Source organism: Mesocricetus auratus, unplaced genomic scaffold, assembly GCF_017639785.1.
Source record: "Mesocricetus auratus isolate SY011 unplaced genomic scaffold, BCM_Maur_2.0 Super-Scaffold_100008, whole genome shotgun sequence".
Classification (NCBI taxonomy): Eukaryota; Metazoa; Chordata; class Mammalia; order Rodentia; family Cricetidae; genus Mesocricetus; species Mesocricetus auratus.
The window spans coordinates 52,532,502-52,753,125 of NW_024429192.1; the positions used below are offsets into that span (position 1 = coordinate 52,532,502).

General features: G+C 40.8%; 1 protein-coding gene and 1 pseudogene across 4 annotated transcripts; both read right to left on the reverse strand.

The window, feature by feature from the left end:
- Positions 1-65,381: 65,381 nt before the first annotated feature.
- On the reverse strand, positions 65,382-186,766 carry Igsf11 (immunoglobulin superfamily member 11). Of its 4 annotated transcripts, none has more exons than XM_021227980.2 (8): positions 166,805-166,924; positions 166,166-166,342; positions 84,797-84,960; positions 83,078-83,285; positions 80,776-80,931; positions 70,319-70,441; positions 69,441-69,507; positions 65,382-68,158 (listed from the first exon to the last, which is right to left on the reverse strand). In XM_021227980.2, the coding sequence occupies exons 2-8, from the start codon at positions 166,224-166,226 to the stop codon at positions 67,726-67,728; spliced, it is 1,212 nt and encodes a 403-aa protein (XP_021083639.1). In that variant the 5' UTR covers positions 166,227-166,342; positions 166,805-166,924; the 3' UTR covers positions 65,382-67,725. The 4 variants fall into 4 exon arrangements, with proteins under 4 accessions (XP_021083639.1, XP_021083637.1, XP_005071542.1 ...); XM_021227978.2 differs by having other exon boundaries at positions 69,441-69,591; positions 166,805-166,922; XM_005071485.4 differs by lacking the exons at positions 166,166-166,342; positions 166,805-166,924 and adding an exon at positions 186,554-186,766 and having other exon boundaries at positions 69,441-69,591.
- Positions 167,663-167,752, reverse strand: LOC121142119 (annotated as a pseudogene).
- Positions 186,767-220,624: the final 33,858 nt, after the last annotated feature.

Genomic DNA, 220,624 nt, shown 5'->3' on the forward strand with positions numbered 1-220,624 from the left:
TAGCAATGAAAAAACTGAAAAACATAATAGCATACAGTATCCAGACTCTCTGTGTATTTTCTATCTTTACGTGGCTTATTTATTTATCTATTATTTATTATTACTCTATTTCTTTCACTTTTATTTATTTTTCTCTGAGACAGGGTTTCTCTTTGGAAATCTGTCTGCCTCTGCCTCTGGAGCAATTTCTACCAGCGTGTGCCACCACAGCTGGCTTCTTTTTCTCTCAATCTTACGTATATTTTTAAACACACTGTAAACCTTTAGAGGTTTTGTTCATCCAAGTCTGACTTTACTGTAAATCTTTACGTTTTTCTGGCCATGTGTCTTATATGTAAAACCGAGGCTGTTTTTTTTTTTTTCAAGATGGCGGGCATAAGCGTGACTCCAGCTTACCGCCTCAGTCCATGCTGACATCCAGCAAAAGCTGCCACTTCCAGCTGTACGTACACACCTTTCAGTCGTTAGCAGAGTCTCTTAAAACAACCTTGCTGGTTTTTTTTTTTTCTTTTTATGCCGAGTCAGGAAGACTCCGGTAAGCGAGCCACGTGAATCTCGGCTTGTCGCTAGCAAAACAGAGCACACCTGAGAAAATGCTGCTACCAAAAATCTGTGCTTCTCTCCGTTCTTCTGTTTCTAAAATTCCTTTAAAGCTTTTGTTATTTTGCGTGGAAATTCAATCCCGCTCCTGACAACCATTCTGTTATGGGCGGCTTTCCTTGCTAGCCGCTTTGGTTTATCACCTGCCAGTCGCCTGGGCTCTGCCGCGTTGTAGTCCCCAAATAACACACAAGACGCTGTATTAATTATGAAGCTGTTGGCCTTGCTTGTTTCTTACTGGCTAGCTCTGACTTAAGTAATTACCCCATAATTGTTAATCTAAGTATTTCTCTTACCGGAGAATAGTTCCGGGCTCCTACCCCATGGCGTTACATCTCGAACTCTCTTGTGTTTCTCCTTCCCAGAATCCTCCTGGACTCCTAGCCCCACCTATCTAGATTCCTATTGGCCAGACAGTGATTTATTGACATATCCACAGGACTTCCCCAACAGTAGTGATTAGTGGCTTCTGCATTGTTGACACTATAAAGTTGGACATAAACAATCAAGGACAGAAAGATTTCTTTTTGACACGTGGTTTCAGAAAGTTTCAGTCCATCGTGGCACGGATGGCACAGAGGAACAGTTAAGATCATGATGGTAAGGGTGTTTGGTAGAGGCTGTTGATGTTATTGTGGATTAGGGAGCAGAGAAAGCAGAACAGGAACCATGAGAATGATATCAACCTGCAAAGACCTGTCCCTGGTGACATACTTCTGCAGCAAGCTTTACCTCAGCTTCTCAAAATAGAGACATCAGCTGGGGAGGGAGCCTGTGATATGCATCTAACAGATGGATTCAGAATCTTTCTGTCACTGCAGCAGCATGATGTACCAAGAGGTGCCTAGTTTTGCTTAAAGATAACCAATTACACTAGGCCCCAGTAGCCATGAGTTTTATATCTACAGAGTCAACAACCTCAAAATTAACAACATCTACAGAATTAAACACACGTGATCTGTATACACAAACACTGTGCCCTTGTATGTGAGATACTCAAGCATTCCAGCTTTTGCTGTCCATATGGCGGGTCTGTAACCAAGTCTCTGAGGATACTGTAGGGTAAATTCAACCAGACAGAAAGCAGAGGAAGAGGTCAATCAGATCAAAGACAAAAGATTTGTCACTCGGAGTGGTAGCTCTGGTTACCAAAGTAACAGATGAAACTTAAACCGAAGGTAAAACTGCAACCTGCCTAGAGATGAAACAGACCTATTATTATTTGAAATTAACATTTTGTTATTAACTAAATTCTAACTGAGGGAGAGGACTAGGAACTAGGCAGCTATAGCCAAAGAAATAGCTATGTTAGTTCTCAAAGATTCAAAATTACTCTAAGTGTTCTGGGTTCAAGGCCTGGATCCACAACCCATTCCCAAGACTTGCTAACTATATGACTATGGAAATCACTGAACCTCTTTAAAAATATTTTTCTCTTTATAAAAGGGTTATCTTGAATCATAAGGATTAAACAAGATAGTACATATAAAGTATTAACAGTCAATAAATAGAAGATGCCATCATTAGTCAATGCTGATCATTGCCCTAAACTTTCCCCAGATTTCTAATTGCCCATCGAGTAACCTCTGGTTTCAGATAAACCCTACTGAGGTGGCATGGAGCAGCTTCTGGAATACAATAGCAGTGAGTCTCTCCTAAATGGTCTGGCCTGCGACTCTAGATGACCTTCATTAATTGTCCCTATTCTTCCTGGCTCAGTCCTCAGTGAGCTTTGCAGACTCTGCAGAGCGAAAGGTCACGGTCCACACTGCTTTGTGGTTTCCTGGATTCTTGAACTCCTAGCCAAGTTACCTGCCCTACAAATATACATCTGGGGAAGAGGTAGCTCTCAGTGGGAGCCATTGTATAAGGCAAGATCTCCATAATCTCTCTTCACAATGGTTCCAGAGAACTGAAAATATGAGAATTTCATGGCTTTTCCTGTGAGGCTCAAGGGGTCCAATACTGGCTTTGTCTGAAAATGATCAGCCTAGTTCCAGGAACAAGCTCAGAAAAAAATCTTCCATCAGTTAAGGTAAAGCACAGACAAAATCTGAATAGAGAAAATTTAATATAAAGCCATCAACCAGCAAGCTGAAAAAAATAAAAGAACATTATGATATCCAGCAGCTACAGAAAAAACTATCATCCCCAGGGCTGCAAGAACAAAAGGAAAGGTTAATAATTTTAACTTAGAGAAGGAGAAGAAAAGCTTTATAGGAGGAACACAGACCTCTGAAAAAGTGTCAGGTGGTTGGCAGCAGTAGTTTGGAGGACAACAAAATAAGCCACTCATCCAAGTGCTGAACAAACTGTAAACCAAACCCAGACGCTTCCATGAGGAGGATTTCTTACCAGCATGAAGAATTTTTACTGTGTGACAATCAGAACAACAACAACAACAACAAAAACAAAATCAAGTTACTTCTAGTCTCTTCAGCTCTTTCTTAGCACCCCCTACTGGCAATGCTAGCAGGGATCCAGCTGATCAAGTCTCCATGAAATTAGGGGATCACGCAGCAGAGTAGAGAAGGGTGGCTTTGGGAATGAGAGATGACAGCTTGATGATTGGCATAGGCTCCTATCCTATTGTCTCTATTGAGCATAGATCTCCTACTCTAGTGGATCACTGAAGGTTTCAAAAATATATGCCCTTCTTAATCTCAAAAGACCTCCCCAACCCTTCACCCAATTCCCACACCATTCACCAGGGAGGATGAGGTCCTCCTTGGGGGTTCTCCAGAGTCTGTCATTTCATTCAGGGCAGAACATAGGCCCTCCCCCATGTGTCCAGGCTGAGAGAGCATCCCTCCATGTGGAATGGGCTCCCAAACTTCATTCATACACCATGGTAAACACTGGATACATCATAGTGAACAGAAATAATCAGCCCATGATTCTGAAGCCTTGGAAAAATAAGGCCAGCATCCCAAGCAAAGGCAATAGGATGGTGAAAGAGACCCCATGGTGGGCAAACCTGCCATTTTATAAGGACCCCACTCCCATAATTAAAGCAATGATATCTATTCATGAAGAAAGAGCCCTATGGGCCCAGTCGCCACTCAGAAGGCACATTATTGAGGGAGACACATTCAAGTAATAACAAAAGTTAAAGTCATTCCTTATCTTATTGATTATGTTTTTCAAACTACATCACTAGAAGTCATTAATCAATGGGCACTGGGTAGAAGTTCATTTAATACAACACTAGAAACATAAAATGTTTCAAACCTGCTACCATCCTTGAAGAGTCTTCCCTCTGATTCTCAGGGTGAGTTCATGTCTGCAATATGTACACACATTTTTCTTTCAATTTGATTGACTTAAAATTCCATTCCAATATCCCTCATGACTTTGTGCAGAATCAGCTTGGGCTTTGTAAAGCCTTCACAGGAAGTTGGAGCCTGGGACCAGATCATCCAAGAAAAAGCCTCATTTCTCCTCTTGAATCTATAGCTCTTCTATTCCTTACCCTGGACGTTCCCAGATATATGGGCTCCAATCTAAAAAACAGAGTGAATGGAACATTTGAACAATAACATCAAAGAACTGAAATGGGGGCTTAAGGGATGGTTCAGTGGTTAAGAGCACTGACTGCTCTTCCAGAGGACCTGGGTTCAATTTCCAGCACCCACATATGAGTCTCTCATGTCCCCCAAGAAGTAACATGTATTGAAAGGTGGAATGGAGATACCCTTGTCCATCATAGAAGGACAATGTACAGAGTGTGTGGTAAGGAGACTTTCTGCAAAGGTCCCCCACTACTGACACCTTCCACTTTGATGTCGAGACTCTCAATTCACCATTACTACCAGGGCTGCAGACCCTTAGGACACTCGAGTAACCACAGGGGAAGGGGTGTCACAGTGTTGCACAAAGTTCCAGAGATGGGAAAAAGAGGTATTGTAATAGGAAACTGGTGACAAATGAGCAAAAGTGTTTCAGAGGCCCCTCATGACATCCAGACACAACACATGTGCATGCACAGACAATGGCCAGAAACAAAACTTGTCACTAATTGAAAGATTAGCAATGCTAAGATTCAAATCAATGGCCTGGGTACCAATTAGAATAACAATCCCAAAGTACAGAAAAGGGGGATTTTGAGGGAAAAGGTAGAAGACTCAGAGAACAGATTCAAGAGAACCAAAGTGGCAAAAAAGCAAAGCTCTAGAAATTGCTAATGGAATACAAGGACTAGAGAAAATAATTTTAAAAATATGAAAAGAACTTCCTAAAATGAAAACTAAAAATCCTTCTTTTTCATATTAAAAGTACAGTATGTCCTAAGTAAATTTGACTCAAAAAGATGTTCCTGGGAATATCTTGTTAAAATTCCTGAACTTCAACCCAGATCCCTCATCCCAGCCTTCAAGAGCTGTCTCTTTTAGACAGCCTGTCTGTCAGAGGAAGGAGCAGCAGATCCTATGGATTCAGGAGGTATAGGGAAGCTATTCCCAGATAATCTGGTCCTAGACTCCCACTTCCTGTGGAGGCTTTAAAACACTCAAGCTGATTCTGCATAAAAGAGACATGGAGATGGGAATGGAATTTTAAGTAAACAGAATGGGAAGAAAATGCATGTACACATTTCAGATGTTGCCTCACCTGGGCAGACAGAGGGAAGACTGGTGCCTTTGAGGATGGTGGCAAGCTTGGAACACTGTGTGTTTTTAGTGGTGTGCATTAAATGCTCTGTTCCCTAGTCCCCATTACCTAGTGATTTCCAGTGGTTATTATGGGTTTAAAGTTATTAAAAATCTATTATTAATACTCATTTTGAACATAGAGGATGTATCTCAGAGATCAAGTATTTGCCTGGTATTAATGAGATCCCAAATCAATTCTGAGAGGGTGTAGAGGAGGGGATGATGATGGTGATATAGGTAAAGATTATTCAAACAGTTATATCTTGAGTTTCTGGCAGGCACGATGAATATGTGCTCTTCTATAAACTATATCAAAATGTTGCTCCTCCACATTGGAAGCTGGAAAGTATTTGGGTAATATCTGCAAGTTACTAAGAGTCCAATAAAGGAACTTGAAATTTTTATACTCTATCCTAATCTAGATTATATGTCTGGAGAAAAAAAATGAGTAGATGTGTGTATTATTGATACTTTACCAGAAGACAATAGCCAAGAAAAGGCTGTAACCAAGCCACAGATGAACCAAAGGAGAGGAGAAAGTTCACTATGATCCTGGAGAAGAGACAGTGGTGAGCAGGTAGCTTTGCTATGGGAGTGCTGAGAGAAAGACACTCAGTCAGACACACGGACATGCACACTACATGTGAATACTGATAAACTGTGACAATAAGTGATACACATGCTAAATAAGGATTATTAAAACTATAGTAATAAAATTTAGTTATGCTCAAGACCAAAAGCACTAAACTGTTTTAGAAAAACATTAAGGTTAGAGATAGAGAAAAGAAAGAACATGATTATATTCCAAATGTGCACTCTGAGCTGGGCTGAAGATTTACAACTTGGTATAAGTGAAGTTGCTCTTAAGGTCCTTTTGGCAGCGATGGTAGGGCAAGCTAAAGGGAGGAGCAGTGCATTAATGAGGGAAATAAGTAATATTTTCTCACTGTACAGAAACGTATATATTAATTTGATTAATAGAAAAAGGAGTAGGAAATTATAGTACAACAACTAAGCAACCAATGAACAGGAAATGCTCAAATGGGTTATTTAAATTCTTCTGAAATACCATCTTCATTTCTATGTTGGCTTTTGGGTCGCATATGTCTTCTGTTTTGTCTTGTTTCCGGTGGCTTCTCTGAATATTGTAACATCACTCCTCACCTTACCCTCTCCATCTAACTAGAGCTGTTTATGTATAATTTCACATGAAAGGAATAGCTCCTTCAACACTAATGCCATAAATGCCACATATGCTATGTCTCCACACATTAAGAACTTTAGATTTCATTAGAAATACTTCAAAGACTTAAGACAAAAATATAATCCTTTCTATCCATTCAGAGACTTTAACCTTTCCCCTCCTTTGTTTTACGGGACCTTTGGCATTTCTGCCATTGAGGAATCATAGCATTCAATCATCTGAGGAAGGCATGTGTATTCTCCCTCACTCTTTGATGGATATTTTCACTAGACAAAGAGCTTGTTGTTGATCTATCATTTCTTTCAGCACTTTTTGTTTGTATTTCATCCTCCTCTTCCCTTCATTTTTTAAAATGAGAAATCCAGTCATCGTAATCATTGTACCCCTAGATGTAACTTTCTCTATTTGCTTTCAAGAGCTCTTGGTTTGCTCATTCGATTGTTTGTTTTCTCCCCTCTCTAAATTACATCAACTTAACCATGATGAATCCTGACACAGCATCTTTAGGTTTTTTTTCTCTTTCAATTTTATATGATTCTGGAATCGAGGGCTATATAGTTATTTTTAGGGGATTAGGCTTTTTTCCTCAGATATGGAAAATTTAAGTCATTATTTCTTAAAGCCTGTTTTCAGCTATAACCTGTTTTCTTCTTGTTGTAGGGATTTTATGACATGAAAGCCATGCCTTTGCCATTTCATGGGTCTCTGAGGCTCTGCTAATGTTTTCACCATTTCCTTTCCTTGCTTCTTGGGGTGGATAACTAATATTCATCCATTTTTCCTAGTCTCTGACTTGTTTCTCAGTCTGCTGAGCTTATCCAAGGAACTTACCTATTGCAGATATTGTCATTTTAGTCCTAAAGCTTCCATTTTCTTCTTATTATATTGTATTTTTTTTCTCTTCAGGGAGCTCTTGTCTATTCTCTTCACCTGTGTTTAATTTGATCTCATAAAGCAGAGTTATAATAAAAGGATTAAAATTTCATTTACTAATTCCAGCATCAGGGGCATCTCAGGACTGATTTTTGTTGAGCATCATGCCCCTTAAGAATTGGTCATAGTTCCCTAGCTCTTTCCTAGTTCTTTAATAAATATCAAATGACAGGACATTTGGAATACCATGTCATAGCTGGATGTGGTGGCATATGTCAATAATCCCAGAACTCAGGAGACTGAGTAGGAGAAAACTGAGTTTAAAGTTACCCTCATTTGTCTAGTGAGAACCTGAGACATCCTATTAAAATCTTCCATTTTGAGGAGGTGGAAATGGAATTCCCATGTGGTTTCAGAGAGGAAAATGTTTTAACTACCTTGGAAAATAGTCTAGCAATGTCATATATAGTTAAAATTATATGTACTGCACAAAGTAACCCTTAATTCCATATATTTACTTGCAATAGTATGTTCTTACAAAGACTTCTACACCAATGTTCATAGAAGCTTTGTTCATAAGCCTCGCTTGCTGGAAACAGCACAAATGAGCACTAGGAGTCACTGGACAAAGGAGCTGTGGCATACCCATAGTCTGGACTGTCCGAAACTAGTGCTGCAAGATCAGCAGATGACTCTCAGAGTAATTATGTTCTTAGAAAGAACTCAAACAAAATGAATGCATAGTCTCTGATTCCATTCACAGAAAGATCTACAAAATCCAAACTTCTTAATTGCCAAAAATCATGAGGGTGAACAGAAGGAAAGACTACTAGAAAAGCACATGAAAACTTCCAGGGTAACAGGAATGTTGATTTGATTGATGAAGGGGTTTTATAAAGTTGTAAATACATCAAAACAGATATTATAGACTTACAAATGTACCACATATATTTATGTGTTGGGTGAATCTATTTATCTATGAGTTTTGCCTAAGAGGACATTAACAAGTACAAAATATAAAACAAAAAAGATGAAAAACTTCACATCTGTGAATCCTTACACTGTAAATGACTGACCTCATCCATCAAAAGACAAAAAACAAAACACAAATTTGTGTTTTCTCTGAAAATGAAATTCTAAGCTTATAAGATAAAGGCTGAGCACAAATAGAAAAACAGATACCGGGAAATGAAGAGGAAAGCTGAATAAAACATTTTTAAAAATCAGACAAGGTTGAAGAAAAAGACAAAGATATCTTGCAATACTATGAAAGCACCATTTATAAAGAAGATGTAGTGACCAACAAGAGGATAACAATAAATATATAAATCCAAAAGCACTGGAAATCAGGGAGGACTTAATGAAAATTCAAATGTGATACAAAGACTATATGCTCCTTTCAGAAATAAATATATTTGCTAAACAAAACATGTGCAAATACCTAAAGGAAGCATAAACTGACCAACACAAATATGGAAAGCCAAAATGCTCCAATAAAATCCCACATTTTTTGCTTATGTCTGATAAACATTTATAAAAGTTGATCTAATATTTGTGCAAATGAAAGCTTATTCAAGGAAGTATCTTACAGGTTACATTTTCATTCCTAATAAATTATAAATGAAAGGTAAAACAATGCTTGCATAGTTATGACAGGATTTCCTGACACAGATATACCACCTGACATTGAAAATTACACAACCTGGAGTTCCTAAGCAGAGACTCTGATACCAAGTGTCACCTGAAATTCCTAGCACCAGTGTGTCACAGTCACCCAGGTCCTCTGTGATTCGCCCTCTAATTAAATAGCAGTGATTTTCCCATTCACCTGGTATCAAGAAATTTTCATAAAATGTTAAAATTTAAATCACAGTATTTTGCAAATTACAAAATACTATGCAAACATAGGCCTTCTGTGAGAAAGCACACCCAAATGGCAATCAACTGGAGTTGTACATCCTTGTGAGGTCTGTTTATCCATGTGTACAAAGATCTTTTAAACTAACCCAGAAGCTTTCCCCAATTGGTAACCTTTCACAAATGAAAAATTAACTCTCTCCAACAGAGAATCACTGAATATATAAACTACTCTTAAGGACAGGCCCAATGGCCAGCAATAGATGGCCAACATAAAACTCAACAGCATCTTTGGAGGTCCTTTGCCACAAAACGTTGAGTCAAGGCATTTTTTGTTCTTTTTGCATTACAGGTACTTTGCACATATATTATGGCTCCAGATTTGTGCTTTTATGGGATTTTTCCATGTGTACAATGGTGTGTGTTTCTGCATCTGTATGTGTTTCTTGTACTTTTTCCTTGGCTCTTTTGCTGTTGTTTGTTTCTTTTATCCTGTGCTGGTTTGTTTGGTTTTGTTTCATCTTATTTTATTATATGTTTTGATGCTTGTTGGTTCTCTAACAAAAAACAGAAAGGCTGTTGCTGCAGGTGGGAAGGTAAGTAGGGAAAATTGGAGTAATTGGGGGATGGGAACCATAATCAGGGTATATTGTATAAAAAAATCTATTTTCAACAAACAAAAAATGGTAAATAATCTATGGAAGCCATACATATGGAGGGGAAACCATAATCATGGTATATTGTATAAAAAAATCTATTTCCAATAAACGAAAAATAGTGAAGAAATCTATAGAAGCCATACATACTTGGAACAGAAGAAACTAAAGCAATCAGAAATATTAACATGTTACTACCTTAACTAATGAGGAGAAAAAGTCCCTCTGATAGGAGCTACTTAAATATTTGATGACTAATAAATTAAATGTTAATTAAATACTTCAGTGATTTTCTTCTCTGACCAGCATATAATTAACATTTAATTTGTCATAAAATATTTAAAGTTATGAAATATCCTATGGCATCTAAGATGTCTGTCACCAAACCATCTTGGGACAATGTGCCAAGGGTACAGGAGGTCAGACTGGAAGTTAACTCTCATGAAAGATAACATAAAAAGTACCCTTTGAAACTTTCTCACATGAAGACATTGAGAATGAGATCAAATGGATCTCTTTTCCAACTGAATTTAGTCAAGAAATGTATAACGCCGCGCTTCTAAGAAGCACAGTAAGAACTAGGAGTAAGATGATCCTCCAGTGTAGAAGTAGGCCACTTCATGAACGTTGCAACCCCATCCATGGTAAAGTAGGAAACATGAGGAAAAAGTCAGGAAAAGGGAGCATTCCCCTTGGCCCTTGAACTTAAAACACACCTAGAAAAAAGCATGCACTTTTCTAAGCTTTAAACCAGGGTAACAGAGAGCAATCATTGGACAAAGAATAACCTCCTTCATAGATAGTTCTCAGTAAAGTTCTAAGATGACCTAGGCTAAGGATAATGCACCAGAGAGGTCTCCTCTGTCACAATCTTACTACATCAAGGAGAACAGGTGTGTTCCAGTTCCAGCAACCATGACTTGGGGATACAGTATCTTCTGTCTTTCCATTGTGCTCTTGTAGTGAATTATCAACTATAACTTAAGTTCAGTGAATCTAAGTAGGCACGCTCTATCAGAGGTGAGCTCAACCTTGGCCTTTATATAGATGGGGGTCAGAAACTTTCCAAACCCACAAATTTATATTATTGTAGACATTCAATGTAAAGCTATTTATATCTAGTGCTTAAAGGGATTCTAGATCTGTTGTCAGCTCTAACAGGCTTAGGTGCTCTCTTCTATGCAACACAGTGTCAACAATTGATTTAGGAGTAATCAGGAGCTTAGTTTTTACCAAAGAGATGTGAAAAGAGGGCTACTGGGACCTTTATATGAATAAACAGAACCAGGAAGTACTTGCCTTCACAATCATCCATACACAACTCTCAAGAAATTGCAAACATCTAATTATCAAGGGTGCTGTCATCCTGAAGATGCAGTATCACACACTGGGGATAAATGGAAAGCATAAAGGGAGTTGGCCATTCCTGACATTGACCAATCCTTGAGTGATCCTACCCAGGGGATGCCCTGTTTCAAAATTTGTCATTTTGTTTGTCTTTCTGATTGTTGACTTGCTTGCTTGGTTAAAAAAAAAAGTACTTCCCTTCCGAACATGCAGAATTTCTTTAATTTCCATATCCCATTTCCTTAATATTTCTGCTTGTTTTAATTCATATTCATTCCTTTCAAATTCATGCATGCAGAACCTCTACGTGGTCAATTCCTAGGCTTCTCACAATTAGTACCCAAGTCAAAAACATGGCAGCCACTGTGTCAAATACGTGAATTGTGTTGGTAGTGATGTTCAAGTGGCTACCGATAAATATTCCCAAAGTATTTAATTGCAGTATAATTAATGATGTCCCATCAGAGAGAAGTATTCCCAGGCCATCCTGCAAGTCTACATATAAGAGTATCTGTAAGAGAAAGAACTATAGTATCTACATCAGAAGTTGACCTTCTATTTAAGTTTTGATCACCGCTCAACTCTCTGCTGACCAAACCATTTCCACTCACTTCTACCAGCAAGTTCAGTAGTTGATACTCAAATGAAAAGACCTGACCTTAACAGGAAGCACCTATAAACCTTGAGGACTGAGACGCCTTCAGTAAATAGCATAATTTGGTCCCTGTTATGAACTGTGGGACGCCTGTCTGTTTGATTTTCTCTACCTCTTCAACTTTTGACGTAGCTGTGAATACCAATCCTTTCCTTAGATGGCAGATTACCTGCATTGTTTTGCTACTCAGGTATGCATGCCCAGTCCTTCACCTAGTCCCTGGCCTGACTCGCACTGCTGGCTCCACTCATGAGGCTCTACCTTAATTATCCATCTGCCACATCAGAAGAGCTTCTTCCCACATCCAAGTGTGTCAGACTTAGCAACAACATAGAGAAATATTGGTCAAAGTGAGGAAAATGCATGCATGATAGTGTAGGACACACTGTCCTGTGGATATAAGACAGGGCAAGTGACAAGTAATTTTCCAGTGGGAAGGTGATGAAGCAATAAAAGAGAATTAGAAAGGGATAATAGCAAATGCATCAAATAAAAAATATATGCAGATAGTCTCTGATGCACACAAAGCTATAAAACTCTGTCTTAGAGAATGGTCAACAGAACGAAAGGCTGAGAGGAGGAAAAATGAGGTTTTGAAAAGCATCATATGTCTTAGTCCATTCTGGTTACTACATAACACCATAGACTGGCTTATAAATAAAGGAAGCTCATTTCTCACAATTCTACAGCCTGGGAAGTCCAAGATCAGGGTGTTGGCAGACTGATGAGTCTGAGGAAAACACATTTTCTACTTAATAATGATGCATTCTAACCATATCTCCAGATGGAATGGGTGGGCTCTTCAGACTCACTCTCATTTAAATTTCAGTAGATGAATTCTGGGGAAGGACACATGTGGACACACCATCCCGAGGTGAGCAATTTCTCATCTGAACTGAATCAAAATGGGTGCATGCTAGCAGAGATCTGTGTTCACAGGAAGAACTCTTACGATGACTGCAAATGACCCTTGTCCATAGGTGCTCCAATGGAGGAGCCAAGAACTGTGAATTGTATCTGCTGACATCAGATACCATAACAGCAAACAGCAGACCCATGGTCAGGTGATGTCAGAAAGTGCATGAAACTACACAGAAGCATCAGGATTGGTAGTGGTTAAAAGACTGTTTACAGAGGTTTCTTGGTGGGACAGCTTTCAGCCAGGCCAGTAAATGTTCTGATAAGCCTAATGGTGGTAACCATTCTTCATGGCCCTAGACTGGCAGGCCACAGCAACATCACCTATAATTATCATCCTCAGAGAAAAGAGTCCATTAGTAATCTAGGCAGAAACCATGTCTGAATGCTAATGAGAGGGTAGCCTTCTAGGATACTAATTAGGGGTGACACTTTTAGGGCAAGTTTGACTTTTCTTTCCAAGATTCTAGTTGACACTGCAATATATGTGAGCAAAATGTAGATTGGAATTTACAAAGAATCATAAAGGGTTGAAAAGAAAGAAGGGAAGTCAAGGAAAGTAAGCCTTGAAAGCAAATTAGGAAGGATTCAGCACTAAAACACACAAACAAGCTCAGTTGCCTTTGACTGAAGTGTAAGCTCTTCTCTACCTGTCACTTGAGATTAAACAAAGTCTTTCCAATGCTCTGTGGACAGTTTAACACTCTCTCCCAAGTTATTAAGAATATCTAGGCTTTAACTGTTAAAGGCCTATCTGATTGTACATTTCTCAATCCATGAATATGACACTTCACCTGCATTCTTGTTTTATGGCTGTTTTGCCTCTCTCCTTGATATTTATGGTGGTTTGAATGAAAATGACCCCCAGAGACCTACAGGAAGTGGCACTATTAGGAGGTGTGGCCAGCCTTGTTGGTGGAAGCATGTCATTGGGGGTGGGCTTTGGGGTTTCAATTGCTCAAGCCAAATCCAGTAGTTCTCTCTCCTGCTGCTGCCTACAGATCCAGATGTAAAACTCTCAGCTACCTCTCTAGCACCATGCCTGCCTGTGTATTGCCATGCTTGCCCCCATGCTTCCCACCATGCTTCCCACTATGATAATAATGGACGAAACTTCTGTACTATAAGCCAGCTCTCACTGTTTTCCTTATAGGAGTTTCCATGGTCACAATGTCTCTTCACAGCAATAGAAACCCTAAGACAACATTCAAAAATGTGGTCTTGAGACTACAAGTATTGGTAACAGTTGGGGCTCACTAGTGGTGCAGGTGAAATTATGGGTCAGCCTCAGACTTACTAGATCAACATCTGAGAGTGGTCAGAAGCCAGGGGGTGTGAACATATATGAGAGTATGAGAAGTGCTGCCACTCTCAGCACAGACAATATAGCTCTGAAACTCAGTTACTCCTTTATTTAAAAGCCAAACGAAACTAAGAAGGAAAAGAATTCACACAGAGTCTTACCTGACTTTCAATATTATTCAAATTATTCCACAAAACAGAAAAGGAAAGAATGCTTTTAGACTCTTTTCTATAGCTAGTATTACCCTGACCCCAAAACAAGACAAGTATACAACAACAACAAAACAAAATTACAGACCAATGTCCTAGATGAACACAGATGCAAAATATTCTGAATAAAATACTTACAAACTAAATTCAAAAATTACATTTAAAAATCATGATCTGTTTGGCGTCATTTCAAGCATGCAGGGATGGCTCAACATATGTTGGTCATAAGTCATCATAAAAACTGATTTAAATATAGAAATCAAGCAGTCATTTCAATAGATACAGAAAAGGCCTTCAACAAAATTTAACATGATAAAGTCAGGACACATCTGAATAACAAAGCTATAAATTATGAATGTATAGTCAACAACATACTAAACTGAGGGACGCTTACAACATTCCTCCTAAGTTCAAGAACAAGACAAGGACGTCCACTCTCTCCAGTGCTTAAAGTCTTAGGTAGAACAAAAGAGGAATGTTGTGAAATATTATTTTAAGATGTGTTACATTTGTTTATGCTGTAGAACATTTGTTTAATGATGAAAACATAGGTTGCATTCTTTTATGTTGCATTGGCTTAACTCTATGGAGCTGTGTTACTTTGCCTGTCTAAAACACCTGATTGGTATAATAAAGAGCTGACTGGCCAATAAAAAGTCAAAATAAGGAAGGATGGGTGGGGCTATCAGGCTGAGATAATAAACAGAAGGAGAAATCTGGAAAGAAGATGAAGGAACAATGAGAAAAGGGGGAGAGGAGGATGCTAGGGGCCAGCCACACAGTCACATAGCTAGCCACAGAGTAAGAATGATATACAGAAGTAAGAAAAGAAAAAATCCCAGAGGTAAAAGGTAGATGGAATAACTTGAGAAAAACTGGAGAGCAACAAGCCAAACTAAGACCAGGCATTTATAAGAAATAATGAGTGTGATTTATTTGAGAACTGGGTGGTGGGCCCCCAAAAGAGTGAAGAGCCCAAAAAGTAAAAAACAACCACCAACATAGGAGAGGCAGAACTAAAAGGGATAAAATCAGGAAAGAAAGAAGTCAAATCTTTCTGCCAATAATATGATCCCATTCCCAACATACTAGGAAGACTTCATTCACCAAGAATCTCTTAGAGCAAAACACTTTAAATAAAGTTTCAGGCTACAAAATTTATACATAAAAATCAGGAGCCTTCTTGTATAACAATGGCCAACATATTGAAAAAGAAACAATCCAATTCACATTAGCCACCAAAAAAATAAAATAAAGTAATGCCAAGGATTAAACACAACCAAAGAAATGGCAGACCTACTCAGTAAAAAAAAACTTTAAGACACTTAAGAAAGAAACTGAGGAAAACACTAGATGAAGAGACTTTCTATGCTCATGAATCAGAAGAACGAATATTGTAAAAATGACCATCTTACCAAAGAAATCAAAGATTAGTAGAACTCCAGTCAATATTCCAAGTATGTTCTTCACAGATACTTTTTAAAACTTTAAGATTTATATGGAAATACAAAAAATCAAGGAAAGCCAAAACAAACCTGAACAAAAAGAGTGCTGTCAGAGGTATTACAACATCTGGTCTCAAGTTCTGCTACAAAATCTTGGAAATACAAACATGAACACAAACACATAGATCAATAGGATAGTATAGAGGGCCCAGATATAAATCTATAAAACTATGGCTCCTTGATTTGTGATAAAGAAGCCAAAGAAAGAAAAAATAGCATCTTCAACAATGGGGTTGGAAAACCTAGACTGTGAGAGTCCTAGAAGTAATGGGTCACTAGGCAAAATCCTCAGTGTCAGGTATGGAATAACTTCATAGGAATTGTAGGACAAGGAATCCCCCAAATCACCCAGTTACTCTTAGTTGCCCACCAAAACTAGACAACAAGCCCCTTTTCCTGAAAACTCCACACACCTTGGATGTAGCACATAGGGGAATTGGAACTTAGCTGGAAGCTTCCTCCTACTGATTAGCTTTCATAATGCCAGGGTTTAATATCCTAAAGGAGGACCTAGAGGCATCAAAGGTCTTACCCAGCTATGAAGTCTATGAACTATACTACTGGTTGCTGGACAAGATATGCTCATTGGTGCAATAGTGGAATGACTGCTAGGAGGTAACCAACCACTCCCTAGTTGGATTTGAGGCCCACTCCACAAGAAGAAATTCACACATAGTACTGTAAACTTGATCAAAAAACTGTGACTGTAAAAGGTCGTGTAAGGGCCCTAGGGGAAAATGTATACTGCAACTTAACAAATTTGGCATAGTGTCCTTCTAATGCACAATGAGTACACCCACGGATAAAAACTACTCTCAGCCTTAGTCAGATAAGTCTGTCTTTATACTGAACAGCAGTGAATGCAAAGCTCCACATTGCACAAGGTGTTGATAATAATGGATGATGGAGGGCTCATCCCTAAACAATCCCTAAACAAAACATTTGTGCCACTCCTTCCAGGCTCAGATAACACTGAAGAAAAGAGGAACAGAAAGAAAGTGAAAGCAGGAAGAGGGAGAGGAAGGCTACAAAATGTGCCCATCTAAGTACAACACAGCCATGGTAGCCATGAACCCAAAGCAGCTACACCTACTAGTCAGTTCACCCAACATTCAGCTATGGAAGGGGAAAGGGCTCATTGAGTCCACCTACTTACTGAATAACTATTGGAAATTAACAGATTATGGCTGGAGGGGAAGCATAGTAGCTAGTTATGTGCCCACTTCCTATACTCTAGTGGATAATTCCAAACCCAAGGTCATAGAGACAGGCACTAGTTAAACTCTGTGGGGCACAAAACAAAATGGGAAAGGGTTTTTAAGGAAGAAGAAAGGCTGGTAGAGGTGGGAGTGAAATAATAGAGTGTGAGAGATAGTCAGAATGAATTACATGCATGTATAAAATTACCAAAGAATAAGTTATTAATTACATATATATTTGTATCGCATATAATAAATTATATATTATGGTGTGATTACAGATGAAGCAATGCTGTACTTTACAATTAAACATTTGCTACCCACAATGTATCCTTAAAAGTCTTTTGACTGCCGAGCGGTGGTGGCGCACGCCTTTAATTCCAGCACTCAGGAGGCAGAGGCAGGCGGATCTCTGTGAGTTTGAGGACAGGCTGGACCAACAGCCTCCAAAACAACACAGAGAAACCCTGTCTCGTAAAAACCAAAAAAAAAAAAAAAAAAAAAAAAAAGGCTTTTGACCATCTTTTTTTTGTTGTTGTTCTTTTTTTATTTTAATTTTAAATAGCTTGTTTTACATGTCAATCCCAGTTCCCTCTCCCTCCCCTCCTCCCACACTTCCCTTCCCCCCCAGCCTCCCACCCTATTGCCAAATCCTTCCACATAGGGGATATCTAGAGTCCCTCACTTCACTCTGGGCAGGGTCCAGGCACTCCCCTAAGAGTCCAGGCTGAGAGAGCATCCCTCTTTGTGCTATGGGCACATGATGACTGTTTGTATTCCAGGGATAGACACTGATCCACAGCTCAGGGCCCCATAGGTTGCCCAGGCCTTCTTGCTGACACTCACATTTGGGGAGTCCAGATCAGTCCCATGCTGGCCTCCCCGCTGTCAGTCTGGGGTCCAAGAGCTCTCCCCTGTTCAGATCATCTGTCTCTGCTGGTTTTGCCAGCCCATTCTTTGCCAATTTGCTCATCACTCCTCTCTCTGTCACTGGGTTCCTTGGGTTCAGTTCAGTGCTTAATTGTGTGTTTGCCTCTGCTTCCATTAATCACTGGATGAAGGCTCCTGGATGGTTATAGACATCAAGTTCATTATCAGGAATGGGCATTCGAGGTGGTCTCTCCACTATTGCTTAGTTTGCCAATTGGTGTTATCCCTTTAGATCACTCCAGGTCACTCTGATGCCTTATCTGTCTTCTAACCTATGATTCCCTCTTCCCCCTATTCTACCCCCACCCACTCAACTTCCTGTTCCCCCATGACCTACTCTCTCTTCCTCTTCTCTGAGAGATCAGGGATAACAGGAAAGTACCTGAATATAATAAAAGCAATATACAGTAAACCAACAGCTAACATCAAACTAAATGGAGAGAAACTCAAAGCAATTCCTCTAAAATCAGGAACAAGACAAGTCTGTCCACTCTCTCCATATCTCTTCAATATTGTACTTGAAGTTCTAGCTACAGCAATAAGACAACAAAAGGAGATAAAGGGGATACAAATAGGAAAAGAAGTCAAACTTTCACTATTTGCAGATGATGTGATAGTTTACATAAGTGACCCAAAAAACTCTGCAAGGGAACTCCTAGAGCTGATAAACACCTTCAGCAATGTGGCAGGATACAAGGTAAACTCAAAAAAATCAGTGGCCCTATTATATACAGATGATGAAGTGACTGAGAAAGAAATCAGAGAAACATCACCCTTTACAATAGCCAAAAATAGCATCAAATATCTGGGGATAATGTTAACCAAGGAAGTGAAAGACCTGTATATCAAGAGCTTTGTGTCTTTAAAGAAAGAAATCAAAGCAGATACCAGAAAATGGAAAGATCTCCCATGCTCTTGGATTGGTAGGATCAACATAATAAAAATGGCAATCTTGGCAAAAGCAGTCTACAGATTCAATCCCTGTAGGAGGAAGTCTGATGCCGCCATTAAACATGTGACTTACTAGAGGCGCATACAGATGAGGTAATAAAAGGGCGGTTTACCACACCGCTAACCACACCCACTTTAGGCAGGACTAAAGACGTATACGGCTGGACGTAAAGACGTATACGTACGTAGGCGGAACTACGTCACTAGCCAAGCCCACTTTTGGGCATGGCTAGGGGCGTTACGGGGGAAGGCATAAAAGACAGCGCACAGGAAGTCTCGCTCTCTTTTCCTGGAGTTCGGCTTCCGGTCCAGTCGCTAGCGGAGATCTGCTGGGCTTCTCGGGGTTTGGTATCTTGTGAGTAATTTTCTATATAAAATACTGAGCCTTATTTTCCTTAATTGTGTGTCGCGTATCGTTACAGCGTCCGTAAAGCCAACAATTTGGTGTCGGGAGCGGGATTGAAATCCGGATCCAGGCGCCCCGGAAAAGCGGCTTCTCTTGGCCCGACCAGGCACACGTGGACTCTCCTTTCGCTAAGTTCCTCACTACTTCGCTCGGCAAGGCACGATTCCTGCCGCCAGGAACCAGCACCTTCTACCTGCCGGTAAGGTTAGGCGGAATTCCAAGGTTTCTCTCGCGGCCACGTGCTGTTTTACTGGCGGCCAGCTGACTCCGGCCACGTGCTCTTTCGCTGGCAGCCTGTTGATTTTGGCCTGAATTACTCCATTGGTAACAAACGTAACTGCTTTATACAATGTCAACAGCTAACACTATGATGCAGGATGTTAAGAATTTTCTTGTTTTTTGTATGGATGGGATTTTAGAAAGGGTTGAGGACCTACCTGAAAGGTACTTCCTACCCACGATGGTGATTATTAGCTTCATAATCAATATAATTTTGTTAATGAAATGGCTCAAAAATAGGAATAAACTTATACAGGTCATACAGTCATCGCAGGATAGTTTTGAAATCTTAATACAAAGGATTCAGGAAATGCAAAATTCATTGCAGGAGAGTAAGAAAGGGTTGGTAGAAAATATTCAGGATATTAAAAATGATAATGTAGGTCTGACGAACAGGTTTAAAGAGACGGAACACAAAATTGAATTATTTTCAGGAAAAATGTGTTCCATAGATAGAATTGAAAAATTGGAACATAATGTGGAAACATTTAACGACAAACACGGTTCCATGTTTGATGATTTCACTAGCAAATTACAAAGACTGGAACATAAAATTGAAATGCTAGCAGAAAAGAATTGTTCCATGTCTGAGAGCAATGATAAATTAACTGATAGAATATCATTTGTAGAAGGCAGTTTACATGCTATTGAGGTACTTGCTAAGGATGAGAATATTAGAAATTTGGAATCACATGTAAATGATGAATGTAAGAAAATGAAAGATTCCATGACATCCTTAGAAAATCATTTGTCCCAAGAACTTCAAGAGCTCAGAGAAACAATGATGAATAGACTGCAGGATTTAGAAGACGCTCAATCTGATACTTCAGAATCAGAAATACAGGCAACAGGTCAGGACAGGAGTTTCCCAAAGCTTCTCAAATGCCAGAATGATTTCCCTAAGGTTGCTATGCGTTCCCCTATGGTTTTTCCAGTATCTGTATCAGAAAAACCAGCAACGAAAAAACAATCAAATGGTCCCATTGCTTATCACTGGGAGCCTATACAGATGAAGGATCTAAAAAATATTAAGGAGGCCATTGTCATGTATGGTCTTCATTCTCCCTTTGTCAGAGAGCTCCTGACCTCATGGGCTACTGTAAATAAAGTAACCCCAAAAGACTGGGCCCAATTAGCCTCTGCAGTACTCGAAAATTCTTGCCAAATTCAATGGAGAGCTTTGTGGAGGCAAGAAGCAAAAGCAATTGAGATTCAGGAATTGCAGAACGGTCATGAAGTACCCCAAGACAAGATTCTTGGGGAGGGTCCTTACGCTGACACGCAGGTTCAATCTGCATATGACGAGCACATGTTGTCTTTGTGCCGTACAGCTGCTTTAAATGCCTTGGATAAGGTTTGTGAAACAGGAGAGATAATGCAACCCTACACCAAGGTATTACAGGGCCCAAGGGAAAGGTTCACTGAATTTTTAGAGAGATTATCCAGAGCAGTAGAGGTACAGGTAGCGAACCCAGAATCCAGGCGTCTTCTTATAGAATCTTTGGCGTATGAGAACGCGAATCCTCAATGCAGGCAGGTAATTTGGCCATTAAAAATAAGATCAGCGCCATTGGAGGAATGGGTTCTGCATACAGCGAACCTGGAATGTAAAAGTCAGGATACAGGAGCTTGGGTAGGTGAAGCTATTTCTACAGGGTTGAGGAGGCACCAGGATGCCAAATACCCTACCTGTGATGATATAGAGGCATGGGTAGGGAAGGCAATCTCAAAGAATTTAAATAGGCGTAAAGATGCAAAATGCTTTAACTGTGGTAGAATAGGACATCTTAGTAGGAACTGTAGACAACGCATTCCTAGAAATAATGCTTTTACCAGGAATGTATCAAACAGAAGGCCTAAGCCTCCTGGTCTATGCAGGAGGTGTGGGAAGGGGCGCCATTGGACTGATGAATGCTTTTCCACAATAGACAGACAAGGTAGATCTTTACAGCAGGGAAACGGGCTTCCGGGGCTCCATGGAGCCCCGAAGAGGAAGATTATCCGGTCATTCCCAGTGACAGTGGAGGACAGCCTCTCCCAGGACAATTAGAAGATCCACTGCCCATTGTAAATAATACGGCACTGGATAATACATTAGCTCCAGAGGATGAATCACTTACATCAGGAGGAGATACAAAACATATATTTTGGCAAACTTCTATACAATATCATAGACCCAAACTTCCGGTTAAGGTAAATAATAGGGTGATTTACGGATTACTGGACACCGGAAGTGACGTCACTATCCTTAATCAGCAGTCCTGGCCACAAAACTGGGCTTTAAAAGAGGTTAATGTTCAATTCTTAGGGATCGGAACCCTATCTGAAGTTAAACAGAGCGTTAGATGGATTGACTTTATTGGGCCAGAAGGACAGAGAGGAAGGTTAAAGCCATATGTTGCAGATATTGCTATAAACCTCTGGGGTCGTGATCTACTCCAGCAATGGAATACGCAGATTAAAATTCCTCCTGTATCAGCTAGGAATTATAGACAAGCTCTTAGTGGTAGTAAGAATATAGTAAGACAGTACAGAAAACAGATGCCAAACGTACAGGCTGTGCAGAAGCAAGATGCTAGTGCCAAACCTACAGAGCAACCAAAAGCTCTACCATTAAAATGGCTGACAGATGAACCCGTCTGGGTGGGTCAATGGCCTATGACATCTGAGAAGTTAGAGGCTTTGGAGAAGTTAGTTCAGGAACAGCTAGATGCTGGACACATTGAGGAACCAACTAGTGCGTGGAATTCGCCTGTTTTTGTTGTCAAGAAGAAGTCTGGTAAGTGGAGAATGGTTACTGATCTTAGAGCCATCAACAAGGTAATTCAGCCTATGGGGTCTCTACAACCTGGGATGCCGTTACCTTCTCTAATTCCTAAGGATTGGCCAATTATAGTTATAGACTTAAAAGATTGTTTCTTCACCATACCGTTACAAGAAAACGACAGAGAAAAGTTTGCCTTCACAGTACCTACCTATAATAATTCCCGTCCGGTACAGAGATTCCAGTGGAAGGTACTACCTCAAGGTATGTTAAACAGTCCAACTTTGTGTCAATATTTTGTGAATAAACCTCTAGAAATAATTCGTAAAAAATTTCCACATTCGTTAATATATCATTATATGGATGACATATTATTGTCTGATTCAAATAAGGATACTTTGGAAAAGATGTTTGAGGCAGTAAAGGAAATTTTGCCTCGCTGGGGATTACAAATTGCCCCAGAAAAAATACAAAGAGGAGATTCTATTAACTATTTAGGTTATAAAATAGATGCTCAGAAAATTAGACCACAGAAAGTACAGATCAGAAGAGATCGCTACCGGACTCTTAATGATCTTCAAAAACTATTAGGAGAAATCTCTCAATTACAGACGATTATTGGTGTAGAAGGGCATGATTTAAAACACCTGAAAATGGCTTTAAAAGGAGATAAAGACCTAAACAGCCCACGAGTACTATCAGCTGAGGCTGAAAAAGAATTAGAATGGGTAGAAAAGAGAATATTAGAAGCACATGTGGACCGTGTGGATCCAAATCTGGACTGTATTCTGGTTATTTTACCATCTAGAGAATACCCCTCAGGAATATTAATGCAGAGGGACGACATCATTCTAGAATGGGTATTTCTGCCACATAAACAAAATAAAAAATTGAAAACATATATAGAAAAGATATCTGATTTGATATTAAAAGGTAAATTAAGGCTTCGTCAACTGACTGGGAAAGACCCAGCTGAAATTATTGTACCATTAACGAATGAGGAAATTTCCTCCTTATGGAAGGATAATGAGTATTGGCAAATAGCTTGCAGTGACTTTTTGGGAAGTATTAGTAATAACTATCCCAAAACAGAGAGAATCAAATTCATAAAGAAAACAATTTGGATTCTTCCACGTATCGTGAGGCAAACACCTATTTCTGGAGTTCTTACCTTCTACACGGATGCAAACAAATCAGGTAAGGCAGGGTATAAATCAGGAAATATAAGTAAAGTAGTTCAAAGCCCTTACAACTCCGTACAAAAGGCAGAGTTATATGCCATTCTCATGGTACTTAAAGACTTTACAGAGCCTCTCAATATAGTCACGGATTCTCAGTATGCAGAAAGAGTTGTCCTGCACATTGAGACTGCAGAATTTGTTCCTGATAATACAGAATTAACCTCATTGTTTTTACAATTGCAGGAAATCATCAGAAACAGGACTCATCCTATATATATAACACACATCAGATCCCATACAGGTCTGCCAGGTCCTCTGGCACAAGGCAATGATGAAATTGATCGTTTATTAGTAGGTAATGTGTTGGAAGCTTCAGAATTTCATAAGAAACACCATGTTAACAGCAAAGGTTTAAAGAAGGATTTTTCTATCACCTGGCAACAAGCCAAAGAAATAGTAAGAAATTGTCCCAGTTGCTCATTGTACACTCAAACTCCATTACCAGCAGGTTGTAATCCTAAAGGTGTTCACAGAAATGAACTTTTGCAAATGGATGTATTTCACTTCCCAGAATTTGGCAGTTTGAAATATGTACACCATACTATAGACACGTACTCAGGCTTCCAATGGGCTACTGCCCTCAGCTCTGAAAAAGCTGACTCTGTTATTACACACCTCTTAGAGGTAATGGCTGTTATGGGTATACCTAAAACAATAAAAACTGACAATGGTCCAGCATATGTCTCCAGTAAATTGGAACAATTCTTCAAATATTATAATATAAAACATGTAACTGGTATACCTTACAATCCCACAGGACAAGCAATAATTGAAAGGTCTAACCGAACCTTAAAAGAGATGCTTCATAAACAGCCAGGGAAAACAAAGACACCTAGACACAGGTTACACAATGCTTTACTAACGTTGAATTTTCTTAATGCTGATGAAAAAGGACAAACTGCAGCAGAAAGACACTGGACTACAGAGAAGACTTCTGAACTGAACCAACCGGTGTATTTTAAGGATGTTATGACCTCAGTCTGGAAACCAGGATATGTGTTACGTTGGGGAAGGGGTTATGCTTTTGTTTCCACAGGAGAAGAAAAGGTTTGGGTTCCATCAAAATTAATAAAAATTCGATCAGAACAGAAAACATCTCAGGAGGAGGAAGATAACAGCCCATCTACAAATTCATAGTCCACAATGGGTAAAGTGACCTCCTAAAAGGAAAGAGAAGTGCTTTGTTTTTGTCCTCACAGGTAAACTCAGCAAAGAATACTGGACACATGGATTCCTGTAGAAGAATGAATAGCTACCCTGAGGACCATCAAACACACACTGTGTGGTATCAAAGTCTAAATCTCTCTATATTGCTTTTTCATAGTACACTTTTATCTTTATTTCTTCACATACCTCAATTCCCATTCATTTAACTGAAGCTGGCTTTGGAGTTGGATTGGCTCTCCTACTCTAAACCCAAGCATGTTATTTAAATACAATTCAGAATTTCTGTATTATATCAAAGAGCCATTGATATAAGACAGAAGAAATAAAATGAGGGACTGTTATCTATGGATTTCTTTTTCTGAACAGTCTAATTTCCTCCAGGTTTTCCATCTTCCCTATTGTCACCTCTTCTGTATGCTTACATGTGAAAGTTAAAATATTTCTTTGTTAACAGTAATGTTCGAGTTTTCCAGAGAACAAGGGATTTCCTGACAGCAATCTTCAACTGCTTCCGAAAGAGAATGAGGATCCACTTCCTTGACTTCACCTGATTCGACTGGAGGCATCTGAATTGCCCCACATCATTGACTCCACCTGACAAGCACTATCCTGAAACTGGCTTGAAACTACATCACTCTACACATCTCCGGACCAAGAAACTGAAACAGCACATCTTCTACAATCTGACCAGAGCTTCAAGATAAGAGCTTCAATCAACACTAGAACCCTAGTCAGGAACTTCAATCAAGCATCTCCTGCCATACTGAGACTGTCTGATCTACTGAGATTTTGTTATACTAACATTTTCTTTTCACAGGTCCCCATGAGATTATCATCGTCCCATCTCAGCAGGAAGTAGTTTTGAGAATTCCACGCCCCCTCTCCCTACTATTGATATTATAAGTTTACACCTGTTAGTGTTAGTTTTCCATTATTTTAGAGTTGGGATTGGAAAGAGGTGTTCATATTTGGGTGTTTCTTTAAGATAAGTTTAGGTTTAGATAGAATAGATGTTTGATACATTTTGTTCATGGACACAAGTTAGTTGTCTTTTTTTTAGACTAAAAGGGGAATTGTAGGAGGAAGTCTGATGCCGCCATTAAACATGTGACTTACTAGAGGCGCATACAGATGAGGTAATAAAAGGGCGGTTTACCACACCGCTAACCACACCCACTTTAGGCAGGACTAAAGACGTATACGGCTGGACGTAAAGACGTATACGTACGTAGGCGGAACTACGTCACTAGCCAAGCCCACTTTTGGGCATGGCTAGGGGCGTTACGGGGGGAAGGCATAAAAGACAGCGCACAGGAAGTCTCGCTCTCTTTTCCTGGAGTTCGGCTTCCGGTCCAGTCGCTAGCGGAGATCTGCTGGGCTTCTCGGGGTTTGGTATCTTGTGAGTAATTTTCTATATAAAATACTGAGCCTTATTTTCCTTAATTGTGTGTCGCGTATCGTTACAGCGTCCGTAAAGCCAACATCCCTGTCAAAATTCCATCACAATTCTTCAAGGACCTGGAAAGAACATTAATCAACTTTATATGGAAAACAAAAGGCCCAGGATAGCCAAAACAACCCTATACAATAAAGGAACTTCAGGAGGCATCACCATACCTGACTTCAAGCTCTATTATAGAGCTATAGTCCTGAAAACAGCTTGGTATTGGCACAAAAATAGGCAGGTAGACCAATGGAACCAAATTGAAAGCCCTAATTTTAACCCACACACCTATGAACACTTGATTTTTGACAAAGAAGCTAAAACTGTACAATGGAAAAAAGAAAGCATCTTCAACAAATGGTGCTGGCATAACTGGGTACTGGTATGCAGAAGACTGCAGATAGATCCATGTTTATCACCTTGTACAAAACTTAAGTCCAAATGGATCAAAGATCTCAACATGAATCCAGCCACACTGAAACTTTTAGAAGAGAAAGTGGGAGATATTCTTCAACGAGTTGGTACAGGAGACCACTTCCTAAACATAACATCAGTGGCACAGACACTAAGATCGACAATTAACAAATGGGACCTCCTGAAAATAAAAAGCTTCTGTAAGGCAAAGGACACAGTCAACAAGACAAAAAGGCAGTCCACAGAATGGGAAAAGATATTCACTAACCCCACATCTGACAGAGGGCTAATCTCCAAAATTTACAAAGAACTCAAGAAACAAGTCTCCAAAACACCAAAGGATCCAATCAAAAGGTGGGGTACAGAACTAAAAAGAGAATTCTCAATAGAGGAGGCTAAAATGGCCAAGAGACACTCAAGAAAGTGCTCAACATCCTTAGCCATCAGGGAAATGCAAATCAAAACAACTCTGAGATACCATCTTACTCCTGTCAGAATAGCTAAAATCAAAAACACTGAAGACAATTTATGCTGGAGAGGATGTGGAGAGAGGGGAACACTCCTCCACTGCTGGTGGGAGTGCCAACTCGTACAGCCTCTTTGGAAATCAGTATGGAGATTCCTCAGGAAAATGGGAATTAATCTACCACAAGACCCAGCAATTCCACTCTTAGGCATATATCCAAATGAGGCAAATTCATACAACAAGGGCATCTGCTCCACTATGTTCATAGCAGCATTATTTGTAATAGCCAGAACCTGGAAGCAACCTAGATGCCCCTCAACTGAAGAGTGGATAGAGAAAATGTGGTACATTTACACAATGGAGTATTACTCAGCAGAAAAAAAACAATGGAATCTTGAAATTCGCAGGTAAATGGATAGCACTGGAAGAAACCATCCTGAGTGAGGTAACCCAGTCGCAAAAAGACAAACATGGTATGTACTCACTCATATATGGATTTTAGACATGGATCAGGATAGTGCCAGTCTGCACTTCCACTGATAGAGAGTCTGGGAAACAGGAAAGAACCTGAAAGATATGCATATGTGCATAGTACCCAAGAAAAGAGGATTGAGACAAGATCCTCTGAATGGATGGGGAACACGGCGAGCGGTGGGGGGGGGGGAGTCTTTTGACCATCTTGACCTGCTCTTTAACCACCTATCCTTCTAATCTCAAATCTCAACTGTTCTCATTGTATTAGACAAATTCATTCTCTTCTTCATCTGCATCCTGTGCTCACTTTTGCATCTACAGAAAAATACATTCTACCCCACTGGTGAAACAAAGGCGAACTCACAGAGACTTTGAAGTCTCCACTGTCATCCTTTCCTCCACTCTTCCTTCCATGTGTGGAAGGAATTGGTACAGCTAGAGACATTTTTCCCTCTGACGAGCAATATGTAATTTCTATTGCACTTAAAAAGCAGAAAACGCTATAGTCATCTTAGATTTTGAAACTTTTTCATCTTGCCCATTCCTAATTCTCAATTGTATAACAAGATAATAATAGCATTGGTCCTTCAAATCCACCATATGTGTCTAAACACTATATGTAACCGATTGCTTTCAAACGTTTTTACAAGAATTACAGGCAGAGAATAAAAATTATTCTGAGAACAGGTCTAATTGTTTTCTCATTATTTGATTAGTCTCTTGTCAAGCCTCTATCTCAGACATGAAACTCCAGATTCTGGCCAAAGCAAGCTATTACCCAATTCTTTGACTCTAGTCATTGGCCTTAGGAAACATATTTCTGGAATTAGCTCCAGTCCTTAACTGGAAGTTACTAAGAAATTATTGGCTGAAAGTAGGTGTTGCCTTGAGTTAAGACAATGAAAACCATTACTGGAAATACAGAGAATTGTTAGAATAGGGAGAAATAAAAGAGGTCCACCTGCCTCCATATGGGGCAGAAGAGGAAAGTGAGAGAGAGAAGAGAAAAGGGTTACCTGACTAACAACACATCAAATTAATGCACTTTCTAATGTAGGTGATCAGCAGTCTCAAATATATGCTAACCGATGTTGATCAATAGAGGATGTGACAAAATTGACCTGAAGTTCAAATAAGTACAGCAAATACTGATTAATTTTTTTCAGTGTCTTCTTTGTGCCAAGCACTGTACAAGACCCTGGGAAAGCACAAATCATTACAAAATAATCACTGGTACCAAGGAGAATACTCACAGAACAAAATTAGTTTACATATAATACAATAAGTCCTAAAATATGTTCATGCCCAGGATCTTAGACTGCTACAAGTTCTTTGTCTTCCTTGGGCAGTCAAGGAAGCCTTCAGAAAAAGACACAGCCTGAAAAGATAATTTTCTGTTCAACTATAGCTTGGTATCCTATTATATCATATCCTTTCACAAAGTATGTTTGATTTCTAACATAAACAACAGAACCATCCTGGGAGCCTTGTGTCAGAGCTGTTAAATCAGTGGTATCTAAGGAGACCACCAGCTGTACTACAAATGTAAAGATCTGAATGTCAGACTCTGAGAATCTGCTATAAACAATTTCAAATGTAGTTATAGGAAAGAGTCTGAGATAGGGAAAACTCACCATTGATTGCCCAAATGAATACATTCTGAGGGTGGTGAGGGATAGACTATGGCTTAGACTATGATGTGAATTGAAGCTAATTTGGCTAAGCTGGTAATAGGGCTCACATGCACAAGATCAAATTTCTAGTCACTGGTAAATAAGGACATAGCTGCTCTCCTTACATCAGGTTGAGATTAAACTGTTTATGAACAATTCTAAATATGCATACCCGACAAAATCTGTGATTAATTTTGGCCTTGAAATTAAGTAATATCTTCATAGTGAACATGATAGACTAAATGTCCTATCAAAACATTTATTTTAAAAAAAAAAAAGCATAATTACAGAAACAGCTGACCTGAAGAAGGGCGAGCCCATGGTCCCAGACTAACAGCTGGGAAACCAGCATAGGACCGAACCAGGCCTCCTGAACCTGAGTGTCAGTTAGGAGACCTGGGCATTCTATGGGGCCTCTGGTAGTGGAATAGTATTTATCCCTGGTGTACCACTCCCCTCTATGGGGAATGGACTCTTTCAGCCTAGAAACATGGGGGAGGGCCTAGGTCCTGTCCCAAATGATGTGACAGACTTTGATGATCTCCCATGGAAGGCCTCACCCTCCCTGGGGAGCAAAAGGGGGATAGGATGGGGGATTGATGGGAACATGGGAGGGTGGGAGGGAAAGGGAACTGGAATTGATATGTAAAATAAGATTGTTTCTAATTTAAATTAAAAAATTAAAAAAAACATAATCACCATTGTTGTGGTATTATAAGGGGAGATGTTTAGGGAATAAGGTCATAAATATTCTATCTTGGTAAACTGATTTCTGCATTATGAAGGGGCTAGGGAGAAACATCACAGCACCTTTTAGCCCTTTTATTCTCTTTATATGTGAGGGTACGGTATTTACTCTTTCCACCATGTGAGCACGTAGCAAGAAGGGCCTCATCAGACACCATATGATACCTGCACTAGAAGGTGAGAAATATGTTTCTGTTGTTTATGAATTTCCAAGACTGTGGTATTTTGCTAGAGGAGCACAAGAAGACTCGGACATTGACAATCAGGATCACGTATACGTTATTCACTAAGGTTAGTAACCACAGCAAAGGGATCAGGAACACACTCAACTTAACTACAGGAATGAGCAGTTAGATACTCAGTCACAGACAGCAATAAACCTCTTATTACCTAAGAGGTTTATAAACAAATAAATCTATCTTATTGCACTCTTCAGTCTTACACCATGTAAATATTCACATTTGGCTAGGCACAGAGAGAGGATGGAAATGAAGAGGATGTCAGTTAGTTTCCTGTGGCTGTGATGAATAATGCTTCAGATAACTCCTAAAGAAAGAAAGATTTGCAATGGAGCATGGTTTCAGAGATTTCAGTCTATTGTTTGCTTGCCCCGTTTCTTTGAGTCTAAAGTGAATTGGGACATATTGCTAATGAGTACGTGTGGCAGAGGAAACGTTTCACCTTGTGGCAGCCAGAAAGCAGAGAGAGATGTTGGAAGGAGCCAATGACAAGACATACCCTTGTAAGTCAGACTTCCTAAGTGACCTACCTTTACCCACCAGGCCTCACTTTCTAATACCCACCAGCTTCCCAAAATACCATTGAAATGACTCCACCCATGGAGTAGACCACTCATTAGGTCAAAGCCCTCATGATACAATCTCGTTTCAATGACTGGACCCACTAGCTAATATATGAGCCTCCTGAAAAAAACTTCATATCCAAACCACAAAGATAAAATCAGAGACCATTAAAAACAAATGTGGGACTGATGATACTCAGCAAAACAGGTCAGGAATTCAATCTCCTGTTGGCCCATTGAAATACAGTAAGACAAAGTCACTGCCTTGAATTCAGGTTCTTCCCGGGGAGACCAAAATCACAAATCAAACTGGGAGCGAGATGGAATAGTGAAACACACTTTAACATGTGCATCTTAACCAATAAGCGATGACACTAACACTTACAGAATAATATTTCAGCCACTACTCTAAGTGTTCTGCTTTGTAAACCTGCTGTCTTTTTTGCAGTAACTTTAAAAGCTGGGTACTTTTACTGTCCTCATTTTGTATTTGAGAAGCAGAGATACTGGCATACAAGCTGTGAAGTCTTAGAAGATAGTGGGAGCATTGCACCTACCATTTGTACACTTCTGTCTCTGTCTATCGTTGGGCAGATGACGAATACAGCTCTTTGAAGACGATAGCATATTAGGAAGGATTTAAGATAAGTCTAGACAGGATCTTAAGAAAAGGAAGATGGTTCTAGAAATAGTGGAAAGTGCCAAGAATTCAGCGCAGTTCACCTAGAACTACTGGGTGAGAGAGAAAGCAACACGACTCTTATTTCTCAAAAACGGTTTATAGGGAGAAAATCCTCCCAAAAGAAAACTAGAGTTGTCGAGAAGAGAAGCTCACAGCTCTGCAAGATGCACAATTGCTAAGGTCCTGGGGAAAATAAGGCAGGAAGTGGGCACTTAGCTTCTCAGTGGAGATCAGTAACTCAGAACAGAATTGAAGGACCTTCTTGTAAGAAACATCAGATTATTATTGGATTGCATTCCAATAAACTAGAGTGCTCATTTGCCCCAGGATGAATGTTTTTAATTTTGGAGTTTGCCCTGAATTGTTTATCACAAAACATGTTTAATACAGCAATATCGAGGCAATAGAAGATCTTCTGCACTATCAAGAGAAAGAGAGCCTGGGCAACTGACTGGAGAAGCCACTTAAAGACCAGCAGGGGCTTGCTGGCCAGCAAAGAGGGATAGGAGTAAATAGCTGAAGACAAATGAATTTAAGATAGCATTGAAGAGACTGAGCTCCTGTCTCCTTTCAGGCTCTCACAGGACTTGTGATGTGAGTAGTGGGTTTCCGCATTACCCAACTAAGGGCAAGAGATGGGTTTGGGGCAGCAGAGCTGGGGAACTGTGACTCCAAAAGGATTAGTTTTTGCCCCTCACTGAGGGCTTTAAACATATAGCTACACAGATGAGGTAAAGAACATTACCATCAGTCACATGACATACTTTAGCTACTATGTGAAACAGATATGGATTGTGTTTTGTTTCCAAGTTAAATTTCCCATTAACTAACTCTTTGATAGGAACTTCCCTTAATTTTTACAATACTAAAAGGAGGAAATAAAGCAATTGTACAGTCAATGAAATCAATGGCCTGGGAGTTTCCTGTAAAGTCTCTGTAACACATTCATATTATATGATGTCTGGGATAGTGTCCAGGAAATTTCCCAAATAGGGCCAGTATCTTCTGGCACAATCACATAAGTATTTTTCTTCCTGCTGAGACAAAATAAAACTAATGGGCAATGACAATGATCTGCTAGAAAGGTGTGACAGGGCTCTCTGCCTATCTCCACCCTTTCCAAAAGACTGCACACCTGCTATGAGAGGGAAAAGCTTGCACCATTTTCAGATTCTTGCTAAAAGCCTGATCATATAACAATCACCCTTATTCTCGACTTTGATATGTGAGTTTCTATAAATAAATTGTAAGATGCTAAGCCTTCCATAAACCAAAGAAAACAAAATCAAGTTGTGACTGAATGCTACTGTGAACCCACAGTTTTAACTCGGGACAGGGTAATAAAAGAAGTAAGCATCCCCCGCAGCCTTCTGCTAGAACTGTTGTACATTTCTCCCCCGAGTCTGCCCAGCAGAGGAGAGGGGAAGGCTGGCAATACAGAGGCTATCTTTGTAAAAAGCCTTTGGAAAGAGCATCTCAGCATGACAGTGAGAAACCATGTCGGTTCTCCCTGGGAATTAAGCAGCTGAACTATATGAATCTATAATTCCATGGAAGTGACAGCCTCATTGCCACAGAGGGTAAGAAGATTCAAAGGCAAAGTCCCTATTAATCCCTATGTGATTTGCTACTGAGGGTGTGCTGTCAGCCAAAACCACATGGGGGCTGCTGGCTTGAATGCTCAAGCCATGCCCACATGCACTGCAGTTTGTCTGGGCCCCACTGTGACTCCAGAGACTGATGATGCTTATTGCTCTCATCCCATTCTTTGAAGGACTGAATTTGTCTCGGCTGATGGTATACCCAAACACAAAGGCTAGGCAAGGGCACAGCTGTGGCTCATGTTTTAAAGATAGCACCAAAGATACAGGTAGAGGTCAGGCCAAGTGGGAATCCCTCAGAACATAGCAATGAGTTGAGAAACAAGTGTAACACACTGCTGAAAACCCAAGGCAAAATGGGACGCTAAAATAGTCCAGAGATAAGGACACACTTGGGGGCAATTCCTGGGTGAAGGTTTTGGGATCCTGTAGCACAACAGAAGCTTTTAGAGCCATTTTTATTTATCCCCCCCCACCTGCCCTTTGGATCTACATGGTTTCCTTCTGAACACCATACAACCAATAAGGGATCAATAAAGGGGAAGGAGGACTAGGTAAGTCACTCCTCTGGTTCTGATTGACAGTAACTGGTATCAGTTGTATTCTCACAGGACCCAACTGTCAAAGTAGAAAGTGGACAGAATCAATGTGTGTCAGTGGAGGAGAGCAAATGAGAAGATTCTCTCTGACTGCCTGGATGGAGAGCATTTCTGGGCTGCCACTAAGCATGTGTGTTTCCATAGACCCCCGTGTATTATTGTTAAGAAAGGCAAAGTTTGGAGACAAGGATGTAACATGATGGAGTCTATGGAGGGGTAGGAAGAAGGGAACTTCACCAAAATGGAGGGCAAAAAAAATCTGCTAAGTGATCTTCTTGCAACAGTGAAGAGAGATTAGGCTAAGCTGAGAGTGGCCACTATGAGACTCACAAAGCAAATGAAGACTGCTGAAGACGCAGAGTCCCAAAACAGAGTGTCCCAATCAGCCAATGTAAGCCACACAGTCCAGGAATCCTACTGGGACCACCCCAAAAGCAAATAATACATAATAAAGGTCACTACCAACTTAAACTAACTTAATATGTTGTCACTTTTTGTCACTGTAACAAAATACCTGAGCAAAACAACTTACAGATTTATGATGCTTCAGTCTGTGGTCAGTACTCATGGTACCCTAGAGCATCACGAAGGACAGATTGTGACAGAGCAAAGTAGCTCATCTCATGATGTATAGGAGACAGGGAGAAGGGATGAAAGGGCCTAGGGACAAGATGCATCCTTCAAAGACATTCCCTCCTCAATGACCTGTTCCTCCAATCAGGTCCCCCATAAAAGGCCATTCATCATACAAAAGCCCATCATATGGCAACCAAGCCTATAACACAAAAGTTTCCAAGGATTTTTTTAACATTTGAACTACAATGCATTTCTTAAAGTTATGTTCCATTAAATTAACCCCCTGAAAGATTTTTCGTTGTCGTTGCTGCTGCTGCCGCCGTTGTTTGTTTTGAAGACAGGGTCTCACTCTGTAGACCAAGCTAGCTTTGAACTCACAGAGATCTGCCTGCCTCTGCCTCCCAAGTGCTGGAATCCTGCTATTTGCTGGGGCTGGAACATGGTACTCTTGTTCAAATACATCTTCACCAGATTTCTGTTTTCATTAGTTTCCTTCACTGCCTAAGCTTGCTTAACTGTCCTGGAATTCGATCTATAGACAGGGATGGCCCTGAAGTCAGAGATCACCTGTATCTGCCTCCCAAGGGCTGAGATTAAAGGTGTGGGATACCACACGGAACCCTAAGCTTTTCTTTAATTCCTTTTCACAACTTGAAGCTTAACTAGGTGGGGTCTTGCCCTGAGGTCACCATTTCCTTTATTCCATGTAGCATTGGGCTTTTATTTAATCTGCTTATCTCCTTAAACACAGGACTTAGCTCCATTCCACTTCCCAGTGGTTCCCCCTTTTCGACCTAAACTATACATTTTGTATTTTTCCTTCCTTAGTTGTCTCCTTTTCATTATAGGTCTTCATATGAGTGGAAACTAATAACCAAATGACAGACTCAATAATAGACTGTTTTGGAAAAAAAAATCTCTTCTGCCAGTACCATTTAGCCTGAGGCAGTTGGGGTTTTTTGTTTTGTTTTGGTTTTTGGTTTTTTTTTTTTTTTTGACAAGAGCCGAAGGCAGCCACATTAGTCTCCATAACATCTCAAGAATGGCCTTTAGGGCAGGGCGTTGGTGGCACAGGCCTTTAATCCCAGCACTAGATCAGCAGGCAGCAGAAAGAGAGAGAGGCACTAGGTCTCGTTGGAGCTTCTGAAACTTCAAAGTCCATGCCCAGTGACACACTTCCTCCTGGAAGGCCACACCCCCTAGTCCTGTCAAGTAGTGTCATTCTCTAATGGCCAAGCATCCAAATATGTGAGCCTATGGGGGCCATTCCTATTTAAACCATCATACCAAGTGCCCTGTCTCACTGGGCCTTTCCTCTTGCTGCTGAGTCAACTGACTTCATTTCTATTGGTGATGACATCTTTGTTGACATCAGCACCAGCATTTCCAGGTCTCCGTTTACTAAGGACTAGGAGCTCTTCAGTCATCCTCAAGGTCTTGGGGACATGTTAGAAATGCTAAGGCATACATGATCCAAGCAACCAATGGACTCTCATGCTCTTCAGTGTGAGACAGGAGTTACTATTCCAATGTAAGCCTGCTTGATAATATATATTTTAATAATTGTATATAAATATACATACAAACATGTATAATCATTTTATAGGTTGTGTTGATCTAGAAAACACTGACAAATCAGTAATGCACAATACACAGTGAAAATTATTCAACATGGGTTAAGGATAAAGCCCTGTGTGCAACTACAAGCACTGGAAAGAAGTTTTTGGGTTTTTTTGGCCAAGAGACCTAAGGAAATATGATCTAAAATAACAACAAAATCAATAGAAAGAGATTACCGATTCAGAAACTCAGAGACGTTACAACTAGCAAACAACTGCAAACATACCAAATATCTAAAGGTTTAATAAAAAAGATATATCATGGATATATACTGGACAACAGTACACAGCATCTCAAAAGGTTACTGGAGTCCACATAATATAACTGAGTAAAAATCATATCACTTAAAACTGAGAAATGAAATGAAAAGTTAGCTTGATAAACCTAGCAGCAGGTGAACAGTGAAGAAGAAAAATCAATGAATACATGAATGACACAATAAGAACTATCCAGAATGGAGCTAGGGAGTGGGTGGAAGAGACTGGCAAAAGACAGATAGACAGACAGACTGACAGATAAACATGGCCACTAGGGGGCAGTGGTCAGAGTCTAATAAATAAGGAATTGGATTTCCAGAGGGTGAGATGAGAAATACTGGAATTATTTTAAAGGTTTTTAAAGCCATAACAGAAAAAAATCCAAAATTAGCAAAGATTATTAATTCAGAGATTAAAGAAGCTCACCATGTTACAACCAGAATAAACACAAAGAAAGCAAAACCCGTGTTTATCATAGTCAAACAGCAGCTAGAAGTCAATAATTAAAAAAGAAAAATGCTAGAATCATCACTGGCTTCCCATCAGGAATGACATAAACCAGAAGCTTAATAGACGGCATCTCTAAAATGCCAAAAGAATAATAACAGTTATTGTCCACCTAGAATTCCATATTGTTGGAAACATAATAATGGCGAAATATTCACATTTTCAGATAAACAAAAACCTAGATACTCATTGACAACAGGTATAGCCAATAAGAATAGTCTCTAAATTAAGGTTAAATACAAATTATAAAGTAGGCCTGAGAGATGTCTCAGTGGGTAAAGGCACTTGTCAACAAGCATGGTGTGATTTCAGTCCCAGAACCAACATAGTAAGGTTTGTCCTTTAACCTCCACGTATACACTCTATCATGCATAAAATAAATATGAAAAGTTTAAATTACATTAAGATTCTTTAAATTATAAAATACATTAAAGTAGATAAGACACACTCTTCCTGAACAAGAAAACCCAATATCATGAAGACCATCATTCAGTGATAACCCATAAATTTAATGTAACCTTATCAAAATACAGTGAATAGACACATTAATTATAAAGTGTGCTTGAAAGCATAAACAGAAAAAATAACCATAAAGTCCTGATAAAAGAAGAGCAAAGGAGAAATAAGCTGGTCTCTAAAATATCATAGTTTAGCACAGTCCTTTAAAATTTCAGGGCCTGGGCTGTAGCATAGTGGAAGAGCTCCTTCCTTCCATATACAAGGTCCTGGATTATATATGGAAGCACTAAAAACATTTGATGTTAACATAGTAGTAGAAACATAAAGGATGCCTAGAAATAATCCGAGGAATATAGGACAATCTTCTCAGAATGTATCATGAAACAGTGCCTTTTAAATAATTCATCTTAAGATAACTAGACAACCATTGGAATAAGACAATAAAATGTAATTCATTCTTCCACAATCCACCAATATAATTTGCTAATACATTACCGATATCTGTGTGAAAAATCAACACCATAGAAAAACTAAAAGACAAATAGTTATATTCCTACATAAGCTGAGGAGGAGGGAGGATCTTCCCATGAGGTAAGTTTCAGATACAATGAGAGAGAATAAACTGACTACACAGAATGAAAAAGAAGAGAAAAAAGAAGACTCATCTTTTAAAAAGTATAAAGCTAAAGTGCAAATGAACAATGTATGAATTTACATGGATAGTGTCTGTGGTGGTTTGAATATAGCCCCCATAGACTCATATATTTGAATGCTTAGTCACTGGGGAGTGGCACTACTTGGAAAGGATTAGGATGTGTGGCATTGTTGTACGTGTGGTCTTGTTGGAGGAAGTGTATCACTGGGAGTGAACTTTGAGGTTTCAATTATTCAAGCCAAATCCAGTGGCCTCTCTCTAGCTACTGCTGCCTGCAGATCCAGATATAGAACTCTCAACTATCTATCCAGCAACATGTCTGCCTGGGTGCCACCATGCTTCCTGCTGTGATGATAATGGACTAAGCCTCTGAAATTGTAAGTCAGCCCAAATTAAATGTTCTCCTTTAGAAGGGTGGCTGTGGTCATTGTGTCTCTTCACAGCAATAGAACACTAAGACAGTCTTCATAGCCTATAAGGATTGCTAAGAACTTCTGGAAGGGACTGGAGTGGTAGCTCAGCAGGTAAGCATACAATGCTCTGATAGAGGACCAAGCTTAGTGCTCAACATGCATTTCAGTCAGGTCACTATTGCCCTTAACTCCAGCTCCAAGGGATCCCATGCCCTCTCCTGGATTCTGCAGACTACTGCATTCGCACATGTATATATATACACACACACAGAGAGAGAGAGAGAGAGAGAGAGAGAGAGAGAGAGAGAGAGAGAGAGAGAGAGCAAATAATAAAATAAATATATTCACAGAGGGAAATATTTCACATATAAGCATATAAAAAATCAGCACCCCATTCCTGATTATAAAAAGAAAACAAATTATGGGTCACAAATTTAAGGTTATTCTGGCTACAAAGTAAGACCCTGTGAGGGAAAATAAATGAACAACAAAAACCCCACCAAGTCATCACTGTTTCTCACTTCAGTCCTAGCTAAACCAGTGAGTTCCCTTTGATCGGGCTGCCGTGAAACACATGTTCCCAGCTTGGCGAGGGGAGGGGTGAATGTAGGGCTGTTAGTAAAACTACATTTATATTAGGCCTGCCCATATTCCTTTAACTTTAGTTGATGATACGCTTAATTTTCTCTTCACTTGAAAATAATCTTCAAGACTAATTTTATAACTAGGTAAAATTGGGGCTGGGCTGTTCCACCCTTCCTGTACTTGCTGGGTGGAGCCGATGGCGTCTTTGACTTGGCCATCGGTATAAGACAGTGGGGAAGATGCTGAGCGCTCAGTTGGGTAGCCTATGCCAAGCAGGACTTTTGAAGCTGTCAGGATGCATACTCTCCATAACCAAGAACCAACAGACCAGGAAGAGCCATGAATACTCAGACCTTGAATTTTTAACTAAAGACCAAAGGGCTGACGGAAGGTTAAGATGGGAGATGATAAAAGGGTGTTTTCTATGTGGGATCAGCAAATGATGGCCTGTGGGACAAATCTAGCTAGCTCCCTGGTTTTTTGTAAATAGTTTTTCACTGGACACACCATGCTTATTCATTTCCCGGGATGTATGACTGTATAAAAGCTGTAGCTTCTGAGATGGGCAGTTGCAATAGAAACTGGCCCGTGAAGCTAAAATCGTTTTCTTTGGTCCTTTACAGAAAGAAAAAAGAAAAAAAAAAAAAGAAGTAAAAATGCCAGTGGCTGCCCTAAAGTAGAAAGAGACTTGAACTTTGCAAAACTCTGAGAGGATTTAGTTCCGTGAGCGGGTTCTGACAAATTGCTCCTCCTGCTATCATCTCGATGAGCAACAAAAGGTCAGCCGAGTCTCCGAGGTGGCTGAGATCCTAAGATGAAAGCTGAGCCATCTGTGCTGCGGGTCCTAGGAGCAAGAATCTACCAAGGCACTAGCCACAGTGGCAGGACCCGGGACTAGCTGCCAAGCTCCTAACAAGTTGTGTCACATGGAGATTGGCCCCGGGGCATAGTAACCTTAGAACTCCAAGCACACTGGGATAGTTATCTTAACCACTGCATCTGCCTGAGATAAACCTCACAAAGAAATACCATTCTCTGCAAAGCGCTGTGCTTTTAAGTCCATCCCAGGGAAACAAATAACAAGAACCATACATAAATAGGTACAGTAACAATGGAAAAAGAGAACCCTGGGAAGCAGATGCCTCAATTGGGGGGTGGGGTGGAACTCAACTCTTTTCCAAGCCTCTGCAACAACATCCAGGTTGACTCCTATGACGCTCAGCAGGGATGCCCACTGGACCAGAATCCCAGTGACTCTTGATCTCTGGACACATCTTCTCAAAGCACACGGGACAACTCTTCTCCTTGTGGTCCGAACCACACCTTGTCATACATCCACCAGTCAGCCCCTGGAGGAAGGAAGGGGCTGGCCTTCGAGACCACCAGGAAGCTACTGCTACAGTCTGAAAATTATTCGCTTGTATCTTTGGCCCGACTCACTAAAAGTGTTCGCTGACCTGTGGCCAGTGAGCTCTGAAATTAGCCAGCAAGTATCTGCCCTCTCGTTGGCTTAGGCAGGACCTTCTGGGTGTTTGCACTTAACATGACAACTTGACTTTTTCATTAATTCCCAAACACTATTTAGACTCCCCTGTTCCAACTGCAGAAGCGCCGGGTCTCTTCTAAGTGCGAATGTCTTGTCACCTTCCATTTTCCCCTTCCTGCTATCCCTCACCGAGGTGAACCTGCTGATTTTTATTGCACTCCTTGAAGACTTGAGGAGCTATGAACTAGTACTCTAGAGCTAATCCATTATTGGAGTGCATTGCCCCCTTGTGGATTGCCGTGGGAATTCATGTGGGTCCTAGGCATAAGTCAAGGAACAAACCCTAGGCTGCTAAAACCCAGTCCCCAATCTTTGGTTTAGGGGTGATAACCAAGAACTAAATTTCCCCTGGAACCCATAACTGGGAAAACGTCACCTGGTATAAGGATAAATAGTGACAAACTGAAAGGTCAGATGATAAAGGTTCTCTGCTGTGGAAGGCACCCCCAAGTTTATTGTTCTATCGTGTGTGTGTGTGTGTGTGTGTGTGTGTGTGTGTGTGTGTGTGTGTGTGTGTTCAGCCAATCCTCACATAACAGCCAGCCCACTATACATCATTCAGCCCCTCTGTACCACTCTTCCTCAACTCTGGAGGTCATCCTCTGCCTCACAAGCCTGAAAAAAAAATAAAAGGAATAGATGATTATTTGGAAAAAAAACGAAGCCCATTTCCCACTAGTGAAGATTCTAGAGCCCAGTTCTGCCAGACAGACCACTTCCTGCTCACAGCAGAGTTGTCTCGTGGGTCATTGTCATGATCTGAGCAGCTGAACGTCACTCTAGTGGGCTGACCTTCGAGCCTCTTCTCATCTCACCATGACGATCTGTTCTCCCCACCCCCACCCCGCCTTGCCACCCTTTGCCATGTCTGACCATGGCCAATAGTTTACCACACGAGTCCCAGGATCCCATTTTGGTTCATTCCATGGACTAAATTACATCCCTCAGGTTCCTGTACTGATGTCCTACTCCCCTGTCCCCATGTGATGTATCTGGAGGCAGAGCTTTGAAGAGATGACTACATTTGACTGGGGTCCTAATCTAATAGGAAGTCTACAAAAAAGATACCAGAGAGCTCTTTCTCCCAGGACACATAAAGCAAAGATCTGAATGAAAGCGTATAGAAAGCAGCCATCTGTAAGTCAAAAAGAACAGCCTCACCAAAAAGTTCCTTCGAAGTTGGCTGGTCTGTGGAATTTTGTCTTGTCAGGCCTACCTGCCTAAAGGACAAAGTTAGGCTGTCATTGGCTTCTACCACTAAATACGCTGTTTGTGGCCTAGCCTCCACAGTGGCTTCCATTGAAGGCTAGCCCTGAGTCTCAGTGGTTCTAGGAAGGAGCATAAGGTGGGTGTGGAAGCATCCCCCTTTCCTGCCTCCCAGCCCCCACGGGGTCTTAGCTGTGGCTTCCCTGTGACCCTTCCACGATGCAGCAAAGGAGAGCCATTTGTAGAGCCATCCATCACCTAGGAGGAGCGCTGCCCTACAGCGCTGCCCAGAACCTTTCCTCAGAGCACTGTACTAGCTCCATGATGATGGCTGTTCCGTTACAGGGCTCTCTCCTGCATGCTTGCCCACTTCTCCCTGCAGCTTCCCCTACCACTCCCTTAAGATTTCCTGTAGTCATGCGTTCATTCTTGCCTCACTAGAGGTCGGTCTTTGCCACTTACTCTTTATCACTCCTCTTTCACGCTTAACCTTGAAATCCACCCCTATCTCAAGCTTATTCAATATGATTTTTCCTCCAGAACTTAACTTGACAAGAAATAGGTACATATTTAAACATATAAGCATATGAAAATAAAATTAACATAATTTCTCTGTTTCTTGATTACACCGTTTTCTTAGATCCCACAGAACATCGCTGCAAGCCAACATTTGCTGATGCCACAAGGGGGCAGTGCAGTCAAACTGATCACCTCACCCAAGGGGTTAAGACGAGAGACCCAGGGGAAGCTAGCAGCCTACAGAACTTTTATCCTGTCACTGAGGAAGAGTGTGTCACACAAAAAGCATGGGGAAGAAAAATGCAACAGGTTTGTGGAGAATTGGTTTTCATACCTGTGAAATGATCTGTCACCCAACAGGGACACCTCTAAGTTCATTGTGGCTCAGAAACCTGTTTGTTTTGATTGAAAACCAGGAGACAGAGGAGAGCTAGATAAACGGATCTTTGGGTTTGGAGGAGCAGAGGGACTGAAGAATCAGCTTGAAATATATTGATGGTGTGGTGCTAGAGTGACAGAGCAGCTATACTTAGCTGACATTAGGAGATTTGTGCCCAGAGTTCATAAGTGAAAAATGAAAAAAGAGAGGGAGATAATTTGAGAGGTCATAGAAGCCACATACCTTGAGAGTTCAACATTCTGTGGTCTCAGGCCAATAATGTATACAGGCTTATGTGCCTACTTCTGTGTTTTTCTAACTCTGTTATTACCAGGCAGCCAAGGCTGAGTTCAAATCAGAATCTGTAAAAAGAGAATTCTCTTGTATCTGAAGTCTAGAGAGCATTAGCCAGTAGAAATACAGTGTAAGACACATACATTTAAACATTGATTGTAGACATAAATTTTTGAAATTTAAAATAGCAGGGTAAAATTTATTTTCATAATTTATTCAATCCAATACATCCCAAATTATTGTACTTTCAGCATTGTACTGGCTGGTCTTGTGTGTCAACTTGACACAAGCTAGAGTCATAGGAAGAAGCTTCAGCTGAGGAAATGTCTCCATGAGATCCAGCTGTAAGGTGTTGTCTCATTAGTGATCAATGGGGGAGGGCCCAGCCCATGGTGGGTGTTGCCATCCCTGGGATGTGAGTCCTGGGCTCTATAAGCAGGCAGTCTGAGAAAGCCATGGGAAGCAAGCCAGTGAATAGCACTCCTCTATGGCCTCTGCACCAGCTCCTGCCTCCGGGATCCTGTTCTGTTTGAGTTCCTGTCCTGACTTCAGTGATGAACAGCAATGCTGAAGTCTAAGCCTAATAAACCCTTTCCTCCCCAACTTACTTTTTGATCATGGTGTTTGTTCACAGCAGTAGAAGCCCTAAGACAAGCAAATAATTAAAATGTTAAGACTATTGAGAGCCGTTTTTCTTTGTGTTTAAACATGGCACACAGAATACCTTAGTTCAGGCTGTGCTGGGTTTAAGAGATTCAGTTTTTCCCAAATGTTCCCCAATGCCTTGGGGCATTGCAATTGGAAGATGGCAGATAGTTCAGGAGACAGAACCTAGCAAAGTGAATTAGAACTCTGGGGAAGAAGTGAATTAGAAGTGAGTTAGGAAGCCTTTGGAAGACCTCTTGGGAGCTAACCAGTGCCCCACCCTCCCTACGCTTCCCATGATGTGAGCAGTTTCTCTCCACCACAAGCTCTCTATCATAATATTTTACCTTGCCGCAGCCCCGAAAGTGATGGAGCCCACGGACTATGCACGGTAACCTCAAGTCAGTGGTTCTCAACCTATGGGTCAAGACCCCTCTGAGGGCCACATATCAGATATCCTGCATATTAGGTATTTAAATTATGAGTCATAACAGTAGCAAAATTACAGTTATGAAGTAGCAATGAAACCATGGTTGGGGGTCACCACATCATGAGGAACTGTATTAAAGTGTTGCAGCGTGATGGAGGTGGAGAACCAGTGCTCTAAGTTGATATTTTGGTGCAGCAACAAAAAGCTGACTGTTAGAGACCCGGTGAAACTTTGCCTGGTAGCCACGTGTGTTGGCAGTAACCACATCAGTCAACATAGATCTAACTCACCAAAATGGGTGGATCCAACGTGGATTCTCTCCCTTTTGTTTCATCTTTGTGTCTCGGGCCCATCCTTTTGAAAAGAGCAGATATAGCTTCATTTGTCAGGGAATATGGCCCCCCCAGTCTAAATTACATTGTGCTTACCATTCACAGTCAGAGGGAAAATGGGTCAGCTGGTAGCTGTAATTGGTCCTGCTGATGTCGTATGATGCCCTTGAGTCACACCCTCAGACCAGGAGAATGTCACCAACCCCAACCCACTTGGTGTTCACTAGTGCTAATAAGGAAAGTCCAGGCTTGGCCACAGGTCCTCTCTGTATGTGGGAATTGATCAGTATCAGCTGAGACACCTGATCCAGGCAAGTGGTTTTCAAAGAAATAGATGCAGCAGAAATCACATAAATTCATCTAGTTACCACCTTTAGGTTTAAACAACCCCTGCACCCTGGAATCATCCACACAGGCCCACGGACAGGCATTTTATAAAGGTCACTGTTAACAGCTGTCCACCCCATCAGATATAAAGCTGCTCACCCCTCCTTTTCTGCCTACACTATCATCTTTGTGTTACAGAACTCAAACTCCACTGGATTTCCACTCTGAAATCTGCAAGGACCAGGACTCCCCGATACTGATAAGCTGCTGGTGTGAGACAATCTAACACTGTATTGCCACCAGGCCCCTTGGGTTTGACTTTGTTTTTGTTTGTTTATTTGGTTGGTTAGTTGGTTTGTTTTCATTCAGTCTACAGCACACATTTGCTGGAGGCTAAAGACCAGGGCACTCTGACTCAGCAAGTCCATTCCACTACTATTGTCTTTGAGGAGCAATTTCAGTCTAATAGATTTCTCCTGATGTGAAACCCCAATAGCAATAACATTGAATGAGCAACCAGCAGAGATTAAAGAGTCTAAGAGCAGAGGCTCTTGGGCCATCCTGAAGCCAGAGTTCAAATCCCAGCTCTGCCACTTAGTCACTGGTGATGCTAGGCAAGTGAATGGACATTTCCATGTCTTGATTTCAACATATTCAAACTCTGGACCTATTTATCAGGCACATGGTATAAATTAAATATACAAATATATATAAAATGTTTTGTGAGATCCTCTAAGTTTATATTGTGGAAGGCAGGGTTGGGGAAAGCAGAGCCATTACGATTGTCATGGAATAAGGCTCTCCGTGCAGAGTCCAGACCTTATGCAAGTGTGAGGACGCTGGTAAGCACAAGTCTCCAAAGGGACACATAGTGGTGGAAAGGATGCTACTGATCAATAACCACAAAAGCAAAGTGACTGAGAAGGACTTCCTCCATGTCTGCCGGCAGCTGGGAGTGCTGGGTCAGAAAAGCATCCAGCGGGGAGGATTGGCAAAGTGGCCCAAGGCAGAAAGCAAGGAAAACTGGAAGTCACAACAGTCTCTCCTAGTTTAACACAAAAGAAGCCAGGGTCTTCATAGAGATGCACGCCTGCCTGGCCCAAGATCTGAAGAGGTTGATGAGGGTATAATGGGGTCAGAACAGATGGTCTGGTAACTGCTGGACTCCCCCAAAGTAAAAGCAGATAAACAGGCCTAATGGTACCTGTAATCCCAGCATTCAGGAAGCTGAGACACAAGGGTTGTGAGTTTAAGGTCAGCTTGGGCTACATGGTGGACCTGTCTTTTAAAAAATATTAGAAAGCAGATAACCAACAACAGAATACACTGTGGTGGCCCCAGAGTTCCACACACCAGCTTTCTGAGCACACGGAGTTGTGTTATTTTAAATAGAGCCACCACATAAAGATAAAATCATGAAAGAAATAGCCATAGTTTAAAACTATTCTTAATATTACTATTACTAACACCATTTTGTGTGTGTGTGTGTTCTGCAGATATTATTATTGCTAATATTATATGCACTTAGCCAAGCTACCTAAGGTCAAGTAGGTGTTATGAGTCACAGAAGAGTCACAGAGGACTGTGGCTCAGTTGGGTTCCCATTCTGCTAATCCCCTCCTGTACCACATGGTGGCAGCATAGCTAACAGTGTGACCCACTCAACAATGTTTACTAATTGAATTTGCAACAATAACAAGAATTGGCGTTCTGTAGTTCTCATTGGCCCATACAAAACCAAATGAATTTTTAGGGTGATGTGTTTTCCTACAATTTGCAGTGTGTGTCACTCTAGAGTTACTGAACTAAGGCAGTGACCAACATCTGAACAAAAGTGTAACATGTTGACTATAATGTGGGGCATGACCTACATCTTAACAATAGACAAACAATACAAAAAAAAAAAAAAAAAGGAAATCTGTTACAGTGCAGATAGCTGCTGTCCAAGTGTTTCTCCCTATCATGTATCTTTGACTGTCCATCAGTGAGGAAGTATAGTTGGAACAGCAGCTATACACCAATCCCAGAGGGATGGCAGATCATTAAAATGACCCCTTGTTCTGTCCTATTTTAACAACTCCTTAGTCCTTAAGACTAATGTTGACTTATAATCATCCCAAGGCAATGCTGTCCCTAATAGCACACTCTCCTCTTCCTGCCTGCTTTGCTCTTCTCAGACTCACAGGCATGGTGAGCCCAGTTATGTTTGGACAGATTATTTTTCGATCTCTACAAGAGAATATGGTACAATAATGACATATTTAACACTTGTCTGTCTCAGAAATTTTTCCATACATGTAACTCTCTTGAAACTATTAAGAGAGTAGAGCAGATGTCATCATATTCACTCTAGAACAGTGGGATAGTGATAGCTCTGACAATCCTCCCATGTTACCTGCCTGATTGATGGAAAGACTAGTGTCTTGAATCTGGGGAGTAGACATCCAAAGAAGCATGCTCCTCCATTAGGCTATAGCATATGTCAGATCTCATCACCCCATTTTCTACTTCCAAGCTCTTTTGGGTTCTAGTTCTTAAAGAACAAAACCAGAAATTTTAAGTTTGTGGAGAATCTCAGAATTCCAACCACAGACATCTTCCGAAGCTGTGTATGCATAATGCTAACTGCCATTCCTCATGGGAGCAAGTGTCTCCAAATCAGAATCCGCACACATTGTGTTTCTACCTGGAACATGCCTCCCTCCTCCAATGCCTGATGGTGTTGTGAGCTGGAGTTCAATTCTGAGACTTCACCCTAGTGTACCACACAATGTTGATAGTGTTATACTCATTTAATTATGACCAACAGAAATTTAGTACAATGCTTCCCTAGAAAGAGGGACTGTACTGAATAAAACTCTACAGAAGTCCATTACTGTCCTCCTTAGAATAGTAAAAACTGCATGTGACCTAAATGTCCCCCATGATGAGTTTCTAAAACAGCTGTTTTATTTAGTCAAAAAGAAATATAAAGTGTATTATAACATAATCTACTATATTTACATACCAAACACACACTTGTGTGCTTAGATAGATGATAGATAGACAAAAGACTTATAAAACTTATCTTTGCTCTGTGTGTGTGTGTGTGTGTGTGTGTATGTGTGCACACATGAAATGTGTGGATATATTCATGTTCACAGTTGTTGACATATGTATGTATGCAGATGAGTGAGTGTGTATATAGCACTAGTCTTTCTCCATCACTCTATGTCTTATTCATTGAGACGTGATCTCTCAGTTGAACCTAGAGCTCACTGATATGGCTAGTCTGGCTAGCATGCTCTAGCAATCCTATCTCTGACTTCTGACCTCTGGAATTACAGGTGGACTGCCATTGCCACCCAGCACATCTGTAGGTTCTGGAAATCCAAACTCCAGTCACTGCACCTGGGTAGTAAGGCTTATTCATTAAGCCACCTCACCAGACCCATTTCATTTTTTAAAGTAGTGACTCCCACACACTAAAAACTTCCTATATAGCACTAAAAACACTAGGTACTATTGTAAGTCATCACAATTTGAAAATAAAAAGCTAATTTAAGCTATAGTTACAATATAATGAAATATTCCTTAACTATAAAAATGTGAAATAATAAATGTTTATGTATTGCTATAATAATCAAGATACCAATTGTCTCTAAGGCCTGATTTTAGTGCTCTTTAAATTGGGATAGTTTTCTGATGTCATTCTAAATAGAGTACTTCAGTGTGCCCAGTAGTTCATATATATTATCCAGGCTCAGTTTCCCTTCCCTCCACTCCTCCCAGTCCTTCCCCCCCACCTCTGGTCCTACCCCCAATCCACTCCCCCCTCCATCCTGTTAAGAAAAGGGCAGGTATCCCATGAGTATCGATAAAACATGTGCCTGATATTTCTATGTTGCAGTTTATTACAGGAGCAGATGAGAATGCGGCTAAGATGCAGACAATCTGACAGTCCTATGTAATCTTGGGTTAATCATGTATTCATTTATACATTTATTGGAAATAAATACTATGTTCTCAGTGCTCAACATGAAAAAGTGGCCCCAGCTTATCATGAGAAGACAAACATCTTAATTAATTAACATACCACGTTGTAGATGATGGACACAGGGCATGCTATGGGATGAGATAGGAAGAGAGAAAGTTCTGTTGGAAGGGGTATCAGGGAATAGTAAGCTACACAGGGTAGGTTGTCATATGATGTTTATTTAGGGAGAAGTCACTTACATGAGAAGCCTCGAACCAAAGGTCTGCTTGCTGCTCTCCGAAACCCAACCCGAACCCCAAGAGACAGCATGCATCTTCCCTCCACCCGTAGCCATGCCCAAAGCTGGCATTGTCGGGGGCACAGGTACCTAAGATCTCTCCCTACAAAGGGGGATTCCCCAAACTGAGATTAAGAATGTATTCACTTCAAGAGGTCAAGGAGGGAAAGAACTTTCCTGATGGAAGGGGGGGGGACAGGTAGGAAGTGATGAATGTGGGGTCAAATAGAAGGTCCTGGTAGATTGGAATAAAGGGCAAGGTGGTGGCGGGGTTGAGCAGTGAGGCTGAAAAACTGAGCATGGGTGAAATCATGGAGGGCTACTTGTTTATGCTAAGACGTCTAGACTCTTTGGGTCCAGATTCTTAACACATATTGTGTGTTCTAAAAGTTACCATGCCCATCAGCCCCACATCCCACACAGTAACACTGATCAGTTGGCCTTTGGCAAGAACAATTGCTTATATATATATATATATATATATATATATATATATATATATATATATATTTTTTTTTTTTTACCCAACCTCTTTCTGTGGGCAACAAGGGACAGTTGTAAAGTGCTATACGCAAAGGTGTAATAACATCTTCAATCAGTGTGTGTGGAGTGCATCTGAAGTGGGAGAGATTAATGGCAGGAAGTGCACTTGAAGAGCACACAGAGATTGTCCAGGTGAAGGGGGCAGATGCGAAAGTCAAAAGGAAAGCAGCCAGGATGAAGGAAGGAGGCTCCGGAAACGTTAGGTGTACAGCTGCCATCTATGTGTTGGCAGTGTTGATAAATAAGCAGGTGCAGTAAAAAGACAGATTTCTAAACTAATGGAATCCCAATGGGTGGATAATAATACTCCCTTCCTGTCAATGTTCCAGGAGATGAATTCTAAGCAATTTCTCCTTCTGGACCCACACTAGTATCTGGGCACAGAAAGGGGACATGGAGTTGGGGGGGATCTAAGAGTGGCTGCCTGTGCTTATGGATGCAAAGCAGGGGGAAGTGACTGATATATGGACCATCTAGCACAGGGTAGGCCCTCAAGTAGTCGTTTCCTTTTCATGCAAGAGAAGACTGAAGCCAACCCCTCCCTGCTTGCTCCCTTCCCCTCTCATAAACATATTCATAAGCACTCTAGTAAAAGATTAATATGGCAGGTTTGCACTTTCTCTTTTGGACAAGATAAAGGGATTTTTCTTCCTCATGTAGGATAATTAAGGTCAGAGCTGGGTGAAGGATTTCCCCCTTTGGGCTGTGTTCCATTAGCTGAGAAGAAACTCTCTTGTCCGCTAATCTTCCCTGAAATTTAACTTTCTTTTCACCCTTAATTCAAATTGAGGGTAGTGGTAAGTGCTAACAGCAACACATCTGAAGATTCCTTGGACCCATCTAAAAGTTAATTCCTCTTCAGTGCCTTGCAAGTAACTAAAAACACTAGACTTTACAGAAAGGAGAAAGGCTGCTGAGGCCTCCATTAAAGCTGTTCTTTTTAGAAAAGTGCAGTCACAGATCAATGCGTTGTTAATGAGTTTTCCTGCACTGGCGTCTGGAGCAATGCTGGGGCTTGAGATGCCCTCATGACTTCTGGGCTAACAAAGGGGGCTTTCAGCTCCCTCCTTCAGAAGGGCCTTGTGAAGCAGCCAGATGGGTGAACCAGACTTCCCTCTTGTTAGAAAGGGTGAGCATAGAGCCAAATTGTTCCCAGTGACATCTAAAGCTTAAGCAGATCAGAAAGGCACCTTTCCCTCTTTGGGAAGCTCACACAGTAGGGAGCCCGGTACCACAACAGGAAAGGGCCATACTGTCTACATCTGAATCTGCATCCTACCTCTGTCTCCACTAGTTTAACTTAAGCTTTTGAACCTGTGCCCTCGTCTATAAATCATAGCATCTTCCACAGAGTTGGCACACTGACTTTAGACAGAAAGTTCTCTGAACAGTAGCCCAGCACACAGCATACAATGCGAAGAGAAAAGCTTCTGGCTAGATCAATAGAAAGAGCTCTGTGCTATAAAATAAATCATCACTAAAAACTGGATCACAGGCCAAGGAGAGCATAGACATACATACACAGTTAATGATAACAAAGGTTATCTTGTTTACTTTTCGCTCATTTCCTACACAAGTTTATGAAATATTCAAATCAGCATCTTCAGTTTTTCTTAGATTCAAGGGACCTGACCATACTGGACCATATTGGCCCATACTGGACATACCAGACCACACTGGCAAAGTATGGCTGCAGTTGCGCAGCTACTGAATTCTTTGAAGGAAGCACACTCCCTACCTGACCCAGTTCTCTGGGTTATGACTTTGACACCAGAAGAATGGAGACTCAGAAAGTCAGTCTATTGTTACATCTTTATAAAGGAATGACACTGACCAAGCATAGCATCATGTGGCTGTAATCTCAGCACTCGGGATGCTGAGGCAGTAAGATTTTGACTTCAAGGCCAGCCTGGGACACATATGGAGATGCTTTCTCCAACAAACAAAATGTATTAGTTCTGTGAGGTTGGCGAGGTGACCTGGTCCTTGACTTCTGACTTACTGGGGTATGGAGAAGTGGAAAGATTCCAGGCTGGTTGTATGAAACTAGAGATTGTTTTTCCTAATAAAATTCAAACATATAAAGTAAGGCAATTACAGCTACAGCTGATAGCAGCTACTGCTGGCTATAGCTAGGCTACAGACTTCGAATCAGGAACTTTGCTTTGTGTCAGTGACTAAAGAGCAAATTAAAAGGGGTTTGGCCAGTGAGTTGGCTCTGTGGTTAAGTTGCTTTGCTTGCGAAGAAGCCAGAAGACCTAAGTTAGATTCCCAGCCCCAACCCGGCAGAAAAAGAGAAACAACTGCCATGAGTTCTTCTCTGATCATACTTCCCATCCCTACCTCTGGACACAAGAAGTAAAATAAGGCTTTTAGTGAGTGGTGCTAAGAAAGGCAACACGAGCTTGTTCAGAAATGCGCCAACTGCTTCTCTGTCTTTTGTGTAAGACTGAGGCATGAGGTTAGCAAGGTGGAACACAGAGGCAAGCATGAGGCTGAACCAGACCTCCAGGGTCTGGTGTAGAAAAAGACAGACCAGGGAGGGTTCCTTTACATGAATAACAGCAAGAACAAAGGCATGCTCTGGTGAGGACAGACACTGATGGAAGTGTTGGGAGAATCCCCCAAAGTTCATCCAGGAACAATCGTTATCTTTGCTGTCATTGAAAAGAAGGGAGGAAAGGCAGACCTACTAGTTATCTCAAGAAGGCTAATTAAGTAACAGCCACTACCTACTGTGTTACACGGCTGCTATGTCTCATGCTTATGATGTGTATAATTTAGCTGATCTCATATTCCAGACTTCATATCATGAATGACCAATAGGACTCTTAGGTGGATAGTCCTGTTTTAAATAAAACTGACCTATAGTTAATTATGGTCTTCTTTAAAAAAATAGCAACTAAAGTTCAGCAAAAAAATCAATTTCACTTTCTAAAGATATAATTGGACTTAGTAATACCTTGTCATTTTCAAAGACAGAGAAAGGCATTTCGAAAACATATTGATGATTGGTTTTATAGATCTGGTTATATTGAAGTCTGTCTTAGGATTTCTATTGCTATAAAGAGGCACCATGACCACAGAAACTCTTACAAAAGAAACATTTAATTGGGGTTGGCTTACAATTCAGAGGTTCAATTCATTGTCATCAGGGTGGCAAGCATAACATCATGCAGACAAACAAGGTGCTGAAGAGGTGGTTGAGAGTTCTGCATCCAGATCAGCAGGAAGAGACAGTCAGTCTCTAGGTCTGGCTTGAACATCTGAGACTCAAATCCCACCTCCAGTGACACTTCCTCCAAAAAAGTCACACCTATTCCAACCTCCTAATTATGCCACTCCCTACGAAACTATGCAGTTCATTTTCATTCAAACCACAAGGTCCTAGGAAAAATGCTTCCTCTGTCTCAGAATCAAGCAAGATATGCCTTTGTTTCTATTAGTGTTCATGAGTCCCTATAGGCAATGCATAAAGAAAGTAAATCTATTTTATGATTTGGGTTTGGAATGTGGCAATTTAACTAGAATCCCCTGTACCTAAAATGTTGCCTTTTACTTGTAGAAAAGTGTTTCAGTGTGGTTTATGTCTAGCATCAAATACATATCTCTCAGTTCATACGCTTTCAAAAGTTGCTGTGCTGCATTTAATAGAAAACTACACTTTACTTTTGGGTTAATTACTGCAGAAGTCAGACTGAGTTATTCATTTAACGTTGTCTCTAAACAGCTTTTCAGAGCACACACAACATGGGACTGTTGCAGGAGTAGCAGGTAATGGCGGGTTTTGCCAGTTTACTAAGTAGAAGGATTAAAATAGAGGCGATGAGCAAATTGGCAAAGAATGGGCTGGCAAAACCAGCAGAGACAGCTGATCTGAGCAGGGGAGAGCTTTTGGACCCCAGACCGACAGCTGGGAGGCCAGCATGGGACTGATCCAGACCCCCTAAGTGTGAGAGTCAGTGAGAAGGCCTGGGCAACCTATGGGGCCCTGGGCAGTTGATCAGTGTTTATCCCTGGCATACAAATGGACTTCGTGTGTTCATAACACAAAGAGGGATGCTCTCTCAGCCTGGACTCTTAGAGGAGTGCCTGGACCCTGCCCTGAGGGAAATGACAGACTCTAGATATCCCCTATATGGAAGGAAGTGGGGATAGGGTGGGAGGCTGGAGGGGATGGTGGGGGAGGTGCGGGAGGAGGGTAGGGAGAGGGAACTGGGATTGACATATGAAGCAAGCTATTTAAAATTAAAATAATAAACTAAAAAATAGAGATGTAAACTGTATGACCAGAGGTGTTAAAAAATAAAAATTTAGAGATAAAGAATACAAAACTAGGCCATTTTACAGTCTATGGTGTAGAGATCATACCCCCATTATCCAGCTTCTGAGAGTTCTGAAGAGTTTGCCTATCAGGGAGTAGGAACTGATGGATTTGGCACTGATGCTTGAGTCCAGGGTGAGGAAGTGCCTCCATCCAGGGAGCATTTTCTTTCCCACTTGCCACATGCATTCGGAGACCTTTTCCCCCTTAAAACTCCCTGCCTAGGTGAACTTGCAAATTTACCCTCTTGGGGCTCTATTTCTGACTACAGTTCTGTGGATACAGCTCTCTGCAGAGCTAAAGATGGCAAGGGGATTTAGAGTTTTATGTAAATTGCAGATGCCCTGGGAAACTGATGAGAAAGAATTAAAAAGCTGTGAGACTCCCTAATGTGTGGAAACTTAAAAGGCAGATTCAAAACGCTTGAGCGCATGGGAAAAAAATTACTCTAATGGTCTAGTTGGAGATGGAAATTTTCTTCAGTCGCTTTTTTAAGTGAGCAAAGAATGACTAGAATGAATCACAGTTCTGCCCATGCCATGCCTTTAATGTTAGCTTTCTTAAAGGGGGACTTGCCTCTGGTGTCAGAGGGCCCTTGGATACCTAGCTTTATAACCTAAAAACTCTGTGAGCTTGACTTGAGCCAATTTAAGCCTGCTTTCTCATATGTAAAGTTAGCATAATATTGAACTTGGATGCCATAAGGATTAAATATTTTGCACACAGTGATGGATATGCCTTCTGGCAACTAGTGGGTCTATGTAAATATCAATGTTCTTTTACCCTCACACTCTCCTTGGTGATTTAAAGTAGTAGTGAACAGAATATGAATGTGCTATTTTGGAATAAAATGTAAGGGGAAAAATGGTAACGAGGGGTTATTTGGGTAGACAGATAATAATTACCAAATCCCAGGGTGCTCTTTTATGCTGTAGCAGTCAAATAGTACCTCTGGCCAGAAGAGTTAGGATGCTGAATAGGCATAAATGATTTGGCTATTGCCGGGGAGTTTAGTTTCTCAGCAATTACAATAAAGAATGCCCAGTGTTTTCCATGACCACACACCAAGCCCTTTATTTTGTATGCATTATCTTATTTCATCCACACAGTCCAACGGTATATACTATTGTCTGTATATGTAAGTGGCGTTTAGAGGTAGAGAAGTGCTCTTACTCTTTTACTGTCATCTTACTCTCCATATCATCTCCTCTCTTACTCTCATCTCTCTCTCTGTCTCTCTGTCTCTCTCTCTGTCTCTCTGTCTCTCTCTCTCTGTCTCTCTCTCTCTCTTCCTCTATCTCCCTCTTATCTCTCTCTCAGCTCTGCACGGGTTGGTTACTTCTCACCCCCTCTTTCCCTCCCCATCCACCAATAAACTCCACGTGGGATCGTTGAGTCACAGTTTGTGTCTCGTTACTGGATAAACCCAGACATTTTAACAACATTGGTTCCCTAATCGGGAATCTAAACATTTTAACAACATTGGTTCCCTGACCCGGACAGGCTCTCCCTGTGGCTCTGGCCGCCTGCCGGCCTGGCAGATGACCACGCAGGTAACCTGCAACATCGGACCAACGGCCTACTTTACATCGACCAGAACGCTGAATTTTACTTCCAACAGCGGCTGCAATTTGGTAAGAACCCCCTTTAAGTCGGCATAAGCGTTTCCCTGAACCCTAAGGACTGCCATCACCCTTACGGTGTTCTTGAAAACGTGGGGAACTCAACCACAGCCTTCAAGGTCATGGTTGACCCCCATCGTCTGACAATTATTTTTGGTTTGTTTTCCGTGGGCACAGCCTATTGGTAATTTTTTCGGCTCCTTTCTGAGCCTTCGGCATCTTTTCACCTTTCGGATACTGGTTCCTTTTTTCGGTTGGTCTGTTTTGCCCTGGCTAGACTCTTGGACTGACGAGTTCTGAAGAGTTGATCTTGCCATTTTATTTTCCTTTAGATCGGGCTCATGGGTAACAAACTGACAAAAGAAATTGACCCATCCTCTCCTTTGGGATGCCTCTTGGAGAACCTAAAACCCTTTCACTTAATTCCTCTATGCCTTAAGTCATCCAGACTCACTTATCTCAGTATATTTTACGGGACCTCTCTAGTTACTGTCAGCGATCTGATCAATTGAAGGAGTTAACCTATGTTCAAGCTTTTCTCTACCTCTCTCCTAAACATTCTCTTCAACATTCTTTCTTCCTCTAAAATCTCATTCTTCTAGCTTTAAAAGCTACCTAAAAAAACTCCCGCAGGTCACAGAGGCTTCCTGCCACTTCCCATCGTGGCTAAACCTGCCTCAGGGCAGGTACCACCTTCCACCTGGGAGTATCCTGTTTTGCCTCTCTCTCCTGTTCATCCCGGTTTAGCGTCTACTCAGGACACTTTGAGTTTTTCATTTTTTCCCCACAAATGAGGTTTGAGGTTTTCAGATTTTTTTTTACTGCTCAGACCCACTAGGAGTCTCTCGGGTTTTATACCCTAGCACTGGCCGTTCATTCATTTCTTAGACCTATGGTGGTCACACATCTTTCTGCCTCACTCCTGAAGAAAAAAGGCCACTTCTGCTGGCAGACAGAAATGTGCCTATAGAGGCCGCCATCTTGGCGATCTTAACCATGCGGCCTAACACATGGCCTAGCTTGAAAACTTGTTTACTGAGTCCCCCATGTTTACTGAGTGACCTAGCTGTAGGCATGCCCACTCAGTCCAGTCAGCTTCTGCGGGCCAAGACTGCTGATAGATACAGTTCATTTACTTTTTGTCTCTTTTGCGCTTTTACTTTTGCCTCTAATTTCTTCTTTCACTGACTCGGTTTTCCATGGCTTGTTTATAGAATAATGTGCCTTTCCAGGATCCCCAGTTCTATTTACAACCAATATTCCTTCTCATCACTGACTGTCTCTTTAAATCTGCTTGCTACCAAGAGTGGGTCAAACACTTTTGCCCAATCCTGTTTAATGTATCTATATGTATGGGTAAAAAATATGGTAACTTTAATTCAACTATACTAAATATCTAATATTTCTAAATTGTTATATCTTTTAAGTGATGATAAACATTTAATGTTATAAGGGTCTATTTCAAATTAATAAAATATTTATAACACCCAGTCGTTCCTGTAAGCTGGTTACAAAGGTAAAGCTTCTATTCTATTCTCTAGCCATCTATGTGCTTAAGGCGAGTCACTAAAGATAAATTTTGTCTCCTAAGATATACTAAACAGACAAACAGTCATCAAATGCTCAGAGATCTAGAGAACATAGCATTTAAATGTTTTATTTAAAAGCTTTTTATGACAGAGAATCAGGCCAGCTGCTGGCACCACCCCATTTCCTCCAAGAAGACTGGTGGACACTGAAGAAACTTCGCCTACAAATTGGCAATGCTGGCCACTAAGCAACCCTGCCCTTCACCTCAACTGCTTCAAAGGACCCTTCACTGGACAAAAGGACACTGGAATCTACTTTCTCCACGTTGCTCGGGTCAACGGTAGGAAAGTCTTCCTAAAAAGTCCCCAATCCACAGGCCTTACTATCAGCAAAAGGCAGGTGTTCTTGAAGCCTCTGACTTCAACAACTGTGGAGGACCTTGGGGGTGGCTGTCGATGCAGTCAGCTACTAAGTCTCTCATTCTCCAGTCTCAGGTAAAATCTTATCCTTCTCAAGAACTCTGATGCTTTTGACGGCTGGTAGCTTTGCCACCTTAAAGTATCAAACAAGGCAAAGCTCTGTCATAAAACAGATTTCAGGAACGAATACTCTAAGGTTTATCTATATAAGATGGTAATGTAATAAACTAAGTTGAGACATTAAAAAATATGTTCCAGGTTTCTCTCTTTCATTATACTATTCATAGTCTTAACATTAATCAATAAAGTTCTGATAAGCTACTAATCTAACTCCAACAGAGTGTTAGACAACTATACCACATGATCATAATTACAAGCTCAAAATTAAGGTGCTTTTCATTGTGCTAAAATATCTGTTTTTAAAATGTTAATGTTTTCAGCCACGTCATTTCTAACACAAATATGCTGCTGATATGTCTAGTACTTATGTTTTCACAAACTCAAAGGATTCTTGTAGATTCCAGGAAGCCAAATTGGACCCATCCAAACAGGTCAGATTCACTCCAGATATTATTCAACCTCTCCCTGGTCCTGGGACTCCCTTCCCTCATCTTGGGACCCCTTGGGAATCCCTCCCTCATCTTACAATCTTCCCCTCAAATACCAGGACCTAAGAACCTAACTTTGTCCTCTATTCTGCTAACATCTTGCCAGATCTACAGAGGCACCAGACAGTCCCATACAGCCTGGACTACAATAGAACAACCAGCGTGGCAATACCCCAACTTTCTCAGGTTCCCCCAAAGATGATCAATGCCCCCAGGTCAGCAGGAAGCAGTCTTAAGAACTCAACATCCTTGATCCCAAACCTGCCACGTCTAACACCCCCATCTCTTTTTAATCATAAATAAAGGTGGGAATGAAAGATTCAGGCATTACGCTGGCCTGCCCTGTTACCTGGCAGGATGTACTCAAGAAGCACTCTGGCCAGCCCAGAATTCTGTGAGAACCACGCAGGTGCAAAGGACCCCTTTAAAGGACTGACCCCTGCCCGTTTACGCTCTCTCTTACTCTTTTACTCTCATCTTACTCTCCATCTCATCTCCTCTCTTACTCTCATCTCTCTCTCTCTCTCTCTCTCTCTCTCTCTCTCTCTCTCTCTCTCTTTGGGGCTGTGATCCATCTCTAAAAGACACTTGACAGGGAGCTTCAAGGGGACCCATGTCATGTGATTCCTCCCTCCTGCCCCCTACCACCCCAGAAAGCCTACATGACTCATGCTGAAAGGCTTACTTTAGCTATAACAAGTATAATAAGAAGTATTGAACTTCAGTAGTTATTAACAAGTTCATAACTTATACATATGGACACACACACACACACACAGAAGTTCATAACTGACCACTAGCTCTTTTGAGGATACCCCATCATCAAAACCAGGGCTCCTTTGTTATAACCTTCCAGGGGCACACTCCATACAGCTGTCTTTATGCATGTCACCCTTTCAAGTGTCATAATGAGTTGCAATCTACAATTTCTGGCCATAAACAGCCCATCATCTGTTTGGTGAATAAAGTTTTATTTGGACATTAAAAAAAAGAGGTAGAGAAGTGTGCAAGTTGGCCACTCTGCCTAGAACACCTTGAAACTCTGGTGATAACTAGTGAGCTCTTGCTGGCTCTTGAGAACTTTGTAACTTGTCCAATACAACAGGCCGCTGAGATCCAACATAATATAATTGGAAGTGCTGTTTTTTCTAAGCTTCCAATGCAGAAGCAGTATCTCCTGAACTTGTGGAGCAACTGATGAATGGGAAGGAATGTGAACTCATGAGCAATTACTGCAGGGAAATGACCTACCCTTCACAACTGGCCACTTTAACATTGCTTGATGACTGCCCCTTGTGTCACTGTCTTCTGATGAAGCCAGAATTCTGTGACCTTCCTTTACCTAGCACAGAGCAGTAATACTTCCTTGAAAAAAGAGATGTGAACAAACTATAAACTGTCAAATACACACATAAGCTACCAGTCACCTTCTCTCTGCATTGTGTTTAGCATCTTGAGTTTTCTGAGAAGCAGAGGACTATGTGACATAAGTTAAATGCAGTGTCCAAAAGAGTGCCTATTAGAAGGTAAAACAATGAAAATCACAGAGCTTTCTTTTTAGCAATTTTTCAGTCTGGTAGGAATGGCTATTGAGGGAAAAAAATCTGTAAGTTTACTAGTTTAGGAAAATTGTTTCACCGTTCACCTTAGCTTTGTAAAATTTGAGTGATGACATTTTCAGGTAGTAATCTGAAAAGATTAAATGAGTTGGCACCTGACATATTTTTTAAAAAATGTCTTCATGTAAGCACAAAATACTATTTTTAAATAAAACACTTCACAATTACTTAACATAGGATCCTTTCAAACCATTGAATTCAGTATGTAATCCTTACAGCTTTCCCAAGAGTACTGACTCTGTAGCATCACACCAAAGGTCATCGAGAGAACTGGTACCATTATTGGGCACCTGTGTAAACAATTCTGATGTGACCTTGCTTTGAAATTTTTCTCAAATTTCACTCCTATTTAACACAGTTTAAGATATTTATAGTATATTTTCACTTTCAAGAACTTAGCACAGTCTTCAAGTACTTTCTCTGAATTATGCAGTATGCTAAGTGTCACAGCCATTGCCAAGATCAAGAGCCTGTCTCATCTCCTCCAACATGTGCCTGTATAATGTCTTACTGTACATAACTGCTCACAGGTCTGTCGCCCTCTTTCAATATGAACTTGGTGACAAAGATCACAGATCACTCTCCAGTTTTATCTCCTAGAATGGTATTTATTTCACAAGAGTTAAAGAGACAAAAATTTTTGCAAAATAACTCAATTTACAGTTCAATAGAATACCTATCATGTACATGAGAGACAGGGATGTAAAAGACACTGTGATGATTCCCTCAGAGTTATTACATGCTAGAGACCATGAGTGGCAGCAATCACTTCTCACTGGGATGGAAAACTGGGACTCACAGAGGACATGTTATTTGGATTTGACTTGTAGCGTGGGAACATTTAGATGGTGATGACACGTGGGAGGTACACGAAAAAGAGAAGGTGAAGAGGGCACGGAAAGAGAAGGAAGGCAAACAAGTATGGGGAGAAGTCAGTTCCAAGGAGGTGGAGATGTTTTCATTTACAATATTGGAAACTGAGAGTGGAAAGCTACCATTTATGGAAGGAACTGAGCAAGTCCAGGCAGGAGGAAGATATTTATTTAACATACATACCTAAAAACTTCCAGATAGAATGCTACCAGATTTGTGTAACTGATGCTTACTTTGTGGTAATGACCATGAAGTTCAGGCTTCAATAAAGATGTAGTAGTTCCATTGAGGACTCCATTGTAAGATAGTCTTCTCACAAGAATAAAAAAAAATCAATGAATAAACCAACAACAAAAATTCTGGACATCACACAATAAGCAATCGCAGGAATGTCCTAGCAAGGGAAAGGAGGTAGATTTACCGAGACCCTGGGATTCTCCCTTTGGGGAGCAGAGCTCCCACTCATGATTAGCATGGGGGGGGGAGGTAGTGCCATGCAGGATTGCTAATATACTGCTTCTCACTTCCCCTTGTTGGAACCTGTGAGAAGATATGCATTTCCTAATCTCAACAAGCCCCAATGAGGTGGGACTCCACCTCTTACCCCCTGACCCTCTCTGATGTCAACAGAAAAGCTGAGAAGTGAGTTTATAGACCAATGCTTTAGCAACCAGTGGTATTCTGGGTGCCACCACAGCACAGCTGATTTCACACTTGGATGCAACATGTTACCATTTGGTACTGTACTCCTACCAAAAAGGTGCAAGCAAGTGCCACAGTGAGGAGCTCTCCTTCACTCTACTCCTTCAAAGAAGGCAGTGTAAAGACAACTTTCAATAGGGAACTACTAGTACACCCAATACAAAACTACATATATACTCACCTGGCTCTAATGTCATAGCTTATGAAGGTGTACTTGTGTGTCATAAAAATAATAATTTGAGCCACTAGTAGATGGCTCAGTAGTCAAGGGCACATATTAGTCTTGCAGAGGTCTTGAGTTTGACTCTTAGCATCTACTTTGGGCAGTTCACAAGTGCCTGTTACTCTAACTCAAGGGGATCTGCTGCCCTCTTCTGGACTCCATGGGCACCTTAACTCACTTGCACATATCCCCACATACATACATATTTTTTTAAATAAAAATAAATTTGAAAAAATAATTTGAGAGAATACAGAGTTTCATAATACTCAAAATCTCCAAGTGAAAATAGTAGCTTACTCATTACTCAGCATCCTAAAAACAAGGAAAATCACAACTTAAATGTGAAAGGGCAGTACATGTCAACACTAACATGAATTCAATGCTAGAAATACCTGAAAGTATTTTTATACAGCCATACTTTAAAAAAAAGGTTTCAAGAGCAATTATCAATTCTCTTAAAAATAATTAAAAATTAGAAAATCTTAGGAAAGAGTTGCAAGAAAACTAAGCTATTTATATATAAAACCCCATTAATTATGTGTGATAAATCATTTACAGGAAATTCTAGAAATGTCTATGAAACTGATTGGGGCTAAAGATGGGGTAAAATAAGGGGGACTGTTAATGTAGGCTTCTCTTCTGGATAATAAAAATCTGAAATTTTACAATAGTGATGTTTACTCAACTCCAAAAGTATACCAAAATTCATGTACACTTCACATGAGTGAAACCTATAAACTGTATCTCAGGACACTTGAATCTGTATTACCTGAAATTTGTTTTGTTTTGTTTTTGTTGTTTATTGGTTTTGTTTTGCTTTTTAATGTTTATCTATTTGTGTATTTATTTATTTTGATATTTTGAGACAGGGTCTCTCTGTGTAGCCTTGGCTGTCCTGTAACTTGCTCTGTAGACCACGCTGCCCTTGAACTCATGGAGATCCACTTATGTCTGCCTCCTGAGCACTGGGACTAAAGGCATGTCTTAAAAAAGAAATCAAAATTAAAAAATAATACGATAGCTAAAAGCAAAGCTTGCTGGAGAATCGAAATAGCGGAGAAGAAGTGGGAGGACAACAAGTGGGAATAAACTAGAAGAGCAAATCAGCAGGGTCTACACGGACAGGAAAAACCATCAGGAACAACCACAGTGCTCTTTCTCAGAGTTCCAGAAAGACACATGAGAGAGAATGAGTGGAGAATGATTCTGAGAGTCAATGGCTGAACAATTCCGATATTTTTCAGGTATACAGCTCTCAATGCAACATCCAGTGGGGGTTGAATGGGAGACAAAAACATTTTAGACAAAGGAAAACTAATAAGAATCTGTTGATACTTGAAGATCTACCCTGAAGACTAGTTAAGGGAGTTTTTCAAAGAAATGAAATTATTTTTAAAAGTATCTTGAATCATCAAAGGAAGAAATTACAAAAAAAAAGCAAAAGCATGAGTATGTACAATGATTTTTCTCTTCCTGAGTTTTGTAAATCACTTTTTAAAATTTTGCATTATCCAAAATAGAAGTATACAACGATTACACCCAAGAGGAGATAATTAGATAGAAATGGAATAGTTTCTATAATTAAATTACTAAAATGTTGGTATAAATAGATTGTGGTATGTTTTATATGAAACATTTAGCAACTAAAGCAAGAAAACTATACAAAGCATTATACTGGGAAGCACTGTAAATAAGTGAAGATGAGATGCTTTTTTTAAAAATGTAAGAAAAAAAGCAAGAAGAGGAAAACAAATAATGAGAAACTGAGGGTAGGGGTGATACTGAAAATAAAACTAGCAATTCTGAGTCCAAATGTCAATAATTATCTTAAATGACAGCATTCAAAATGCAGCAGTAGTAGATACTAATAGGGTAGATATGAAATGTTGTCACACAGTATACTGCCTATAAGAAATTCATTCAAAATATGGTAGTATAAAAATGTTGAGGAAAAAGAAGCTGAATAATACATTACCACCCAACTTTAGTAATGTCAAAATTGATAAATAAGCATCAGATAAAGTAGACTCTAATGCCCTTATTAATAGAAATAGCAACATTATATGATAATGAAAGGACCCATCTTCCAGGATGCCAGGCAGACAGACAGACAAACCTGAAATTAGGAATTGGGGTTTGGTTTCCCAGTTCTAGTATTCTGAATTATAAGATAGAAAAGTGTTAAAGACCTGACACCATCTAACATAGCTCTCTAAGATGATGTAATTATCACCCAAGTATGATAGCAGCAGAATCAATCTCTCCCCTCACCCTCTGGTTTTGTTTTTGTAGCTTTGGAGCCTGTCCTGGAATTGGCTCTGTAGACCAGGCTGGCCTGGAACACACAGAGATCTGCCTGTCTCTGCCTCCCAAGTGTGGGGATTAAAGGCATGTGCCACAGCCACCTGGCTCAGAATCAAGTTCATACAACTCTCAAAGAAGAGTTTAGGTTTGATGTAAACAGCATTCCATAAAAGGAAATATATGCCAGTGAGATGACTCAGCACAGAAAGTGCTTTCCACCAACCTGATGACCCTAGTTCAATTCTTGGGATCAACCTGATGAAAAGATAGAATCAATTCCTATAAGTTGTCTTCTGACCGTCACATATAGGTTATGTCATGTGCATGTATTACGTGTGCATGCACGCACACACACACACACCTAAATAAAATATTTTTCTATTTTTCTTAAAAAAGGAAAAGCTGGTGGTCATTTGGGCTTTATCTAAATTGGGTTTTGGTAGGTTCTTACATCTTTTACATCACTTCTCTGAATTTTGGCTAAGAAAGAGAATGAATGCCCTACCTGGGTTGAGAGCTCACAATACTCAAGCCTCAGACACTGGAGAAGTTGGAGTTACAGGGTATAGGTACTGCATTCAGTAAGACCATATGACAGTTAAAACTTGTTCTGTGAAAAGATTCCATGAAGAAAATTTAAAGGTAACCTACAGGTTAGAGAAACTCTGCAAATATCAACAAAAACCTTTCATAGACAATAGAGAACTCTCCAGAACAAATAGTAAAAACATCAAAAAGCACTGCCAAAACAGATGGTATACTGGAACAAACATTTCCCTGAAGAAAATATAGGAATGACAAGCACATGGAAATAAATTCACCATCAGAATCATTAGCCACAATGTGCAGGTTAAAATCATGGCTAACATTAAAGTACTTATAACACCCAGGCATGTAGTAGATGCAGAGAAACTGAATTACCCACTGTGCTAGAAGAAATGTGTAACTGTTTAGTTACTCTGAAAGAACATTATGCTTTCTTTTTTCAAACCCAAGCATGTGTTTACCACATGTAAACCAGAAATTGCTCTTGCCATTTTCTTCAGAGATAAAACTTAGGTTCACATGAAAATCTGTACATAAATATTTGCAGATTTATTCACATTAGACAAGAGTGAAAACAACCCAGATGTCTTTCTCATCTTTCAATGAACAAGTGGTAACTGAGTTGGGGTGTGTTCATCAGAGAATGCTACTCAGCAATCAAATGGAGCAAACTATTCATATATGAGACAACATGGATAGTTCTCAAGTAGGTGATCTTGAGAAAAAGCCAATTCTTAAAAGTTGCATACTTTATTCCATTTATACAGCATTATCAAGATGACACAATGGCAGAGATGGAGCACAGAGCAATAGTTTTCAATGGCTGTGACTATGAAAGAGTAGCACATCTCAGCTGCTGTGATAGTCAAATGAATCTACACTACACATGATGAAGTTGTATATAATTAGAGCCAGGTGTGATGGGGTATACCTGTAATTCCAACACTTGAGACTCAGACATAGAAAGACCACAAGTTCAAGACCAGCCTGAACTATTCGGTGAGACCGGCCTCACCAATTAAAAGTAGATTAGTATAAATCCACAACTGAGTGAAAGTGCAGGTTTTGAATTCTGAATAAGACCAATAAATTTACTAATGTTCATTTGTGATATATCATAGCTATTCAAGAAGTCTCTGAGCAGAGAGATTAAGTTAAAGGGATTTGTGGTCTCTGTATTTCTTACATCTGCCTGTAAATGTACGGTTATCTCAATATAAAATTGGAAATCAAAGTCTCATGTTTATTTCAGAAGAAGTATTCCAATATATATCAGAAACTACTACTCAGTCATGCCCCTAAATTGATTTTGCAATTTCACCTCAGAAATCCTCAGTCATCTATTATGCAATGCTCACTGTGGTAGGTAATGGGAGATTTAGTAATGAGAACAGCCTGGATCCTGTGTTAATCTGAAATTTGCCAGAAAAAAAGTCCAACCACTTTTGGCTGAATTTGTGCAAAATTTTATTAAAAGTATTAAACATTGACCAAGATGGAATTTTGGTCAGGACCATCACCTGGAAAATTTCCAGCTAAATGGCCTCCAGACATGTGTTAGTGGAGTTTATATAGGCAAAACCGATAAGCCACCATGCTTTCCCAGGAGGTGTTATTTTCCAACATCTCCAACTCCAAGAATCCCAAGAAGTTACCTGGTCCTTGGGAAGGTGGGGATTATAGATTAACTTCAGGTCTAAAACCTGTTTTCAGGAACTTTCATATTAATGACATGGAAACAGATGTTCCAAGTGACAACTGTAATCCACTTAAAAGTCAGATACAAGAAAAGTCATTTTAAAAATATGTGCTAATTAAAAAGATTAGAGATATTATTTTACAGAATAGAGGACTGCATATAACACCAAGGGAACCTTAAAGGTCATGTATCCATTACTACTATGACAATTAATGACAACACATTTTATATGAATAAACTTTTATTGAATTTTAGGTAATTAGAAAGAATAAAGAAATGCAAGATAAATGCTTTCTAAACAGCATCTGATAGTATTATCTCCTCTGTGGCATGGTATTTTCACTTTTCTTTAAAAAGTATAGACATTCATTTATTTAAATTTTTACAAAGTCAAGAACCATCAAATGGGGGGGGGATAACACTATAGTAAATTCTTCTTAGCAACACTGAATGGTCACAGTAGTGAAGTTTGGAGTGTGGCCCTCTTGGAAAAACAGTACAGGCAATCACTGGTAGTTTCCATTCACTCAAATAACTGAAGTCAGGAGGCCACTCCCTGTGAAGACTACGCCCACAGGCAAAGGCAAGAAGGTTGGTGAAAGAAGGAGAAAGGGAAGGGAATGAGGGGAAACATTCTTTGAAAATTGTGGGCTCAGTACAAACAATTTGAAAAACAAAATCTTGGAAGAAATCACCATGAGTTGCCCTAAAGTATGATTAAGGCAAGATAGTCAACAATACAAGTACAGCCAAATACACAGAGCACAATATAGAGCAGAGAGTTGGTAAATGAATCTGGTGAATTGCAAGGCTAGCAAGCCAAGTAATCAGCCAACAAAAGGGTGGGGGTGTCTTTTTACACTGGTATGCAATGCATTCAGGCAAATATGCACACTCACATTTTCAGATGCTGAGCAAACCCCCAAGAGCACACTGGAAGATTACCAATTTGTCTAATCCGTATTACTCTTTTGCAAACAAGAATTATTTGAAAGAAACAAAACGAAAACAACTCCTGCCCTTTCTGTAACAACCTACTAACCTCTACTTGTCAAACAATAGGAAATTATCCTCCTTGGTACAAAAGACATCAGGCACTGCCCTCATTAAAAGAGACCTGTGTAACAGCAGGGTTGCCACATACAACCTTGCTTCTTTGGGGCCCTGTAGCAAGGCAAAGGGCCCTCCTACCTGCCTCTGATTTGTTTTACAGCCCACTCAATCCCCTGAACTGTGAAAGGCCTTCTGCTGAGTCACTCGGTACAATCACTGGACAAGGTGTTAAGTTCATGCTTTCCCAGTCCACTGTCTCTCATGTATTTAACAAAAATAAGTTTTCTTTTACAAAAATATTTTTTTCAGGAAACCATGAACAGTAATTGCCGTGGACCTGTAAGAGATCCAGAGTAACACAAACAAGAATCTGTCAAGATAGCTAAATCCCAAGTACGGAAGATCACGGTTCAGGAAGAGGTAAATAAATAAGTGTGTAGGGTGTTCACAAGAAGTTTCCCTATTTTTCCCCATTTCTAGCCAAACTGTGTTCTGTACAGAGTTTCGCCTCTATGATAAATGAGCCAGCCCAGTTGGAATGCATCACTAGTACCATTAAGCCCTCACCATTAAAGGGGAGTAGGTAAGAGAGAACAGGCCACAAGCTTGCTCCTGTTTGTTTGTTTTATAAAGACACCTATTTAAAAAAAAGAATTTCAATATTTAAATTCCACCTGGCACTTAGAGTCTTCTGAAAATGATTAAGTTAGGCAAGAACAGGTCCACCTGGACCACGGTTTGGGTCCTAAGTGCTATGCTTCTAGCGTTCTCCTTGGTTGGCACGTCATTTGAGATGCAGCATTTTTAACTGACTCCCAGGATAACTGTGGTGGGGAAACAGTCTTCTTGAGTCTTCATGACGGAATATTCCAGGCCACTTCACACATCACAGTGGCCAGGCGATAATAGCACCACCTTCTTGATGCTTTTTACTAATGTAATCGTACAAAGGTATATCTTTCCAGCACAACCCACCCCCACTCTCCCTCTTGTTGGGAGGCATTCCATTTATTCTCTTCTGAACACAGCATCCTCAAACATCCTACACCAGGGATCCCGCCCGACTCTGGGCAGGCACCATGACAGGCACTGCACCCATGCGCTCCAGGGTCACTTGGCTGACAGTATAGGAGTGTGTGTGCTGAGGCCAAGGCTTCCTGCTGACTGAACCATTGTTCCTGGGCATGACCTGGGGTGATGACCCTCTGTTGGCTGTCACTACCAGAGTCTTATGTGGACCAGAGACCAGATGGTTCCCATTTGCATAGATGGATGGGATAACAGCACTGCCAGAGAAAGACTGGCGTAAGTCACTGAAGTGGTTGAACGACTCTGTGTTTCTGTGAGTTTTGGGATTCTTGTTCCAGTATCGGCTGTTGTAGGTATTGGAGGAGGTCAAGGTGTTATTTTCTGAGGAGGATATCTCTGTGTGAAATGCTTTGGCAGAAGAGCATTTAGGTGGAAGGTCATCCTCTCTGAAAGAGAACAAGACTTAAGTTATACACAATTGAAATAAATATATATATATATACACAAATACATACAAACATACATACATATATAAACATCTCTTTTAACTATAAAGAAGACAACCCTCAAAGAAATCCACTGAATTAGTCGTCATAAAGTAACCAAGAAAGCAAGCTAAGCATGTGAAGAAAGAAAAAGTCATTCATGGTGTCTAGACAACATTATTTGCAGAATTGGAAGAACCATTGTGGCGTGCTGATGATAGGATAAAGGATTCAAACACAGAGATCTGGCAGCAGACAGTAAGACCAGAGATGGGAGTGGAACCAAATTCCAAAAGCTGAGTATGTCATTCTGAGAACTCAAGTCATTAAAGCATATCAACAAGGATATGGCATAGTCAAGTCTGAGACAGCCTGGACCCTCACACCCAATGAGCTATTTCTTCTTTAAAGACCATCTTGACATTTTTTCCTTAAACACTGGTATTCTTTTATGAACTGCCTGCTATATATTTATGTCTTGGAAAGTTCATTAAGGGATTAAGGGCTGAAAATTGATCTCCATTGAGGAGTGCATTTGAGGGTTAAATGTACTCAAGTATAGCATTGAGAAGCAGGAGCTATGGCTGGTGTTTAGGACAAGATAAGGTCATCTGGTTAGGACACAATGACTGGATCTCAGCTGCTTTGTAAGCAAAGAAAAATCAGACTGGCACATACATCCTGTCCCTCTCTGTGTGTGCTGCTATGTGCTACCTCGTGATTCAAACAGAAAGCTACCACCAGTTGACAACCCCTAGACATAGCTCCTGCAGAAACATCAACCAAAAGTATTTTTATATAAAGTATGATGCCTGGTATATTATTATTGTGTTGAAATATGATTACTATGTTCCTTCATACCAAGTCACAGTTCAAGTGTATAAGTAGGTAGGGAAACTGGTATGTTTGTAAGGTAATCCCCTTTTGGCACTGATGTTCCCATCTGTTATTATAATGGTCAATATAAAATGCAGGTTTTATGGGCTAACTGTTCTGGTGTGACAGTCACTATCTACCCTGCAGATATGGAGGCACAGGGGAGCTCTTCATCCTACTCAGATTCATGAAGGATCTTTGTGAATAAAAATAAGTATGATCATGAGAGAAAGTGATATATACATAATGAGAAAATGACATTTGGACATTCCCATTACCTTGATCATAAGAGTTATAAGACTGGCAAATAAATCATCACTCTAAAATGAACACTGACTCTGAAAGATCAGTAATCTGATAGACTAACCTGATTTCATTAGGAATATCTTCCTCCTCCTCCTCTTTATTTTTGCTTCTCCAGTAAAAGAATGCCCCTGAAATTAGTGCAATGCAAATAATGATAAGAACCGCACCAGTGCCAACAGCTCCTGCTATCACTCCAACACTTCGGGGCTGGGCTGCAAAACATAGTTAAGGTAGATGTAAAGAAACGAGAGAGAAATAGCATGAGCCATACAGCAATACTCACACAAGTAAGTCTGTTTAAAATGTACAAAACTGCCTAAAGCATCCCATGCACATGAAGTCAGATTTTGTCCAAACTTTGACATTCCCAGTAGGCTTCCAGCTATTGTTGAATGAGTGAGTGAACTACCCAATGCCCCAGAAGAGCGGCAGCTGGAGAGGGCAGGAGGCAGTGCCTACTCAACCTGCCTTAGTGCCCCAAGAGAGCCTTAGAGCTCAGAGTTTTTTCTGGCCTCATTCCGGTCACATGACTCCCTTCTACAATCAGAATAAAAATAATCTAGATTTCTCCCACCATAAGGAAGTGCTCTGCACTGCTTGCTTATAACTGAACACCCAGAAAATCCAAGGAATTATGGGGGGGGAAACCCAAGAATATCATGAGTCTGTATACTACCATGACTGCAGATTTATGTCATGCCCACAGCACCATGACATGATGATTAGTTGGTTCTGATGGTCCTGAGAAGACACTCTGTCACAAGGATTGGCATATCAAGGATATTTAAGTAATATAATTTTTATAAAATATTTTCAACAATGATTAAAAGAATGTTTACTCTTCACACAACCTCAAAACAAGTAGGTACAATCCTGCCTTTTATAACTTAGCAAAAGTCTTCGATGTCTACACCTTGAGTTAGCCTTCTATGTACTTACGTGAGATAACCTGGAGATCCAGGAGACAGGTGCTTGTCCCGATGGCATTGGAAGCCACACACTGGTACAGACCCGAAGACAGGGCACTGATATTCCGGATGGTGACTGTTCCCTGGACCTGGTCTGTCACAAAGACAATTATCAAGTGACATCTTGATGGAATTAAGAAGGAAAACAAAAAAATCAGCACGAAGATGACATTATACACACACTGGAGAGTTACCAGTTTATGCTATTTTATGGGAGGAGAAACTGTTGATTAACAAATGTTAAAGAAAATCATGACTGCATATTAAAGATAGAACTATTAAAAATTGTCCTAAATAAAGCCAACCTTGAAACTGGAGATGCAGACTAGTGAATCATAGCCTACTGTTAGTGATCTTCCATGACTAGGGAGGTCTGGCTTGTCCTTGAGAGTCTGTAGTCAGAAGTAACTATAACTCTAGGGAAATCAAGTAACAGGTTTGAGCCCACGCAATTCATTTTACACATGACAGAGAAAGAATCAACTTTGCTCTACTTCTAAGTGTCACAAAATGTTGGAAAGGGAGCAGAAGGGAGTCTAGAGAAGAGGAATCTCAGTCCACAGCACCATTTCACAGAATTTCCCACCACGCATATGGAGCATCCTTGATCCAAAGTCATCTACTGAAGATGCACCATGCCATTGCAGGAATGGCCCTACATTAGTGGCTCCATTGTGTCCCTTAACCCTCTATGGGCAGCTCAGGAAAACTTGGCCTTGATGTGAAGCAGCATTGGATCCAGGGTAGAAAAAGCCAGAGTAGTCAGTGAGTGTTGCTCCCTGTATAAGAAGGTTCTATTCTCTGTTTTATTTTCAAAGCCACCACACTGGCATATTGAGAAATGCTCTAACTGGTGGCACTTGGACAACTCAACAGTACTGTAGGGAAGAGATCTAGGCACCTGTGTCGCTGACCACGCCCATTGAGGGATGGCTACAGGTACATACGGGTGTGTGGAATAAAGGGCTGAAGATAGAGGCACTCTCTCTCTTTTCAGGGTTCCGGTCGGGTCTTGAAAGGCTGCAGAGACTAACCTAGGTTTTTGGTTTGGTTTCTCTAGTAATTTCTTACAATAAATAACCAACAATATCTTTATCCTGCTTATTGTTACACTTTCCTCAACACAGTACCAGCACAGTTTAGTCATTTATTCCTACAAAATTTAAATGACTTACCACAGTAACAAAACATATGCCAAGTATGAAATTTTTCTATGTAGCTATTTTTCCAATGACCCTTTGAGATATTTTATTATTAATCTACTGAACAAATAAAGACACTGAAATTTTAGATAGCTGGCCAATAAGAGTACACAGCTAGTGGCTAGAAACTGCATTTGTATGGCTAGCCTTCTAATATCTTTGCTCTGGGCCTCACTGTCTCCCTTTAGCTGGAAAGAAAACACACCTGTCATTAGAAACATACAAAAAAGTGCAAACTTAGAAGCTAACAGGGAAAGCTGTCAATGGCACATGTGAAAAGAACCAGACACAAAGTCCAAGAATTCCTGAGCCTATACTGGAAACTGTCCCCTCCCTGGCTTGACTTTTATATAGGACTAAGTTTTAGCTATCTGTGAGATGGTTTAATCTTTATCTACATCAAAGCCAGAGGGGCTGGCCTTATCAGTTCCTTCATTTATTGCATCAATAATGAAGACTCTGTCTCTCTTCTGGGTAATCCAGGGAATATTGCCAGGAATATCAACAGGACAGACCTTAATGAGGCAAGGAGTCTCAGTAAGTGGGTTAAAGGCCAGCCAGGGCTACATACCTCAGGTTGCTTAGGATGCACAAGGGAGGGCCACCTAATAAGCACCTGTAAATTGAATAGAATACAGGCGAGGAAGAAACCACAGCCACTGGTCCCCAAATATCAATGCTGTCATGGTTGTACAAAACTTCAAACACAATACAGTGGGATGTGTTCATGAATGATGGAATCATCAAACTTACTTGAAGTAACATCAATATCATAGGCCAGACAAAGGAGAGAAATTTGGTATTTGCCCTTCCTATGGGAGTAAAAGGTTATATCCATATTACATGGATTGAATTGTACGTAGCAAAATCAATATACTTAATGGTTACTTGGTTTGCATGCATGCATCATTTCCTTTTCCGGTGTGTGTGTGTGTGTGTGTGAGAGAGAGAGAGAGAGAGAGAGAGAGAGAGAGAGAGAGAGAGAGAGAGAGAGAGAAGAGAGAGAGAGAAATCTTTAAGAAGGCCTGATTTAATCTAACCATGCTGCAAAGGACATAACAAACCAACCATCTGCAGAAGTCCTCCTTCAACCACCCCAAAGCTTCCAGAAAACAAAGGCACCAACTCTGGGGCAACCAGCCCTCCAATCCCACATACTGCTGCTACTGGTTTTCTTCCATTTTTCCCCTTAAGCCCCAAAACTCTAAAAATTCAATCAATTCACATCAAACCACTAATTTTGTTGACATCCCCAGAGACAACTGGGGGAATTTTAAACAGCTGCTCTAAGCAGCACTCGGGCATGCACCAAAGCAGCCAACTAGCAGGAGGGATGCTGCTGCTGTGAAGAGGGATTTTTTATTTTTATGTTATTTATTTAATTTTTATTTATTTTTGTAGCTAGATGCAGACACGGTGAGCATTTGCCACTAGAAAACGTAAAAATGTGGCTCAAGTAGGTCGACGTGCCGTGGTACAGCTTACTCAAGTGTAATCAGGTGACAGATGACACACACATTGATAAGGAGGGATTAAGAAGAAACAAATCAGAAGAGCTGAGCTAGGAGCAAGTCCTCAGCAAACACCAGACCGCCAGCCTCAGAAAAGCACACACCCTTCCCTGAAACCAGTTAGGCCTGTGTTGGGACAGGAGCAATTTGCTGACATGAAGGATGAGGGGAACTGTCCTTTTGATCTTCCTTCTTCCAAACAGGGACATGCAGTTTGGGGAACTACAGTCGGAGAAGGTGAAAAGACAGAAAAACCCACTGTTTTGGTTTGCACAAGCACTGAATCCCACACAGGCCGCAGAGGTGACCTAGCAGGCCCTTTGGAATCAAAAAAACAAATATACGTGATTCTTCCCAATTCTGTTTTCTCAGTTCCAGAGCCCACATCTGGCTGGGTCAAACAGTGAATGAGCTAAGAGCATGTGTTTGGGAGCCAGACAGCTTGTGTTCAAGTCTGCTCTGCCTCCTACCAGCTATAGGGGCCTGAGAGTGCTATCTGCTTGGGGATGTCTGCTTTAGCTTCCTTGCCTGTAACTGTGAGCCAGGAACTAGAAAAGCCCCTACACCTGTGAGAGCCAAATGAGACACTGCACGTTAACATGACCAGGCTGCTGTCTGGTTCCACATCCACACAAGTATTTCTTGGGATATTTATATTTAAAATCCTGAGAAAACTTGGTTAAGAAATGCAGAAAAGCCTCTAGTACCTTAAATTCTCAGTAAATGTCAATATTTGGGATTTTTAACAGGAGTAGTAAGAATGCCTAATATCATAACTTTGTATTTTCATGATTTATACATCTTAAAGAATGAATGATCATAGTAACAGTGAACAATTTCTAATATAAAAGTATCAGAAGTTCTGTTTTTGATAATTATAAATAAATGGCTTAATATTATCTAAGCCAACATGGTATAGTAAAATTATATGCAAAAAATGATCGCACCTTGAAACAAATATTTGATGGTAAATTTAAAACCAAAGGGAGTAGTAACACAAAATAAATGACAAATAAAAATATATTTAAGGCCAGGCGCTGGTGGCGCACATCTTTAATCCCAGCCCTCGGGAGGCAGAGGCAGGCAGATCTCTGTGAGTTCGAGATCAGCCTGGTCTACAAGAGCTAGTTCCGATCCGGGACAGCCTCCAAAGCCACAGAAAAACCCTGTCTTGAAAAACAAAAGAAAATGTATTTAAAAACATGAAGATGGGGCTGGAAGTATAATACAGCAATTAAGAACAAAAACTTCTCTTGCAGAGGACCCAACTTAGGTTCCCACCCCACGTCAGCAGCTCACAACTGCCTGTAACTCCAGGCCCAGGGATCCAAATCCACAGGTAGCTTTAGTGGGCACCTGCGCTCAGGTATATCCAACCACACACAGACACATAAGACAAATCTTAATGAAATTAAAGATGGCATTACAAATAGTTTTCTAACTACCACTCTTAAGGGGAAAACTTAAATGCTGTGTGACCTTTTGTGTGCTATACTCAGGTCTGGTCTTTGCTCAGTAGACATATGAATGAATCATGTATCACTTTTGTGTTCTAAATTGTACCTCTTGCTATCTTTTCTGGCTACACATCAGCAAATGCTCACAGAGAACACCCAGACTCCTTGAATGTCACATAAAGCTTTTCATAATCCATGTGTGGTACTTTAAGTTAGAACCTCTAGGGTTGTTTGTTTGTTTGTTTGTTTAAGAAATTGTACTATTGAAAATTTCATGGCTCTTGTATCTTTTCTCCAGATTGTCTCCAGGAAGAATGACATGTCATGAAGCAAGGGGGAAAAAAGCAACAAGTTATTCAATAGTTCAAGTTCATGAAAACTTTTCTTCTTCCATGAGAGTCAAAATGGAGAAGGAAATAGTTGTGGTTCTTTTATTTTAATGTACTATATTGAATAGGTATGGAGAGAGTAGGCAACCATGTCTTGTTTCTCATTTTAGTAGAATTGCTTTGAGTTTTTCTCCATTAAGTTGGTGTTGGCTATGAGCTTTCTGTAAACTGACTTTATTTTGTTGAGGTATGTCTGTTGTATCTTTAATGTCTTCAGGTATCATGAAAGGATGTTGGATTTTTGTCAAGGGCCCTTTCTGCATGTAATGAGATGATCATGCATTTTTTGTCTTTAGGCTTATTTATATGGTAAATTACATTTATCAATTTACATATGTTGAACCATTTCTGCATCTCTGGAATAAAGTCTACTTGGCCATGGTAGGTGATCTTCCTGATGTGTTCTTGAATTCAGTTTTCAAATAATTTATATGACACTTTTCACACCTAAGTTAACATGGGAAATTGGTCTATGTTGTTAACATTGAATATATTCCTGTAGGGAAGCTCTTTCAATGGGAAGGTAAACAACTCAAGACAGCTTCAGGAAGTTCCTGAAACCCACCAGATTCACTAGGCCCTCACCAGTTACAGTAAACAATACAAGGGAAAGAAACTGAGCTTCAAAGAATACTCTCAGAGGAGAAAAACTGAAGAGAAGACTCTGAGACCAAAATAGCTGCCTGGAAGAAGAAAACACCAGTTGAGTTGCCTGGAAGAGTTTAGACCAACTGGGGCACTTAGAAAAGACACTCTCCAACCTGTTGAGTTGCCTGCAGGCTGTACGGTTTTCTCCAGGTTCCCAGCTTTGTGAGCTGCTACCATGCTAGGGTAGGCATTGAAAATGCATATACCTACAAATAACTCTCAACAAATTCATTGGCTCATCAAGTGCAACTTCAGCAGTATCCTTTGTGCTGTTGTGGGATCACTATCTAGGGGGAGTAGATGTATATTTTGTCTCCCTAAGAAAAGTTTTGTCACACAAAAGTACATAATTTTCTTTGTTGGGTCTTTATGTGGTTTGGGTATCAGGGCTAACTGTGGCCTTGTAAAATGAATTAGGCAATGATTTGTTTCTATTTTATGGAAAAATTTGAGGAGTATTAGCATTAAACCTTCTTTGAATGTCTGGTAGAATTCTACCTGAAAATCATCTGGCCCTGAGCCTTTTTGACTGAGAAACTTTTAATTACTGTTTCCATTTCATTGAGGGTCATAGGTCTGTTTAAATTGCTCACATAACTGTGATTTAACTTTGGTTAGTGGTATATATTGAGAAAATTATCCTTCTTTCAGACTTTCCAAATTAGTCCAATTTGGTGGACTACAGGTTATGATTCTCTAGATTTCCTAGTGTGTATTGCTGATTACTCCATTTTCTTTTCTGACTTTGTTAATTTGGATTTCTCCCTTGTAAAAAGACAGCATTTGACTATGGTGACATTTAAGATTTTCCTCTGTTCCAGCTGTTCTATTTCTAACAAAGCTCTGTGCAGAGGTCTCAAACAAGCTGACAAGACTATTACATTCCTCTCGTGTCCAATTATGAAAAAATGGGGCCAACCAAGTTGTTCTCAGAAATGTAAGAAAAGATGTACAATTTAGCTTTGGGAACTGAACTGTTGACAAATAAAATTATACTTTTTCATTTTCCAAAGGAAAGAAAATCATAAATTACTTGTCATTATTTGTCCTAATTTTTTAAAAGATATTTTAAGTTTTAGATTTGTAATGGTTTTTTTTTCTCCCTCTTTGAGTTAGAACAAAGGAATGCAGTCCTAATTATATCCCACAACTTTTCTTGCTGAGTTAGAATTTTACCGAACCACTGAGAAGAGCCACCATGTTTACCAAAGCCTTTGAGTACCAAGATGCTGAACAGAGAACTGGTGTCACTCTGAAATCAGTCATCCTGTGCAATATGAGATGCATCCTTCTCGGTGTGTTGATGAGATGTTCAAGTGACTTTCTGGCTGTATATTAGACATATTTATTTAAAGCATCAATGCTAGACTCTACTCCAGACCAGTTGAATCTGAATATTTGGAGACGTTCATGGAACTCAATATGCAGTAAAGGCTGATGGGTAATGTTTATACATAGTAAGATATAGACTGTTGTGTTAGAATATGTACTACAAATTACAGTGTCTGGCAAAGTATGTACTATTTTTTCAAAATGTCTTAAATTGGATTTAAAAGTCTGCCAGGAATGTTCAGCTTGTGGCATATGGTCAGAAATAGCTATGAATGTTGCCCAACACAAAATCATAAAATTACTTAAAACATTATGAGTTTTCCCTCATATTAACTTTGGCAACATCATGTCACAAAAGTCAAATGGTCAGGCATGCCAGGCACAACAATAACAGCAGTTACAAAACTATTTCCCAAAATATACTGGACCAAAAATAAAGTCACAATTTCAAAGCAGTTTAAACATACAGAAATGGGTAATCTCAATAAGAATTTTATAAAATGAATATTTATGGTATGGAAAATGGTCACCATATACTCTTTCATTAAAAGAACCAAGTTATAAAACAATATTGACAGAAAACCAAAAGAACAAATACATTAACATACAGATTGATTACAGTGAAACACAATGCAGTGTTATGGTATCTACATTCTTGCCCATATGAGCCTACTCTAAGGCTACTTGGCTTTCAGCTTCCCATGCCATGTTTTAGGTACATCTCTAATCTATAGTGCATTTGTGATTTCATTTGACTTTCAATCTATAACCTAAGAGCCTCTACCCTTTGATTATCTGAATTAATTCTATTGGTCATTTATGAGTATGCTTAGACCTATTTGGCTTTGTTATAGTTGCCAGGCCTTTTGTTTGCAGACTCCAGCTCCACCCGTACCTTCTACAGTGATTTACTGGGGGTATGTCTGGTGGTTATAGACAGGATGTCATGTACTTCCAGCTGGCCTACAACTTGCTATATAGCCCAGGATGACCTTGACTTTCTGATCTTCTGCCTTTACTTCCTGAGTACTGGGATTACAGGCCTGTGCCAATATACCTGGTGCTATGGATGGGACCCAGAGCTCCACACATGCTGGGTAAGCACTCTGAGTTACATGTCAAGCCCCCAAGTGTCCTTCACAATCTTTCTGTGATAGGGGAAGTCCTTCTGTGTATATGTTGTCCTACTGGTTGATTAAATAAAGCACTGTTCACCAATAGGGAAGCAAGATAGGTGGGAGTAGGAGTCGAGGAGGATTCTTGGAAACGGAGGCACAGTGAGTCACAATGTAGGAAGTGGGAGAAGAGGTCTGGACCCTTTCTCTGGTAAGAGAAGACCACATGGAAATACTCAGATTAGCAGTTATGGTTTAATAATTAAGTCAGAGCTACCCAATAAGAAATAGTCAACAGCTTCATAATTAATATAGTGTTTCATGTGTTATTTGGGGGCTGAGACAGCTCTGAGACCAAGGTGGCTGGCGGGAAGACTACACATTACATTTCTGTTTTTCTTCTACCTTTCAAATTCTAGTTTTGTTTCTTAGTGGTGAGTCTTAAAATTCTTCATGATATTCAGGTGAGGTACAGTGGTTCAATCCTCTAATGGCCTCCCTTGGGGAACTAAGAAATTGAGTTCAGGGTTAGCCTGAGATACATAGTAGCACCCTGTCTCAAACCCTCCAACCTTCTCACCCTCCCTGCAAGATAAAAACAATAATCTTAACAACTGATTTGTGGAGCCGTACTATGGAACTACAAGATGAGTCTGTTATTCAACAATCTTTTGCTTTCAACTTCGGCACCAATCAGTGTTGCTGTTATTGCATCATTTCTTCAATGTGCATTAGTCAGCATTCTACTGTAAGACAATGCTTTCCTGCTGTCTTCACTTACACTTCTCATTCTACTCTATGGATTATGTGTTTATATTAAATCACTCCGGGTATGCCAGAGGGAGATCCTTTAATCCCTATGTTTAAAAGATACTACTTATTCCAAAATATTATTATCTTATTGGTCAGACACATAGGATGCCTCCCTTGTACCAAATATTATTTCCTTGGGAAATGTATTAGGAGTTTAAATTTTAAAATATTTTACCTATAGTCAGTAAGGGAAATCTTCTCAAAAAAAAGTTATTTAAATTGTTTTGGAGATGTATATTAAAATCTACTTTTTTTTGTTTTACGAGACAGGGTTTCTCTGTATTGTTTTGGAGGCTATCGGTCCAGCCTGGTCTCGAACTCACAGAGATCCTCCTGCTTCTGCCTCCCGAGTGCTGGGATTAAAGGCGTGCGCCACCACCGCCCGGCTAAGATCTACTTTGTTAATATAGATATTAAGAAGTGAAACTGCAGAAAAATATTTAATTAGAACAAATAAAGTTATCTGAAGCACTTCTGACAATTTATCCAAAGACTGAGTCACAAAAGACCACTATTTTCATCATTGGCATCCAAGTTCATTCACCTTTATCCCTGAAATATCAAGAAGTCTCAAATTGCAAATACAGACTCATCAAACACATGAAGATACAGGAATCCCTTCTTACATGTATCTCTCAGCCTACATATATAGGACTGTCAGATGTTCGCCCAAATTTTACCCTTTATCCAGTGTTTCACAGAGATAATGCATACATCACAGACCTCGATGATGTTTCAGAGGTCCTAGATGATACTGTCGACCCCTTCATCTTACAAAAAGGTGAACACAGGTCTGGAGAAGTAAACTATTGTAGACAGAGTTACTGGAAAAGCTGGACTTCAAGCAGTTTTCAGCATTTCAACATGAGCTATTTTAAGCATGCCACTTACAATAGTGAGATTAACAAGTCAGTCCACAAGAAAGCTATTTATCCCACAGTGTATCTGAAGCATTTAGCAATGAACAGGCAGGGGAAGGGGAAGGGGGGAACAAGAGAACTGTAGCAATCGCTACAGAAGTGACCTAAAAGCTACTAAGCTGAAAATGTGGTTTTAAAACTAATGAATTTGGGGCTCCATGAATTAAAAGGTGATAGGGGAGTCCATCAAATGTTCTCCAGATTCTATAGGGGTTTTACTTAGGGGCTTTTTAGAGGGAATGTAGCTGTGGTTCTTAACTACATCTAATGTCACCCAGCAGCCCAGGGCTTTCCTTTCTTCTGGCAGACACAGATCATCAATATGATTCAAACTAAGTATGATTCAAACTAAGGCACAGCTAGCACCACCTGGGGCCTTCTTATTAAAGGCATTAATAAAGAGTTGGCCATCTACTCCAAGAATGAGATGAAGAAAACAGTCTATTTTAAACATAACACAGCACTCAAGGCCACTGAATTTAATTTTCTTGAAACACAACACTTTACACAAACCTATAACTTCATCTAGTCTTATTTCCTAACATCTGAGATTTTTCAAAGATACTTTCTTTACAGTCAAATCCAAATGTATGGGTTTGCACATCCAGAACCACCCATGGTATGCATGGCTCCTTACCAATACCTATCTGGTGTGAGCATAGGTCATGGGTCCCTTTTTCGTCCTTTTCCTCTAAGTAGGCTTGAGTCTGACACAGAAGTAATCCTCATATATCTATGTAGATCTCTCTTGCACTAAAATGGGCACCTATGCCTCAAGCAGAAAGTGGGTTCACAGAGGTGTCAAGAACTGTCCTAGTGTTAACTTGAAGACACTATTGGTGTGCCATTTTAAAGCTCCACCAATGAAATAAAAATTTCATGCTACTAAATACATTTCTTAAAGGTCATACAGGGAAGAGAAAGAAAATGTCATATTCACTTTAAACTTAAAAGCACAATATTCCCAGCAGTTACAAACTATTAAAGTTCATTACTTTCCCCGAGTGCTAATCAAACAGGGTTTCGTGGCACTGTACATACCCTGAGTGGCAGTTGGAGGTAGCTTGAGCGTATTATCTAACTTCTCCCAAAGATAAGTGGGTCGAGGGATACCTTCCTCTGAACTACACAGAAGGATGACGTCGCTGCCGATGTCCTTGGATCCTTGGATTTGGCAGTGTGGAGCAGAAGGGGGGACTGTCATGGGAAGAATGGGTAACACAAGTCACTTTTCCTGTGAGCCAATGAGACAGGAATGCTCATCACTGGGGAACCACAGGCAACAACTGTGGATCACTTGGGGAGACAGCCTCATGGCAGATGCTAGCATAGTCAAACATCGACTCCCCAGCACAAGGCTTGCAAGTGGCATGCACAGGAAGCAAATCTACAAAAGGAGCCATGGCTTTTTGTCACATTTTAAGTTTTCTGAGAGTCTTAGTTTGAATGCCCCCTTTAGATGATTCTTAGGAGGCTTCAGTTTCACACATTGCCTTTAAAGACACTGCTGAAAAGACATTCAAACCCATCTTAGGAGCGGAAATTGACCTCACCAGCTGTCCTCTGACAAAGTCCACTTCAGTCAGGTCTTCTGTTATTTTACAAAGACTAGATGGGCCTACACAGTGAGGCTCAAGTTAGAGAAAGCTAACAGTAAGGTAGGGGACATATTGAAATCCGAAACATTTTATATTCATTAAAGACTGACAAGGAAAGAATACAAAAATCACCAAAGCAACACCAAAGCGAGGAAGTGATGGCTCACATTAGCTCAAAAGGAGTGAACATTTAAACAAAACCCACGGCATGGAGTTCCAGATTGGTGAGGTAGACACCACTGGTGATGGTGTCTTCTCAATAAACCCCTTCAGAAACACACAAAACCAGAAACACAAAATGAGTTAAAGACACACAGAGTAATCAGAAAGCCAGTGAGTGGAAGAAGAGGTAAGCAGAGGGCACAGGGGTCTGGGAAGGTGACTCACCTGCAGAATACTTGCCTAGCATGCACAAGGCCCAGAACCACACAAAAGTGGGGAGGGGTGTGGGTATCTGAGCAATGGTCTGCTGAGCTGGGGGTAAGCCAGCCTCCTGGACTCATTCCTTTCAATGTTACCACTATGCTACCATGTATGAAGAAAACCTAAAATAATTATTTTGAGGTGACACTCACTATAAAATAAAGGATTCTGTTCTACCTTAAAAATTCTTAAAAATTCTTTTAAGGTAGATACTGTACAAAGCCAGTTGCTCAACAATTGTATAAGCATCAGAACAGCATCTATTTCCTTTAGTACTCCATATTGGACTCAGAGTACTTAGAACTCTGTACAGTTTTAATATCATGAAGGTTATCTGCAGAAGCTACGTCTCCAACCCAGTCCTTAGTTTTCACAATTGTTTCAAGACTGGGAGAACAGGGCACCAAGGATTACAACATATTCTCCCCTATAGAGGACAAACATCACTATTCTCAAATAGTTCAGCAGTTGGGGGAGAGAAAAGGGCATGAGGAGGGGGCTAGACAGGACTATGGAGATAGATGGTGGGAGCAGAGCAAGAGGAGGAAGGGCCTTCTCTGAGTACTTCCTCTTCTGCCCAAATGATGGATTCACCCCTTCTACCAAAGAATCTACTTGGCAGCCACATCTATAAGTAATCCATCTGCAATATGAGAACTGAGATATCAAACAGCTGCAGTGAATATAATTTGGTGCTCCAAGGTCTAGCCATATTATATGATATAAAGAGTGTTGGTTTGAATGAGCAAGTCCAAATTTTAATCTACACTCTGTTTATTTGTTGTCTTAAAGGACAAGGCCCTAAATCAGTTTAATCTCATTGTTTAAGGAGATAATCTGATGCATGACAGAAACAAGGACTTCTTTAAAAGCATAAGGAAGTAAAGTTAAAATTATGCCAGGTTCACAAGTACAAGTTGAGACCCCACTTCCTGTTGAAAATGTAGTCAGTAATAACATTATCCTTACACATGCTGACACCTCTACTTTTTGCTATTAAGAAATTATTCATGATTGAGTTTTAGTACAACAGAAAGCTTCTCTCTTACAAGACCTTAAAAATGATTTTTATGTCACCCTTCATCCACTGTCAGGAAACAGCATTAGGTAAATTTAGAGACCATCTGGAGATTTACGAATGGGAAGAATATGTAAGAAGCATAGATAAGTTGAGGAGCATTGTGGGTGAGAAGCCAGGTAGGGAAGGAACTGAGACCACACAAGGAGGGAGCAGAGAAGCAAACATGAAGGACAGAAGTAGACATGATTTAGAGCAGATTTGTATGTGAAGCCAAAGGTAATGGGACTTGCCTGTCACTCACCTAACACTGTGAGGCCAGCGACCCCAATGTTCCTGCCCCCTCTGTCTGGAAGGTTGTTCACCAAGCACTGGTAGGTGCCTGTATCTGACAGCTGAGTGTTATTGATAAAGATGGAGACATTGGTAGCAGGCATGGTACTTGTAAATCCTACCCTTCCATGGAACCTGGGGGCACCATCAAACATCTGGCCACCCTGATAGAGAATGACCTGCGGGAGGAAGCAATATATAAGTAAACCAACCACGGCAGGGTAGCCCCTCCTTGGCATATAAGCTAGTAGACAGAACCAAATGGACCTGCAGCAGAAAGTGGAAATTTTAGTTACTCAGAAACTTTTTGTGACTGCCCTATCCAAGAACTTCTTAGGACTCTAAATTCTCAAGTGCATTATTAGAGTATCTTTTTTCCTTCCTTAATTTATCAGAAAATATCTTGAATGCTACAGACCATCAACACATAAATATTTCTACTAGTGAAAAAAAGTTAATGGTGAGGTGAAATCCAAAAGGTATTTGCATTGCTGTTCTCATACTAATTAAGCCATGGAATGACAGATCACTCACTGACAGGCTGAATATCAACATCATAAAAGGAAGGGAACATTGCAAGTCCATGACTAAGCTAACGGTTATCAGAGCTAATTATCCTTGAGAGAAATACAGTATATAACATAACAGAAAACTCCCTGCCCTGAAAATAAGGAGGGAGGGGAGGGGCCTTTCAGGGTCTTCCTATGCCTGTGTGGGAAACCTTAGACAGTTCTTTTTTTTTTTTTAACATTTTTAACCCCGTCACTGATGCTTAAAACGGTGCAACTTGACAAAATGACCCCTAAAGCTTAGCCTACTGCAAAAGCTTCATGGTTTGAAGACACATCCTATCCATGTATGCAATTTTCAAAGAATAAATTAAAAATTAATAAATTTTAAAGAAGTTTGTACTGAATTTTGTACTAGAAAATTTACTTCACTAAATATGCTAAGTAGTAGGATAAAACCAGCAGAGCTTTAGAAAGTGAATGTCCTCTTTGTAAATAAATTGTGGTGATTACAATTGAGTAATTTTATAGTAGGTATCTGAGATTATTTTATTTAGTAATTTATTATTATTATTATTAATTTATTTCCTACAGCTGATACAGATTTCTGGGGGACAACTTCCATTTCCACATGTGTCCTTCTGTGTGGCACACTCTCACTTGTATGACAGTCTGACTGTTTTAAGATGCAAGTTGGCTGTCAAGCCTATATTTGGATACATGTTGGCTGGTAAGCCTACTGTGTTTGGATGCATGTTGGCTGGCAAGACTACTGTGTTTGGATGCATAAGTAACTCAGCAAAGCAAACTGTTGCCTTCAGCTTCTGACTATCATCACACCCTTTAGAGAACATCTAAGTCACTTAAGTGATCGCCAATCTCTCCCTGGAAGGTAGACTTTGCTTTCTTAGTATTTGCCTCTCAGCAGTGTTTTCTTTTTAATACTCCAAAGGCTTGCACAAAACCCTCAGAAGAAATCTCGTTAGCATTTGGTAGTGAGATAATGATGTCATCCTTGTAAAAGGAGGACAGCCATCATCAGAGTATTAACTAATAATACAATGAGAGAACACTCTGATCATGTCACCTTACTCTAGAAATCAAACACATTGCCATGATGCTTCCCTCACCATCTATTCTGCAAGAGTCCACAGTTTTAGAGACAGCACAGAATCGCCTACCTGTTCAGGCTGGTTTGCATTGGAAAGAGGAATGACCATCCAAATGACATTGAGGTTAATGAGGGCAGCACTGGTGGAGAAGGCGCACGGCAAGACTGCTGTCTGGCCCCGGGCCACTTGGATACTGCCAGGGCTCTCTGACACTTCCAGGGACACTGCGACACCTGTAGAGGGAGGAACAATTTGGTTCTGGGCTTGTTCTTTCCTAATAGCTCTTTGAGTATCACGGTATCACATTGCCTCCAACCTGGACCTATGAACACACTGACAGAACGCTCTAACCAAAGAATAACTCATCACTCACTGAGCCAACATAAGACAGTGGCTTACCACTTTACATTTTGAAAGTAATTTTAAAAGGTTAGGGACCATATATTCTGTCTTGTAAGGCAGTAACCCAGTATTTGGACAGAGTCAGATATTCCATGGCAGACTCTGGACTGAAGTTGATAAATCCTGACAAAAGACATGAACTGAATTTTCAAAACATCATTACAGCAGCACACAACAAAACAGTGCTTATCTGTAAATCCAACAAAGTATACACATGTCCTTATGCTCAAAACCACATATAAAACATCAATTAAAGAAGTAATCAGATCAAATAAGTGGGAAGATATACAGTGTTCATGAGACAGAGGACTCTATATTAATCAGAGTTCAATTTTCTCCCCAAACTGATGAAAATCAGAGCAAATCTAATTAAAACTCCATAAGGTATTTTACGTACATGACAATGAAGTAATTTTGGCACACGTGAAAAGAGAAGAATCACAAAGAGTGTAAAGAAATAAAAGAAAATAATAATAATAATAATAATAATAATAATAATAATAAATGATGGTCATGGGCTTAAGAGATGGCTCAAAAGAACCCTGGCTGCTCCTGCAGAGGAACCAGGTTTGATTTCCAGCACCCACATGTAGCTCACAACCTCTGTTAACTCCAGTTCCAAGGGGTCCAGCACCCTCTTCTGGTCTCTGCAGGTACTGCACACACATATTGCAAATGCATACGTGTAGGCAATACACTCATACACCTAAAACAAAAATTAAATTATTTTTAAATGATATCCATACTATCTGATTTCTTTTTTTTTAATTTTATTTTCCAGTTTAAATTTGGATAAGAAACAAGGTTGCTTCACAAGTCAGTTCCAGGTCCCTCTCCCATTCCCTCCCTTCCTCCCAAGCCCTCCCCCCTCCGTTGTCCCCTCATTTCCCCAGGGAGGGTGAGGCCCTCCATGGGGGTGTGCATAGTCTGTCATTTCATATAGGGCAGGGCCTAGACCCTTCCCCAAGAGTTAGGGTGAGAGTGCACCTCACACTGTTCTATGGGAGTCCAAAGTCCGTGTGTATACTTGGGATGGGTACTGATCTGCTGCCCAAGGCTCAATAGATTCCCTAGGCCTCCTCACTGACACCCACATTCAGGGGGTCTTGATCAGTCCCATGCTGGCTTCCCAGGCTGATGCCTGGGATTCAAGAGTTAACCTTTATCTGGTCAGCTGTTTCTGGGGGTTAAACCAGCCCAGTCTTAATCCCTTTGATCATCAGTCCTCCCTCTCTGTTACTGGCTTTCTTGAGTTCAGCTCAGTACTTAACCAAGGGAGTCTGCCTCTTCTTCGATCAGGCACTAAATAAAGTTTCTGTTTCCCAGCATCTCTGGCCATAGGATTGAAGGCTGGCACTCCCCAGATCTATGTCTAAAATCCATATATGAGAGAGTACATGCCATGTTTCTCTTTTTGTGACTGGGTTACCTCACTCAGGATGGTTTCTTCTAGTGTCGTCCATTTGCCTGCGAATCTCGTGATTCCATTATTTTTTTCTGCTGAATAGTACTCCATTGTGTAGATGTACCACATTTTCTCTATCCACTCTTCAGGTGAGGGACATCTAGGTTGCTTCCACGTTCTGGCAATTATAAATAAAGCTGCTATGAACATAGTGGAACAGACATCTTTGTTGTATGACTGGGCATCTTTTGGATATATGCCTAAGAGTGGAGTTGCTGGGTCTTGTGGTAGGTTTATTCCCATTTTTCTGAGGAATCTCCATACTGATTTCCAAAGTGGCTGAACCAGTTGGCACTCCCACCAGCAATGGAGGAGTGTCCCCCTTTCACCACATCCTCTCCAGCATAAATTGTCATTGGTGTTTTTGATTTTAGCCATTCTGACAGGGGTGAGATGGTATCTGAGAGTTGTTTTGATTTGCATTTCCCGGATGGCTAGGGATGTTGAGCACTTTCTCAAGTGCCTCTCAGCCATTTTAGACTCCTCTATTGAAAACTCTCTATTTAGTTCTGCAGCCCACTTTTTAATAGGGTCCTTTGGTGTTTTGGAGACTTGCTTCTTGAGTTCTTTGTAAATTTTGGAGATCAACCCTCTGTCAGATGTGGGATTAGTGAGTATTTTTTCCCATTCTGTGGGCTGCCTTTTTGTCTTGCTGACTGTGTCCTTTGCTTTACAGAAGCTTCTCAGTTTCAGTAGGTCCCATTTATTAATTGTTGATCTCACTGTCTGTGCTACTGGTGTTATGTTCAGGAAGCTGTCTCCTGTACCAATTCGTTCAAGGGTACCACCCACTTTCTCTTCTAAGAGGTTCAGTGTGGCTGGATTTATGTTGAGGTCTTTGATCCATTTGGACTTAAGTTTTGTGCATGGCGATACACATGGATCGATCTGCATTCTTCTACATGCCAGTCTCCAATTATGCCAACACCATTTGTTGAAGATGCTTTCTTTATTCCATTGTATATTTTTAGCTTCTTTGTCAAAGATCAGATGTTCGTACGTGTGTGGGTTAATACCCGGATTTTCAATTCGATTCCATTGGTCTACCTGTCTATTTTTGTGCCAATACCAAGCTGTTTTCAAGACTATAGCTCTATAATAGAGCTTGAGGTCAGGGATGGTGATGCCTCCGGACGTTGCCTTGTTGAACAGGGTTGTTTTGGCTATCCTGGGTCTTTTGTTTTTCCATACAAAATTGATTATTGCTCTTTCAAGGTCTGTGAAGAATTGTGCTGGGATTTTAATGGGGATTGCATTGAATCTGTAGATTGCTTTTGGCAGGGTTGCCATTTTTACTACATTGATCCTACCTATCCAAGAGCATGGGAGATCTTTCCATTTTCTGAGGGCTTCTTTAATTTCTTTCTTTAAAGATTCAAAGTTCTTACGATACAGGTCTTTCACTTGTTTGGTTAGCGTTACCCCAAGGTATTTTATGTTGTTTGTGGCTATTGTAAAGGGTGATGTTTCTTTGATTTCTCTTTCAGCCCTTTTATCATCTGTATATAGTAGGGCTACTGATTTTCTTGAGTTGATCTTGTAGCCTGCCACTTTGCTGGAGGTGTTAATCAGCTGTAAGAGTTCCCTGGTAGAGTTCTTTGGGTCATTGATGTAAACTATCATATCGTCTGCAAACAGTGAAAGTTTGACCTCTTCCTTCCCAATTTGTATCCCCTTGATCCCCCTTTGTTGTTGTATGGCAATAGCTAGAACTTCAAGTACCATGTTGAAAAGGTATGGAGAGAGTGGACAGCCTTGTTTTGTTCCTGATTTTAGAGGAATTGTGTTGAGTTTCTGTCCATTTAGTTTGATGTTGGTTATTGGTTTACTGTATATAGCTTTTATTATGTTTAAGTATGTCCCTGTTATCCCTGATCTCTCCAAGACCTTTATCATGAAGGGGTGTTGGATTTTGTCAAAGGCTTTTTCAGCATCTAGTGAGATGATCATGTGATTTTTGTTTTTCAGCTTGTTTATATGGTGGATTACGTTGATGGATTTTCGTATGTTGAACCATCCCTGTATTCCTGGGATGAAACCTACTTGATCGTGGTGAATGATTGTTTTGATGTGTTCTTGGATCCGATTTGCTAGTATTTTATTGAGTATTTTTGCATCAATGTTCATGAGGGATATTGGTCTGAAGTTCTCTTTCTTAGTTGTATCTTTGTGTGGCTTGGGGATCAAGGTTATTGAAGCCTCATAGAAAGAGTTTAGCAAAGACCCTTCTGCTTCTATTGTGTGGAACACTTTGAGAAGAATTGGTATAAGCTGTTCTTTGAATTTCTGGTAGAATTCTGCAGTAAGTCCATCTGGACCTGGGCTTGTTTTGGTTGGGAGACTTTTGATGACAGCTTCTATTTCCATAGGGGTTATAGGTCTATTTAAATTGCTTATCTGTTCTTGATTTAATTTTGGCAATTGATAGCTGTCCAGGAAGTCATCCATTTCCTTTAAAGTTTCGAATTTTGTGGAGTACAGGTTTTCAAAGTATGACCTAATGATCCTCTGGATTTCCTCAGAGTCTGTTGTTATGTCCCCCTTTTCATTTCTAATTTTGTTAATTTGCGTGTTCACTCTCTGCTGTTTGGTAAGTTTGGACAAAGGTTTGTCTATCTTGTTGATTTTCTCAAAGAACCAACTCTTCGTTGCATTGATTCTTTGTATTGTTTTCCTGGTTTCTACTTTATTGATTTCAGCCCTCAATTTGATTATTTCCTGGTGTCTCCTCCTCCTGGGGGAGTTTGCTTCTTTGTGTTCTAGAGCTTTCGGCTGTGATGTTAATTCTCTGGTATAACTGTTCTCCTGTTTCTTCATGTGAGCACTTAGCGCTATGAACTTCCCCCGTAGCACTGCTTTCAAAGTGTCCCATAGGTTTGGGTATGTTGTGTCTTCATTCTCATTGAATTCGAGGAAGTCTTTAATTTCTTTTTTTATTTCCTCTTTGACCCAGGGATGGTGCAGTTGAGCATTATTCAATTTCCATGAGTTTGTAGGTTTTCTGCAATTTGTGTTGTTGTTAAATTCTAATTTTAAAGCATAGTGGTCTGATAAGATGCATGGAGTTATTCCAATTTTTTTGTAGCTGCTGAGGTTTGATATGTTGCCAAGTATGTGGTCGATTTTTGAGAAGGTTCCATGTGGTGGTGAGAAGAAGGTATATTCTTTTTTATGTGGATGAAATGTTCTATAGATATCTGTTAATCCCAGTTGGGTCATTACTTCTATTAGACCTTTTGCTTCTTTGTTGAGTTTCTGTTTGGTATTCCTGTCTAGTGGTGAGAGTGGTGTGTTGAAATCTCCCACTATAACTGTGTGGGGCTTTAGATGAGATTTAAGTTCTAATAATGTTTCTTTAACGAATGTGGATGCCTTTGTATTTGGGGCATAGATGTTCAGGATAGACACTTCATCTTGGTGTGTTTCACCTGTGATGAGTATGTAATGACCTCCTTCATCTCTTTTGATTGATTTTATTTTAAAGTCTAGTTTGTTAGATATTAGGATTGCTACCCCTGCTTGTTTCTTGGGTCCATTTGATTGAAAAATTTTTTCCCAACCTTTAACTCTCAGGTAATGTCTGTCTTTAAGGGTGAGGTGTGTTTCTTGTATGCAGCAGAAGGAAGGGTTCTGTCTTCGAATCCAATCTGCCAGTCTGTGTCTTTTTATGGGTGAGTTAAGGCCATTAACATTGAGGGATATTAATTACCAATGATTGCTCATCCTTCTTCAATTTGCGATGGTTGTTGGTGGTGGACTTATGTGTGGAATTTCACACCTTTGTTCTTTTGGCTGTTGGTAGAGAGGGATTCTCTAATTCTTATGTTTTTCTGGTTGTAGTTAGCTTCCTTGGGTTGGAGTTTTCCTTCCAAAATTTTCTGTAGGGCTGGGTTAGTGGACACATATTGCTTGAATCTAGTTTTGTCATGGAATATCTTGTTTTCTCCGTCTATAGTGATTGAGAGCTTTGCCGGGTATAGTAGTCTGGGCTGGCATCCATGGTCTCTTAGTGCAGGTAGATTATCTATCCAGGACCTTCTGGCTTTCAGAGTTTCCATGGAGAAATCAGGTGTAATTCTGATAGGTCTGCCTTTATATGTTACTTGACCTTTTTCCTTAGCTGCTCTTAATATTCTTTCTTTATTCTGTATGTTTGGGGTCTTGATTATTATGTGGCGAGGGGATTTTTTTTGTGGTCCACTCTATTTGGTGTTCTGTATGCTTCTTGTACCTTCATTGGCATGTCTTTCTTAAGGTTGGGGAAGTTTTCTTCTATGATTTTGTTGAATATGCCTTCTGCCCCTTTGAGGTGGATTTCTTCTCCTTCTTCTATACCTATTATTCTTAGGTTTGGTCTTTTCATGGTGTCCCATATTTCCTGGATGTTTTGTGTTAAGGATTTGTTGGATTTAAGGTTTTCTTTGGTTGATAAATCCATTTCTCCTAGCGTATCTTCAACACTTGAGATTTTCTCTTCCATCTCTTCTATTCTGTTGGTAATGCTTGTATTGGTAGTGCCTGACTGTTTGTCCAGCTTTTCTATTTTCTGCCTTTCTTCAGATTGTGTTTTTTTTAATGACTCTATTTCAGTTTTCAACCCTTGCAGTGTTTGCATTGCTTCTTGCAATTTTCTGTTTATCTGTTCGTCCGTTTGTTGCCTTTCATGAATTTTTTGGTTTGTTCTTTCTTCCATTTCTTGCATTTTTTGGTTTGCTTTTTGTTCCATTTCTCGCATTTTGTGCTTTGTTTCTTCTTCCATTTCCGGCCTTTTTTGGTTTGTTTCTTCTTCCATTTTTTTCATTTTTTGCTTTGTTTTTTCTACCATTTCTTGCATTTTTTGCTTTGTTTCTTCTTCCATTTCCTGCCTTTTTTGGTATGATTCTTCTTCCAATTCTTGCATTTTTTGCTTTGTTTTTTCTTCCATTTCTTGCATTTTTTGCTTCATTTCTTCTTCCATTTCCTGCCTTTTTTGGTTTGTTTTTTCTTCCAATTCTTGCATTTTTTGGTTTGTTTTTTCTTCCATTTCTTGCATTTTTTGGTTTGTTTTTTCTTCCATTTCTTTGAGGGATTTTCCTATATCCTCTTTTAGGGCCTCTATCATTTTCATGAAAGTGCTTTTAAGGTCGTTCTCTTCTGCTTCGTCTGCATTGGAATGTTGGGGTCTTGCTGGTGTGGAGTCTCTAGAATCTGGCGGTGTCATATTTGTTTTTCGGTTGCTGACTGTGTTTTTGTATTGTCTCTTTCCCATCTCTTCTTCTAGTGGGTGCAGAAAGCGCCCCCTTACTGGTCTGGGGACCAGAGTTCCCTTTTGGTGGGTGCTTGCAAGTCCAATAATCTGGTGGTTCTTCTATTCCTTGTCCGAATGCTGGTCCTGGTCTCCCTGGGTCCTCTGGTTTCCTGGTCTCGTTGGTGGGAGAGAAGACTTGGGGTCTGGGGTGCTTGGCTCCCGCCGGGATTGGGAGCTCTGTGCAGGTCCCAGGCGATCTGCAGGCACTGGAGCACAGGCCAGGAAGCCGGCCTGTTTACCTGATTGCTCCATACTATCTGATTTCAAAATTTTTTACAGAGCTCTAATAATCAAGACAGTTTAGTGTTAGTATGAGAAGTTAGTGTCATGCAGACAAATAGCACAGCATTGAGGGCGCCTGGTGTTCATTCAAAAAGGTGCAAACAAAAGGAGAAAATGACAAGTTTTTGTCCTGTGGGTGTTGGGACCACATGACAATACTATGTGAGTCAAAAGGAGAGAAACAGAATTTGAACCCATACCTCACACACAATATGCAAATACTGACTCCAAAATGTTCCTAAGGTTAAATAAAAAAAGCTAAACTTAAAATCCATCTACAAGTAAAAATAATCTAAAGTTACTTTGCTATAATCAGATAAATTTTAGAAGAATTATTAATACTGTGAATCATAAAAGAGAAGAAAATAGTAAGACAGACCTCATTAAAGTTAGAAATCTTGGAGCTGGAGAGATGGCTCAGAGGTTAAAAGCACTTGTGGAAGAACTGGGTTAGGTTCTCAGTACCCATATGTGTAGGAGTTGGTCATGATGGCCTATAACTCCAGAGTGGCATCCAATACCCTCTTTCTGCTCTCTTCCGGCCCCTGTGCTCATATGCGTGTGCACACACACACAATCTATAATAACTAAATCTAAAAATATTAAAATCTTTGCTGCCACCAATAATTTAAGAAAATACAAAGTTCAAGATATAGCATGATAGAAATATTATAAGTTATATATTTTATAAAGGATGCATATCTGAAATATATAAAGACCTATGATAATTCAATTTAAAAGATAATCTAATTTTAAAAGGATATATACATCTGTGGTAGTTTAAATAAGAATGGCCCCCCACAGGTTCATATATTTGAATTTTTAGCCTCCAGAAAGTGGCACTATTTGGGAAGGATCAGGAGGTATGGCCTTGTTTGAGTAGGTGAGACCTTGTTAGAAGAAGTATGTCCCTGGGGGTGGGTTTTGAGATTTTAAAAGCCAATACCAGACCCAGTCTCTCTCCTCTCTTCCCCCACCCCATCTTTCTGCTTGTCAGGATATAGTTCTCACCTGCTGTTCCAGTATCATGCTAGTCCCACACTCCCTGTCATAAGTATAGTAGCCCGACCCTCTTAAATTTTAAGTGAGGCTTCAGTTAAATGCTTTCTTTTAAAAGAGTTCTGTGGTCATGGTGTCTCTTCAGAGCAACAGAACATTGACTAAGACAGTATCTAAGCCACAATGTCAGTGTACATCTGTTGGAACAGCTACCATCAAAACTGTAACAAGTGCTAATGAGGACTTAAGAGAAAGGAGAGGCTCATGCATTGCTAGTAAGAATATAAACAGCAGACACCTTGGAATATAGTTTCAGTTTCTTTAAAAGTTATACTTAAGCATATTATAACATATCTTAGAACTCTAACTCAAGAAAAATGAGAATGTAATAGAGTCACAGAACTTATAGATGAATCTATGTGTGGGTGTGTATGTTATCTTTATGTATTATACATATACATATATGTATATACACACACACACACAGAGGTTAAAGATGTGTCTTTCTACCTCACTTCAAGATCTGGACTAAAGGCATGCCGTCCTCCTGCTTCAAGATCCTGATCACAAGTGTGCCCTCTATTTCTGGATTATAGTTCATTCCAGATATAGTCAAATTGACAACCAAGAATAGCCATTACACTGTCCATAAATATTGGCAGCAATATTTTTCATATTATGCCACCAAACATAAATAAAATGAGTGTCCAACATCTGGTGAATAAATGAATAAAATGTGGTACTATATACAATGGAATGCTGTTCAGAAATACAGGCATCAAACTGCCACCAGAAACTGTCAAGGTTAAGAGTTGAGAGTGGGCATAGTGCTATGTAGTAATAGTTTCTCATCAACTGACAGTCTGCAAATAATGACGCGGAGACTTATTGATTAATTATGAAAGCCTGGCCTATAGCTCAGGCTTGTTTCTAACTAGTTCTTATAACATAAATTAACCCATTTCTATTCATCTTTGTCCTACCATGTACTGCCCATCCTGCTTCTTCTGGTCTCCTGGTGTCTCTTGTGTGCCTAGACTCATCTCCTACTTCTTTTTTCTCTTCCCAGAAGTCCTGCCTACACTTCCTGCCTAGCTATTGACAGTTCAGCTCTTTATTAGACCAGTCACAGCAATATATCTTCATAGTGCACAAATATCCCACAGATGTGGTATACACCTGAACAGACAGGAGGAGCTCAAGTCTGAGACCAGCTTGAACTTCAGTGATACACTGCCTGGAAAGAAAGGAAGTCAGGGAGAAGGGAGGGGCAGCAAGAGGAAGAGCTGAGCATTATGACAAAGATCTATACTCCTCAAGTGGGGAGACTAAATTTGGCAGGAAGACTATGTAATTCAGGCCAGCCTGGGCAAATCAGGCCAGCCTGGGCTACACAGCAAGACCATACCTCACACAACAACAAAATAGCCACAGAATCTCCATCATTGCATTTTTCCAGACTTCTCCAATGCAGGAGAGAAAGCAGAATACAAGGCAATGTTTATTATCCATCTAGAAATATGCTAATTTCATGCTGAACTCACATAATTTTCACACATCTCTCTCTCTCCCTTTCTCAGTAAAAACAAACTGAAAGTGAAAGCTAGAAATAGGGAAAATTGTCCAACAGGGGATGCAGAGGGCAGGGATGGGGCTGGGATTGGCAGGGATGGGGCTGGGATGGGGCAGGGATGGGGCAGGGATAGGAAAGAATGGGCTGGGATGGGCAGGGATGGGCTAGGATGGGCAGGGATGGGATGGGATGGGCAGGGATGGGATGGTATGGGCAGGGAAGAGTAGCCTGCTAGCAAGAGAAAGTCTCTGTGGTACTCACTGCATATATATTACATTCTCACAGATCTGATTCATGAATCTCTTATTTTGGCAGAGCAGCAGAAGAAACATTCTAGACACCTTCTAGAGCTTGCCAAGGTGTAGTGGCATCTTGTCTTGCCAGTGAACTTGTAGTGGTGGTTACACCCTTTGGGCATGGCTTCAGGTATAGACGTGACCCATTATAAAGTAGAGGAGGGGCTGGCTCCAGCTCTCTTGGGTTGCTGAGAGCATCTAAAGGGCAGAAAGTGCATCTTCTGGAGCAGGAAGACCACAGTGGTTATTTACTCTTATCTGTGTAAGTGCTTCCCTAATAAACACCTATTTATCATATATCTTGGGTCTGGTGAACTCATTTAAACCCTGCCTTCAATTGGCATCCAAGGGACAGGTAAAGCTGAATGGGTCTGACTGGAAATCTGGTTCTTGTATCTAATCAGCTATGGAACACCGAGCAAGTCACCTTGGTGTTTCGTGTACACAAAGGGCTTGTGCTCCCACTCTATCACCACAGGATAAGGGTTAGGGAGATGGTGGTTACCACCATGACTATCCTTGCTATGTAAGCAATGGAGCATGCAGACCATTCCAAGACTACAGTCAATACTATATAGATACACCCATTTAATTCTATAAAGAATCAAGAACGACTCCCACCTCTGGGGCCCTTCCAATCCACTTGTTGGGAGCTGTTTGTTCTAATAAAATCCATCCCCCTAAAACGGAAAAATAGAGAACCAGATAAAAACTAAAAACCTGTTTGAAGTCACATAATCACAAGGATAGAAAAATGTACACTCTGGACTCAAACCAGGCAGTTTATCTATGGGAAACATACTCCAAAATCTCTCTTAAATATTTATTATGGCTGCATTAAACAATCACAAAACTAAAAAATATAATGGACTTTTACACAAAATCATTATATGAAAACCTCCTCAATTTCCTGACTGTAAACCTACATCTGCCTCACAGGCCTCTCTCCACTGTTAGAGAAGTTTATTTAGAGCCACACCTACCTCCCACAATGAGAGCTTTGAATTCTTGCCCTTTGGTCCCCATAGTAACCTTGCCATAGCTGCAGTCTCTTGAGCCTTCTCTATGCGCAGGAACTCCCTAGAAGCATTTAAACATTCTCCAGATATTCAGTTTCAAAGCACACCCCTTCCCTCCCTCCCTACAAGGCAGTAGTAGTGTCATGTCCACCCACCCACAGCCCCGGGATCTGCTGCCTCAGTTTCATGTGACTCTTCCTGGAGAACTGTCTATACTGGCTGTCTACCCACCACTCTCTCCCTCAGCCTTTGATCCAATCCTGTGTCACCACTTCTGAACGCAGGTCCTCCAGCTTCCCAGAGACCCTGTGGCTGCACAATCTTTGTAATCTCTCTTGTGCCCTCAAGGGACGAGATGAGCAGGCTTGTTGTTGGAATCAATTACCCCTCAGCTTTAGGGAGACAGTTTGAACATCCCCCACCCTCTGCCCCTTTATTGAGTATTTCTTGGTTCTGCTGCAGTTTTGCTCCTTGCTTTGTGGCTTCAAGTGTTTGCATTTCTAAAGGACTTCCCAATCTCCACACTTTCCCTGCAGAATCACATCTACAATCTTGAACTGGATTCTCATTTACACATCAATAGCTTCTAAAAGTCTCTCTCAAGTACAAATCTTACTAAGTTCATCACCTCCTAGACACATCTACTTGATATCTCTAAGGCATCTCAAGTCAGTATCCATGAACACAGTCATTCCTCCCATGCCATGCTCCTTTCTTTTTAAAACGTTTTTAAATTCATTTTTAGGCTGTTATACAAAATAATGTGTTTTCTTTTGGCATTTTCATACATGTGTCATTATATTTTGTTCTTACTCATTATCCTCCCTGACTTCCCTCTCCTGTGTGGTGGTTAAAAAGAAAATGACTGCCAAAGGGAGTGGCAGTATTGGGAGGTGTGACCTTGTTGGAATAGGTGTGGCCTTCTTGGATGAAGTGTGTCACTGTGGGGGCAGGATTTGAAGTCTCCTTTGCTCAAGCTACACTCAATGAGGTAAACAGTTCACTTCCTGTTGCCTGCAGATCAAGATAAAGAGCTTTCAGCTCCTTCTCCAGCACTATGTCTACCTGCAAGCCACCACGTCCCACCATGAGGATAATAGACTAAATCTCTGAAACTGTAAGCTACCCCCAATTAAATGTTTTCCTTTACAGGAGTTGCTGTGCTCAAAGTGTGTCTTCACAGCAATAGAAACCCTAACCGAGACACCCCACTCTGGCCAATTCTCTGCCACTCCACATACTCTCCTGTCTGTCCCATATTTTCATGACAAATGAATTCCATTACCCTTTTCTTGCCATCCCATAATCACCTTTGTAATTTCAGGAACTGCACACTGTGCACACTCAGAAAAACTCACATGCACAGACACACACACACACACACACACACACACACACCTACAGATATACCCATATATTTTATTTTAAATTTAAGGTTAAGTAACAAACAATATACAGTATTTGAGTCTAGCTTATTTCATTTAAACATAATGGTTTCTAATTGGATCCATTTTCCTGTCAATGTCAAGGTTTCATTTTTCTTTGTGGTTGAATTAAATTCTAAGATCTACAGGTACCACATTTTTCCTCCATTTATCTATTAATAGACACCTAGACTGCCTGAATTTCCTGGCTATTGTAAAAAGTGCAGCTATAGGCATGGGTGTGTTTTGGGAAAAACCTCCATGATGATTTTAATAGTGACTTCACAAGTTAACACTGTCAGCTCCTCTTTCCCCATATCCTTACCAGCATTTGTTGCCTTTAATTTTCTCAAAGCAATTTTAATTTGCCTTTCCATGGTGGCCAAGGAACACTTTTTCAAACATTTATCAGTCATGTGTTGTTACGAGAAGCTTTTCCTTGCTAGCCGCTTTGGTATATCACCCGCCAGTCGCCTGGGCTCTGCCACATTGTAATCCCCAAATAACACACAAGACGCTGTATTAATTATGAAGCTGTTGGCCTTGCTTGTTTCTTACTGGCTAGCTCTGACTTAAGTAATTACCCCATAATTGTTAATCTAAGTATTTCTCTTACCGGAGAATAGTTCCGGGCTTCCTATCCCATGGCGGTTACATGTTGAACTCTCTGTGTTTCTCCTTCCCAGAATCCTCCTGGACTCCTAGTCCCACCTATCTAGATTCCCACTGGCTCAACAGTACTTTATTGACAAATGTACAGGACTTCCCCCATCATCTCCTCTTTTCTGTTTAAACAAAAGGAAAGGTCTTAACTTAATATAGTCAAATTATATATAACAGAACAGTTATCAAGTAAGAATACAGTTACAATATTTTGTCTATCAACATTCAGCAAGAATTAAAGAAAATATCATCCATCCCATTCTTGTGAGTCCAAAGTTCTATATGTAGCTTATCTTTTATTATAACTTAGGAAAACTATAATTATAACTATCTGTCTTCAACTCCATCAAAGACCACAGAAGGATAATATATAAACACTAGGATTGACAGAGACATCTTACTGCCTGGACAGTCACCCGAAGTTCCTCTGTAACGTTGGGGCATCCATCTTCAGCCCATAGGCCACAATGTGTCTGGAACACTTCTCAGCAAAGCAGGAAATCTCAAACTGTCCATCTGCATTGGCAGTCTGTCAGTCATTTTTCTGTGTCCTGCAGAATGTCTCGTAGAATCTTCCATGAATCAGGAACCCTGTAAGACTGAGTTCAGCAGTCACTTTCCTGTGGGTCCTGCATATCCAGATTATACAACAACAGTCAAGCAGTACAGGCAAGAGCAGTTTCTTGCCCAAATGGCTAATCTTGCCATCTTGAAAGCAAACTCCATAACAAGTTTCTTCGATGCCCATCTTCCTCTCAGACGTAATTGGTGCTGCCAGGAGCAGACATTTCTCATTGTCAAGAAAAACCCTAAACCATTTTAAATGCCATTTTCTGAAGGTCTTTGAGAAGTTTGAAGACTATCTATCTCAAATATATTTCTGTATATCTAGAAAACCTAACTTACCTAACTATAACTTCTATTATAAGTAACTATCTATAGTCTGTATTCAATTATGCATTATGTTTTAAAAGATCAGTATAAGCACAATACTTAATCAAGAGGAGAAATATACACATCACAAAATTGACCTTGAATTTGTCTCAATAAATGAAAAACAATACCCATACCATAATTCCCTTTTTTTACCATTAAAAGATTGGCTGTGATCACTAGTCAATTATAAACAATCCCATTTAAATGAAAACAAAGATTTATAAACAAGATGGGAATTAGGACGTTGCTCATTCCAAACTGCTTAGTGCTGGAAGGGGGTGCTGTTCATACCATGGAGATTATGACAAAACTCAGAAACCTGTATAAGTCCGTATTTTAGGGGTCTGTAAAACTGCATCATCTTAGCTGTTTCAATTGTTGGAACATCTGATCCACTGCTTCCGGGGGTCTTGGTTCGTCAAACCACAGAAGCCTGGAAGGAATCCTCAGCTTTTCATTTTCTGTAGAAACATAAATAAAATCTCCTTTCCCAAGTAACATATCCTTATACTTAAATTTTGAAGTCAAGGCATTTTCAAAAGATATAAGTTGAATTAATTCAGCAGCATTTATAATCAAGTGTACTTTAGTAGTTTCTTCCTTAGCAATGAAAAAACTGAAAAACACAATAGCATACAGTATCCAGACTCTCTGTGTATTTTCCATCTTTATGTGGCTTATTTATTTATCTATTATTATTATTACTCTATTTCTTTCACTTTTATTTTTCTCTGAGACAGGGTTTCTCTTTGGAAATCCGCCTGCCTCTGCCTCTGCCTCTGGAGCAATTCCTACCTGTGCCACCACAGCCGGCTTCTTTATTTTCTCTCTCAATCTTACATATATTTTTAAACACACTGTAAACCTTTAGAAGTTTTGTTCATCCAAGTCTGACTTTACTGTAAATCTTTATGTTTTTCTGGCCACGTGTCTTATCTGTAAAACCGTGGCTGTTTTAAACTGCTGTTTCCAAGATGGCAGGCGTAAGCGTGACTCCAGCTTACCGCCTCAGTCCATGCTGACATCCAGCAAAAGCTGCCACTTCCAGCTGTACGTACACCCCTTTTAATCGTTAGCAGAGTCTCTTAAAACAACCTTGCTCGCTTTTTTTTTTCTTTTTATGCCCAGTCAGGAAGACTCTGGTAAGCGAGCCACGTGAATCTTGGCTTGTTGCTAGCAAAACAGAGCACAACTGAGAAAAATGCTGCTACCAAAATATGTGCTTCTCTCCGTTCTTCTGTTTCTAAAATTCCTTTAAAGCTTTTGTTGCTTTGCATGGAAATTCAATCCCACTCCTGACACCATTCTGTAAGGGAGAAGCTTTTTCCTTGAGAGAAGCTTTCCCGCCAGTCTGGTTCTAGAGCCGCATCAGTCCCAAATAAACACACAGGAGGCTATATTAATTATGAAGCTGTTGGCCTTGCTTGTTTCTTACTGGCTAGCTCTGACTTAAGTAATTACCCCATAATTGTTAATCTAAGTATTTCTCTTACCGGAGAATAGTTCCGGGCTTCCTATCCCATGGCAGTTACATGTTGAACTCTCTGTGTTTCTCCTTCCCAGAATCCTCCTGGATTCCTAGTCCCACCTATCTAGATTCCTATTGGCTCAACAGTACTTTATTGACAAATGTACAGGACTTCCCCCATCAATGTGTATTTATTCTTTTTGGATCATTCTATTTTTAGCCCATTGATAGACTGAATAATTAATGGATTATTATTGGGAGTTATATAGGGTGTTCAGGCTTTTTGATGTCATTTGGTTGGCTTTTGTTTGTATGTTTGCTTGGTCTGGGATGTAGGTATTTTATTCAGCTAATCCACCAGAGTGAAAATCATGCCTATACAAAAACAATGTGTGTTACTATAACTTCTCATCACAAAATCCACAGCTTCAATAACAAAACAAAACCACCACATTTGACGCCATCAACACCCACTGCTTCAGAATCAACACTGTCTTTGAAGCCACAGAAATGTTTAAATATGTTTAAGACTCAATTGCAGAAATTTGGTTGAGAAACTAACTTCCTAACTTGTTCAAACAAAATTATAAAAAGGCAAACTTGTGAGGACTGTTTTTGTTTCTGGGTTTCATGGTGGTTGGGGGAATTGTTTATGTTATTTCTTTTCCACCTTTCTCCTAAACTGTGTTTTTCACAGATATTATAGTCTACTGAAATCACCAACACTGACTAGCAGTTGAGAATATTTAGAATCCTGGGGCTGGAGAGATGGCTAGCAGTTAAAAGCAAGTACTGCTCTTGCAGAAGATCTGAATTTAGGTCCCAGCACCCATGTCAATGTTAGGAAGATTGAGAACCACTGCACTAAACGTATCTGGGCAAAGGCAGCTGAGATTAGATGTGAACACACGATGTGAACACACACATGAGCTAGTACACTGACATCTTAAGTTATGCACAAGGGGCCTTCCTGATTGGCTGCCGGGGAAGGAAGCCGTGGACAGCCATGTATTGCTAGGGAATGCACACCTGACAACCCATCTGGCCAGAGCATGCATGTTCCTGGAGGTGAGCAGAGATTTTGTTGATTAATTTTGATCTGGAATAATCAAAAAAGTTGTATAACCTGTTTTTGTTTTTTCATCTTTGGATTAAAAGAACTTGCTCTTAAACAAATCCAAAGGGTGTGAATGTAAAAATAAAATAAAATAAAATGCTACTTCGTGTCATGTCCCAGGATTCCAACACACTCAGTGCAGCAACTACAATTATTTTTTTTAAATCTTAGATAGTATAAGGTAAAGAAGTGAGTGTTTCACATTATAAATGCTTAATTTTCATCCAACCTATAAAACATCAACTGAAAATGCAATTTTCTTTTAAAGTATATTTCCATGTTTTAAATTCTAGGCAAGGATTTAAACTTTAATGCTAAATATTAGACTAAAAATTCACTTACAACATCCTACAATTTGCAATATTTACATGTAAAATGCATAATTCATGAGCAGAATTGGTAGTATTTTACAGAGTTCAATCTTTTCTTAGTGCTTCCCCCCCCACCAAACTATAGTCCCCCTCATGAATTCTGAATGACTTGGCAATTAAATAAGAAAGGAATGAAGTACATAGCCTTGTTTCCTCTGAGGAGTTGAGAGCAAAAGTCAAAGTTTTCTTTCCTCTTTCTAAAATATAAAGACTCATTTCCTAAGATTTAAAGGAAAAAAATTATATCGTGTGGCGGTTTGAAAGAAAATGGCCCCCAATAAGAGTGGGACTCCAAGCCGGGCAGTGGTGGCTCGTGCCTTCAATCCCAGCACTCAGGAGGCAGAGGCAGGTGGATCTCTGTGAGTTCGAGGCCGGGCTGGACCAACAGCCTCCAAAACAATACAGAGAAACCCTGTCTCGTAAAACCAAAAAAAAAAAAAAAAAAAAAGAAAAAGAAAAAGAAAAAGAGTGAGACTCCAATATTCCACACAATAGAAGCAGGAGGCTCACTGGCAAACTCTTTTTACGAGGCTACAATTAACTTGCTACCCAAGCCAAAAAAGACACAACTAAGAAAGAGAACTACAGACCAATTTCCCTCATGAACATCGATGCAAAAATACTCAATAAAATACTCGCAAACTGGATTCAAGAACACATCAGAAAAATCATCCACCATGATCAAGTAGGCTTCATCCCAGGAATGCAGGCATGGTTCAACATTAGAAAATCTATCAATGTAATCCACCGTAAAAACAAACTGCGAAAGAAAAACCACATGAACATCTCACTAGATGCTGAAAAAGCCTTTGACAAAAGCCGGCACCCCTTCATGATAAAGGTTCTAGAGAGATCAGGGATATCAGGAACATACCTGATATAATAAAATCAATATACAGTAAACCAACAGCTAACATCAAACTAAATGGAAAGAAACTGAAAGCAATTCCTCTAAAATCAGGAACGAGACAAGGCTGTCCACTCTCTCCATACCTTTTCAATATTGTACTTGAAGTTCTAGCTACAGCAATAAGACAACAAAAGGAGATAAAGGGGATACAAATAGGAAAAGAAGAAGTCAAACTTTCACTGTTTCCAGATGATATGATAGTTTACATAAGTGACCCGAAAAACTCTGCAAGGGAACTCCTAGAGCTGATAAACACCTTCAGCAAAGTGGCAGGATACAAGGTAAACTCAAAAAAATCAGTGGCCCTATTATATACAGAAGATGAAGTGACTGAGAAAGAAATCAGAGAAACCTCACCCTTTACAATAGCCATACACAGCAACAAACATCTGAAGATAATGTTAACCAAGGAAGTGAAAGACCTGTATATCAAGAACTTTGAATCTTTAAAGAAAGAAATCAAAGAGGATACCAGAAAATGGAAAGATCTGCCATGCTCTTGGATTGGTAGGATCAACATAATAAAAATGTCAACCTTGCCAAAAGCAGTCTACAGATTCAATGCAATCCCTATCAAAATTCCATCACAATTCTTCAAGGACCTGGAAAGAACAATAATCAACTTTATATGGAAAAACAAAAAGCCCAGGATAGCCAAAACAACCCTATACAATAAAGGAAGTTCAGGAGGCATCACCATACCTGACTTCAAGGTATATTATAGAGCTATAGTCCTGAAAACAGCTTGGTATTGGCACAAAAATAGGCAGGTAGACCAATGGAACCGAATTGAAAACCCTGATTTTAACCCACACACATATGAACACTTGATTTTTGACAAAGAAGCTAAAATTATACAATGGAAAAAGAAAGCATCTTCAACAAATGGTGCTGGCATAACTGGGTACTGGTATGCAGAAGACTGCAGATACCTTGTACAAAATTTAAGTCCAAATGGATCAAAGATCTCAATATAAATGTAGCCACACTGCAATTTTTAGAAGAAAAATTGGGAGATACTCTTCAACGAGTTGGTACAGGAGACCGCTTCCTGAACATAACACCAGTGGCACAGACACTGATATAGACAATTAACAAATAGGACCTCCTGAAACTAAAAAGCTTCTGTAAGGCAAAGGACACAGTCAACAAGACAAAAAGGCAGCCCACAGAATGGGAAAAGATATTCACTAACCCCACATCTGACAGAGGGCTAATCTACAAAATTTACAAAGAACTCAAGAAGCAAGTCTCCAAAACACCAAAGGATCCAATTAAAAGGTGGGGTACAGAACTAATTAGAGAATTCTCAATAGAGGAGGCTAAAATGGCCAAGAGACACTCAAGAAAGTGCTTAACATCCTTAGCCATCAGGGAAATGCAAATCAAAACAACTCTGAGATACCATCTTACTCTTGTCAGAATGGCTAAAATCAAAAACACCAAAAACAATTTATGCTGGAGAGGATGTGGAGAGAGGGGAACACTCCTCCACTGCTGGTGGGAGTGCCAACTTGTACAGCCACTTTGGAAATCAGTATGGAGAGTCCTCAGGAAAATGGGAATCAATCTACCACAAGACCCAGCAATTCCACTCTTAGGCATGTATCCAAATGAGGCAAATTAATACAACAAGGGTATCTGCTCCACTATGTTCATAGCAGCATTATTTGTAATAGCCAGAACCTGGAAGCAACCTAGATGCCCCTCAACTGAAGAATGGATAGAGAAAATGTGGTACATTTACACAATGGAGTATTACTTAGCAGAAAAAAAAACAATGGAATCTTGAAATTCGCAGGTAAATGGATAGCACTGGAGGAAACCATCCTGAGTGAGGTAACCCAGTCACAAAAAGACAAACATAGTATGTACTCACTCATATATGGATTTTAGACATGGATCAGGGCCAGTCTGCATTTCCACTGATAGAGACTCTGGGAAATAGGAAAGAATCTAAAAGATATGCATAGTACCCAAGAGAAGAGGAATGAGGCAAGATCCTCTGAACAGATGGGAAACACGGAGAGGGGTGGGGGGGGAAGTGGGAGCTGGGAAGAAGAAAGGGGGAGAAGAGGAAGAGAGAGTAGGTCATGGGGGAACAGGAAGGTTGAGTGGGGGGAGGTAGAATAGGGGGAAGAGGGAATCATAGGTTAGAAGACAGATCAGGCACCAGTGTGTGACCTCTAGTGATCTAAAGGGATGACACCAATTGGCAAGCTAAGCAATAGTGGAGAGACCACCTCGAATGCCCATTCCTGATAATGAACTTGATGTCTATAACCATCCGGGAGCCTTCATGCAGTGACTGATGGAAGCAGAGGCAAACACCCACAGTTAAACACTGAACTGAACCCAAGGAATCTAGTGATAGAGAGAGAGGAGCGATGAGCAAATTGGCAAAGAATGGGCTGGCAAAACCAGCAGAGACAGCTGATCTGAACAGGGGAGAGCTCTTGGACCCCAGACTGACAGCGGGGAGGCCATCATGGGACTGATCCAGACCCCCCCAAATGTGAGTGTCAGTGAGGAGGCCTGGGCAACCTATGGGGCCTTGAGCAGTGGATCAGTGTTTATCCCTGGAATACAAACAGACATCTGAGATGCTCTCTCAGCCTGGACTCTTAGGGGAGTTCCTGGACCCTACCCTGAGTGAAATGACAGACTCTAGATATCCCCTATGTGGAAGGAATTGGCAATAGGGTGGGAGGCTGGGGGTAGGTGGGGGGTGTGGGAGGAGGGGAGGGAGAGGGAACTGGGGTTGACATGTAAAACAAGCTACTTAAAATTATAATAAAAAACATTTAAAAAAAGAGTGGGACTATTAAGAGGTATAGCCTTGTTGGAAGAAGTTGTGTCACTGTGGGGGCGGGCCTTGAGGTCTCTTTTCTCAAGCTTCACTCAGTGTGACAGTCAGTTAACTTCCTTTTGCCTCTGAGTTAAGTTAAGGGCTCTCAGCTCCAGCACATCTGCCCACACACTGCCATGCTCTCCATCCTGATGACAATGGACTCTACCTCTGAAACTGTAAGCAAGCTACCTTAATTGAATGTTTTTATTTATGAGAGTTGCTGTGGTCATGGTGTCTCTTCACAGCAATAGAGACCCTAACTAAGACAGTATCAGGTCAAGATGTCTGATTCATTCAAAAGGAAGCTGCCAGTGAGGAATCCTGAAAAGTCCTAAGGATCATCCCTAGCTAACAGACGAGACCAAGAGTGTGTTACAGTTATCTGCCTAGGGCCAGATGCAAATAACATGAAGTCTTTAGCAAATCTATCACAGTAGAAGTTCAGAATTGGCATTGGCACAAGCAACACAACTGAGATTTCAAAATGGAGCACTGTCCAATGTCAAAGGAGCACGTGCTGCTGTTTGGGGGTGAGCCACCCAAATGAACACTTCCCCCAGAATTGAATCAGAGAAGAAAACAGGACCTTGTGTTTGTGGCACTTTGAGAAGCCTATGTTATCCCTTTGTTCTAAAGTTAACCAGCAGTCACAATCAAAGGATGCTCACTGGCTTACATTATTTACACATGACCTTAGAAGCGTTGTCCAGTACATGCACAACATAATATAAATCTGTTTCCTCTATTCTGTTGGATTTTATAATCCTATCAAAGTGAATAAGTTTCAACACATTAAACTTCTAATCTACATCTTCTGAAGGAAATTGAGAAAATATTACAATTATTTAATACTGGGATTTAAAAAATGCATGGCTTTCTCCCTGTTTTGTAATTAAATTTAATTTGATGAAATTATTTTTAGACTTACTATATAATCTGTTAAAATGTTATAAGAGCTAAAACTATGTTTGTATTAATTGCAATTAAATTTTGGTCAAAGCACTATAGTAAATGGTGATTAGTATCTGGCTAAGCTTATGAATACAGATAGTCCTATTATACATTAGTTACCTTCATTAATCAACGTATTGGATCACTGTCAAATCTCCACTTGATGACAATTCACACAATGCATTTTATTGCTGCCTATCCTCATAGGTACACTTAATATACGGACTAAGTCATATGGCATTATATTTTAATGGTGTGACAGTTATTTTGTTATAGGTACACTTAATACACAGACTAAGTCATATGACATTATATTTTAATGGTGTGACAGTTATTTTGGTGCCTTCCCACTGACTTCACCTCTTTAACCACCAGCCTATTCCAGGGCAAACAGAACAGCAAGGGGCCTGGGCATAGGAAGTAAAGAGCAAGTCTAGAAATGAGGTAGAGAAATCCAGAGGGACTTCAATGCCTGTACTGAGTGACAAGATACAGGCACAGGGACCTCGGTGGGTAACCACTCCTCTTTGTCACCTTTCAGAGTATGTACATCTACCCTCACAACATGACACATACATCCTGGGTACCGTTCACTCAGCACTATCTCCTAACACCTGTCATGAGCTTCAGAACCGTCCTCAAATGTCACATTACTGTCACCCTCTCCTGAGGTCGTATCTGGTTATGGGTTGAGGCATTCTGTTCCACTTAGAAATGCCCTTTCAGTGTGACTACAGTCTGGTAAGATGGATGCAGGGGAGTGCCTAAGAGTAATTATAGGAAACCTAGTCACTGCAGTACCCCAGACCAGCAACATAATTTATATACATACATTGTTTCACCAATATTACATGACTCACTGAGTTTTTTAATAACTTTGAATTATTTATAACTTAATAAAACAGGTCTAGATTACCAAATTAATCTTGAAGAACTAGTAGCGCTCGGCCTCCATTTGGCATGGCAGCTTACAAAAGCTGAACCTTTAGACACAGCAAGCCCCATCACTCCCTTCCTCTCCACAGTACAGCATAAAGTCAGTCATATTGCTATCTAACTCCTGTGGGCATCATCTGTACTTGTGATACATTTTTAAGGCTTTCATAAGGTTGTCATAATTAACTATAATATAGCAAGGCAGAAAAGGAGAGCCAAGCTATGCAGAATTGTAATGAACATGTTAACTATACCATACTGACTTTCCCTTCAGAGAAAAGAGAAGGTAATTCCTTACATGTTGGTCACCAGAGTTTAGACACAGACTCTCAGAACTTGACCAAAAAATAAAGTCATCTACAGGCTAGACAATGTTATGAGATAGGTCTTATCTAAAGATACACCACATGTAAACTAGGGGTGTAGGTCAGTGATAGAGCACTTGCCTGGCATAGTCAAGGTCTAACTCAATCCCCAACACCAGAGAGAAAAAGAGACATATCAAGTAGAATTGTGTCTGGCAAACCCAGTATAATATCGCCTTCCCTGTTGGCAGGAACCTGGGGAAATCAGCAGTGTATGAACAGAGAAGAGCTAGATCACTAAAGAGAAGGCAAGAAGGGATGCTACATGAGAAAAGGGCAACCCATCACCACTTAATGGGCATTCCTGTTACATACACACAGCTCTCTTCATTCCTAGATAGTGCTTCAGAGTAAAGAAGCAAAAACTGATAGAAATGAAACATAAAAAGGAAATAAATTCTGTTAGAGATTGCCAGGCTTTGCTGACATCAATTCACAGAATAAACAAATATCAGAAAAACTACAGAAAGACCTGAACACAGACAAATTTCAGGCAGGGGTGTGTTAGAAAACACAGCCAGTGACACGACCAAAGTTAACGAGTAATTTGCCAGGAAAGCAGCTAAAGTCATCACAAAGAAACTAGCTTGAAAAAGAAACACTGCAGTGGCCTTTATAACCAGAGGCTAAGTGCCGGGCCCTCCTGTACTCCTGCAACTGCTACTGATGTCAGTTCTCTGACTAGTGACAGGAGCATGCTGCAAAGCCACACTGCTCTGTGGCTATTCTGCTGGCGGTGGAGCCCACACAGCACATTCCTTCTTGTGGATCATGTCTCTGTGACATCTCAACCTATGGGGCTCTGAATGGAAGACCCACAGCAATTACTGAGGCAGAGGCAGGTAGATCTGTTAGTTCCAGACCAGCCTGGTCTACAGAACAAGTTCCAGGCTAGTCAGGACTGGTATACTGGGAAACCCTGTCTTGAAAAACAAAAACAAAACAAAACAAAGAATGAAGTCTTACTTCAGGGTCTTGCATTTGTCAAAGACCTTGCAGCACCCAAAAGAAGCCACAATAATTGATATTACATTCCATACAATACTGGCAAAAGAGAGTTTTAGATTTAAGTTAAAACAACTTAAAAATAAAACCATTTCTTCCTAACCATTATCAGCCTAGGAATGATGAATTATTATTTCAAAGTAAATATTAATGCACCAATGACTAGATGAAGTTTGTATCTCTGTGTCTTCAAATCTCAGAAACTATGGTTTATATCCAGGTCAGGGGTGATTAAGAAAACTGACAACGCCTAGGGACTATGTTTTTGGTGTTTAGGAACATTCTTTCATTCCAGTGATAGCTCTCCAGCCAAATGTGAACCAGTAAGAGATTTACCTTAGAGGAGTGGGGATGGGGATTGAAATTCTTGCTACTTAATTTTCTAGGAACTTTTGAAAAATACAGTCTTGTAAGCAAGGCTAAGAAGACAGTACTTTCTCTTTATTGGGTTAGGTTTCCTTACTGACAGAATAATTTATATTTTGGATGCTGGCATACTGTACTGGTCCTATTCATCAGGTTACCAGATTGATGGTTTATTTCTATTGGGAAATGCTATCTAGAGTGTCCAGGTGGCAAAAGGCCAGAGCAGTGGCGTTCTCTCAAACCCAGCACCCAGTAGAGCATGCCCACTTGGCGGCAGGGAGCAAGCTCCACTTGTTTAATGAAGCATTCATATTACAGAAGTGGCTAGACCAACAAGTGGAGTTATTGCGAGCAAATAAAGCCATCTGACACCATCAGAAGGATGCTATGTTCTGAGACCCACTGGCTTTTTCTAAGTTCAACTGTTCCTCTCCCACATGGTACTCTAGTTTTCATTCTTTTTCTTGATCGTCTTGATGTGTTTGTGTCTGTTGCAGCATAACTTGTAAGCAGTTAACACATTCTTTAGGGGATATAAGACTTGAGAGAATAGCCGGGCGTTGGTGGCGCAAGCCTTTAATCCCAGCACTCGGAGGCAGAGGCAGGCGGATCTCTGTGAGTTCGAGGCAAGGCTGGACCGACAGCCTTCAAAATAATACAGAGAAACCCTGTCTTGTAAAAACCAAAAAAAAAAAAAAAAAAAAAAAAGACTTGAGAGAATAGTACTTGGCATGGGGGAGGGGGAAAATCTGTTATCAATTCTTTCAGAAAATCTCAGAAATCTAAGAATGCCAACATCAAAAGATACAATAGAGACAGAACCAAGTCCTGATAATGAGTCCAGATACTTCCACAGCCTCCCAGGTCCTGCTTTGCTTTGGCCTTTGCCTATGTTTTCAGTAGAGTAACTCAGGTTCAGCAGCACACCTTGCTCTCTAGATGGTCTATATTCTCCGCTTGAATCTGAGAAGCAGGTGGGGGCACTGTTGTCCACAGCATCTGACACACCGATTAGTGCTATGTCTAAGCAGATTAATCAAATCCCAACTGTTCTACATCAGGTCCTGTCTCTAAGCTTTCCCTCCCTCATATCCATGAAAAATAAATAAATAAAATTTCAATACACAAATAAAATAGAAGGAACAAAACACCCACAAAAAAAAAAAACAAAAATGGCCCAGATTGAAAGTTCATTCTTGTATCCTTCCCTCTTATGGAAGCACTACTAAAATGATGAGCGTGATCAGGCTTAAGAGAAGCAAAGTGAAGAGGACTGGTTCCTCTGTGTGAGTTTTAAAGGCAACATTAAGCACCCTCCCCTCAGCAGTCATCCCAGGAGGGCTGCAAGCCGATCCGCCTGTGAGGGCAGAGAGCATGGTATGGTGCAGCGTGCAGGAGGGGTTGTTATTTCTGTCTCAGTTGCAGAGAACTTGTAACCCCATTATGACTGCCCTTCCCCATAGCAACTACAGAACCAACCACAGAGGCAAGACATAGGTGGAAAGATTTTTTTAAAAAAGTGTGTGCCGCATGCATTTAATTAATAAATATGCAAGACATTTCATTTAGATTTTGTATATTCTACTAACATTTTTTAATGTTTCTTTTCTATTTTTTTCTTTGCACTTAAGTTTTGAATATACTCAATTCCTTTTATGTTCAGGGAGAGAGGGGACTGTTGCCTAAGCTTGTGGTGATGAAGACCCTTACAAAACTGAATTCAGTCAGTGGTTTAAAAAAAATCACACATTTCCAGTGAGATTTCCCTATACTGTAAAGACAAACCACTGAAATCAGAGTTAAGCTAGCATAGTAGAGTCAACCCTCCCCTGGGATCCACAGACTCTGTGATCCCAGGCAATGGGCTCTGTGGGCTCTAATTCTAGTTATTCAGCCCTGCAAACACTGTCTCAGCTACACAGGGGATTCCCGATGCTGCAGAGAGCTGGTGGGGAGATATTTCCTTTGGCATGATAAAAATATATACATAAGAAAAAGAACTGGAGACAGTAGGCTGGACAGACAAAACTTTCTACATAGCCGTCATATGTTTTTCTCAGAAATTTAGTAGCAATATAGGTGATGATTTCAGAGTAAGAATTATCCAATAATTGTGAATTATCCATTTCACAATGAAAAGGAACAGTGCATTAAAATGATTCCACAAACGATGAAGGAAATGGTAGAGTGCTACCAGTCCCAATGTACCATGATGACTTAATATGTCTTCTCCTTTCTCCCCTCCACAGACAATTTGCTAGTTGGACTGGACATAGTGGCTGCCTCAGACATCAACTGCACCTCTCCTCAGAATGTGTACATCATCAGATACCCTGAACCAACTCACACGGACAGTGTCACAAAACTCCAGTGCAATCCTTCCCCAGTTTCACGGCTCTCCAGAACATGTCTGAAGTTTAAGAGATTTAGCCAGAAGAGATGACTGAGTACAAAAATCTTACAATTAATTAACAATTATGAAGCATCCAACAGAGGAGCAATCTGAGAATGCAGAAAATAACCAGGCACGCAGGTTAGGTATCAATGGAACAGGAGCACAGTTCAGATCCCAGTACCCATACAACAAGCAGAGCACCCAAACATCCATAACACCAGCTCCAAGAGTCCCAGTGTCCTCGTCTGGCCTCTGTACATGCACAGGCACAAATGCCCAAACAAACCTGTACATACACTTATAAGGTCACATACACAAACACAGAAATGAAAATTAATTACAATAAAATTTCAAGTACCACTCAAAGGGAGGGTTATAAAAATAAGACTGATGAGGGAAACCTAAGAAAAGGGATATCACAGGAGAGCTCTTTCCATCCCTGGTTCATGACCACCTCCACCTCACTTGGAAGGCAGTCTCCAATGAGGACCACAGAGTCAGTCAACAGGGAAATGACAGACCAGTGATCTTATGGTATTTATAAACATTCTATTCCATTAATTATCTTTGTGTAATAAAATGTGTATGCATATATATACATAATACACATGCTGTGTATATTTGCTATATATCGTAATATTTATATATAACACTTAACAATGAGAACACTTGAAGAACATTAGTTGAGTTGATAAGTCACTCGTTTTAAAATTCAGCAGCTGTTTCTTTAAAAATAGTCACTTTCAATGTTTTGATTAGGATTTGATAAAAATAGCCTTTGATGGATGGTCACACGTCAATATCTAGTGGCTAGTACCATTAAGCAAACTGTGTATTTGGGCTGGATTTGTATTGGAGAGGGGAATGTACTTGGTGGTGGGGGAGGAATAAACCACCAACTGGGGCATCATCCACCAGTGTTAGCAGAAATAAAAAGGGATATTTCATCACCAGTGTAGAGTAACGGGGTGTTTTCATTGAGTTAGTTTTCAAATAAAGTAAATTAAAAGATAAAAAGTACCCTATAACTACCCCACTTCTCAACCTTACAGACTGAAATGTTTATAAGGAACACACTGTCTATTGACTGTTCAAATCTTACCTAACCCAAAGTTTTCATTGCCAAGATAAATCCACTTCAGGGTACCCTGGGATTAGTGTTTCCGCCTCCGGTGAGAGGCTGTTCACAAAGGGATCAGTTACCCAACTCTCAGAAACCAAGCCGGGGGCCAGATGGCAGCTTAGTTGTTCTCCTGCTCCGTTTCCATCAACTTCAAAGTTTTGAAGGTCTCTTTGAAAGTATTTCTTTTATGTATCACCTTCAAGTTTCCTTACAGAACCGATAATACATTCTTTCAATTTTCATGTAAAAACAAATATTTAGTGTAAACCCTATGTGCTAGGTATCATTTTAATATACATATATTAAATTTTCAACTCTAAAAATCCAGATTGGGACTGATCAAAACCCCCTGAATGTGGGTGTCAGTAAGGAGGCCTAGGTAATCTATTGAGCCTTGGGCAGCAGATCAGTACTCATCCCGAGTATACACACGGACTTTGGACTCCCATCCAACAATGTGAGGTGCACTCTCACCCTGAACTCTTGGGGGAGGGTCTAGGCCCTGCCCTATATGAAATGACAGACTATGGACACCCCCATGGAGGGCCTCACCCTCCCTGGGGAAATGAGGGGATAATGGGGGGAGTTGGGGGGAGGGCATGGGAGGAGGGGAGGGAAAGGGAGAGGGACCTGGACCTGACTTGTGAAGCAACCTTGTTTCTTATCTAAATTTAAACTGAAAAATAAATTAAAAAAATAAAAATAAATTGTCAACTCTCGGAATATAAAAAGGAAAACATCCTACTATCATCTACCCTGATCATTTTAAATTAAAACCTTGAATGCACAAAGAAAGTCATTTGTGTGAAATGTCAGTACAGTGCCCTGATTTTCCATCAAGTGTTATTTCCATGCTATCAGATTTACTGCACTAAGGACAGAAACTCAGACACACAGGAGCAAAGCACAGGAACTTCTTAATAGGAAAGCTGAGATCTCTGCCTCTCTCTGTGTCCTACCGTGATTTATGCCACTACTCATCTGGCCATTCACCCAATGTAATGGGAGTAAAGAAACTGGCTCAGAAATAAATCTGTCTAATGATTTCTAGAAAGTACAGTTGTTCGAAAGCCTGGGTGTGAAGCTGGGTTACAAATGTATGGGAGAAATCAAGACTGGGGGATTTTACAAATGCCTGGTTTTCTGTTTCATGCTCTCTCTACTTTCTAACATACTGGGCCATGAAAACTCAACCAGTATCCCTTGGTCAGAAAACTAAACATTATTGTCAGTGTTTCTGCATGAACTCAAACAAAATACAAGAGCTTCAAATAGCACATCTCTCCCCTACCCCAGCTCCCATATAAAGTATCCAAGAGTATCTGGCTTTCAGCTATTGCCAGAGTGGCTGATATCTGGTAATCTATATGATACAAGTCTCATATATGTTTTTTTTTTTTTGGTTTTACGAGACAGGGTTTCTCTGTACTGTTTTGGAGGCTGTCGGTCCAGCCCGGCCTCAAACTCACAGAGATCTGCCTGCCTCTGCCTCCCGAGTGCTGGGATTAAAGGCGTGCGCCACCACCGCCCGGCTATAGTTTTTAATCAGTGAAATTATTACACAGTTGAATTAAATAAGTAAAAATGCAGGAAATATGCAAATGTACTATACCCACAGACAATTAAAGCTGGTAGCATTAACTATGAATGGTTTAGAAAACATATACAGTAACTTTACAACTATTTAAAAAATGGAAATTAAAATATGAACATGATAGAATAATTATTCTGGAATATATAAATGAAGGTAAGTCTAAGGTACTATTAAAGTCCATAACTGAGTAAGGCTAACACTAGAAATTGCCACTAAATATTAGTAAAATGTATCCATAATGTCTGCCACCAGCCATAAAAGACTGAATGATTTCAGTCTTTCCCTGCCATGCAAATGGCTATAAAACTAAGCAGAATACACAAAGCAACTAAAGACAAAAAAGGCAAGGTAATGCCACGAAGTGAACTGAAGCCCTGCCCCAGCCCTCAGCCCCGAAGCATGCTTCATTCCTGGAGTACAAGGAAGAAGTCAAAGCAGTGGACGGCAGGCTATGGGAGCAAAGATGGCAAGGTTCCATTTTAGGGCCACTAAGATGCACAGACTGTGTGGAGTGCAGTATAAAGACTCAAGTAGCAAGTGTGAAAAGGAGTTTCAGAAAACAATGTTGGGTCTGACTGGAAACTCTAGGGCATGCGCAAAGGGCAAGACTTTGTGGGGCTCAATGCAGATGAGCTAGTAGGGAGATATGAGTTGGATAGGTCTGGAGATTCCTAGTGCTGGGAGAAACAGAACCGGTAGAATGGAAGGGCCTCACTGGAAATCCTATAAGTTAAATTAAGCCCCAGTCTGAGTAATAGTGTCTATAGCCCTAGAGTAAAGGCAACTCTGGGCACCACCATAATAGAACGTTTTCCAAATCCTAACGTAACATAAAACTACCAAGTTTCAAATCAATCAAGTTTATATTCCAGCTAATTATCTTTCTGCTGGAATGAAACACAGCACCCTGACATTTAAATCTCGACTCCCGGGAACAGTATCAGCAGTGTCTGCATTTAATAAAAACTACCAGACATAAAAGGACAAGCAAATGTGACCTCAAGTGAGGGTGGGAGGAGATCAATAGATGCCAGCGCATAGATGGCAAATGTGTCAGAGCTAACAGACAGGCACTCCACAGCAGCTATTTGAAATATGCCCAAGGAGTCAATGGGAAAAAAAAAACTGGACTCAATGAGCGAAGTGATGTTTAACATATTAACAACATGTATGCTGTTCCCATACAAAAGGAATAAGCTAGAAAAATCAAGAAACAAAAAGTATGACAGCAGTAATGAAAAAATTCCGGGCATAGGCTTATGGGAAGGTTTGACATTGCAGAAGAAAAAATAAAGCCAATGAACTTGAAGAAGCATTCAAACTGGTGCTCAAAGGGGGAGGCAGGAGGGGGGGAAGGGAGGGGAGTGGGGAGAGTACTGGATGGGAGAAGGAAGAATAAAACCAGCAGAAGCAGCAGGAGCAACAACTGGAGAATGAAAACAGGGCCCGGGCCTCACTGACCTGTGGAACAGTATCTGACAATTTAAATTATGGACCTGGAGCCACAGAATGAAAAAATAAAAAGACAATAGAACAGAAGAAGTAATGACAAGCATTTTCCCTCAAACAGATTTAAAATAATCCATAGATCCAAGGAGACCAGCAGACCACAAGCAGCGTAAACAAAAAGGCAATATCCAAACACATCAAGGCCCTTCTGTTAACTCCCAAAATAAAGAGAAAACCTTAAGAGGAGGCAGGCCATTTTCAAAAAGCTGAAACCCCGGGAACCAAGAGTTAACCAGAGTTTAGGAAGACCAGAAGCAGTAGTGGGTAACTACAAAGGACTCAACGGAAATATTGGGTAGTAGAACTCTTCTGCAACTTGACTGTGGTGGTTGCATAACTATGCATATTGTCAAAGATAGAACTGTACACCCAATCGAGTGAGTTTTACCATGTAATGTATAAAACATACATCCTTATAAAATGTAAAATATGCTCCACTCAAGACAGGCAGACTTAAAACAGTGTAAATGGGCTTAAGTAAAAATCTGTGGTTTGTTCACTCTCTCCCTCTCCCTCCAAACCCTCTCTGTGAGTGTGTGTGTGTGTGTGTGTGTGTGTGTTATATGCACAGAGTTGTATATATAAAAATCTCAAAACTCAACTACCCAGACCAAGCCTGCAGTAGCATGCTGCTGCCGGAAGGGCTATTAGCCATTTATTGACAGCATCTGGACACAATGGCTCTCTGCTTTCCAAATAAGTTTCAGTGATTTAGCAAAAGCAGCAAGGTCTTGCATCCTGGCTTTTGTGAGCATTAGGACGTTCTGGACAGACAAGTAGGTCAAATGAAGATGATGTCAACTGGGTGGTGCCATACCTTATTTCTGCTTCTGGAGGAAATCAGCTATCTGTGTATGGTTGACCAGCAAGGCTGGTGAAGCTCACCTTGGGCAGGTGGATAGATGTATATTACGTTTCTTTAAATATATGTAGCTGGAAGATGGATGAAACTGGCATGGAATAAATCATACTGGCTCAATCCATACTGGCAAATGCCATCCAGTTGTTGATTAAATGGAGCCAGGAATTTCACTAATACTGAAAACATGGACCTTAATAGTTGAATCAACACATTAAGATCATGATCATCAAGCTAGTTGTGATGAGAAACACCTATAATCTTAGCACTTGGGAAGGCAGAAAATTGGAATTTAAGGTCATCCTCAGTTACAGATGAGCTACAAGTTTCAAGCCAGCCTGGGCTATGTGAGATGCTATACCAGCAAAACAAAGGAAAAAAACGTAATTATAGTAGTATCATAGCAATTGTGAAAACCACTCATTCTTTCAAACATTGAGACTAAGAAAAATAGAGCTGTTAAACATCAATATCATTTCCTCTCTAACTAGGTCTTATGCAGGGTGTCAATTCCTCATGACTCTATCTAGGGGAGCAGTAACTCATGTAAGCAGGAGAGCATGCAGATCAACTGTAGATGCCAAATATCTAATCTGATGTTAATTTACCGCTCATGGATCATAGCTCCTGTGCTGACTGTGGACTGTGGGGTATTTCAGAGTGATGGATACTATAACTGTTTGGGTGATTTAACCAAAGGAATAATTCCAGTGGTTTAGGGAGACGTATTTATTGGAGCTCTATAACAGGTTAATTTCCTTTAAATTTAATTTATTCCTTATTAAAATTTAGTTGGATTTCTATGGATTGGGTTGCCTTTTAAATTTTTATGTGGATCTGTAATTTGGGCCTCATCATCCATTAAGCTAACACTCTCCAACAGAAAGTGAAGTTAATTCAGGGTCTACATTATAGGTGCACAAAAGTTAATAGGAGCCCTTTATCATTGTGTTATACAAACTCTTTTAGTAAATCTGAATTTGCAATTGAGTATTTGTTGCATTTCCCAAATCCCTTAAATACCCAAGATGCAGCTGAAGTAATACTTAAAAGGAATTTTATAGCTCTAAATACTAGTATTAGAAAAATTCACAATAAAACCATTACAATTTTAATGGCAATTATTATAATCAGGAGACACAATTAAAGAATAATTGTTTTCAAAGTGGTTTATTATCAAGAAAGACTATCAACACAAATAATTACAAACTAACTACAATTTCATTTTTAATGAAAAGTATTTGAAGTATAACAGATATAACTAAACATTTCATACAGATGCCTCAATAAAATTTTATGAAGAGCACACACAGGCAACCAATGCATAGCATCATCTCATGAGCCTCCTGAAATCCTGTCTCCCAATACAGATTGTTAGTGTTCTGACATTTAGTTATATTTTTTAACTTAAACTAAATAGGATCAAACTACATAATTTTCAGTGTACTGGCTGCATCTCATTCAAGTTTTTGTTGGCAAGACTTCCAAATTACTGAATAAGATTAAGTTCCCTTTATTTCTGTTGCTGTGAACTATTCTGCTACTTATTCAGCCACTTTGCTGTTGACAAGCAGTTGGATTACAAAGAGCAACAAATACAATAGAGGGAGTCATAGATTTGAAGAGATATATGGCACCAGTGAGACCTCTAACGATCTAAAAGGAAGCAATAGTGGAGAGACCACCTTAAATGCCCATTCCTAATAATGAATTTAACGTCTACACTATATGCCATCCTAGAACCTTCATCCAGTGACTGGTGGAAGCAGAGGCAAACACCCACAGTTAAACACTGAACTGAACCCATAGAACACAGTAACAGAGAGAGAGGAACAATGAGCAAATTGGCAAAGAATGGGCTGGTGAAACCAGCAGAGACAGCTGATCTGAACAAGGGGGAGCTCCTGGACCCCAGAACAAAAGCTGGGAGGCCAGCATGGGACTGATCCAGACCCCCTGAGTGTGAGAGTCAGTGAGGAGGACTGGGCAACCTATGGGGCCCTGGGCAGTAGATCAGTATTTATCCCTGGCATACAAATGGACTCCGTGTGTGTGTATCCATAACACAAAGAGGGATGATCTCTCAGCATGGACTCTTAGGGGAGTGTCTGGCCCCTGCCCTGAGTGAAATGACAGACTCTAGATATCCCCTATATAGATGGAAGTGGGGATAGGGTGGGAGGCTAGGGCGGATGGTGGGGGGTGCGGGAGGAGTGGAGGGAGTAGGAACTGGGATTGACATGTGAAGCAAGCTATTTAAAATTAAAGTAATAAAAAATAACTTACAAATTGCTCCAAATGAGTGAATTGTAAACCACTTCCATCCCTGTGTGGCACATGGGTATTGACCCTGGCCTGACTATTTGTCTCACACACAGGTATGTATGTATGTATATGTATGAATGATAGTAGACACTAGAGAATAGTTTTATTTGTTTACTTATTTATTTGTTTGTTTTCGTTTTTCAAGACTGGGTTTCCCTGGGTAGCTTTGAAGCCTGTCATGTAACTTGCTCTGTAGACCATGCTGGCCTTAAACTCACAGAGATCCACCTACCTCTGCCTCAGGAATGCTGGGATTAAAGGTAAGTGCTACCACTGCCCTACCAAAGAACAATTATATATGCCAGTGGATTAGCTCAGGCCAATGGAATTTTCTGTGAAAATTGTAATGCTCTAATATCCATACTGCCCAGGTGGTACCTGCTAGATACATATTCTGAACCTGAATTGTTACTAGTGTGACTAAGAAACTGAATTTTTATTTCTTTTTATTTAAATATATGCATGAGGCTAATGGCTCCCATAGTAGCCACACAGCTAGCTAGGTGAATCATTTCTCCTAAATTCTAAGCAATAGTAGATTGTTTGCAGTACCTCAGCTATTTATCCACTCGTCTCCTGAGAAATATATGGCTTCCTTCACGTTTTAGCAATTATAAACAAAAATCCTATAAATATGTGTGCACATTTTGTATGTACATTTTGTGGGTAAGTTTTCAGTCCCTTTGACTAAACACCAAGAGGTATAACTGCTGATTCCACAATAAGAGTATGTTATCTTGTAAGAGACTGCCTGCCATCTACATTTCCTACCAGCACTGGCAAAAGTTCCTGTTTTTCCACGGTCATTCCAGCATGTTTCTACTGAGATTATCTGTGTCCTGTCACAGTGTATATTGAGATCTCATGGGAACTTTTATTTGCATTTCTTATGTAACACAAGCATGTTATTATATACTTCTTCTTGACTTCTGTGTGTTTTTTAGCAAAGTATCTGTATAATGCCTTTGGTCAATTTTCTATCAGGTAACAACTTGTTGTTGAGGTCGAGGTGCTCTTTGCATATGATAGATCACAGTGTTTTATTGGAGCTACTTTTAAGAAATATTTTCGTTCAATTTGTTACCTTTTTCCTACTCTTAACAGTCTTTCAGAGAAGAAATGCTTGCTTTTGTTTTCTCAGTGTCAAAAACAGAATCCAGAGCCCCAGAGCTTAGCAAATGTTCTATGGCTGAGGCACACTCCTAGTCCTAAACATTGTTACTATTAACAATGTCAAACTTGGCATTTTTTGATCAATTTTTGATGCCATGTCTAAAAAGTCACTGTTAGACTCAAGGTCATCTAATATTCCTGGGTCATTTTCTAGGAGTTTTGTAGCTTTGCATTTTAAACTTTTATCTATGGCCCATTCTGAGTTAATTTTACTTAATGGTATATTAGGCCCGTGTCTACCTGGCTTTGTGCCTGGGGAAGTCCAGCTCCCAGTATCATCTATTACACAGCCTTTCCCCCACTGAACTGTCTTTGTTTGGTCCTTTGTCAAAGAGCAGCTGGCTGTATTTAGGTGGGTTTATTTCTAGGTCCTCTATTCTGCTCCACTAACAAGTCTTCTCTCTCAAGACCACTGTCTTGATTTCTATGGCTTCATATTGAATCTTAAAGTCAGAGAGCATCGATCCCCCAGTTCTGCTTTTCTTTTTCAACACTACATTGGCCATTCTGAGTCCTTTGACTCCCAATGTAAATGTCAGAATTAGTTTTCCAACACACATAAAATAACCTGCTAGGATTCGAACTGGGATTGTACTGAGTGTCTAGATGAAATCGGGTAAAAACTAACCCTTTGTGATGGCTAATCTCCCTACCAGGTGTATGGGGACTAGTCCTCCACATACTTTGCTTTTCTTTGACTTCTTTCATTATGGATCTGTAGTTTTCTTCTTTAACACTGTTTAGGTTTTACTTTAAGGGTACTAATAATAATCTATTGTTTCTTCATGTAATATTACATTTATTTCTTGCTGGTATATAAGGAAACAATTGACTTTGTGTATCCTGAAACTTCCCTATACTTGCTTATTAGTTTCTGGGTTTTTTATTGATTCTTTTAGATTTGTCTACACAAATATTAAATGTTCTATAGCTTTGATGAACAGGAGTCTTGTTTCTCTCCTTACAATTCCTTTCAACACTACATTGGGAGTAAAGGAAAACACAGTGAAATAAGATTAGGAGGTCAGGTGCATATTGATTGGGAAGGCAGGAATAAAACTGTTCACAGATGACACAACTGAGAAGTCAAATGCTTCTTCAGCACCTTAGATGTTTGTGTTTGGTTTGGTTTTGAGACAAAGTCTCATTAGATAGCTAAAGCTTATCTGTTCACACAATAAAGCTCAAATTGACCTCAAACAAGCAATTCTCCTTCTTCCAGGAGATACTAGGATTACAGATGAGTTCAATCAAACTCAGACTTCATTTGGCATATATGAATACAATCATCTTTCCTATTTGGTCTATTCATGTGATAGATTACATGAACTGCCAAGTCAGTTGTAAATAGCAGAGATGAACCTCACTTGGTCATGGCATCTAATTCTTTTTATTCACTGTTGAATGTTTTCAATAGTACTATATTTGACATGTGTGTTCATGAGGGATATTAGTTGTTAGCTTTGTGTTCTTCATTTTCTTCTGTATCTTCTCTAGAGTGACAAAGGCTTCATAAAGTGAGTTAGGTCACTTTTCTGCTTTTATCTTCTGGAAGAAATTGTGTGTAATTACTATAAATGCTTAAATGTTTGGTGAAATGTACTTGTAAATCCACTTGTGCCTGACACAATCTGTTCTGAGAGGTTATTTTGTAAGCCAAGTGTTTTTAGCACATGCTACTATACATGCACGCAGAGGTGGCTGTGTGATGAGGAATTAGTTCAACTGATGACAGAGGCCGAGAAGGATCTTGGTTTTCCAGCTGCAATCTGGAGACTTTGGAAAGGTGGTGATGTCGTTCAGTTCATGTCTAAAGACCCGATAAGCTGGGAATCATTATGTAAATACATGTTTAAGGGCAGAATGTAAGCTGTGTTCCAGCTCTAGCTGTGAGGAAAGGAAATGAAAAGGCAAATCCCTCCTTCCTCTTCCTTGTGTTCATTTGGATCCTCAGTTGTTTGGAAGATACTTCCTTGACACTGGTGAGGGCAATCTACAAGATGTATCAATTCAAATGCCAATCTCACTTAGACTTACAGATACATGCAGAAAAAAACTATATCGAGGCGGGAGAGATGGGTCAGTGGTTAAGAGACCTGCTGTTCTTGTAGAGGACCTACATGTTGGCTGAGAACAATCTGTAAGTCCTGTTTCAGGGGACCCAATGCCCTCTTTTACCTCCATTGGGCATACACATGGCACACATACAGGTAAAACACTAATAGACACAAAATAAATAAATCTAAATAAGAAAGCTCATTCAACTTCACACATAACATCAACCATCATAGTTATTGACACTGTTTCAATTTGATTATCAGAAATAAGCTCATTCATATTGTCTATTTCTTCTTGTATGAGTTTGACGAGTTTTTTAAAGAAATTCGTTTCATATTATGTTATTTAATTATTTTAGCATCAAGTCTTTCCTAGTGATGCCTTATCAGAGCCAAATTTCAAGTATCAGAAGTCAGGTTCCAGAGTCCACTTGTGTTCTCAGTCACAATGCTCTCTCCTCCATTTAGCTGTCCTATTCCCCTGGTCATCGATCTCTCTCACAAGCAACACACATCAACTGTGGTTTTTCGGATGCAGTTATTGGTCCCTACTTCACCCTTGTTCTAAGGAGAGAAAGTTTCTACTTGGAAACAGCATCTACCTGTCAGCACAACCTTTGGTGGAAGGTGCTTCGTCTACAGGATAAACCAAGGCAATATCTACCTGGTTTTGTTCCCAACTTGAACAACAACACAGCAAGCACAATTCCCTTATTTCCCTCCAGGAAATGACGCTGGTCACCAGACTTCCAACTTTCCTACTTTTTCAGTTTGATTGGACTTGCATCAATTACCTTTCTGGTCACTGTGATAAAAATCCATGAAAGAAGCAATTTAAAGGGGAAAGGATTTATTCTGGCTAAGGGGACAAGAGGGAGCAGTCCACAGTGGCAGGGAGAGCATGGTGGCAGGAGCAGGTTCTGGCTGTAAAACCAGGGGCTTGAGGTCACTGGTTACACTGCAACCGCAGCTGAGGAGGAGAAAGCTAGACCAGAAGGGGTTTCACCTATAATCCTCAAAGCCTGCTCCCCCAGACTCCACCTAAAGGTTTGAGCAGGCATGACCAGCTGGGGAGTTGGTGTTCAAACACACTGGCCTATTGGGGGTCTTTTTATATTCAAACTATAGCACGAAGTATTAGCAAACTAGGTTACAAAGTCTGCAGGGACCTTCCTCCTAAACTCAGGAGTGCCAAAACACAGAAGACGGATCTCAGAAGACAAACCATTTGCGAGGCTTATTCTATAATCACTCACAGACCCTCTCTTTTCTTATTTCTCAGAATCATCATTACTGCTTCAGTTTTCTTCATGACATTTCATCGGAGATGGGGACATTCACAACCGCATCGAGGGAAAGGTTAAGGTTCACAATGAACCTTGCTACTAATGAGCATCTTTACTGTTCCTCTGTGAAGAACAGGTATAAATGAGAGCTCCCAAATGTGGGAATGAAACAGAAAGCATGGTTACCACTATCACTGTTTCACACCTGATGCTCCCTAACACTCAGACTTCAGAGGGAAGGGAGAGGGGAACTGCAGGCTTTTTCATAATGATCCTCGACATTTGAACTATCCCCTTTCCTGACTTTCTCACACCCTGCTCCAAGATGGCTTACATGCAGACTGTGGTCCAGGATTCTTCGCATGCGTTTCACTCATCTCCAACTTTCTCCAGTCAGTGCAATTATCAAGAGTGGCAAATGATGCATGCGTGTTCACCGTAGTAACTTGGAACATCTAAACATTTGATAGCTAACTTGGAACATCTAAACATTTGATAGCTAACTATGCTTGTTTCAGCTGCTGGAACGAACTCAACTGAAGCACGATGGATGTAACTGCAGAGTAAAATGCTGAGATAATGGCAAGGTTGGCCTATAACATGAAGGATTAATCTGTGCATTTCCTAATGGATGTTCTTCAACATTTAATTATCACCGAAGGCATTATTACGATAATAACGGAACAGGAGTGCAGATGAACAGAGGACAGTCACTAAGGGCACATTTTGTCCACAGCCCCGAGTTAAGCATCGCAGGGAATGAAAAAGCAATGAAGGAGATTCTGAACTTTATAATCAAAGCTAACAGAACTCCCCTTATTTGCTAATGTGTGTGTCTGTATGTGTCTGAGGCACAATACACTTGTGGCATTCAGAGGACAATTTAAAGGAGTTCAGTCTCTTCCTTCTTCCATATCTAACTCAAGTCATCAGGTTAGGAGACAAGTGCCTTTATCCACTGAACCATCCTGCCAGCTGAGATGACAACTTATTTAATTAATTTCAAGTGGCAAAATTCTCTTGGCAGAAATTTTACCTATGCTTAATTTAATGTACTCCAGGCATCTAACAAATAGTGGTAGGTAAAAAATTCTATTTTGCTAAAACTAAAGTTAGACAGAACATATTTCAGTAGATGTTAAGGATAGTACTGTAGATATTATTTGGACTGGGCAGCAAGCGCTAACAGGAGCCCTACCCTTCTGTAAGTAGATTGTCATTAAAGAAGGAGTCAACTGTGATGTCCCTTTAAATGAACTGAGTAGTAACTTTTTGATTAGAAAAGATGGATTCCCCTAAGTAAGATGCCCAACTCTGATAACATATGCTGCTGGATATCAGAGAGGAAGGACCTTGACATACTTGGCTCAAAGAATACTTCAGATGATCTGAGGTTGGGGCAAGGCCCAGAGAGAGAAGGAGAATGATAATGAAACTGTAAGGACACAGAACCACACTCCTGATGGAGGAGCCAGCAATGAATCTGGGAGAAAACATCAGTGCTGCAGGCTAGAATCAGTGTCAGGTGTCTTTCTCGCTATCAATATCTACTTTAATTCTTGAGGCAGCACCTCTTACTGAACTTGAAACCTGCTAGGCTGGCTGGCCAACAAGACTACAGGACCCTACCCATCTCTGCTCTCCAGCACTGGGGACAGATGTGCTCTGCCACACCTGGCATCTTACATGGGTGTTTGATATCAGGACTCAGGTCCCCACAGTTGAGTGGCAAACACTTTACCCACTGAATCATTTGCCTTGGACTGCTGTTGTTTTTAAGAAAGGAAAAATGTAGAATAGAGAGACTAATCCAAGATTAATATACCTCAGTCCCTAGTCAAGGCTCCTACAGGATCACTAAAATTAAAAAGAACATTGAAAATAGCCCAGTAATATTTTGGGGAGCCCACGGCAACTTGGTATACATTTGCCATTTGGCTACACTGCTGCCAGGCTAAGGCTCAAGGTCTCTGGAGACCAACCAGAAAGTAGGCCTGAAGTTTCAGTTCACCCTAAGGCAACACCTGACTCAGAGAGACCACAAACTGGGACCACCCAGGCACCATCCTGGAACAGACCATCCAAGGGGAAAATGCCTAACATTCCAATCAATGTAGACAAAATCCCAAGATGTCCCTTGCCCATCCTCTTTCACCAGGACACCTAGACAAATATCAGCCAGTCAAGGGTCCTGAACCTTAAAATTCCCTCAGCCCAACCTCGCCTATGATTTAAAAAAAAAAAAAACACCCAAACTGAGCTCAAGGCTCTCTGATCATGCCAATGCAATGGACACATGGAGAGTCCAAGTTCAAACTTGAATAAAGACTCTTGGCTTTTCATATAGTATTCTGTCTTCTTTTTGGTCTGGGTATCTTCTCAATATAGGCACAACAATTTTGTTCCAATACTTCTACTGTAATTTGAACCAAGAAAATTCTCAAGTACGTCAGGATTACAAATAAATAGTATATATATATTTTTTTCAAAATGAAAATTTTTATATAACAGTAACAGAAAAAGTATTCAACAATGACCACACAACTATTATTCAAACTGCTTTTAAAGAGCATTTAAGGAAAAGGGCAACTGATCATGTTGTAAAATATTTGATAAAATTAGAATATAAAACCCTACAGCAATGTTGTATCAAGTATGTATGCATAAAATGTGTATGATAAAGGAATATAATAATGTAATTGTGTATAATAAACGTTGTGGCTGTTTCTTCTATCTACAAAATAAACAATTTCAGACAATTTAAGGGTAGGGGTAGACTAATAGAAAAGCACAAAATTTCAGCTCCTTGGTACTTTGATGGAGGTGGTTGGAATACATATACATAGTTTTCCCCATGCATGTTTTATCAGAGTCCACCCTCAGTGACACATTTCCTCCAACAAGGCCATACCCCTAATCCTTCCCAAACTGTTCCACCAAATGGAGACGAACTTTTCAAACTACAAGCTTATGGGGACCATGTCCATTTAAATCACCACAGCTACTAATAAATTTTGGGCAGGGATTACTTCTTTGACAAATATAGAAAATAACTTTCAAAACCCTCATCTGTAAAATGAAAGCACAACTTGTTTAGTTTCAACACTCATTGATCATCCTTAGGGGCCTTACCCTAGCAGATAATGAGAAAATCACACTTTCTTATCAAATTTTCAATCTTTTTATTTTAATCAATTCTTTGGTTAAAATATTTATTTAAAACCAGATTTGTCAAAGCAGCTAGTTTATTTTTTTTTTTTTTTTGGTTTTTACGAGACAGGGTTTCTCTGTATTGTTTCGGAGGCTATCAGTCCAGCCCGGCCTCGAACTCACAGAGATCCGCCTGCCTCTGCCTCCCGAGTGCTGGGATTAAAGGCGTGCGCCACCACCGCCCGGCCAAAGCAGCTAGTTTAAAGGGTCTCTTTGGATTGGTGATCTCAGAGCAATCTCCTAGAGTTCACTTCGACCCTAACCTTTTCTAGGAAGACTGAGACACAGTACTGAAGGTAGCTCTGTCATGCTGAAGCTGGGGTATGCTGTCACATGGGGTCATAGTAACTATGAACATTGAAATCAGAAGGCTGTGCTGAGCTAGCCCTGCCCCTCACTGTCCTTGGAATGGCAGGCCCAGGCCCTTGTTGGACATGACAGCAGGAGCCCCACCCTACACCACAGGTGTGGGAGAGTTGGCACTTATGGCATGCGCCTAGGAAAGCTGCCTCCACACCTTGCTTGAGGGGGCCAGTCCCAGTGGCCCAGACTGAAAGCTCAGCTACTATCCAGACCCACATCCTGGGCCTTCAATTGACTCACACTAACATCTACCATATCTGTGCCCTGCTGGAGTGTGTGAAAGGACTGGTCCTGTAGAATGATAACTATGGGATCTCCATGACTCAGGGCAACATCAGGATATTCAAGAGGAGTTTCAGTGAAGGTCCAATGATGATGGTATGCCAGAGGACTTGAACCAGACCAATGACTCATTACAATGAATGTTTTGTGGATAGGGCTGCATAGACAAAAAGGTACACTGTGTGGCATACCATAGCATCAAATACCACTAGGATGAATGAAAAGATGTTGGAAAGACTAAGGACCAGGGAAAGGACCCGGGTTCAATTCCCAGCACCCACATGGCAGCTCATAACTGTAATTCCAGTTCCAGAGAATCTGACACCCTCATACAGACATAAAGGAAATCCCCAACACACATTAAATAAATCTTTAAAAAAAAAGAATAAGGAGCAAGTGTGTGTGTGTGTGTGTGTGTGTGTGTGTGTGTGTGTGTGTGTCCATCCACAAGTATGTGTTGTTGTTGTTTTCAATTGATTTGGGGGGATTCTGGGGGGGGTAATGCTGCAGGGGTGAGGGGAGGATATAGAAGAACTAGTAGGTGAATGGGATTTGGGTGTGTGATGTAGAATTCCCAATGAATAAATAAATAATTATGTTTTTAAAAAAGCCTTAATGAGGGTAATGGGAACCTTGATGTCACTGCTACACTGGTGACACCAGAAATGTCACTGCTTTTGCCAGCTACAAAGCAGCCCTTCTTGGCTGGTTTCTCCGATATGTAATCACAGAAGGTCCTTTGGAAAGGTTTTCTGACCCTCATTCTGGGCTATGTGGCCCCAGAGGGTGGGTTCTGCCATGAAGACTTTGTGTCCAGTGCTAGCTTTGGCTGCTCCCAAACTCTTATTTCCGTATCACAATTTGAGATCACACTTGAAAGAAGCCATGTGTTTAAAAAAACAGGGAATGGTATTTAACAAAATAGCCACATTACAGAGAAGACTTGAATTTAAGGAAATAATAAAAAAGTTAAAGCTAAACATAAAAATACACCCCCAAAAACAGAACAAAACACAATTTCAAAATGAGTCAAAAACTGCTGGCCTGAAGTAAATGCAGGACCCATGAATGCTAAGGGAACAGGACACCCATCCAAGTGCTGATCTGTCTGGACCATGCTTAGGTTCCATGGCCAAACCAGATCACAGGGAGTTCAGACAATTATGGATGTACTGTTTGTGACCAACTTAAAATAATGTTTAACATCAATAACATTTTTTCTTCTTACTGTCATCATGAATTAGCAATTCTAAATGATATCATTAAAAGACAAATTCACCCCTGAGAAAATGCACTGGCCTAAGTTTTGAAGAATTGCCATAGTTAGTTACCATTAAGATCCAGTAATTTGTTATATATGTAAATGCTGCATCAGCATACTCCCATTACTGTCCCTTGATAAACATTAAGATTGCATTAGTTGTGTGTAATTATGCAGCCTGGCCCCCAACACTTGGCTTACTGGAAAGAACTGAGCCCACTACAGGCCTAAGTCCTTCCTGTTTCCCATCCATGTACATGCTTGGCCTGAATAATAACTTCAAAATGAGCACCAACAGAAAGAAATACAACTGATCTCACCTCTGTCCTCATACTACAAATCACTTTACACACCAATCTCTCAGAAGTGTGCTCCTACGAACCCTCCCACCCCTATCTCTTGACATCTAAGTTTTTGTCTTTTATTACAGTATGTCTATTTTCTTCCTGACATTATTATATTTCAATATGAAAATATTTTCTTTACCATTATTGCTTTATGACTATTAATGAAAACAATTACCATATAGAAAGAGAAGAAAGGCATTAAAATCAACTACTCTGGCCAGGCATGTTAAGCACATGCCTTTAGTTCCAGCACTCAGTAGGACCTCTGTGAGTATGAGGCTAGCTTGGTCTACATAAGGACCACCAGCCTGGACTACATAGTAAAACCTTGTATCAATAAATAAATAACTCTATCAAGTGTTCTTGTAGATTGCCAGTGGGTGCATTTAAAGTAAGACACATAGGTAAAAGAGGCTGGGGAGAAAATGAGTTTGGATTTAATGTTAGACGCTAAGTTAGAGATTCTACAGACAGACACTAAAACTTCCAGTAAGTAACCAGAAATTCAAGTAAACAAGGTCTGGAAATCACGAGCACATTGGCCATTACAAAAGTTAATAGTCAGGACTATGTAAGCATAGCCACACTAGGCAGAGGAAGGGGAGCTGGCCAAAGAGAAAAGGAGAGATGGCTGGACAGATAAACAAGTATCTGGAAAAGGGAGAGATACAGAAAAGGGAGGATAGCAAACATAATAATTCATTAAAAAACAGCTGGTGTGTTTAAACTCATTTTTCATGAGGCCTGAAAGATAGCCCTTAAAGGATTTCACAAACAGGTGACACTTAGGGCTGTAGCACTGATGGTCACCCTGCTGGGAATCTCTGGGCTTAGGGACCATGAGAATGTGGTCCCTAAACCACATACATCAGTATCAAGAGGGAACCTGCTTCCACAGACTTTACTACACACACTGAAATTAGAATCTGAGAGGGTAAAACTCAAAGTTGACCACAAGCTCCCAGGCTTTGGATGGACACACACACTAGAAGAACCAATGAACTATGTGCTCCTCAACATCTGACTTTGTTCTTCAGTGAATTGTCTCTTGGAAAATAGAACAGCATGACTCCCTCAATCTACCCAGAATGCAGAGGTCACTGGATCTCTTCCAAAGGTCAGGCAGACAGAGATGGTTTAAATTCCTATTGTCCATTTTGATCACAAGGTACCTTCATTCTTCTGAGGGCTATGGAGCTGCAGTTCTGGGGACCACTGCATTCACAGGTAAATAGGAGACTCATGGGTATGGACAGTGGCCAGGTACACTGGCTAAATGTGAATGAAAAGGAAAGCAGTAATGGGTACGCAGTTACAGTGAACTGTTAAAAAAAAAAAAGAGGCACGCAATCCCAAAGCACTAGGTTGCAACTAGCAGACACATTCTACAAACACCCAGTTCTTCCTCTTGTCTGGAATAAAACTTGTATATGTATTTACAAGCACACACACACACACTCAAACACACACACACACACACACACATATATATATATATTCAATGTTTTATAGGGAGACAGAGAATCAATGGTTTTTCCTTCGGGGAGGCTACAGTTTTAATTAATATCCCCTAATTGATATCGACTCTAATTGACTAATGACAGTTGTATTATGGGCTCTGCCAAGCTCAATGGGTAACTACTCTATGAACCCAACCATGCAGAGAAGCCTTTTGCTTGTACTGGCCTCTGTCAAGGTAATACTTTTTATCTCTTACAAAACTGAGCCAGAAAGAGCCTTGGGATGTCAATTATTTTAGCCTTCTATATGATTTTCCAACAGTAGTAGAAGGTCCTACTCATCAAAGAAGACCTTCCCTTTATGTCCTCCTTGACTCGTCTGCAGCATTCTTACGCAAGAACGTGCAAACACACACACACACACACACACACACACACACACACATCCACACCACAAAAGTGGGGGATGCATCTGTCAAGCCATAGTTATGCAATAACAACACAAATGTTTCAGAAACATAGAAGGGCGGTGGCTGAGGTTTGAGGAGTGGAGACACTTGTGTTCAGAAAAGAGTATAAATAAAGACTGAGGTAAGATAAAGAGGAACCCACAGAAAGAACAAAACAGAACAGTAAGAAACACTGCATGGACAAAGCAAGTGCATCATATCACAGGAACACAGTGTGATCAGACCTGAGTGCAGGCACACGAATGCCATCTCCCTTCTTGCACAAATGCAAAGCAAGAGAAACAAACTTCGTATGAGTTATGTGCCCACTTGGTAAATTTGCCCTCACCACACACCCACCAGTCCATTACAGTTTGCCTGAAGGCATCTGCGCCTGCTAACTTTGCACTGATCCCACTGTTCTTTTCATACCCATGGCGGTTTTCCTCACCCATCCCATTTCTGAGACTGACCCCTGCTGTACTCCACCAGCCAAGGCAGCAGTCAAAGCAGACAACTCTTCCCCACACCCCCACACATAGTCCAGCCACAAGCCGATATACTCTGCTTTTCAGTCATTGGGAGGCTCGCCACAGGATCCTGTAGCTACCAAGCTGGACTCTGAATTAAATCATGAGGCACAAATGGCAAGTAACTGTAAACAACTCCAGTCTCAGCTGTTAAACTGGGAAATGTTTAAAGACAGCGCTAGAGATACTATGTTCTACCTAATCTTCCACACCATATGGACTCAACAACTACTGATCTAAATTAACGGTTACGCATGCCTATGCTGAGCACCCATACAATCTGTGACCTTCACAGATGACCTACGTAAATATTTCTATTATCTGTTTCACATGTGAGGAAACAGCACAGAAAGGCTGATGTTTTTAAATCTGAAGTCACATGGCCATTTTGTGGCAGAGGAGAGGTGTTAGAAGGCCTGACTCTCCCTGTAGCACATCTCGCTTGCAAGTCGGAGTTATTTGGCTAATTATAACTATACTCGGGCTAAAAGTCAGAATGATGTAACGCTTTCCAAAAAGCATCTAACCTTTCTGGTTTCTGTTACCAAGCATTTGACAAGGGGCTTCCTAGGCAGCAGCAATTAAAGCAGCAACTCTCACCTCCATATCACATCTCTCCAAGGTGGCAGATACAAGGATTTACAAGTTCAGTTTAGCTCAAAGGCAGCATAAAGAAAGCCTATTGCCTGATAATGGATGAGAGGGGTAAGCATCCCCTGCTGTCATCTGGAAGATCCAAGTCAGACAGCCTGGTGAGGATGGGACAGACATCTGTTCTTTGCAGATGGAGAGATGGCTCAGTGGTTAAGAACAAGCACTGCTCTTGCAGAGGCCCTAAGCTCAGTTCCCAGCACCCATGCCAGGCAGCAACTAACTGCCTGTGACTCTAGTTCAGGGAGATCTGATACCACTTTCTGGCCTCTATGGTACACACACACACACACACACACACACACGGACACGGACACACGGACACACGGACACACACGGACACAGACACACACACGGACACAGACACACACAGGGACACACACACACAGGGACACACGGGCATACACACACAGGGACACACACACATTCCTTTTTAAAAATAAAGCATATAAAGAGTTACATATTTTAACCAAAAGATAAAAAGATAAACAAATAGAGAAAAAATTAGCCAGATGACCTGTTACCGGTCAGAATTACATTGAAGAGTTGAGTACTCCAGGTTATGATGGCCCAGGCCTTTAATCTCAGCACTGGAGAGGCAAACAAAGACTGGGGGATCTCTATGAGTTTTCAAGGCCAGACTATTCTACATTCAGAGTTCCAAGACCATCCAAGGCCACAAAGCAAAACTCCACCTCAAAATAAATAAATAATAGTTGAGTGAAAATCTAGTCATCACTTCCTACTCCTCATACCCACTTTATCCTTTCACAAGCTGAATGCTTGTGCAACTAATCACATCAATCAAATCCTCTTTCCTTTTGTCTATTTTCTGTTCCCAGGATGTCTCTGGAACACACAGAACTCTGCCTGTACAGGAACGGGTAACAACACAGTGCCACATTTAGAAGAGACAATGACGCCCACCGGCTTCTGTAATCCTACCTCAGAGATAACCTAATAAACCGAGAGGTTAGCAATGGGAAAACTACTTTCTACTCTTGACTTCAGATGTTGGGGGCGGGGCTCAATGAGAAACATTCTAAAAGGTTCTCAAACATGCAGAAATGCTAAATAGCCAATCATCGAGAATACCAAACTTAGTAAACTAAAAGACAAATGGATATATTTGAAGTCTTTCATGTAAATGTCCAAATATTTCCCTCGTTACCTGAAAGAAAAAATAGTTCATCAAAGCCATGGTTAACAGCATCATCTTTGTGAAACCTTTTCTCTTGTCTTCTCTGAACATTTAAATACAACTTCTTAGGAATCTCCTGCTTCAGCAAATTCATTCTCCAAAAACAAGCCATTTCACTTTCAAGACACATTCACTAATGGTGAATCCCCAAATCACATTTTACAAATTTAATATAAGCACTTAGCAAAGCTGCCTCCAACTTCTGCCACCAGCCACCCTCTGCACATATGATGTCTCTGAGCTGGCATCCAATGACAAATAACCACTCATTTAACACCTTTGCTCTTTAATGTTTTAGTAGATGATGACTTTAAAGACCCTCTCCTAGAACCCCCTCCTGCCCAGCCATTGTTTCCCAAAGCATCTTGGGTGCTTGCCCCTCAGAAACAGTTCTAACAGGTGAACAAGAATCACCATTGTCTCTTTTCTATGTGTAGGACTGTTTCTGTTTTCTTTCTTTCATGCCCTGGCAAGCAGAGCCACAGGTTAGGCAGAAAAGCTCACTGAATATTCTTTTTTGGTCTCCCAAGGACACACTACAAAACCCTTACTGTGACATGGGGAGAATTCCAGGCTGTTTTCAGGGTCATGGGGGAGTGTGGAATTGATTATGTTCTAGGAAAATAACCAGAAAGTTTGAAGGTGCTGAAAATTAGGTTGACTGGCATGCCAGATGGTTCAAAATGCAAATTATTTGTAAAGGCCATTTAAGATTATTTTTAATTGATGTGTTATATACTTTTATATGCAAAACAGATACATTTCACAGGTTATCTTTTAAGAGGGGTTCCAGCCTACTTTTACAAAATAGGTTTAGTGTTGTTCTCAGGGCCTGGGGAAAACCAATGAATAAGTGGGGGAGCTGGTAAAGAAAAACAGAAATAGAATGAGATCCCTGTGTGCTTGAAGCCTCTCAAGTTTCTGGTCCTTCCTTCCTCCCTCTCTTCCCCTCCTCTGCTGCCTGCTTTAAGCCCTCTGGGAATTAAACCTGCCAGAGAAGAAACATAGAAACAGAAGGCCCAGCCTCCCCCAGGTCTATGGAGAAGGACCTGTCTGTGGGAACAACCTAACCCTGAATAAACAGTAAGTGCCAGGGCCAGGCAGGAAAGTCAGATCTCTTCCAAGCAAATAAATGAAGCTCAGAACTAACATCTATAACCAGAGGAATTCATCTGTGGGTATGTCATAGCACTGCCCTAATATTGGAAGATTTTTCACTATCAAAAGAAATGACATGGTACCCGGAAATAACTTCATCCCTTCAATCATGGAGGCAGTACCAACTATAGATGTCAAGCCTCTGATGCCCAGATTCCCAAGCTCTGTCTTCACCAGCAGAGGCCATTGCATTAAACAGAGTACATATTCAGCTACCTATTTTTAAGTGACACTTGAAAAATTAACACCATCAAGTTTTCTAAAAATAGGGCAAATGCGCTTGGCTTTGCTTGTTTGGAGATGTGCACAGAGCATCCACCCACTGCCTGCTTCTCTCACTGCAGGAGTCATGGAGACAAAGTTACATAAAGGAGGGAGCAGAGAAAAAAACATCCCATACACATAATGAAAACAGCAATGGCTTCTACCCTATTAATGGATAAGTTTTCAGTGATTACTCTGAAGCTACAAATCAGCATTCAAGAGAAAACAGTAAATATGGGTTGTGGCCCATCTATATAAGAAACTAGTTGGAGAAATAAAGCCCATGAAACAACAAATTAAGGTACAAAAGGCACTATATCAAATATTGAAATTAAGAGAATTGGCAGGATTTAGACTGCTAATAGGAAGGATGAGGGTGGCTCCTATCTGAAGATAAAGTGAGAAATAAAATTAACAGAAGAGAGTTTGGGTGGGTGCTGTGTTACTTGGTTTTCCACCACTGTTAGCAAATACCCAAGGTAATCAACTTGAAAGAGAAAAATATTTGACTTTAATTTTTGGAGGTTTGAGTTTGTGATTGGTTGGTGGGCCAGTTTCACTGGGTCTATGGAACAAGTGTGTGCAAAAATGGCTCAGCTCATCACCAGGAAGGAAGGAGGGGAGGGGAGGAGAGGGGAAAGGGGAGAGAGAGGAGGGGAGGGGAAGGGAAAGAAAGGGGAGGGAAGGGAAGGGAGAGGAAGAAGAGGGTAGGATGGGGAAGGGAGAAGAGGGAAGGAGAGGGGAAGGGGAGAGGAAGGGGAGGGAAGGAGAGAGGAAGGGATCAGAGTCCCACTCTTTCCTTTACAACAAATGACAGGAAGACCTGACACTAAAATCTCTCTCTCTCTCTCTCAATGGTTCCCCTACCTCCCAAAAGATAAAGCTTTAAGCACACAGGCCTTTGAGGGACATTCCAGATCTGAGCTATAGCAGCAGCCATTTGATGACACAAGACTATTGAATATACTACCCACCCCTGAAGAAGAGCATCTAGTAGGGGAAGAGTGGGTACCGGTGGGTGGAACCAGAATTAAGACTACATCCAGATGTGTCCTGCAAAGGCTTATGGGGAAAGATTTGGATGAGGAACAGCAATGCTCAGGAGTGCCTCCTTGGGCCTGCCCCAAAGCACACACTGTGAAACTGGACCTCAGATCTGTTTTGAGGCTCCCATTCTGTTGACTGATTAAAAACTAACCAAGGTCATTTCAATACTTGTCCCCTGCTCAAGACTTGCTTTCACACTCTACATCTGGAGATGGAGAAGGGGAATGAGGGCATCCTTGGCCTTTATCCTGTGGGGTGGGGGGTAATTCTTGCACCATCAAATCCACCTAGTTTCTGCTGTCACCCCACAACAAGCCTTCTGTACATGGCCTTCTAACCAACAGACATCTCAATGGTTACCCCACCAGAGGAATCTGCAAAGCTGAGGCTGGCCTCTCCAGCCACACAGCCACCTTCACTGCTCTCTAAATATACTGGGTGGAGCATAGACCTCTGTGTTAGCACCCCAATATCTACTTTTCTGAGGAAAAGAAAAACTGGCTTAGACCCTCTTTCACACCTGAAATGACACATAAAGTTTTAGAGATAAGAAATTAGCTCTGATGATATGGGTCACACTGTTTATCTTTTCCTGAAAAAAGAAAAAGTTACAATCTGAAACAAGAATAAAAATAATAGGCCCTTGCAGGGAAGAGTACTATTTAGCTCTTCTAATTGTTGCCACCTCAAACCAAGCAGGCTAGAAACAAGACCTGAATTAGGGGGAGGCCAGGAGTGAAGACTCAACTAGTAAATTTACAGTTATTTAAAGGAAAACTGGTAATGAGAAATGACATTAAATCAGTCCAAGGCTTCCTACCCATAAGATTAACAAGCATGGCATTGTCAAAGAACAGTTATGTTTAAGCTAACATATTTCCAATATCATATTTAGATCTATTCAAGATGTTTAATCAAAATACCTAAATCTTATCATATACACAAAGATAAATACTAGGAAACCCCCAAGACCATCGAACAGAAAAGAAAACTCTGGTGTTTTACTGTGGAGCATGTCTTCAATAAAGCTGGAGTCAGGTTGCTACTTAGAGTTTATTTCTGTGTGTCTCATATGGCCAGAAATAACTAATGATTTTGGTGGCATCAAAATATTAGGATCTGAACTTGAGTTCCCATGGAAAGACACAGTCTCTTCAACTTGTTTGTCAGAATAAAAAGTTTAAATTTCTCCAAATTGTAAATACTCAACTATTTTCTCTTCTTTCAGTCTTCTGGATACCATCCCCCATCGCTGCTTCTGTTTTCCAACGTGCTTCTCACCTGCTACAACACTTATTAGGACACTGTATATACTTAGGTTTACTGTCTTCCTGCCTTGCTTAAATGTGTGTTTTATGAGGGAGAAAACTGAAAGACTATTTTGTACATTAGAAGATACTTTTCAATAACTGGCTGTTGATCAGGATGTGTAGTTATGACTGATGTCATAGCAACTCCAGCTTAATGCTTGGGAGACAAGCATAAATCAGAAAACTTTCAGACATGGAGCTCAGAGCCTCACTGTCATTTAAAAAATGAGGTGCTCAACAGCCCCTGTGGGAGGAAAGTATGGGTCTTTTAATAAAGAACTGACATCTGTTAAAATAGATTACAATGAAGTACACACCACAAACAGTCATGAGTAAGAGGCCATGACCTTCAGGGAACCTCACGATTTTGAGGATGTACAACATTAAGAAGTACACCAGAGCCTGGAGAGATAGTTCAGCAGTTTAAGGACACTTGTTGCTCTTTCAGCGTACTAGAGTTTGGTTCCCACACACACTCGGCATCTAACATCCATTACTCCAGTTCCAAAGAATACAATGCCCTTTTCTGACCTCCCAAGGGTATTGAGCACACAGGGTGCATAGATATACATGCAGGGAATTACACATAAAATAAAAATAAATAGGTCTTTACAAAAGAAAAGGAAATATATCCAAAGCCAGAAAGATGGCTCTTGCTTTATGTGCTAACTAGTTTTATGTCAACTTGATATTTATACAAATAAAGCCTGTCTGAAGGTCAGAGAATGGAGCTTGCCACTTCCATAGAGGCCTGGAGGTCTGTACAAATATAAAGTAAGGAGACAGCTGGACGGAGAGAGGATATAAGCGGGCAGAAACAGGAACTTGTTCTCTTGTCTGCTGAGAAGTTAAGGCGGTTAAGGTGTGGCTGTGGCTTGCTCCTTCTTTGATCTCTCAGCACTTTCCTCTATATCTGACTCTGGTGTTTATTACTTAGACCAATTAAGAACTCCATTTACAAGAATCATTCTGAAAGAAGGCCCCTCAATTGAGAAAATGGACCTACTGGATTGGGGGAGGGGTGTAGTTTCTTGACTGGTTGATGACTGATGTGGGAACACCTAGCTCACTGTGGGCAGTGCTTGGGCTGGTGGTCCTATGGGCTATAAGAAAGCAGGCTGAGCAGCCTTGAGGAGCAACCGTTAAGTAGGATTGCTCCAAGACTGGCCTCTGCTTCAGTTCCTGCCCTGACTTCCCTGGATGATGGATTATAAGCTATAAGATGAAACAAATCATTTCCTCCCCAAGTTGCTTTTGGTCATGGTGTTTTATGGCAGCGATAGAAACCCTAGTTAAGACACTGTATAAGACTTCTGTTTCATCCCCAGAACTCACGTAAAGGTGGAAGGAAAGAGCCAGCTCCACAAAGTTGTTCCCTGACCTACACAGGGCACCACACACATTCTCTCCTCTCTCCTCTCTCTCTCTCTCTCTCTCTCTCTCTCTCTCTCTCTCTCTCTCTCACACACACACACACACACACACACACACACACACACTTTCTTTTAAAAGTGATGTCTAAAGAAATAATTAAGTATATAAACAACGTAATTTGTAAATAAAAGAAGGAAAGAAGGAAGGAAAAAAGGCAGGCACTCCACCTGGCTCTTTCCACTGGTGATATGGATTTCAGTTCCTGCTATTTTTAGCACATCTTTTTATTTCTGTTGTGGTTGTTCACTCCCAGTCTCTCATCCCAGGGCGATGCTCTCTCTACTTCTCTCACACTGAGCCATCTCTTACCCAGGCACTTGCCCCTCCCAGCAGGGAGCAGAGCTTGTCATATGCAGAGAGAGAGGCCAGGCCTCTCCTGCTCACCAACATATGCCAAGCCCAGCAGTGGCCTGGCACACATAAATGAGTCCTGATCTAAATAGAGTGGGGCAAGGCCAGTCCAGAATTAACCATTCTGTGTATAAGGCCTGGGCACCCACCCAGTAGCGAAAGGCATTCAACACATTCAGGATAATGTCCCTCAAAACGACAAAAAAATGGCTTTCTCTGTCAAGAGCCTGAGTCAGGAATTTGGTGCCTTGGAATTGGTGACACCAGGGCTTTGACAGAAAATGAAACAGAGGGAGTGAAATAAAGGACCCCACTCATTTCATTAAGCTGACTTGTCTCAGTTCCCAAAAATCTGGTGCCACGGCGACTTGACATTCAAAGTAGGCAGGCCATCTTGGCCTCCCAGGCTCCTGTTTCTACAGACCTGTGTGGGCTTCAGTCACTACCACTGACTCTCCTGCCAGCAAGCCTGCTGCACCCTGAAGGACTGTTGAAGAAAACGGTGAGGGGTGATAAGTGGGAGACACAACTCCAGCAGTGATACTCAGTTGGGCCATGACAGACACAGAACACTGAGAATCGAGGGCAAAGGGCTAGGCAAGGTCAATGGCAAATACAGAAAAGCAAGACTGGACATGGTCCGTGTGAAAGGCAGGGGTCACTAGACTAGCTGGAAATGGATCCCATTCTCCAGGGCAGATAAAGTGTGTTAGTCTCCTTCAGGGTCATCTAACTGTCAGAGCAAAAGTCTGGGACAGTACGAGCCTTCAATACAAGCATCTGAGTGAAAGACACAAGGAGAGTAGAATTTCCCACAAGTGCATTTGGTGGCCATGGCTAGACTGACTTGGAGAATACGATGATCTGAGAAGGGCAGCTAGACAAACAGCACGATGGTTCCGTACTCACAATGAAGATTACTAGTCATGTACTGGCAACCACAATAAAGAAAAGGGAGTAGAGAGGATGGGACAACCTTCAGTCCTCATGGGAAGCCCCTCCCAGGATGCTAATGGTCCTTGCATCTCGGAAGAGCTTGGAGCAGTTCTGTAATCTAGCCTGGGGACCCCATGGTGCTTGTACACAAAAGTGTTTTCTGGGCCTGATCTTGTCCTTCTCTGCTGTGAAAACCATACACCACCTGCCTTCCCCAGAAAATTTTATGCACCTCTAATTTTGACATTTCCTTTGATTTCTCCATCTGACATTTTCCCCCCAGTCTGGGTGGTGTTCAGCCTTTGGCCAGGTTTCTACCAAGAACACTGTACCAACATCGCCATCTTCCTTCTCAGTCATTCCCTTTCCAACCCTTCCTCTGTGTCCTTTGGAGTTAAGCTCACTGAAATGCATTTGCCAAGACATATAGTTACCATCACAATAAAAAAAAGAAAAAAAAAGACTATAGCATTGTGTAACAGACACAATCACCCCTCTTTTCTCAGATTCCATCAGTTTACCTAAAAGATTAGGCCATTAATCTCTGGTGTCTCAAAGCAAGCCTGGAAATAGCTCAACCTCCTTTCCAAGACCAATATATGACACAAGCCTCATCCTAATTACTCTAATTACATGAAGAACATAATGAGATCCAGCAGCAGATGGCTACAGATTAAGTTCCACAGAAAAGAAACTCTCCCCCTCTCTCTTGCCTCTTATTGAAGAAATGCAGCCTTGAAAAGAAAAATCAAAATTAAATCATTTGTTCACAAAGCCAAAAATAACTCTAAATGTTACTCTGCTTTTTCTACTTCCTTCGATAGTACCTCTCCTTAAAAGTGAGTTTCCTCATTAATGTAGGTTATGTTGCAAATGAAAACAGCCTTGTTTAACGATACAAAACAAAAACTAAATGCTCACACAACGTTTGGAGTTTATACTACAGAGCTTGTATTTCTACAAGCCTGTCCTATTATCTCAACAATGTGTCCAACAAAATATGGAATTAGGGAAGGAATTTGAGTCTAACAACAAACAGGTATGGAAAACACTGCTAATCCCAGCTTTGCACACACACAAAACTGTAGTGTCCAAATTTAATTCAGTATTTTAATAGCCATCACTTTAATCTCCAAAAGTGGTTCAATATGTTTTCCTTAGAAATGATCTTATCAGGGGCTGGAGCAGTTAATCATACTTGTTGCTCTTCCTGGGGCCTAGGTTCAGCTCCCAGCACCCATGGGAGCTCACAGCTATCTCTAACTTTGGTGCTGGCCTCCTCTGCTACTCGGTACAAAGACAAACATGCAGGAAAAACACCCACACACATAAAATAAGAAATAAATCTTTTTGAAAATGAGTTTGTTTGTTAGACATGACAGTGCACACCTATGACTGTGGCACTGGGAGCTTGAACAAAAGGGTCAGGAATTGGAGGCCAGCCTTAGTTAGCTATGTAGAGAAATCCTGACCAAAAAAAGAAATTTTCCTTCCTAACCTTTCCTTTCTGTGCTGATGGCAATGGTCTTAAATACTGAAACGATCTTTTACCACTTTTTAATACTATTGTGTCTATTCTTCCGGATAAAATAACAAAGGCAGGACTCCAAAACTATCATCATCACATGCCCAGGACCTCCTCCACTGCTTTCCAATACCACAAAGGAGCTTCCCTGATCTACCGCGTGAATGAACGCCCTATGCCATGCAAAAGTGTGGGTGAGAGAAGAGCCTGACTCCTGCCATCGGAGAGATTAGAGATAGAAAGTAACTCTTCACACGGGTGTGACCTCAGCAGATACCATGAGAACCAATTCTAGGCAACCCCTCTTCCCCAATGTTATGTGCTTGCTTCACTTCTAATGGAATCTTCAACTACATTATTAATGTACCACTGTACTCCAGCAATCCCCGAGGCTCTGTCCTTCCTACCCTCCTAGCCCTAACCCTAACCCTCCCCACCTAAGGTAACACTCCAAGTTCATCATCAGAAATTACCTAATCATCTCAAACGGTGAGGCGCTCACTAAGAAACAAACTTCCTGTGTCCCACCTCTGCAGGAAGAAACAAGCACTGAGTTTTATTTGCTTCCCCTATGCAGAGTTGCACTAGTAATCATTCCAAAAAAACTTGGGAAATCTTTCCACACTGACATTTTCTTTAAAGCAGGCATTATATGAGACTGGAGAAATGACAGGCAAGAAATGTAACCAATGCTGCAGTCACACTGTGGATTGAGTTTCATTTTGTTTGTGTGCGTTTTTTTTTTTTTTGAATGTATACATGAAGCTGGCCTGGCTTAGACCTCTGAGTCATTTGCCTTAATACTAGGCTTGTGTTTTTCTTAGACTTTATTTTGGTATTTTTTGTTTTAATTTTTTAAAGTATTTTTATTTTATGTTCATTTGTGTTTTTGCCTGCATACATGTCTGCAGGAAGATGTCCGATCTCCTGGAACTGGAATAACAAACAGGTGTGAGCTGCCATATGGATGCTAGGAATCAAATCAAGGTCCCCTAGAAGAGCAGCCAGTGCTCTCAACCACTGAGCCACCTCTCCAGCTAGGTCTCTCTTTATTCAGGGTCCATAGCGTGTCAACCTCAGAAGTTTGTGAACAATTGAAAACTTAAAAGGAGAAAAATACCACTAAGAACATTTGCAGAAGGCAGACTTTCCTGTCATGTTCTTAGCAATACTTGAGAATTTATTTCCCAAGAATGGGAAGCTCATTGATCCACATCATATGTTGGAGGAGGGGAGGACTCTGGGACATTGACAGCATTTTGTGATTTATCAGGAATGGTCTCAAGGACCATATGACTATGTCCCTGGGAGAAGGTAGGGAGGGAGCAGGGCCTGCCTATCTACTTCTCTGATGTAATGAAGTCTGAGGGTTTTATGACATCTCAGCTGCTCTCTCAAACATGTCATAACTACCATGACAGAGCAAGGGATGGACTCTTGGCATACTTTCTGGTTCTCTGTCTCCCCTGGCTGCCCTGTCACTAATCTAGATGTCTACCTTATACACCTTCCTCCTGGCACTGCCAGGTACAACTACTCGACACGGCCCATGACCTCACTGCCCACACAACTCTTTAGGAAGCCAGTCAATCATCACCCTGAGAATCTGCATCTCAACATGGCTCTCCATAATACAACAGCAGCGCACTGCCCGTGAATGACACCCCCATTCCTTTACCTTCAGTTACAGTCCCAGATGGAACAGGTGCACGGCCCCAGGATAACTGCAAGGAAACCAAGGAGCTATGGCTTCCGTGTGGCTCTAAGTGGAAAACAAAACTAAAAGAATACATGACACTGTCTCTGACCCACCCAGCTACTCTGTGCCTTGGGTGCACAGCAAGCTTTATAAGCATTAGCATCTTCCCTGCTACTACTCCAAAAGATAAGTGTTATTGCCATCTTCGTTTCACTAATAAGGAAATTAAGGCCCAAGGAGTTAAATAACTCTCCTAAGTGATTAAGTGGCTTTGCTGAGAATGAACTCAAGCAGCGTGCTTCAGAACAGACGATGCCATGCTGCTCCCAAGCACGGAAGGTACACAGGCTCACACTGGTAAGGAAGCTGGCATTCAAATGCCTGGAGGATTTTCCTACCAAAGAAAGATTTCAATAAACCTTGAGTCTTACAAACACAATCAAAGATGAAATAGAAAAATCAAAATGAAGGAAAATATGTTCCATGAGCCTGACTCGGCAGATATTACTTCTTTAGATAAATAAATCAGGAAGCAGACTCACGGGGAAGTAATTGCCCCACACAGCTGGGATTTAAACCCAAGTCTATTTAGCACCAGCCTCCCAGCAACTATTAACTGTAGCTTTCTGTTGCTCCATCTAAATAGAGCAGACACAAACCCAAGTCCCTAAGCCACCTACTCGAAGCTAACTTCATTTTCCTCATTCATTTGTTTAGTAACTAAGCTTAGATGGGGTTGCAAGCTTCCAGATTGAGCTGGGATGCAGAAACTATATGTTCTTTTAACAATCAAAGCTGCTGAAAATTAAAGCTTAACTATGAATAGGATCTGTAGCTGATTGCACCGCAAGAATAATATACAGTCCTATCTAATGTAATTGGGTTGGGTGGGGAGTGGTGATTAGACCTAAAATACTTTTTTAACCTAGCAGACACAGAGATAAAAAGGAGAGGGCTGGAGAGATAGGTTGGCAGGTAAAGGCACTTGCTACCAAGCTTGACAACCTGTGTCTGAATGCTGGGGTCAACATGGTTGAAGGAGAGAACCAGTTCTCATACACTGTCCTCTGGCTTACACATGCACACCATGGCAACACACACACACACACACACACACACACTAATAAATATTTTTTAAAGAACTAAAGAAGAGCAAGGGGAAGAAGAAAGCAAAAGAAAATAAAGAGGGAGGGCAAAAAATGGAGAGATGGAAAGAATGAATAAATGCAGATGAAGTCACAGCTTAAATGGAGCCAGGTCAGATGGGCTGAATTTCCCATCTATTCTCAAACAGAAAATGCTAGGAAGGAAACAGCTGCTAAAAACCTTGATGCTGATAAGAACATATTTTTAAGTTCATGTGTAGACAATAAAGCATTAGAATATGAACATCAAGAATGACTTGCTAACCCCTCTGAAATAAGTGGGGAAGGGAATGATACAAGGAATGATTAAGCTGTGGAAGACAATTTAAAGGCTCCAGAGCCACACGGCACTAGTGACTGAAGGCTGTCACTCGAAGCCTCCAAGAGAGCATTAGTGAGAAGCTGAGGAAACAGATAGGGCGCCTATAGCTACCCCCACATGGAGAAGGCCTCCTTACTTGGCTAATAATTTTCTCTAAACTTTTGTCTAGGGACTAATGATAAAATTAATGATGATGATGATGATGATAATAATAATAATAGCTGCTTGGAAGGACCCCAGAATCAATGGAAGATGCCAAGTCACATTAAAATGCAGCTTTGAGTTATGTAAAATCACATTAACATGTAGCACCCTTCAAAATTCCATCTTGCCTCATTTCAAAACTGTATGTCAACCAGAAAAGCACAATGGGAATTTACAGAGAACAGAGAGGCAGTGATGTTCCTTCTCCACTAAAGAAAGAACACCAGTGGGAGGGAGGAGAGCTCTATTGGAAAATTTCCAACGAAGCTTCATTTGTGATAAATTACATATTTATCACTCTGTCACGGTGTAGGAACAAAAGTTCCTTTCACTTGATTCTAACATTGTTCTCAATTAAGACTAAGGCAAAGGCAGGGTTTCGAGTCCTGGCCTCCATTAAGCCTCCAACCCATGTATCAAACTTGGCTGCTGGTATTCATCCCCTATCTTGTTTTCTTGTTTTCTTTTCCCCTGTTGTAGTGATAAAATACCCTGGCAAAAGAAACTTCAGGAATGATGGGTTTATTGTAGCCTACAGTTGAAGATACAGTACCTCATATCAGAGAAGTGAAGGCAGCCGAAGTCTGAAGAAGCAACCAACGCCTGTGCGTCTCCTTTACGAATGGAGCCGCACACAGTGTCTTCCCATCTCACTGGTTTGATGGCTATAATTCCCCACAGGCACAGCCAGAGGCTCATCTTTCAGGTAATTCTAGATCTTGTCAAACTGACAAATGAGATTACCTCTCACACTCCCCTTGAATCTATTCCAGAGTTCATCATCTTTCCCAATCCCATCTTTTACCATTTCAATTAGCAACACCCAAAACAAGAACCTAACAACTTCATCCTCACTGCTTTGACCACTTACAATGGCACTGTCATGGAGATAACATAAATGACTCCCAGTTAGTCTCCTCCTCATCCCTGTGGCCACTTAGTGCCCTGCGCCAGGCCCTCCTCACCCTCCTCACCTCTGCACAAGCTTGGCATGCCTTTCCCCCAAAGTGCCTCCCTCCCTCAGACACACTCTGCGATCCACACCAGAGTAATTCTTATAAAATGCAAATTAGATCCTGTCACTACCCAGTACAGGGGCGTGGAATGAATAGCCTCCATTCTCCAGAGGACACAAACCAAGTTTCTTAGCATGACAAAGAGGCCTTCCATGCCCAAGTGCCCTCTGTCATTAACAGCTTCATCTTCCACCTCTTGCCTCCTCACTCCCCACGGTTAAGCTGATGGACACATGGCAGCACTGGCTGATGACTCTATGCTCTTTTCTCTTCCTTCATGTGATTCCCTGTGCTAGAATGTGCTCCCTCTTCAACGAGCCAGGGTTCAGACCCTTGCCTCTGCTCACTTAGCTCTTTCTACCACTTCACAATCGCAAGTTTTCTCCCATGGTCATTGCAGTGGAAGGGAGCCATGCCTACTCAGCACCCAGTCCTCCCACATAAACATCTACTAGCCAATCTGCATTATTCATCAGATCGCTAACTGGGCAGGGAAGTTACCTTCTCTGTCCATAGTGCCTGGCATGCTATAAATAGCATAAGCCTAAGCCGAACTGTATTCATTAACTACCTCAGACTCCACTTGACATGATTTGTAACATTTTTCCTTGTTTCTTATTTTTCCATAAAGATACAGCTGAAAGATTTATATCCAGTAATATTTTGTATGGTCAACGGGAAAATGAAGGGGTCCTTCACCTAGATCTCTCCAAACTAGCAGTGCACAGTGCCAAATACACACTCCCATCGTTCTATTTAGTGCTTATAGTAGCCACTAAGTTAAGACGTGGCTGCATCCCAGAGAGAGAAAGCTACAGCATCAGGGGCAGTAAACCCTCTTGAGGTGGCATAGCTGCAAAGTGGAGGGGTCAGAGTTGAAACCAAAGTCTCACATAAGTTCATATGCTTCCCACTTAAGAAAGAGAGGAATATAAAAAAATGCACAGAAAGAAAAGGCAACACAAATAAGGAAAGAGAAATGTTTTGAGTTTTTTTCTGTTCTCAGTTTTCTCTTTTCTCCACATTCATCAGCAAAATGGGTAACTCTGGGTAACGGGGTGGCCTAAGACCACAGCTGTTACTAGAACACAGGCTAAAGGTAAGCTGAAGTTAGTTAAGTAAGTTAAGCATTAATTCGTTTCATTCCATCAGACTATCACCCACTAAACTATTACAAGTCACTTCACAAACACAGGAGCCAACGAATGTGAAGAAACTAATTTTGCATCACTTACCGGCATCCTTGCAAGCAACTGAGCTTCCTACAGGTCCTGTACATTGGCATATATGAGATATTACAAAGATGGGCTGGGGGAAATCCAAGATAGAATGTGGGCCTGAAAAGGCAAGGTCTGCTAAGTGTGAGAACTATTCATATGCTCATTCCAGAGAAAGAAGACCCTTTCCTCCAGGATAGTGGTGAGGACTGCAGGCCTCAAACACTGTCAATCTCTCCTCCCTGCTCTGTAGGTCTGGAACAACAGAAGGCAAATTACAAGTATTGAGGACCATAAGATAGTATTAGTTCCAGACACAAGTTCAGGAGCAAGGCTACAAGTGTACTATGTGCCACCCCTAGAAGATTGGTCTGTTACCACAGAGCGTGCCCGGCTTCTTTAATGAAGGTAATTCATACCCCATAAACATTGCTTCAGTTGCTCAACAATGCTTGGAGTTCATCGCTCAAAGAACTAAAAGGGCTATAACTCAGGGACACCAGGCAGAAAGACCAACAACAGTAGCCTTGAAAAATACAAAGAGAAAGAAGAATGCTGCATCAATGCAGCAGGCATGTGACGACTGGCAGACAGCCTTGCAGGGTGAACAGTCTGTGGGCAGAACTCACATCCTTTTCTCTGCTGCCAAAGGCCAAGAAGGCACAGACAGACAAATACCAATTCCTATCCTCCACCAGGCTAACAATAAACAAGACCTTTCTAAGAACAATGAATGAACAAAAACAATGCCTTTCTAGTTTACATGAGCACATGACTATTTACATCACTCTAACTGGGACTTGGAACTTTTATAAGCTTAAACAGCTCAGTAATGTATTAATCAGGAATCAAATACACAACCCATGTATGTTTCTACCCTGCTATAGGCAGACTTCTAAGCCAAACTTGGAAGCAAAACCCTAGGGCAGTTCAGTTTAACAAATCAGCCAACATTAATAGACCAGGGATTGAAAACCAGATGAGATGAAGATTAGGAAGCTACAACATATTGGGAGAAGGAGGAAGAATCAAAGATAAGGTTAATATGACATACTAAGGGCAAGCACACTTTATAAATGATAGTATATGAAGATCACTAACCAGGGTTAAGCGACTAAAGAAAGGCAAGGCAAGAGACCTGGAGCCCTGGAGCAAGGGAGAAATTGAAAACAGCAGAATCAGTTTAGCCTGGATTTCAAATAAGAGACTGAGTGAGAAAGTCAGCTAGTGGCAAACCCTGGGCCAAATCCCCTTTCCCCAGGCCTCCCACCACAGCAGAAAACTGCTCCTAAATCAAAGGAAAGGGCAAAAAGTATAGGCTCCTGAATCTAGGAGTCCAGCTTTGATGGGGGTTGTCCTTCTGTATGTGTGTGTGCGCGCGTGCGCGCGCACACACACACACACACACACACAGACAAATTTCCTAAGGGACTAACAGAGGCCCCAAGGAAGATATGAACCTCTAGGAGCAGAGGAAGAACAGAGGTCTTCCAGGACAGCTTGGATGAGAGAGGGTGAAAATCTGACAAGACTTGGGGTCAGATAAATGGAGGGAACATTTACAGATAAGCAGTGAATGGGCACAAAGCTAATTAAAGACATTGCTGTGACTTCACAGTGTAGGCTCTGGGTTCTAAAGACATTGCTGTGACTTCACAGTATAGGCTCTGGGCTCTCTCAAAACACAACAAGAAACCCCTCAAGATTTCTACAAGCAGGAGAATGCCAGTGTGTTTTTATTGGAGGCACGGTGGCAGCATTGTGGCAGATCTGAAGGAAGAAGGGGAACAAGAGGTCCAGATCAATCATAGCCATACGAGAACAACTGAGTTACAGAGAATCCTGTGTTGTGTTAAGGAAAATGGATGAGAGAGAATGACTAGAAGAAATGTTTCATATAATATGTATCCCCACCTTCTTATCAACATTGATCAGATTTGCAAATGAACAGGTGCTCACTAAATTCAGTGTGTGGCCTGATCTTGTATACTCAGGAGGGATCCGGAATAATTAATGGAGGAGGATAAGTATGTTCTGAGACAACAGGAGATACGACTGTCAGTAAAATGCAAAGTCTAAATGAAACTGTCAAAGTTCAGGAACAATAAAAATTGTCGAGAGAACTGTGACATATAAGTGGTAAAATACGAATCCTAAAATCATCTTGGGCTTTACGTGGTAAACAGAAATAGAGTAGTTGAAGGGTTTACAGCTAACACGTTTGTTTTGCATTCTATAAGCACATGAAACAATGAAGAGCCCTCACCGGCCCTCTCTTCCATCCCCCTAGAAGCCACCTGTGGACCTACCCAGGCTTCAGCTGGCTGCCAGATTCATAACAAATTGAGACTCAATTTCAACCCAGGAAAATTCTGTGGGCTCGGATCATTTCTACAGATGGGGTGGTGAGAAGAAAGGGTGCCTCTGAAGGAGACGGGTGTTTCCTGAATGCCCCCACAGACAACAGAATTCCCACAAAACAACTCTGGAACACCTCCCCACCCCACACCCACCATGTCCTCTGAGAATGGAGGACACTGGTTTAGAAGGTCCCTGAAACAAAGGTGCTTGAGACAACCAGGAATCGGGAATGTAGGGCAAGTAGATTCCCATTTTCATGGAATAATTCTTGCTCGTTTGTTTGTTTTTAAAGTTGAATTAAAAACAGCACAAAACTCCTACATACTAAAATTATACACATCAAGTATTTATCCAATCTTACATCAGTCTATTGACAATTACCAGCACCATTTTTTTCTCACCTAGATTAAAAACACCTGAAGGATCGTTATTCAAAGTATATGTTCCTTTAAAATAAAAAAAAAAAACTCTTAAGGGAGGTTAACCCTCAAAAACAAACAAGACCTTTTACCAAATAGGTTAAATAGGTTATTGGTGACAGCACAAATTTCCTTTAGAAAAATAATTGGTTTAAACATTCTATTCCATTTGATGGACCTTGAGATATTGTTACTCAATGTGGCAAATGAATCAGCCCTCTTGATGTTAGGCCATGGAATAATTCTTTAGAATTAAACAGATGGCTAGAAGGAAAAAACAAGCTAATACCGCTCAGTCATTAATACTGTACCATCGCTCACATAACTGTACCCTCACCCACAGCCATCACACAGGGAATGCCACTGTCATGACCCAGGTGTGTAGCCAGGCACAGTATCTGTGTTACAGCAGGCTGGCTGTCATAAAGCACTCAGAGAAAGTGCCTGCCATACTTCAGGGCACATGATTTTTACAAAGGCTTAGTCTGGTAATTTCTACAGCATTCTAGTCAGAAGCTAAAATAAGCCCTTTTGTATTCCTACAGCTGTATCTGTGAAAGTAAAATTCTGCAATTAACCTGTGTGTTAACTCAATGTTCAAGACATGTGGCAAAACTAAATGATGAAAATAATTTGCTTAAAAACTCATAAGCTCTTAATCTAAGATCATCAATGGCAACTTCATTGTTTTATAAAACATAATATTGCCTACATCTTATAAAATCACACTGTAATATAAATGTTCACATATAAAAGAGCAGAACAAAGTTATCTACCAACAGCATTAATTGCCTTTTTTTAAATTTAGAAAATGAACACATTCTCAATCAATGGCCAGCATCTGCAAAACACTATTGAGAATCAAGTGAAAACAAAAGATCTAATTATACACAAGGTCTAGAAAAGATATAGGACAAAATCACTTAATACCAAGAGTGTATGGGGTGGGACGGGGTGGGCTGCATTCTAAGTCTCCCAGACCCTCTGCAAGGCCCATACAATGCACTAGCGCAGAAAGTGATGAATAAGCTTCATTGATAATAGTGGCTACGTCACGGCTGGCTGAACATTCAGTCCACAAACAGAAGGCTTCTGTCTTTGCTCGAATCAACCATAGGAAAGTTTTAGTAAAAAGACTGTTATATTCAAATGGAAATCAGTACTTTCCAGCAAGAATGGACAATTAGCAATTCCTTAAACTGGCACTAAGAGGAACAGCAGGAAAAATGTGCCCCAAACATCTAATATTACAAAATGTGAAATAAGAAAAATTACTGATTGCCATTTGAAACTTTTACTTGGCATAGGCTGAATCTTAAAAGATCCCCCAACTACCGAACTACTCACCCTTAGTTTCACCAACTTCTTCCGTAGATCTCTACTACATGCAAGGTTAAAACACAGTCCAAGATTCTAAGCATAAGTTAATTTACATGGTGTTCCTTGAACATGAGCAAATAAGTACAAAGTCTGTATGAATCTGCAATGGGCAGATGAAGGCCAAGTCTTTATGAATAGAGATTCACAAATACCTCACAAGGTCAACAGGGCATGTGGGCATCATTGACCCCATCCTACTTCCAAGCACACATATAGCAATAGCCCATCTGACCTAAGCATCCTGTTTTGTAAGTCTGATCCTGGCACTGTACAACAGTGGTTACAGTGATTTCATGGCTTCCTGGAATTGAAAAGAAAAAGGTTAAGGAAAAAAGATAGACATGAAACATTTTTTGCTAGAGTTAAGCAATGGCTCCTTAGATGTGATGCCAAGAACACAAGGAATAGGAAAAAAAAAGATAAACTAAAGCCAACTTTTAAAACAAATTATGTTTAAAATACTACCACCAAAGAAAGAGAAAGGCTACCAAAAGAATGCAAGGAGGCCGGGCGGTGGTGGTACACACCTTTAATCCCAGCACTCGGGAGGCAGAAGCAAGCGGATATCTGTGAGTTCGAGACCAGTCTGGTCTACTGAGCGAGTTCCAGGACAGCCTCCAAAGCTACACAGAGAAACCCTGTCTTGAAAAACAAACAAACAAACAAAAATGAAAGATCTGTAATGTGCATATACGATAGGGGGCTTGTGTTAAGCCTATTAATTTATTTTGGCTCAGCTCTGGTGGACCTATTCCAAGATTGGACAGGTCTGCTGCTTCGGGCATGGTGAACATGCTGGTGGCAATGGCAAGAAACACAAAGAAAAAAATTGCTTACATCATGAGCAGTGATGATAGGAGGGGGATGAGGAACTCAAGTCCCACAAATTCCCTACAAGGGTACAACTATGGGATACCCAATGATCTATCACTAAACCCCTTCAAGCTTCCATCACTTCCCAATACCACCTTTATCACATGAACATTTAGGGGACACTTACCCACAACAATGGGTTTGGGGAATTAACCTCAGACTGTAGTGAAGGTGCAAATTTCAAACCTTATCCTGAAGAGTGGGTCATTGCTTAGTTTTCAAAGGGTGAATAAACAGAGTGTATTTCTTTTAGGAAAATCATAGCAATTGTTTGCAAGATGAAGATTCACTGGGGTCAAGGATTCCCTGGCCTTTATCTCAACTGGGTAAATATTTTATTTTTACCATCCTTTCAATGAAATGTCACATAGTAACCCACAACATGGAAAGAAAAGCTCTTCTGAAGCAGTGGTGTAAGCGCAAGAGTCCCATCTAAGCAAATGCCTCAACCACCACTGAGGAAACCCTCATGCTCTGCAGAAAATATTGTGGGAAACTCTGGAGTAAAGAAAGTTATTATCAGTAATAATGGACTAGATAATAATAATAGACAACAGATTAAGAAGATGATGCACCAGCCTACAATCCCATGGGCAGAGAGTCTGGGAAACAGAACCTTCATTCAGTGGCTGGTGGAAGCAGAGGGAGACTCCCACGGCAAAGCACTGAGCTGAACTCAAGAAATCCAGTGACAGAGAGGAAGGACTGATGACCAAAGGCATTAAGACTGGGCAGGTTTAACCCCCAGAAACAGCTGACCTGAAAAGGGTCAGCCTGGGAATCCAGATGGGACTGATCAAGACCCCCTGAATGTGGGTGTCAGTGAGGAGGCCTAGATAATCTATTGAGCCTTGGGTAGTAGATCAGTATTTATCCCAGGTATACAAAGGGACTTTGGACTGCCATCCAACAATGTGAGGTGCACTCTCACCCTGAACTCTTGGGGAAGAGTCTAGGTCCTGCCTTGGATGAAATGACAGACTATGGGCACCCCCTTGGAGGGCCTCACCCTCCCTGAGGAAATGAGGGGATATTGCGGGGGTTTGTGGGAAGGCACAGGAGGAGGGGAGGGAAATGGAGTGGGACCTGGAATTGACATGTGAAGCAACCTTGTTTCTAATTTAAATTTAAATTTAAAAATTATATATATACAAAAATTATATATATATATATATATATATATAAAGAAGCTGATGCAATGGGCCAGCAAGAAAATGACCAGTGCCTGTAGCAAGCATAAGGGAGAGAAAAAAGGGGAAAAAGAATCCAGAAAGCTCTAAACAGTACAAAATTCATACGATTTTATCACTTACAATGTATAGAAAGTAAGAAAAAAATCAAGATGAAGGAAGATGACTGTTGATATAAATGAAATGTGGTAGGGCTTTCCTAAAGGCATCTTAAAGCCAAGCAACTCTCAAAACACAACCCCACCCCTCCTCCAAACATGTTCCCAGTGTGAACGGCTTCATCACCTCAGTTCACTGTACTGGATTCATGCTGGTGCTTGAGCAAGAAATCCATCAATCATATTTGATGCCTGCATCCCCTACACTATTTCCATCACAAAGTACCCCACCTCCATTATGATGACAAAACATTTCATCTATCCATTACTTTTCTCTCCTGCTACTGTTACTAGGATGGTTCTTGTCACAACCATTTCTGCAATAGTCCCTAAACCATTCTATTATGCTTGACTCATTCTAATTTTCTCTGTACATGAGAATAACCTTTTGAAACTGTAAAGCCTTTCAATGGACTCCCTTATTTAAAGTATAAACACCAAGAAGGTATAGTGTATTGTGTACGTTAGGTACCCAGAGACAAATACTCTGTAGATAATAAATAATTTTTAAAAGAATGAGCAAAGAATCAATTCTGGGTGAGAGGACAAACTTTGGGTTTGAACCTATTGATAGTGAGGTGCGAATGGGCATTAAAATAGGTTCCCCACTGGCAACTAGCAGTATTAGTCTGGACCACACTGACAACTGGCTTTTCAGCATTACAACTGACATGACTAGGGTTATAGAAGGACAATAGGATTAAGTTTATTTCAGGTAATCATGAACTAAGTTAACTTGCTGGAAGAAGGCTCAACTTCTTGGAAAAGATTAAAATGTCACTCTAACCTGCAAGCCTGCAGCTCTGGTGTTAGTCTTAGGTCAGGAGTTGAGGGGCAGCCTAAACTCCAATCGAGTGCTGCCTCTATGGTGGTATTGTCACCAGGATAAGTTGGTGGCAAGGTCTGTCATGTGGCCACTTGCTTCCAACTATTTTTCAATACTTCTGCTTGGCTGACCTGTGACTTCCTAATTAATCACAAGCTTTACCTGATCTCATAAAGCTCATCTGCAAGTCTGTATTCTGACAAATACACCAGGAATTTCAGATTATTGGTAAAATTAATGCAAAATCACCTTCATTCTTCTCTTCTAGGGACTCTTCTCCCTAAGTTGTCTTAGGATATAGCTACTATATGGATTCTCAAGCAATAATAAAATTATAATTTACTGTGCCTCCTGACAGTATTGTGCAAAACATTTACTATAAAGTATTGTGACAAATATCTAGTGCTCTTGGGATATGTCTAATAAGCAAAAGTTACTTTTCCAAAGACAGATATGAGACAGAAATTCTAAGATTCAATACCACATCTTTTTTTCCTCCTCAACTTTTCCCAGTATTAGGGTTTCTTAACTACTGTATGCAAATTCAATTTCCACAAACTGCTTTGATACTTAAGTCACCATATAAAACAATTATATAAATAATTTCTTTTAAAGCATAGCTAAGAACCTCCACCCACAGTGAGTATTTGAATTATTATTCTAATAATCAGAAACAATAGCCTGAATAGAAACTTTAGAGATCTACCATATTAACACAACTTATTATTTATAATATAACTAGACAGGACCACTGATTAAACCCAGCACACATTAGAACTATTGGCCCATAAGTCAATAAATAACAAACAAGTATGCTACCTTCAGAAGGCATGGGTTATTAAATGACCATCTCAGTGTCGGGCACAGATTACCTCTTATAAGATATTGGTCAGGGCAGCCTTAGATACCCCAAAATCAGCATAGCCTTTTGTCATTGATCATGGTTGTCCCCATAACTAATGGTACTACCCTATAGCTGAAGACAATGTATTTTGGTTGTAGAACATAAAGAAATTGATCTTGACCTCAATAGGAAATTCCCTACTGGCTGTTTGTCTAGCTTTCATTGTACTAGAAGATGCTATGCAGACTTCTGGGGACAAAAGACATCAATAGTTTACACAGCCCTGGACCTTGCATGCTTCAATGCTACCCTACCATGAAAGTATATATACCTTGTTGCAATAGTGGCAGGACAGTTTACTGGAGCAACCAATTACTCTCTTGATTGAATTTGGGGCATGCTCTACAAGAAGGAATTCATACCTAGTACCGTATCTTAGGGTTACTATTACTGTGATCAAACAGCATGCCCAAATGCAACTTGAGAGGAAAGGTTTATCTGTCTTACATATTCTGAGTCACCATTTAATAAGGGAAACCAAGGCAGAAACTCAAACCAGGTGGGAATCTAGAGGCAGGAAGGGATACAAAGGTCATGGAGGAGTGTGGCTTACTGATTTGCTCCCCAAAAGCTTGCTCTTCCCACTTTCTTATAGAACCCAGGACCACCAACTCAGGGATGCACTACCCACAATAGTCTGAGCTTTCCAACATCAATCACTAATTAATAAAATACCCCACAGGCTTGCCTACAGAGGCATTTTCTTATGGAGGCATTTTCGCAACTGAGGGTCCCTCCTCTCATGACTATAGCTTATGTCAAATTGATATAAAACCAGGAATAACAACTGAAAACACAGTCAAAAATCCAAGGCTGGTATGATGATACATTACTTATGATTTATTAAAGCTTGCCTGAGTATTCAGAATGCAAAGCCAGCCGCAAGCTATAGAGGTCAGGCAGTGATGATACACACCTTTAATCCCAGGCCTCAGAAGACAGGCAGATGGATCTCTCTGAGTTCAAGGCCACCCTGGCCTACACAAAAATGAAGAGTAACAGAACTCAAGCCTTTAATCCCAGCACTATGGAGGTGGAGACAGGAATGATATGGCTGAGCGGAGAAAGGAGTAAGAAGAGGAGGAGACAGGAACTGAGAGCTTTTGCCTCTGAGGATTCATGGAGACAGGATTGCCATTTCGGCTGTGTAGAGATAGGATCTACTGGCTTGGCTGCTTTGCTTCTCTGGTCTTCAGCTTGAAGCTTGAACACCAATATCTGTCTCTAGGTCTTTTGTTATTTGTGTTACACAAGGGAAGAACTTTCTGATGTTATTCTGCTAAATGGTCAGACTGTCAAACTGCTTTCTAAATATTTGTTTATATTTATAGATTTGTGCTGCTCCCAACCTTGGCTGAACAAGTTTCTTATTGTGATGGGAAGAGATTAATGCAGAGACTGTACAGCTGTCCAAACACTGAGCATAACCAACTGTGAGCGCTAAGAGACAGGCAGGACATCCAGACCCACCCTCCATGCCAAGGTTCAAAGACTGTCCTGGAAGGGGCTGAATAATGTAAGAGCCAGAGGATAAGGGGGCATGCTGTGAAAGGTTATCCTTTGAGCATGCCATGGCTATTGCACACATGAGCTCACAGCAGTTGTGGTTACCCGCATAAGACCTGCACAAGATCAAGCCAGTTATACATTACAGGATGGGGATCCTGAGATCACACTTCTGAGGGTAAACTGGCAACTGATGGCTCCTGGGAGAAGGAGAGCAATTTGTCTTTGATGGATAGTTACTGGTAGACTTCCCATCCCCCCAGTGGATGCCTCCTCACCCATGTACACATGGGCAGCATAAATTAGACTTGGTAGACTATGATAAAAGAGGGAGGGGGGATTTTGAAAAGAGGTGCAATGGAAGGGTGGGGGAGATGGAAAGAGGGAGTAGAGTGATTATAATCAAGATACACTGTATTGCATAAAATTTTCAAAGAATTTTTAAAAAGTAAAACAATAACAACAACAAACAACAAAAAAACAATATAAACTGTCGGTTCCTGCCTGACTAGTCCAGTCCATTCTTGAAAGGAGGAGTGTGGATTAAGAAATGGCAGGTAGAAAATTAAAGATACTAAAGAAAAGACAGACACAGGATAGAGTCAAGAGGGCATTGCTGGGAATACTCAATCTCCCCCAAGTTTATTTTTCAAAGCCTTTTTATACCCCAAGTCAAAGGGAAGGGCAAAAAACTGTTTTTCCATGATACAAAACATCTCATAGCTATGTCAGAAGCCAAACACCCTGTTATCCAAGCGAGACTACAGCAATTACACCTTAGACCAAAGGCCTGTTATCTATGGGAGACACACAGCAACTATAATGCAGGCAAAGCATCCTGTTTGACCTTGAAGAAGTGAAAACTAGCTTGAACTCTCTAACCTTAAGTCAAGATGGAATCAAGGCACAAAATGGAGTCACTATGAGCTCCTACAATAAACATTACATTTTGCAACTTCAGTTCAAGGTTTTCACCCAGCTCATTGTATCCCATTATCTGATCAAATTTTGTATACCTTGAAACAGAATGTTTCCAGTATTTCAAAATTCAAGAGAGAGGAGAAGAAAAATATGCTAACAGCAAACTAACCTTTCATTGACAGTGAATAATACCATTTATTCTTGTGCTATTCACACACCAAAATCCGAAGTGTCTCTTATAATATTTAAGGAAGTCTCAGAGACCAGAAGAAGCAATCTGTGACCTGCCTAACATGGGTGCTGGAAACCGAACCCCAGTACTCTGCCAGAACAAGACAAGCATCCTCAACCCCTGAGCCATCTCCCCAGACCCCCAACCCCAACTTTTAAAATGAGCACAAAATGTAAAGTGTCAGACTGAGCATGCATGTAACCCAAAGTTAAAGAGTTTGTCTAGACAGTGAGATATGAGATCCTGGGTTCTAGCCATAACACATACTGAGCACACACTGAAAAAAAAAAGAAGAAGAAGAGATTTTCAACCATTAAGTGATTAGTTATGCCTCCATTTCTTTTCCAGGGCTTTCCTACAACCTCAAGTTTCAATATGCACATGTGTAGTCAGGCTTTTTGTTTCTGTGACTGCACAACCTAACACAACTCACTGAAGGAAGGACTGACTTTGACTCACAGTTTCAGAGCTTTCGGGCTGTGTGTAATGGTCCTTTTTCTGCCCAGGACACACAAATTTAAAACTCAAATGCATTGGCACCTCCTTTCATCAGCAAATTTACACTTGATTTTTTTAACCCTCTACTTACAATTGCATTTTCGAAGTTTCTTCATCCTTCCTAATCATTGAATCAAGAGGAACCTTTCAGTTATGACCAAGAGTCTGAGAATTAAAGAAATGAATTTGACCAGTGTTAAAAATTAATCAGGGTAGGCTAAAATCTCAATGACCTTCCTGCCACTATAATAAGCCCTTCTTGGTTTAAAAAAATAAATAAAGCAAATAAATACAACCGCAAGATTATTATTATTATTATTGTTAACTTCAGGATCTCAGGTATCCCCACAAAGGAGAAAGGAAAACCTCATTGACAATCTGCAATGGAGGGCAATAAAAATATACCAACAGATTGCACAAACTCCACTGCAGCTGGCTTTGGAATGTGGCCTTGAGCTCGTGAATGCTAAAACTTCTGATAAAAGTCCTACTGTGAAGGCTTCCCAGGAAATTTTTTCTTTTTTTTCTCCCCCTTACTCTGCCATGGACTACAGAAGAAGGACTAAATCCAAGTGTTAAGAGCTCTTGCAGAGAAAGTGGTGGTTAAAGGAGAATCGTGGGGGAAATAGGAAGGAAGGTGATTCTCAGCTACACACTCATCCTCTCCCCCTGAAGACATTCCATGTGCATCTTGAAGAGTTCCAAAGTTAGAGCTTAACTTTTTTTCTTTTTCTTTCTTTTTTTTTTAAAAATAAGTATGTTTGCTTGTGAGAGTTCATCTTAAATGTTGCTTCCTCAATGAACTATAAAGAATGCCCAAATGTATGGTAAAACAGTTTTCTGGATGCTTCCATAAAGGTGTTTTTGGATGCATTTAAATTAGCCAGATGAGGAAAGGAAATTGTAGTCCACTTGTGGACAGGTCTCATACAAGGAGGTGACACAGCAAGAGCAAATCCTGCCTGGTACTCTAAGGCGGACATTGGCTCTTTCTGGCTCCATGGTGGCTCTGCCTGGATCTAACCTAGGATGTCAAATCTGCAGATTTTGCCACCCCCAATTCATTATAAGAAGCTTCTCTGAATGCATGAACACATGCGTACATATACTTCATCCTCTAAAGAACCCTAGCATACCATCCGAAGATACAAACTATACACCACTTAATCCACTTGTTCCAGTGTGCAGCTTCTAGACCATAAATTCTAGAGGCCAACTAACATATCCAAAATGCTATCATCCAGTCTTTCTCTTCCCACAAAGCCAAAGTCCTTTGCAAAACCCATTATTGCAAAAAATGAAAAGGGGCGACTATTAATAGATTCAAGATTATTCTGCATTTTCTCTATGCCTTTCCAGTGGGAGGCTTTTTGTTTCACTCATCATTGGGTTACTTCTATTTACAAATACCACACAAACTGAGAAAGTTAAAGGAAGTAGACTTCTAGCTTCAGTTATGTGATACCCAGATTACAAATTAAGCATGAAAAGTCAAATCATGACACTGGAGCATAATACTTTGATATTGATGGTCTATATTTGTTAAAATTAAACCAAATGAGAATATTGGTAACAGTAAGTGACTCAGGGAAGAGAAGCAAAGGGATAAAGATACACAAACACGTGGAGACAGTTTGCAGAGAACCTTAAGCTATCAGCATCCCATCGGCAGCATCCTCTCACATGCCTCTTCTTCACAGGCCTGTTTCACAGCTAGGACAACCATTGTAGGTGGCAAAGGATACACCATGGACAAGGACTGGTCTAACAAAACAGTATTCATGAGGTCACAAATGTCCAGACCATACAACTATCTTCCCATTATAATGTTGCCTATAAGTTACTAAAAACCAAACACAAAAAAAGAGAAACAGGAAAAGACAGGAGCCTCTATGTAGTTAACCCCATGTGACAACTTGACTGCACTGAGGAAAATCCAGATGGGTGGTAAAACACCATTTCTGTGTCTCTGTGGATATTTCTGGAATTGATTGGCATCAAACAGGTAGATGAGTTACATAGACTCAGCCTCTCATGTGTGTGTGGGAAGTTCAAACTGCCCAAGTGCCTGGCCTACACAAGTTCCAAGTGTTTTCAGCTTTATCCTAAGGATGACTTCATGGTGGTTATGGCTCTCAACAATAAGTTCCATAGGAAAAAAAATCCATCATCGCAATTATCCATAAGAAGCAGAGGAAGCAGTTCTGGGGGCCAAAGCCAACAGAGAATACAGGAAACCCTTGAAGATGACTGAGAAGAGTATCAAATTTTATATAACAATCCCACCCAGTGTTCTGGAAGACACTTGAACACATATACCTGAAGCATGGGACAGACCAAAATTAGTGTGAACTGTGTCAACTGCCCATCACCTACCATGACCACTGCATGTAGAAACTGTATGCCAAGAACACCTGCCATCTAACAGATGAAAGAACCCAGCTAGGTCAAGATAACTGGAGTATATGGGAGGAGCCTGAGGGAGAAGAGGGTGGAAACTTGGATCCACAATTTCATAGAAATAGTGAATGAGTCTCTCATTGAACAATGAACCACAGATGTACAGAGAAGACTTAAAGTAGCCTGACATGAGGTCTAAGCAACCACCCACCATGGGTGTGACACAGTTTACAGGCTGTCTGACCAAGTGAAATGGCTGCTTACTGAGCAAGCAATAATAACTAGTATGTTATGGGACAAGGTGGCAGAAACTAGAATCCACCAAAACACACTTGATTCAATATAATGATGACATGATTTAAAATTGCACCTCATAAAGAAAGGCTAAGAAAAAAATCTAATTTTAAAAGAAAATGACAATTGATAGCTGCTATATTAAAGTCTCTTTCTAGCTCTCTCTTATACTCTTCTGCTCACCTTTCTCCTCTCTCTCACCTTCCTTCCCTCCCCTCCCCTGTGTATATATACAGAGACCCTTCTATAGACAGATTTATAGCAAGTTACAGTGGCATATATGATGATTGGGGGTGGAGAAGCCCCATTATCATGCAGCTGTGAGCTAGAGACACGGGAAAGTTGGTGTAGTGAGCTCTGATGGCCAGAGGGAAAAGGATGTTATTCCTGCCCTGCTCTGAAGACCTGAGAATCAGAAGCACAGTGGCTAAAGATTTACACACCAGCTTCTTCAGTCTGGCATTTCCAGAACCCAGCCTTCTCTTCCTGTTCCCTTCAGACCCTCAACATTATGATGCTTGCCCACATGGGTGAGGCCCTTTCACAGTCGACTAGTTTAAATGCTAATCTCATCAAGAAACACCTCATAGGCACACTCAGAATGTTATTTAAACAGCTTCTTGCATCCAAGGACCCAAGCAATGGGACACATTAAATTAACCTTCAAGGATGCCAGTCTCAAGATGAGTCAGAGGCTGGAATTATCAGACATAGATTTTACATTATCACAATTATGTTCAACAAAGAAAATGGGCATCTATAATAAATAGAGAGTCGTAGTTTCAAAGAATAGACACTATAATAAGAAATAAAATGAAGTGCTAGAATCTGCAGTTTAAAATTCATTGGATAAGCTTAAAAGCAGAACAGAAAATAAAGGAAAAATGAATTCCAAGATATAATCATAGAAATGGGGAACTTTTCAAAGTTAAGAACATGAACTCAATAGCTGGAAAACAAAGACACTTAAAAAAAGAAAGAAGCAAGCAAGCAAGATATTTAAACAAACAGTTCACCAAAGAAAATGGTATGACTACTTTGTAAAACAATTTGAAAGCTTCCAAGAAATATAAACACCAACCATTTTGCTAAAATTTATTAACACCTCAATAAAAGAATGAAATGTGTCCACAGCTATCTCTTATGGTAACCTCCAAGATAGAAACAACACAAACGTTCCCCCAGCAGAAGAATGGAAAAAACACAAGAAGTTCTCCACAACAAAAATCAGACTACCTATATGTTCAGATGAGTTTCAAAATCTTTATGATGAGGCTGGAGAGATGCTCAGAGGTTAAGAGCTCATGCTGCCCTTGCAGAGGACCCAGGTTCAGTCCCAGAACCCACATAAGGGTTCACAAACATCTGTAGTTCCTGGTGACTTAATGCTCTTTTCTGACCTCCCAGGCACACATGTGGTGCATATACACACATGGAGGCCAAACATCCCTACACATAAAATAAACCTTTAAAAATGAAAGTAACTTAGAGTTAATAGTGATTATTTTTAAACCTAATACTAAGTTTAAAAACATAGATACTACAGGATTCTATCTAAACAAACCTACCAAACACAAACTAATACACAATCTCAACAAACAGACCAACAGCTGCTTAAGCTAGCTACAGGTGATCTGTAAGCACAAATAAAAACATCCTGTATCTTTACTGAAATGGTACTCATTGGATACCTCCAGCCATATCAAAACTGTTTACTTTACATAGTTGAAAATGTTCAAACTGAACCTCAATGGGGTTAATTGGGAAAAAAACAAAAACAACAACAACAACAAAATGCTTTGTCAATTGACCACTTGGGGTCCTTTCTCAGACATGATTAGTGACTTTAAAAGCAAACCCACCTGGGTTTTCATCTGAGTTCCCACAGCCCTGACAACCAAGGAACAGCTTAATCACACCACAGAGCCCCTCTGTATTTCTAAAATTAGGATAATTGCCTGTCTTACATTATAGTTGACAAGAAAATGTAGTTACACCTGAGAGAAACTAGCACTGTTCTGTAGATAGCAGCACTGAGCATCAGTGTGCATGACAATTCAGAAATGTATGTTTGTCAAACTTTCTGGGTTTGTTGTTTTTTGAGACAAGGTTTCTCTTTGTAGCCCTGGCTGTCCTTGAACTCACTCTGTAAACCATACTGGCCTTGAACTCATAGAGATCCACTTGCCTCTGCCTCCAGATTAAAAGCATGCACCACCACTGGGGCTATTTGTTGAACTTTTAAATCCAGCGTATAGTACTTAGGAAACCTGAGTTAGCAGAGGAGATATATACTTGGGTGTCTTCCTGGCAATCAAGGACACCAGTGGAGAAAAGGAAAACACAAAAAGAAGAGAAGACACAAAAACACATGGTGTATTTTGCCTGGATAGGGACCATGCCCAGCATGTAAATTAACTTGTTTAAGCCTCTCACTAATGCATCAAGGAAGAGCGATTTATAATCACCATTTTACATGAAACTGTCATGGTGACGACAAAGGCTATAACCTATGGATTAGAAACTTAAGGCATGATTTATTCCATAATATTCTAAAATATGCTAAAACAATAACTTAGATGGCTGAGAAGATGCAATAGTTGACAAGCATTGCTAACTTAGCGTTTTATATGACTATTAGGAAGGGGAGAGGGCCCATGGGACAGGGTCTGTCCGTTCCCAGAAGTATAAGATAGACAAGTGATACACATATAATTTAGGAAAAAGGCCCTGGAGAGAAGAGAATGCCAGGACATCTTGAAGACCTCTGGGAAACAGAAAAACTACCAGGCTCAATGATGAGTCTTTCCAGATAAATTCAGCAAGAGAAAAACTGCTGGGGTCAGCTATTCTCAAAATTATGCATTGTATTTTTCCAAGTCTTTCACGGGATTCCAAAGTTCCCAAACTATGATTTTTTTCAGACTTCAATCTATTTATAATTCACATCCTCCTGCCCCCATAAGAAGATTCCTTTGCTCAGAAGGGTACTATTCAATGGGATCCAAGTGAACATTTCCATCAGTCTAGATTTCTGAGGTCTGGCTTGCTCACCAACACTAGAACCAGACAATGCACACTAAAGGCTGGATTTGATTCTCCATGAACAAACATTCCTCACCTACTAATTGAAATTCCATCAAAATCTACATTTTTTCCTTTTTCCTGTTCCCCCATGCTAAGATGGAAATATTCTCTTTACAATTTTATTCATAAATGTTATTTCATGTATTCAATGAAAGAGAGGAAATTAAGCCACTTTATTTTCTCCCAAAATCTCAGAAATTCCCTCATTTAAAAACGAAATAAAGCCAGGTGTTGGGGGCACATGCGTTTAATCCCAGCATTCAGAAGGCAGAGGCAGGAGGATCTCTGTGAGTTCAAGGCCAGCGTGGTCTACAGAGCGAGTTCCGGGACAGGCTCCAAAGCAATACAGAGAAACCCTGTCTTGAAAAACAAAAACAAAACAAAAAGACAGAAAACAAAAAAAAAACACACACTGAGAACAAAATGTGTACAAAATGCACACAGTATCCCATCCCTCTTAGAATTGAATGGGTATTCTTACAGAAATGAAACCTATTACACACAGAAAAAGAGCTGCATTGAACTTGAGAATCTGTAGGTTACCAGTGTTTTAAAAATACCTATACCTTGTTGGTCTTTTCTGGGTCTGTGTGACTTCATTCAGGGTGATTTCCTTTTTCTAGTTTCATCCATTTGCCTGAAAATTTCATAATGTCATTGTTTTTTATAGCTGAGTAATACTCCATTGTGTAAATGTATCACATTTTCTTTATCCATTCTTCAGTTGAGGGGCATCTAGGTTGTTTCAAGGTTCTGGCTATTACAAATAATGCTGCTACAAGCATAGGTGAGCAGGTGTCCTTGTAGTATATGTTCAAGAGAGGTAATGCTAGATCTTGAGGTAGATTGATTCCCAATTTTCTGAGAAATCACAATACTGATTTCCAAAATGGCTGTACAAGTCTGCACTACACAAACACAGTAGGTACTCACTAATAAGTGAATATTAGAGCAAAGGATAACCAGGCTACCTACAGTCCACAACCCCAGAGAAGCTAGGAAAAAGGAAGACCCTAAGAGAGACATGCATGGATTCCCTGGGAAGGGAAAATAGATCTACAGGGCAAACTGGGGGTGGGATAGAGGAGAGGGGTTGTGGGATGAGAACATGAAGGAAGGGGATGTCAAGTTGAGGAGAGAGCCAGAATGGAAGAGCAATGAAAGAGATATCTTGACAGAGGGAGCCATTTTGGGGTTAGGGAGAAACCTGATGCTAGGGAAATTCCCAGGAATCCACAAGGATGACCCCAGCTAAGACTCCTAGCTAACAATAGAGAGGGTGCCTGAACTGGTTTTCCCCTGTAATCAGATTTGTGACTACCCTAATTGTCATCACAGAGCCTTCATCCAGTAACTGATGGAAGCAGATACAGAGATGCACAGCCAAGCACCAGGCCAATCTCAGGGAATCCAGGAGAAGATGGAGAAGGGATTATATGAGCAAGGGTGGTCAACCATGATGGGGAAACCCACAAAGACAGCTGACCCAAACTCACAAAGACTCTAGACCAACAGCTGGAGAGTCTCCATGGAAACAAACTAGGATTTCTGCATGTGGACCACAGTTGTGTAACTTGGTGAGCCCAGAATCCATACCTGGTACATGAGCTGGTTTTGAGGTTTTTGTTGTTGTTGTTTTTAAATCACATGTATTGAAGCCTTTCTCTTTTTACTGTCTTTCCATTTCAGTATATTCTTCATCATTATTTATCTATTTGATAAACATCTGCAATGATACCAAGGCATTTTACATCTGATCGCATGAGTTGTTTTTTTAAAACCTATTCCTATTCCCTATGGCAGAATGCCTTGCTCAGCCTTGATACAGGGAGTAGGGCTTGGTCCTGCCTCTTAATGTACCAGGCTTTGTTGACTCCCCATGGGAGGCCTTACCTTTTCTGAGGAGTAGATAGGGGTGAGTTTGGGGGAGCAGGAGGTAGGGAGGGAGGGGGAACTGTGGTTGGCATGTGAAATAAAAACTTTAAAATATATATCTATACCTGCATCTTCCAAAAGGCAATCCCAGTCTCCTTCTAGGTCTCCAGGGGGAAAAGCAAGCATTTGGAGTGACTTTCCCTTGTAGGAGCCAGAGGGGGACACCGGGGCCACTGTCAAAAGGCACTGGGATCTGTAATGTCTGTGAGGAGCAAGTTCATTTCCATTTCCACTCCAAGAGTCTGGAACACACACAGGAAAGGATAAGGTTCCCTTAGCTAAAGTAACTGGGCACTCTGATGGTGACTGGAGCCACCCTGATTAGTGGCAAATGAGTCCCAAAGACAAATCTCAACTGTGGATTTTTGCATTCTGATATTAAGGGGAAGTTCTCAAGTGGCACAAATACCTTCCTACACCCTCTCATATGTAAAGTCTTCAAACACATATTTTTAAAAGACGTGCACAAAATGTTCTACCTTGCATTATCAATAATGAATCTGACACTTAAAAAGTGAAACTCGGCCAAAAAACACCCACTTGCCACTCACGGAAGGACAGAGGGATAGGAGGACAGGCCTGTAAAACCGACAACTATCATATCATTCATCAGCAGGAACAGATAAGGACTTAAGTCAAGGCATCCTTGTTGTGACCCTTCCCCTGGGATAGTGCCCCACCCTCCCAGTGTGAGCACCCCAAACCTTAAAGCAGAATCCTCTGGAGCAAAGTGAGGTCCTTGTGCCCTCAGCACATTCTCCACAACTCACAGAAGGTTTGAGAGGATGCTAACTGTGCCCCATGCTCCCTCTCCCTTTCTGAACCTTAGCACTGCTTTGTGAAATCCCATTCACCTGACTACTGCGGAAGAGGCTTAGGAACTAAACTGACCCATCTACCCTAACTAGGTTTCATGAGACAAGATGTTTAGCATCATCAATTTACCTATTTTAAAGGTTTTCTTTCCTTTCTTACTGGAGGAAGTGTTTAGAAAACACATATAAAGTTAGGCTAGATTTGGGGTAGCGAGGATGAGGATGTGGTGTCAGATAGGACTCCTAAAGGTATCCAGGAAGGAGCCTAGATGCCTTTAACTTTCCTGGCTAGTTTGGGGACCTAAGGAACGCCTCCCCAAATTCCAACCTGTAAAGCTCACACTGCCCTTGGGAAAACAAACTACCTAATGCTTGTGCTCACTTCCACCATGCTTCCCAGATCTTCAAAATATTGGAGTTTGATCTTTTGTTTCTTCATCTGTGTTTCAACCAGGGGAGCTACCAGAGGTTTCATCCCTCTCTCTTACACAGTGACCAGGTGTCTGGCTTTGGTAGCAGCTAAGGCAGAAGCAGCTGCTGTGGCTGTGGTAATGTTTTCCTTCAGAAATTTCCTGTCCCACTGTCTTCTTCCTGGTATCGCGTTCTTTCTTTACACGCATTGGTAAGTTCCCTGTCCTCCTCTTCCTCCTCCTCTTGTAGTTCAAATTCTCAATAATTTCATTATTGCGAATTTTGTTTTCTTTTTTCATCTTCTCCATCTAGTGTTTTATCACCTTCATCTGATTAAAAAATATGGAACTCTTCACAAATTTGCACACGGGTCATGTTAATCTTCTCTGTACTGTTCCAATTTTAGTATGTGTGCTTTGGAAGCAAGTGCTCTCTTTACAGTTCCTTCACATACATTCTTTACCTTCCATTTTGGCTTTGAAACAGTAATAATTCCAAGGTCTTACCAGATTTCCTTGAGAATCTCTCAGACTTAATTTCTTATGTGTATTAGGACCCACACACGATCTTGAAGTAGCCCAGCAGGTTCTTTGCTAACTCCTAGCCAGCTGCCAATCCATCCGCCACACAGCTGCTAAAGTTAAATGACTAGCAGCAATTTTGAGCAAGTTACTCCAGTGTATAAAACTCTAGACCCTGCGCACCAGGTGAGATCTAAATTCTGCTTCTCTGCTGTTGTCTGCTCTGATCTCTAGCCTCAACTCTTGATTCCACCTCCCTTCATGCAGAAAAGGCTCACACCTCCCAGGCTAGTCTCTGCTCTGTGACTACTTGCTTACTCTGCTGAGATTGGCTAGAGCAGCCATATTCCTTCCCTCCCTCCCTCCCTATCATCCTCTTGCTTCCTGAATGTCCACTCTCCACTCTTCTTCCATGATAAACCTTCCAGACTCCCCTCCCCTCAATTCATTTCCTTTGATGGACTCACAGATTCATACATATATTCATTCTGTGGAACTTTAGAATGAGTGGTCCTATAAACATTAATGTCACATACAATGTGATTGTCATCCAGACATGCTGGTACATGCCTATAATCCCATCGATCAAGACTGAAGCAGGAGAACTGAAAACTCAAATTCAGCCTGGACTGCACCGTGAGTATCAAGCCAGTCTTGGCCACACATCAAGACCCTTGATCCCAGCTCAAATAAAAGAATGAAGGGATGAATGAAGTGATACTTCTATATAATTTCCAACCCAGTGGAGGATGATATATACGTCTAAACCTCCTCATTGTTTGTTCATGCCTTCCATCTCTCTGGACCATTGTTTGGACCCTTCAACAACTATAGGATATAGAAGAAACCTAGTCTAGTGTATTCTAATGAAAACAAAGTAGTCACTAAACATTAGTTTCTAAAAAGTTTTCTCAATGAGCTTTCCTAAGGGGAAACTTAAGATATATAGTGTTGATTCTTTTGACAATATTTAAACATCTACTCTATATTAGGCACTGTGCTATATTCTAGGCACATGATAATGTTTAAAATAACTTGCAAAGAGACTTTTTAGAAAGAGAAAGAGACAGAGGGAGGTCCTTATAACTCATAGTTAAAGGTTCATTGGAGACCACTGAAGACAGTCAGTCCATCCACACAGTGAAGGAAGTATCCCTACCTAAAGCCACCCAACTGGTTTGTAGCAAAACTAAAATAAAAGAAGGTTCTTATCTAATGCCTTCCTCTCCTAGCCTGCTCCACTAGTTTGAAAGACTTCTGAGTCATTCAAAAGATAGATCACATGCTACTTTAGGTTAAGATCCTATATACACACCAGCACTTGGGAGGCAGAAGACCAAGAGTTCAATGGCATCCTGACTACAACCAAAGTTTGTGACCAATCTGGTCTACAACCCTGTCTCAATAAAATAAAATAAAATAAAAATAAAGGAAATCAATCTGAACATCTTAAACTAATAATCAACAGAGACTTGTGAACAGAGACTTGACAGCACAGCTTCAGAAGAAAGCACAGTAAAAACAGTAATAAAATAAACTTAAAGGAAACAAAATAGAGTCGGAGCAGTGGGAGCCGAGCATCGAGTCAGCAGATGACATCTATTTGCACTCGTTAGCACAGCCTGGCATGTGCTACACCACCCCCTTGGGTAATTTACATTTTTTTAAAGCATGTATTTCTAAATTTAGGAAGTCGGGATAATCAGGGTGGAAAAGCCCATCTGTTTGATGTTCTCTCCAGCTGCTGCAGATCCTCAAGTGAAACTGGAGTACGTTCTCCTGTGTGTCATCTTAGCCAGCCTGGGCTGTGAGAGCTGAGGGGAGGGTCTCAGGTGTGGATTAGATTTGGTACTCGATGACACACCTCACCGGTCTTAAGTCAACCTCCTGCTGATGCTGAGGGGTGTTGGTGCGTTTATGCGAGCGTGTGGGGTGAAATCACTGTGGGGTAGGACTACAGAGACAGGAAGACCCAGGTAAATACCATGCTTGACTCTTTAAGAGGTTAAATAATGAAGGAACCAGAAATATTACTTAATTGCATTATTTTACTTTTGTTTTCCTCTTACTTAGCTGCATTATTTTACCTTTTTTTTTTTCTTGAAGAAAGTATTTGCCCAAATTCTGGTCAGAACTTTTCCACTCATATGCCACATTGTTTTTGGAAAAGACCACTTTACTTCTCCAGGTTTTCTACTACATGGCATATGCAAGAACAAAGGTAGGATGGGAGGAGGGCAGGATTGAGCATAAAAGAGAAACAAACGTGGAGAGTGCTTTTAGCATCTACAATTCTGGTACTATAGAGAGCTACACCAATTCCCATACACAACTACCACACCTAGATGGACTCCTCCCCTTCTGGTTGGAAACTGTTAACACTAAAATCAGGGGCAAGCCAATAAATACCTATCCATATACCTTTCTAAGTTTCTTGGAAAAGCATGACTCATATATCTCAGAAGTTTAGATTTATTTGGCAAACACTGAAAACTAAACACGTTTCTAAACGGACTATGACCTAAGCACAGTTTTACTTTATCAACACCCTTCCCCAGAGTGTAAAAGCACCCTCTGAGAAATGTGCATTTTCTGAACCCACAAGCCTTTTCTGCATTGTCTGCCCATGTCAGACACAGATGCATGCTATACTGAAGGGCAGCAAAGTGATGACGGTTCCTGCTGGTGCTCCGAGCAAAAGGGAGTCATTTAGCTAGAAATGACAATAACCACTTGGATAAAATCCAGCTTATTTAACATGACTACAAGGGTGTCTATGACAACGACTCTGAGACAAACATGACTGTGTCACTCCACCAAGGAATCCATGTTGTACCTAGAAGCATGAACATGAGCAAGCATCCCACAGAGTCTCTTTAAAAACAGTGAAAAAGCATTAAACCATTAAAAGCATTTTTAAAAACATTAAAAGCATTTTAAAAACATTAAAAGCACTTAAAAACCTTAAGGACACTTACATGCATAACTTCTCTTGTCATACCATTCTTAATCTGCTTATATTTGTAGTGAATGAATATTTTAAGGTGTAAAGGAGTGATCTGAAATGGACATTTTAGTATTATCTTGTTCTTCTAGTGACTTATATGTTTTCCCTTCATTTGTTGTCTATTTTTCCTGCAGTATGTATCCTCAACCCCTAGAACAAAGTCCAACATAAAGCAGGCACTAAGTAAATATTCAGTGATTAGACAAAGTATTAAGAAAGAAGAGCAGGGGCTGGAGAGGTGGTTCTATGCTTCAGACTACATGGTGCTCCCACAGAGGACCTGTGTTCAGGTCCCAGCACCCATCTGTGGTGGCACACAACCACTAACTCCAGCTCCTGGGATAAAACAACTTCTGGCTTCCACAAGCACTTGTACACACACACACACACACACACACACACACACAAACACGCGCATGCGTGTGCACACACATGCAGAGACACACAGTTATACATATGATTAAAATATTTAAATAGGAGAGACAGACAGACAGATTTTGGGTTCTGTGTGAAGATCAGGAAACTCACTGGGCACCAGGAGTTGCAGGTCAATTTCTTCATTTTACAGGCAGGGGTTATCTTCCTGCTTCCCATAAAAGAAAGACCTAAGAGTTAAATAATACCCTGACCACAGAAGAAAAGACAATGAGAGAGGATCTACTCTACCTCAGAGAGCTGAGGTTCAGACTCAAAAGTCCTCCAAATGAGGAAGGACAAAACCAGACAGAAGCCAGACCTAGCAGGGAGCTAGGCTGGGGAGTTGGTAGCAAGTTAGGAAACAGCCCAGGGAAAGAAAAGCCATACACACAGAAGCAGGGCTGGGTACACCAGGACCAGACAAGAGGCACTGGCTCCACAGAACAAAAGAAAATGTGTGAGCCACACAATGAGAGCGCGGGGTCCCAGAGCTTGGAAGCTGGGCAACCAAGCTGGTAAGTGCTAAGTGCTGAAAGTGCCTCAAAGTGAGAACTGTCTAACATGTATGCAAGCAAAACATGGCACAAACACTACTGACAATGATGGTGATTATTTACTATAATTTGCCAGCCAGTCTGTCATTCTGGATTCCTTATAAAATTGCCCTTATAAGTCTTCAGGGAAAGGCCAGTTTTCAACAGAGGGAAGTAATACACTGTAATACAGAATTACTGAATAAGCAGGAAAATGTTTAGAATGCTCAAGCAAATAGTTCAATGTGTACAGATCGCATGCATAATAGAGCTTCAAATGAGTTGCCATAGCTACCAAAAGATAATTAATTTTGAGGAAAAAAAGAGAGAGATACCATTAGGGGTAATTTTTGAAGGCGCTGAATAATAACCATGACATCCAAATATAACTCACATTTCTTCCCAATAGGAGCAAGCAATGCTGCTTCTCACATGATCACTTCTGACACTGGCTCCCTCTCTGTCCTGCCTAGTCTGGTGCACTCTGTTAGCTCCTACATGCTCCAGGAGCACATCTAAATTATCTCTACAATTATCGAACAATTATCCCTTTCTGTTTATGAAGTCTACCTATTGTTCTATTTGAGCCTCTAGCTGCCCTTTCAGACCATTAATATTAACTAGAATTTATTAGTTTCTCACCATGGAGCACCCAATACACATGAGCACATACCCACACACATACACATAATATATGAAATTAAAGACATCTTTTTAAAAAAAATTAAGATAGGGAAGTAACACCACTTCATACCAGAAAAAAATAAAAAACAGTAGCCACACACATGCACAATGAATAGATTACAAGCCATCAGAATGGGTGAAGTGAAATGCCCTAGACTGACAGATCCTAGCACTCACATGATGGCTGCAGAGGGCTGCAGCTCCTGTGAACTCTTTGCACACCAGCAGAAGCAAACACTGGAACAACCACTTTGGTTGGCGGCAGTACCTACCAAAAGGGACAGGATCTGTGTTTGCGGAACATAGCCTGCCAAGCTATGCTTGCCCAAGTTTATGTAGCAGCAGTAAAAGGAGGCATGGCTGGGTAAAGGGATCGGACTTGGAGAAAGCTGCGTAGGGCCAGCATTCAGAAAGAACCATATAACCAGAGCAAGCCACCAGAGGCTCTTGGCCACACGCTGGTCTCTGAAAACGTGAACTTCAGCCAGAACAAGTCACAGAGCTGTTCTGTGGAGATCCAGTGCCCAGATCTCAGGGTGTGTACTGCACACTAATATCCAATACTAACACTAATGAAGGCCTATAGCTGTCTTGCTGCCAAATGGCAAGTTAATTTTATCACTAGAAAAAGATGTGAAGAAACTGCACCTCCATACTGCTGATTTCAGCATTGCGGCAGAAAAGAAATAAACCTTAGCTTTCCCTTTAGTCTAGATTCTGAAAGTGACACACAACAACGTGGTTCTTAGTAAGACACCATGAAAATGTGACTTTGGTTTGGCATCATGCTGAACAGAAGAGTCAATGATAGTTGTGTTAGTCACTTTTTATTACCGAGACACCCATCTTAGAAAACACTGAAAATAAAGGTTTGAGTTCATAGTTCCAGAGGCCTCAGTCTGGTCATAGTTGGGTCCACTGCACTGTGCCTAGGCTGAGGCTGAACACTGTGACAGCAAACATGTGGGACAACCGCTCACCTCATCTTGTGGTGGCCAGGAAGCAAATCTATTGTGCTGCCGCAGTCACGCTGGGTCCTCCTCCCTTAGCTAGTTCTCCCTGGAAATGCCCTCAGTCACATCCATAAGTTAAGTAAGCTTTGCTGATCTCCTAGCTATTTCTCAATCCAATCCAGTTTATAAAAAAGATTAACCATCAAGCCTTGGGGAAATGATGCACTCGGTAAATTGCTTGAGATACAAACACAAAGACTTGAGTTCAGAACCCCAGTTCTCAAGGCCAGGCCTGAGAGAGTCTTGAGAACAGTTAAGAGCACTGGCTGCTCTTCCAGAAGACTTAGCTTTGATCTCTAGCATTCACACGGCAACTCACAACTGTCTACAACTCCAGTTCCAGGAAATCTAATGTGCTCTTCTGGCCTTCATGGGAACTAGGCATACATACACATGGTGTGTAGACATGTGTGCAGACAAAAACACCCACACATATAAAAGAAACTTTAAACTAAAGAAAACAAAAAACAAAAGGATACAGACCTAAGGATGAACATCTGTAATCTTGGTAGAGGTAAAAAGAATCCCTGTGGCTTGCTAGCAGTCAGTCGAGCTTGAAGTGTCAATTTCCAGATTCAGTGAGAGATGCCGTCTCAAAAATAAAGTAAAGAATGACAGAGAAAATGTGGTGATACCACTTTGGAAATCAGTATGGAGATTCCTCAGGAAAATCAATCTACCACAAGACCCAGCAATTCCACTCTTAGGCAAATATCCAAAAGATGCAAATTCATACAACAAGGATGTCTGTTCCACTATGTTCATAGCAGCATTATTTGTAATAGCCAGAACCTGGAAGCAACCTAGATGCCCCTCAACTGAAGAGTGGATCGAGAAAATGTGGTACATTTACACAATGGAGTACTATTCAGCAGAAAAAAAAAACCCACTGGAATCTTGAAGTTTGCAGGCAAATGGATGGCACTGGAAGAAACCATCCTGAGTGAGGTAACCCAGTCACAGAAAGACAAACATGGTGTGTACTCACTCATATATGGATTTTAGACATGGATCAGGATAGTGCCAGTCTGCACTTCCACTGACAGAGAGTCTGGGAAACAGGAAAGAACCTAAGAGAGATATGTATGGTACCCCTGGGAAGAGGAATGAGGCAAGATCTCCTGAACAGATTGGGAGCACGGCGGGGGGCCGGGGGGGGGCAGTGGGAGCTGGGAAGAAAAGAGGGGGAGAAGAAGAGGAGAGAGTAGGTCTTGCGGGAGCAAGAAGGTTGAGTTAGGGGAAGAATGGAGGGAGAACAGGGTGAGAAATACCATAATAGAGGGAGTCATAGGTTTGAAGAAAGATCTGGCACCAGTGAGACCTCTAGCAATCTACAAGGATGACACCAACGGGCAAGCTAAGCAACAGTGGAGAGACTACCCTAGATGCCCATTCCTGATAATGAACTTGATGACTACCTTACATGCCATCCTAGAACCTTCATCCAGTGACTGATGGAAACAGAGGCAAACACCCATAGCTAAACACTGAACTGAATCCCTGGAACCCAGTGACAGAGAGAGAGGAGTGATGAGCAAATGGGCAAAGAATGGGCTGGTGAAACAAGCAGAAACAGATGACCTGAACAAAGGGGAACTCTTGGACCCAAGACCGACATCTGGGAGGCCAGCATGGGACTGATCCAGACCCCCTGAGTATAAGAGTCAGTAAAGAGGCCTGGGCAACCTATGGGGCCCTGGGCAGTGGATCAGTGTTTATCCCTGGCATACGAATGGACTTCGTGTGTCCATAACACAAAGAGGGATGCTCTCTCAGCCTGGACTCTTGGGGAAGGGCCTGGATCCTTCCATGAGCAAAATGACAGACTCTATGTGGAAGGGAGCAGGGATAGGGTAGGAGGCTAGGGACGGGGTAGGGGGAGTGCAGGAGGAGGGGAGGGAGAGGGAGCTGGGATTGACATGTGAAGCAAGCTCTTAAAAAATGTAATAAAAAATAATGAGAAAAAAAAAGAAAATGTGGTGATACAAGCCTGTAATGTCAGCACTTGAGAAGTAGAGGCAAGAGGATTAGGAGTTGCAGGCCAGCCTGGCTTACATAGAGTTTTCAAGGTGATATTCTGCTTCAAACAATGCTTAAACCAGTTACTGCAAGTTGTCCTCTGACTTCCACACATGCATTGTGGCATATATACACATACACCAAGGAAAATCTTGATCTAAAGAAGTCAGGAATGAGCTACAAGTTAAGTGAATGGTAATGAACTACAAGCTAAACAAACATGGATGAATCTTAAATCCACATCCTAAGCAAAGATAGCCACAACAGACTGGGGGGTTGTATAAGTTAAGGACAGAAAGAGAGATGAATAGGTGAAGCATGGGGAATTTTGGGGAGCAGTAAAACAGATTGTACGAAATCACACTGTTGTGGTTGAAAGAAAATGGCCCCAGAAGAGAGTAGAACTATTAGGAGGTGTGGCCTTGTTGAAGTAGGTGTGGTCTGTAGCAGTGGGCTTTGAGGTCTCCTATGCTCAAGTTACACCCAGTGACCCTCTTCACTTCCTGTAGCCTGCAGACCAAGATGTAGGACTCTCAACTCCTTCTCCAGCACCATGCCTGCCCTCATGCCACCATATCCCACCATGATGATAATGGACCAAACCTCTGAAATGTAAGCCACCCAATTAAATGCTTTCCTTTGTAAGAGTTGCTGTGGTCATAGTGTCTCCTCACAGAAATAGAAACCCTAAATAACTAAGACACACACACCATCTTAGATGAATGGCTGCAATAAATCCAACTTGGGCAAGGATTGTATGCGAAAACTTGAAAGGAGCCACAAAATACGTGTAGAAAGATGAAAAACGTGTGCAGTGAGATGGGTCAATGGGTAAAAGTGCTTACTGCCAAGCCTGATGTCCTGAGTTCAATCCTAGGAGACTCATGTGGTTCCCAAAAGCTCTGATATATACATATATACATATACATGCATGCATGCATGCATTCACATTCTATACGCGTGTGCACACACACACATAAATAATAATGGTATTTTGAAAATGAAAATTAAAAACTAAAAACTGCCATTTCTTTTGCATCGTCTAACTTTTGGTTTTCTTTTATAGACAGGGTCTCTCACTGGCCTGGAATTCACCATGTAAACTAGACTGACTGGCCAGCAAGCCCCAGAGATCTGTCTGTTCCTACCTCCCCACCACAGGGATTACAAATGTATGTTCCAGATCCAGGCTTGTTTTGCCACTGGTTTTTTATGCATGGGTTCCAGGAACTGGACTTGGGTCTTTGTGGAGGGCAAACACTCTGCCAAATGAGCTATACCTCCCTAGCCCACCAAAACTTATCCTGTGGATCTCTGTGACCCACTGCAGCCAGCAGAGTAACAATCCATGGGAGGAGACAGGTAGCTGGGTTCAACACAACTCAGTAGCCAGTGTTGGTTCCATCTTTGGTAGTCTGGCCCCAAGTAGTTTATTTTAGGCATATTTAAGCATAATACAATTTGGTGAAAATTTTCCAGGTGATAATTAAATTAACTCAGTTCCTGTGCACAATAAATCTTAAGACACACAACTACATGGAAACTCTTTGTACAGACACTTTCCATAAAGGCGGGTTCTATAGACTGTCTACACATGATGTCTTCCATAGAGATAGGGTCTATAGATTGACAAGCTCACAAAAGGGCTTGGGGGAGGATCTGGTGTCTTCTCAGCCACACAGATAGCACACAGGCCACCAGGATATTAAGCACATCTGCTGCCAGCTTTCTGTGTGGATAGCAGGTGATGCACTCCTTCTCTGAAGGAACAAGCCTGTGTGTTTAACATTCAGATGCCCCTAGTGCTTATATTTGAGCACAAGGACCTCCATGCCCCCTACATTATCCTTTAAGACTTCTGGGGTTTGCCATTATTATTGACAGTAGAGGAATGTAAAGAGAGCCACACCAGACAGGAAACCAACCCAGCATAGAGTAAAGGATGGATTGAAGTGAAGGACAATTATCAGATAGAAAATTGAAATGATATAAACTTAATGCAGATAGAACTTGAGAAAGAAGTGACTGAAAATAGCAAGAAGATCACAGGGAAGAAAGATATTAAAGGCTTAATGGTTTTTAGTTACCAGTCATGAGAAGAAATGAATGAGCTTAGCCCATGAACAGGCCATGAGATCTCACACAGGCCAACACATGGAGAGTACTGTATAGCCACAATTAACAGCCCTTATGAACTACATAATATCAGAAACTGGACCAAGAGCAAAATTCCTCTACCTGGGCTTTAAATACATACACACACACAACATCTATGTAACATGTCATATTTGAATTGTGATTTTTTCTCTTTCATGTATTTGAAGCAGGATGATAAAGTAAAAGGGTTTGCAAAGGTCAGACATGTGAAATCTGAATTAGTTCATGTGCTACAGTTGGGGAAAAAAAGGCTTGGAGAATGGCACGATCACCCTCTGTTCCAGTCAGAGAAAGCCGGTCTGCCAACTGCCACTGCAGAAGAGGATCTGGGCGGAGAACTCGGGAGGAAGTGCTGAAGAGTGCAAATTATTTTTGTGTTCACGCACTTCATCATCATCAGTTTATAGAGTATTTGTTAGACACTGAGGAGTAAGCAGATTTGATTTATTTTAATGCAGGCAGATGGCTTGGTCATGGAAATCGTGAAGAGATTTACCAAGTCGCTCCATCAGATCAAGGACATTATGGAATTAAAGGGCTCTAAGGGACCCTACTGCTCTACAGTGCATTTACACTTTCTCCTTAATGACAGGGAAAATTTGACCATCTGATTCAAACAAGCATGGGGTGTGGGGCGAGAGCACAACTAACCTGTTCAAAGGACTGTGCATGTTAAGACAGCACCTAGCAGTGTAAATTGATCAAGACACAACTACGTCGTGCCATGTTCTCAGGCCACTGAAATTGCAAATTAAGAACAATTCAAAGTCACAATCCTAGGAAGTATTTTCAGGAAAATGACTGGTGTTTAAGTTTCTATAGTAATCTTGGCTATAAAACTTAAGAACCACTTCTTACCGGTATGGCTTAGGTTTGGAAATAATGTATTCACCTGGATCACAAAGTTAATTTGACCCTATCAGCCTGACCCATTCTGCCCATCTTAGAGAACATCTGGCTTGTATGTAAACATCATCGTTCACAAAAATACGAAAGAATAACCTGGAAACACTACCAATAACATAAGGCTCGTCAATAACACAACTGGCATCAAGTTGTGGACTGAGCAGACACCTCAAAGCTTTCTGCTTAAGAATCAGTAGTCCTTTGGGTGGTTGCAGCTTGAAGTTGTCTTAAATCTCATGGGCTTCTCATTTTAATCAGTGCATGTGGGCTACAAGGTAAAACTCAGACAGACATGTGCCCATCTTAAACACAAATACCATCATGGAGTGGAACAAAAGGGTCAGTTGCAGCCACTGAGATAAAAAGGTGCTCACCATATTCATACCCTCTTCTGACACAGAATCTGTCGGGGATGCAACAGCTCTAAGGTTAGGGAGAGGCACAAAACTGCATCTTGCAAAGTGAGCAGACATCAATCTCAAAGTGTAAGCAATATTATTTACATCTTAACTACGTTTTATAATCTTCACAGTAGATGGAAATGGTCTAACTTCCTAGAACTCACCAGGACATATGGATGGAGGAGGAGGAAGAGGAAAAGTCAAATAACTACTTTTGTATGATTTTTATTTTTAAAACTAGCCATAAAATGTCTTCAGCTTGTTTTGCTGCTGATGACCTTGCCACTAGAAGCTAAAAAAATACATTCCATAATCTAATTCCTCCATATCCCAGTAGATGCAAGCCTGGAGAAGACATACCCAGGTCAGCCCTCCAGTGTGCACTCTGCACAGACCACTCATCTCTCTGACCTAAAAGGGCTGACTATTGCCCTTAAGCATTGGCTATATGTCAGGTGTTATGTCAGACCTACTAATTACAGGTGTTGTCTAATTTAGTCTTCCTCAGCATAAGAAAAAAGTCTGTCTCCTTCACAAGATAAACTCAAGCCTGGGTGTTACATAACATCCATAAGGTCACAGGGAAAATAAATAGCAAGATGCTGATTTTAAACTCAGTTTGACTGACTAGAAAAGTGCATGAACTCTTGCACAGTTCTCTTCCCCCAATAAGGTAGCTAGATGAGTACATGCAAGCACTTCTACTTTGGGTAAGCTGGACTACAGAGATGTTATTTAGACACAGATGCACAGGCTGAACATGGCTGTTCACTATAATATTACTAATATCAAAGACGTACAGGCAACATAAAGGTACAACAATGAGGATTTAAACCATGGTCTCTATGTGCTAGTAAGTATTAATACTATTACCCAAAGAATGAAATGAATGCATGTTACCTGTGGGGATGAGGGTCCAGCATTATTTGGCAGAGCTTTGAAAATAAATTACAGACCATTATGTTATGGACTGATTTTTAAGAAGAAACTCATCTGTATGTGGGTTTGTTTTTTGCTTACAATAAAGTCTAGACCCATGAAGAGAAAACCAGGGCATCCAGTGGGTGGAAGTCAGGACTGAATCATTGCTTATATACATCTACATTAAATGACAATGTTGCTCTTGAGATAAATTATAACAAAAATAAACATATATGCAGAGCTTGCTTAATGCCACCCTATATAGCACACATTAACTGCATATTGTCTCCAAAGTAAAAGAATCTAACATCCCATTGACTCAACACTAGCACTCTGAGCACAGACATGAGCCTCAAACCCTTTCAGAAAGTCTGTGGGATGAAGACAGACATTCTTAGTAATAATAAAGCACTGTTTCCCTCCCACCCTATGCTGACACCTGCAGGGATGGTGCAGAGGTTGCTCTGGGTGAAATTGCTGGTACCTTATCACTTGGGTGAAGGCCATGCCAATAAGTTATACTGGCAGGCCCTGGCATCCTCCACATTATGCATTCACCAGTGGATGAAAATTAACGTCCTCAATGAAAACCTAACTGTGATTTTGCTAGCTCCTGACCCTTTTCCTTAACAGTATTCTGTGACACACACGAGTCACACACACTACATACCAAGGAAAATGGCTGACCCAAGGGAATGCACACCATAAGCACGTGTGCTGAGAATTCAGAGAACACATCATTCTTTTAGTTCAACACACGGACTTAGAGAACGGCACACAGCCAAAGGATGCTGGTTGAGATTCAAGACCTGACAGACATCTTTCTCAAAACTGAACAAAGTAAAACTATCCTCTCAGTTGTGTGCTGCCCATGACATAAAACTGGAGCAAGTATTAAAACATTACAAAATTCCTATCTTCCTCGTGTGCTTAAAACTCTGGAAGACTGTTCTGACGTGATCAGTAGCAAGAGTGACAACTGTCTTTTTTAATATTCTGTAATATAACATATATCAGCAGTTAAGTCTATGAATCGGTATTTTCCAGTAGTTGGGGTATAGTATTTTTTTAAAAGATGTATATGTGATTGATCAAACCAATAGATATTGGCACAGTAAGTGTGGAACACTTAAAGACATGTCCAGTCCCACATTGCAACCAATCTTTAACAAACACACCACGTTTTACAAGGATAGTGAGAATACCCAAAATTATATCACATTTTAGAAGAGTATCCAAAATTGTATGAAAATTCCAGGCCAGACAAGCTTCTTACACTTTGACAAAACCAAGACAACGGATTATAGTGCAGATAAGGCAGAAGCAGGTGTATGCTAATTAGTCAGACTTAAAGAAGTTTCTAAAACTATCAAACAGAAACACTGGTGTTATTTGGTTTGAGTGAAAATAATTACTTGTCAGGAAATACGTTGTTTCTGTTGATATCTTGGGTTTCTAAGCAAGTGAGTGATTTCATTTTTAATTTCTAGTACAGGAAATAGAGATACACTCTACATAAACAAAGCACTCTGTGACCCTTGGAAATCTGTAAGGCAGAAATATCTTTGTAATTGGTAACACATTTCTCACAAACCCTACTGTCTTAAGTCTTGGCCATCTAGAGCTGGTACAGCAACCTGTGTTTACACATAGGTGACACTGTTAGTCAACTACACTGCAAATTGTTTAACTAATGAAAGCCTAAAACACTAGCCCTACATGAAGATGCTGGCATCATGGGAGTGGCGTTGGTGTGCTGTGACCTCTGTGTTTCTGTGTATTTGTGTTCTGACAGATGATCTTGACCCAGGGACTGACAGGCCTAACTAATAGTGATGCTCCTAGTCCAAAGAAACAAGGGAGCTCTGTGATAGATGTTTGGTGTTGGCAGATAGTTGGGCCACCTCAAGTACGTGGTTGGGGATTGGGTGATGAGCAGATGACTTCTGACATTGTGAGAGGGCATAAACAACCCTGCAGACAGAGAAGACATTAGTGTGGGAGTCACGGCCAGTGTAAACTATGAGCGAAGAGAAAGAATTAGGAGGGAGTAATAAAATACTGCCAGTTTCCAGGGGACGGAGGACATAAAGCCCCCGCCAGATTTAGATAAGGTGTCATTTCTAAAATGCAGCTCGAGAGTTTTAGGTACAATGATGGGGAAGAGAGGCAATAAAAGGGGTTATAAGTAAATGACTCCATTCTTGGAAAATAAGTTCTAACCTCAGATTACAATGAACTGACTAAAGTCTGAGACTGTTTTACCACAAAGGGGAAAACACACTTTAAAAGTCAATGAAATCACAGATAAGCTAAGAATCAATCAAAAGTTGTAAGTACTTACATTTTTACATTTCCAAACAATTCACAGAATTTCTTTGAAACTATGAAGATAAATCTGTCACCTCATCTACAAAATGTATGCCAAACAGTGTAATTTATATATTATACACAATACACATTTAATATGTATTACATATGTATAATTATAATATAGACTGATAGGAAGCATACCAGTTTCTAAAAGAACTGACAACAGAGTCTACATTTCTTTTAAAAAGGAAATAAACATTCTTTTCAGGTATTCCAAGAACACTCACAGAGTAACCTTCATAGAACAAGGAAGAAATAACCCATGTAGTACTAAGAATCCCTCATAGGCCCACCAATGCCCAGCCACTGAGACACTCTCTGCATCTGTTTTGTTGGTATCGGTTGTTTGTTGTTATCTTCTAAAAAATGTGGTACATATATTTCCTGAGCTCAGCACTTCCAGGATTTAAACTTTTTTACTTTTCTCATGAAAGTACAGCTCTAATATCAGCTTACCTACCTCTTAAGTTCCAAAAGTTTAATGAATCAAAATGAGCCCACTTTTTCAAAAGACTACTCAGTGAGCAGTCTTCATCCATGCCAGCAAATCTGTATTGGTTTCATCCTAACCTAATCATAAGACTTGAGTGATATTTATTACAATCTGCTTCTTCCTGTAACACAGGAGTGAGGCAAAGCCACACCGCTTAGCAGCTACACAGTCAATGTTGCTGGTCATGGTACGCTGGGGCAGAGTGCTGGGAAAGAGCTCATCTGCAAATCAGAAACCACATTTCTCCTTCTGATTTCTCATGTCTCCAACAAATGCAAGCTACTGCCGTAGTCGCGCTTACACACTGAAGTCCTACACAGGGGATGTCAACTACCCAGATGGCTTTGGAAGCCCACCCAGGAACTGAAGACAACAACTTAAGCCAGTTGTTCAGAGATGTATGATCAGGAGAGGACCTGACACCCTCCAGATGGTGGGGAGGGGTGCTGTTCTTGGAGTACACGCTGAGACCTGTTGATGCCAGCTAGTCCTCATCAAAGGGGAAATCTTGGGTGACTGCTTTCAGGAAGAGACAAGGCTAGAAATTCTGCACTCCTACTTCAAAATGCTAAACATACCTAAAAGCTAGGGAATCAAAATAAATTATTATCGGCCCAGATAACAATAGACCTAGAACCCTTATTTTAAATAAAATGCTTCTTGAGGAAATCGGTAGAAGGGAAGCATGAAATGGAGACAGTTCTTCATTGTATAGCCCAGGTTCAACCACAGAACTCATTATGTAGTGTAGTTTAAGAGGGTCTTGAACTTGTCATCTTCCTGTCTTGGCCTCCCAAATGCTGGGATTACATACTTGCACCACAACAGGTTTAGAGATAATTTGAATGCGAAAGCAACAATTCCCCAAAGTTGCTCCAACTCCGGGAAACACTGTCCATCCCTCATTTCCGATCACTGGGCAGACACAGAATCTTGTGCCCCAGCCCATCACCTCGTTTGCCACTAAATCACGTGGCTTATGTATGAAGATGCAAATGAGACTTTTTGTTATAGATGTTTCCACTGCTGACGTGTGAAAACACATTTGAAAATGTGCCACTTACTGTTACCAGGGGCTGAGAGCCCAAACAAGCACCTGCGCCACTGCATCATCACCTTGGGTCTGAGAACAGTTCTAAACCTTAAACCGTTTCCTAAGTACTGTAGGCCGAGTAAGCTAAACTTCTCTAACATTTTCCCATGGTATCTGTCATCTTTCAAGAGGGTCAAACTACAGATTCGACTAAAAAGTGAAGCCTTCCAAAAACAGTTACATACTTAAATTTAAAGCTCAGAAATGGAAATTTACAATCAGCTTCTCAAAATGCCAACACTAAAAGATGAAAGGCTCTTTGATAGGACCTTTTTTGTCTTTTCCACACTTCTGTAAAATTATCTACTATTTCAAAGGAATCCCAGGTAGAAGAAATAGTTCATATATGTCTTGTTTACTTGTAGGCAGAGTCTCACTCTGTAGCCCTGGCTATCCTGGTTAGCCTTGAACTCACGGAGATTCACCTGCCTCTGACTCCTGAGCCCTGAAATTAAAGGCATGCACCCACCACCATACCTGGCTCATTTAAATTATTTCTAAGCCATTGATGGAATTACACAGAAATAAACTTTTCTCACAAAATTCTCTGTGAACTTATTTCACAGAAATTGAACAAAATGAACAGCAGTGTCATGACACCCACTTTCCTTCTTTCACCGAAGAGACCCTTAGACTTGTGGTGTACTATTCCTCCATCACTGCTGTGGGTCACTTATCAAGAATCCAAGCCACCCACCCTCCCTTTATAACAGATACACCCCAAGTCACTCAAACCAATGTTGCCACTGCTGGTTCAAGAACTCAGGTCAGGACACAATATTCTCCTGGACACCGAAAACCAGCACACACCCACACTTTCTCAGCACACCCTCCTTCCCTCGCCCTACAAGGAAACAACCCTGTGGCCTTTCCCAAGACGAAGCCCTATGTAGCTCTCTACCTACCATCCCCACCCCTCCTCTGCCCTCTCTCTGCTCTTCAGTTGGAAGCCTGCCATCTCAAGAGCACGCCCCGGCACTTTCCCTTCATATATAAACGCTTTGTTCGCACTGTTCCTTGAGCTACGAAAGCCTAACCACTCTCAGTTTAGATCATCTAAATTCTATGCAATCCGAGTCCAGATCAAAAGTTAACTTGGCAGTGAATAAACAGTCCTTGACGTTGCTAGCGAATGCTAGTCATCATTTATCTGTCACACCATAAATGATTTGGGCATGCTGCTAGCCTCTTATTGAAAAAGAAAATTTCATGAGGGCTGTAAGCAAACTTTATGTTCCCCCCACCACCACCTCCCCACCCACTCACTGGATACCCATCCGGTGGTAGCAATGAAAATATCTGTTGAACAGAGTAACATTTTTTTTTAAGGATGAAGAGTGGCTCTACAGAACAGACTATCCGAAAGATTGAAATTACACTGGAAGTCTTCAGAAGCATGCTAGTATGGAGTAGTGATAGTTCTAACCAAAGCAAAGACATAAAGCAGGTGACTGTGTCTGGCTGATTCTAGAAATGAAAATGCCTCTTTAAAAGCACTGCCTAATATATTCAAAACCAACCCATAACCAAACTCTACTGGCCAATGGGCCAAGTTTAACAACAGATTTCCCTATCAAAAACATTTCAGCTGATATTCACAGAGTACAGAAGGACATCCCCCATCACAACAGTCCTTACAGCAACATTTATAACACTTCACATGGGCTCAAGGGTTGTAAGAAGGGTAGAGAAACAGGCCTGCTGAGAGAGTGGTAACGACAAAACCAGTTTGGAAGTTCATGAAAGTACATATTGGTGTGTGTAACTTAACTATCTGTATATCGTCACTAGAAACATGCCTACTGAACTCTGATGTTTCCCTAGCATCTACCACAAAAGACACACTTAAGTTTTGCTATGCTTTCTCCTCTACTAGGCAAACAGTCTTAAATCTGGGTTACTTCAAGATTAGACATTGAAAAATAACTGGAAACCTACAGAGATATCTAGAGAGAAATCCAGTTAGCCACTGCACTCTACATCACTAAACTAGCTTGATAAATAAAGGCCTTCGGAACAAATTTCCATAACCCTCAACAACCAATTAGTTGAGACAGAAAACTTGATTCCACGAAACAATGCACACAAAGGGTCATTGTGTAAAATGAAATTCAGAGCCTACATATGACGACTAGGGGAGGAACCAAAATACAAGAAAAATTAAATAATTTGCATAAGCAAATGCTTTCAAATTCCTCCTCATATTGCTACATTCTACGTACTTTTATGAGGCAACTTAGCTCCTTCGATTACGAAAACTAAGAGTGTAAACAAACTTTGCTTTCCGATTTAATCGAATAGACTAATACATTAAAAAAAATAAGCGAATTGTTAACCTTGCTTGCATTTTAAATGTTATAATGAAGCTACATTTTAAAAACTGCGAACGTACTTTAATCAACTTAATTCTTTTTTTAAAACCTCCATCTTCTGAAACGTTGAGGTAAAGCTACAAAGTTTTCCAGGAGTCTTCTAGTAAACGGCAAGCGATTCTAAACACGATTTCTAACTGGACCGGCGCGAGAGTTCGTTCCGGGTAGCGGCTGCCGGGAGCCTCTCAGGGGTTACTGCGCTCGGGGACACCTGGGTGACACGGGCCTCCACCGCCGTCCGGGGCAGCCAGTTCCCAGCACCTGTGGGAGCCAACAGGCTCGGTCCCGGCCGCGCGAGGACAGGCTGGGCTACTCACCCAGCAGCGACAGGAGCAGCCAGGACTCCGGAGCGGAGCGCCGCCGAGTCATACCGGGGTCGCCGCGGGAGCCGCCGTCCACGGGGTGCAGCAGGGACCGAGCGGGACACCGGAGCACCGAGGCCGCTCCGCTCCGCTCTGCTCCGAGGCTCGGGGCAGGCTCGGGCGTCCCGGGCTCGCCGGCCGCCGCGGCCACCACCAGCCGCCACAGCCACTCCCCCAGGCTCCCGCCAGCTATTCCCTAGCCAGGGGCTCGGCGCCGCCTGCCCACTCGCAGAGCGGTCTCCAGGGCAACCGTGGCTCCAGCGCGACGCCTGGCGGCCACTCGCAGAACACACAGCTGGGTCACCTGCTCTGGTCTTTGCAAACACAGGTGGGCAGGATCTGAGCGGCCTCCCTCAGATCCAACATTTCTTTTGGATGCAGTTTTTACACAGTCCCTATTCTGTTTGGCCATTTCCTGAAACCCAATTAATCTGAGAGAACCTAATAACCAATATTGTCACAATTGAATCCTACAAGGAGAGTTAACCTCTCCCAAGATGAGTCCCCTTATTGGTTGTCCAATACAGAGTCGTCAGCCCTGAGTTGTCAGCTCTGAAACCATATACAAACTACAAAAACTGACTGAGAAGGTTGTATCTTCATGATGGATGGATGGATGGATGGATGGATGGATGGATGGATGGATATGGATGGACAGATAGACAGATGATAGAGATACATATACATTTTTGTATATATAGATATGCATAGGCATACATATGTACCTAATCATCAACTTGAGAGTGAGGACGGCATGGGAGGGATTTTAGATAGGGTGCCTAGGAAGAGCTGGAGAGAAAGACCAAATGGAGGGTGGAAGTGATGTAATGCTATTTTCATTAAAAACCAGGATGACCTTAAATACCCCAAGTCCTGGGATTACAGGTCTGACACCATGCTTGTCATTCCCCAGTGTTTTAAGAGGCCCCTCACAATGCTAAGTTCCCACAGACTGACTTTAATACTGATGTGGAAGCGCCCTGACACTGGAGGCTGTTACTTTAGATGGGTTTTTACCTTTCGCTTCTTGTTTGTTGTGATTACATTGGAGAGACTTTCATAACATTTGAAATTACTTTACTTATTTGAGCTACATTACCGCTATTCCTTTCCCATTTGGGTTTCTGTTTTGCTTTACAGCCCAGAGTCATTTTCAGCTCCCACATCCACACTGAGCCTTTTAAATCTGAAGACATACCTGCCCGGGAACTGCCCAGGCATGTGGTCAGCTTCTAGCCACCTAGATTAGAATTCCTCGAGCCATTCAGAATTCTGAGCCCCCACACCTCAGTCCGTCAGTCTTGCTAGGACAACTCAGAAACGATATGCTTAAGAAGCAAGGTAACATAGAAAACATTCTTTAAAAAGTAATGCATTGGCACAAAAACTGAAAGCTAAGTATGAAAACAAGAAGATTAAGGAAGTAGAATTATTGATATACTTTTTTGAAATGTTATATTTTGGAATGTTGTATTTTGAAGTAAAAAAGGAAACATTTAAAAATGCCAGTCACAGATGGGAGGGAGAGGGAAAGAGGGGGGTTGATATGTAAAATGATTATTTCTGAATAAAAAAATGCCAGTCACTTGGGGCTTGAAAGAGGGCTCAGTGATTAAGAGCACTTGTTGCTTTTGCAGAGGACCTGGGTTCTCTTCCAATACCCACATAGTGGCTCACAACCATCTGTAACTCCAGTTCTAGGGGACTTAAATGCCCTCTTCTGGCCTCTGAAGGGACCAGGCACACACATGGTATATATACAAACATAAGCCAAAACACATGTAGACATAAAAAATAAATACTGTAAAATAGTGTCAATCACTGTAACAAGAGTATCATGAACAGATAATTTGTTCTCATGCGTTAGAGCTGCTTCAACTCAGCTCACACTTCCTACTAACCATTCGTATTAATAACAAGTTTAAATTTTCAATGCTGGTGTCGTCTCTAGATAATTACCATTCTTTTACCCTCCAGGGCAAGTACTAGATTTTATTTCTCCATCCAGTCCTTTACTCTCTCTTGCATAGAATCTGACCCTGTCCTCAACAAGGCATAGAAACAATATGCATAGAAAAGAGTTGTGAAGTAGTCACTGCTACTGAAGAGCATTCCCTCTGCCCTGTCATCATCCCAGATTTAAATGACAAATGGTGTTTAGCCTTCAGTTAAACAGATACTCTAAAAGCCTGTGCTTGAAAGTTCTGATAAAGCATGTTGCTGGCTATACTTATCACACAAATGTAGCAAATATTAACTAAGCACAAACACTGGTTTAAGGTACTGGGCAGAAGGTTAAACCAAAAATCATGTGGTGTAACTTCTGCCCCCAGATAAATGCCACTTGTACCTGGACTACATCTGTGCTGCCGCAAATCAGAGAAAGAACAGCCTCTTTGTCACCACACTGAGTTGCTGCCCACTGGACAGAAGTCACTAGGACACAGTGGTATCAGTTTGATGGAGAAGCCCTTGTAATAGGAAAGACCCGACCTATGTGGCTTCAGAAGGAGAGTCTTCGAGTCACAGAAGCACTGGGGTCATCTGGTGGATAGTGGACTCAAGGGAACCGGCAGGGAGAATTAACTCCTGTACTAAACTCAAAGGCTCTCAGCTGTTTACTCTTCCAGGAAACACAGGGAAGGTGTGATCTTTAATTCACAGAAACAACACCACCACCATGTGCTCTGAATGCATTATTAGTGAAGATGAATTTCACAATTTCACCGTGCTCTTTTATCCTAATCTGCCTATAACCACAGCGGGATTTCTTTAAATCCCTTAAGCATTCTGCGTGACAAAGCAACAGACATTTGTGTCATGCTTTCTATTTCAAAGTGCTTTTGCACATGCTATCTGGTTTGATCTTCACTGCAATGCCAGAGGGTAGGAAAGGTAACATTATAACCTTCATTCACACAGGAGAATAGTGGGTCTCAAGAGAACCAAAGATACCCTGGAGCTGCAAACGTCAATAGGCAGAACCAGAACCAAGATCTCACATGGTCCCTCTAGCTTTTCTGATGACATTAGGAAGTCACTTTAAAGGCATCATGGTGTCTTAAAGATAGTCTGAGGAACACAGGTTATTTCCCCAGGATTTATCTCACTCTCTGTCCCACGGGACAATCCCCACTATCACCCACCCCTTGTTGTGTGACAAAACATTTCCTGAGGAGACAAAACACACTCTTCTCTTCACCCCAGATAGGGAAACCACAACAGACCAAAGTAGGGATACTACTAAAGTCCAACTTTGTGAACCAAGGAGTTTTATTGGGTTACTTGTGAGGGTGACATACAGGGACAGAAATAACTCCAAAACCAAAGGTGACCCCAGCATGAGTGACAGCTCACAAAGGCAGGGAAACCTGGGGCACACTGCACAGCCTGCAGGCAACTCAGCAGGTTGGAGAGTGTCCTTTGCATGTATCTCAGTTTACAGGACCATCTTCCAGCAGCTCTTGTCTGGCAGACTTTGCAGGGAGGTTCTGTTTACTGTGGAAGGCCAGGCCTAGTGCATCATATGGGTCAGTTTCAGGGAGTTCTTGAAGCTTTTTTTTTTTTTTTTTTGGTTGTTTACTTCCTGAGCAGGATAGAATGTTTTGATCCTGTCGGAGATGGTTACATAACACCTCCACATTAGTAGCCGTTGGATGGGGTTTACTCCTGCAATTGAAGCAGGTCTAAGAAAGAAATGGAGAGGTGTCGGTTGCACCACGTAGGACAGACCAGCTGAAGAAGGCATTCCAAGATGAAACGTTAAGACCTATGTGGCAGCAGGCAGGTCCAGCCTCTCCAATGGACTGAGGCCAGAACAGCCAAACAAAAGCATATTTATTGATTGTTATGTAAAGTATTTCCTCATACCAAGGTCCCTAATCTAATTTGACATGTATTACTAAAGGAGCGCTTCATATGCCCCCATGACTCTAGACCTTTGTTATGTATCATTTGCAATACACAATAACACAAGTGTGTATTCTGACCAAAGTCATGGGATGGTTGTACTGCCCCTTCCCCAAAACACTGTTTTCCACAGGGATTCTTCAAGGTCAGAGTACTTCTAAAGAACAGCTGTTCCTTCTAGTATCTACCCCCAATGATACAGCAACTCTGTTAAAATCCTACAACACAGAAGAGAAGGGTTGAGGGAAGGAAACCAGGTAAGACTCTACCGTGGTTGTAACTGAGCCCTCTTGACTCAAAACATAGATGGCATGAGAATGGATTCAGCTTCTACCTATTCAACTTCAAACTGAACACTAGACAAACTTTGCAATCCATCAAAATGCTGGTCCATTTTTTCCCATGATCAGCTCATTTGTATTCAAGAATGAGAAATGAATTTTGTTATTGGCATAGGAGAAATATAATTAAGAAAAGTGATAGAATTATAAAGCTTTCTAAAGCTAAATATAAACTACTATTGAATTAGATATTTTAAATTATTAATGCCGCAGATCCCTTTCCATTGATGTGTATAAATTATATATTAATTGCATTTAAACTTGAAGGATTAGTATTTATGGAGTGTTTTATACAAAAGTTATCTTAAGGCTAGTAAAGAGCTGTTTGGGCTGTTTACATATTCCATAATTATTTTTGACCAGCTGCTTGGAGCCAGATGCTGTCTGCAATCACAGTTGATTCTTTTGAAGATAAAGTATGAGGAATTCTCCTCACCTTATAAGGGGTAGGGGAAAAAATCTCTAAAATAGAAAAGAAATGGTAGAACAGAAAATGATGGAATTATCCGAATATAGCAAGAAAGCCAGCAAATGTCCCTTGTATGCTGGCATACATAGAGCATTTAGCATTTCAAACGCCCTTCTGGAAGTTGTGGATAGCCTGACTGTGCCCAGCTATCCGGATAGCGTAAGTCTCTTACACACTTCACACATGCCGACAGCTCTGGCTAGACAGGGATGAGGTGAGCAGCAGCAATCTCTGTCTTCCTCCCAATGTCAGTCCCTATCACAATTGTGAGTTTTGTTGAAGGAAACCATCCCTGCATCTACATCCATTGGAAAACCTCAGTCCTTCTCTTTAAAACCTTTTCATCACAAACACATTAGTATTTAAATAAATTTGCTTTAGTACAGGATCCGTTGTAACAAAATATTTCTGAATTCTCCCGATGGCAAACTTTAAATGGCATCAGGGACTTTTGGAGACTTGACAAGAGCAATACCTTAAGTAGCACTTTATACAGCACCTAAGAGTGTTGGCACAGTCTCTTTGCTATGAGGAATTTTTATTAGCAAAGTCTCCCACCAGTTTTCACTAAACTGATCTGCTTCCAACTCACCATTTACTTTTATATGTTGGACTATTTTGGAAATTGGTGGTTTCGCTCTTTTCAAATCCTGGTGTTCAAAAAAAAAAAAAAAAAAAAGCCAGGCGGTGGTGGCGCACGCCTTTAATCCCAGCACTCGGGAGGCAGAGGCAGGCGGATCTCTGTGAGTTCGAAGCTGGGCTGGACCGATAGCCTCCAAAACAATACAGAGAAACCCTGTCTCGAAAAACCAAAAAAAAAATCCTGGTGTATTTTTCACAATTATAGACATAACTCAGACTCTTGTTTTTAGTGACAAAGACTAGAAATCTTGACTGATGAGGAATTTGTGAAGCTATAAAAGTTTTAAATAAACTGATGAGCCCTCAACAAAACTAGAATAGAGAAGACAACGGCCTAGAAGAAAGGAGAACTGCCTACAGTCTACGTGGAACACGTTGATGATTTCCCATATCCATCAAGCCTTGCCTAATGTGTTCCCAGGTCCCATGTCAGTGACAAGGTGAAAATTCGTAACACTAGAGAGAGCCTGTGTTCATTATCTGTTGCTGCTGTAACCAATCCCTTAAACCTGTGGTATAAAACAACACAGACTGATATTTTACAGGGTTTGAAGTAAAAAATTAAACTAAGTCCCAGTGAGATAAAAATCACAATATTAGCAGGGCTGTACTCCGTTCTGGAGGCTAAGGGCAGAATCTACACCCTTCCATTCCCAGCCTCTAGAATTCACTTTCTTCCCATAGCTCACAGGAGTCATTCTCCATCTTTAAAGTCAACAGCATTGGGTCACACCTGCCACTGTCAGGAGAAAAACAAAATGCGGACTTCTGCTTCCTTTTCTCTCGTGTAAGGATTCTTGTGATTGCAATAGGTCTACTTAGATAATCCAGGATAACCCATTTCCGGGTCAACTGAATTATCATCTCCCTGCAACCCTCAATTCCCTTTTGCCATTTAAGGTACCAAGCACACTAAACTCGAGGATTAGGAGGTGGACATCTTTGGAAAGCCACTATTCTGCATGCAGATGTTGGTATGTAGTCTGTAGTCGGTTTTAACTGAGCATCATATTGAAGATTAGAGGATTAAAAGACCAGGTGAGGGGTTTACCATTCCCTTGCCAGCTGCAGCACTCAGGAAAGTGGGCCCTGCGCCTCACCTAGGCAACACAGTAGAACTGACCATGTTGACAGGGTGAGCTGGCCTGGAGAATATGAGTGGCCCTGTTCTCATCTGCCTTACATTGGCATGGGCAAGCAAGAGATGCCCACCTCTTCCCCTCACTGCCTGTGGCCGTTGGGAGAGCTGGCCCTGAGGTCAGGTGAGCAGGAGAGCTGTCCCTGTCCCTTACCAGCTCCAGCACTCTGGAGAATGAATCCTACACCTCACCTGGGCAATATAGTAGAGCTGGCCCTGGTGGTGGTGTAGGTGTGGATGACCCTGCCCTGAGGTCATGAAAGCCTCAGGCCTTGCTCCTTGCTTTCATAGGGTGAACTAGCAGGGCCAGTGCTGGAGAGCTCACCTTAGTGTTGAGGATGGGTTGAGCTGGTAGACTGAACGGTCCAAGCCCAGAACTGGGACTGTAGTTGGCCCACCCCAACATCCACCTCATCTGTGATCTTCTGGAGCACGGGCTTGCAGATTCAAAGCTGCAGGATCTCCATGACTCAGGCAACAACATGATACCCAAGAGGAGTCCCAGTGAGGGCCCAGTGTCAAAAGCAGAAGCTAGAGGTCTCTAGCAAGACCAGTGACTCTTTGCAATGAACACTTGCAAGTAAAGATACATGAATAAAAGAGTAAACTGTATAACTCAATGTGCCACACAAGACTTTTCTTTTTTTCTCTCTTTTTTCTTTTTCTCTTAAATTTTATTGGGGGGGGTTGTGGGGCCAGAAGGTGGACATGAGGAGACCGGGAGATGAGTGGGATCAACATTCATGATGTGAAAACCACAAAGAATAAGTAAAAGGTGGGGGAGGGAAGAAAATTATGAATCCTTTAAAAGGGCATTTAAAAATCCCCTTCCCTGTTGTGATTTTAGTGCCCCATCACTAACATATTTTCATTACAAATAATAGTCTTATTTAATATCTTCTTCATCCAATATAGCCCACAAAAACAGGAATTCTTTTCTACTTGTATTCACATCTCAGTTCTCAGTGCATTCAACAATATGTGACAGTGGTAGATACTGAAAATGTTTTTCAAGATTATTTTAATTTTGTGTGTATGTGTGTGTGGTTTGCCTGTGTGTATGTGTGTGTGTGTTTTGCCTGTGTGTATGTGTGTATGCCACATGCATGCCTGGTACCTACTGAGACCAGAAGGCACTGGATTCCCTGGAGCTGGAGCTACACACAGTTATAAGCTGTCATGTGGGCACTCATAACTAAACCCAGATCCCCTGCAAAAGTAGCAAGTGCACCTAACCACTGAGCTATCTGACCAGCCCCTGGATAAAGTGTCAGTGGTTGAGAGGAAGAAGGAAGCCCTAAGAAACGCCACAGGAGTGAAATCATTCAGAACATATCCTCTGCCCACAATGGCATCAAGTGTGGTATCAACAAACACACACGCATTTGGTATTAAGAAAGGTGGGGCATTTAAAGCCAGCCATGAAATCATAAAACTAAAACATAATTAGAAAACTTCAAATATTTTATACTAAAACCTTAGTTGAAGCATTTACTTTAAGGAAATGTAAAATTAGTCAAGATAAATAAAAAGACACAAAGAAGTTGTCATATAGGTTAGTAATTTTTATAAATAAGGTAAAATAGACCAAGTTTAAGAAAGAAGGAAATAGGTACTTTTAAAAGATTAAATTAGCCAGATTTTAGTGAAACTTGATGAAGACTTAAAAATAAGACTTATCAACCAAGTCAACCATGCTGCTGGTCGAGGTTCCATGAACTGGGGGGGGGGGGAATAAATAATATTAAAAGAGAAAGATTACTACAGATGCCACCCAAATCTAAAAAGTTAAATAACAAACATTTTTTACAATAGATCTGGAAAATTGGAAGAAATGGACAAAATCCTAGAAAAATATAACTTAATACTTATATAAAAATAAATAGAGATGATCCCCCATGGAAGGCCTCACTATCCTTGGGGAGTGGGCAAGAGGGTGGGTTGGGGAGTTGGTGGGGGGCCTGGAAGGCTGGAAGGGAGGGGGGGAATGGGGGATTGGTATGTAAAGTAAGATTGTTTCTAAATAAAAAATATTAAAAAATAAAAAATAAATAGAAAAACTTGATACTCACCTATGACAAAATTAATTGAAATAATAGTTTAATAGTTTTTAGAAATAAAAACCCAAATCTAGATTATCAACAGATTTTACCAAATGTTCTTGAAACAAAAATATAATATTTTGAAAACTATAAAAAATATAGAAAAGGAAAAATGTTATTTTCTGATATTAATATTAGATTGAATGTCAAATATTAAGAAAGGCAATAGGAGAAAGAAAAATAACAGAGAAATACAAATTGGCACTAGCCAAGCACATCTAGCTGTGCTGATGTGGAGGGATAAAATATATCACACCAGTTGGACGTCTTTTAGGAGTATAACACTGGTTCAAAACTGGAAGTGAATCGATATTGTTCATCATATTGAGAATACAGGAAAAACCCAACATAGCCATTTGGTAAAGTCTACTGAGATCCCTGGCTGGGAAGGAATGAACTATGGAGTGCATGATCAAGTTTACAGGCAGCACACTGTGTGAAGAAAGAAGATAACACACTTGACTCCCTAGACTCTGGGCTCGTGGCTAGGTCTGAATTCACATCCTTTCTCAGTATGAGCTTTAGAGGATGTTGTCTCTTGAAGCAGCAAGGTAGAAATAGCCAAGATCTCATCATCAGCCTCAGAGTCTGTAGCCTTTATTGCTATCCCATCTCTTACTGGATCACTCCATCCCTTGCTGGATCACTCCATCCTTTGCTGGATCACTCCATCCCTTGCTGGATCACTCCATCCCTTGCTGGATCACTCCATCCCTTGCTGGATCACTTACTGGATCACTCCATCCCTTGCTGGATCACTTACTGGATCACTCCATCCCTTGCTGGATCACTTACTGGATCACTCCATCCCTTGCTGGATCACTCCATCCTTTGCTGGATCACTCCATCCCTTGCTGGATCACTCCATCCCTTGCTGGATCACTCCATCCCTTGCTGGATCACTTACTGGATCACTCCATCCCTTGCTGGATCACTTACTGGATCACTCCATCCCTTGCTGGATCACTTACTGGATCACTCCATCCCTTGCTGGATCACTCCATCTCTTACTGGATCACTCCATCCCTTGCTGTATCACTTACTGGATCACTCCATCCCTTGCTGGATCACTTACTGGATCACTCCATCCCTTGCTGGATCACTCCATCCCTTGCTGGATCACATATGGAGAGCATTAACTATCTTTTATAATACTTTTCCTCTCCTCTCCTATTTTGTAGGAGGTGGTGATAGGTATAGGCTACAGCCCACAAACTAAAGAATATGAGAACAGAATAATCACTTCTGTACTAAAATCTTGAAATAAAAACTGACCAAACTTTGAGCTGTATCCTGTGACCAAAAAAGTATGTAATAAACAAATGAAAGATTCTGGCTCACCAGTTCAGAAGCTTCATGTCAAGGTCAATTGGCTCCATTGCTTTGGACCTGAAGCACTACAGAACATTACCACATCAGGATCATGTGACTCTGTTTACCCGGTGGCACCTGAGAAGCAGAGAAGAAGACCCTAAGCTCCCAGCAACCCACTTCCTTTCATCAGGCCCATCTCCCAGAGTTCCACCAGCTTCCAGCAATCTATTCCATTATGAGTCTATCAATGGATCCTTGCATTCATTGGTCAGAGCCCACAGGATCCCATCACATCCTAAAAGTTCTGTTTCTGAACCTTGTACTGGGACCACCTTGAGCACAAGAGCATCAGAGGAATATTTCACATTCAAGCCATAATATGTAATATGTAATGTGGGAGCACTGAATGATGTTTCAGTCCTAAGAAGAGTATATCTTCTATGTATCTAAGTACAAATGAAAGCAAAGGGCATCAGTAGGTGTTAAATGTTCAGTTTAGGTATACTTTGATCAACGTTTTTATGTCTAGTATGTTTAACTTCTGATATCAAGACCTCTGCCCAATATACAGAGAATTTCTCAGTTTTATTTGCAGTGGTAAGCAGAGCAAAACATGCTTTCGCTCCTCTGGGAACTTCCGTGCACTCACAGAACAAGATGCTAGCCAACTTCCAGAAATGGAAGGCGCACCTCTAGAAATGTAAGCCTTGAGAAGGAGCTGGCAAAATGGCTCAGCAGTTTTCAGCTAGTCATGCAGAGGACCCAGGCTGGGTTCCTCAGCCCCACATGGCAGCTGACAACTTTCTATAGCTCCTATTCCAGAGGTAGGTTCTGAAACCCTTTTCTGGCCTCAGACACCAGGCATGTACATGGTATGCATTCATACATGCAGGGAAAATATTCATACACATAAAATAAACCTTAAAAATAAAACATTAGGATTTAGAAAAGAGTTGGGAAATGGAAATACAAAGATGTAAAAAGAAAAAGAAAAACACCACACCACCCACCGAGCAGAGGAGGGAGATGAGGTCCCTAATACCTGAGGCCAGATGTTTGGGTGGTTCTGGGAGCTGCCTAGAAATCCTCACTGAAAGGTTTCCTACAGCATCAATTTGACTACCTCACTCCTAATAATGATTCATCTTCACTAAGTTTTATGGACTTAGGATCACTATGAAAACACACCTCTTGGATGGAAGAAAAGTGAGAAAGTGAGCTGGTAGTCAGCACTCACCTGCCTCTGCTTTTTTGACTACCATACTCACAAAATAACCGGCCACTCCACATGCTACCATCCCTTATCCACCGGGTTGAAATGTGCCCTTTCAAACTGTGAGCACAAAGAAAGTCCTTCCTCCTTCAAGTTGCTTCTGCCAGATATTTCCCCCAGCAACTAGAGCAGTGACTACTATGTCCCTCTTGATTGCTCCTCATGTTGTGATGTCCAGGCTTCCTGTCTAGGAGCCTACTAAAAAATCTGGGATTTGTCTGCTGTCATTTGCCACCACAAATTTGTATTCTGGAAACCAATGTTCTGAAGTTTTTCATTTTCTAGGTTGGAGATACCAATCGATGTAGATTTCAAAGATTAAAAATGTAAAGAGGGTTTTGAAGGGTTGACTTGACTGAATTCATCAGAGGAAATCTGTGTAAAGGAGTAATATCTGGGCAAGAATGCAACATGCAAGAGAAGGTAATATAAGATTTTGATGGATTGAATTGCAGGTTGGTGGCTTCAGCAGCCAATGTGGGGGGTCAGAGCCAGAGCACAGAGTGCAGTTCATATTTAAATTCAATCCATACTATGGTATATTTATTACATTCTTTGCAGTGAAATTGTAAGATATGCCTTAACCTATGTAAAAGGTTAAATGCAAATCCTCATTCAAATCCTCCCAGCAACCCTGTGCAATAAGTTATGCCACCCTTATTATTAAATAGTCATTGTTGGCTTGACTGTATTTGGAATCATCTAGAGACACACCTCTTGGGCATGTCTGTAGGGGTGTTGCAACCTTCACTGAAGAGGAATGCCATGACCTGGATGTAAGTAGCACCACCCATAAGCCAGAGTCCCAGCCTGGATAACAAGAGGAAGAATCCAGAATAGCATCCACATTCACCTCTCTCTCTGCTTTCTGACTGTGAATGCAGTGTGACCAGATGTTTCACACCCATGCTACCATGCTTTCCATGCTAGGGTGAACTGAACTGCATCCTCTTAAATCATAAGCCCTCTCTCTCTCTCTCTCTCTCTCTCTCTCTCTCTCTCTCTCTCTCTCTCTCTCTCTCTCTCTCTCTCCATCCATCCCCTCTCTAGTTTTTCTCTCTGTAACAACTCTAGCTGTCATGGAACTCACTTTGCAAACCAGGCTGGCCTGGAACTCAGAGATCCTCCTGTCTCTACCTCTTGTGTACCACCACTGCCAGGCTGTGCCATAACATTCTTTTTTATTTAAATTAGAAACAAGATTGCTTCACATGTTAATCCCAGCTCCCTCTCCCTCCCATCCTCCCCCACCACCTCCACCAGGTCCCCCAGTCCCCCATCCAATACCCACTCAATTCCCCAGGGTAGGTGAGACCCTCCATGGGAGATCTCCAGAGTCTGTCATTTCTCAATAACATTCTTTTATAGGGTACTTTGTTACAGTAATGATAAATGTAACTAATACAATCTGTTTCTCTGGATAAAGGAAACAGATTTAGGAGAGATGGCTGAGTGGTTAAGAGCACTGGCTGATCTTCCAGAGGACTCAGGTTCAATTCCCAACACCCACATCATCACTACAGATGCAGGAGAGGCAATACTTTCTTCTTACTGAGCATCAAATATGTGTGGCACACAGACAAACATGAGTGCCAAGTACCCATATACATACAATAAAGTATATTTTTAAAAAATTTAAAGCCTGAGGTTTAAACTACATAGTCAGATCACACTATTCTTTTACAGTAGAGTCAAACAGCATTACCCAGGTTCCTAGTGTGTAAGACCAGTAAACTAAGGTTCAGTACCTTTTCTTGAATTAATGCTTGCAGCTGATAATTTTTCTACTTTTAATACTAAAAGTTTGTTCAAACTTTAGCCTATCTTCTCTATATCAGCTAATGGCTCTCTTCCTTGACACAGTGAAATAAGGGGCCAACCTTTTAAAAATAACCTGAATTTTATATTTAGTAAGAATGAAGACTAAATAATGGTTGTTTTATGTGGTCTCAATAGTAAAATCAAAAATAGCCCATAACAATTGGAACCGAAATTAAAAACAGTGAGCTATGATCTGTTTCTATAGTAACATAATGAAGAAAAGATTAGATGGCCTAGGAGGTATGATAATTATAATACATTGATGGAGATTTAATATGATTTTTAGAAAAAACCAGAGACATGTAGTATATAATATCACCAATGTCCACACATTTGCATCATGTGGAGTGTGCTGTGGTATGAAAAGTCTCCTGTGCACACTGCTGATCTTGGGCCCACCTTCTTCAAACTTAGCGCACTTCTCACAACTGGAGACACATTTTGCTTGCTGTGGCCTAATGAAGAAGCTCTTTCTGCTCAGGAGTAGCTTCTGTGTTCAGGAGTTGAAGGCATTCATTTGTCTACTGTGGTAGTTCAAATGAGAACAGCCTCCCTAAGTTCACACGTTTAAATAACTGGTCCCCAACTGATGGAACTGTTTGGAAAGGATTAGGAGGTGCGGCCTTGTTAGAGATATGTCAACAGGAGTGTAATTTGAGGTTTAAAAGATTCCTGCTATTCCCAGTGTGCCTTTCTCTGCCTCCTGTTTGTGCATCAAGATACGAGCTCTCAGCAATTCCTGACACCATGCCTTTCCTCCACCATCATGAACTCTAACCTTCTAAAACTCTGAGCTCAGTTAAATGTTTTCTTGTATAAGTTGCCTTGGTCATAGTGTATGGGCACAGCCATAGAAAAGTGAGCAAGATGGCTACTAAAGACTGCAGCAGAATGAGAAATCCATATGCCAACACTGAAGCATGTGAGTCTAAAATTGCATGACAGGTAAACTAATTTAAGAAGCCAAAATACAATAGTCATTCATTAATAAACCTCTCTCACAAAATGATACTGTGTACACGGGTCACCTGGTGTTGTCCTCGTTAATCTTGAATTCTTGAGCTCAGCTTCTCCTCCCACCTCAGCTTCTCAGCATCTGGGGCTGTGGATACACAGAATGCCCTGGAACCTCAGGATTGCTACCACCACTGCTCCTCGGGCACTGACAGGAAACAGATGTCAATATTTATGGATTTTATCCTGAATGGAATGAATGCCAGCACATATTCCTTCCCCCTCATATACCTCAAACAGCAGTTCTTCGTCACGTTTTACCAGACTCTCAGAAGGTTCTGGCATGATCAATAACCAACCAACAAAAGATGCATCTTTAATTGGCTTTTCCCCTGTTAACTTTTCCATCAACTGCTCTCATTCACCTGAAAATTCCTCTCAAACTAATTATACATAAGCTTTGTCTCAGGCTATATTTTCAGGAGAATCCAGGCAAAAAGACCTAGATTTACCTAGATTTTAAAAAATTATTTGTGTGTATGGTTCTCACTTTGACTCAGCTAAAAGCTTTTATCATTTTTTGTAGTATCTGCTATTTTAAATCATGTCTGCATTCTAAGAATAACTCTCTTCTTGTCCTAGAGATTCTGTAACATCTCCATAATGTAGCTCTCTTGATATTAGAATCAAATAAGGCATATACAAAATAGAGCTTTAGCATCTGAACTTCTAAGTTATAACTGGTTTGCTCAATTTCCACTCTGCTATGTAGTATAATACCTTTTGGGAAGTCAATTTACCTCTCTATGCCTCAACTACCACATTTACAAAAATGGAATACAATTCCTACTTCAGAGGTAGTTATTAGGATTCAATGAACTAATATGTATGAAAATGTCCATTACAGTGCCAAGCAGATAATCAGCCTGGCAAGCAAGTACTGCTAGCTGATATTATTACCATTATCAGCAGAATCAGATTTACTTGAAAGTCTGCCACCAGGAAGATAAAGCATCCATTTTATAGACTTGCTATTTCCACCTCCAATTTTTCCCTGGGTCTTATTTCAAAGACATACGTAGCTGCCTGCATTTGCTTGGTGATGAAGATCAAAATATCTCCACAGAACACAGCAAGAAAACTTCCATGACTATCTTTGAAAGAATTCAAAACATCACCACTCTTACAAATACCTCTTCCTCCCAGCCAGCCCTTCCCTTTGCTGACAACATTGTTGAATTTTCACAGCTCTTGGGCAGTCCTTCATCAACTCAGCAAGTACAGAAAATCCCTGGTGGTGGTGGAAGCAGAAGCTAAGGCATCACTATGCAAAGTGCACGCTTACACTGTGAGCAAATAAGGTAACTGGGTTAGTAGTGGTCAGCTAGATGGCCAAGAATCCCTGGGGTCTTGTTGCTGGCTCCCTATCTAATCCTCGTCTGGCCACAGTTTTGCACCCCCTAAAGCCATTTTGAGTTACAACTGAACTCACTGACAGAAGTGATTCTGGGTCCTGCATTTCTTGGTTTTTCCAGTGAAGCTTTGGTGATGCAAGGATGTACAAATTGATGCAAGATACCACTGTACCCAAGATATTCATGGATCTACTCTCCACTTCCCAAGATGCTCTACTTGCCATTTAAACTTAGAACTTTATTCATTTTGCCACATTCTCCTTTAGAAGGTGAACATTTCTGTCTGCCCCTTGATTATAGAAAAAAGAGATGACATAAGAGACTGCCAATCTAATTACACCAATTATATACTAATTCTCACTGTTGGTGATGTGCAGTATAACCATGCTTGTTCAATCCAATTCCATTGGTCTACCTGTGTATTTTTGTGCCAACACCAAGCTGTTTTTTATTCTTTTTTATTTTAATTTTAAATAGTTTGTTTTACATGTCAATCCCAGTTCCTCTCCCTCCCTCCTCCCGCGCCCCTCCACCATCCCCCCCCCCAAAGCTGTTTTAAGGACTATAGCTCTGTATTAGAGCTTGAAGTCAGGAATGCTGATGCCTCTGGACGTTGCTTTGTTGTACAGGGTTGTTTTGGATAGCCTGAGTCTTTTGTTTTTCCATATAAAGTTGAGAATCATTCTTTCAAGGTCTGTGAAGAATTGTTCTGGGATTTTAATGGGAATTGCATTGAATCTGTAGATTGCTTTTGACAAGATAGCCACTTTTACTATGTTGATCTTATCTACCCAAGAGCATGGGAGATCCTTCCATTTCCTGGTGTCTTCTTTAATTTCTTTCTTTAAAGACTCAAAGTTCTTGCAATACTGGTCTTTCACTTGTTTGGTTAGCATTACCCCAAGGTATTTTATGTTGTTTGTGGCTATTGTAAAGGGTGATGTTTCTCTGATTTCTTTCTCAGCCCTTTTGTCGTCTGTATATAGTAGGGCTACTGATTTTCTTGAGTTGATCTTGTATCCTGCCACTTTGCTGAAGGTATTTATCAGCTGCAGAAGTTCTCTGGTAGACTTTTTGGGTCACTTATGTAAACTATCATATCATCTGCAAATAGTGAAAGCTTGAACTCTTCCTTTCCGATTTGTATCCCCTTGATCTCCTTTTGTTGTCTTATTGCTCTAGCTAAACTTCAAGTACAGTATTGAAGAGGTATGGAGAGAGTGGACAGCCTTGTCTTGTTCCTGATTTTAGAGGAATCGTGTTGAGTTTCTGTCCATTTAGTTTGATGTTGGCTGTTGGTTTGCTGTATATAGCTTTTATTATGAAGGGGTGATGGATTTTGTCAAAGGCTTTTTCAGCATCTAGTGAGATGATCATATGATTTTTGTTTCTCAGCTTGTTTATATGGTGGATTACACTGATGGATTTTCATATGTTGAATCACCCCTGCATCCCTGGGATGAACCCTACTTGATCATGGTGAATGAGTTTTCTGATGTGTTCTTAGATCTGATTTGCCAGTATTTTATTGAGTATTTTTATATCAATATTATGAGGGATATTGGTCTGAAGTTCTCTTTCTTAGTTGTGTGTTTGTGTGGCTTGTGTATCAAGGTTATTGAAGCCTTGTAAAAAGAGTTTGGCAAAGACCCTTCTGTTTCTATTGCATGGAAAACTTTGAGGAGAAATGGTATAAGCTGTTCTTTGAATTTCTGGTAGAATTCTGCATTGAGGTCTTCTGGACCTGGGCTTTTTAATTTTTTATTTTTTGGTTGGGAGACTTTTGATGACTGCTTCTATTTTCATAGAGGTTATAATTCTGTTTAAATTGCTTATCTGTTCTTGATTTAATTTTGGCAAGTGATATCTATCCAGAAAATTGTCCATTTCCTTTAAATTTTTGAATTTTGTGGAGTACAGTTTTTCAAAATATGACCTGATGATTCTCTGGATTTCCTCAGTGTTTGTTGTTATGTCCCTTGTTTTATTTCTCATTTTGTTAATTTGCATGTTCATACTCTGTCGTTTGGTAAGTCTGGATAAAGGCTTGTCTATCTTGTTGATTTTCTCAAAGAACCAACTCTTTGGTTACATTGATTCTTTGTATTGTTTTCCTAGTTTCTACTTTATTGATTTCAGCCTTCAATTTGATTATTTCCTGCCATCTGCTCCTCCGGAGTGAGTTTGCTTCTTTGTGTTCTAGAGCTTTCAGTTATGCTGTTAATTCTCTAGTGTGGCTATTCGCCAGTTTCTTCATGTGGGCACTTAGTGCTATGAACTTCCCTCTTAGCACTGCTTTCAAAGTGTCCCTTAAGTTTGTGTATGTTGTGTCTTCATTCTCATTAAATTCTAGGAAGTCTTTAATTTCTTTTTTTATTTATTCTTTGGCCCAGAAATGCTACAATTGTGCATTATTCAATTTCCTTGAGTTTGTAGGTTTTCTGCAATTTGTGTTGTTGTTGAATTCTAACTTTAACGCATGGTGGTCTGATAAGATACATAGAGTTATTCCAATTTTTTGTACCTGTTGAGGTTTGATATGTTGCCGAGTATGTGGTTGATTTTTGAGAAGGTTCCATGTGGTGCTGAGAAGAAGGTATATTCTTTTTTGTGTTTGGATAGAATGTTCTATAGATGTCTGTTAAACCCAATTGGGCCATAACTTCTATTAGTTCCTTTGCTTCTTTGTTATGGTCAGCATTTCTTAGTAACAATAAGTAATTGCTTTCACTGGCTGTTGTAAGAGCAACAGGCTTTAGTTTTAGGAAGTAGCACAGGTAATTAAGAAAACCAAACTGCGAAGGTGTATTGTGTATTTCCCTAGACATTAGTTGAATCAATTCTTAGCACTTCAAAATAATACTTTTCATATCTACTTATAAATTTTCATTTATAAAAATTTTTGGAAATGATATTATTTAGCATATGGAAGACCCGACGGCCACTGTAACTCGTTGATGGATTTTGGGGAGTTAAATATAAAAGGTATCTGAAGAACATATAAATACTGATGATGACATAGTCCAATTTCAGATAATAACAAAATCCCAGCTCCCTTGGACAACCTGAAGGCAGCGGGGTAGATGTATAAAAGGGTAAGATATCTTGTTAACATCTTCACAGCAAGGAGAAAAACCAACTTTCAGCTTCTCCTTCTGTCCTTTCAGAATAAACAAACAGGATTAAGGAAAACAGCAAAGTAGGGAAGAAGGAATGGAATCATATACTTGCCACCAATTAAAAAGGTGCTACTTTGTTAACAGTTGCTCACTGTTTCAGGAGGAAATGTTTCACTTCTCTGAGTCTGTCGTCATGGCAATGAAATTGGGACCTATTTCTTCCCAGTTCTAAAATCCCATATAGCAATGATTCACCCGCATATGAGACAATTCTGAGAGGAAAGGCAGTGTGTAGGAGGAAGGAACATCTGTGGGAGCTCCTCTAGTTGTGAGGCATAATTTCACTTATCCCCACATTAACACACCTTGCAAACACTGTATTCGGTCTGTAAAGGAGCTGGTTGGAGCTCTCAAAGCACCTCAGTGGAGAGCGCATTAGGATGGGCTGGTGTGGAGGGACTCATCTGTAATCCCAGCACTCCATAGATGGTGGAGAGGAAACTGCTGAGCTTGATGCCAGCCTGTGCCACTGACAAGACCTTATCTAATAGCTGCCCACACGTGTCACCAGGTAGCTAGAATCCAGGAGTTCATGACTCAGAACTCATGCTGTTTTCCCTTTGTTGGAGTTTTGCAGACAACAAAACTAAAGCATGTATCTTAACTCAAGACCCTCTACATGAATGCCAGAAGTGCTTTTCTTTCTCTTTCTTTCTTTCCTTTCTTCCTTTCTTTTTAGTTCTGGGGTAAGTAGATTAGATAGAAAGAGATAGGTAGGTAGGAAGACAGACAGACAGACAGACAGACAGACAGACAGACGGAAAGCTAGATAGATAATTTTACAACCAAATTTCAGTTTCCCCTCCCTCCTCTCCTCCCAGTCCCTGTCCCCTCCCTTCTGTATCGTCTCCATCCACTCCTTCTTCGTTTCTATTCAGAAAGGGACAGGCCTCCCATGGATATCAACAAAACATAGCATATCAAGTTGCAGTAAGACTAATCACCTCTCTTTGTATTAAGACTGGACAAGGTGACACAGTTTGAGGAATAAGGTCCCAAAAGCCTGCAAAAGAGCCAGAGATAGCCCCTCTTCCCACTGTTAGGAGTCCCAAAAGAGGACCAAGGCAGAAATGTTTTTCTTTACGTTGAAAATTCCAAATAAAAATAAACTGGTCTCTTTTCCTGGGAGTTTCTGTAAAGGAACTTTTGACATCTATTCTCATGTTGGAACTAATATATTAAGATGAAACAATGTGTGCATGAGGCTTAAAGAGGCAAAACCCCCACAACGTTCTAACCAAAAGCAACTTGGAGAGGAAAGGGTTTATTTGACTTACAGGTTGCAGTTCATCATCAAGGGAAGCCAAGGAAGGGCCCTGTAGGAAGGAGCTGAAGCAGAGGCCATAGAACGGTGTTGCTTACCAACTTGCTCCCCATCACTCAATTAGCCTGCTTTCTTATATAACCCAGGACCACCAGCCTAGGGGTGGCACTACCCACAGTGGACTGAGCCTTCCCACATCTACCATTAGTCAAGAAAAAGTCTCCACAGACAAGCTCACAGGTCAATTTGAGGCAGGCTATTCCTCATCTGAGAATTCCCTCTTCCCTGTTGACTCTAGCATGTGTGAAATGGAAAAAAACTAACCAGCACAGCATGACATATGCTCTATGCATGTATCTTCCTGGTGGAATATTATATGATAGGAACTGTAATCTAACAATTTGACACAAGTGTCAAACTAAACTATTAATGCTGACTTATTTAATTTACTGTTAAAGATGACACTGCAAGTGTAATAAATGTTATCTCTGATATCCCTTCGTCTATAGATTTCAAAGCAAATTGGATCAGTCACGATTCATAACTATAGCCCATCCCTTGTCTGTGAACCAAGAGGCATAAAGAGCCAGAGTGACCCAGCATCCTCCTCAAATTGTGGTTCATAATCCCAGAGGGATTGTCCTTTCCTTTGGAATGAAGACTTCTAGACCAATAGAGTTTTAATATTGTGGTGGGAAGTAAAGCTCTGGCTGTAGATCACTAGGGAACACTATGAGAAGGCAGTGCGGATTTCATCCCTTGGTTACTGAACCTAATACCCCTGGATACAGCAGAAACAGTGCAACACACTCAACCCTGGACATGGATCATGTTCTGCACCCTGAGGCCATTCCCTCAGCTCTGCAAAGTAGTGCTACCACAGCTCCCTATTCAAAGTCATCCTACCATTATCAAGACAGATTCTTTGGCACAGCAAGAGCTATGACAAGACTGATAAATTCCATCAGCTGGCCCCCTGTAGACTTCATCTATGATATGACTTCCTTAGCCAGAAGTGATGTTTATGAGAATATCGTGACAGTGGCTAAAGCAGTCTACAAATCCACAGATGGTAATTTTGGCAGAAGCACTGTGTATAGGAAAAGGGAAATCCACACAGAGTAAGTTTTCTAGTAAGAATAATGTGCTGCACCTCCGTGATGGAAATTGCCTGATACTCCAACTATCTACCCAGTGGTTCTGAGGGTTCATGGTCTCATCACAAATTCAGTTTCCACAGGCTAGAATGATATGTCCCATAGACTTTCCCAGGTAGAAGTTTCAATACAATAAATTCACTGTAGCTTTCCACTCTCACCACACTTCGGTGCTTCCCTTTGTCATATGCTGAGGCAGTGCTAGAACTTGACACCACTTGGTGTAAGACTGTTCTGCATTCACTCCGGCTGACTCTTCCTCAGGCCACATCTTCTTCATCCCTGATATGCAGCCAGCCTTAATTCCTCTTTGGGATGCAGCTTAACATATACACAGATTGCAAACTTAGGTGTTGCCACACCTTTCCAGCTCACCTCTAGTAAAAAAACAATTAAGATCCATAAGCCACACCTGGTGGCACAGGGCTCTGAACCCAGCTACATGGGAAACTGAAGCAAGAGGATCACAAGGTCAAACCCTATCTGGATAGGCACTGTCTCAAACTAAAAAGGGCTGGAGAGAAAGCCAGTGGTAAAACCCTTACACACATGAGCATATGTAAGATCCAAGTTCAATGCCCAGTACTGCAGAGAAAAGACAATTAAGGTCTATGAAGACAAAGGCTTCATTGTGTTTTTATACCTCCATTAACAGTGCCTGGTTCATACTAGGCACACAAATCTTTATAGAATGAATCAGCAAAGAAATCAAAGAATGACTGGATGAAAGGAGAGCCCTCCAGGGGATATTATCTAAATATAGGCTAAAGAAATTCAGGATAGGGAAAGAAAACTAAGAGTCCCATCAAAGAATCCAAGTTGGAGATGTATGAACTAGCAAAAGATATTCTACAGCCACACCACCCTGGAAGAGCTGAACGTGTCTGAAGTCAGCTGAATTGCCAAGGATCAGATCTATTTAAAGGCTAAAGAAAGAACCAGGGGAAGAATTCCATTGACTCGTAGCCCTTTTCCAAGGCAGTCCAGCTCGACTGCAGTAGGCTGTGGAGTAAGGGAGAAGGGAAGAAGTAGGAAAAACGAAGTGCTTTTTTACTTTTCCCTTTGCTTTTTAATTGTGCCTATTTATGTTGCATATTGGAATATCTCAATACATGCACAAGATTTCCAGTGATTAAATCAGGGTAAATAGTTTTTCTCCTAATTGTTTGAAATAAACATTTTATTTTCTGTAGTCACTTCACTGTACTTAAAGTACCAGATCTTATTCTTTAGTATAGCTGGAACTACATACTGTTGACCAACCCCTTTGGGCTCCCTCCTCCCCCAAATTTCTCAAGCTTCTAATACACATTATTCTGCTCTGAACTGAGCTGAGCTGGTTTTGTTACTGTTGTTTCAGTTTGCTTTTGGGTTTGTTTGGCTGTTTTTAGATTTGCTATTTGTTTGAGAACCTGAAGTAATGCTTCTGCATCTGACTTATTTTATCAAACATAATATATTCTGTGGTAGTTAGAATATAATTGTCCCTGTGATCTCATAGGGATTGGCACTATTAGGAGATGTAGCTTTGTTGGAGTGGGTTTGGCCTTGCTGGAAGAACTGTGTCACTGTGGCGGTGGGCTTTGAGATTTCCTATGCTCAGGACACCATCTGATGACTCAATCGACTTCCTGTTGCCTGCAAGATGTAGGACTCTCAGCTACTACTCCATGACCATGTCTGCCTGAGCACTGCCATGCTCCCCAGAAATAATGATAATGCACTAAACCTCTGAAACTGTAAGCGAGCTACTCCAATTAAAAGTTTTCCTTTGTAAGAGTTGCCATGGTCCAGCTAAACACTGAACTGAACTAATCCAGTGACAGAAAGGGAGAACTGATAAGCAAAGGGTTTAAGACTGGGCTGGTTTAACCCACAGAAACAGTTAACCTGAACAAGGGGGAGCTCTTGGACCCCAGACTGATGGCTGGATAGACAACATGGGACTGATTCAGACCCCCTGAATGTGGGTCAGTGAGGAGGCCTAGGTAATCTATGGGGCCTTGGGTAGTATTTATCCCTGACATACAAATGGGCTTTGGCTGCCCATCCCACAATGAGGAATGCTCTCTCAGCCTGGACTCTTGGGGGAGGGCCCAGGCCCTCCATGGAGGGCCTCACCCTCCCTCGGGATAGGAGTGGGGATTGGGTGAGGAGCTGGGGGGCCTAATGAGGAGAGTGGGGGAGGAGGGGAGGAAGAGGGAGCTGGGATTGACATGTGAAGCAAGCTTGTTTCTAACTTAAATTTTTAAAAAGGAAGAAGAAAAAGAGTTGCCGTGGTCATGGTGTCTCTTCACAGCAATAGAAACCCTAAGACATCTTCCACGACACTTCTTTTCTATGGATGAACAATATTCCATTGTTTATATAAACCCCATAATTTCTTAATCTTGTCATCTGTTATGGATACCTAAGTTGATGCTGTATCTTAGCCATTGTACACCCAAGAGTTGGACAACAAACATGGAAAGTAACAGCTTATTTCCCCCATTATTGACTACTTTAAAAAGCAAGCAATCTATCTTTATTTAGAGACTGAAAGCTAGAAGAATTAACAGAAAGGGACGTGGTGGCTCCTGCTTGCAATCCCATCACTCTGGAGACTGAGGCAAACCACCATGGGTCCCAGCCTGAGCTACAGAGAAGAAATACACAAAGGGTACACTGTGTACATTCCAGAAAAAAGAAACTGACAAAGAATATGAGACGCTCTAACCTAATCTTGAGGTAAGGTCAAATACTTGGGGTGAGATGAAATATTAAACATGGTTTGAGAAGAAAGAAATGAAAAATCCTGGATCTTGAAGGTATACTAAAAGTAGAACCAACTAACTAGAGGAAGACCCAAATCATGATGAAAGGGCTTGCTTTTCTCACAGGGCTCTGATTACAGAAGAGCTTACCTCCAGAGATGGAGGACTTGCCAACAATTCATATCACCATGGGTAACGATGACTCTTGTTAGCTTCTAACCTAGGAAAATCCTTATACTGAATGAAGGAGCTTATGTATAAGTCACAATGAAAGTGTCCATTATTCACAGAAATGCACTTGAACTATGAGATGATTGCTACCTCTAAGAGATAAAGGAAACCCAAAGCCCCGATCACCATTACATTGTCAAAATCATAGAGTCAGAAAAGTCGGTGTGAACCCAGTGATGTGACCTGGGCTGTAAGAATAAGCAAACATCTGTTTCCCAAAAGTGAGTTCAGACATCCATTGTTATTGTTTAGTAGTCTTCTTACTTTGTTCCAGCCATTGTGCTTATATGTATAATATATTCCTTATCATGACTTATAATAAATTAGAACATGAAATTATCCCGTTCATTGTTCAAAGGTTAGTGACATATCCAAAGGACACCACATTTGGGTTAATAATGGAGACTGTTACAAGTCCATTCAAATTTAGTCCCCTTTCCCTTTTCTCATGTCTATGTATGAAGTGGTTTGGGGTCTTAACGTAGCTATTAGGAATAAGTCATGGAGGGGATGGAGAGATGGCTCAGCAGTTAAGGATGGTGGCTATCTGTGTGAAGAATTGGACTTCAGTTCCCTGCATCCATGTCTGGCAGCTCACAACCAGCTGTGACTTTACCTCAAGAAGGTCTGACACCCTCCTCTGGCCTCTGTGGACACAGACACAGGCAAAGACACAGACACACACACACAGTCTTAAATATAAAATATAGTCTTAAAAATAAAATATAATCTTAAAAAGAAGCCTTGAGTGTAGCACAAATAATATTGGGCTTCAAACTGAAGATCAGGAAAGCAAAACAGCCAGCCACTAGAGAGTTCTCACCTCTGCCAATGCTTAGACCAAAGGGGAGATCCACCAAACCTCAAATTGCATCTCCAGACTGCACTGCTCTCCACCAAGCCTCAGAATCCTAGACTGCCCTCTGAGACTTCACTGAGCTCTCTAGTGCTGGGATTTAATGTGGGAGTTCTATTTCTCTTTTAGACTGATTCACTCTAATGTTGCCCTGGGTGGCCTTGAACTCACAGAGATCTGTCTGCCTTTGTCTCCTGAGTCCTGTAATTAAAGGTGTGTGTCACCACTGCCCAACTTCTATAGCTAACTAGTATGGCTGGCTTTGCATTCTGATCCTTCAGGCAATTTTTATTGAATTATAAACAATGTATCACCACACATGAGCATATAGGAGATGCAAAAACCCCTAGAGCATCATCCTAATTAATCATTAATTAATAATTTGGCTACTGTAAATGCTTGACATCATCTGATACATGATAGTTAAAGCTACTAAGTAAATTTTATATTATGAAAAGTAATATAAGATGCAGAGATTTTCCCATATATGATAGAGTCAAAGCAATTGATGCCATGATCTGTTTAATATCGTCAATGAGATAATACTGAGAAAATCTGCAAATCCGAGATACTATCTTGTCCACCTTAATCTTATTCATCAAATTAAATGACACAAATGAAATAGTTGAACCTTCTGTCAGAAGTTCAAAACCCAAAATACAGAATTTACACACAGTTTGCCATAGACTATCTTGTCAATTGCTAGGCTTTTGTGCATTCAGGACTACAGAATGCACATATATATTTCCCTAGTTTAGAGAGGCATTCCATGTTACAACATGAAGAGGTTACAGTGTGGAGAAACCCCACCCTTCAAGCTTCAGCTGTCCACGGATGCTAAGCACATTCTGGAGCCTCACAATTACCGAGAGTCACTCCATGGCTTCCAGTTTATCAGTCATTTCAGAGTTCTCTTGGGGAGAAAGCTGTCCCTGGCCTAGAAGATGTTGGGGGGTGGAAAATGAGCCAAAAGCTTAGGAGCATTCTTAAGATACCAGAGCACTGACTTGTAAAGATCAGTCCTCAACTTGAGTACCACAAGCTCTGCCAGACTGCTGTCCTGAATGACTGTGCTGCAGAGGATGCAACAGGAACTGTGTACACTCGCAGCTCTTTCTGACTTCCAAGAGGTAAAGCCACGTGGGAAAGAACCATGGTAGGTACTTTTGGTAATTGGTGGACCTGTAGTTTCCCATCAGTTAACATAACCAAGATAATCATCCAGGGGTTCATCTCCCAGGTGACTCTAGAGTCTATCAAGTTGATAATTAGTACTAACCATTCGCAGTATGAAAATGCCCTACCCCACACACAGTCATCAGAAATCAGAACATATGAACTTTTAACCGTTTTATTAAAACACTCTTCATGCCATCATAAGACATTCATTTAAAACATACAACAAAATGGGTTGGCCACACCCACAGAGTTGTACAACTGTCGTCACAATAAATCAGAACACTTTTTTCTCATCACCGAATAAACCACACACTCATCGGTAGTCACTCCCCTTTATCTCAATACCTTCTCATCCCTAGACAACCACTAACCTACTTTATAGAGTTTTCTTTATAGGACACTTCACACATATGAAAACACACACTCTGTGCCAGGCTAATCTAATGGGATGATCTCATCTTACATTCCACTGGCAAAGTTCTGATTTCTCCATCTCCCACAGGCACAGTTTTCTGGTAGTTGTGTTGTTTCTGTGATGGCTTTGACTTTGCCTTAACCTGATTCTGTGACACTGGGCATCTTTTCATATGCTTACTGGCAGTTTACATATCTTTGGAGAAATGCTTATTTAAGTCTTTTGCCAAAATTTTAATTGGGTTGTCTTTCTGGGTCTTTTTTATCATATGTAGCTGCAGAAACTCTTGATATATTCTGGATATCAGGCCTTATCAGCTAAATTATTTGCAAATAATCTCCCTGTTCTGTGGGTTATCGTTTCATTTTCTCAATATTATCTGTTGGTATAGCTGGGGCAGTGTGCATTCTCAGCATGTATGGAGACCTACACACACACAAAAAAAAAACCCACAATACTTTTAGTCCTGATGTAGTCATGTACCTATTACTTCTTTTGTTACCTGTACTTTTGTTGTTGTAGTTAAGTTCAAGGTCATCCTTGGCTGCACACTGTCTCAACTGAAGAGGCAGGAAAAGGAGTAAAACAGACCAGAGAATAAAAATTCGAGTGAAGAAACATTCTCTAATCCAAGTTCACGAATACATGGACCTCTTTTTTTAATCATACACACAAACACACACACATTTATTCATTTTACATACCAACCATAGTTCCCCCTTCCTCCCCTACTCCCCACAACCCACCCCCATCCAGTCCTCAGAAAGGGTAATACCACACATGGGAGTCAGCAAGCCTAGCACATTCAATTGACGTGTATGTTCAATTGTCCTCCCATCAAGGTTGAGCAAGGCACTCCACCATGTGGAATGGACTTCAAAAAGCCAGCTCATGCACTACGGATAAATCCTGATCCCACTGCCAGGAGCCCTACAAACAGTCCAGGCTACAAAACTGTCACCTACCTATATGTTGAGGTCCTGGTTTGGTCCCATGCAGTCTCCCCAGCTAGAGTCAGGACCCTGAGCTCCTGAAAGTTCAGGTCAACGCTATCTGCGGGCTTCCCTATCATGTTCTTGACCCTCGTTGCTTACGTAATCCTTCCTCCCTCTGTTGGACTGGATTCCTGGAACTTGGCCTGGGGCTTGGTGATGGATCTCTGTCTTCTGATGAAGGCTCTCTTGGTCTGCTCTGTGCAGTCGGCGCAGCCTGTCACACACGGACCTCTTTACCTATGAGTTTTTAGGACTTTCACTTTCAGACCCATGACTGGTCCACAAGTTAATTTTTTGTATGTGACATGGCATAGGAGTGTGGTTTCATTGCTTTGTATGGTGCTATCTAGCTGTGATAGCTCTCTTTAAAGACTATTCTTTTCCTAGACGACATTTGGCAACTTAGAAAAAATCAGACCACACATATGTGCACATCTATAATTTCTGACGTCTCCAATTGTATCCACTGATGTTACATGTCTCCATGCCAGATCCACTGTCCCTTGGCTCATGTAACTCTATAGGAAATTGTGAAATAAGGAAGGCGTGCGTGCCCTACTGTTTTCTTTTGCAGGGTTATCCTGGTTATTCCGGTTCTCTGGGATATTCATGTAAATTTTAGGACTCACTTGTTGATTTCTGTCCCCAAATCTCAAAAACTGGCTTCTGAGAGAGAGGGCGTTGGACTTCTAGGTCAACTAGAGGAATGTTACCCTTTAAACAATTTCAGGTCTTTTGAGCCATAAACATGAGATGCTTTTTCTGTGTCTTTGTTCTGCAATCCTTCGGAAAAGACAAATTCTGTACAGGAATTAGAGTCAGAACACTTGAAGAAATGAAAAGCTGCCCTCAGTGTCTGTGTGATCCATTCGTGTCCCTTACAGTGCACTGTAGTTAATGTGCTTGTAGAGGCTACTGTTCCTTGTAGTCTAATGATCCTGGACCAGGACATTTTCCATCAATACTTTTTAAGCAGCTCAGATACTACTGAAAATCAGAATTGAGATTTTTACTTTGAGTCCCACCAACTCCAAAGTCTACATTTCCCCCATTAACTCTCTTCAAGAGTCCTTGGGGTTGACTGGTTGGCTGTCAGTTTTAAGAGTTAGTTACAGACTAAGTAACCACTTAATCCATCAAATTGCACATCTGTCTCCTTTGACTGTTTTTCTTAAATCAAATTTCTAATTTTGCATACAACTCTCTAGTCACGCTGCTTCAACTTTCAACTGTAAGCCCTGGTAGTCGCCCTTTGTGTGTGTGTGTGTGTGTGTGTGTGTGTGTGTGTGTGTGTGTGTGTATTCTCTATGTTAAACTGTTGAAGCCTCAGTTCTTCACACACTGAGCATGGGGAGCAGAGTGATTGTCCCTGTATTCTTGAATATTCTACTTCTATTAATAATCATAGCAGCATGAGGCTTTTAATAATAACACAATACCATTGTACCTCTCATCCTGCTCAAAAAATAATTATAGACATTTGCAAACCACAGCCTTATACCAATCAATATGACAGTGTGGGAAAAAGCAAACACGATTTCCACAGACAGATTTTCTTCTCCTCTTTTTCATTAACAGTGGGAAGTATTCTCTCCTAACATGGCACTGCAGAAACAAAGACCAGAGAGGAGGAGCCGAAGCTTGAGACGGTGTATTTTTAGTCGTTTTGATTAAATTATGGAGATGTGAAGTTGATCATTTATTGAAGGGGAACAGGGAAGTCTATGTAAATGTTTGCAGATGAATAATTAATGTGACTTTCCGACATCACTAGGCCTTTAATTAGAGTCACTGTAAAACAAAGCAAGAACCAAAGAGCACAATTATTACTGCAGCTAATTGTAACGTTCCTAAGTAACATTTGAGAGCTGCTGCTTAATTTGCATCTTTAAGGGAAGATGGCCCCTACCTAGGGTGGCAGTTGCTTTTCAACCCGCTGTAACTACTTCCCTGCAGACCAAAATCTATTAATACATTAATGAATTTCCGTTTACTGAAGTATTACCCAGGAACTTTGGAGGTTGTGTATTTTTTTAATATATTCATTTTCATGGTAATGATGCTTGCACTTCTTGGCTGCTCAGAAGGTAAAGTGACAGCACAATGATTCTAATAGTGGTCACTCAACTGCATCATTCCACCTGCTGCTTATGGCCCTTGAGGAAACATTAGCTGCCCAGAGGCCGCTATGTGTCTTTCATGGCTTACCCTTCATTGTCTCTCTTCTACTCTCTTTTCATCTTCTTGGCTCCATTTTTTTTCATGATTTTTTTTCTCACTTGTTTTTACACTATCTCTTTGCCTTCTACTTTCCACATCCTTAGAAATCAAAAACAGTTTAATTCCTTTTACCTCCAAGAAACTGACTAAATATATTCATCACTTTGGGAGTTAAAACATCAAGGTTTTTCATCTCTCCATCAGTGGTTGTTTTCTGGGGTCTGACATCATTTAAGGGAAGGACAGATCCCCAAGGACTGGTAGGTCCTTTTGTTTGGGAGCTACAATTCATTCAGTTATCTGCTTCTTGTATCCTGACTCATAGTTTCTGGTCAAAACAGCAGGGCCCACAGAAGGGTTAACCTGAATTGAATAAATAAATAATTCATAGGGAGAAATTGAATATCCAAGGGCATTTATTCATCAACTAATCAACATGATCACCTTATGAGACAGAGATAAAATTAGGACTAGAAGACAATCTAGATACAATTAGAAAATAGTGCGCTGAGGAGACTTCAGGGGGTGTTTCCAGAAAGCTGTGGCATCCTAGAAACCATCCTCATTGAATACAGTATGTGGTAAAGGTACACTGGTCATGCTAACAATAAGGTATAGATGATGGAGGTCGTATGGATACCAGAAAGATGGGCAGTGCAAACGGAGTTCTTCCATTTTTCAGAACCTCTAAGCAACTAGATAGCAAAATTGATTAATGGTTAGATAATAGCATATTCCCACAAGACAAAAAATAATAATAATAGAGGTGAACCACTAACAGCCATAGACCCTGTCACCTGTAGACATGTGTTTACGGAAAACAGAAGAACAGCCACCAGTCACCTCCCGAAAGATCTGGCAACACAATCCTTTTATCAAGTCACATCTTCCAAACGTGGAGACAGGGACAGTGAAGAGAAGTCGTTGAGAGTGGAATCAAAACTGGGTCAAAGAGGAAAAACCTTCTGCATCTATCAGTCAAAATTTTTGCTACAGTGGATAATTGTTTCCTCGGGCTTTGGGGAAACCACACTCTGTCATTGTGATTCTTCTCCATGCCTCTCCCATGTTCAAAGTGATGGCATTCCATTGCGTATCACCTCCCACTTCAGATGACTAGCAAACTAATTTCCACCCACAACCGGCATTCCCCTTTGCCGTGTAAGCCATTCATGATTCCAGAGATTGTCGTATAGATGTACAATTTTATTAAAATGCAACAATAAGTAGCTGTCACACACTGTGCAATAGAGAGGGATGCACCTCCATCACTTGAGGGGTTTTCCTCCCTAAGAAACAATTCCTCGGCTTTTCTAAGGTCACAGGAGACCACGATATATCTGACTGGTAGGTTTGGAAAGAATAAACTGGGTGTGCATGTCATCTCAAGGTTCTCTCCTTCCTGGGAGGGAGTTACTAACACTCACTTTTACTCCTTCAGGTGCTACATGGAGGTTTGAGGATGAGGCCCATCCATTCTGAAACTCGGGACCAGCAAGTAGGTTTCCTTCCCGAACCTTGTAGCACAAATAATAAAAATCCAGAGACAGATAATGCGGTTCAAGCTGAAGATCAAAGAAGCAAAGCAGCCAAATTGCCAGAGAGTACTTACCTCTACCATGTCTTGGGAGATCCTGTCCTCAATGTGACTGGAGACTAATTGCCAGCTCTGAGAGCCTGCTCCTGTCTTAGATACCTCTCTAGTGCTAGGATTTAAGGCATGGGTCACCACCGTCTGGCTCTATGGCTAACCAGTATGGCGGCTGCGATTAAAGGTGTGTACCACCACTGCCTGGCCTCTAAGGCTGTGGCTAGTTTTGCATTTGCATCTCCAGGCAAGCTTTATTATATTATAAGCAATATATCTCCATAAAAGGCCCTAATTCTTCAGAGTCTTTCTGTAATAAAGGTTAAATGAGGACTTCATTTCTGCACTCTTTTGTTTTTTATTTCTCAAACAACTTAGAACCTAAGTCAGAAAGAAAGAACCTTTATTGTCAAATGGACCTAAAGAGGAGGTGCTTCACGAATGATGGGTTTTTGTCTGTCTCAGAACACAGCTTGTATAGGGCACAGTGTAACACTGTGATGGGGCTGCCAAGTTCCAATGAAAGCTTTGTTGCTTATATGTTGTGCTACACAAAAATGGAAATGCTAATTCTTACTTCTCTTTTTCTCTTTTTTGTTTTTGTTTTTCAAGACAAGGTTTCTCTGTGTAGCCCTGGCTGTCCCAGAACTCACTCTGTAGACCAGGCTGACCTCAAACTTACAGAGGTCCACCTGCCTCTGCCTCCTGAGGGCTTAAATTAAAGGCATGCACCACCACTACCCAGCTAATTCTTACTTCTTATAGCTATTTTGAGTAGTGAGATAAAACAAATACAACAGGAAACATCCACATCGTACTGCATACTGTGTCTTCTACAAGTATGCCGCCCTGGGTTCGGTGTAGACATGATTTGTCATAAGACAGACTTCTCTGAAGCAGAAACGGTGTCTGATTCAGCTCTCTATCTCAAGAATGCGCAGCTCCCAGCAAGGGGCAGAGCCTAACACGTTAGCTGTGTGGATAGATGAAGCAGGAAGTAGAAAAGCCAAGGAAGGAGCCTCGTGCTACAATGAAGCACACTGTCCTTTACGAAGAAAAAAGACATCACTTCAGCTTCCTTTAAAGTTGGTTAGAAAGTGTGCTTTACAATTAATGATAAATGTATTTTGTCCAAACGTGCCTGGAAAGTATTCCAAAACCTAACCCCTAAGCCTATTGTTCAATCATGAATCACTGCTGCCCTCTAGTGGAAGAACAACACAAAGCGTACAACTGTGCTGGCCTCAGCCGACTAAGAGGCATATCCAAACACATTGTAGTCATACATGAAATTACCAAAGAATAGATAAGTATTGTAAAAGTCATTTCTGAAAATCAAAACAGATTTTCTACATAAGCATTTTTCAAGCACTCGATCTCATACATTAAAATTTATTACTTTTCAGCATGTGGATTAATGTCTCAATTTATTTACATTCAAAATCTGTTTCTCCTGGATGATCTGGAAAAATGTTTCACTGTTTAAATTTTGCATCGAGTATATCCAACTTTCAAATAAGGAACACGAAAGTTGGAAAACAGATGAGAATGTCACTTAGAAGTACAACAGGTGTCAAGGGGTCTTAGGTTCCCATTCTCACTTGAGTGTGCATAGTTAATCCTGCTGCCTGACTGCAGACATTGACCCAGTTTTGGGTCACTGTAACTCCCCCAGAGGCGTCATGAAGAAGTCTTAATTCAATGCAAACACTTTCTGAGCACTAACGTGCTTTAGATCTCGGTAACGGAAGGACTGGTTGGAATATAATAAAAAGACATAGTCTTTATATGTAAAAAGGAAAACCCATGGCCACGTGTGCTGCTGTGTAAGACAGACAGTGGCCTGTAAGAATGCCACTGTATTGATACAACTCCAGAGATTACCAGAAGGGGAGGTTTATAGTACAAATGCCCCCTACAGTAGACTTAAGATGCATGGGCTCTGGAAAACGGGAGGAGGTATTCAATAAGTAAGTAAAGGTATCTTGGGAGGAGTCAGAAATAAGAGGCAGGATTAGAGAAGTACAGCACCAAGTACAACTTTGGGGAAGAAATCTAACCAGGAATGGTTGAACCACAGTTGTACTTAGAAAACCAATTGAAACTGAACCTAGCTGGAACTCCGTCCAGAGGACTGTTAAAGCCTTCCCAAACCCAGACTTTATCTGCTTTGAAAAGTTGATGAAAATTTTGTAAGGGATCACAATGATTTTAGAGAAAAAATATAATTCACTAGTTAAGCAAAAGCTGAATGGGTCTGTGAGAGGGGCGGTGTTTGGCCCAGACATTAGAATCTGAACTGTAGCTATAACGGAGGCTGGGGGAAGACACAGCTAGCCTCAGGAGGAGGAGCCGAGCCTCTCAGATGCCAGAGCGAGTCAGTCTGGAGAATGAGTGTGAGAGAATGGAGAGGTCTCTGGTTTTAACTCTGAGCAGTTAAGAGGATGTAGGAGGCAGTGAAACATAAGTCACAGGGTTAGAAAAGCCTCAGCGTTAGGCTATCTGACACACGGGATTAAAGGACAAAGCTATTCTAGCGGCTGCTACCACTCAGAAATTTTATAATCTATCAACTAGATAAGGGAACAGAAAGAAGATCAAAAATGTATAACTTCACACTTAACTGTATTTAAATGTATAACAAAAATCTAAAAGTTACAGCTTGACCATATGTTTCTAAGGCTCATTGTATTTGTTCATTGTTTACTTTTTATTTGACATAAATGTGGCAAATATATGTAGTATAATGTGGTTTCCATGCATGGATGTATTTTGTAGTGACTAAAGCAGGGTGTCACTAGCGAGCCTATT

Excerpts from the sequence above, each read along its gene's own strand:
- Igsf11 (XM_021227978.2), bottom strand. The coding sequence starts at position 166,226 with ATGCTTGCTTTTCCCCCTGGAGACCTAGAAGGAGACTGGGATTGCCTT. Across the intron at positions 84,961-166,165 it reads TTGCCTTTTGGAAGATGCAG|GTGTCGCAGTGTCCCTGGAA; the intron begins GTATAGATATAT and ends CTCCCTCTACAG. Across the intron at positions 68,159-69,440 it reads GATATTCCTAATGAAATCAG|AGAGGATGACCTTCCACCTA; the intron begins GTTAGTCTATCA and ends GTTCTCTTTCAG.